The following is a 287714-nucleotide window of genomic DNA, read 5'->3' on the forward strand; positions in this document are numbered from 1 at the left end:
GACAGTGGAAAACCTGTGATTATGTTTAGGAAAAGGGGTGATGTGTTGGGTGTTCTGAAGGGAAGGTCAGTGGAGTAGCAATTGGGAATGTTAGGAAACCACACAAAGTCCTTCCTTTGTACAATGGTGGAGAATGGGTGCCATTATGATATCATCTTTTTTAAAAAAAAACTCTATTAATCAATTTCATTTCCAAACAATGCACATCAACGTAATGCCCATGTATATATATATGATTACATGGATTCATTAGTATGTAATAAATAGATCAAGAATCTGGCATGTAAGGCAACATTCTAAGCAGCCAAATTTGTAAGACATTAGAAGAGCTTGGTGGGCCGTAGTGCAGAGTTGTCCAGGGTTCTCTGCCGGGTCTCCAGTGGGTCTGGGTGAGCACTGGGCTAAAAAACAGATAGTTAGCAGGTCAGTCCAGATACATCATTATCTAATGTCAGTAGGTAGTCCCACAGTGGTTGCTATATAGCCTTGGGTCTGGAGCTATGGGGCAGTAGTGTGGCATAATCTTTGCTTGTTTTATTACCATAAATCATGTTTTTTAACCGTGCAGAGTCGGTGTGGCTTGTCGTACTACCCCAATGCAGTGCCAGACCTCTTCTGCGAACAGTATTGCACTGGCAGTGAATATGCAGATTCCTTTTGGGATGCCATTAAAATATCCTAGTAGGGCCAGTAGCAGAACAGATATAAATGTAACTTGTCTCATGGTGGTGATCAAGGAGAAGATTTTTTCCCAATATGTTCCAATATGCTGGCATGTCCAAGTCAAGTGGGCGAACTCAGCCTCGTGGTGTATCAATTAGAACACTGGGACGGTTGCTTAGAGTCAATGTATGCTAAGTTCCGAGGTGTGGTGTATGTAGGCCCGGTGTAGACATTTGTAATGTAAAGTCTTGGGTATATGATTAAAGGAGCTGAGATTAGTCTGAGTGCAACACTCAAACCAGATTTTTACTGGTAATGATTGTTCCAGGCCGTGTACCCAGGCATCCCTAGTCCGCTTATCCAGTTCGGGTTTCATGGCTACTTATGCTTGGTATAATCTGGAAACTAGCCTCCCCATCAGGGTCGCTAATAATGAATATCAATGGAGGAAAGTCATCTGGCGTAAGGGGGAAGCAGGGTATGCAGGAGGCATCTGATCACAAAGAGGTCTATATATGTGGCATCCCCGAAACAGGTATCGTCTGCGTGAGTAAGCACCTGACCATCCGGGAAAAGATACCTAATATTGTGTAAAATGTGTCATTATAAGGTACATTGGACTAGCTTTTCCTGTGACAGAAAGAGCCAGAGGCTGTTTGCTAAGGATATGGCAGGCAAGTGGAGGATGCCTCTCCCTAAATGACGTCGGAGCTTCCTCCATGCCCAGCTTGTGGTTGAAAGTGATTGTTTGTCAGAGGGGTCCATGGGAATGCCTTTAGGGAGTATGGAAGATAGTGGACCGTGCCCTGCTTGGTCTTGCTCACGTGTCGTGTAGGGAATACGATTGGGGGTGTGCGCGGGGAGCACTCCAAATTCAATTAAATTGAAACCTTTTTAATCTACTGGTGCAGTGACTGATAAGGGTTGTCACTCCTTAAAAGAACTGTAGTTAAGACTAGCCAAAATAGATAGTCCAGTCACGCACTGTTCACATGGTGTTATTGCACACCTTAAACTATATTCAAACTCAATCCTGATTTTTCAATTGCTTTACATTCTTTTCATTTCTTAGACACATCAGAAAGTTCATGTTTTAAATCACATGTTTTAAATCAATATCAATATGTCATATAATCACAGCGTATTCACATAATCATTTTATCCTAAACTTTTTTCAACAGTCTTTAGTTGATGTTAGAACATAACACATCTTAGTTGCATGCCAGATGCATTTCGGTACTCAGATGGTACCTTCTTCAGGGGCCACTCAGTAATCACTTGGGTTGGTAAGTTGTGTAAACCGTCAGTGTGTTCACAGTAGTACCACCGGAGAGTACTGCCAACGTAGAGTGTTAACCACGACCTATAGTATGCTGTTTTCGAAAATCTCAATACGCTGCGTTAGCTATCTTCAGATATCACCAAACTCCACCGGGATTGACGTTTAGCCTCATTTCTCATACGCATGTGTAGGGAATACGAGCATATGGAGGATACCAGTGGTATGCAAAGTGACATTGTGCTTCAAGATAGTGTAACTGCAGATCAGGGAAACCAAAACCTCCTCACTCCTAGGGGAGCACCAGGGTGTCCCATCTAATCCGGGATCTATGCCCTGCCCATATAAGTCACTGTAAGAGGCTGGTAAAGAAACTTTTAGTCAACAGAATTGGTATGCTCAGGAATAGGTACAAGATGCAAGGGAGGATGACCATTTTTATGATGGCCATGTATCCTGGGGGGGGGGGGTTAATCCATTGATCAATCTGAATAAAAACCCTATTGATAGCTAGCCCATAATTCAGGTGGGTTATCTGTTCTTTCTCCCCATGTTGGGTAGCTCCCAGGTATTTGGGGCAGACAATACACTGTCAATTGATAGTCAATTCAATCATGTTTCATAATATTAGTGAGGGGGAAAAGTTCTGATTTCCCAGTTTATGTTAAGGCCAGAAAAGCCATAGAATCGTATGATTTCACACATAAGAGGGGAAGGGTTGTCAGAGGGGTGACAGACAAAAAATAGTATATGATCCGCATACATAGACATCAGTAGTAGGCCAGGGGTAAAGTGCAGTCCACTGTGTATATGTTTCTCTTGTAGATGGCAAAGCAGGAGGTACATGGCGACAATTTAAAGGAGCGGTGACAGGGGGCATCCTTGTCGGGTCTGTCTGATCACTTTGAAAGGGTCAGTAAGAGAACCATTCACTCTTAAACTGGCCACTGGACTTGAATATAGAAGAATAATCAGGGCAGTATATCCACAAGGAAGTCCCAGTTTATCTAAAGTTGCTTTTAAAATGGACCCTTCTAAAGAATCAAATGCCTTTTCGGTGTCTAAAAAGGCTACCGCCACATGGACATCAGGGGAGATCCGATTTAATACCATGAAGATTGTCCTTAAATTTAAGGACTTAGATCTGTGGGGAACAATTCAGTCTGTATACACCACAGAACCTGTTCCATTAGGAGGGATAATCTGGTTGCAATGACCTTATATAAGATTGTCAAGGTTAAGTAGTGAGATACAGAAGTGAGAAACTTTGCTAGGCTTCCATAATAGTGCAATCACAGCTTCCCATAGGGTGGGTGGGAGAACTACTGCCTCAAGTGTTTCAGCATACATATCTAGCAAATGTGGTGCAAGTAAGTATTTGTACGCCTTATAAAATGCACCTGTGAGTCCTTCAGGACCGGGGGCCTTGGAGCCGCCAAGAGTGTCTATTGCCTGTATTATTTCCTAGCAGGAAATGGGTTCCCTTAAGAACTGTTGCTGGCATTTTGTGATCCATACCATTGTGATCTCAGCGAGGTAGGATACAATCGCAGCCGCATCCCCCGTGTGTGGGAGGAGCTGAGTTGCTCATAATAGCGCAGGTGCCCCTGCAGCTGTCTGCAATGTAGGAATGTACCCGCTTAGTTTGTTGGGAGATAAAAGCCATGCCAAGGTGCAGCCGTGGCATTCCCCCGCTCTATAGCGTCTGGCAGTAGCATACTTTCCCAAGTATGCCATTCTAGCCAGATCACAAAACTCGTTCATCAAGACTGAGCAACGGTGTAACTGAGGCTTACATTGTTGTTGGGAGCCTTCATGGTCCATATCATACAGTTCAGTCTTTATACAGGTAAGATGGGCATGTATGACCAGTAGCTTGTTTGGAGATGCATACTCCATGGATGTATGGCTTATAGGGTTCCCATAGAGTAGCCTGGGTGGTAACTGAGCCAGTATGAAGTATTAAATGATGGAGTTATGAAGCTCTGAACAGAAGAGGATTGCCTGGGAGACCCCAGCTGCGTTCAAGGTCGTCCCCATATGGTACTCTCAACACCATCAGCGCCGGAGAGTGATCTGACAATGTGCACGGCAGGTTTGCCACATCAGCCCTTCACTGGACTGCGTTTGCAGAGATAAACCAATAACAAAGTCTCGTCCATACTCCGTGGGGCACAGAATAGCAGGTGCATTCTGAAGTGGTGGTGTGCTGCAGGCACCAGACGTCATGTAGTGCATAGGTATCTATGATGTCTCGCAGGACATGTACAGCTCGTGGTTTGCCACTCGCTTGTGAACTTGTGGAGTCTACCCGTGGGTCTTGCACCATGTTTAACACCATCGGTGCGGCGCATTTTCCCGCTGTGCGCTGAAGATTCGAAAATCCCGCGGTTCATGACGAGCTCAGCTCGTCACGAGCGTATGAGAGGTGTACTTCATGACGAGCTAGCTCGTCATCAGCGTCAAAGGGGTTAGGTCTCCTCCCAAGATAAGCTGATCAGTCTCTACCTGCCCTATCAATGCAGAAAGTTCTTGATAAAATTAATTGGCATCTACAGTCGGAGCATATACATTAACCAAGACTGGTTGGTCAGCAGGTACACCAGCTCCTATGACATATCTGCTATTAGTGCCTATAAATCTGTCCGTGAGTGTAAATGGAATACTTTTAAGCATTAGAGTGCACACTCCACATGAATAGGAGGTGTAGCATGAGAAATAGCAGAGGATCCCCAGTGAGATTCAAATGTGTAGGAATCGCGGGGTGAGAGACGAGTCTCCTGTAGAAAGGCTATTTTCACCCAATGTCTCGCTAAATAGGAGAGAACTTGTTTAACTATACAGGGTTTGTTGAGGCCACAAATGTTTCATGTCAAGAAGGTAAGTTCCACTGCCCTTTCCTTCCTAACCTGCGGTGTCATCCAAGAGGCAGGTGTGTGAATGGTTGTTTATTTGTAGGTATAAGAGCTGTACATACCAGATGGGCATTAATAAACAAACACAACATAATCGTACAAACTAAGCAAACTCTCCCCCCACCCACACTAGATGGCAAGCCATCCAGCGAATCCCAATAACAATCAGCACAAAAACAGACCCTAACAATCTGCAACATTGTGTACACCTTAGGGAAAGGGCAATGCTATGGCTGGTGGGCCTTTTTGATGAGATATACCTGGAAAATTAAACATATATACATGTTTGGGTAGAGAAGCCATTGTAAGAAGCATTAAGTTGTCATAACAAGGTCAAAGGCAACAGGAATCAGTTCCTGACTGATACAGCGGGGAAAGCTCTGGTAGGCAGGAGGTAAATACTGGTCAGCCCTGGGGGGATTGTTCTGCAGCCGCAGCAGCCAAGGCAGACAAAGGGGAGCACTCTGGAGTGTTCCGTCAGGAGGTTGTCTTGTCCATACCTTGTTGTTAGCAAAGTCAGTGACCAACGCTGGAGTGTTGAAGATGCAAGATGTTCTATTTCCCTCAATCTGCAGCCGAGCTGAATTTATCATGGCATTTTTGAGGCCCTGTTTGCGGAGGGAATTCTTCACATGCATGAATTTGTACCACGCCTCCTGAACAGCTATGGTAAAATCAGGGAATAGGGAGATGGTGGAGCCTTGGAACTGTAGTGAGCCTTGCTCACAAGCCAGCAGCAGTGCTATGTCCCTATCCCTGTAATTGAGCAAGCGGGCGATAATAGGGAATGGGGACCCCAGGCAGTCTGGGACGAAGAGATATGAGAGCATTCCACCACAAATGTTGGCGTGAAGTTCCAAAGGTCAAACAGGTCTTCCAGGAGTCAATCAACAAACGTGTCCGGGTGGCCCATATCTGTCGACTCCGTAAATCCTAGGATGCTGATGCTATTGCGGCATGAGCGTACCTTCAAGGTCTTCGTTGTTTCCTGCAACTGTCTTGAGTATGCATGGCAGTTTTTCCAAGATTTTCACAGTTGTCATTGCCTCCATCCTCCAGACTAGAGATACACTCTACGGCTCCATTAATTCTGGTGGCCGGTCGATCCAATCTTTCACCCATGCAGTTGAGTGCGTTGGTGAGTGCATCAAATCTGGGGTCAATCAAGCGAAATCCAGTGCAGAGTTCAGTCATGATGGCAGCAGTGCCTTGTGAGGCCTCCAGACCTTCAGCTCTGTCTGGAACATTATCACTGTCACAACGGAAGCCCTGGGCCCAGGCAGGCTTGGATTTTCCAAAAAGTAGTTTGCATTCTTTGGGGTTGGTGCGACCCATCCAAGGGTCCTGCAAGTAGGAACAGGAAGCTCACAAGTAAGTAACAATATGTGGTGCTGGCTGCGACACACCCAGCAAGGTATGCACACTGTCACCACTCATCACCTACAGTGCGGTCGTAGAGAAGATCCAGCAATGAAGGCCGCTCAGTACTGCACCAGTACCACAGTCAGGCTGGATCCACGCCATCCGCTGGTAATGGAGGGGGGTCCAACAGCGCACTGCAGTTTAAATAATAAACCTCTGCTGCTATGGCACTATGGCAGGAGAATAAGTGTGAGGCCTTCCGGCCCAAGCTATGCTGGGCAGGAATTCCATGCGGCCGACATGAAGAAGTGCATCTGTTCACAAAATCCTCCCATAGATTGGGGCAGGGAAACAACCCAGGCGTCCCCCACCTCGAGGCAGTGGTTTACTAACTGGTACAGCAGGCAGGTCCACATTGGGAGGCCACATCGACACCACACCGCTCCTGGCACATCAGGGTTCTAGCAACAGTATTTCAGGTGGTCCCTGCTGACTCAGGCAGGGGATCGCAGCCACTGCGGCAGCCCAACGCAGACACTATGCTGTTTGGGGAGGGTTGCGCTGCCCTAGCTAGGCTCGGTAGCCTCTGCCTCAGGCTCACCCGCGGCCAGTGTCGCCACTGGGCCTCCAAAGAGGGCACTGGGCTGTAAGCAGATCCTTTCGAATTATGCAGTTAGCGGGCCACCTAGTCCACATCCAAGGCTGCAACTGTCGTCACCCCCTTCTAAACATCCAATACCGCCATCTGAATAGGGTTGAAAGGCAGTGACGACAGAGAACCTGACAATATTGGGGCCGCCGTAGCTGGAGCTTAACAGCCAGTTGGCTATCTTGGTCACTGGCGTGGCCACGTCCTTCAATGATATCATCTTCGAACTTGAGATGAAACTTGGTGCCATCAGTGAATATATGATAGCCAATCATGACGATATCTAGGATAAGCAGTGTTGATCCGTGCTATATACTGAAGAAGTATGTTTTAGGGACTTAACTGTAGAAGCAGTTTAGATTATGGTGTATTATAATTTGCCTACAATAAGCACATGAATTTGAATTGAATTCAAGGAAAGACTTAACTATAACTAGAGTCACTGGTCACTGGTATTATGCGGCAGAAGAGGGACACATTATGTGGCAGGTTGACTAAATTATGTGGCAAGCAAACACAAATTATGCGGCGTAGTGCAGCACATATTGTAATATTGCTACTTCAATATTTTGTCATTTTACACTTGTTAACACTGTCTGGGCATAGGTTGTACCTCTACTTAGCACCCAGACATAGGAATAAGCAGCAGAAAGGTCACCTTGCATCTGGGGTACGCAAATATAATGTATTTAGGAGCAGTATAAGCTGTGGTGAATTGCCTACAGGTGGTCCAAAATGCAATATCTTGGTTACTTCTACATCTTCCGAGACACTGCCACCATAACAGCACTAAAAGCTCTGCATTGGCTACCTGGTGAAGAGATGTGGGGGGGGGAGACATGTGGAAACAGGTTAGGTGCTGCAAGGGACTGAGGCAGATGCTGAACACTGTTATTGATACATTCATTTGCCGCCCTTTGAGAGAGCAGAAGATCTAGTTTAGGATACTTCCTTGTAGCTTTTTCTGCCTCAGTAAATGAGGAAATCTAGTTTAGGATACTTTCTCATATCTTATCCTACCTCAGTAAATGAGGAAATCAAGTTTAGGATAATTTCTCATAGATGTTCATGCCTCAGTAAAAGAGGTAATCTAGTTTAGGATACTTCCTTGTAGCTTTTCCTGCCTCAGTAATCAGGTAATCTAGTTTAGGATACTTCCTTGTAGCTTTTCCTGCCTCAGTAATCAGGTAATCTAGATTAGGATACGTTCTTGTAGCTTTTCCTGCCTCAGTAATCAGGTAATCTAGTTTAGGATACTTCCTTATAGCTTTTCCTGCCTCAGTAATCAGGTAATCTAGTTTAGGAAACTTCCTTATAGCTTTTCCTGCCTCAGTAATCAGGTAATCTAGTTTAGGATACTTCCTTGTAGCTTTTCTTGTCTCTGTAATTTAGCTTCATGGTGGGCAGTCTCAAAAGCCAAGCATTCCTGCAGGAGTAGTAGCGCTGCCCTTGGGATATTTTTCACTTCCAATTTCAGATCAGCCCAAGGTGGGCCTGTGCCTCTGCCTGGGAGTAAGTCAGATTCCCAGTCAGAGAGGATACTGCTCTCTTCAACAAGGACAGAGATCTGGGAGCAGGCAGCCTTCCTCCACAAGAATGGGACATTAGAGAGCAGCTTGTGTTGGGAGAGTCAGAAAAGATAGATGGGAATCATACACCTGCATGAATAAAAATACTTTTTGCACCACCTTTAAGTATCTCTAGGGTCTTTCTGTGGGTGTCAATATGTTTGGACACATTTTCAAAACACACTGAGTTTGCTCAAGGGGTTCATAACTAATAACGCGTATGCTCCAAGAAGATGATCAGTCTGTGATGTATGCTATACAAAGGGCTATTACAATAACATCTCTGTGCAAAGCGGTCCACTTGATGCTGATGAAGAATCTGGGTTGCACCCCACTATACACTTAGAAGACCCCAGTCCAATGCATTTTCTGTTCTCCAGACTAGACAAGCCTCCTCCCTATTCCAGCCTTCTGCTCTCTGGGTTGTAATGTTTCCTCTTTCATATAACCTTGTGCTCTAGTATCTGTACATGGCTCCATAACCCCTTCCTACTCTCTAGGCTGTGGTGAGGATTCTCCACTGTATAATTTACTCTCCTGACTATACTGGAAGTCTCTTGAATGTGTAGGCATTGTCTTAGCAGGTTGCACCTGTAACCGGCGACTTAAAAAAAAAGTGCTAAAAAAATTATACATTCTGGTTTAGCAAAGTGGTGTCTCATGGAAACTATTTCATTCATATGGTATAGCAGGCCAGCCAATACAGTATATTTAAGAGGCATATACAATTGCTCTTTTGAAAGAATGTAATAAACTGGGGACCATATTCCTAAAGGGCCTCCGCACTTGTGGTGGAGGCCCCGCAGTCGTGGGGGAGTCTCTGCACTTGTGGTGGAGGCCCTGGAATCGTGGGGGAGTCTTGCACTTGTGGTCGAGGCCCTGCAATCGCGGGGGAGTCTCGCACTTGTGGTGGAGGCCCTGCGGTCGCTGGGGAGTCTCAGCACTTGTGGTGGAGCCTTTGCATTCTTGGTGGAGGCCCTGCAGTTGCAGGGGAGTCTCCGCAGTCGTGGTGGAGGACCTGCAGTCGCGGGGGAGTTTCTGCAGTCAGGTGCGGAGACTCCTCCACAACTGTGGGAGCCCTACATAAATCAGGCCTTGTGTTTCTTTCAGGAATTTAATCAATCTGTCTTAATATTAAGAAAGCCACAGCAAGGTGAGAAGGAGAATTATCCCTATAAGTTAATTTATCAAAACACCCACCTTTGATTAGGAAGAAGGTAGAGGCCAAATTTAGGACAGGAAGAATGATAACATCATTCAATATCAGAGAGAGGGGCGTGGCTAACACCCGAACATGGAGGTCGTCTTTTAGACGAGCTCCGGACCTGGGCTTTAGCGAAAATGGTGGTCCTTCCGCAACTGATTTAGTATTTCACCAAGTTACCTTTTATAATACCACATACTACATTCAAACTGATGAATACCTTACTAACTGACCTCATATGGGGATATGGAAGACGGCGTGTCAGTCTTAGAAAACTGCAGCTTGGCACAGGTAGGGGAGGACTGGGTGTTCCTGACCGAAGAGCATACTATTACGCATGTCAATTACAATGGCTGTCCTTTTGGACTGCTGGGCGTAACTTACAAGAGATAGGATTTACTGAAAGAGATATTGATCGAGGAACCTTACATGCCCTCTTGTTACCCAATAACAGGATCCAAAACTGTCTCCCTCCTCTGCTGCGCACTGGGTTGCATTGCTGGAAAGCAGCGCTACAACATACATGTGTGCCCCCTGCTTATGCAGGCAACATCCCATTATTGGGAATTCTGTTGACAGATGGCCAAATAACTAAGCATAGAATAACACTGTGGCTGGAAGTAGGGATCAGTACGGTGGCTGACCTATTTGGAGATAGGATGCTGTTGGACCATGATACTTTTGTTAATGAAATGGGAGCACCGGCGCACTTATATTTATTGCATGCCGCATTGACACAATATGTAAAAACCCACTGGGTCCCGCAGAGACAGGAACCTCCCACGCATGAACTGGTCAAGACGCTTTATTATATGGGAAGAGGCAGACACCTTATTAAGTGGCTATACATAGGGATATGCTCCCATACAAAGGCTGGTCTAACTTCATTGCGCACAACATGGGCTGAGGACATAGGGAGAGCCATGGAAGATAAGGAATGGGCGGCTATTGCAGAACACCCCAAAAAGGTATCAAGGAAGGCAAAATTTAAATGTATTCAAACCATGATCTGCACAAGGTTTATCTCACCCCCCATAAATTAGACAAAATGTTCTCACTTAAACAGCAATACTGCCCTAGATGCCTATGGGGGGGGGGGGGGGGGGGGCTGGCCTCATACACATGTTATGGTCATGCCCAACACTACGAGGGTTTTGGGACGCTGTCAGACACATTGTTAGAACGGCCACACACCGCAAGATGCAAAATACCGTGAAAGAATGTATTCTAGGCCTGCACAAACACATGTCCAAGCATAAGGTACAATATCGTTTTGTTGATTTGGCGCTCATTTTAGCAATACGGGCCATTACTAGGCGCTGGAAGGCAAAGAAGCCACCGACGGAAAACACGCCTGGCATAGTGAACAGCTCCGTTGGGGCAGTGCAGTGTGTGCTGCCATACGTCGAGAGGAGCTAGAAGTCTACGCAAACTCCCAATGGCATTAGAAAGGGATGTTATGTAGGAGTCACTTAAAGCAGTGGACATAGACCATTACAGTACCCTTAGCTACACACAATAGAACATGCAATAAGAGGATCATGTCCCGAGCGCCTCGAAACACAATGCATGTTTATTGTAAGTAACTTTATCAAGAGCCTCAAAATGTCAATACAGATTATATATTGGTTGTCCGAGCGTGCATAGGACTGGAGGGAGGGGGTGGGGGGTATTTGTGAGTAGATGTTGTATATTGTTTACTCTAGTTGTAACAGATAAGTAGTTCGTACACGGGATAGGATGTGGCACAGGGTACAGTTACTGTGAGCTACATCACCTAAATCACTAATCTGGCAGGTATGTGACTGTATGGACGTCTATTTCCTCAAGTCATTTTAAATTTGATATATATATTGGATCTTAAAACTCATTGTGCAATGTCTCACAGCAAATGTAACCCGCATAACGACGATGTAAGTGTACTGTACCAATGTTATGATAAAATTTCAAAAAATAATAAAACTATGTTTTAAAAAAAAATCATTCAATATCAGAGATCTGAAAAAAGGGATGTGTCCGTATATATTTAATGTTTTTATATGAAAATGGCCATTGTTGTAGAACTATTAACTCTAATAAAGAACATGTTTAAAGGATGCCAGATAGCGATGATGGCGACACAAGACGAGTCAACGATTCAGACAAAACAGTAACGATTCTCATGGACCATGCGTCCTCCTATCAGCCTGTGAAGGTGGATACAAGGCACTATACCGCTGAGGGGTTTTGAAACAGCAGTGGCAGCATAACTACTTTGAAACCTTTACCCCGGACATGGAGCGACCACCTTGCCCTTCCTTCAAATATCATAGTCAGTGGTGTAACATAGGCCACCGAGGTGTGGGGCAGTGGTGTAACACAGGTTCCCGACACTGGCGTAACGAAAATTGAGGGGGCCTACCTGCAAGGTATGTAGAGGGGCCCCTTCCGGGCTCAATTAGGAGCTCTCCGGACAGAGTGCAGTGCCGAGGGGGCCCCCTGGAGCTTCGGGCCCCCCGCACCACGTGGGCTGCGGGGGCCTGTGTTACACCCCTGGTTCCCGCCCCACAGCCCCTAGGTGTGGGGTGGCCTGACCTGCGGGGGTCCCCCTCAGCACAATACTCTGGCCCGAGAGCTCGGGATTAAATCCAGAGCGGGGGCCTCTCCATGTACCTTGCAGGGGGGTGCCTCAAATTCTGTTACGCTACTGATCATAGTACCAAAAATACAGCATCTTCAGTTGACTGCCTCCAAGAACTTTTGATCATGCTTGAAACTGGGCACCCTTGAAACGATAATGGGGATGTTTTATCCACTTCTGAGACCTTCAGCTGTCCTGCATCTGTGATGTCAAACTGCAATGAAGGACTATCTAAAGAATGCGACCCAAAGATCCCATAGTGAAAACATACACATTCAACTGCCAGCTGGTTGCTGAAATGGTTCACCAAGAGACACCCAGCGCACAAAAGCCTTGAACAGGACACCAGCAAACAGAAGGAGGAAAGAACGAGACGAGCACCGCAGAAATAGACACACCCATCAACCACACAGCAACCAAGAGAAGAGAAAAAAGCAATAGAACCAATCTTATCTCATGCACCTTACTGAGTATCCCACATTGGCCATACTGCAACCTCACGTTAATGTCAGACTATCAAGGAAAGAAATATAGTATTATTAAAACATTGTGACCTACATATTCACACAAAAAATTGTGAAGTTAATTGTATATAGGTAAACAGAAACACACAAAGTAGGGAATCCAAGATAACAGCCACTGCGATTGCAGCTCTTCCATCTGAGATGCCCCCATTGAACAAACATGAGGCAGAGCAAGATGGTGGCTACCGTTTATCATAGATGCTGCAACTTACACAAGAGGATGGTTGAGGTACCACTCAGTGGCACTGCAAAAGGCAGTGCCAGGAGATCCGTGAGGTTGTCGGAGAGCGCTGCACATCTAGAGAAACACAACAGGGAATTAGACAGCTGGCACTACAGTCCTGTTAGGCTGTAGTGAACCACCTCATTACAAGGATGGGACATGCAGACCATGTGACTAGTGCATCGCCCTGAAGGCTTGGCTTGACTGAACTGGGCACTTCATAAATGTCATGAGCAACTCCCGAATCTAAGGGGCTGATTATGAGTTTGGCGACCCGAGGACCGCCAATCGCATGGATCTGCAGCGGTTGCAGTCCACTGATTACAAATATGGTGGTTGGACTGCAATTGCACCATCACAACCGCCTGGAATTAGAGATGGGGTGGCCTGAGGCACTGCCGAGCATATTATGACTTTCTTCACTGCCAGCGGTTTCATGGTAGTTTTTCCTCCGTGAAACTGCTGGTGGAGAGGAAAAAAGGGGTCCCGATACCTCTCTACACAGGGGTGCATGCAGGGGGGCCATGTTGTGCCCCTCTGTAGTTTTGCACCACCAGTTCCTGCCCGGGAAGGAATGCACAACATGGTGCATTCCTTCCTGTGGAGGAACGTGCACTGGCGGTCCCGCAGCAGTACAGTTTTAGACTCACTATGAGCCTTTCAACTGTACCACTGCAGAACCACTATTCCGCCACATGCCAGACCACAAAAATATTTGTAATCTGGTAGGAGTGTGGCGATGGCATGCCGCCCGCACCCACACCACGCAAACTCGTATGCAGGCCCCAAGTCCTCAGGGACTACTGTGATGCAAGGAAGTTGTTTGAGAGCTAATAACAAATACAGTGTGAAGGGGTATTGGAGCACACCACCTCAACTCCCAGCACAGTTCGCCCCTTAGCATTGTGGTAGCTGTAGTTTTTGACCAAAGTTGGTGCAGGTTAGTGCTGTAAATCTCTAGACACGTGTTTCTGGATATTATCCTTCATCAGTAGAGATAAAAAACGAAATTCATCTGGGGTTGCTGTGAAGGCTGCCACAGTCTCTCAGGTCTCAATACTCTCTCTGGCGCACAGGTGCATCCCAAAAGCTTGTCAGCTCAGTGGCTCAAGGGAGCCTTCTATGAGAAATACAGTGCAGCAAACCATGCCAAGATGAGCACTTCAATAGAAGGAAAAAGGATCCACGCCCTGAAACTAACACCACAAGTGGTCAGATGAGGGGGCGGGTGAGGAAGCCTTAAGCTGATCTTGCCTGACGCATAAAGTTACCCTCTCTCACAGACCCAGCTCCAGGGTGACCCTCGCTCAACACCATCGCCAAATCTGAAGCTGCACAGTACATAGCATCATCATATCTCATCTGCATGGAAACCTAAAAGAAAGTGCCTTGCCTATAAGCATGTTACATTTACCCATCAAGCACCTACGCCCAATTGAAAGTACTCCTCGCTGGACTAGGGCGAGAAGCAGCAAAGCCTGAAGCTTTAAAGATACGGTATACAACAGGGAACCATTGGGAAAACTACAGGAGGGAAACATGTTGCAGTGAGGGCCACAGTTAAAGACCCCCCAGGATAATGCCCAGAGCGAGAATGGAGCTATTGCCAGGAAGTAACAATGTCGATATCCCATATGCTACTTGCAGAATGTGAGGGCAAACATAGGTGTGGTGGGACCATTTAGCACCATTGTGTACAGAGCAGGGGATAATCCAGTCAAAACTGATAGAGCAAATAGAGTGGCAGAAAGAAAGCCTAACTCGAACTACCCAGACATTCTAGTGAGAGTCCCCTGCTTTAGCGAGAAGTGGATGATTATGGGCAAAGTGGTCCTCGAACCTGGCGATGGATGCAGTTGGACTTGCCATCTTTTTAGGATAGAGTACCCTGAGCCCAGCCCCAGAGTGGAGGCACCACACCCAATGATTGCGGGTGACCAACAGTGGATCCCCCTTGAATTTACCAGTGGATCACTGTATAGTTTTCTATTGCATTATTTCATTTTAAGCACATCTTCTGGAGCAGAAGCACTTTCACTTTAGGTCCTGACGAATGCCCGAACACCTCATCCGAGGGTGTAATGGCAGAAACATGTTGACCTTTCCTGGTGACACACTTCAGCAGGTTTAATTCACTCCTGCAGTGTCCCTTGTTTTAATCCTGACCCAGGTGCACCCAAATAAAGGTGTACACAGTTTTAAACCACCCCATTACTTGCAGCATGCTCTACTTACCTCACTACCATTCAGCTCATTGTAGGGCACCTACCATTTGTCTAGAAACATCTGTTGAGCTTCAACTTCCTAGTGAAAGAGTTGTTACCCACACAGCGACTAGATCTAGCAGTGCGACCAGGTTCCTTATGATGAAGCATGACACCAATGTTGGGTGAGGAAAATCATCCTTAAAAAGGAATATCCAATCCAAGTTGGGTCACCCTTGTTCCTGGTATCTGTTTTTCTTTCTGGCTTAGACCCAGTTGTTTGTTTGTGTGATATTATTGACAAAGTGGGTCAGGGGAGGCTAATCTCCTAAAACGGAAATCTTCCAAAACCCGTCAAAGGTGATTCTGGCTGAAGAATGCCTTCAAACCATCTCAGAGATTCATAGAACAAGAGCATCTCTGACTAAATATGGCCTTCAAACCCATCACATATTACTATGGGACAAGAGCATCACCTGTAGTTGAGGCTCTCCTTTCAGACAGATATTTTGGTGGGTTGGGAAGCAAAGCACCCTTTGGTCCCTGAAAGAAACACAATCTGCCCTGGAAAAGAAACTGAAATAGTCACCAGCCCAAAAAGGGAAAGGTCACCTCGAAAGAGATGGCACAGGGCATTGTACCAACAAGACAGAAACTGCCTGCACTCCGCAGAGATCCCAGATAGCAAAGAAAAGGTAAGGTGACAGCTCCTCAGCATCAGAAGAGACTCCAACTCAAAGGCCACAAGATTGACTGAAACGAGAAAAACAGGCACCAGAAAACGAACCTCTAAAACTGCACATGGGGAATTTGCAAGGGTTTAGGTGTCCTGAGAAACGGTGATGTTAATTGGGTTGGGGTAGCTGGGCTTGGAAGAGATTCAGTCAGTACTGAAAGAACTAGACGCCCCCAAGTCTCTTTCCTACCTTTCACACTCTATTTTTCGAAAAGGGAAAAATGTTGGAGAATCCTACAGAGGTAGTTCACAGGGAGTGAAGTGAAGATGGCTAAAATGTGAATAATGTTTACTGTTGTTCTGTTTCTGGGCGTGGGGCTTGGAGCGGAGAATAGGGGAGAGATACATACCTGAGATATCACTGAAATATTGCTCGCCCCCCCCCCCCCAATAGTGGGGCAAACCGAGCCATTCCTTGAGCCCTGACCTGTGGAGTGTAGGGCTAAAGGAATAATGTTGAGGCTCGGACTTAACAATGGGGTTTACAGTCACTACATCTAATGTCATGGATCTTGAAAGCCCAGTCGGGTGCTTAAATGCTCTGCAGGAGGTACCCACCATAAAGGTGGACATACTCTACCTTGAGGAGACATATCCTGTGCAATAGGATGAAGAAAGCCTGCACTCCTGTTTATTCCCACAGTAATATTTCTCTTGGCCATTAAAAAAAACAATGGGGGTGGATATACTGATAACGACTGCTGTTTGTGGAGTCGGCATTTAAAAAAGAGAAGAAAGGCCACAGATAGGCGATCAATGTTACATGGTTTGGTCACCTGCTCTGAGTGGCATCTGTGTATGCCCTGAATCGGAGGTGACAAGACTTTTTGTAAAAGGCTATCCGAGAGATAACAGATTTTTCTTAAAAGCCACTACTTATTGAGGGTGACTTTAACCTGGTAAAATACCCACAGCAGATGCATTTCTGTAGACTTATACCTAAATGAGCCCGTATCTTTAACCGGCTTTCTGCTATCCATACCTGACTGGGACACTGCTGCAGGGGCCGCTAAGATGCCTGATTCCCACCATTGCCGCCATCAGCCTGGGAAAACTACACCTACCGGCATCCTTTGCGGCACGCACGCCGCGTACCTCTGCCTTCAGTGCCTGAAGGAGCTGAAAACAGGGTCAGGCCTCCCGCAGTGCGGGATGCGCGTGGGTGGCACCCGGGCGAAGCCCGGGACAAGGGTGGGCTCGTCTAAGCCCTTCGGAGACCGGAAGAGGCCGGGCCGGGCCCCCCATCTGAATTCGACTTCACCACAAGGTCAGTCCTTGTGGTCAAGATGAGCAAGCGCGAATGGAAGAGGATAGGTGCACTTAGTGGTAGTAGTTTGGCGGGGACATTAGATCAATTTATATTAAGGGCAACATCTATTTTGGAAAAAGAGATAGCGATAACTGGGCGTCACTTATCCTTGGATCCACAACAAGCTAAAAGATCTTCCCTGGGCATAATTGCCTCAGCTTGTTCCCCAGTCCACTCTGTTGTTAATTGTAATGCGCCCACAATTATTAATTAGGCAAGCAGCTCTGCGACCTCCCTAACCGGGCCATTGGAGGTCACTGCAAAATCGCCAGTGGTTGCACATAAGTCTGTTTCTAGTGTGCCCCCGCGAATGTCGGCAAGATCTTTATCTAAAAATAAAAACACATTTAATCAACCAACTCCCGACCCAGCAGTAAAAAGAAAAAGGGGGGCCGGCCCACAGAGGCCTATTACTGCGAAAGGCCCAAGGACTAACAAAAACGGACGGGTCCCAACAGACGAGCGCAGCTTTCAAGACAATACTGCTACCGCCTGCTCGGATTTCAATTTTTCTGCTATGGTTGGCCTTTTCTCGAACTCTAATGCGGAAATGTGGAGAAGACTCGAAAATCTTTTCGCAACCTTATTATCTCCAATCACTTATAGGTTGAGTCGGATTGAGGAATGCCTAATAAACTCGGAAATCCAGGTTATGAAAGGTCTTTCTGTCTTAGAGGGCTCTCATACCCAATCTAAACCCACTGTTGAGCATATATCCTGCAAACCGGGTATTGTGGTGGCAGCCCGGGTCACAGTCAAACCGACACATTCGTGTCCACAAGCATCAAGACAAAGATGTCTAGGATAAATCTAGATGTAGCTTCAGCACCACCACAACAAAAAACTAGCTCTTTCGAATAGGAATGATGCTGATGCAGGGAATCTATCAGGTGAATTTGCCTAATCAATCATGAGCACTCCGGGTGATGGTAGAGCGGCAACAGTAACTGCACTACCCAAGATCATTAATTGTAAAGACAGAGTGTCTATGCTACCACTAGGGTATTTCTATAAACCAGGGCCCTCTCTCTCCAATGTGTTGGAATGCCAAGGGATGAACAGGCAAACACGGGTACCTTTGGGATTAGTACAAAGACCAATAGAGGTCCCTCTGTCTAATAGATTTGTACCACTATCTGAGTTAGATCTGTGTGATTGACTACATTCACCTACCCAGATCCTGGTAGAGCATTCTGATAGCTGTTCCATCTCTCTCCAAAGCCCTAAGAAGGGTTTGCACCAAATGGGGGATAAGAGCCAGGCTTCTATGGAGCTCCCACCACCTGCTGTAAATTCCGAGGGCATACACTGCTCCTAAATTTCCCTGTTATCCTGGAATATTACCAGCCTACCTAGTAAAACCTTGTCTCTTGATTGGTCAAATGGTTTTGAGGGTTATGATTTTATTGCCTTTCAAGAGCCCTGGTCGGTAGATACTATTTGCCATTCAGGGTACTTGGCTTTTGCCAAAGCGGCAATTCCTAACACCAAGGGGAGACCAAGCGGGGGATTGTTAATATGGGTCAAGCAACAGACATCACTCCAAATAAAGGAATTATTAATAGGCAGCCCTGACATCCTTGCCATCAAGGTCTGCTCAGAGGGAGAGTTAGATTTCATTCTACTCAACGTGTATGCAAGAGGGGTTGTGGGTGGGAAAGCCTCGCCGACTATTGCCCTCCTGGACACATTCATAAATGACTTAGTCGGCTCAAATGTCCTGGTCATCGCTGGTGACCTAAATTGTACATTTGAGCCCCTGGGTGTAGATGACTACAGCCTTAGTATGGAGGAAGACCAGAATTGGGGGATACAGTCTCTATCGTTGCCACCAATTAGTAAATGGTCAGAGGCGATGTTGCAGTTAAAAAGTTTATCTCTAGGGCGGGGGCTCCGGGCTGCCAATGGGAGATCACTCTCAGACATGGATGGCACTAATACCTTCTCCAATGAGACCAGACGTAGTAGAATCAATTATATTCTCCTTAGCTTGGAGTTATGGCCTAGACTTGTGGACATGCTGGTCCACCATAGATCGGAGAGCGACCATGATCCTCTTCTACTAACTTTAGCCAAGAAGGGACTGGGCACCCTAATGTTGTCCCGGAAACCGCTGTAGGAGAAGTAATTATGTCCCAAGATTGCCGCCGAGTGAAATGGGCGGTAGTCTCATGAAGGTGCCGTAAAGCAGATTAAGCTAGCGATCGAAGAAACTCTGATACTGCTTGGCTCTATAGATGCCCAAAATAATTTCTTTTTAGACCTCATGAAGGTGCATGAGGATCTATTTGCTAAACTAAAGTCCCTCTTTATGAAAAATTGGAGACCATATGGGCATTCTGTAAAGAAAATCGGACAAATGGTATGATAAGGCATGCGGAGTTGCATTTAAGCATCTCTCAACTGCAATCGAGTCAGGTGTACCCCATGAGATTAGAATGGCATGGGCAAACTACAAAAAAGCACAAATGCAGGCAAAGAAAGTTTTTGATGAGGATAGATGGGTAAGCCTAACCGGTGCTACCAAGGGGACGAACTGGACAAAATTTTGGCAACTGGTCAAATGGGGCAGTGGAGTGATTCACTCCACTCCAGTTATTAATGTACCTCCTGAACTATGGGTGGAGCATTACCAAGCTCAATTTGCTTCCTCGATAAGTAATGTAACAGTTTATCCTGAGGTTAATACAGAGGGTGTTTCAACATTTGGCAAGGAGGAGATAGAAAGGGTCCTGGACGGCGTTCCAGCAGGAAGGGCACCCAGCCCGGATTGTATCCCGGCCGATATTTACAAGTCTGATAGGAAGAACTGGACAGAGTAAATTTGTATTATCATAAATGCTATCTCTAGAGGTGCGCCAACACCAGACACTTGGCGTGGGGCTGAAATCATCGCCATTTCAGAGCCCCCACTGCAAGTGGCTTAAGCCACTTGTTTAAACCTTGGTACCAGATCGGGTATGATAGCTCTGCGCATTCTGGTAACAAACACCCGTGCAGACATTGTCATTGCCACAACGAAATTTCTTAGCTGGTCCTGAGCACTGTGAAGGAAAAAACTCTAGGAATCACTACTTAAGTGCATCAGCAGTAAGCAGGTATCTCCTGTCTATATCTTGTATGATATTGGTTTATATGGAATTCTTTTAAGAGCTATTTAACTTTTATATAATATATAATTGCCAGGGTCTTTCGATAATGCTGATATTAATTTTTGTAGACTGTATCTTTTTATGGCGATATTTTTTTAATGACACTTTTATGACTATATTGTGTCTTTTATGATTGAAAATTTTAAAATAAAGACTAACTGATATGAACTGACTACTCACTCTTTTCTGCAGTACATCACACAAACATCCGGATATACTTCCTATTTGTAGATAAGTGACTAACAGTCATGATAGAATCAGTAGATCAAGGCACTCGGGTACTCTTCGATTACAGTCCAGTAACCACAAATTTTATTGACCAAACCGAGGGGAGGGAGATGAAGGTCACAGAACCTGGAAGCGAAACGATTCCCTACTTAAAGGATCTGGGAGACGTACCCCATAACAGCACGAGTGAAATTAGAAAAGGGCTAGTTGAGGATATGCTTAAAGTCCAGGCACCTTCATCAAGAAAGCAGCTCACATAAAGGCGATGAAGGAAGCCCTGGTACCCAAACACATGCAACAGAAACTTAATGCTCCAGGACACTGTGGCATAAATGAACAAGTTATCTTCGGTAACAGTCTTTGTGGTTGAAACACTAACTGGAGATAGATTCCTTTCCTTGTGAATATTCGCAAGGCGTCAGACCGGATCCGGAAACGTTAAAGCAGCACTCCTGCACCACCGGTAGGTGGCAAAGTTCGGCTGTGCACCAATATTGTTTAATTTGGAAGTCACAATGAGCAGAACTGCATATATGTGCCACCCATGTGTGCTGATGTCAGATGCTTTCTTGGCTATCCACATCCCCAGATGCATAGCCTGATGGCTGATTGACATGACCAGTGCACATATCTCTAGATTGGGATATTTTTAGATGGGAAAGATTACAGTTCACAGAATGGGGAAGTGTGGGTGTGGAATCTGAGGTTAGATCGAGCACTCACCACAAAGTGTGTAATAGAAACTAAGTAACTTGCTCCTTGGATGGGCACTTCTAACTGCAGATTCATCATGTTGAGAATAGATACTTTACTAGTACCGCCCCAGGTTTTGGGCCTGTGAAACAGTTGTGACCAAAAAGTCATGCAGGGTGAAGCAGGCAAGCTACCCAACTTGACAAACCTGACTATACAGGCAGTAGTGGTTTGTGAATGTGTCAACTGACGCACACTTTGCAGTCTGTCAGATATCCAAGACAAGCACTCCGTGTGCCAGTGCAGTGGTAGTGCCTTTGGTTCTGGTGGAATGAGCTGCAAGCCTTCTGTGGAATGCTTCTACTGCAGAGAACACTCCATCAAGAGATGGTCTGTTTTTGCACTGCCTTGCCTTTCTTTGCCTCAGAGAATCCCACAAAGAGTTGATGCCAACACAACGTTCCTTGGAACGATCAAAATAAAAAATGAGGAATACTACACTTCTCCTGCCCGATCCAGTGCCAGTAGGATGACTTGGACTTGTTTTTCCCTGATATTCTTTGGAAATCACGGCAGGAGCAATAGCAGCAGAAAGGCATACAGGAGCCCTGTGCTCCACCCAAGATAGAATGAGTTTCAGATGGAGAGCCCTCTAGGGAACTCCAGCATGTGAAAGTGCAGAGATTGCACGATCTTGACCATGCTGAAACAATGGAGCTAGGATTCTCCCCATTTGAGGAAGGTACATTGCACTATCTCTGGGTGTAACTGCCATTCATGGCAGCTAAGTGCCAACAGTTAAGTTTATCCACCCTGTCTTTTAGAGATCCCACCAGGTGGTTTACTACCGTAGAAATCATTTAATAGTCCAGCCACAACCACTTCCAAAGGAAGAAAGCCTCCTGGTATAGAACCCAAGAACCCACCCTGCCTGATTGTTGCAGTACCACATAGCAGTGGCACTGTTCATGAGCATCTGTGCCAACCTCCCTCTGATGATGGGTAGGAAGGCTTTCAGAACCAAGCATATTGCCTAAAACGTCAACAGATTAATGCTGAAGATCAGAGTCCTCTGATCTTCATCTCCCCCAGAAGGTCTTCACAACCCAGAAGTGATGAATCCATCACCACTGTCTAGGCGTGGTACGGGAGGCTTTGGGTTACATATAAAGGGTGGGTTTTGGCTATCTACAAGGGACTTAGAGCGACAGCAGGCATCCACAGAAGCACCTGCCAAGGCTGTTCCCTTTCACCCATACCTTTTTGCACTTATACTTCAGTCCTTCTTGCTAAAGTTCATATACAGCCCCTCCATCAAAGGTTCTATATTGGGACACAACACCTTTAATCTCACAGCCTTTGAAGAAGATATCATAGTAGTGGTTTTAGAACCAAACTAATCCCTGAAAAAGCTTATGTCTGAATTGGGAATATTTCAGACAATAGCAGACTTCCACAATGAACAAAACGAACCCAGGGGACAAGAGCTGGTGTTGGGGAGGAGCTAGTGGGAAGATGACTGGCATGTACTCCTTTCTAGTGGCAGAGTATTTAGGCATCAGATTGACCAAGAAGTTGCATTGTATCTTTCAGCCCTGACTAGGACAGTCAGTGTGAGACTTTCATACTGGTGTTAACAAATGTGTTGTCTTTGGTGGGATGAATGTGGCCCTAAAAATAATACTCGCGAAGATTGTATACAAATGTCAAGCTCTCCCACACTCCTAAAAACATAGCAATATCCTACACCTTTAAGATATCTGTAACTTTGTTTTTTGGGAGTTGGAAACGGCACACCATAGCCAAGGGTGACTAGGGTATCTTATCTTCTACATTATTACCAAGCCTCTAAACTAGCCCACATCATTAAATGGTCACAAGGAAAGACAGAAAAGCTATGGTGCTTTATCAACCAGCCCCTAGACTGAAGTCACTTGGTTTATGAAAGCAGAAAGCGGAAGGAACCTGTACCTTTTCCCTGTCAGCAGAGCCACCTTAAATGCTTGAGACTAACTGAGCTTCTGGAAAGGGCTGACTGGCAATGCATTCCATTCACTCCACTATTCAGTAAGACCAACTTTACCCTTTGGCGGGAAACAGGCAAAATCTAAGATTGGGAAGGATGGGGAGGGCTTGAGATTACAAGACCTTTTTGACAAAGGAGATTCCTTCAGTCACTAGCTTCCTCTATACATCTAGTCTCTAGAATGTATCTGATTCTAAATTTGCAGCGGACATATCGCAAATTCCCGTTCAAAGCTCAATGGAAAGGGAGCTCGAGATCTTGCTGACAGCCACAACTTTGCCAGAAACACCCGGGGAAATGAAGCAGTCTACAAGACTGTTTACAATTGCCACTAATCACCTGTCAAGCTATAAGAGGGGTGTGACAGGCCAGCCACCATTTCCCATTTTCTTTGGAATTGTCCTTAATTTGCTACTTTTTCATCTTTTATCTTGGAAAGATTCTCAGCTGCCTTTGACACAGTTGACCATGACACTCTGAAACAAAGACTCTTTGAAGCCGGCATAGAGGGAACTGCTTAAGACTGGATCGCATCCTACCTTCGAAACAGAACTAATGTCATCCATACCCCACCTTTCACGTCCAAACCATACTCCACAAAATCAGGGGTCCCTCAAGGTTTTATCATCTCGCCCATGCTTTTCAACATCTACATGAAGTCATTACCAGTATTGATCAATAAATTTCACCTCACGTGCTATAACTATGCAGATGACACGCAAATACTCCTTCAACTGGAATGCCCCAAAGACATTGGAAAAGCACCAATTTTCAGCTGTCTCAGAGCCGTGGATCAGTGGATGACCTGGGGCCATCTCAAATTGAATGCTTAAAAAAATGAAATACTCACGTGTGGGGATTGGAAACATTACAACCAACTTGCCGCATGGCCTGATGAGCTGGGATCACTGCCTAAAGTATCGAAGGAAGTAAGAAACCTCGGAATGGCCATGGACTCCAAGCTGTCGATGAATGCCCAAGTGGATAAACTAGCAAGATAAAACTTTGCTACTATAAAAACGCTGCAACAAATTTTCCCTCATTTGGGATTTCCACATAAGGTTCAACCTACCATCTCCCTTGTTCTGTCCAAACTCAATTACGCCAATAGCCTCTACCACGAATCACCTTTAACGACCATGAAAAGACTACAACGGATTCAGAACTCTGCTGCCAGACTACTCTTGCATATCAAACCGCGAGACCACATCTCCCCTGCCTTGAAAGCCCTGCATTGGTTACCGGTTGCCAGAAGATCCACGTTCCAGTGCTTTGTATCACCCACAAAGCAATACATGGAATGGGACCACTCTTCTTTAGGAATAAAATCACCAAACACATTCAACAAAGGAACCTCCGCTCTAAAGGAGCTTCTCGCCTCAAAATCCCACCATACAAGATAAAAAACCATGGGTGGCACTTCCTTCTTTATTCAAGCAGCCAAACTATGGAATTCTTTACCCCCCAACATAAGGTCCACCGACAACCACCTTATCTTCAGAAAACTACTCAAGATTTGGCTCTTCCCCACATAAGCACAGTACGCAAACAGAAATTTGCAGCATATCCCTCTGTATACAAGCATTTTTTTCACTATAGATATGTACCTATCTTTGTGTATTACTTTGTATAAACATGTAAAATAATTATGCTGTTGAGAGAAAAAATAATAATAATAAATAAATAAAAATCATCTTTGGTCTACATGTACATACTTCCATTGCTTCCATTGTGCATCTATGTACCTTCCATGTACTTGGATCTGTGTGTCTATTACCTTTCTCCTGAAAAAGCATATCCAATGCACTACCCTATTTCTCATCCTGTGCCTCTATCAATATCTTTAATCTACATACACTTACCTCCTTTATGTATCTATATACTTTCAATGTAATTATGGACCTATATATTTATCACTTTCTTTAAATTTTGCATTTCCAATGCACTACCCTATTTCTCAGCCTTTACTTCGCTCAATGTATCTTCTAGCACAACCTTCTGACTCATATCAAACTTCTTCTACTACTCCTTCCAATGCACTACCCTATCTCTCATCCTATACATCTATCAATACATCCTCTACATCCACTCTCTCATTTATCCCAAACCCCATACCACTACTATGATTGCCAAAATAACCCTTTCTAGACTCTCTCCTACTCTACCCCTCCTTGCATCATCTGACACCTCTTTTACTATACCGATCCCCTAAAACAAACCTTTCTAAACTCTTTCCTCTGGGTCCTCCACTCCAAAACTCCCTTTTACTCATCCAAAAGCCTCCTCCTATTGCTAAGACCTAAAAAAAAAAATCTTTCACTCTTTTATCCCTCCACTATCCTTTTCAATCGAAATTAACAGACTAACATGTTCACTTCCAAATTCCATATTAAACTATACTAATATACTACCCAAATACCTGAATAACATATCCACTACTCAAATTACTTCATATTTTTTTACTATACTAATTTTCAACAGTAATCCTTTAAGGGTTCCGGAGTGGCGTGCTACTCGCCAGAAAACTGCTTCAACACCCATCAGGGGTAACAAGTGCTAAAAGAATGCGAATATTTCTTCCCCTTTTATCCGTCCGCTATCCTTCTCGCTCCAAGTAACTGACAAATATCCACCACTGAAATTACTTCATATTTCACCAAATTAATTCACCACTAATCCTTTGTAGGCTTCCTGAATAGCGTGCGTCAACAAGCGCTATATAAATACAAACCTTTGTCATACAATCCATCTTATGAAATCTAGTCGCCGTGGTCCTTGACACCCTGTTCAAACTCCAGTAGGTGTGCATTCCAATCTAAGGAAATGGGAGTCTTTCTAAAGCCCCTGCGCTCTTCTTTGTGTAGCTCCTGCCCCTCTGCTTTACCCCATCTCACCACTTCCCCACTCCATGTCCCCACTTCCAGCGGCCTAGCCGACTTCCATTTCATCGCTACTGCCCGCTTCGCCAACAGCAACACCAAATCCACAAATCTAGTAGCCACATAAAGATATTTTCAAAAAATGACCGGGTCAATGCCGTTTTAGGTTCATTATGTGACTTGAGTAAGTGCTGGGGAGGGGGGGGGAGTTCGGGAGTTTGAGAGTTACACCATTTCACACGAAAACGGAAAATAGAAATGCTGATACTATAATGTCCTGGACACTGTACTGTAGCAGGAATTCCGTTCTCCTACAGAACTGTGCATAGAGACCTGGAACCTCGGTGAATTAGGATGACCCAAAACTCACCTCAGTACCCAAAATCCCCTTACCGAGCTAGCTACAGTGTCTCATTGGTCATAACAAACTCCCAATGCTTAGACAGACCAGAACATGAACTTAGATTACCTCAGGTATCGTGGAACACATGAACGTTATAGAATCATTACAAACCAGAACATGGAGTCAATGAGGACATGTGCATATTTGAAATGTTTATTTACTAATGCAAGGTTCTCAAACACAGTATCTTATATAATACTAGCAAACATAATATAAGCAACAAAGTCATCAGCATAGTTATCAGTCCATAAAAGGTGAATGGTGACAGCATACTAAGATGCTGAAATGAATAGGAATTAACAATACCTAATTCACACCCTCCCTATTTAGCATAGTATTTTATATCTATGAAGGTCTCATCTGGGTTTTAGCAGGGCGGGCCCATACCTCAAAATCTCACTGGCAGAGGATCACATCATCTTCCACCAGCTCTCTGCATGCGAAGCAACATCAAGTGTGTTACGTGTGTGTTCAGCACAACAATATAAAACCCGCCTAGAGCCAGATTTTGGCAGCAGCATGTGTGTTATGTCTAACATTTCCTACATTGATAGGGTCACAAATGTAATGTTTTTCTAAAACAAAAAACTTTGAAAAATGTGACACTGGTCTGCATGGTTGACGTACCATCCATCAAGCATTCCCTACATTCAAAATAAACCAGCAATATGGCAGTTCCTGTAAACGTAAAGAGCTGTCCACGGGGCCAGTGGACAACTCTAAATTTGGCAGGCAGAGTTCCACTAGATTGGTAGAAATTGGGTTACTGATTGACTGGGGTGTAAGCCCGGTCAACCAACAAACACAATCGTTGTTGGACATGGTACAAGCAAACACCAAATTAATCTGTGTTACCCTCTGGTAGCTTGGCACAGAGCAGTCAGGCTTATCCTAGAGGCAGTGTGTAAAGTATTTGTGCAACACTTCAACCAGTAAAACAGTGAAAACACCACACAAAAGGATTCCACACCAGGTTAGAAAAATAGAGCTTAATTTAATTAATAATATAAGACCAAAATGACAAAAAGTCCAATCGGAAGAAAGGGAGCTATGCATTTTTAAAGAATAAACTGCAAAATACAGAAAGCGCTAACCATGTCTATCCAGCCACATGGGTCTAAGTCAAAAGTTCAGCCTGACTGCGAAGGAGTCAGACACAATCCCAGATTAGTCCTGCTGAAGTTTTACCGTCTCAAGTTTTGTGCCAAGAGTCTCGCAAGTGGGGAAGTAGTTTGCTGAGGGCAAGGAGAGTGTGGCTGGCGATGCTGGGTGTGGCACAAACACCAGGCCAGGCATCACAGACGGCTGGGCTGGAACCTCTTTGTGGTAATCCATGCATGTGGACAATGCTTGCTGTGAAAACAGATGAACTTGTAGCGGCTTGCGCGGATTCCTGGTGAGAGTAGCGCAGTTCTGGTGTGAACAGGCACGTTTGCTGTCATGAAAAACCCAAAAGCTTGACATTAAGAGCTAGAGAACCACACCAAGGACCCAGGACCTCAGTGGCACCTCTTGGGGGTCAGGAACTCGATAGAAACAGGTGCAGGAGCTGTGGGGAGTGGGTTATGTCCCTGAGACTCAGATCAGGAGGCCAGGAGACTAGCCCTTGAAGACACTCTGGGGTCCTGGGTTAAATATGGGTTCCAGGTTCAGTTCTTACTCCAAAAGCAATATGGCAGCAGGCAGCAAGTCAGCACAGCAAGGCAGCAGCTCCCTCAGAGTGGCAGTCCAGCTGAGTGGCTGTTCTTTCAGCAGTCCAGCAGATCTTCTTCCTTTCAGAGTATTCACAGGTCCAGAAGTGTACTGAAGTGGTGGTGTCAGAGTCCAGTACCTATACTTAGTGGCTTATTTGAAGTGAGGAAGACTTCAAAGACATGCCTTTGAAGTGCACAGATGTCCTCTGTTTCTGACTTGCTCCAGGCTCACTACAGGGGGTTAATGTAGTCCTTTAAGTTAGGACAGGACACAGCCTATTCAGGTGTGAGTGAGGCTGTGCCCAGCTCCTTCCTCCCATCCTGCTAGAGATAGCCCACTGACACATACCTAAGCGCTCATTGTGTGTCTAGGAGGAATACATAAAGCGCAAATGCCAACTACTACAGGCACCAAATGGCAAAAGACAAAAAATGACAACTTTCTAAAAGGGGCATTTTCAGAATTGCAATTTAAAATTTTACTTTTCCATAATTTTGGATTTTAAATTGACATTCCAGAGACACCAAGCTTGAATCACTTATATATTCCCATTTGAAAATTACACTTAAAAAAATGTCAAAATGTAATCTCATTGTATTTTTTCCAACGTCACATATTCAACTTGGAGGGAAAAAATCTGCCCCTTTTTCTATTTTACGTGATACTCGCCAGGGATGCCAGTCTTCACCACTTTTGTTTGCCCTTTATATCGATATTTTTTAAATAAACTGAATCAAGCGGAAGATATTCCACCAGTACAAGTGGCGCGTACTAATTATAGAGCGCTTGCCTTCGCGGATGACATAGTGTTGTGTTCTATCTAGGACCCCGATCAATATTGTGACCTTATGCCCCTTTACGGCTATAATCAATAAATATCCCTATGATGGCATAAACAATCAGAGCCATATTTCAGTAACTCGTCTCTGCAGCTCATTACAGTACATGACACAGCAGAAGCCACTTCCTTAGATTCCTAGATAACACACCAAGTTCTTTCAACAAGCTCAAACCCCCAGCAACCTGGGAAAGCCCCGTTTGCTTTGTTTTGATTAGTAATAGAACTCTTGCAAGCACTGTAAGAACGACCAGTTCTTAGTGACATCTTTATTGACGTCTTATGTCCAAAAACTTACATCAAACTCGGCACCTTGTAAATGTAAATGTAAATGTGTTTCGATTTATATAGCGCACTTTAACCCAGGGGCCTCAAGGCGCTTGCTTAGGGAACCCGTCCTGGTATTCCCCTGTGAGATACCCCGGCCGGGTATCCACAAGGTGAAAGCCAGGCATCCCGCCGCGAGGGGCCGTAGTGGAGATTAAGCAAGCTATTGCCCAGAGTCGCAGAGTGTGACCCCGTGAGTCGAGTAGGCACCAGAGCGAGAATTGTCGACTCCGTGGAATTTTTGAGCCCGAGCCCGCCGAGGCAGGGAATCGAACCCTGGTCCACGGCCGATCTCAGCTTCTGGGTCTGCCGCCTCTAACCACTGAGCCACGCTTCTCCACTACTTTCAGGTATTAATAATACCAACGTTGCCTTAAGCATACACAATGGTGGTGGTGAATACAGGAGCAGAACAGCTGTCCCTTGCAGAGCCCAGCAGATGGGAGAAGCCCACGGACGCTGCCCCTCCTCCTCCTTGACGCGCTGAGAGAGACGCTGTCTTTTCTCCTGCCGAGAAAATCCAGCTCCAGCGTTTCCAGCCTACCCTTGCGGATGACTGGAATATCGAGTCCTGAGAGGAGATACCAGACCTCCAACATTCTATTCCAGAGGTACAGAGAGAATTCTTGAAGCAAACTCTTGGCAAAACCAACTTCACTTAAACTGCTACTTACTTACTCCCTCCCATGTATTAGGCTTAGGTCAGGTACACCGGGGTAGGCGTAGTTAGAAGCACCAGTTGAGGACGTTAGCTAAATGTATATATGAATGTATATATTTTATTCATTTTAACTATTGTATGGCTAAGAAACCATATCAATGCTTTTACAGTATTATTTCGCAATACTCCTTTTACTGTACGCACTTTTTATAATAACAAGTCTTGCAATTGTGGCAATTCATTTCTCTTGCATGAGAAGGAAGACTGCTCAATAAATAATATCTTTTATTGAAAACGCCCGTCTCTCTATTCTCTGCATACTGGTGAAAGTAATTCTGCACAACTGACTGAGTGAAATAGCTGTTTATTGTTTCACACGACTCTAGAGATTGACTCTTATTCTGAGGAGCAAAGTTGTCATGTTAATGCGGCTGTCGGCAGCTGAATCCCTTCTTGTCTGAGCCAGGGAAGCTGATCACATCCTATTCAGTCAAGAAAGTTTCCAGTGACCTCTGAGCTAGCTGGCGCAAACCTAAATTAAGTCTAACATAGTCAGTAGAGACCTAGAAGACCGCACTCCTACGTCTACACTGCTGTTTATGTTATTCCAATGCACAGGGCCTATAGGGAAAATAGGAACTACACTACAATAGTAGTAACCACAACAGATATTCAGAGGGCATTGCCAATACTAGAGGATTTGGCGATTCAGTTTGGAGCCTTTTCTGGATATAATCTGAATATAGTCAAAACTCAAATTCTATTTGTTGGTCAGAATCCGCCTTCACAGATTAAAACAGTGGCAGTAGCGACATATCTGGGCATAAAAATTACATCTTCAGTGTCTGCTATTCCAGAGTTAAACCTAAACACAGTTCTGAAAAAAGCAAATTTCTCCCTCGAGTGCATTGATCATCTTCATTTATCCCTATACGGCCGGAATAACGTTTTAAAAATGATGATACTCCCCATATTTTTATATATGTTTCGAACAATTCCTCTCGAATTCCCCCTTAGCTGCTTTAAACAATTAGAAAGGATGGCAGCTAGATTTTTGTGGGGTTATAAACACCAGCGTAGATCATATAAGAAGATGATGCTTCCTAAGGTTAGGGGAGGGTGGGGTATCCCACACTTTTTGTATTATTATCTTTCAGCTGTAATACAGTTTATTGGTCCACTGATAATTGTCGAAAAGGCATGGATCCCAATGAGCCATTCACCATCAATATATGAGTTTGCATTGGGAGAGGAGTGCCGTGGATGTCTGGTTAAAAACATAGAGCCTAGTTATTTAAAAAAAACAAAGTTCAAGATTCTGAAAGCAGCGTATGGGGCATGGAGAATAATTAAGCGACAATTAGGGATTCAGAGAATCTTGCTGTACACACCTCTTTCAGCACCACGCATTTTTCCCCCTGTCATTCAAGACTATGTTATGATTAGATGGCGTTACTGCGGAATTCATTGTGTGGGTGATCTGTGGCAGAATGATCAGCTCATCTCTTTTTCTGAGCTTCTAGTTAAGTATAATCTAACAAGTAATGACTTCTTTAAGTATTTGCAGGTCCATAGTTTCTTCAACACTCTATCCGTACAGGAACGCTCTGGCTTGCGGAGGATTACTCTTATTGACAGCATGTTTAGCAAAAAATCGATAGGACATTATTATAACTTACTTATCTCTCCATGCCTAGACGATATAGAGGCTCACCAAAGAAGATGGGCTGAAAAGTTGGGTAGTGATCCTATTCAGTTAGAGGAATCTATTGTTCTCGCGAACAGTATTTTGATTACTGACAGATCACGCTCACAGCACTATATGGCCATATTTGACCCATCTTATACGCCCTCAAAAATTTCCAAATGGGGGATTACTACAGGTACATCATGCAGTAGATGTGGGGTGTTCGCAGCTGATGCATTGCATATGTTTTTTCTGTGTCCTCAGTTATCTTTATTTTTCTCTGCTATCCAGACATTTTTGGCAGTATTGTTTGGGTCTACAGTTATTCTGACAGGGGAACTAGTTCTAATTGGTGTAACTTCTGATACACTCGCAGATGGGAAGAAAAATCTATGATTCATTTTTATGTCATTGATACGGGCATGTATTACGCAAGAATGGATTAATCCAGTCTCCCCTTCTATTGACACTTGGCGAGCCAGTCTCTTAGCCACTTATAATATAGAAGCGGCTATATATAGAACGAAGGGCCGGAAAAAGGAGCTTTAGGCATGAAGATCTGGGCACCGGTTCGGCAATGGATTCAAGGGGAGCTGGATTAATTCTTTGGGGTATATTAAATATCCTGCTAGTATTTTGTTTTTTCTCCCTGTATTCTTTCTTTCCTAGTCTTAGCTGCTGATTGCGAACAAATGTTACCCTGTGATGCTTTTTTTTTCTGACCCATGTTTCTTGTGATGAAATGCCTTGGTATTTTTCTTTTTTTGCTGTTATCTTATGTGCTCTGTTTTGCTTGCACAAAATGGGGAAACAATCCAATAAAGAAAAAATAAATAAATGTAATCCCATTGTTATCCTATGGGAGATATAAGCTTTGCAGTTGTGAAAAACAATTTGAGTGTTTTTCACTACCAGGACATTTAAACTTACAAATACATGTCCTGCCTTTTAAATGCACTGCACCCTGCCCTCTGGGTTGTCCAGGGCCTAATTTAGCTGTGACTTACATGTATAAAACGGGAAGGGTTGAGCCTGGCAAAAGGTTTATTTTGCCAGGTCTACACGGCAGTATAAACCTCACACACAGGCACTGCAAGGGCAGGCCTGAGACATGCTTAACGGGCTCCTTAAGTGGATGGCAAAATCAGTGCTGCAAGCCCACTAGAAGCATTTCATTTACAGGCCTGGGTACATGTAGTCCCACTATACCAGGGACATATTAGTAAATTAAATATGCCAACTGGGTATTAGCCAATATTACCATGTTTAGAGGAGAGACCACATGCACTTTACCACAGGTTAGCAGTGGTAAAGTGCTCAGAGTCCTAAGGCCAACAAAAATGAATTCATCAAAAAGCAGAAGGAAGTTAAACGTCTGGGGATGACCCTGCAGAAAGGACCATTTTCCAACATGGAGCATTGTCCTCCGTTATCGTGACAAAGTATCATCTCCCCAAACTCAAAATAAGGCCCTAATAATTATTCTAATTTTAAATGTATTATATTAATGTTTTTCAGTTAACCAACCACCAGGGCCGGACTGGGAACCAAACCCGGCCCTCGTAAAGTGCTCGGCCGCCTTCCCCACACCCATGGGGTTGGAGGTACGACCGAGCTCTTTGCCAGGGCCGGTTTTCGGCCGATTTTGTTACAGGGCTGATTTTGCAGCTATGCTGCAAAAACATCGTGTAACAAAAACGGCCCCCAGGGACCCAAAACCCTTGCGGACCACAGGGGGATTGCCCGGTGCCCGCAACGGCCAGTCCGGCCTTGCCAACCACCACTTTCCCAATCTGGAAAATGTTTAAAAGAGAAATATTGATTAGGTAAACAAATAATACCTAATCACTTTCTAAAAACTACAACCTCTTACTAGATGTGCTAGTAGCAACTACCTTACTGCATGCTAATCTGAACCTGAAGGCAATGCTTTAACAATGCAAAAAACGTTAAATTAAAACTCCATTGGATTGCAGTTTCATATAATTTTTTTATACTAAAAACATTTTGGGCTCAAGTTACAAAAGGCCATAGATTTACACCAAAGGTTTGCAAAAATAATAGCACCTTTGCCCAATAGCATATTTTTTGTATCACTGGGGAAAATACTTCTCTCATTGAGAGGCCCGTTCGCTTTTCCCTTTTCCCTCACAAAGATTGGGGTGTTATATTCCCCTTCAGCCATTTCTAATGTGGGAAGTGGTTGGAGAAGAGGGAAGTACTATCCACAAAAGTCACATCTGATGGTCTTCATAAACTTTGAAGGCAAACTACACTTTGGATTGCCCATGAATCTCAAACCTAGCCTTTTAAATGGTCCTTTAATTATATGGGAGTATCTCTTTGAAGGAAGTAAACCATGAGATCCAATTTACAAAGGGATTCATCCATCGGAGTTGAACTTAGTTATCCAAATAGCTCTATTTACAAGTGTAAATCCAAGTTTTGTATTCGCAAAAAGTAAATTTACACTTGTAAATAAATTTACTCACAAGCAATATTAAATTGTCGTGCTGGAATATTACTTATGAACAAATCTGATCGGAGTGGCGAATTATTGGCATGGGTATTTCTGTCTGAAAGGTGATCACCTACCCGCATAATGCCTCGGTAGATACATTCCCACTCTCAATATGTACAGAGATTTGATGAGAAATCAAGGAAGTATATGGAAAGACGCGGCTCTATAGAAAAAAATACTTTTCCCATGAGGAAGGAAAAAAAAATTTGTAAAACAGCTTTTAGCTGTCACATTTAAGCGTGTGTAAATATACACGCTACCTTTATGTGTGTGCTTTTTAAGAGTCTAGCCTATTTTGTATGTATCCTCTTCTTGAGAGTTTGAAAGCATGGGGAAAAAAGTGGGCAACTGCCCTGGACCTACAGTTTACAATGGGCCCCGAGAGACGGGGGACTTGCTCTCTGTTAGACCTCAGTCTCTTCTATTTCTATAACAAACCTTTTCGCACGACCTCTGCCTACGTCTGCCTCTGACTCCGTCTCTCTCGCTATCTATTATCATCTTAAGGATTTGTACTGCACTGGTCAAGGAAGGTTTCAACTGTTTTTTTGTGATCCTGTTTATGAAACTTTAACATAAATTCAGTGTGGATGGGCAACAGGCTGACTGAAAGTCGTTTTGATGAGGGGCTCCCATGAGATATATTTTGTCAGGGGTCCCTAAACTCCTTAAAATGACACTGCAAGTCCACTTCAGGAAACTGTAGCAGCACACAAATTGACTTATTCGATGCACGTGGACAGTTGACAAAAGTGGAGGTTTCTAAAGTGAATTTGTCCAGCAGCAAGGCTCTCTGTCCTATCAGATTCTGGAAGCAAGGTTAGCGTTCAAGCTCCTTGCTGGAAATCTGTGATCTCCGTATATTGATGTTTTGCAAAGAAGATATGTTGATATGTGGTTTTAACCTGAAATTAGACTTTTCTCAGTTTCTGATTAAGATTCGAACTGCAAGATAATTACCCTCTAGTAGTCAATCACAGAGACACATTTGATTTTGTACAGATCCTTAATTCACAATTAGCACTACTGATTGAGTCCAAAGCCAGGATGATATTAGCACATGAAAGTGCCTGCTCCGTCTTCAGCCATCTTCTCCTGTTAAAAACACAGCTCCCTGTTGGGAGAACTGCAAATGAGGATCTGTAATCTTTGTAACCAGTGTTCAGTGGAATCGGTCTTGCTGTGCCACTCCAGGCAATATATTGAATTTACTAATCCACGACAAATACCTAATAATATTTATTTTTTTGGTAATTAGTACATACCTCAGTTTTTTTCTATTTTTGCAATTTGTGAAAAGAATTATTTAACTCATGAATTTAAAACATAAATAGTACAATTCATATTCAATAACACTAAAGTTATAAGAACAACCAGGAACTGATTCCAATTAGAGTATAGGAAACCAACCTTTTAACTGCACTTAGTTCATTGATTTGAGATGATGAAAACATAACACGCTCAAGCAGGGTACCAGAGATCAAAACAACAGACACTGCTTAGTTCAGTGACCTGAGATGAAGACAACGTAACCCGCTCAGTCAGGGGACTAGCGATCAAAACAACGGACAATGGTGGTACCACACCACTCTCTGTGCTTCACTTGTACAAGTATGTTTAGCTGGTTTGATCCCAAAGCATCTCAGACTTAAGAGAAACATCTGAACAGTTAACAACAAAGAACAAATCACATAACAACTAAAAAGTAACTTTCTGGCTACATTTATTAAACAAAGAAAACAAGGACAGGCGTCAGGCTCATGTTGCGTCTTTCGGGCTTGTGAACAGAGGTAGAACTGAGGAGCATGCAGTCAAACACCAACAACACAAAACACTGAAAGGAGGTGGATCATCAAGAAGAACTTTGGCACTTTTCCCAAACACGAATGGACACTCTGAAAGTGTGTTCAATGCACAGACGTCACGCTGAATGGGTGTTTCCAAGCAGGGGCCATGCTCAGATTTTGAGGGCCTCCTCGTGATGCAGGTTCCTGTGGAGCTAGATCTTCGTCCAAGGTGCTGGGTTCTCAGAAGACATATGAACTGGGGTCATTTCGGAGGTCCAGCGCCCTTTCAGCCTGGGCGATGGTGTCATCTGCCCTCTTGCTCAGTTCTTTACACTCCTGTAGAACATCGTTGAACTGTTTGTAAGCCTCTTCGATGATGGTGCTCTGAGCTGGCTTCAGATCCCAGTAGCCCTCTTCTACCCAGGGTTTAGCTCCTCCAGTGACCTCTACAGGCCCATTGCCCAGAAACCTTTTCAGTGAACTGTCAATGTCTTTGCAGAGCTGATAGAGGTCACTCCCCCTGCCGGAGACAATCTCACCATCAATCACCCTAAGAGTGGGCAGCACATCGAGCACGCTGGTCCGGTAGGACCCTGCAGCACACAAAGGGTTGCTGAGGTTACTGACTGGGTCTCTCAATCGAAGGCTCTCCAGCTTCCTTAGCCCTGCCAGGCACTGAAGGCCCTCAACATTGCTTATAAGGTTCCCAGCCACATTCAGGCTCTGTAAACTGTCGCAGGAGCTGAGGGGCTCAAGTGAGGCAACCCGGTTGGCAGATAAGTTCAGAACTACCAGCTGCTTCAAAGATGCTAGGGGTCCCAGGTGGGTGAGATTATTATTGGACACGTCTAAGCGTTCCAAGTTGAGACAATCCCCAATGCAGCCCAAGTCATATATGGCCAGACCTCGGAGCTTCAACAAGAGAATGGACTCTAGATCAAACTCACCCGATCTTGACTTTAGAAGCTCAGAAGTAACTTTTGAACTTTCTCTTTCCTGCTCCTTCTCCATCTTGGCCTCCATTTCTTCTGTTTACAGCTTATAGATTGCTTTCAAGTGAGAAATTGCTTTGAACAAACAGTTAATGTGTTAATAGTCCTCGGTGCAGGAGTCTGGATTGCAGAACTTCCAGTATCTAAATCCAAGCTTGTGGGAGCAGCAGAGGACTCCGTATCAATCAGCGTCTGATGTGAAATTGGGAAAACACAAGGAGTGATGTTAGGACACCGAGGATGGAACTTGCGAAAGGGCTCCACTTATCTAATCCACTCCATCGGCATCGGCGTAGAGTCTAGGTGAATTCGGGTAGAGAATGTTAGGAAGGTCTCAAACAGGAATCCTTGTAGGTGGAGAAGAATATGACTGATGGTCTGGAAGCGTCCCTATCTTCTAAGGCAGACGAATGGGTGAATGAGGTTTAACGTGATGAATGTACATCTACCTGGAATAAAAGAAGGAAACAAGGTCAGAATTGCCACCACAGGCCGTCAGCATACACTATATCCTACCTAATTCCATGAGATACTCTTAAAAGAGACATCGACACAATGCCACATAAGGACAGTAAGAATGATCCAGTCCAGCCATTCCTTTGTTGTTCTTACCACCACAGAAGGCCTGCAACACCCTCTGCCTTAGGCTCAAAGGTATTCAGCAACAAACTAAAACTATCTGCCCCTGAATGATTCCTCTCTCATCCCAACCAAAATATTCTGAATATACATGGCACCCATTCCCTCAACCAGAAATCACCTCCTAGCAATCGAGACTGCTGAGGCGGTGCACACGTGGGATTGCATATTTGTTTGCTTACACTTGTGCATGAGTGACTGCAACATGAGACTTAATTTTAAAAAAGCTAAGGGGAAGCCTATGAACGTCTGATGAGAAACTTATTTAAAAGTAGCACCGGTTTTGGTGACACCAGAGTCTAAATCTTTTCTGCAAAATGGCTTTATTGCAGGTTTCAATATAAAATTTGTGGTAGAGAGATCTTTGGATAAGCTTTTTCCTGAACTACTCACTCTTTAAAGGTATAGTGAGGCCTCAATAACTAGTGGAGATATAAGTGCACTATTGGGTGAAATCAAGCACCATTCTGTGTAATCCAAATTTTCTTTGAATGGAGATGTATTAGTAAAATCAATGTATTCTCTAGCAACAGTTAGTATTCCATTAGCATTCATGTTTCATATGGGCTGATAGAATGGTCAGTTGCTTTTTCAAAGCATTAAGGGCATGATTTAGAATTTGGCGGACAGATACGTCATCACAAATGGTACAGATATCTCATCAAACGTATTAAAAGGGCATAAGGATAGTTTAATGGCACTAAGGGCTTGTTTCAGTGTTTGGGGGACGTATACCCTGTAACAATCATGATGATATTGTGTCCGCATTCTTACAAGTGCATTAAGATATAAAGCACTCTTAATAAGGCGGATGGAATGTTCGTTGTGTTTCTGATAAGTACTCATTCATTCATTCATTCATTCATTCATTCATTCATTCATTCATATCATCTTTATTCGATTTTGTGAAGAAAAAAAATCACAATCCATTAAGTACTCAGATGAGATTAATGGTCTGGTCGCCAACAGGGTTTACTTCTTTCCCCTAGAAGTTGTTTGTCAAATTGATTTAAGATTCTGTCAAGACACCGGAGTGGCCGTGCTTCACCTTGTGTATCCAGTCTTGATGAAAGAGTCAAATCAGTGCGTCCATGATAGGCAGGTGTGGAGGCACCTGCACTGTTCTAACAACATTATATCTGATGGTTATTTTTTTCTATTATTTCAAATTTGTATTGCCAGTACATTTTCTTTATTTTTCTTATTATAATTTTAGCATCTTATGTTTACAACCAGCTTTCTAATGCCATAACTAGTGACTTTGCCAGTGCTTGTTTAAGTAGCATTGCTTTCGAACCATCTATTATTGTTGGAATCCTCAATCCCATGTGTAACTATTGGTATTACTTTTTTTTTAACATAGGCTTATAGAATTGACTTGGCTGAAAGACCCCAAAATGTCAAATTAAAATGGCATAGCCATTGCATAACTATCAACGTTTTAGTGAAACACCATCTGCTAAAGTTCTTTCAAGCATTGCCGTTCATTGCACATAAACTCAGAGACATTATAAAGTGATAATTTGCCACTCTCCGAACGTTAGTCCCAACTAACACCCCTCAAAGTCTGATTTATTTTTGCCAAACAACTTGGTGTGACTTTTTATAGTAATAATTACCAGATCATTTACTTTGCAATTCGATTTTATTTTTCATTTTTTTATGGTATTGATTTAGATCTCTAACGAGATCAACAATTATACTGAATACATGATTCCATCTCTTAATATGAAATCATCTGCACGCATATTTTAAAAACTCATTTTAAAACATAAATAAAATAGATTTAAGTAATGTATAGCAAACAAGTTCATTCGGTGGGTTTTGAAAAAGGTGATCAAATCAGTGGTGGAAAAATGGTTGTGTCTAAAAAACGATAGGTAATTTAATTGACAATATCCACACAGTGTATGGATTTGTCTTTGCAGCCTGATCAGCATAGTATAATCGATCATTGGCTGCAAAAGTAAGCTGAACTGCCTACAAGTGATCTCGGGTGTGAAACCTTGGACTGCATTTAGAACTTGCAGGCGTGCCAAAAAAAAGGAGACAAGATTTGGTGCAAAGACAGAACATAGATTAAATGTCCTTAATTTCTTCATCGTTTCCTTAGTTAATCCTACTAAAACGTTATATAATTCAAATAACGAAAGTAGTCATCAGATACTTATGCAAAAAAATATTTTACATTTGGAATTAAAAATAATATCAAGCTAAATAAGATTGAGGTTTGTTAATCCTCATCTATTGATCTATCCTGTAAAAAAACATCTAAAACCAAGTGTAACAAATCCTACGAAGCAGGTGATGCAGGAAATTTCTTGCAGGCAACACACATAACTGACCCCATTGTAAATAGCCAAGGAGGATCACCCGGCATTAACTAAAGAGGATTGCGTCCAAGCTTGATCCCCCTTCTTTTCAAGGCAAGACAGATCATGGTCCAGGGCCTAATCCTCTCCCGGCTGGACTTCGGGAACGCCCTCTACCTAGGAGCCCCCCAACTAACTCTAAGAAAACTCCAGGTGATTCAAAACTGCGCTGCCCGCACTCTCCTGCTCATCCCTCGCTGTCAATCTGTGAAATCCGAACTAAAGGATCTCCACTGGCTTCCAGTGAGGGAAAGAATTCACTTCAAAAGCATGTGTATTGCCCACCGTGCTTACTGGAGGAAAGGAGCAACTCTGAACCACACCCTGATCACCCCCTACCATCCCAGCAGACAGCTTAGGTCGGCCCATGCCTTCCAAGTCATCAATCCCAGGATTAAAAGAGCGAGGAGTGGAGGCAGAATGTTTTCAGTAAATGCGGCAAAACTCTGGTACTCCCTTCCGCTCTCCCTTCGCTCAGAGCCTAACATCCTGCCTTTTCGGAAAAAACTAAAAACCCTTCTCTTCAGTAGATAACTCAACCCCCTGCCACATACACCTCCCACTCCTAAGCGCTAGGACGCCTGCGGGTAGCTATCGCGCTATACAAAAACCAAATCCAATCCAGTCCAATACCCAATTGTAAGTATAATGGGAGCAGCAGCGGCCTGTCCTCGTCAACTAAAATCTGAGACTTTGGCAACGGTTTTATCCACAGGCAATGCTGCTGCCAAAAGAAGATCACTTTCTTCTGAGCTCCATAATTAGAGGCAAAAGACACAGAAGGAGTTGACCAGGCTCTAAATGGCCAGGCGGAGGTCAGGCTGTTTGTCAAAGACCAACTATAAACCAATCACATAATCCAAATGCTTCTTTTACTAAAATATGGTGCGGTCCAGTCTGTGGCCATTGACATGAATCTCAGCTACCTATTTACGAACCCTTGAAACCGCTGAAGGCTATTCCGAGGCCCAGCGTATCCAGAACTACAGAACTTCAAGAACACCCCAAAATAAAGTGACCCAGTTGATCTGCTGTTTTAAACCCTCAGAAAACATCCCATCCCTAATCATGTTTTTCCATGACATTTTTGGAGCGCTCCTGCAATAATTGCATAAGGGCCACTGATACCTATGTGATTGCCTTCCCATGCCAAATTTATGTGTCAATTGTGCTTGGCTACACATAAAAGATTGTCACTTTAGCATTGCCAGGGGTCCAGGCCCCTCCAAATCTGATCCCTACCGAATTAAAAACCAGGCTTTCTTGCTTTGCGGAATGACTTAGAAGCATGTCTCTTAAACCTTTACCTGACTGACTAATTTCCTCTTTGGAAATCCCTTCTTTCGACAAACCTGTTCTTTTTATAGTGGTCCTAGCCTAGGCCGCTTTTTTTTTCAACTGAAAAGCGCTTTGCTGGGTTGAGGCCAGGTTTGCCCTATACAAATATATAAACAAAATGTTCAAAAACTGTAAGAGCGAGGTACAATCAAGGAGGCAAATGGCATGTGTTTAAGAAACCGCCTCTCTGCCTATCAATCAGACGCGACCTTCTACATTGAGCTCAATCATGAAAGGTAAGAGTATCTTCTTTGCCATTACCTCATGAAGACCACTTCTTCTCTTCTCCCCACCCTTTTATCATATTCACCTTCGCTGCAATTAACCATATCTTAATGTTTTTGTAGTCAATTGAGCTTTTAGAAATAATAATTACTTTTAGCATTTTTATAATCGCCTTTTATGCTTTCTCTCCCCCAACCCAATTTTCATGTGATTATATCAGGGGCGGCTCCTCCACATGGGCGGAGGAGCGTCGCCTCACTGCTTTCTCGCACTGTGAGAAAGCAGAAGGGTTTGGTTGGGGCAGGCGTGTGGGCGGCCCAGCTCCAGTGCAGGGGAGGAGTGGCTTGCCCACTGTTGTGGGTGTAACTGTTTGGCCGGCCCAAGGGCCGACCAAACCTGTCATACACGCTCTGCCCTTTTCTCTATGTAAGCTGCATGCAGTCTGCATGGAGAAAATGGCCTCCCCATAGATGCCAGTGCAGTCGGCGTCCCAGCCAATCACAACGCTGCCATTGCAGCGTTGTGATTAGCTTAGAGAAGGGAAAGGAGGTGTGTGGACTGGAACAGAGACACGCAGGACGACGCAGGACCAGACCAGACTGGGCCGCGAAGGGAAGTAACATTTTTTTAATTTCTTTAAAATTAAACCCCCTCCCCGCGTAACTCCCTCCCCGCGCAACTCGCCGCCCCCCCCACCCACGAGTCATGCCGGCTGTGACTCAATTATATTGAGGCTAAATGAATGGCAATTCCTGAATACATCAAACAAAAATAAATAGTGATCACCCCCATATAAAAAGCTCTACATATTGAGCACATACCACCAAACCTAGTGAATCTAATCTGTGGGCCACAAATGGTTAATATTACTAAAAGATTCTTGACCGAGAACTGTACCATTCCTATATTGGTATACCTCACTACACTATTCAAATCTGAATATGCTAATGGTGTCTCTAAAGGGGGGCCAGATGGGGCCCATGTCTCACCTACATTTGCCATGGTCTCCCTTTAGCCGGCCACCAAAGCTGTTGACTAGCGCCTAGAAGAGAACACAGAGAATAGCATACACTGCACCTTGACAAGCACATGAATATGTGAAACCATCTCTCATTGCATGTTTTGCAGCTGGTAATATTAGTGGCAGAATATAGAGGAAGGGAAAATCGAGGAAAGAATATCAAATGGTAAGTAAATACAGATTTTCTATACCAAATTCCACAAATATGTACCTTGACAATATATGTATATTCAAGGTAAGTAGATGTTGAGCTAGGAATAGTGAATCTATACTTCTGTTACATGCATTTACCTTTCGATATTTTGGTCTTCAATAGTTTGGCCACAATATTTTTACCCACGATATTCATGGCCTCACTATTCAGTAATATAATCCACTGCAGAGCAGAAATTTTTGTGGCAATACATGAGCCTACATCTGTACTTACAACGTTTAGATATATATTTTTATGTATGAGTGTATCTATCTATATTTACATATACATCAATAGGAAATCCTATTTATATATATATATATATATATATATATATATATATATATATATGCCTACCTGAACTGCTGAAAAAATGGATAATAAAAGTTCGCTGTGACACTCTGCAAGCCGTGTGGTGGTCCGTTACTTCTGTGGTTTCAACTGGGAACAGAAATTGATCCATATATATATATATATATTATAGTTAGGATTGTAAAGGAAATGCATTTTTTGGTTTGCTTATAGCTTTGGTGCCATTAGACAAATGTTATTGAAACTTTCCTAAAATATTTTTCTACCTCAGCTTATTCCTGGAAAGTTTTGGGGGGATCCACCACGTGAGGGCCGAGAAAAAAGGATCCCCAAAAAATGTTTTCCCATTAATTTCTCCATAAGAACTTTAGACACAGCTACAGCCCAAACCTCTGAATGGGCCTTCACCAAATTTAGCAGAAAGCTAGATCTTGGTGAGGAAATAATGCTTGTTTTGAAATTTAGTGTGAATCTGTTCAGTTTTTCATTAATTATTGCTCAAAAACATTGTATATTTCACATCGTAGAGGCGCCGTGGACCCTAGAGATCTCCTACTGAGACATGATTGGCTGTCCCCACTTCAACCAGAAAGTGGTGGTAGCCATCTTAGGACTCGGGACTCAGTCCTGAGTTGGAAAAAAATAGCACACAAAAAGACACGAGGGCGGGGTAGGGCTACCCTAACCACATAGGCTTGGTGGTGGAGCTAAAAAGATTTTTATTTATTTTTTGCCACACATTTTTGGAGGATCCATAAATCTATGGTAAAATGTTAATAAAAAAGCACAGCCTACTGCACTGAAAAAAAAGACCCCCTGGAGTGGGCCAGGGATTTTGTGGGCAGTGCATAGGTGATTTTAGGGGAAGGGCGCACATGACCCCCCCCCTCCCCAAGCCTCCAGGACACCTCAACAACCCCATTCCCTAGGGCCAATGAAGGCAAGCAGGTCCCCGGGGATCCAATTTCCAGGGGCAGACATCTTTGTGAAGAGGAGGTGGGCACGTGTGCAACCCTCTCCAAGCCTTTAAGAGGACCCAGGGACCCTATCACCCAGGGCTGACATATGTTAAAAGGGGGAGGAGGCTGCAGGGACTCATTCCATGAGCAGAAAAAGGCCCCAGGTGACCCAACCGGGTGGCCGAATGGTTTGAAAAAAGGGGAGGAGGGCTATGTGGATCCCCTCCACAAGCCTTTGAAGGCCCACCAGGATCCCATACCCTGGGTCCAAACTTACAATAAAAGTGAGGAGGGATGCACGCCCCCCCTCACCGAGCTTTAATAGGTCCCGGGCCAGCTCTATTCCTCAGTCCTGGGGAGCCCAACCCGGAAAAGAGTTGTTCCCTTGCCAGCATCTGTGTGGGCATGGAGACAGGGAGACATATGTTTATTCCTGCCTGGTGGGAGCATTTCTAAATCTCCTGCCCGGCGGAAGGAAACATCACTTCCATGCTTGGGCTGGGAAGGCATGTCATCTCCCAACCGGAGCAAGATATGTACATGTTCCTGCAGGGTGAGAGCAGACTTCCACTCCGCTGCTTGCACTCCTTCAGGCAGGGAACCAAAACAGATATTGCTCCCATCCTTAGGGAGCAAGCATAAATAGCTGCTCCTTCCAGCCGGGGGCAATGCCGGTCAGTTCCGGCACTGTGCAGGGAGACAGCTGGGGTTGCAGGGGCCCTAGGCCTCCTCCTTTGAACCACATTTTGAGATTTGTGAGTTTCCCGAGTGTACACTTGGGCACCTACCTGTGGCCCCAGGGGATGGGGTCCCCGTGCCCAAGAAGGGTCGAAGAGGGGGTCCACACGCCCCACTCCTTAATTATGTAACTTGTCCCCGGGGTTGGGGTCCCCAGGGACTAATAAGGCTTGGGGAGAGGGCCGTCCGGCTACCCTCCTGTTTTATTATTGATTTTCACCTTGGAAGATGGGTTTACTGAGGCCTAATAATGCTTGGGGTGGGGGTCAGTGATGCCCCATGGTGAAAATTTCAGTGAGATGTACAAACCACTGACATTCACCAGTTATAGTTAACTCTGGTAATAATAACTTGTGCCCTAAGGTAACTTGACTCGAGCCCTCGTCATGCACTGCCGATTACTCCACATATTACATCACTCATGACATCTTCCATGACATCATTGATATCTGCAACATTTTAAATTAAATTATTGATGAGAAAATGGAGCATGGCGGGGTCGCGAGTTACAGTTAACTTAGGGTACGAATTATAGTTACCACAGCTAACTATAACTAGTGAATTTCAGTTCTTTTGGATGATTAAAGCGTTATGCTGTCACTAAAATTCTCATCCAACTATATATATATATTTTTTAAATATATATATATATATATATACGTACATATACACACATGTGCACGCATGCATACGCAGTGTTCGTGATTGCCCTTTGCAGGTGCACACCAGTTTTATCTGCGACTCAGTGAGTCCCCCTTAAAAATTACTTTCAGAAACGCCACTGAATTGTGCAGTATCCTAATAGGTTGCCTGAATAGAGGGTTCAGGTGTACCCTATTGCCTTTCCAATGAAAATCAGCGTTCAACAGCATGTGGAGGCAGGATCCACATGCTGTTGAACGCTGATTTTCATTGGAACATCCAGTGGCGGTGCATCCAGTGGGGCATTGCTCCACTAAGCATATGGACGACCGTCACGCTAACATTCTCAATTACTTTAGGAAAACAAATCTCGCAGCGGCGCACTGATCGCACTCGCGCTCTGTTCAACGCACTCTACCGGGACAAGCCCAACTCAATCTGGAAGGTGCAGAAGGTGTTGGGGCGGGGCTGTGGCAGTGAGTGACAGAGTGCCGAAATAGCACAGTAGGCAGCAGCAGTGTGCGCATGTCAATTTTTGGGCTAGTCATTTTTATAACTGGCCTGAACATGCGCACACGCACACACTGTAGTTACCTTCCCGAGTCCTTCCCTAGCGACTCAGACAGTGGCGAGGGACCCGAGGGTGCTTCTTCATACCACAGCCCCCGGGTCTCATGATGGGCAGGGAGTAACCCTGCTCTTAGCCAATCCTGGCGCTGCCAATATAGCGCCAGGATTGGCTGAGACACACAGCCTGAGCCTGCAGTATGGTGCCGGCGTGGGTGGTGGCAACTGCCCAGTTGTGTGGCCAATAACACTCTGGCTTTTATGAAGCCATGCAGTAGTGATTGGCCATTTCCTACGCTGTGAGCACGTCACCGCACAAGTGCTGCCAGTGCCACAATAGTCAGAGTCACGACTCACGAGTCATCGTGCTTCACACACAGACGGTACCGTACACCTCGTGCCGCATGAAGTTACAAGGGGGTTACACGTGGGACCCTGAGAGCCCCCTTACAAAAAGTGAGTAATTACCGGCGGAGAGGTGGAGAAAGTTCATAGCTTTGGATAGTCAACTGGTCGGCTGTGTCACCAAAAGCCCATGCCCTGGCCTTTGCACATGGCTGGCCTGATGGTCGGGATCTGCCATCTCGCTGGCGGGCTTCTGCCTTGGTGACAGACGGTGTACTGCCTGTTTACTTAACTTTTCCCTGCGCATCACATCAGCCAGCCATGAGCTTAAATCATAGGTCATTGAAGCGTGCATGATATTCCGCGGGCCTTAGATAAAAACAAAGGCAGGTTATTGCGCAGCGATTATTTGGCCTCTAAGACTGCAGGCGCGTATCTGTCTCCCTGGAGTCTGGACATGGCACAAAGCTTTAATGATGTCTGGGGTGGGCGTGGGCCTGTCCCTAAACGGCTCATCACTTCATGGCGTGATCAATGATTGATGATTCATTCCTTCCTTAACGTTAACTCCTGGGTTTTTCAAAGGCAGGCGCGCGCACTTAGAAACCTGTGTAAGCCTTGACCCCCTCCACTGTTTCAGCCCGGCCTAGTAACAGCCACCGCGATGAATGATTGCTTCTCGCGGCGCTGTGATGACTGAGTAACTGTATGCTGCTGGGCAAGGCGAGCGAGACGCAACCTGGCACACACATAGGCTGGGTCCCCATGCCTACCGAAAAAAATGAATGTGTCCTGTAACGTAACCTGTGCCCATGTAAAGCGCTCCAATACCTTCGCTTCGGGTCGAGTTTGCGCTATGTAAACTTGCAAAAAAAATGGAACACTTCGAAACCATGGTGGAAAATATCGGTGCATAATATAAGTCCTAAGATGTCAAGGTATTGTTGTTCATCCAAAATTCTCATCACTCGAGTGAACACAAAGATCCATTGTCGATCGCTGCAACCCATCTTTTTTTCCAATAGTTTAGTTTAGTTTACTTTTATTTAGCAGAGTTACTTAAAACCATTGCTACAAACAAGTCGTTCAAAAGTTAAAATCGATTAAAAAACATTACAATATTGCAGTCCGTTAATAAAAATGATTATTCTAGCAACGTCAGTCTCTTTCCTTGTCAGCTGCAGTGCCGATCTGATTTAACATTTTCTTCTCCATTTTTCCTAAAAATTTCACAAGCCTGCAGTTAAGCTGCGTGTCCCCAGGTGAAAAGCACGCTAACACGGCTTGCCTCCGTGTACAGATGCCTCTCTGATTGAAAAGTGGTTTAAAAAGCTGTCTCCTTTCCTCTGTTAGGTCTAGCACGTGCAGATGAGATGCAGCATATCTTCCTCCGCTGTCCTACACAGACGGCATTTAAAATCAGATTGGATTTTCAGCCAATGTGGATAGTGGCTTGTGCATGGCAACACGCCTAGTCTGTATTTTAAAATTTTAATTGTTATATGTTTGGTGAAGCCGGAAGCTAAGTACTTTTGTGCAGCCTGAGAAGAGTAAGTGCCCAGGGTCAACCAGCCATGCGACCTCTTTGCTAGGGCTGCCTTGTCTTCAATCCAAGATTCCATTTTTACAATTTTCTTTGTAGCTTTTTTGAAAAGACAGTGGCTTGTCGGGGTTGCCCAAAGGTCGGTTAGGCCTAGGATTGACACACTAGTAGCTAAATATTTTGCTGCTGGGGATGACTGTTTCTGTTGTAACTCAGTCCATAAGTGCCAGTTTAAGGTGCCTGGTTTAGATTTCCTGACTCTGTCCCAGAAAATAACTGTTGCACCTTTCCTTGCAACAGTCTGTTTTTGCACGCCAAACTCAAGCCTGATTTGCGCTGGAGAGACTCGTGTAGGGAGACCTAAGACCATTCTGCATACTTTAGCCACCACGGTGTCCAAGAGCTTGGAATCCCTTCCTCTCTGTACCTCGCTCCCGTAAGTAATTGTCGGAAGAAGTTGTGCTCGTATAACTTCGACCAAAGGGGCGAGTGAGGGGCTAGTTAATCTGCAGTTTAGGTTTCTCATTGACACGGCTAAGGCTGTGCCTTTCCTTTTGATTACATCTCTTTGGGTTACAAAATGCCCGCCTTTATCAATAATCACCCCCAGATATTTATACTCTGAGACGGAATCTATTTGGATCTTATCCCAAGACCAGACAGGTATTTTCTTCAGGTTCTTTTTGATTGTCATGGTTTTGGTTTTCTCCAGGTTGATGGTTAAGTCATTAGCCTCAGAGTATTGGGATGTGATGTCTCAAAGACAGTGCAGACCCACCTTTGTTTGACTAATTAATACTAGGTCATCAGCGTAAAGGAGACATGGTAGTGTTAGATTCCCAATCTTTGGGGAGTGTGAGTTGCAGGCATTTAATAACGGAATAAGATCTGCAAGAAACAGGTTGAATAGCGTTGGGGCCAGTACACAGCCTTGCTTAAGGCCTTTTGGTGTTGGAATTTTCCTAGATAGCGTTGACCCGTCGCCGAGCTATATTTGCACCCAAGTTTCAGTGTGCAAGTCGATTAACAGGTTCAATAAAACCTGGGGAATGCCCCAGCCTGCCAGTTTCAACCAGAGTTTCTGTTGGTTCACATGGTCAAAGGCTGCCCGGTAATCGATAAAGCATAAATGTAGTGGTGTTCTTGTGGCCTCAGCCTTATCAATTAACAAAGCCATTGTTGTTATGTTTGTTGAGGTCCCCACGGATTTATAGAAGCCTGTTTGATTTAGGGGAATGATTGAGTTATCTTCCGCCCAAAGTTGCAGTTCATCCAGCAGTGTCCCAGCAAAGTATTTTTCATCATTGTCCAAGAGGGCGACTAACCGATAACTTTTGGGGAGGGACTTATCACCAGATTTGTAGATTGGTGAAATTATCGAGATCCTCCAAGATGGAGGGAGTCGGCCTGTTGTTCTTATTTCCCAGAACAAAGGGCTAAGACCCTTTGCCCAATATTCTACGTTTTGTTTATAGAGCACGGGTGGGATTCCGTTAGGCCCCGGAGCCCCTGCTTGCCCTACCTTCTTGATGTACTTATTAATTGATTTTGTATAATCACTTAAAGGAATAAGTCCCGATGATTCTCCTTCAAACAGTTCCTCAGAAATTACATTTCCCTCATTGACTTGATGCTTTGAGATCCTATGCCGCTGTGTAGAATCTATGCTGGTTTCAGCGTGCGAAGCAGACCTTCCTTGCTTAAAGTGGTTTCCAAGGAATTGGCCCAGTCTTCTTCAGATACATTTGAAGACAGGCCCTCATGCGTTGGGTGAGTAAATCTTTTTATAGTTTCCCAAAATCTCGCACTGTTTTTAAGTTTGGTGTCCGCATGCAGTTTTGCCCATAGGGTATCCACGTTGTTGTGCCTGGCTTCCCAGATCGCTCGCTTTAAGCATGCTTTCTGTTGTCGCAAGTCAACAAGTTTTATGATGTCAGTTGGATCCTGGCGCACCTGCCGCAAAGAGTAATTAATGCCTTTTTTTATGGATTTTATCTTACTCTTTTGTTTCATGGTAAAGTTAGCAAGTCCCTGCTTTGTATTAGATTTAATTGGGGCGGAGTAAGTCGTAGCCAAGGCGTGAGTAAAGCTTATCCATTTCTCTATTTCATTGTCCCCAACCTGTGATTTAAATAGACTTTTAGCATTTTCCTGAAAGTTATCTTGCGATGCCAGCGTGAATTTTATTTTCCTGAGGTTAATATTTGCAACTGTGCCAGGTAAGCCCTTCCATTTTGTAAATCCAGGAATATTTGTATGCAAAGTAAGTTCCTGGGGCCGGTGATCGCTGCCAGCTTTATCTCCCATATTAAATGAAAAAAATGTCTTTGAAGAGAGTGAGGGACACAAAGGTGTAATCCAGCGTTGATTTTTTTGTTAAAGAATGATGAGTAAATGCAGGGGGTGTATCGCCTGTGATTCTTCCATTTGTTGCTCGCAGCATAAGATGTTCAAGATCCTCTATAAGAAGCGGACCAATTTTGGAGGGAGCTGCTGCTCAATTACTTCCCTGATGCGGTATGTCCCATAACTGGATATGTAAAGAGACTTCTTCTGCTTTTGATGAGCCAAGTAGATGTAGATTAAAGTCTCCTGTCAGTATCATGTCCGATGTATTGATTTTGCTCAAACAAGACTCTACGAAGTTGACCAATTGCTTTGCGTCATCAGATTTCCTCTTAGGATGTATGTATGTATTTATTGTTATTATCTCGTTGTGCCTAAATGATGGCCTTTTTATGTATGAGATTTTAATAGCGATAGTTTCCAGTGTTAGAGCAACTTGATGGAGTGAATTTGTGCAGTTGTTGCTTACGTACATCACCAGACGACCCTGGAGATGACCAAATCTTGCTCTTCTAAGAGCTGGGGCAAAGAACCGTAGATATCCTTGTAGGTGAGGTGGATCCGTTAACCATGTCTCCTAGAGGGCAATGATGTGGAATTACCTTAGATAATTCATGGTGGCGCAGTCTGGCAACTTGCTGTTTAAGCCATTGATGTTCCAGGAGCATATCCGTAATAGATGTATTTCACCTTCTAAGAGATTATGCCTGCTATCCTGTCATTTACTTATTTCATGCTTGGAGACTACCACTCTCATGAGCCATCTTGGGTCTTCGTAGCAGGGGTCTCGATAGGAGTGATTCTGACGGTGGCTCCCATTGTCCTGAGACTGCCTCAGGTTGACCGGTGAGGGACCCCTTTCCCCTCTCAATATTGATTTAGAGGCTTTAGGTCGTTCGGACACCCGACCATCCCCTGGATTTTGTAATAGAGGTGCTGGATAACCAGAAGAGGTGAAGGGTTTTAGTTCTATGCCCCAATTTTCAAATATCGATTATTCCAATAAGATTTTTTGGGCAATGAGTTCCGACCCCCATATTGTCCGTGTGGACTCACCCCCACTTAGGCCTCCATGATTGATAAACTCAACTGAGTCCTATCTTTTTTTCCAATAAGAATCGCTGGCACTTTCAATACTGTTCACTGTTCCTCCGAAACGTTTTATTTCTTTTAGAGCAGTAGTGACACTGTGAAGCCGTCTCGGCGTGTTCTTTTCCCATCAAAAGACAGACACAATGGGGGTACTCCGGGCGGCTGGCGCATGTGAAGGAGCCCCCATCTTTTCTGAGATGTCTGCTTGCATGCACCTCATAGGGAATATGACAGGAGTTCCCTTTTCCAATTTCACGAACAATGCAAACCGCGGCTTTACTGTTCGCTTCAATTACGTTTGATACATGTCGGACAGGTCACATTTAGGACCTGACACAAGCACTGTCCCTTTTGCCAAAGATTGTTCTGCACACCTGGGGCATTGCATCTTGGACTGCCATCAGTTTCTGGATATTACAGTATCACTGTTTACTTGAGTGCACTTTTTCCACACTTACTCAGTTAATAGACAGTTAATAGACAGTTGCCAGTGGAACATTCTATTACCTTTTCGTTTTGCTCAGGGGGCCTCACCCAAGCACGCAAGGCCCTCCACGACCTGGGCCCCAGGTACCTCAACAACCGCTTGACCTTCTACACTCCCACCCATCAGCTACGATCAACCAGCCACGCCCTCGCCGCCGTTCCACAAATCCGAAGAGCCACCATGGGAGGAAGATCCTTCTCCTACCTGGCAGCCAAGACTTGGAACTCCCTCCCCATCCACCTCCGCCTGACCCAAGATCACCTCTCCTTCAGGAAGCAAGTCAAGACCTGGCTGTTCGAGCAGTAGCAGACCCCCCCCCCCCCCCCCCCAAGCGCCTTGAGACCCTCCGGGTGAGTAGCGCTCTATATAAATGCCTTCATTGATTGATTGATTAACTGTGTGCAATCCACTGCTCAAACAAATTACAAACTAGGGATACGGTGTTTCTGCAATGACGTTATAACTTGCACATCAGGTGTCAAGTCAGTCCGTCACACTGTACAGATGATGAGAAATGCACAATTGGTGCTGTCATGCTGTACATGTGGGCGCGGAGTGCAACCAAAAGGCCACTCGGAGTGGGCATCGGGAGAGTCATGGATTTTGATTAGGGATGCTTGAAAGTCTCGAGCTTGAGAAGAAGTGTGAGTACTGTAGACAGAATCGGGTTGCTGGACTTAGAGAGTGTGACAGTTGATAGAAGGAAAATGTATGGGGCTGCTGGGGCTGAAAGGAGGGTGATCCGAGGTGTAGGTCTTTATGGGCAATTGCTGGAATGGGGACCTAAAAGCTACTTGGGATAGTGTATTCCTACTGTGTGAAAATAAATGCACCACACTGCCATATAATAATTGTTTGAATTACACTTTGTAATAAATCAGACTATTGCCTCTGCCATGGTATTATCCTACTAGTCTATGCTGGGAGTCATGTGCAAGCCACAGCATCCCCGTTGCAAAATAATGAATTTGATATGATGTTTGATTTGAGAAAAGTGCATGTACTTTATTTTTTTTATTTATTTATTTGTTTTTTTTCTTTTTTTTAAGTCCTCATTTTGCAACTTTTAAGTAAGGAGATATCAGGGTCCCACTTTCCCTTTATTCTCTTGCCTTCCCACCTTCCTGGTGGATTCCGGAATTTTTCTTTCTGGGAAATTTGGGGCCCCTTACTTCTATTTACTTATTTTGAAGGTTACTCTCCGGGGTTGATTGAGCTAGCCATTCTGGCTACTCTATTTGGCCTTCAACTAGATTGTTGCTTGCACTAATCATAGGACTCAGGAAAAAAAAAAAAGAAAAGGCGGAAAAAAGAAAAAACATCCCGAGAGCCACCCCATTTTTGTTAAGTCTTTAGCCACTAGAATGATGATTCTCCCATAACTCCCAAAATTTATATTTTTTAGAAAATGGTTTCTTCTACTTTATTAAAGGATATAAATGACGTTGCTATTGTTTAATGGTGTTTCAGTATAGAAAATACAACTAAATAATGTGTAGGAATGTTATTACTATCAGTAACAGCATTTCGAAAAATGAATCTGGCATATGCATATCGATTTTTTCCACGCATGCAACTGTATCTCGAAGTCTGTTGTGAAGCTCTGTGGTTATACTGAATAAGCAGCTACCTATGTTATTTGATACCTCTTTATTAATGTAATAACTGCACTTTCACAATTGCTTTCTTAACCTTCCTGCTTTGTCAAATTTGCTTGAAAATGCACCATTTGTCCACTTTTTTTTCAAAATTTTCTCGGGCTGCAGTATGACAATCAATTTACGCCTCACCACTTTCAAATGCAACCAGCCGCCACTGCACACTCCTCCTTCCTTCCTATTCCGGATCGATCCCACAATGCACTCCTCCCCAAGGGCTCCGAAACAAGGTGGATGTTAGCTTAGTAGGAGTATGGGGCGGGGGATGTGGTTCCCCTTAGCAACGGTTGCCATGTATGAAGAATTAAACGTTCTCTCTCTCCACTTCGCTGTGGTAAAATGCCAGTAAATAGATCTCGAGGTCCATGTGTCCACAGGAGTAAGACAGGCGAACTGTGCAGTATGGCTGCAGCTGCTTAATAAATTGAATAGATAAAGGGCAGAGCACGTAAAAATTAGGCCCATCCCTAACCAGCAAGTCATGTGTTCGAATCCCGGCGGGGCCTACTCGGCCTGCCATCCTACCACGCACGGTGGATAAATGAGTATTTTTGCGAAGCCTAAAAGTGTGTCTACTATAAATGAACCGTTCGTACGTGTGATGTCAAAAGCACAAAGCATACTAAAAGAAGCACTGTAGGGAAACCTCATCCCCAGTGCCATCTGTGGTCCCAACAGGAAGCCATGTAAGAAATGGGTCCTTCAGAGATTAAGAACAATGGCCGTCAAGCCCTGGCCTTCACGCGCAGAAGAGATGCGAGTACACAAGGTGTGAAGTGGGACTGATGTTTACAGATACTACGGTAGATACTAGTGCTCTGAAATCCCTCGAGCAGTCTCACAGACCTACGTGAGGGCACACTTATGAGCCACGAGGGCAGCCATCTTTTTATAGGCGCTATATGACTCATGATTTTTAAGTCTGGCTAAAGCCAAATAAGAAGCCACAATTTGCACACACACATAAGGACGCATACAGATAATGCAAATCTGGCACACAGGCAAACTGTGCAAACGGACACAGAAACACTATGCACAACACCAACATGTCAAGCGTATCGGACACAAAGACGCAACTTGTGCAAAGACACAACCAGTAGGGCACACAGACACATAAACAGGATGCATACAGTCACACAGACATGCATGCATACAAACAAGATATCCATAAAGACACCCATGCATACGATGCGCATACACACACAAACAATGCAGCCATAAAAATCACAACCCAGAGATTCAAATAGACACAAGAAGAAATGCATATGTTACATGGACGTGTGGCATGTAGACATACACATAAAGAAGACATGCAAATTGACACTCAGACATAAAGCGTGTATATGGACACACAAACAAGATATGTATATCACCACACAAACAAGAGATGCATAAAATCGGACACACAAGACATGCAGCTAGACACGCAGACATAAGACATGCGTAGAGACCCAAAGAAGAAGTGCATAAAACACACCGATGTACAGTGCGCATACAAGCACAAGAACATAAGGGAAGAATACCTATACACAGACACGGCACATACATAAAGAAACACAAACGGGATATGAACAAGTCAAACAAACCCGACATGCATACAGATGCACAAACAAAAAAAAGGCATACGGAAAGTATGTAAGCGCAGACACAAATAAAATATACATAAAACAAACACAAAGCCATGCATACAGACACGCATACGCATGAGAGACGCATACAGGCCCAAAACCAAGACATGTATATAGATACACTAACATAAAACATGCATACAGGCACAGTTGAAACACAGGCTTCGTGTGCCTTAGTGATGCATAGGGATGCACAGATTTAAGACATGCAACAGACACACAAACCAGATATGAGAGCAGTAGCGAAAACATAGGCCATGCATACATAACCATGACATATATGCAGGCACAGACACATAAGGCCAGAAGCAAGTCATGCATACAGAAGACACACAGGAACAAACAAAGGCAAGGTATGGACACAGAAAAGCAAACATAAGACATGCAAAAAGATACAAAGACATACGAGAAGCATACAGACACACCACAACAAAACATGCAGACCGACGAATACACAAAACAATGTACCCAGGGAGCATGTCGACACAAAGTATACACGCAAACACCAACTTCGCATATACACAATGTACACAGAGACAACACTTACACACACGGAGAACTTGCAGTCAGGCGTTATACAAAGAGGCACCATAGACTGATACACAAACACACAGGCACACAAACATAACACATTCCGGCACTGGGTATATATATATATAAACAGACACCCAGACCTGGGATATACGAATACAGAGTCAAACATACATCAAAGGAGGTACAAAGAGGTAAGCACAGAAATGCCCACAGACATCCACACAGCTCAATGACATAAAATATACAGAGACCAGTGACAGGGAGTACTCGAGTCGCAGACACACACAACACACGTTGCTCACTCATTCAGCGCTCCTGGGCAGACTCCGCCGAGGCACAGTTCTCGAACCTGAGCCTCCATTCTTGCTGATCACAGAAACCTGCACAGCACAGCACACCCGGAGACACCGGCAGGAACACGCTGTGACCGAAGCACCAAATATGCGAACGCCGCTGACGGGCGGCACTGGACAGACACACAGAGACATCTACACACAGTTCATCTAGCCATATGGTGGCCATATGAAAAGACATTCGACTGCTATATTCTCGTGACAGCGGTTACCTCTCACACATCCTGCGTGACACTGGCCACGGACACAGAACAATAGAGAGCGGTGTATGGGGGCATCGGTGCCTTCCTCGAGGCCTGGAGCTTCGGGGTGGGGGGCTGTGCCAACCACAGGAGCAGAAAGCGACCCCCTACCCTTGACCACCACTGGCCATCTCCATGCAGGTGTTTCTGTGCACATTCACCATCCATCAGCCAAGACACCGTGGATGGGGTCTGCTACTCAGCAGACCCTGCTCCCTGGGCACTCATCAGGGCCCCGAAGAACCAAGAGACGGTGACCCCCCTCCCCATGGGATCGCAACCCTAAATGACCGAGCAGGCACTTCTTACCCCAGGAGCATCCGTGGACCCGGTCGTCCTGCTTCTCACTCCAACAACCGCGAGGATCAGAGCGCTGCTGTCTATTGTGCGGCTGCCCCCGGCAGGTGACAGCGGACCCCCAGCTGGGCTCTCAACCCACCCCCTTCGCCGGGATCTTTCCTGCATAGCCCACGCCCCCATCACACACACATCCCCGTCCCTGCCAGTCAGGCCGTGGCAGGGCGCCTCTGCTTTATAGCGCCTATCAGTGCTATGTATTTGTGTGATAGCCCTTTTACCTACAGCCCCCACCCCCGGCGACATACCTCCGTCCTCCCCGCATCCAGAGCCCTCGCCCCGCTGCCTGGGTCCTCCGCGCTCTGAGCCCCCGGTCACTCGTGGAGCAGGCTGCAGATGCGGCAGCGAGGTTAACTCTTGCCGTTCCGCGGCGCAGACAATGCTCCAGCCTGAAACAGCTGAACTCTGGCCAAGGCTGGATGGCGGGGGAGGGGGAAACCATGGATACACCGATATCAAGGTGGTGTCGGGGGCACGCGGTGGACAGGACGGGCTGGGGCTACCATATGCCACCCTCTGCACAGAGAACATGTCAAGTCCTAATTAAAACATAGTGTTGCATGCTACCTTATGCTTCAATAAATACTGTGCATATTGGCTTCGCGATATGGTGTGCAACCGAATGTAAAAAGAACAACTGATGGACAGAATGCAGAACAATGTCATACATTCATCCAAGTATACAGATCTGGGCCTAAATCCATCGCTTTTTTTTGCTCCCCATGCCATTCCAGTTTGAGCCAAGCCATGTGCAAATTAGCCTTGACCCTGCGCCCAATGGTAACAGTCCAGGCCGAACTGCCAGGCCAGGCCCTTCCTGGACTGGAAGCAAGCATCCTAGGACCGTTTTTTGGGTTTCACCCCTCGTCAGCCACTATAGCTTGACTCCAGTGGTGTGGAGAGCATGGGACCCACGTCTGGGCATACCCGTCCTACTCGGGGTGACAAATGCAAAAAGAACAATTGATGGACAGAATGCAGAACAATGTCATACATTCACCCCAGTACACAGATCTGGGCCTAAATCCATCATTTTTTTGCTCCCCATGCCATTCCAGTTTGAACCCAGCCCTAAGCAAATCAGTCTTGACCCTGCGTCAAATGGGAAGGGTCCAGCCCGAATGTAACTGTAGGATGGGGGATGTTAAAGTGCGGAACTGGCTGGCATGATACCATATAGCATGCTCCACTCTGATAGTGTATGCTGTGATGTGCTTCAGGGTCTGCTGGTATGGAGTAGTAGTAGTAGTTCTCTGTTTAAAACTGTTATGTAATATTGTGGTGCTCACAGTTATATACCATTTATACATGTAGTACTCGAGATACTATTTTATGGCATCGATTAGGATGTTATGGTTCACAATGTTTTGTTATAGCAAATGACGTTTTAAAGGCTCTCACCTCCTGCAGAGTGGCAGTAAAGCACTTTTCAGTGTTAATGCCATGCCCCATTCATACAAGTGTTACCGACTATTGTATTAGCTGGTAATATAACTGTGCCCAGACTAACTTACCGCCGCCACCGCCGAGAGTCACGGAGAGCAGCCACAGGTACCAGCCGCCACCGCCAAGAGTCACGAAGCCTACAAACACCGCACCGCCGCTCCGGGGGACTACAACACCCGGCAGGCCTCGGGGCGGCGCGTAGCAGCTGACGACAGACGCAGGGAGAACGCGCCAGGAGGCGCAATAAATTCCCTGACACCCCGGCGGAGCGGGGGAGACTAACTTACCGCCGCCACCGCCGAGAGTCACGGAGAGCAGCCACAGGTACCAGCCGCCACCGCCAAGAGTCACGAAGCCTACAAACACCGCGCCGCCGCTCCGGGGGACATCAACACCCGGCAGGCCTCGCGGCGGCGCGTAGCAGCTGACGACAGACGCGGGGAGAACGCGCCAGGAGGCGCAATAAATTCCCTGACACCCCCGCTTCGCGGGACGCCCGGAGCGAAGCCCGGGCAAAGGGCGGGCCCTCTACGGCCCTCATCGGCAGGAAGAGGCAGGAGCAGGGCCCAGACCGCTGTCCAAAAACACCCAAGTAAGTTACATACTCCCACAAACTCTTGTATGTGCCTGGGATACCACATTGACTTAACACCCCACGGACCTGCATCGTCGTAACCTTGTAAAATTGCTTGGAAAATGTCTAAAAGTAAAATTTCAACAGTTCCCATCAATACCATAGACAATTACATGGTTCAGAAAGTTGCCAAAATTAATCATGACAGGAGATCATCCCTGGGATTGAGTTATTCGCCAGACTTGCTTATTGATAACACGCCTTTACCTACTCCAGCTCTTGATATCAGTAACGAGGTGTTTCAGACCCCGGACAACAACCCACTGACCCAGCTTCTAGTAGCCATCTCTGCACCAGCCCCCGAGAGCGTGCCAGATATTGACATTATTACTCTAGAAGAGGAGGCCCCTACACCGGTCCCAGCTCCAAGAGTAACAAAGGGGGGGGGGGAAGAATATACCTAAACGGGGTGGTCTTCGATCAAGTAAAAAGCGCCCCGATACTTCCCCACAGGGAAATAGTGGAGATGATACAAGGAGTAATGCAGGAGGAAAGGTCCATTTGGATGAAGACCAATTTAAGAAGTTGTTGAATGCCGTAGATAACAAAATCAAAACTATTACCAAACCGCTCCTAAGCAAAATAGACCAGCTCACAGAAGAGGTCAACAGACTGGGGGTACTTTTGCAAAAATCAATAGAAGAAAAATCAAAAACCCCTCTGTTAAAATCACCTACAGTTGATCCAAAATCTACCCAAATTGCTCTTGGGTCAGATTTATTTGCAAATACTCCCCGGAACACTACGAGGAGACCAGCCCAAGGGGGGGGGGGGGGGGGGGGGGGGGCTTGAGAGACCCAGATCCAGATATTAATAATGGGGACTCTGCAGGGCCGAGCTCTAGAGGTACAAAAGTTCCTGACAACTTAGAGAAGGGGCCCGTTGAATTAATAGTGGAAGCCTCTCCATTAATATTGGTCCTAGCAAATGTCCCTCAACTGGAACCAGGGCAAGTAGAGAACATTCCTTCTTTGATAAACAAATCACTCCACTGGTTATCAAAGAATATGGCTTTTAAACCGGGAGGCAGGGACACGTTGGCACAGGAAGTAGTTAAAGCTAGAAGAGTTGAATGGATCGGGGGTGGTACCAAAAAATTTAAGGGGGATTGTGTGGTGCTACATTTCTCAGACCCAGAAGTTTTGCCAAACATTCTAGCTAATATATACCCCCCTCAGCGTAGCTCTACCAAAACAGTGCCACTAACGTTGGATTTCTTTTATATAAAAAAAGGAAACATTCTAAATCCAACAATGCTGAAAACGAAATGGAACCCTGTACTAAGAAAAGCCAAAATCCCTGAAAATAGAAATAATTGGGGTATCTCGATCGAAAATAGGTTCTCTGCCCTTTCGGGTTTAAGCCAATGTGATTGACTGGAAGAATCATGGAGCTCAGGAAAAGCTAAGGTTGTAGAGGTTAACTACGGAATCAATAGTACTCTTACGAAACCAGAAACAGATTGTTGTGAGGGCAAGGTCCCCGACCATAGAGATTATACTCCTAGTACAGCAGTGAACAATTCACCAGTTATTCATACCAGTATTAATAACGAGGAAACTACTTCTCCATCCCCCTTGCTCCCCTTTAATCAGAGCATACCTTCACAAGAGGGGAATACTGAAGTGAAAGGTAGTATCAAGCTCATTTCATGGAATATAGCGGGTATCCACCATAAATTAGAGACTCCCGAATGGTGCGAGTTCATTGACCGTCATGATGTTATCATGCTGCAGGAAACATGGTCAGTGGCACCAGTTTTTCGCCAGGGCTTCTTAAATTTTCATGTACCTGCGAAAAAGAATAATAAGGGGCGCCCTTCTGGGGGTCTAATTATATGGATACGCCAATCATTGCAATGCACTATCAAGCAGAGTTATATTATTAACAGTGACCTACTCTCTATAGTGCTCACCTGGGCTGATGGTCATAATCTGGCAATATATAACATCTATGCCAGGGGAACCCAAGGGGGCACATTTTCTGATGTGATAGGAGCTTTAGATAATTACTTAGAGACTCTACCTACACAGTATACCATTCTGGTGGGGGGAGACCTAAACACAACATTTGAACCTCTAGGTTGTGAGGATAACGATCTGGCCCAAGAGGAAGATACCAAATGGGGAATTCCCCAATTAGACCTCCTGATAGTAAAAAAGTGGACAGAAGTGGCAATACAGGCTAAAAGTTTATGCCTATCCAGAGGACTGAGGGCAGCCAATGGCCGCACCTCCTCTGACCCACAGGGTAAGCACACCTTTGATAATTTAAGATCAAGTAGCAGGATAGATTATATTCTTATAGATGTCAGAGGTTGGCACAAAGTGGTCGATATGCAGGTGATTCCAAGATTGGAGAGCGACCACAATCCCTTGTGTTTGCTCTTCAACCTGGAACAAAGTGTAAACTCAACAAACCCGGTTAGGGATCTTACGTCATTAGACGTTGTTACATCTAACAATCTCCGTCACATTAAATGGACAACTTTGGTAGACAAACCTGGGGATATGCAGGCCCTAGAGGGGATAGTTATTGAAGAGGTAACCAGAATACAGATCCTTATCAATGATATACATTTTAAACAGTTGATTGAAGAGTCACAGTCAAAGTTTTTTGCTAATATACAGAAGTTATTCTTTAAAAAAACCAAGAAGAGGAAGGGTGTTAGACCACCTATAAAGAGAGGATGGTATGACCATTCCTGTAGAATAGCGAGACAAAATCTCAGTGTAGCGCTGAGATCTAAAATAGGAGTTTTAAAGGCTAGGGATGAATACAGAAAAACACAAATCAAGGCAAAAAAACTGTGGGATGAGAATATATGGTCAGACCTGAAGAAAGCATGTGCTGACAAACATCAGAAAGAGTTTGGGCCATTTTAAAGTGGGGCTCTTGGGGAATAGCTGATTGTCCGAAAAACAAAGGAGGCTTGGGTGGACTTTTTTAAACCTCAATATGCAGACAATTTGGTACCACAAATTGATTCCCCTCCAGTAAGGGTATTTTATACCCATGAACTATTCACATTGAAAGATGTAAATGAGGCAATGGATGGAGTAACCAGAGGAAGGGCGCCAGGAATTGATGGAATACCGGCGGATGTGTTTTTATTGGACAGGGCCAGCTGGTGTAAATACTTTGTCTGGCTTGGTAATGCCATCGCACAAGGAGCAAAGATTCCAGCAACATGGAAAGGAGCGGAAATAATACTTGTCTACAAAAAAGGGGACAAGGCTTTACCAAGCAACTATAGGCCCATTAGCCTTATCGATTGTGCACAAAAACTGATGGGCAGGATGATACAAAATAAAATACAAGCCTGGATAGATGATAAGGATATCCTCTCCCCGTATCAAGCTGGTTTCCGCCCTTTAACCAGCTCTGTCGACCAGGTATTCCACTTTTTAACTATGTACTGGAAAAACGTAACCTTGCTAAACGGTCCACTGTTTGCTGTTTTCGTTGACTTGAAGTCAGCGTTTGATTTAGTTCCCCGGCAAAAGCTATGGGTTGTCTTGCAGGATCTCGGAATAAGCCCTGAACTATTGACTTTGCTTGTAAGGATGCACGAGAACAACTATGCCCGGATTAGATGGGGTGCCCAGGGAGATGTCACGGAACCCTTCCCTGTGGATAGAGGAGTGAGACAGGGTTGCGTCCTGGCCCCCACTTTATTCTCCCTCTATATTAATGGCATCGTTGACTTTTTGAAGCAATTTCCGACGGATGCCCCATTACTAGATGGGGAGCGAGTTCCAGTACTAATGTTTGCAGATGACACCTTGCTGGTCTCGCGGACCCCTAGCGGTTTACAAAAGACAATAAACGCTTTTGGTGACTTCTGTCGGATCCGGGGCTTGGAAATAAATACATCAAAGACTAAATTTATGAATCTGAATCCCGCTAAGAAATTCAAGGGGAAAATGATCTATAATGGGTCCTTTCTGGAGGAAGTGAATGCTTTTACCTACCTAGGCATCTCCCTAAATGCCAACATGAACTGGAAATCCCACATGGACTCTGTGGTGCTAAAATTTAATCAGCTGGCAGGGGCAATAGCCCAAAAACACAAATCTTCATTTACAAGACCTATCCAGCCAATAATGAAGATTTACAGCATGAAAGTGTCGGGCGCTTGTCTTTATGGATCAGAATTATGGGGTTTCACCAATTTGAATTCATTAGTAGTTGCAGAAAAAAAAATTCTTCGCCGCATAATTGGTGTCCCCCAGAGTACCCCCTCGACCCCGCTTCAATATGACCTCGGGAGGAAAAAGATCGAGGATACGGTCAGACTGCGTCCCCTCCTCTATTGGAGGCGTGTAAAAACTACTCCTGAGTTCAGCCACTACGCAGCTGCCCTTTTGGATGTTGTTAACTCTGACATGTTTCATAAAGTACTCTGGCTCAAAGAAGTAAGGATATTACTCCAAAAACTGCACCTTGAGCATTTGTGGACCGCAGTAGACCCACATGATTTTCCATCAAAGACCACATTAAAAAAAATGTATTGGGACATGATAAATAACACTGTATTGATTTCCAACCAACCATCCGTGTTGACATCCCAGTTCTTGGAATTTAAAACTACTCCAAAATTTGAACAGTACTGGGATTTGATTGCTAAGCCTCTAGACAGGAAATTGTATTTTCAGTTTAGAATTGGCTCTTTACCCCTCAATGCCTTCACGATTAAATGGTCTTCCGATAATGTAAATACTTGCTTTTACTGTAAAACACATGTAGAGGACATCCCACATTTTCTGTTTGTATGCCCATTATGGGCCAGATGTAGAAAAATCGTATTTACCGATTCATAAATACCGAATTTTACCGATTCGGTATTTATGAATCGGTAAATATGAAGGTGTGAGATGTAGGAAAATTCGGTAATTGAATTACCGAAACTGTGAAAATCGGTATTTACCAAATCGGTAAATACCGATTCGGTAATGCCATTGATTCCTATGGGCATTGAAGCCCATAGGAATCAATGGGCATTACCGAATCTGTATTTACCGATTCGGTATATACCGATTCCAGCAAGGGTGCAGGGGGTGTCACTTTGACACTCTCTAGCACCCCAAAGATGGGCATGTGAGCCATGTGGCACACAGACATGCCCTTAGGGCATGTCTGTCTGTCACATGGCTAGGTGTGCATGCACACATGTGCATGCACACCTGGATTCGGTATTTTACCACCCAATTGGATTGGGTGGTAAAATACCGAATCTGTAAGGCCTGTGGCACTCTCAGGAGTGCCACCTACATTTGAATATACCGAATCTGTATTTTTACCGATTCGGTATTTTACAGAATCGGTAAATTTACTGATTCTGTACAATATATGCCCCTACATCTGAAAAACCAAATACCGGTCGGTAACGGCCGAATTCGGCCGTTACCGACCGGTATTTTGGCTCCTACATCTGGCCCTAAATGCTGCCCCAAGAAGCAGATGGTTAAAGCCGGCTTGCAGAAATTTGGGGACAAGGAAATATTCAGAGGTGCTAAGGATTTTAAAATCAAATTGTGCCCCCAACCTTGCAATTGCTGTAGCCAAATATATGGGGTGGGCTTGGATAATACGTACGCGCACTTTAAAACTGTAATTAACTATCTGAATGACAAATTTATTTTACCTAAACCTTGTGCTGTGACTTGATTTTATAAATGCATAATTTTACTGAGTTATTCGTCAACAAAGTATAAAAAGTATGAAATTTAATATGTATTTTAACTTGCTTTTTAAAAATTCTAGAGTAGTATTTATTCTGTTTAGCTTAGGGATATATGCTTTTATGACAATGTTGTCGAATAAAGTATTTAAACTTGATAACTGTGCCCAGTAATACCAAACCCAGTACTACCGCTTTCTTTTCCGTACACAAATTCCACCTAGTTAAAACAGGCAGAATTTTTGAGCAAAAAAAGCGCCTAGAATTTAGGTGAAAACATATGTCAAACATATAGAATTATAGAAGGCTAACAGTGAATTACGGAGATGTTTTTCACCAAAGGGTTCTGATAACAAGACAGATAGACAACAAGAGCAAAGCTCAAGTTGTCAATGATGTCACTCAGAACCCTCAAATGAAAAACATTCCCCTAATTTACGTATTAACCATCTATAATTTGTGCTATGTATGGCCCCTAAATCTAATTTTGTTATCCACTATTGTCACGTCATAGCAGCGAATTACCAGAATTAGAATCTGGTGTAAATGGTAGAGGCTTCCAATGGAAGCCAATGCATAATAATCTAATAATACCAGTCCAACATGCTAATCTCCATTCCGGGCCTCATACTTGTGATGACAGGTAAATGGAGTGTGTAAAGGGGAGGCAGGGGCAGGAGTAACTGAGTCAGAGGCTTTGATTAAAGATTTGAGAGATGGCTTTATTTTTATATAAGCTTTCCTTCTCCAGCTGGTAAGTCTTTCTCGGGCAAAAGCTGCAGGGTCCGTCTTGATGTTCTTCTGGGAATCCAGATTGGTAAACCACGGATGAAAAGTGGGACCCTCCGTAAAAAGACCGGAAACCAAAAGAGAGAATAAACATAGGAATTAGGGGGGCGTCCGGACTTTAGGAACGCGAGGGGCCAGGAGTGAGGGAAACCAAGTGAACGAGTGCTATATACACGTTAATTTGCTGTGCTCAAGTGCTTGTGAGGAGGAAAGGATTTCTGGAGACTGTACACGAAATTTACAACTATATACAGGCGGGCTTCTATAAGGCAGGCTGGTTACGTAGCCCCACCCAACCCGCAACCTTGCTCCGTACCTTTTCAAGCCACGTTCCTCCTGTGGGAGCGTGGCGGGGCGGCTCGTGAAGACGTTGGCCTCCTGGCTTGTCGGGAACGCCTCTGGTGTCTTTATCTTGGCCCGTCTCGTCCTCTTCCTTCTGGATATTCGGTTTCTCTCTCCTTCTCCGCTCACCGTCACCTTCTTCTTCCTCCGAGGAAATGCCGTCCGTTGACTTTCTGGTTCCTTCCTCTTTTGACGAACCTGGCGTGATGACGTTCAACAGGGGAGGAGTCTCGTCGGGTTGAAATCCCCAATTAAAGGAGCCTTGTCCTTTTTCCTCTTCGTGGCTCCATAGGGGCTCTTTATCATGTTTCCATTCGTCGTCGAAATATGGATTGTCATGCTGGTGAGAGGGGATAGAAGCTGGAGAGAGGGGGACGACTGACCACCAATCGCGTACATGGTTCTGTCCCTCGAAGGAACGTCCCGCCCGCCACAGGGTGTTAATATGACAGTGTGATGTAACCACTAGGGTGACCACCAGCTCATAAACTGCGAACAGTGTTAGTTATCCGTTACTGAGGTCATAACGGAGAGCATTTGATCATATTTCAGGAAGTTCCATTTTACAGGGTTGTGTCATACTGTGCAGCTAACAGCTCCCGTGATGTAATTACACTCGTTTTGCACTTGCCAGAACAGACATTAGAAAGGGCTTCCAGCACACTAGGACACAATGCTGTATAAAGAGCACTGGAAGGAACAGAGAGGTATTTTTTGAAGAGAACAAATAACACTGTGGAACATTTGAAACGCTCTTGTCTGTTGCCTGTTGTAGGAAAGTGCCCCTTTTTGCCACTGGTACTAATGTTTTTATACTGATGTGCACTGGACCCCTGCTAACCAAGCCCCTGTGCCAATGCTCTTTCACTAAAAACAAGGTAAAATTGAACTATTGTAACACCAGTGGCACACACTTTAGCACCACTGTACGTCCCAGTAAATGGCACCCCTAATACATAGGGCATGGGTACTAAAGAGGGTCCCTAAGGGCTGCAGCATGTATTATACCACCTTAAGGCACCCCCATACAAATTACATGCAGGCTGCCATTGCAGGCTGCATGACATGTGAAAACACAACATGGCTCACTCAATGAGTGCCATGCCAAAGTCACTGCATATAATACGTGTAAGCCAACCCTATAGCAGGCCTTGTAGCTTTAAGGTAGTGTGTATTATATTACATGTGCGGACACATCTGCAAGAGCAGCTATGCCCCTGTTCTGTCCAGTTCTATAACTAGATGGTACAAGTGACCAGAGAAGCCATCTTAAGTACATGTACTGGGCATTATGAGTTCCCCAGTTACATGATAGCTTTACTGAAACCTATGGTGTTTGAGATCAAATACCTTGTCTTAATAAATCTGTACTGTTACCAGTACTAGATTTATTGTGACATGCACACAGAGGACAGACACCTCAGAGGTGCCCCCTGTAAACCCTACAATTATCTAGTGTGCTGTTGACTGATATCGTCCAGCCTGCCACCACAGAAAAGTTTCTGACCCCCTGCAGTTGAGAGCCTGCTCTCTCGGAGGTCAAAACAATGCCTGCTCCAGAGGAAGGTGTTTCAAACCTCCTCCAGCAGGATGGCTAGTGATTTAGCAAATCAAGGCCATGGGCTCCATTTTCACCGCCGCCTTTGACATGAGATCCAGCTTCCCCCAGACGCAGGAGATGCCACCCCCCTGTGGCCCATTTGGCCCCAGGGCAGGTGGGAAATTAGCTATGCAGTAAGCGTGCTGCACCACCAGTCTAGTCACACCACCAAGTTGGGCTATCTGATGTGTTCCACGAAAGAAGGCTTCCACCATCCTGATTTCGGTAGAATTAGGAACTCAGACAGGGTTATGCCCACTCCCCACATTAAGTGGTCATATGGGGGTGTAGTGACCTCAGGGGTAAGTAGCCTATTGGCTACTACCATTCACTCCCCTTAAGGTCCCTAAATTGAGGATTTAGGTGGCCTTCTGAGATCAGGAACTCAGATTTGTCTGCCTGAAACAAAAAGAAGAACAAAGAAGAGCCAAAGACGTGAGATCTGTGGACCACCACCAAACTTGGCACAAACCCCTGCCTGGCTTCTTCTCCCCTGACAATCACCAACATCAACTCCTCCAGAAGTGGAACAGCCTCACCAAACCCTTGTAAGTCTGCCCAGCACATCATCAACTCAACAGCATCTCCCTTGGAGTGGAGGAGCCACGTCCCTGGACAAGCAGGTACCAAATGCTTCTACCCGGTACAGCGTTCTGTCAACCCCCGGGCCCACTGAGGGAACGGCACTCCAAAAGGAGGTCTTGGTTTCTTCAGGAGGTTAGATATGTCTCCCTGCCAAGGTTGGAGACGCCAGGCCACCCCAGAGCCACCAAGCACCAAATCCCAAAGTAAGGGAGTCAGTTGCAAACACCAAGGCTTGTTTTTGTTCAGTCGAAACACCAAAACATACCTGCATATCAAGGGACTTCAAGAGAGGCCAGCTCCACACTGAGAGCGGCCCTGCTGTATTTCTTTTCCTTCTTCTGCACATACCCAAGAACTGTGAGAGCCTCTAACTCACCGACCACAAAGAGAGCATTTGGGATTCTAAATGTAAGCACTGTAAGTCAATAAGGGTCGTATGGACTTTCTACATGGTGTACCTCAGTTTGGTACACTACATAATCTTATAGGAGACATTCTGTGTTTTTTATCATTTCTAGTCGTTTTAAGTGTCGTGTCTAGTCTAAGCTTTGAAACACAATATTGAGAAGTCAAAAAGACAGAAATGACCCGAGGGACAGAATCGAAAGGGATTTTTCTATTTTCCTCCCCCTAAAAAGTGATGTCCCTATCTTTACAGGGCGGGGCCTCCTATACCGGAGTTGTGACCGGGTGAGGTAAGGTTTTATCCTCCTATAAGACAGGTGAGCACATTAGTTGAATGAAACAGGTTGTTGTTAAACATATAGAATCTATAGATATATGGGACCGAGTATAAACCTAGAGGTTCCAAGGCATGGGTGAGAAACTGCTTGGGAGTTTTAATAATAGGTTTACCATTTCACCTTCAGTACAATGTGTTTTTCTGTCATAGGTGTCAAAGGCACTCCGCTTGTACTGAGGAACGATGACTTATAAGGTGTATTTATTCCAACTTTATAAAAAGTATTTTTTCCCTTAATTGGTAATGCAGTAGTAATACAGTTTTTTTGTTTAGGTCCTGAAGCTAGCCTTCGACCAACAGTCAATAAGGCTGAAACATGTCGACCGTATTGTGAGGCAGCCTATTTGTTCAAAGCTGCTTCTGCACTATTTTTAATCAGGATTAGTACAGATATTTGGAATAAAAGTGTTTTTCTCTTCTAATTCCTTTTTAATTTCACTAACACGCACTGCACAATAAATTCCATCACCCATAAAAATCCATCCTCTATGTTTGATGTCTATTACTATGTGAGAAAGTGGTCTTTTCTTTACTTCCTCCCTGTGTGATTTTTGTGACCTGGTCGAAACCCGATCCACATGACTCTCCTCTGTGATCTAGAGGTGTAGTGGTGGGAAGGAAGGATATCCAAATGATGACACTGATCACACTGGTAATTGAGGGAAATCCTACTTTTCGCAAAGGTCTTCGCTTTTTGCGTCTAGGTTCTTTTTAGTACCCTTTGCGTGATTTGGAAAATTTAGTCTTATCTCCCATATGTAGACCACCAGACTTAGTTGTTGTTTGGAACACTACATAAAAAGCCAGCTTCCTACACCTTTTGTGGCTATACTATAATGGATTTCAAATCTATTTTAATTCTTTGTTGTTTTTTCCTCATGCAATTTGGCACAAAGCTTTTTAACCCCTTCCACGCTGATGACGAGCCGGGCTCGTCATGGTGTAGCCTCCTCGCACGCTGATGACGAGCCCAGCTCGTCACGTAACATGCGCTTTTAAAAATCTCAGCGTACGAGCGGAATTCCGCTAGCGCGCATGAGGTTAAGCACCCACGTTTTCATTTGTTTAATTTGGATATTTGTATTGTTATTATTTATGATGGACTGGGAGACTGATGGGCGCATGGATGGATTGGTGGATGAAGATTGTGGGGATTATTGGAGAGGGATTAGATGGTGGTATGGATGAATTGATGCTGCATTGGTCAGGAAGAAAGATGGAGCTGCATCAATGCAGATATGGATTGATTGGCACATTGATGGATGGGTGAATGCATGGATGGGTGTTTGGGTGAATGGATAGATGAACAGATAAATCTAGGAGTGTGGATGGGTGCAAGAATTGGCAGTGTGATGGATAGAATGATTCATGGATGGATGGGTCTGGGTGGATGGATGGATGGGCCTGGGTGGATGGATGGTTGGATAGATGGATCTGGGTGGGTACATAGATTAAATCACTGGTGGATAGATATGAAAAAACTCTTTTGAAACAATAAACTTTAGTAGCATTTCACTACAACTTACATAACAAGAAACACGTATACCTGCATAATCACATAGCACATCTCAATTTTGAGTACGCATGTTGACAAATCAATGATGAAAGCGGCAATGCTAGAACAATAGGAGTCCTGAAAGGTAAAAGTCAGTAGACAGTTATAAATAGCATGCACATAGCATTGCTGCAGTGGACAAGAAGGAGATTACTCATTTTTTTAAATCAAAAGATAGTTATTCATTTTTATGTCATAGCATTCATTTCATGGTTGGAAGTACACAGTTAAGAACAGCACTGCATGGAATGTATTGACAACCACATGAAACTTGGTGCAGCAAACGTGAATAAATAGTGCAAGTGGCGACGCAAGTGAAAGGAGAGAAAACAGCGTGGTCGGCGCACTGTGTGTAAAGTGCAAATTATCTACAGTGAGTGGCTAAAGACGGCGCATGTGACATAGTGATCTCACAGAGGGCACAATTAATTTAATAGATTTGGAGCCACTAAGAAGAAGTGCGCCTATTAATTAGGCTGTTGGGTCGACGGCGTTTCGATCCGGACCATTTCGGATCATCATCAGGACTGGTTGTCTGAATTGAATAGTGCTTAAGCAATCCTTGTGAATTGGAGTACTTGTATACAACATGGAGGTGTGAATTGAAAAACCAGGGGATCACCAAGGATCAGGTCGCTTGAAGAGGCCAGATGAGGCTCGCTATCGGTTTTCAATGCATGGATCGTGCCTGTAACTCAGCCGAGTTGGAAGGGGTTGTATTAAGGCACCTCAGCGTTCTAGCCAGCCGCGTTAGTCAGCCATGCTTGGTTGGCGCTGCATTAATCAACGCATCCGTCTTGCTATCGGAGGAATTTTCTCCGATAGCAAGACGGATACGTTGATTAATGCAGCGCCAACCACTGTCTTATTTACAAGAACAATAGGAGGTCATAAATACTGTTCAGTTGGCTATCCACTCATTGAGCCACTTTCACAAGTGTTTGTGCCCTCTACATCTGTCATGGTATAATTTGTCATGTAATATAAGAAATTCTAATAATTTCCAGGAATCCCATATTTTCTCGTGCTTGTTAGGGCAGTTCTGGTGCATGCATACCAGGATCGCAAGTGTTCTACAGTGGTCTAGGTCGCATGATCAAGGCTCTCCATGCCATTTACATACAATGTCTCACACTGTTGAAATGCTCTGGTTTCCCTAATTGCTCCAATGTCCAGTTAAATATTTAGCAGGGCACATTTTGGTGTGAGCTCAAGAAATCTCCCTAACCCTTCAGACACCGAGTAGACCACGTTAAGCCAAAACGTCTGCATCCCAGAACATTGACAGGTTGTGTGCAAGAAGTCCCTCTCTGAATCGTTATAGCTGAAGCATGAAAAGTAGGAGTCACATCAGAAGGCCTGAAACTCAGTGTATCTCCACTGCATCTCCGTTGATAAGGTACAAAACTAATTTAAGCATGAGGCCAAAGAATGTGTCACATATATGCAACACCACAAGGGCTCAAGGACCAGAAAATGCAGGATATTGGTGTTAACCCCTTAATGCTGATGACGAGCTGAGCTCGTCATCAGCCACGGGGGGCGTGTGCGGATGACGAGCTGAGCTCGTCATGTAGCGCAAAAATGACCGCCGCAGCGATGCGGTTAAAGAAGCAGATCCTATGCATAGCAAGACACTCTGGCCTCTTTATCTCTGGACCAGCCTAAGCCAGTAATTTCGGGGAATTCTAGGGAACTATTCCATGATAGGGTCTATGGCTAAGGCATATAGGAGTGGGGATAAGGAACAGCTGTGCCTCATACCCCAATCTACTGGGAAGGAAGGAGACAGTGTTCCGTTAATACAGACTCCAGCCTTGAGTTGTGTGCAGAGGAGCAGGATGTACCAGATAAAGCTCAGGCTAAAGTTAATCTTTTCAAGGATATCGCAGAGAAAGTCTCAATTTTACGCAGTCAAAGGCTTTTTGGAAGTCTGTCTTAAGCAGAGCAATGGGACCCTCCAAACAGTGTGTCCATGCCAATGCCTTAGGAGTGTCCGAATGTTTTGCCTTGTAAACTGGTTTAAAAAGCAAAATACACACAATTGATGGAGAGAATGCAGAACAAATCAAAACATTCACCCCCAGTCAAGAGATCTGTGTTAAATCGATCATTCTTTTGCTCACCATGCCACCACAATTTAAATCTTGCTATATGCAAATCGGTCTTGACCCTTTGCCTCATGGGAACAGTCCAGCCTGAACTGCCAAGTAAGGTCATCCCTGGACTGGAAAAAAGCATCCTAGGACAGCTTTCGGGGTTCCGCCCCTCATCAACCAAGACAGCTTGAATCCAGTGACACAGTGAGCCCGGGACCCACGTCTGGGCATACCCGGCACACTTAGGGAGAGAAAACAAAGGACACACAATTGATGGCCGGAATGCAGAACAAATCAAAACATTCACCCCTAGTCAAGAAATCTGGGTTAAATCCATAATTCTTTTGCTCACCATGCCACCCCAGGTTAGACATTGCCATATGCAAAACAGTCTTGACCCTGAGCCTCATGGGAACAGTCCAGCCTGAAGTGCCAGGCAATGTCATCCCTGGACCGGAAACAAGCATCCTAGAGCAAGTTTCAGGGTTTCGCCCCTCATCAGCGGTAAGGTCTGCCTCGGTTGCTGCTGATATCGCATGTTAATCCTGTTACCTTACCTGTGGGCAGCCTTTTGATTGTTTTACTTGTATTCTACAGACTTTGTGTTTTTAAAGCATTTTATATATTATTCCTCACTGTATATTGCTCACCTTCGTTTTTAACACACAGCTATTAGGAGTTGTGGGCAGTTACCCAGGGTTTAGTCGGTTCCCCCGTCCTGGCTGACTAACATCCCTGTTCCCTGTTTCCCTACTTTCGTTCTGGTCTGTCACGGCAAGTGCTGTTTGAACGGAGGGCGTTCCTCTAGGCTCCTGACATCTTCCTCGCGAGTCTTTGCCGCCGCACACTCTACAAAGCCCGGTGATAGAGCGGACGCGCCACCGGTTTGCCAAAGGCAGGCCAGTCTGCGCCCGTCCGCGCCGGGACCACGCCTAGAACCAGAACCCCTATATGTTTTCCCCTCAAAATAAAGTCTATTTCCTACACAAGGGATGAAATACTTGGGTTGAATACAAACTATAGTAACACTAGTTGCCCACAAATAGACTTTCAAAGAAGCCCAAGCAGCTCCTGCACTGTAAATTACAGATGAGTTTCTGCAAAGTTAAGGCTCTTACACCTTTACAAAAACCATCACAAAAAAAGCAAGTAAAACCTTTCAGGCTATGTTGATTAACACGTGGTCTTCGTCAAAACATAATACAGAGGTTGCAGAATTGATAGGCGCACACAACCTAGCATTGATCACAGAAACTTGGGCGGATGAGTCGTCACACATAGATATGGCATTAGCATTACCTGTGGGATACACTATCATCACAGCAGATAGAGCTTAGGGGAGGATTAGCTATCATCCTTAGAGAAGACATGTGCGTGACGGGATCCCCAGCCAGAACCTCACAGGACTGTGAAACCTTAACATTTCAGATCTCATTGAGTAACAACTGCACACTAAAAGGCCTTCTCTTATATAGGCCACCAGCATGCACTGACCTCTTTTTTTAATACTATCATCCCCTTCCTCGAATCTAGACTAGAAACAGATCACCTAGAAAAGTTTGCTGATCGTGATACAGCCTTATTAGTAAACTCAATGGCTAATTTTTCATTAACGCAAATCATCAAGCATGACTTCCACGCTGCTGGACATACCTCTAAATGCAGCCCAGGATTCCCCGACAGTCGTAAATACACATGTCTTGGTCACCCGCCAACACTGGGCCAATATTTACCCTCCTACCCTACAAACTCTACTGTCAAGCACCACCCCAGACCTTTCAGCATATATCAACACATCTGTCCATATGTTATCCTTATGGATTAAATCAGCGGTGGATATCTTAGCTTCCGCAAAGAGTTGTCGCTCTTGGCGGAAAAGTCCTTCTGAACCGTGGTTCACAGATACTCTTAGAGCACAAAAACAAGTATGTAGGAGGCTAGAAAGAAAATGGAGTGTAAAGTATGGTTTGGAGGAGAAAACCAAGTATGCACAAGCTTTGGCAGCCCACTAGAAAATGATTGTAGAGGAAAAATGTAAATACTTTACGGCAAAGATCCGTGAGGCAGGGAATTCCTGCAGGGAGCTTTTTTCCATAGCTAAAAACTTAGCTAAACTACCAGTAATGGCTCAGACAGAAAGTAGTGCTGAATACTGCAATTTACTGGGTCAGTCATTTATAGATAAGGTTGAGACAGTATGTAACTCCTTCAGGGACAGTGTTAGCTTAGTCATTAAGATTGCATCGGAAGCCTTAGATTCTACGGTCACCATTCCAGCTTTCTCCTTCTCCTACTCCACACCAGAACAAATCATTCAGGTTGTAAAAACCTCTAAATCAGGAGGCCCAACAGACCCCTGCCCTCCGAAAGTATTTCATCTGTTTCCAGAAGTATTGAGCGAATCCCTAAGTTTGGTGTTCAATAAGATAATTCAGGTAGGCGTCTTTCCAGACTCTTGGAAGATAGCTTCACTTCTTCCTCTTTAAAAAAAAACCTTGACCCTAAGAACCCCAGCAGCTATCGTCCTATTTCATGGATCTTGTTCCCCGCAAAAGTACTTGAGAAACTTCTCAATGCACAAGTTACAGCACATATTTCCTCAAGAAATCTCCTGGATCAATCACAATATGGGTTTCGGGAAGGACATGAAGGGAGATAGCTTTGGTTATGGCAGCGGAAGAACTCAGGACAATACTGGACTCAGGGGGCAAGGCTGCCTTGATCCTGTTAGACCTATCGGCGAACTTGGACGCGGTGAACCACAAAATACTAGCTAGTAGACTAGTGATGTTGGGGATCCGAGATTCTGTCCTCTCACTGCTATTGTCATATCTAGCCGACAGAACCTTCTCCGTTGAATTGGGAGCCTACTCATCCAAACCTTTCAAACTGCCTTGTGAGGATCCTCAGGAATCGTCTCTGAGCCCCACGCTATTTAATGTATATGTGGCACCTCTGGCCTCGATCATATGGCAGTTTAGGTTGTCGGTTGTCTCTTACGCAGACGACACCCAGTTGGTGGGGTCAGTCTCAAGCAACATGGAGGAGAACGCCGACCTATTTAAGAGCTGTATGTCACAAGTCAATCAATGGATGCAGTCTAACTGCTTGAAATTGAATCGTGGTAAGACAGAGGTCTTGCTGCTGGGCGCCAAAACAACATTCTGGTACCCAGGTGGTGGCCTGCCAATTTGGGAGATTGCCTACCCCAGTGCCCTGTGTCAAAAATCTTGGAGTCATCTTTGATGACAAACTAACATTTAGTAATCAGATCAATAGGCTCTCCTCCACCATCTGGTTTATTCTAAAAATGATTAGAAACATCCGCCCATTTATCCCTCCCAATGCAATTAAAACTCTGGCCACAGCATTGGCCCTTTTGAGATTGGACTAACGGAATGCACTATATTTGGGAATTCAAACCCAGCATTTACTTAGACTGCAGCGTTTGCAGATTGGTACTAGACATCCCAAGGTTCAAATCAGTCTCTCACGGGTTAAGAGCCCTCCATTGGCTTCCAATGAAAAAAATAATTGAGTTTAAATCCCAATGTCTGGCCTTCAAAGCTTTACATGGCTTAGGGCCACACCTGAAATGGTATGCGCCGGCCAGAAGCTTAAGATCAGCCCATACAAAACTTTTGCAGACACCTAAGTATAAGAAGGCCCGCTGGGGGTGGAGAAGTTTTCTGTTAGGGGCAGTTAAGATCTGGAACCAGCTCCCCATCTCCATAAAGAGCAGCCCATCATTTTTGTCCTTCAGAAAGGCATTAAAAACCTGGCTCATCAACAATTGATTCTTCCTGGATTCCCGCCAGTACCGTGCAATCTACAGTTACCAGCACCAAGACACCCTTGGGCATTCGTCATGCTCTATAAATATATCAACCAATTAATCAATCAATCAAACAATCAATCATCCAAGATACCTTGAATCCAGTGACACAGTGAGCCTGGGGCCCATGTCTGGGCATACCCGGGGCACCCAGGGTGAGAAAGCAAAAAACACACAATTGATGGACGTAATGTAGAACAGATCAAAATATTCACCCCCAGTCAATCGATCTGGGTTAAATCCATCATTCTTTTGCTCACCATGCCACCCCAGTTTAGACCTTGCCATATGCAAAATCAGTCTTGACCCTGTGCCTCAAGGGAACAGTCCAGCCCGAACTGCCAAGCAAGTTTCTCCCTGGAACGGAAACAAACATCTTAGGACCAGTTTTGGGGTTTCACCCCTTATCAGCCAAGATAGCTTGAATGCAGTGACACAGTGAGCCCGGGACCCACGTCTGGGCATATCCGGAACACTTAGGGAGAGAAAGCAAAAGACACACAATTGATGGACGGAATGCAGAACAAATCAAAACACTCAATATGAAATATTAAATACTTTTACTTTTGTCATTAATATAATAATAATTAAATATGTTTAAATAATATATAAAGATATATATTTATGTACACCGATATAATTTAAAACAATTATTAAAAATATTATTTTTAATTTATATTATGATTTTCAATTTTTTAATATACAGACACAAAATAAAAATAAAAACTATAACAAATAAACTGGAAATAACTTTAAAAACATTACCAATTTGAATATACATAAAGAGTAAACAATATAAAAAATAAGTTTTGCAAAAAAATCTTTAAAATAATATACATTTCTTAATATCAAAATTATGTACATTAAAAACGCACACAATTAAAAATATTATATATTTAAACAATATTAACAAAACAATTACAATTTAGAAATAATAAATATACTATTCCCACTCCAGTCTATACAACAGTAGAGAAAGCGTTGGAACCAGGAGGGGTCAAAATTAGTATTCCCACTCCAGTCTGTGCAACAGTCGGAAAAGCGTTGGACCCAGGAGGGTCAAAATGTATTCTTCCTGCAACAGTAGGAAAACGTTGGACTCAGGAGAGGTAAAATTTACTATTCTCACTGCAGTTAGTGCAACAGTAGGGAAAACGTTAAGTTCAGGAGGGGTAACATCTATTATTGCCACTCCAGGCGGTGCAATAGTAGGAAAAGCTTTGGACTCAGGAGGGGATAACATTTGCTATACCCACTCCAGTATGTGCAACAGTAGGGAAAGCGTTGGACTGCGGAGGGGTAAAAGTACTATTCCCACTCTAGTCTGTGCAACAGTAGGGGAAGCATTAGACTGTGGAGGGATACAATACACTCTTCCCACTCTAGTCTGTGCAGCAGTAGGGAATGCACTGGACTCAGGAGGGGTAACATTTACTATTCCCACTCCAGCCAGTGCAACAGTAGAGAAAACATTGGACTCAGGAGGGGGTAACATTTGCTATACCCACTCCAGTCGGTGCAACAGTGAGAAAGCATTCGGCTCAGAGGGGTAACGTTTACAATTCTCACTTCACTTGGTGCAACAGTAGGGAAAGTGTTGGACTCAAGAGGGGTAGAAATTACTATTGTCACTCAAGTCTGTGCAGCAGTAGGGAAAGTACTTCACTTCAAGCACATTCCATATTTTAATACAGGTATTAATTGTACAAATATATCAACTAATAATATAAAATTCACATATATATATATATATATATATATATATATATATATATATATATATATATATATATATATATATATATATATATATTCACTGAAAAAACCATAGGTTTCACACCAGTTATAGTTAGGAATTAGCATTTAAAAAACCTATGAAATTCACTGAAAAAACCATAGGTTTCACACCGGTTATAGTTAGGAATTAGCATTTAAAAAACCTATTAAATTCACTGAAAAAACCATAGGTTTCACACCAGTTATAGTTAGCTGGAAATTTTACTGATATAAAACCATTGAAATTCCCACGTTATAGTTAGTTGGACTCACTATAACTTGCGCGTGCAATGCACTGCTGATGACATCACATATTACATCACTCATGACATGGTCAGTGACATCACTCATGACATCACTGATGACATCTCAAATGACATCACTGATGACATCTTCCAGTGAATGTGTCTTTCTGAAACATAAATATATTTTATATATGTATATGTTAAGATCGATGGAAGAATAAATGTTTAAATAAGTGTCTGAATGGATGTTTTTTTTAAAGAAATTGATTGGTTAACTGGCTTATTTAGTGTATCTTAGTGAATACATATATTAGCGAGTAATGTTTAAATATTTAAATATATGTATCAGTGTTTTACTTTGTGTATAAGTGGCTGCATGGGTTGGTGAGTAGCTACATGTGTGTGTATATGGGTTATTAGATTTTTTTTAGTATGAGTGTCTGTATGGTTTGGTGGGGCTGTTACTTAGCACATAGATGCATCAATGACTGACTCACTGTTTGTATGTGTTTTGAAGACAGCATTTGTGTAGGATTGTATGGGTGGATGAGTGTGTATATGTGTGTGTTAGAGAGTGAATGCCTCTCTCACTAGTGTCTTTATGAGTAACTACATATGTTTTAATCTTGTATATATGAGAATTGATGTATATAAGTAAGTATATGTGAGAGTGAGAGATTGAAAGAGTTCCTGTTTAAATAAGTATTTGTTTCTATAAGTGATTGTTTAAGAGAGTAAGTATGTGTAAGTTTCCTTAGAAGTAATGTGCTAATGTGTGTATAGTTATATATGCAAATAAATGGATGTTTATTAGTTTATTTGTATGTGTGAGTATATGTATGAGTAAGTTTTTGATGACTGTCAGTGTGTAACAGAATGAATAGGGGTATCACTACATATGATGAGTGAGTATATGTATGAGTGAATACATAAAACTGTTGGTGAATGTGTGAATTTGTATATAGATGGTGAAATTACTGAATTGGTTGTTGTAACTGGTATGGGTATATCCACTTTTTTGTTAATGTTAGTTTCTATTTTTGAATATGTGTTTCAAAGGTTACTTTACAGTGAAAGGAGGTCTGTCACTCTGTCACAAGGATGGTGTCATCAGTGATGTCATGAGTGATGTCACTGACCATGTCATGAGTGATGTAATATGTGATGTCATCAGCAGTGCATTGCACGCGCAAGTTATAGTGAGTCCAACTAACTATAACGTGGGAATTTCAATGGTTTTATATCAGTAAAATTTCCAGCTAACTATAACTGGTGTGAAACCTATGGTTTTTTCAGTGAATTTAATAGGTTTTTTAAATGCTAATTCCTAACTATAACCGGTGTGAAACCTATGGTTTTTTCAGTGAATTTCATAGGTTTTTTAAATGCTAATTCCTAACTATAACTGGTGTGAAACCTTTGGTTTTTTCAGTGAATTTCATAGGTTTTTTTAATGCTAATTCCTAACTTTTTATACAGACTCATACCTATGTGTTTTTTAGTGAATTGCTAAAGTATGTTTTTCTAAAAATGAACACTATAATGTATATTGAGATAATATTTTTAATTTAAAATAGTTTTTTTTTATATTTCACCCTGGTGCGCTTTCGGTACGCGCACCGGTGCGCGTACCGTCAGCGCACTAACAAAAAAAAATAAAAAAAAATAATGAAGGAGTAACCATAAGGAATGGTAACAGAAAGAGTGGTGTTAAGAGAAAGAGAGCTAAAGGGAGGAACACAGAGAGACTGAGTAATAGATAGTAAGACAGAGAAAAAATGTAAGAGGAAGTAACTGAGAAAAAGAAAAATGAATAAGGGAGCAAAAGAAAGAAGAAATAGGAAGAAGACTAAAGCAGAGGTTAAGGGAGAATGTAAATGGATGTTGAAAGTAAAAAGAAGGACAGTTAAGTATGGGAATGACAGGTAGTGACGGAATCAGAGGAAAAGAATAGCAGTGATGGAGGTAAAGTAAATAGCAGTGAATATAAGTAAAGAGGGGTGAAAGAGGGTACATGTAAGTGAATAAGGGTAACACATGGGGAGTAATAGAGAGAAAGAAGAGAGAGAGTAAAAGAAGGACTGTCACAAAGGGACTAAGTGAACCAGTAAAAAAGGTAAGTGAAGGAGTGTGCATAGGCAGAAGTACTGAAAGAAATTGAATGTGGTAGGAAGTAAACATGGAAGAAAAGAATAAGTGAGGGAAGCAAAGTAAGGAAATAGGTGTGCGGTAGGGTGACAGAAAAATAGTGAAAATAAAACAAAAGGTGATAACAAAAAACATTTTACAAACACACTTACCATATAATCTATGCAAATTTGTATCTGTGAAAGATAAAGGAAAAAACATGTTATAATTACATAAAAATGTATAATAAAATAGAAGAAACAGTTCATGAGGTTTAAAAATCTACAAAAGTTTACTAAGAAATGAAGCAATAGTGAAGGATACAAAAACAGAAAGAAAGTAATGTAGAAAGAAAAAAAAAGGAAAAAGAAATAGTTAGAGAACAAATTCCTAAAGGTAAATAAGATACTAAAAGAATGTAAAATATCAAAACAAAATGAGTAAAGATAAGAAAGTAAAAGAAAAATGAGTGAAAAGGAGAGAAGTCAGATTGATAAACTATAAATAAAATAGAGGAATAGAAGATGATTGAGAGTGAGTGAAGTGAAGTCACAGAGTGAAGGGATGAAAGAAATGAAGTTATTATAGAACAATGGATAAAACAGGAGTGAGAGAGTAAGTACAAAGAAAGACAAAATGAAGAACTAACTGAACTACAGTACAATGAGTGTGAAAGAAAAAAAAATGGAGAAAGAGAAAGAGGGTTAGGAAACTAAAGCAGTGGTACTAAGAGAATATGAAAAAGATAAAAAGTGGTGGAAGGAACAGAGGAAATGCAGATAGTTCCTATTAGATTAAGAAGTTGTGAATGAAGTGCAGTAAAGAAACAGCAATGAAAAAAGAGTGTAAATTAGTAAAGAGAGGTAAATAAGGGTGAAAAAGAAAATGAGTGTATAACAATGTGAACACAATATAAATTACACAATGCAAACTACACAATAACTTCTACAATATGTTACATTATTTATTTTTGCTGTTCTCAGAATATATTGAATTCCACTTAAATTAGTGAGTTCAAAGTCTTCATCATATAACAGCGGGAAAAAAAAACACAATCTAAAAGATTGTGTTTAAAAAAAACCATTCAAACATACATCTCATATATGTACACTAATCTTTGATTCACTTACTTTTCCATGAGGCCAAATAGAAGATAGTGAAGGTCCTTTTGGTGGAAAAAAAGTCTGCTGTGCCTTATAAGTTCCATTTCATCAACTTCCTATGAAAAAAGATCTAAAAACATCATACCATACACAATCCTCACGGCCAATTTGTGTCTGATATATCAGTATTTTTTACTTTGAGATCCACTTAAAGTATCTACATGAGATAAATAATTTAAAATATTAGATTAACTAACTAACTAACTAACTTTTATTAACTATTCCCGTCTTCAAAGGCCAATTCCCTTTACTAAAACTTTGGTTTTAAAAACACTAGATAAGAATTTGTAGAGTCATAAGGCAAACGTTGTTTATAAGTTAAATGAGAATCATTGCAGTAACTCCATCCATTTTCAGATTTTAAGTAGCATGTATAATGTCCTGAGGTGGTCGAAGATCCATCATGATAAATAATAGCTTCAGTTGTAAAGGTCCTTCCAGAAATTGATAACTGAGAAGCCACAAAATTTTTGATAGAAGTTGTCAATTTAGTTCCATCAGGTCTACATCGTTGGAAAACTAAAATGATATACTGCCCATACCTTTGTATAAATAATGTGGACAGCATTGTACAGTTACATTGGGTACACACCATATTATGATCTGCTGCTTTAACTAGATTTTTAAAAGACACTGATTTACAGTCTGGTAAAGTCAAATATATAAATCTTTCAGTGTCTATTCTAGTAGTACTTGATAAACTACAATTGTGGCAGTCATGCTGCCATTGATAAGAAAGACTGAAAAGATTATCTACATCTACACCTTCATCTTCCAAAACACCAAGCATATACATTAAAAATTCCTGACAATCCTGCTGAATGTTCTGTGAAAATTTATCTTGACCAGAACACAAATCTAAAATATTTCGAATTTCTGTTACACTTTCTATTTGTGCTGTACCACTGATACATTTCTGAAACACAGAATTCAATAAACCACACAATCTTTGATCCCGATTTTCAAAAATCTGTTCTTGTAAACTTTTAAGAAAAAAAACAACATTAACCACTACATTAGCATAGCAGTTGACACCAGAACTATTTTCAAACTGAAATCCAACAACATTTTCTCCACAATTCTTTTTCTTCCTGTTTTCAATTACAGTTTTCTCTACTTTTTGTCTTTTTGCAACTACCTCACTACAATTATCCTCATTTCTTCTTTTTCGGCCTACCACACGTTTTTCAAACAGAGGATATTGAGGCAAATGTGGAGCATACTCTCTTCTTAACCTATTGTATTCTTTAACACAATCTAGATCTGCAGAAATCTTTGTCTCATCACACGCAATCAAGTACAATCCTGATAAAGTTCTGACTCGAGATAATGCCACATATGCCATACCCTCTTTAAACACAGATCTTCCAATGTTCACCAAAGCACTATCTACACTTAAACCTTGAGATTTATGAATTGTCACCGCATACGCCAAACAAACAGGAAACTGTTTTCGGCGAACATATAAGTCTTTTACAAGTAAAAATCTAGCAGAACAACGACTTATTTGTTGTACTTGTTCAATGCCATCAAATTTTATTTTTAAAAATTCAATTCCATCTCTATTTCTGTAATTCACAAAATCAACAACATAACCCATTGCTCCATTTACCAGACCGCTATCAACATTTAAATTCCTTCTCAAAATGATACGACAATTTAAACACACATTCAGAGTCTTTTCAAAACCAGCTGTTTTTGAAATACTTTTCTCCAATGAATCCAATTTAGTTTTCAAATTTTCTGACAAAACAATTGTTGCACCCATATGCTCTATTTTATCTATTGCTTCCAGTTTCACAATCTCTTCATTTTCTAAGTCTAACATTTTTTGGTTGAAGATGGAACATTCTTGCAGAGTTGGCATCAAACATATCCCAGATTTCTTCTCAGTCATTTTTAAAAAAATATTCTCTGGAAGAATGTTTTCATTTGGATACAAATTTGAAATTAATCGACTATGCAAAGCTTTTTTCCCTTTCTCAGTCACTTTTCCAATTCTTACATCTTGTAGAATATTTTTATAATCTTCATCCTTGGCCTGTCGCATATTTTGAAGCAGTTCAGCATATTTAAAATTTAGCCATATATTAACATTTCCAATGCTTCCAAGGGACTTCCTGGTATCTTCATGCGTGAGCATTTTAAACACTGGTTGTCCTTTTACTGGAGTCAACTGCAATAGATCTCCAAAAACAATAATGTGTTTTCCTCCAAATAACACATCATAGTCTGTTTTAAGAATCTCTTGCATTCTCAAATGCACAAAAGCAAGCATTAGATTTGAGACCATGCTTACTTCATTTATGATAAGAAGTTTCATTTTCTTCAAGACTCTTGAAACTTCAGAACACGCATCTCCAGATAGCTTGTTGTAATGCAATTTATTATCATGTTCAACTGGCAGCATCAATAAACGATGTAGAGTAATCCCTTTAATGTTATGTGCTGCCAGACCAGTTGGAGCAGTTACAACACAAGACACTGGTGAATCAGTCCTTTTCTGCAGATAACTTGCAACGGCTTTAATTAGAAAACTTTTTCCTGTCCCCGCTTCTCCACTTACGTACAATCGGACAGGGTCAAATAATATACATGAGCACTCTTTTTTCTCATGTCTGAATCCATGTTCAATCTGCTCTGTGACTTCATCATATATCTTTTTCTGCTCAATGTTTAGTTGCTTTACCAAATCTTCTAAGTTAACTCCATCCTCTTGAGCTTGTTCCATAGCTCTTTCCACCTCATCCATGGCAGTGGCAGCTTCATTTTGGATAATTGGTCCTCCTAGTGGATCCTGGCTCAATGAAGTAGAACTCTGACTATCTTGAGAACTGTTTCTAGCTATCTCTTCAGCAATTGTAGTTTCTTGCTCCATTTCTTCATTCAACATTTGCAGATAATTTAGAAAAATAGGACATTCTATGGTATCCTTAGTTGCATTAAAAGAGTCTTCATAACAGAGAAAATCTCCAAGTAGTTCCTCTTCTATACGCCATGGCTTAAAGAGTTGCAAAAGAGCTAAATAGTAAAATTCTCTTTTGTCTGGAACTTCACAACTCAATTTTCGATGATTAATCAAATGGCCTTTTTTCTGCTTCACTAGACATCCTTCATAGCCAATGAGTGCATATTTTCCATTATTGATATCTTCTGTGATGTTCCTCTTATAACTGTAGTTTTGAAGAACTTCATACAAACATGTGTTCTCAAGGTGAGTACTTCTATTTGGATAGTATGTATCCAACATATTTGTCTTCAAAATATCTGTACTGTTCGGTTCTTTTTCCGCCAAATATTCAATTTATTGTACAGATTTCAAAACTCGGTTTCGTGTTGCAGCAAGACCAAGACTCACCCAAATGATTGTTCTTGATTTGGCATAGAGACTTGCTGATGATAACCGATCAGAACATTCATATGCTCCAATTTCTCGATGCGACAACATCTTCAGACTGAAACTGTATAATTTCTTGCTTAGACTCTTTTCATGTGAAATGTCCTCCCACATTTCCTTCAATTCTGTCTTTTCTTTTTTCGTGATGTAAGATGTCACATATCGAGCCACAGCAATAGAGTTGTCAGCAACGAACTGAATATCCATGTTAGCATTCCACATGGACAAAATCACTGGGTTGTAATCGTTGATGTACTTAGATTCTTCATTTCTTTTCAAATTATATGTATTTTTGGGAGATTTCCTCGTCACAGTATGTCGTAGAGATGACATCAAATTATTTACTCTTCCCTTAGAAATCACTGGTCGAGGAAATGCAAAACGACATTTCGTGTAGTACTTTTCCTTGTTTTTAAATTTTCGACGACAGTACTTTCCACAACGATGAGATTGAAAACGTAAAACTTGTTGCCTTAAATTGTTTTCTTCAGTAGATTTTGGAACAGCACATGTTGAATACTCTTCAATGAAACTCATCACTGTTTCATCTGAATCTGATCCAAATTTGGGTGCATCTTTAATCCACAACAACATATGTATATGAGGAGCACCTCTCGCTTGATATTCCTTCCTCCAAAAGAAATCCAAAACCTCTCCAAGGGGAGGATTTCTTTTGTTGGTAATAAAAGACATCATAGCTTCAAATCTATGATTAAAATATCTGCAAACATTCACTGGATCCAAAGAACACAGTTCTCCAGGTGTTTTCAATTCTATATTTTGTATGTTTCCATTTGCCTCTCGTAGAAATTGAAGTAAATCGTCCCATGCATACTCAGCACAGCTAAGAGTGAGGAACCATGTAGGAGTTCCTAAGTTTCTTAGCATACATTTCAATTCTCCATGACGAAGAAACCAATACTCGTTGGTTCCACGTTGACATGCCATGAGATTGATTAGCTGAGATTCCAAAATACTGTCTTGCAGATTAACTTTCTCCATAAAGTCCCTTGCACAAACATTCTGCAAATGAGGTCCACTTTTTAATATATGATTAACTGCATAAGAAAGCCCAGACAAATCACTTTCAAACAGTAGATGAAATAAATATGGAATGCATTGACGAAACCTTGGATCTTCTGCATATAATCTTAGAGTCCGGTATTCAGCTGCAGGAATTTGAACTGGTCGATCATCATATCGTCCACCACAACCTGTTGGAAATAATTGTGGAAAACAACGAGCTTCCAAACTTTCTTCCCATACACTAATGGGACTTCCTTTTGCTGCTTTCATTTGAAACAAGTCAATTGCATTTCCCATTACTTCTTTGGAATGCAAAGGATGAACAGTATAATGTTCATATATTTCTTCAGTTCTAGACACATCAACTTTTTCAATTTGACCAACTGAAGAATCACTATCTTCTTCTATAGCTGTTTCCTCTGCTCCAACACTTACATCTTTGTAGTACTCATTGTTTTTGACCAAATACAACGTTGCCTTCTTGACTTTTTTAACATCCACTAAATCTTGCCAAATTTTCTTACTCTTTGTTGGAACCCCATTAACTAGAATAACTAAAGGATCTTCTTCTACTCTTTCTACACCAATTGTATTAATATTTTTCTTTACATCTAGAGGCAAATAAACAACATTTCCCTTTAATCCTCTCAGTAAATCTGATGGAGGCAATTTCCCTGTCTTAGGCTCCATGCGTACAATAGCCTGAAAAGGATGGACACATTGAATCAAAATAGATTCATAAGTATTTAGATCCATCAATTCAGAAGGAATATCTATCAACTGAAGATTATTATAAACTGCTCTAGCAGGCATTCTATTTTCATTTAATTTTTTCAAACAATAATTACAAATACGCTGATCCAAACTCAAATCAAAAGAATTCTCCACCAACAAATAACTTACAAAATCCTCCCATTCACTATTATTTTCCAATTCACTTTTTGCATATAAATCAACTAACCTAGTCTGAATTTTATAATGAGTCCGTCGACAACACACACAAGTTAAATTAGGCCTCTCACTTGATTTCACCTTAAACTTGATAATTTCCTCATCAAACTTTTCAATACTTGAAATTTGTCCATTATCTTCTGCATTACCATCCATTACTATATCTATTTCTACACTGTCCTCTTTGTTCCCAAAATAACAAAAGTCAATTTCTTCACAAATAGTCTTCACATCCACTTCAGATCCATGCAAAAGAGCACTATTTAACTGTTTAAGCTTAAGTGCAGGACTTTTTGCATAATACAACTTTCTCACTAATTTCCTTACGTTATTATGATGCACTGCTAACATCCTAAAATGATGAAAAACACTCCGACAAACTTTTCTAGAAAGACAAGCTAGTGAATGCCCTTGCAAACCTGTGCTTTCTCTCACTCTGCAAGGATCTAACTCTTGCAGGATATTCATTTTTTGTTTGAGACTTTTTTTACTATATGTACGTAAGAAATTTCGAAGCAAATCGATTGATTCCTGTCGCACACTACAAATACTACTGCATTTCCATGTGTACACTGGACCCTTAGTACGTCTCCCTAAAACTTCATCAGCTAACACCTCTTCTGCATCTCTAGATACAAGTTTCTCTTTTTCCATCACAAAACTATCTTTCACCTCATATGCACGACCACTGGTGTCAACTGCATGCACCAAATCATTTTCCTGAAAGTAACTCTCCTCATTGAAAAAAGGCTCAGAACTTGAACTATGCATCCATTCACCAGAAAATACTTCACAAAAATTACTCTGATTAATAATTCTTTTCCATCTACTGTTCGATTTGAAAACATCAATTGCCTTATTAAGTATCCTAATTCTATTGATTATTAAAATAAATAATTTTTTCTTAACTTCAAAAGCCTGATCAACAATCTTTTCTACACTTTTCTTTTTCTTGTAAAAAGCAGCTTTTAGTTTACTTTTCTTATCATTTTTTAGCAAATTTAAAACTACCCTATTGCGAAACATTCGCCTACGAATGTCCCTAAAAACATTTACCCTTCTATTGCTATCCATTCTCTTCTCTCCTGCTCCAATGGAAACATTTTTTGTGGGCTTCTCTTTCCTTTTTAGATTTGTTGACTTTTTCTGTATATTCACATTAGCAATATCATTTTTTTTTCTACGACATATGTTGCGAAGAAAAGACTTAATTGGCTTACCAGAAGCTTTTCTGGTGTTTTTTGAAGTACTTGTTGAAGAGGATTCCATAAACTCTGTTGTTGATGTTCTCCTTTTCCGTATGTTATTTTTGATATTTCTTTGCTTTGAAGGCATTTTTGCTTCCTTTTCAGAAGTTGATTTGAATCTGTTGTTCTGTTAAAAAACACATGAAAGACCACTATTAGCAAACAACAAAGTAATGTTAAAAAGCAAACAATATATACAATAAATTGCAACATATTTAAGTTTATACAATAGCAACTCATGGCTTTATTTATAAAGGCCTTGCGCCACCAGTGCGTCACTTATTACCCATGTTTAAAGTAATGCACCAGCTGCACATGGCAATCATAAATAAGGGCCAAATGCAAATACCAACCAATTGCACCCAAAAATCGATTTTTGAATAACATGTAAGAAACACTGCGCAGAACATATGTACAACCACTCAATATCATCAAACAAACTCAGGGCCTTATTTATGAAGGCCTTGCGCCACCAGTGCGTCACTTATTACCCATGTTTAAAATGATGCAGTAGCTGCACAAGGCAATCATAAAAAAGGGCCAAATGCAAATACCAATCAATTGCACCCAAAAATCGATTTTTGAATAACATGTAAGAAACACTGCGCAGAACATATGTACAACCACTCAATATCATCAAACAAAGTCAGGGCCTGATTTATAAAGGCCTTGCACCACCAGTGCATCACTTATTACCCATGTTTAAAGTGATGCATCAGCTGCACATGGCAATCATAAATAAGGGCCAAATGCAAATACCAATCAATTGCACCCAAAAATCGATTTTTGAATAACATGTAAGAAACACTGCGCAGAACCTAAGTACAACCACTCAATATCATCAAACAAAGTCAGGGCCTGATTTATAAAGGCCTTGCGCCACCAGTGCGTCACTTATTACCCATGTTTAAAGTGATGCACTAGCTGCAAAAGGTAATCATAAAAAAGGGCCAAATGCAAATACCAATCAATTGCACCCAAAAATCGATTTTTGAATAACATGTAAGAAACACTGCGCAGAACCTAAGTACAACCACTCAATATCATCAAACAAAGTCAGGGCCTCATTTATAAAGGCCTTGCGCCACCAGTGCATCACTTATTACCCATGTTTAAAGTGATGCACCACCTGCACAAGGTAATCATAAAAAAGAGCCAAATACAAATACCAATCAATTGCACCCAAAAATCGATTTTTGAATAACATGTAAGAAACACTGCGCAGAACCTAAGTACAACCACTGAATATCATCAAACAAAGTCAAGGCCTGATTTATAAAGGCCTTGCGCCACCAGTGCATCACTTATTACCCATGTTTAAAGTGATGCATCAGCTGCACATGGCATTCATAAATAAGGGCCAAATGCAAATACCAATCAATTGCACCCAAAAATCGATTTTTGAATAACATGTAAGAAACACTGCGCAGAACCTAAGTACAACCACTCAATATCATCAAACAAAGTCAGGGTCTGATTTATAAAGGCCTTGCGCCACCAGTGCATCACTTATTACCCATGTTTAAAGTGATGCATCAGCTGCACATGGCATTCATAAATAAGGGCCAAATGCAAATACCAATCAATTGCACCCAAAAATCGATTTTTGAATAACATGTAAGAAACACTGCGCAGAACCTATGTACAACCACTCAATATCATCAAACAAAGTCAGGGCCTTATTTATGAAAGCCTTGCGCCACCAGTGCGTCACTTATTACCCATGTTTAAAGTCATGCATCAGCTGCACATGGCAATCATAAATAAGGGCCAAATACATATACCAATCAATTGCATCCAAAAATCGATTTTTGAATAACATGTAAGAAACACTGCGCAGAACCTATGTACAACCACTCAATATCATCAAAGTCAGGGCCTGATTTATAAAGGCCTTGCGCCACCAGTGCGTCACTTATTACCCATGTTTAAAGTGATGCACTAGCTGCACAAGTCAATCATAAAAAAGGGCCAAATGCAAATACCAATCAATTCCACCCAAAAATCGATTTTTGAATAACATGTAAGAAACACTGCACAGAACCTAAGTACAACCACTCAATATCATCAAACAAAGTCAGGGTCTCATTTATAAAGGCCTTGCGCCACCAGTGCATCACTTATTACCCATGTTTAAAGTGATGCATCAGCTGCACATGGCATTCATAAATAAGGGCCAAATGCAAATACCAATCAATTGCACCCAAAAATCGATTTTTGAATAACATGTAAGAAACACTGCGCAGAACCTATGTACAACCACTCAATATCATCAAACAAAGTCAGGGCCTTATTTATGAAAGCCTTGCGCCACCAGTGCGTCACTTATTACCCATGTTTAAAGTCATGCATCAGCTGCACATGGCAATCATAAATAAGGGCCAAATACATATACCAATCAATTGCACCCAAAAATCGATTTTTGAATAACATGTAAGAAACACTGCGCAGAACCTATGTACAACCACTCAATATCATCAAACAAAGTCAGGGCCTGATTTATAAAGTCCTTGCGCCACCAGTGCGTCACTTATTACCCATGTTTAAAGTGATGCACTAGCTGCACAAGTCAATCACAAAAAAAAATGGCCAAATGCAAATACCAATCAATTGCACCCAAAAATCGATTTTTGAATAACATGTAAGAAACACTGCGCAGAACCTAAGTACAACCACTCAATATCATCAAACAAAGTCAGGGTCTGATTTATAAAGGCCTTGCGCCACCAGTGCATCACTTATTACCCATGTTTAAAGTGATGCATCAGCTGCACATGGCATTCATAAATAAGGGCCAAATGCAAATACCAATCAATTGCACCCAAAAATCGATTTTTGAATAACATGTAAGAAACACTGCGCAGAACCTATGTACAACCACTCAATATCATAAAACAAAGTCAGAGCCTTATTTATGAAAGCCTTGCACCACCACTGCATCACTTATTACCCATGTTTAAAGTGATGCATCAGCTGCACATGGCAATCATAAAAAAAGGCCAAATAAAAATACCATTCATTTGCACCCAAAATCGATTTTTGAATAACATGTAAGAAACACTGGGCAGGACTTATATACTAACATACAATTTCACTTCTAAAACATAACTATCTGCTTCCAAATATTCTCCATAGAGCAAATAAGTCTCTATCTAAATTAAATAAATCATTACTTACCTTTACAAATGCTTTTGGAGATTGAGAACAGTGTCAGACACACACACCAATTTTTCTTTAGCAGAGCAAAAGGTGTGCTCTCAATACACTGAAACCAAGACTGGCATAGAAAATCTCTATCTTTGTACACATATGCCTTAATTCAACCAATCAAAAGTCTTCCCTCACTATTTTCAAACCAACACCCATCCCCCTCTCAGACCTTTCTATCTGTTACCATAGCAACTCCCTCCTAACTGAACTCTAAGGTTCAAGAGTTTATCTTACAATGTTGCAAATTAACTCAGCAAGGATGTTTGACCTCTCAATACAGCAGCCTATACAGGGTATTTTTGCTTTTGGTGACTTTTTTTAAACCATTCAAATTGCTTCTTTCACACAACATAACCATGCACCCTAACTTTCAGTTTTCAACTATCTGAATCCACCAATCATTGCTTGTGATTCAAGAGCAGAGAAACTCCACAATTATTTTTTTGTAAACTCCTACTGTTCCAACTGCCATTTCATTCCCACACTTCATCTGACTGGACCAGAACCTTCTCACATCATGTACTCTGTTTGGATTATTGGACATAGCTACATCCACTGGGCTCAAAGGTATGCAGCTAGCAGACATTTTCATAACCTTGATTTATCAAATGTGGAAATCAAGTGGATTGGCCACAGAGGATTAAAATGTCACCAATTGATACCATTGGTGAAAACCTTTTTGCATCTGCCAGAACCTGACCTTATAATTGTGCACTGTGGTGGAAACGATCTAGGCACATTGACTGGGGTAGGTCTGGAAATGCTTTTAAAGGACACCTTTCATCAATTGATGATACTTTTTCCCCACACTGCCTTGGTATATTCCAATATATGCCAAAGACAGAAATGGAACTGGTCCAACCAATTTTGTCCACAATTTGAGAAAGCACGGAAACATGTGAATAAATCTGTTTCTGCTTACATGAGAGACTATGGAATGGGTTCAATATACAATAATAACTTGCGTTACAACATGCAAGACATCTACAGAGGAGATGGAGTGCACTTCTCAGATGAGGGGAATAGAATATTCCTCCTGAATTTAAGAATGTGTATTGGAACCTACTTGTAGGTACCTAAATCAACCACAGAACCCAAAAGCTCTTTTCAGAGCTACCCTACCTCTGATCATTCAAAGCGTTTATTTTTTTCTAACTTTTTTCACTATTTTTCACCAAAGTACGCTTTCGGGTACGCTTAACGGTGCGCGCACCAGGCGCTCCCCCCGTGGAAAATTAAAGATTTCTTTTTTTTTTTTTACGTTTATGAGCCTCCTAAGCCCCCCTCAGAAAACCTAGAGGGTCAAGAAGTCTCTACCGTGCCCCCTTCTACCCATACCGAACATTGTTTACCCTCCATCTTGTGTCTCGATTGTACCGAAACACAAAATGGAGGACTCCCGTAACGCTGCCGGTGCGCGTAAAGGAGCGCGCACCGGTAAGCGCTCGATAAAAAAAGGTGGGAAAGCAATTTACAAAAAAACCACTGGAGACACTTTCATCAAATATAGAATAGGCCCTACTACATAGCAGTCCCTACCATTTGCCCAAATTTGGTGAAATTCCATTGAGACATTTAGGCTACAGGCCTGTCTAAATATCCTGAGGTAAATTACATGACAAAAACACACTTGTAATGTTAGAATTTACAACCAATTAAAAAGTATCTTTCATTTTCTACGATTATTTCCTGACGTTTGATTGGTTAAGTACAAGAATATATATAAAAGAAGAGAGGGAAACACAGCCATTTTGACTACTGCTTCCAGAAGTACATTTGAAAACAAATATCACTGACAACTTCAACTGATTTCTCTAAGGTAAGTTCTAATTATGGAAGTATATTGTACACTTTAAGTTAATTTCTGAAAAAATATTCTGTTAGTGATATGCTATCCCTCTTTAATAGTTAGAGATAGAGATAGACTTCTCTGTAATAGTTATGGATTGAGTTAGGCTTCTCTGGTATACAGTACCCTAACTCTACTAATATAGTTAATTTGTATGCAATTTTCAGAAAGAAAATGGAAGGAGAAAATCAGGCAAATGATACTTCTATCAAAGTAAAGGTGGAAAAACCAGAAGATCAAAAAAAAGAAGTTGATTTCATGGATGACTCTTTGGATGAACAGTTTATAGAATGTTTGGAAGAAATGGAATCATGTACTTATAATTATGAGGAAATTCCGGACAATATTATGTTAGAAATTTTATTAAATTATGAAAAAGAATCAGAGGAATAAATTTATCTTTAATAATTTCAAATTGTTTCAGACAATATTCATTTTTATATGTAATTCATAAAGTATTACCAAAAATGTTTAAAATATAAAGTGAGACTTATAGTATACTGTTCAACTATTTTTCTGTTACATAGTAAGTTTACTCATAGTTACTACCTTTCTCCCACTATATTATCTCATATGAATATTTTACACCTCATTTTCATAAGGGAGCAGGATAGACTACTCATGATCCCCTAGAAATTCTCAGGGAGTGCTTAAAAGATCTGTTTCTCCTTTCCAGACAGACTATGTTATGAATTCCATATACCACAAAAAATACAATAACAACATGCAAGATGTCTACAAAGAAGATGGTGAACATTAAATTTAAGTCTCTTCATTAGTACCTACATGTAGGTACTTACATAAAATAAAAAAATTAAAAAAAAACAATTAATAAACATACAATTTTTTGAAGTGATTATTTTTCCATAGTACCCTCCTCGATACGCTCCCCCGTGCGCGTACCAGGCGCTTCCCCCGCGAAAATCGAAAAAAAAAAAAAAAGGTGAGACCCCGCAGGGCCCTTTAATGGCCCCCACATCAAACCTAGGGGTACAGGGGGTGTCTACTCTGCCCCCTTATGGTCATTTCCCCCTTTGTTTTGGCCACCTCTCGTGTCTCGATCCTACCGAGACACAAGATGGCGGCCGCTCCGAACTGTTTAGAATGTTTACAGACAACTGAGAGCCAATCAGCTTCCTGCGCGCAAGTCGCGCGTCGCGCCTGGAGCGCTCACCGGTGCGCGCACCGGAGAGCGCCTATAGATATATATATTTTTTTGAACCTAAATTACTCAAAATCCACTGCAGCACATATCTTGAGACATAGCAAAGGCACATCGGGCTACCAGTCCCTTCAATTTTGCCAAGTTTGGTGGAAATCCATTCAGCCGTTCGGGCTAAAAGTGAAATCGACCGCCCTATGGAAATTAACATGGGGAAAACGCGTTTTGGGACCCCCCTTTTATCTCGGCCCCCGCTTGACGAATCCCCCCCAAACTTTCAAGGAAGGACCGGAGCTCGACGAGGCCATTTTCAGGAAATTTTCAGGCACATTCGTCAACCGGTGCCAAAGTTATTCCAAATAGAATTTTGAGATTTAACATTGAAAAAAATCCTAAATATAACTACCTACTGGCGACCGCCAGTAGGTAATATATATATATATATATATATATATATTTATCGTTCGACACCTTCTGTTCACACAGCGATTTTCCACACCAAAACAGACAAAGGACCCCGAAGCGGCAGATGTATTTAGTGGGAAGATTTATTAGCTCTTTCAAACGGTATTCCAGGCATGACGCGTTTCGGTTAACTAGTAACCTTGATCACATAGCGACACTGCAGTTAGGTGCGTGTTTAAATACTCATTTTTTTCAACCATTCCAATCATGTGATGCTAAACAGTGAGAAAATACTTCTGTTGACCTTATATTCCTGTGTATCAATAGCGACCAGTTTAAATATTTGCTAGGTTCTGGTTTACATAGTTATACATATATATTGCTACATGAATGCATGATAAAATAATGTGCAACATTACGCAATAAATAGCTAAAAGTTGTATATAAAAAGACCTAATTCTCATTTTCATCATATTGGCCATGATAAATTAAAGCGCAGTATTCCCTTGTATTAGTTGAGGAATTATAACAGCATAAATGCTTGATGATTGATATGTGCAATATGACGCATAGGTTATGTAAATATTTTATGTTTATAAAACTCTATAAAATTATTTGATATGGAGTTAAAACATGTTAATATAAATACCTATAAAACCAAATGTGTGCAAAATCACGCTTATTAGTGCAAATTATGCTTCTGTGCAATTGTTGCAAATAAGTTGATAGACAACAAGCTATTTTAGTCAGAACCTTAGTCACAATGTAAACTGTAATAATCATTCCAAATGAGCTAAAACTGGGTTACATGGTGTTAAAATATCCAAGCCTGGATATCTAAAACCACCCCCGCTAAAAGCTCATAAGATATTCAAGTTCATTAAGTCAACAGAAAGTGCATAGTGCTGTGCAAAAAGTGAAAAAATAAGTGAATTATTTTAAAATTAGAGATGAGAGGTTACTGGATTACATGTTTTACACAATATTTTTCAAATGATTTCAAGTCAATATCTTTTCAAAACTGCTATAAAAATGTGTGCATGTCTTCGGTGGTATTTAATCCATTTGGAGACTTGCTATTAAGGTTAAGTATATATTTGGTCTCCAACTGCCTTAACATGCTTTCTCTGTCCCCACCTCTTTTCGGAACAGGTACTGCATCGATCACGTAATAGGATAGACACTTGATGTTTTTATCGTGTATCGATTTGAAGTGTCTAGCTACCGGGTAGGTGGGGTCGCTGTTGATGATGGCTCTAATATGTTGTAATATTCTCACGTGCACTGGCTTTATGGTGCTGCCCACATACCTGAGGCCGCAGGTGCACGTGAGAATATAAACAGCGAATTCTGTACGGCAATCAAAACTCCCCTTTATTCTTAACTCATTTGTACTAAAGGGTGTGCTGTATTTACTGGTATTTACACCAAAGGTGCATGCTCGACATGTAGAGCATTTGAAGAAACCTTCTTTAACCGGCATCCAAGTGGGAGCAGCTGCTTTAGCCCCTGATGGTTGTGACAGCTGAGCAGCCATGTTCTTACATCTCCTGAAAGTCACCTGCGGTTTATTAGGGAGATCTTCTTTCAAAATGCTGTCGGTCAGCACAATGGGCCAATTCTTATTCAATATTGCTCTTATCTTACGCTCTTCCTTGCTGAATGTTGTTATTAGTCTTGGCGTCCCTGTTTCTTTTTCTGATTCTATATCACCCTCAGGTTCTCTATGTGTAGGCAATAATTCTGCTCTTGTTTTATTATCAGCTCTACTGATAGCTGTATTGAGCATTTTTTGTGTATATCCTCTAGCATGGAGTCTTTCTATGCTTTCATCTCTACACTTCTCAAACTCTTCGGGGGTGCTACAGATCCGTTTGAGTCGCAGTACCTCACCATGGGGTATGCTTGCTATCAAATGCTTTGGGTGTGCGCTAGATGCATGGAGGATTGCGTTTCCTCTATATAATAAATGCCACAATTATACATCTTAAAAAAATAATGAATATCAAATAATGCTAATAATTATTTAATTATATTCCCACACTATGCTACCACATACGTAGCAACCCACATTTAAAATAATTTAAATAAAAACACAGTTAACATATTAAGTAACAAAATAATTATTGAGGAATTAATTGTTAATTGTATATTACTTAACGTCCCACCATATACCCCTACACATGCAAAAACCTGCCCCTAATATATAACTTACAAAATATAATAATTACAGAATTTATATAATTATCAATTAAATCATTAATCATAAATTAATCATGAATTAGTTATACCTAATTGACTTCCCATCCTTTACCCCTACAAACCATATAACCTGCACCTAAAATATAACTTAAAAAATATATTAATTACACAATTTACATAATTATCAATTAAATACATATTAATAATTAAAAATTATTTAATAATTAGTTATAATTAATTAACTTACCACCTGTACCCCTACAAATCCCACAACCCCCTACGACACTATAAATTACAATTAACAATTAAATTAAATTTAGGGAAGCGGTCTCGCCGAGCTGCAAAATGGCCACATTGTAGGCGAGCTCTGACGGTCGAGTCAGGAATCCTTGAGCCACAACGCGTTTGCGACCCCCTTATGGTGACACTGCGAGCGGAACCTCGTGGACACTGGTGGTTCGGAGTGAGCCATGGCAGAGCCTGAATTAGCCTGCAACCTTTATGGGGAGACGTGCGGTTTGGGACAGCGACTGTGGCCTGCCTGGCCTGCACCCTGGGCCCTGATGGAGACTGGTTGGATCAGCCTGCTCTGGGCGTGAACTGGTAGACTGTCTGCCGAACTTTGGCCACCTGACCTGCTCGACACCTCGGTCGAGGCCTGGGGGTAAGGAGCTGATTTAAACAGCAGGGGCCTAGCGGGAGTGGTGCTGCAGATGACTCCTGCCCCACTGTGTCGTGAGGTGCCCGGCGCCTTTCTCTGTTGGCCTGTGCTGTGCCCCCCCCCCTACTCCGAGCGGCGGCTGCGCTATGAGCCCAGCCGACAACTTGCACACCCCGTGGCAAAAACCCAGAGCCCTGGGAGAGGACCATGAGCCCACCAGCACCCAACAGCAGAGGGACTCAGCGCCCAATGGCCTACCGCAGGTTGGGCACGCAGGAGGGTGGGATCAAGCTTCAAAGTCCTCAATGCTCATGCTGGTGGGGCGATGTCCGGAGCAGCGGGGGCCTAGGACTGATTGTATGCGCTCTCTGGTGCAGCGTAGCCCTTGCGGCAAGCGGGCTCACAATAAGCGTTTCTTTGGGGCCCTTTCTGAGCGCTTGGGGTGAATGGACAGAACGAGGGGCCCGGTCTTCACTCAGGGGAGGAGGTGGCATCCGAGGCCTCCATGAGATGGGCCTAGCAGGGACCCGCCCTGTGACATACACTTCGGCAGCACGCACACATCAACTCGGAGCACCGAGTTGCTGTCTTCTCCTGGACCACATAAAATCATGGGTAAGCATGACAGTTGGCAGACTAAGCTATACTCTTGTCTTGGTTAGTTCTCTGTCTAAAGTGCCAGGACGCCCGTAGGGTGACAGCCTGTGCTATACAAAAGCTAAAATCAATCAATCAATAAAGCTCTCCTTTGAAAAGAGAAGTGGTGCCAGGCAGGCGGACCACACCGCAGAGAGCGGGGCCGCCTCCTCTCAGGCAGATGAAGTCGACGAGCAAGATTTGGACTTAAAGGGGATATGTCTGGATGTTCAGTCCAGCCTAAAGAACATATGGGCTAGATGTAGATAATCCGAAAATACTGATTCTAAATTACAGAATTTTACCGATTCGGTATTTTAGAATCAGTATTCTGGATGTAGGTAAAAAAAACAGTAAATTTTACCGATTCGGTAAAATTCGGTATCTGTCAATCGGAATTTTCCGAATCGGTATTTACCTAATAGGTATTTACCGATTCAGTATTTACCGATTCGGTATTTCCCATTCATTCCTATGGGCCTTGTGGGCCGATTCGGAAAGGGAAAAAAAGTGAAACCTAGTAGTCAGCCAATCAACTACTACCACCCACCCCCTCCTAACCAGGAACTGCCCAAATCCACACAGGTGGAAGTAATTAGGAGCTGCTGGAGAGGGAGAGCAAGCAGAACTGAGTCACTGAGCTACAGGAAAACTTTATTTGTGCTTTTGAAGTGTGAAAATGGCAAGCAGCAGTGAAAAAGAACCCACAGAGAGGAAAAGAAAACTTAAATTTAGCACCATGGAGCTGCAGGTCCTTGTGGAGGAGGTGGTAAAAGAACACCAGAAATTGTTTGGCAAGCAGTCCCGGACTGTGGCTGAATCTGCAAAAAGAAAGATTTCGCTGGAAATACAGACTAAGGTGAATGCTGTAGGAGTGACTCAAAGGGACATAGACGACCTGAAAAAGAGGTGGTGTGACCTCAGGAGCATTACCAAGAAGAAAATAGCAGAGCTCCACAAAGAGGCAACCAAAACTGGAGGAGGGAAGAACCGTGCACCACCCCTGACTGAGCTGGAGGAGTTGGCGGGTCCACCATTGAACCAGAGAGTGTCTGTGGACTGGGAGATGCAAACAGCTCAGCCAGAGCTGCTGCAAGAAAAGGTAAGATGCATGCACAGCAATCACCCCTACCCCATCACCTTCCCTTTTCCCCATGTGGCAAACCTAACCCCACTGCAGTAGAGGCAGTATTAGACAGGAGCAATGCATCATGGGACATGTAGTTTTTAAAAACCTACCATGTCATACAGCACAGTGAAGAAGTTAGGCAACACATATCTGTCATAATGAGGCTGAGGCAATATGTACAGTGTTTGAGTGAAACAAATTTAATTGTAGAAGCAGTGAGACAGGAGCACAGAGCTAATGTACGCTTTTAAATCTACAGGCGAGACATCTTGCAGGCGTACCAGGAAGGAGGTGGCTCACTGATTAGAGGCGACAGACCCGAGAGCAGAGGACGGCCCGGGACCAGGGTTCGATTCCCGGCGCGGCAGGTTTCTGGACCAGGGTCAGCGGACTCGATAATTCTCTCGCCTCGGTGCCCACTCTGATCAGCGATCACACTCGGCAACTCTGGGCATTAGCTTGCCTCATCCTCACTAACGGCCCCACCAGACCGCCGGGGATGCCTGGTCTCACCCTGGAGATACCCATTAAGGGACCATCTCTCAGGGAAGCCAGGAAGTGTTTCGCAGCGGTCGAAGCGCCTTGGGACCCTCCGGGTAAGTAGTGCGCTATATAAATGCCTATACATACATACATACATAAATACAGCATCACAGAGGGATGACAGCCAGGAGGCAGATACAAGTAAAGAGAATATCACAGAGGCTACTGGTGCACAAACACCACTGCCACCATCCCAAGACCTTGAAATGTCTCCACATCTGCAGGCATCCCCAGAACGTTCAGGATTCCCTCTTCTACTGTCCTCACCTGAACTGCCTGCGTCACTGCCGCAAAGAACACCTGCATCTCAAATGAGCAGGAGGCATGCAGTTGCTCCACTGGTGGAAATGGAAGCTTCAGCTGGTGAAATGGTGGGTGAAGACACTTAAACTTTGGCTGGGGAAGGAAGCACTGCCACACAGCAGTCCAGTGCAGAGGATGGCCGTAGAGGAATCAGACGCCACAGGCCCAGAGATAGCAGTGATGCACAACATGTGGAGCGTCCCAGTGTCTTTCTTGGACGGGATGGTACCATGGTTAAGATCCAAAGAATGCAGGGGAAGGTCATCCAGTCTGTGCAACGCCAGATGAGGACCCTGAATACACATATGGAAAACATAGGGAAGGGCATCAGTGCACTGGTAGATGAGAATACAAACATGGCATCAGGTATGAGGGAGATGGCCACAGGTGTGCAGGACATGACACAATCAGTGCAACTTCTGTGCAGGAAACTCGACCAGGACAGGTTAGCAAGGCGCAAGGACAGACAACATGCGCAGCAACAAAGTAAGGCTATGAACCGCCTGGCCACAGCCACATCCCTTCTCTGCAGACGATGCATCAACATGCAAGAGAGACCATCACATAGCAGCAGTGAGGTGTCTAGGTCCATGCAAGGGTGACCAGTGCTGCAGAGGTGCCGCTTCATGCACACACAGCACAAACTTCTGCTCCGGATGTACCGGAAAGAGAGGAAAGCACCAGTATGAGTAGCATGACACGCCCCCCTGTAGTTGAGACATGGAGGAGCAGCAGGCGCCATGGTGATTCAACACCCCAAACACCCAGTGAGGACAGCCAGCCACTTTCATCTGGCACTGGTAGGCGTGCCCGGAAATGACTTGTACAGACCACTCCCCATGAACTTAAATGGGGAAGTGAGACAGGACTACCATTATTACATGGCTGACATTGTTGTAGGAAATCTTTGCATTTTAGTACCTGCGTAGTGCCAAATATTAAACTACATTGGGTGCATGCTCCACCTGTCTGTGTGTGTTTACTTCCTCAAAAGAAGTTCCGTATGATCTCTGCTCTTCTCTGTCTGCCACCTGTTGGTGGAGCAACTCCTGCTGTGTTTGGGTCAGGCAGTGCATGTTCATCATCGGGGTCCTCATAGTCACTCAATTCCACCTCTGTGCCTTTCTTCATTGCAAGGTTGTGTAGCATTGCGCAGGTTGAAATGATCTTACAGCAGATTATAGGTGAATATTGTCGTGCGCCTCCACTTTTGTGGAGGCAGCGGAACCTGCTTTTCAATAGGCCAAAGGTGCGCTCCACGACGTTCCTTGTGGATTTGTGTGCCTGGTTGTAACGTCTCTGGCTGCGGGTTGAAGGGTTTGAGGTAGGGTGTTAGAATGAATGAGCGGACGGCATATGCACTATCCCCTGTTTGAGAAGAAGAAAGCCATTACTCACATGAACACATACACATGCATTTGCAATGTCTATCAGGGTGTGTCACAGTGTTTTACCTAGCAAGTATCCTTCGCCAAATTCCCCCGCTGTCAGCTGTGTGTAGATCCCACTGTTCTGAAAGATGTAGGAGTCGTGGGTACTTCCTGGGAACTTGGCCACAATGTCTGTGATGATGTTGGCATCACAGATTACCTGAACATTGATGGAGTGGGTTGACTTCCTGTTCTGGTAAGTGTACTCTGTGGAAGCAGGTGGGCATATGGGGATGTGGGTGCCATTAATACAGCCAATCACGTGTGGAAAATGTGCTATCTGATAAAAGTCAGTCTTGGTTTTGAGTAGTTCCACGTGTGTGTCTGGGAAGCTGATGTAATGATGCATCCTCTGCATCATGGCGTCAAAGAACTTCCTGAAAAAACAGGACAGGTAGCTCTGAGACACCCCACCTGCCACAGCAATCACCCCCTGGTAACACCCAGACGCAAGCAGGTGTAGGCTACAGAGCACCTGCACATGAGGTGGGATGGCATGGGCCTTTGGGTTGGGGTGCTCCAAAAGTGGGTGCAGGTCCCTGATCAAGTCCAGGATGGTTTGGGGGTGTAGTCTGTACCTATGTAGAATCTCTGGTTCTGTGAGTTGAAATAGTGTTATCCTCTGCCTGTACACTTGCTCCTCCCTTAGCTAGACCCTCTCTTCTGCTTCCTGTAGCCGTAGCCGCCTTGCTATCACGTAGAATGCCGCCATTCTGGTCACACTGTTGCATTTTGGGTCCATATTTATAGCCTGCACCTGGTTACCACCTGCTTACAATCCATGGTAAATACAGAGTATTAAATACCGAATTTCATGAAAATCAGTATTTTAGAAGTCTCCTACATCTCAAAACCCATTTTTTTCAATTTCTTATTTACCGAATCGGTAAATACCGAATCGGTAATTACCGATTCGGAAAATTCCGATTCGGTAAATTCTGAATCGGTAAATTCTGATTCGGTAAATTCCGACACCTACATCTCATTATCCAAATACCGGTCGGTAACGGCCGAAATTCGGTGTTTTCGGCTGTTACCGACCGGTATTTGGCTATCCTACATCTGGTCCATAGACTCTAAACTGGACCTCCTAACCTCAAACCTAGACAAAGTGAAGAGTCGAGTGGATACCCACGACTTGAGGTTTGATCACCTGGATGCTCGCATTTCAGAGATGGACGACAACCTAGAAGCCACGAGGGAATAACTCCTGCACATGGACAAGGTGCTGGAGCTCATCAAACTTAAGAACGAGGACCTCGAATCCCGGTCAAGGAGAAATAATATCCGCATCTTGGGGATGCCTGAGACCACTGCGATCTCCAGAAAAGAGGATTTAATCAAAACTTTGTTAAAAGAGCTCTTTGGTACATAACTATCCTCAGTATTCATTGTCAAAAGGGCTCATAGATCACTGAGCCCCAGACCTCCACCAGGAGCTCCGTGACGGCCCAATATCCACCGTTTGCTGAACTATAAAGACAGCAAAACAGTCCTTAAACTGGCTAGAGAAATGGGGTAAACACAACACAACACAAGGAAGACAACATATCCTTTCATCCTAATATCACTATGGTGGTGCAGGCACCCTGTCATGACTTTCTACCTGCTAAAAGGTTGCTGCCGCAAGCAAACAACAAGTGCGTCATGTTATTTCCCACCAAGCTTGAAGGCATGCACGAGGGCAGAACGTTCAATTTCACAGATGTGAAACAAGCACTCAAGTTTGCCAAAATCAAGTCCAGACTAAATCTACCCCAAGCGAGATAGTCGCACTCCTCTATAGAGACACAATTAGGTGACAATGATTAACAACGAGCTATTTCAATGATACACTGCAGTCCATGATGTTTGATGTTATTTTGGCTGACAAATGTCCTGTCTCCTTACTTGTTGTTTCCTTATGTGATGTTGATGAATTGTTGCATTGTGGCTCAGATTATAGATAAGCTTGCTTTTGCTAAAAGTTGGTCTACATTGGTTGCCGCGGCGGGGGGTCCTCCGCAGCTGCTTTACTAGGTCACCCAGCCTTCACGGGGGGTAGATGGCTCGGAGGCTCCACTGCCCCTAAGAATAACGCCAAGATGCACATGTTGTGGGTAGGGATAACAGAACCTAATTAGGGGGTTGGTGTGGGTGAATTGACTATTGGCTAGCCATGAAATACATGCAGCAATGGGTATCCACGGTCACCCACCTACCACACACCCTCTCAGACCAAGCCCCGGTTCAAGTAGTTCTTCATCCCAGTCATACTCTCCCCTATGCATTCTCATGGAGATTGCCGCAGGGAGCCCTCAGGGATGCAGCCTTTTAGGAGGAGTTAAGGGTGGCTATCCTCAAGTCGTTTGAACAGAACACTGGCTCAGTGCACTCATCGGTCGTACTTTGGGACGCGTTCAAAGCAGTTATACGTGGAACATGCATAGCTAAACAACATGGCATTCTAAAATCTATTTGTGGGTTGCTCTCGAAACTAGAAACTGACATCGCTATGCTGGAATACCACTTCTATCACTCTAATGATCCTAGTTCTCTGACGAATATTCGTGACAAGATGTCAGCATATCAGGAAGAGGCAGTTCAGGAGGCTCTCTTTCTGCGTAAAGAACCTCAGACGCGTAGATATGGTGAGGGCGATCAACCTGGGTTAACTCCGGCCAGGCTGCTCTAGAAGTCTCATGCCTCAGCCTATGTCTCTGACCTTCTGGATGCAGATGGCCGGAATCCCTCCTCCACCCCAGATCTTCGTCGGATCATGGCCAACTTCTTTGCGCACCTTTACTCTGCCACTCCAATAGCTGAACCTGCAGATCTGCAGGAATATTTCAATGCCGTCTAATTAGTCTGGCACATAAGGACTTCTTAGACACCCCAGTCACAATAGAAGAAATACAACATGCAATTGCCAGCCTCCCTCCAGACGGAGCCCCTGTTCTAGACAGCCTGACCGCTGCTTTTTATAAAGAGAACTCCCAAATTTTAGCTCTCAAGCTCCTGGATGTCTACCAAGAAGCCTTGGAGGCCGGCATATTACCCCCATCTATGCGGGAGGCTGTAATAATTATGCCTCTCAAGCCCAACAAACTGGCCAATCAATGTGACTCCCATCATCCTCTGTCCCTCATTAACATAGACAATAAAATATTTGCAAAAGTACTTGCAAACAGGCTCCAATTACTGCTCCCAGTAATGATTACTGGGAGCAATTATTAACCAATCTGGCTTTATCCCAGGCCGATCTACAGCCCACAACCTCAGAACATTATTTGCAGTTATGTACCATTTATATCCACAAATCTCAGCGGTAGCTGACTTGTTAGACGCCACAAAGGCCTTTGACTCACTGGAGTGGGAGTATCTTTTCCCGCTGTCGCGGCCTTTGGGACTAGGCTCTAACTTTATTGCGCAGGTCCGACTTCTCTATTCCCATCCCACCGCCAGAGTGCGCCTCAGTGGACAAATAGCAGATCCTTTCCCTGTCACTAGGGGCACAAGGCGAGGATGCAGATTTTCTTCCATCCTCTTTGCCATCACGATGGAGCCCCTAGCAGCACATATCTGCCAACACCATGCTAAGAGAGGGTTAATTTTCACAACCCATGGTCTGGTTATATCTTTATATGCTGACATTACCCTCTATGCTATAGACCCCGGGACTAACCTTTGCCCACTGATACGCGAAGTCATTAAATTTAATAGTTATCTATACTATACTACCTCACCAGAACACACTGGGCATCTTTACTCCGCTGGACTATCCGCTCCAATGGGCCAATGGTCCAGTTAAATACTTACGTATACTTAGGTCTCCTGGTCAGTAGGAATATTGAAGAGTTATGGCAAGCCAACTTCGGACACGCCATGAATTAGCTGGAGGACCATATTCCACTATAGTCCAAGCTTCCCCTGTCCATGGCAGGTAGCATAGCCATCACAAAGATGGTCCTGCTACCCAAATTCTTCTACTTATGTGTGAACAGCCCTATCCCGATCACTATCGCCTTTTTTAAAACGCCAGCACTCCAATCTCATCAAGCTGGTCTCGGCGGGTCCACAGCCCTGAGTGAAGTATGAGTTGATGTCACTGCCACAATCACAGGGTGGGATGGTTGCGCTTGACCGGCAGCTGTACCTACCCCACTCCCTTCCAGCCGTACGTTACAGTTGAGATAGATAGAACTGCCCCATGGCCTTTATCCACAGCATTATTCCTTCCATACAAACTGCCTACCTCCGAAATTAAAACAACGCAATGCAAGCCTGGGCATTGGCCGGGCTGGTGATACGCAGAGGCACCACACCACTCTATGCCCCATTTATTCTGGTGGGGCAGTACCCGCTGCTGTCCCCCTGCAAGATAAAGGCGCAATTAGTCGCACCAGGAAAATGAATATTCACACCTTTGCAAATCTCTACCCAGGGGACTGCTTTCTTGGCACCCCGTCGACCACAGCTATTACCTGTATACCTCTAGACAGCTCCTTTATTACCAATTAACAGCAACATACCACCTGATCCACAATATTTTCTCCGCCCCCCGCAGACGCTCACAGCATTAGAGCACATGTACACGACACCATCGCACAGCAAGATGATAATGTCCCTATACAATCACATGCAACAAACAGTGCCAGCTGCTGTCCGGACAGCTCAAGTGGTCTGGAAGGCGGACTTAGCTCTCACCCTAACCGATGCACAGTGGGCTTTCTGCTACGGCCAGTTTAAGATGCTATTCCCCCAATTACAGATTACTACTTATAATTTCAAATTTTTGCACCGCTCTTATCGAAAACCCACACAGATATTTCGGAAGGGGTTATCCCTTGACTCTCACTGCTGCACTGTCATTCACCTCTGGCAGACCTCTTACATCTCGCTTGGCATTGCCTTGCAATTGCTGCTTACTGAGAGGAGGTTTTGCACACGATAGGAAGAGTCCCAAATGTGCCAGTTCCTCCATCTCCATCAGTGGGTCTATTGCGCTACGTTAGCGATGCACTTCATGGCTCCTGAAAACCCATCGCTTTGATGCTCCTTCAGAGTTGCAAAGCACTGGGGAAGGCCTTGGGCCCCAAAAACCCAAGATTCGATTACAGGCATCACATACTGCCATGGCCAACTTCCCAACTACTGGTACCTGATGCCTCTGGGAGTCCGCCCTCGCAACATTTCGGAACCTTTCACCACTTACCTTCCCCAGAGGAATAATCTCACTCCAGACCCAGGTGATAGCAATCCCATTCTTTTGCATCTAGGAGCTCCACACAATACTGAACCGACCTCACCAGAACACACTGGGCAAAACAGTCATCCATCTTCAAGATCCCCCAAATCACCGCCTTGGGGAACCTTTATATTGCAACACGATACACGGGGGTTCGGCTGCTTAGAAGTGTGATTTATGCATATGCTGGATTTCAGATGTGTAGACAATGCATTTAATTGTTAGGCATCAAGCTGATTGTTTATTAAATGCCATTGATTAATATATTATATTTATAATAATTTTAATAAAAACAAATAAATTACATTTAAAACACAAAAAATTACAAATTATATTTAAAAACATTACCAATTATACAAACAATGTATAACAAATTCAATTAAATATATACTAAAATACATAAAGATAATTAACAAACATATTTTTACAACTATATTTTTGTAAACGATCACAATAATAAAAACTTGATTTTTCTGTGATTCAATATTTTTTACTCAATATTTTGCACCAAATACCTGACAGCGAATCCTTCAGTCAATGGTTCAGTTTAGGCACGTAATAAGTCATCATACATGCACTATGTCACTGATCCTTGCATTCATTCACCCACCCACTGCCTCACACTTCCTTAACCATCAATGATAGAACACTCACACAAACTCAATAGAAGTTTAACAGATAACTTAAAAGAATATAATTAAAAGAAGAAAGCATGTCACTGCCTGAAAGTGGTAGGCCTATGCTTGAAATAGATAATAAAATTATGCACAGTAGCTAGCGACTGACCTGCAATTGTATTGTACATAATCATTGTTTTCAAATTCTAACATGTCTGCCAGGTTTACAACTAAAATGTTGGTCATCTTGGGGTACTGTTGTGCAAATACCATTCCGAGATGGTCGATCAATAAACATCACAGTGCCAGGCAATCTTGGAATGGTGTTGTGCACCAACAAAACGCTGATTCACTATTGACAAAAACATTCTAAGATGGCTGCACGGTTTTAAAATAGTGGTTATGCAGCAGGCAGTACAATGCAGATAAAATAAGAGAAAACTGAGCTAACCAGTAGCACTGTATGGAGAGCTGGAGGGAGCTCTAAAACACAATACAATGGGAGAAAGAAAGAATAGAAAACTAACACATAAAAAGAGATAATGGAGAGCTATGGACCTCATTCGGATGGCAGTCGGAAATACGTCCAACCACCATCCATTCGGAAATGGGAACACCAGAATACAAGTCGGCGGTCCCACCAGCCCACCAGCCCAATTAGGATGCGACTGCCACCACAGCTGTCGCAATGTCTATCTTTTCTATTGCGGCGGGTGCTGTGGGTTGCAGCACACCTCGCAATACAATATATGGACATCCTACATATCCCTGGACCATGCGGTGCCTGCCACATGGTGCAGGGATATTTAGGGGCCACCATAGGTACCCCCCAAGACCCAAAGCTGAGGCCCAAGAGTGGGACCCACTACGGGCCCCCAATGTCCCTTTTCTCCAGCCTTGTCATGGAGGGTTCACTGCCATGAATGGGTCAGCGGAAAGGAACATTGTAATACCTACTGTGGTGCCTGGCAGGCACCACCACCATTGTAGGTATAACTGCTCCTCCGACTGACCGACCGGTTCCTTGAGCCCGTTGAATCCGCGGCAGTCGGTTTCTGTGACCGCCATATATCCGCCGGCCATCATTATGAGTCGGGCAGGAATCCTCATTCTGATGGCGGTAGGACCGCCACTGACGGGCTGTCGGTGGTGGTCCCACCATCATCGTAATCGGGTTCTAAATGACTGGCTGGCGTGCACTGACTGATATCCAGGTTGATGTGCATGTGTGATCTGGCAAAATGTTTTCACTCACAGGACAATAGAGCCGTTGGCTGAAGTGGGCTGACCCATAGTCTTGTGGGGTACTCTATCACGACAGGAAGCAGATTATGTATGACACTTCAACACTTAGGGGGTCATTACGATCGCGGACGGACTTGAGTCCGTCTGCGACCCCAGAGCATGAGGGAACGTCCGCATGGGCTGCAGCATTCCCTCTGTGCAGATTAGGATGTGACCGCCTGGGTGGCGGTCACATCCTCTATTTTAACATTGCGGCGGGTGGAGCTTCAAGCTGCACCCGCAGCAATGTTAAAAAAGCATGCACAGCATTTGCGTGCACAAAGCGGCAGGCACCGCGCGGTGCCTGCTGCATTGTGCACGCAAATGCAGGGGGTACCTATGGTACCCCCCATGTGCACCCCCCACCCCCCACTACACCTAGGGGGCCCGCAACGGGCCCCCGCAGTGCAGTTACACATGCTTTTCCACAGCGGAAAAGCCGCCACGGAAAAGCATGTTCCCAAGCACATCCTAATCTGGCTGACGGTGTCTGAGAGACACCGTCACCATTTTAGTGCTTTTCCGCCGCGGTTGTAAGCCAGCCGCGGCGGAAAAGCTGCGGACCTAAACCATGACCCACCAGCCATCCTAATGTGGCGGTGGGTCCTGGTGGGTCCGCAGAGGATTTTCCGCATCCTCCGGGCCGGCGGTGGCTTCCGCCGGCCCGGAGGATGCGGAAAATCCTCCATCGTAATGACCCCCTAAGTATTTGTATTTTTGTATCATGTGTATTTTTTATTAATTGTTTTGATCACAAATGCCTGGCTTACACCTAAACCTGACAGACCATCCTTAATAGGGTCTATTAGTGATTATCACAGTGAAAATCTTCTACCCTTAGGAAATGTTAGATAGAGTAATCAACACCAAAACTATTACTATTACTACAGTGCCTACTGTGTTAATCTGTGATATTCTACTTACCAAAATACTTGTCTAAAGGCTTTTATACGATGGAATGACAATTCACCTTTAAATTGATTTTTTCCTTAATATAGGCATACCAATATATATATATATAAGTCAGATCTATTGCTTTTGTTGTCACAATTAACAGATAAGACCAATTACATCTACCATAACTTTTCCAAAGCACAATTCTGGTGTGTAGCCTTTATCAATGGTTTATCACCATAATCAACTCCAGCCTAATGTACTACTCAACACCTTCCTACAAAGGTGAGACATACATACATAGATTTACAAATACAAACAAGACTTCAGCTGGAAAATAATATACTACCCCTCCTAAGAGGGCCTACCAGAAATTATCTAATTACAAATGGTCTACTCCCAGAGCTTGTCAAAGGGGGTCACCAACATCAAAATCCTTGTCTACTACGATTATCTGTGAGATTAATAATATCAAAATACCCATCTAAAACTGTTAACACTGCAATTGCTGTTTATAATAGGTCAGCCCTGCAGCTATGGTCACTAAGATAGCTTTTCCCAATGAACAAATCAAGACTAGTGCCTTTGGCGTGGCCAAGATGGCGACGGAGTGAGACGCGTTTTGCTGTCCCTCCGGTGCCGATTACCGCTGAGCATTGTTTAGCCCCCCGGAGCAGTGCGCTTCTGGAGCCCCCACCCCTGGGGCGCTCCCTGCCACCTAGGAGCGCAAGCTGGTTGAGTGAGCCGGGCCCCCGAAGGCGACACGACGGAGCGAGCGCGCCGCAAGGGCAGTGGCGGAGTGCGGCCTAGAAGTCCCCGCCCTCGAGTGGAGGCGGGCGCCGGACCTCAGGAGCAGGGTCGCGGATGGAGAGCGCCGGCGGAGGGCTGAGCATTGAGGTGACCCGCCGCGCTCGTGCTGCACCCCCCCTCCCATCCCGATACCTGTGATTCCTGCTGCTGCTGATCTCCGCGAGATCGGGAGGAGGGACTGAAGGTCTGCTTTGGCTCTACGGGGGTGATCGGCGCCGCTGCAGTGTGGCCCCCCCCATCGACTGCAGAGCGGCAATCCGACCAGCAGTGGAACTGCCCTTGGGGGTGATCGTCGCAAGTTCCCACGAGGCTCGCTAGAGACAGGGGCTTTCAGGAGGGACGCCCTTCTCCCTCCTTGGCTGGCGTTGGTACCGCGGCGTGGGGCCGCCATTAAGGGCCGGAGGCCTAATGCCACGTGGTTAGCCTGCGGAGTACCGATGCACCTGGACTGCGGTTGAAGCCCGGTGAGGGACCCCCGGCCTTGAAAGGACTTTGGAAAAACTCGACCCTCAAGCCCACCTTGCTCGCAGAAGGGCCTGTGTTGAGTGAGGTTGGGGTGCATGACACTGGCGAACGCTGCCCTTGGGCCCCTGAGAGGCCGGATGTGCTGGGGTTCGATGCTTGGTTGCATTTTGGTGACTCGGGCCCAATCACATCGGGCCGGTCTGGTCGTGACGGACCATCTCCCCGAGTGACGCGGTGACTCACGTGGGCACCTGGCCGGAGCGGGGCATCGTGTGTAGCCTGGACGGCGTGTTCCCTCCCAGAGGATTATCGAGTAGGAACGCCGCTTAGAGTAGATCGTCTTGGGGGTGGCGGACGGTGCCCAGGAGCTGAATACCCGGCAAACAGGGGTGTCGTGATGGCCTCTACCCAGCTGCGAGGAAAGCCTGGTAAGGATGGTCCATCCAAGGGATCTCAGCAACCGGTGTCCCCTGGGACTAGCGCCTCACCTACGTCAAAGGATGATGAGGCTCCCGCCACCAAGGCGTTCATGATGGAGCTATTCGCCTCCATTTAGGAGGACATCTCGGAACTGCATTCCCAGCTGGCATTCGACCTCCGCGAGGTGAGGAGAGACGTGGACGGTATCGGTGAGCGGGTGGCCACACTGGAGGATCATGACTTGAGTGTGGCGAACGATGTGCACCAGTTGCAACAGGATGTGATTCGGCTCACGGAGCAGAACCTGAACCTTCAAGCACATGTGGAGGACCTGGAGAATCGTTCCCGCCGGAACAAAATCCGCATACGGTCAGTGCCCTGGGACGGGGAGTCTGGTGATCTAAGAGGCTATGTCCTGGCACTCTTCCTACAGATACTGGATGACGAGGAGCTCCATGAGATCAAGATGGACAGGGTTCATAGGGTCGGGCTGCCTAGACGTGGAGGGGGCCCCCGCCCGATATCCTGGTGTGTGTCCACGACTTTCAGTTAAAGGAACGCATCCTGCGAAAGGCCCGGGAGATTCCATCATTGCAGTTCCGGGACCATCACCCTCAATTGTATCAGGACTTGGCGGCATCGACCCATCAAAAGAGGCGTGAGTTTCGCCCTGTGACCACCTTTCTAAGGGAACGTAACATAGCTTACTCCTGGGGTCATCCCTTCCGCATCATTTTCCGATGGCAAAATAGGCTAGCGCAGACCCGATCACTACAGGTGGCAAAGGACCTCTTGGACCTTGAGGACACGGGCCCTCCTCCTGGGAGCAGTGGCTCCCCATCGCGGAGAAGACGACGGTCCTCCTCTTGGCAGAGAGTGGGCAGGGACTCGGAGCGGAGAAGACCTGATCGAGCAACCAGTCTCCAAGAAAGGGGTGAGGCGGTGGCTTCTGTAGCGTCGGCCACTCTGGTGAACTCACAGCTTGGCTCCGGGGCGGCATGAGCCTTGGATTGACAGTTGCCTGGCGTCGGAGGGACATGGTACTGCAGGTACCATGGGTAAATCTGTACTTTGTGGGAAGACACCCCGGTATGTGGCCTATGGGACACACCATAAGGTGTCCCGTCCTCGCCCCCTGGAGGACTTCACAGACTTATATCTACGGGTATGGTTCGGAACACTATTCTTCCATGTTCTTTGTGCACCTCCTGGTGCCTCCTCTTGTTCTGTTGGTTTGGGGGCTACATTGGGGTTCCTTTGGGGGGGGGGTGGTGGTGCTATGGGGGGTTGTTGGGGAGTTGAGGGGGGGAGGGGGTGATGGGGGTGGTGGTGGTGGTGACGGGGGTGAGTGGCGGAGTGTGATCCTGGTACTCTTGCGGGTGGTTGCTGCGTGCACAGGAGGGGTGCGGTTAGACTCGAGGACTCTGGCAAATTTCTATTTGGCTGTGAGGGGTTGGGAGGGCTAATTGGGATGTCATCCTGCTTTCTCTGTGGTTGTTGGATTTGGAGGCGTGGGTGGGGGGAGACGTGATGTGACTGTAGCTGGAGTGGGCTTGTTGATTAATGATGCCTCTTAGTATAGGGACATGGAACGTTAAAGGCCTGAACTCCCCGCAAAAGCGTCAGAAGGTGTGGAAATATGTGGTAGCCCATCAGTTAGATGTTGTGGGTCTCCAGGAGACTCACTTGGCTCATAAGGATGAGCTGCGCCTCCGGCATAAAACTTTCCCCCTCATATATAGATCATCGGCATCCACGAAACATAGGGGGGTAGCTCTTCCCTTTCGTGCAGCACTGCACTTTCAGCCTATGGACGTGCGCAGTGATAGGGATGGTCGCTGGCTGATGGTGAAGGGTCTTATCCATGGGAAGCTGTGCACTTTCGTGGTGGTGTATGTCCCCAATGCTGGTCAGAATGGGTTCATCCAAGGCTTGCTGCAGAGGGTGGGAGACTTTGCTGAGGGACACCTGTTCTTGCTGGGGGACTTTAATTTGGAGTGGAATAGAGAGATGGATAGCTCCGGTTCCCACAGGGCCGATACAGGTCTGTTCTCTGCTGAAACACAGCGGTTGGTTGGGGAGCTGGGTTTACTTGATAGCTGGCGCTCCACACACCCCCTGTCCCGAGACTACACCTTTTTTTCCCATGTTCACCACTCCTACTCATGCCTGGACCACATTTTTCTAAGTCAAGCTCTTAGGGGGGATGTCCTCGACTCTAGAATATTTCCGCTATCAGTCTCCGATCATAGTCTGCTCGTGCTCAATCTGCGCTGGTCGCCGGCTGGGGACGGACAGCGGAAATGGTATTTCCCGGCCTCGGCGGTCAGGGACGATACCTCAAATAAGGAACTGCGGAAGGCCATCAGGGATTTTTTCGTTCTCAACCCGGTGTCCGATACATCGATCTCCACTACTTGGGACGCCTTTAAGGCGTCAATCAGGGGCACCTGCTTGGCCCTTAATGCTCGCCTCAATAAGATGCGGCGGCGGGAACGGGAGGAGTTGGAGACAGAGTTGGCAGCACTTGAACAGGCCCATAAACGTAATCCCTCAAGGTTGACCCTCCGTCCATTGATGGCGGTTCGGGGGAAATTGAGGGCCCACTACAACAACAGGGTGGAATTTACGTTGTTGAGGCTGAGACGCCTATCATATTCTCACGGGAATAAGGTGGGGAGACACCTGGCTAGCCAATTGCGGGACAAGAGGGAGCGGGAATATGTCGGAGGGATCCGCGTCTCGGCGGGTGAACTGCAGTACAGTGACGAAACTAAGGCTGCCATTTTTGGCCGCTTCTATGCGGACCTCTATACGGGGGACGTTCTTGATGCTGATGACCAACGGGAATATTTGCGGAACCTGCCTATACCACAGGTCTCTAAGGAATGGAACGAATTACTGGAGGCCCCGATTACTAGGGATGAGGTGATTGATGCCATTAAAGACCTGAAATTTCACAAGGCGCCGGGTCCAGATGGCTACACCGCTCTTTTTTACAAGTCGTATGCCACTGAGGTGTGCGATTTTCTAGTTTCCCTTTTTAATGGCATGGCTGAATCCGGCTCTTCAACTGGCTCCCTTGCTGAGGCCGTGATTTCGATCTTGCCTAAACCGGGGAAGGACCCCGCCCTCTGCTCCTCATTTCGCCCGATAGCCCTTCTCAACATCGACGCCAAGCTCTATTCCTCGATCATAGCACACAGACTACAGGATTTGATGCCAGCAATCATACATCCGGACCAATCTGGGTTTATTAAGGGGCGTCAGACCCACAACAACACTAGGCGGGTTGTTCACCTGATAGAAAAAGCTCACAGGTTCCGAATCCCGGCGGTACTCGTGGGCCTTGATGCTGAAAAAGCCTTTGACCGCGTGAATTGGGACTTCCTGTTCAATGCCCTGACGGCATTCGGCTTCTCGAACAAATTCATCTCTATGGTGAAGGCGAATTACTGCAGTCCCCGCTCTAGGGTGGCAGTGAACGGCCACCTTTCGGCGTTCTTCCTGCATTCCCGCGGCACTAGGCAGGGCTGCCCTCTTTCCCCCCTGCTCTTTGCCTTGAGCATTGAGCCGCTGGCAATTGCGGTGCGGGAGCACGAGGGGATTCAGGGCCTTCCATTTACCGGGGAACAACATAAAATTACACTCTTTGCAGATGATGTCCTGCTTTCTGTCACGGACCCAGTACAATCGCTGCTGTGTATTCGGCGTTTTGAGGAGGTGGCCGGCTTCAAAGTCAATTATGACAAATCGTATGTACTGAACCTTACGCTTTCACCTACAGAGGTGGAACGAGTGCGTCCTTTAACTCCGTTGGCCTGGACTTCCAACTCCATTGTTTACCTGGGGGTCCATCTGACGCCCACGGTTGGGAAATTGTTCTCAGCAAAACTTCCCACCGTTATTAGCAAAGACTCGAGCGGACTTAGAACAATGGAAGCCTAAATACTTATCGTGGCTGGGCAGAATCCATGCAATTAAGATGGTTCTCCTCCCTAAATACCTCTACCTCTTTCAGGCACTGCCTATTCCCCTAGACGGGGACTTCTTTTGATGCCTTAGGACTCAGATGCTACGATTTGTCTGGCAGGGGGGCCAAGCACGATTCTCCTACACGGTCTTGCAACAATCTCGGGGGGAGGGGGGTGTGGGCCTTCCTGATTTACAGCTGTATTACAAAGCAGCACTATTAAGAGTGCTGGTGGAATGGTCCCAACAAACGTCAGAGAAACACTGGCTACACATGGACAGGAGTGTCGCTGGCAGATCCATTTGGGACCTGGCCTGGAAGCCCAAGAAGGACAGGCCCCAGAACACCTACATTTGTACCCCGACTAGTACCACTCTGAAGGTCTGGAATTCGTTGGCCGCTGATGATCGTTAGACCACGTTCCCTTCCCCGTTCACGCCCCTACACTTTAACCCGGCCTTCTTGCCGGCCCTACGGGAGGGCCCTTTCGAGGTGTGGAGGGAAGGGGGTTGCAGGGCTTTGACCCATCTATTTCACGGCCATGCTCCCCTCTCCTTTGACAATTGTATGAGGGACTACGGTGTTCCGCCGTCGGAACGATATCACCACATCCAATTACTCCACTGGGCCACGTCACCTGAGCTTCTTGAGGCGGCTACGAGACCCCCTTTGCCCTTTGAGGCCTTCATACTCCGGACCTCTGCCATGAAAGGGGTCATCTCCTTTATTTACCAGCTCCTACTCACCTCAGTGGTGTCGCCTCGTCCCTGCTACATGGGACAATGGGAGGAGCTCTTGGGGAGAGATATCTCAGACAAGGAATGGTCGGCGCTGTGGCGGGATATCGCTACATTTAATCACTCGTTGCACCTGAGGGAGGCCCACCTTAAGACGCTCATGGACTGGTACATGTACCCAGCCAGACTCCATCGCATATTCCCGGCCACCTCTGACAGGTGCTGGAGGGGCTGTGGCCTACTTGGGGATTTCCGCCACATTTGGTGGGATTGCCCAGTTATCCGACCGTATTGGGAGGAGATCCTCTCACATATCAAGGATATACTTGGCTATCCGGCGGCGGATTCTATGGCTTGTGTTTTGTTGGGTCTTCGAGATCCAGTCCTTGAGTATCAGACGCGCGCGGACAAACAGATTTTGTGGCTATGTCTTGGAGCTGCCAAACTTACTCTGGCCGCGCCCTGGAAAAAAACGGAGGCACCGGCGATTTCCTTATGGCACGCAAGGCTATGGAGACTGCTTAGTATGGAAAGAGTGGCGGACATCTTCCTGGGTAACTTCAAAAACTTCCAATTCCGCTGGGGCCCCCTGGTCCGCTTCCTTTCTAAAGGTCTACCTTCTGCGGTTTGCCCATCCTCAGTGCGTTCACTTCACCTCTTTCAGGTCTAATATAGGATCCGCATGCATGAATGGAATGGCTGAGGTCACCACCACGGGGGGGGGGTGTTGGAAAGTTTTACTTATTTGTTTGTTGCGGCACCGAGGCCTCTCAATCTGGACACAATGACTTCTTGGGCACGGACAGCTATTTACCTTTGGCTGTACTTTGCGCAGATTGTCTTTTAGCGGTATGCTCCTGTCACTTTTGCTCCACTACCATATGGCATTGACCTGCTGCTGGATCGCTGCAACTTTGCTATCACAGATTGTTGTTACTACTTGCTTTTGATTGTGCCCCCTGAGTGGGAAGATGTGCGGGTTCACCGCTGTTTTTTCTCTGTGTTTCCATAATATAAAATAAAGATTTTATAAAAAAAAAAAAAAAGACTAGTGCCTTTATCACTGTCTCGACCCCAAAAGCAACTCAGAGCTACTGCACTGAGCATAAGCTTTGGCACAAGGTAAGCTTCAGGCATATAGTCATACAATTACAAATATGCACGAGATAACTGTTGACAAAACAATATACAATGGCTCCTAACAGGGTTTAACAATGACCATTAAAGTGCAAATCCTCTTCCACCAAAGTTTTTTCATTGAAGTAAACAAAACCACAAAAACGTGTACCTACTTAAGTATTCTGTGGGACTTGAATAACTAAATGCCTGTCTAAAGTTTTTAACAGTGTAATACCATTCCACCCTGAAAGGCTTTTGAAATATGTTTTGCACAATAAATTAGTCAGGCTTTCATCCTTTCTCTTAACTTTTCATAACATACCGAACACACCTATGGCACCTAGTATAATGTTCCCGAACAAACAATTAGGCCTATATTCCTTATCACTAGGGGTGGGCGGAATATGCGTAATCGTGTTACGCAAATCTCTGCGAAACAGTAAAAAATCTCCGCAAACACGCAGAAATTCCTCAAACACGCGAAATTGCTTGTTTGCTATGCTTTTTAACTGTTTGCGATCGCTGTCTGCGTGCTCGGGGGGAAATATCTTGCGAACACACATTTTGAGAATGCAAGCAAGCAAAAAAAATTTGCGGTTTCGGAACGCAGAATTTTAGGCAATTTCGCGTTCTCCGCGGTACGCGAAATTACCCAAATTCCGCATATTTCGGGAGAGGAACAGAATTTGCCGCCCAGGCCTACTTATCACCACAATTAGTTCAGGCCTACTGCATTGAATGTATGTTTTCCCACAAGGAAACCATCCGGTATGCAGTTACACAATTCCAAATATGTACAAATGTACTATTACAAAAATAATCTACAACCTAAGTTTAGAGGGTCTAAACAGGATTATTACAGTGCAGCTCCACTACCATAAGGGTTTATCAGTGGGAGCAACTAAGATCAAAAACTTTGCCTACTACAGAAATATGTGAAATTACATACAACAAAATGCCTATCTACATATTTTAACAGAGAGTAATACCAATACACCATTAAAGACATATTTACTTTAGAATATGCTTTTCACTGTAAAGTAAGTTAGATCTAAAGTCAGTCATAATCTTTTATAATAAACAGATCAGACCTATGGCATGAGACTTAACTTTTCCAAATGAACCAATCAGGCCTATTGGCTTGTCACCATAACCAGCTGAGGCTAATTACATAAACTTTCCCATGAATTAACCATCACGCGTATAGGCCTTCATTACGATGTTGGGCAAGACCGCCAAAACAAGCCATCGGTGGTGGTTCGTACGACATCCAGGGCAGTGGTCTGACCGCCAGATTACTATACCGGTGGTCGGAGCGCAGTGGTCGGGGGGAAAGACTGCAACCTCCGACAGGCCCAAAAAGCCAGTAGGGGCGGCGGTCGGACGGTAATCCCTACAATGGAGGCACTCCCTGCACTGGCACCGCTGTAAGGATTACGATGTTCCTTTCCCTCAGCCTTTACCTGGCGGGCTCACCACTCTGTAAAGGCAGACAGAAGGGGACTTTGGGTGTCCCAAGCAGAGCCCCCATCACCTATGGGCCTATGATGTGACTATTTGTCGGCGGACCCAATCCCACTGCGATGGCAGTCAGACACACGTCGACCACCATCATAGTGAGGCCCATAGTCTTAAAATCACAAATATCTAAAATATTACAACTAACAAAACAATACACAAACCCTCCTAAGAAGGGTTGATATCATAAGGTAAGATACAGCGTTGCTGTCAAACCGAGCCTAAAATTGATACAAAATATATTTTCTCGCCTCAGAGTCTCTGAACAGCCTCTCTAATTACTGTTGAAGTGAACAGGATCCGTTTTCTTTCCCTATTTCTTCAGAAAAGCATTGCTTTCACCCTTCTCCGTCTGACTCATTTCAAGGCATGTACTATGCCAGTGGTCAATATCCAAGTTTCCAAGGAGACACTTAAAAAGTACACGAAGAAACTTGCTCGCTCGAGACGTCAGACAGTCGTGGTGAAGCCATATCTCCTCCAGTGTAAAGGGAGTGGAACCTAAGGGGGTAATGGATGTTAGTCACCTCAGTACATTTCTCAGTATCTTCACCTTTTTTTCAGACCTAGGGCCTCATTTATGAGAAATGACGCATTGCTGCGTGAAAGCAGCGATGCGTCACTTCTCAGTGCGCACTCCTTGCGACATTCCTGATGCGTCACATTTAATGTATGACGTATCATGTCGCAAGGAGTTACAGATACGTCAGTATTTCTGACGTATCCGTAATCGCAAAAGTGACGCATTGCTGGAGTGTGTCACAAAAGTGACGCAACTCCAACAATGCGTCCTTTCACATGGGGTAAGCCCCATGTGAAAGGGCCTGCGTCAGTCTTACGCCTGCTGTGAGGCAGGCGCAAGATTTTGACGCAACGGTGTCCTAAAAGTGATGCAGTGAAATCTCATAGATTTCACTGCGTCACTTCTACGACCCTTCCTTGCGTCAATACGCCCCCCTTGCATACATTATACCTGGCGCAGGTATAATGTGGCGCAGGGGTTTACAAAGTGACGCATCTACCTAGATGCGTCACTTTGTAAATATGGCGCAACAAGGCGCATTTTTTACGACACTGGTGCGTCACAAAAAGTGACGCACCAGCGGCGTAAAAGTGGCGCACAGCCTCATAAATGAGGCCCTTAGTGTTGAATGAGGATGCACCGAAGGAACCGATTTTGTAAAGAGTGCCTGTTCACATGAGATCAGTACTTAGTTCATAAAAATAAAAAAATGTAGAGGGGCACATTTTTTCTTGGGAACATGGTGCGAGCACTGCTGGATGCCAGGATTGCCAGATACCAAGAGTGCCTAGCCCTGATTCCACCTCATGCCCATTTCTTCCACCAACCTCCACCTCCATTCTCTTTATCTCACTCTTGTGGGCTCCTCCTCCTCCTCCCTGCCTTTCCTCTTTGTCACTTTTTCCATACCTTTTACTTTCTTGACCTTTCTTCCTTTGCTGCCATTCTCTCTCTTGCTTCGTGTTAAAAAGTATGATGCTGAAAAATATGCTTTGCATTCAAAAATGAGTGCCCATGTCCTCTACCATCACTTGGGCACTCTAGAGACTAGGGCTCGGATTATTTATTTTATTTATTTATTTATTTAATTTGTATGGCGCGTTATAACCACAGGGGTCTCTAAGCGCTGTCTGACCAGATTTTTGTGATAGATGTTATATTCACTTAAAACCAGCTGTGCACCTAAGGTCTGCTCCATGCTTGTTTAAATAGTACGGTTTTTAGTTTTTTTCTGAAGGAAAGTAAATTACTCTCCTTCCTGAGCTCTGGATCCAATTTGTTCCATAAAGCTGGGATCGTGTTGGAGAAAGCACGGCCCCCCACCGTGGTCAATTCAATTATGAGTTGCAAGAGGATGTACGTTGTTACAACGCATGCTTTTACCACGCATGCTGTAACAACGCAAGTTTTAAAACGCATTCCATTACAACGCATTACACTGGGGGGTGCTGGATAGTGAATATTTTAATTTACTATTCCAACACCAGTCCCCGTGGACACTAGGGAAGGTGTTGGATAGTAAATTAAAACTATTCCCTATCCTAGAGCGCCCCCCCCCAGTGTAATGCGTTGTAATGGTTTTCAGTTTAAAGTCTGCGTTGTAATAGCACTGCGTGCTAAAAGTTGCGTTATAAAGGTTGTTCCCCGTTGCAAGGTATAGGTAAGGTGCAAACTCCACACACATATTTAGCACTATTTTTAAGCCGATGGGAAGGGGAAAAACTGTGCGGACACTGAATTTCTGTGTGGTATTATGCATGTTATTCCCTATTGCCAGGGGTTAATGTACTCATTATGTGTGGGGTCGAGTGTGGAAGTAGGGGGCAGGGAGAGCAAGCGAGGGAAGAATAGTGATGGATAGAGGGAGCACTGCACCCTTCATGTTTGCCAGAAACAAATGTCGAGAAGGGCCCGTTCTGGGGCTTAGCTGCGGTCGCTGCCAAAGTCTCAAAGTAACTTTACCAACTGAAATTTCCAGTTGGTAAATTCGGGAAATCCGGTCCTGGAACACCAGGTCAGTTGTGATCAGGCAGAGCAACGTCCCACACCAAAATCCCAATCTGCTCAACTCGTAATCAGGGCTTATGTGAACAAAACCTTGCTTGATATTACAGAGGGTTTTATTAAGAAAACGTTCTGCTTTCTATTGTATGGTTGGAAAGATAATCCAATCGACACAGATGGACTCTTTTTGTTTGATATATATGATATCACACAGCATCAAAAAGGTGAACTACCTTATGGACTTGGAAAAGGTGATAAAGCTTCTGAAGGTTTATTCAATCAATATGATGAAATCCCTTGTAAACAGCGACGGTGGTTTATGCCGGTGTACTTTGAAATGCTGGCACACACAACACAGAGAAATCTGTGGAGATCTGATTTCTTTCTTTCAACCTCTCTAAAACAGAACAGAGACTTATGACCAGGAGGAGTTGGCTTCAATCCTTTCCATCATCAGCAATGGGAAGGGAAGCTGCACACACATCTGGAAACAGGAAACCACTTCTTTCTGCTCCAGAACAGCATGTACATTGTAGCTGGGGCAGTGAAAAATAAACTGACAAGAGTTCAGAAATACTGTGAACATCCGAGTATAACAAGAGATCCGAATTTCTATGCAAAACATATGGTCCTTGTTCCAAAAAAGAACCAGCAAAGCATACATTTGGTAATTGTGGTGTCCGGAGACACGGGGGCACGGGATACCTAGGCCGCAAAGTGGGGCCTAACTGAAACTATGAAAAGAACCACAAAACGATATCTGATGGGTAGGGCCAAAGACCACGAGCGGTCTTCCGGCCGTTTATTTATACCCAGGGGCTACCCCGCCCCTGAGGCGTATGCGTGCGTGTGTGCATACGTGTGCGGGCCGGGTGGCTCCGTTACTACATCCCTCCAAACTCACAGATCAATAGTCCCGGCCATGAGATGTTTCTGATTAGTTCATAGTCCACGCATAGTCCTTTAGCCTTTGGCTGGGGGCTGGATTGGGCCGCAGGTGATATCTTTGGCTTTGGCGACTTTCCCGACCTCCCATCTCCGCTGGTCGCTCAGGATGAGGTTGAACATCACTCGAGGTGCTTTCGGGACTGGTGGTGTGGTCCGGCTCGAGTCTCGGTGGAATCAGTTCTTCTTCTCCTCGTGGGACCGTGGGTGACTCTTCGCGTATCGGCTCCTGGTCTCCATCCTCTGCGCTCTCAGATGCAGAGTCGGCGTTTCCACTTTCTCGAGACACACGCTTGAACCATGACACGTTCCGGGTCACGGCTCGTGTGCCCCTGGATGCGGATACCATGGTGCCGTGTACATTCACGATCTCCCACACTTCCGGTTCAAAAGCTGGGTCGTATTTTGAGTGTCGGTGTCTGTTCTTGAGGACCACTTTGTCACCAACCACCAACGACCTGGCTTGGGCCCTTCTGGCCCGGCTGGCTTTGTCATTTGTGTGCTTCCGTCGTTCTTGGGTGGCTTCGTGGTTCATCTCTGGAGGACACCAGGCAGGTGTAACTGGCACGCAGTCTCTTGGCACCTTCTTGAATACCAGGTGTGCCGGAGCACAGCGAGTGGTCGAATGGGGTGTTTGTCGATATGCGCTGAGGAATTGTGACAGGCACTCTTCTGCGTCCTCCTTTCTCTCCACACCGATTTGCAGTGCGCGGTTTAGGGTCCGCATAAACCTCTCGACTTCCCCGTTTGCTTGGGGCCATTGCGGAGTGATCTTTCTGTGGTGGATGCCCCGGGCGGCTAGGTATGCTTGGAAGTCTTTCCCCTGAAATGGAGGGCCATTGTCCGATCTCACCTCTTCTGGTAGGCCTATCATGGCAAATACTTTTTCTAGGGCTTTCTTCATGTGGTTGAACGCAGTGGATGGTACGATTTCCACGATAGGGAAACGAGAGTAAGAGTCGATTAGGACGAGGGTGTGCCGCCCATCCGGAAAGGATCCGAAGTCTACACTCACTTTCGACCATGGCTCTTGACAGGGGTCCTCGGTGATCACAGGGTGGGGAGCTGGTTCGCGGCCTGTGATGGTGCACGAGTGACAGTTTCCAACTTCTTTCTCTACCGCTGCGTCCATGCCGGGGAACCATACCTTGCTGCGCAGACGTCCTTTGGTCTTTGACACACCCTGGTGACCCTGGTGTGCGAGGCGCATGATTTCTCCCTGTAGCCTTGCAGGTATCACGATCGCCGTTCCTCGGAGGATCACACCATGGGGTCCGACACACAGTTCACTCTGAGCCCTCCAGAGTTGTTGTCTGGCCAGCTGTTCTTGGGGCGTGAGGGCGCTGACTCCATCTAGGAAGTGCTTCCAGCTCCTATTAGCCAAAGTGGCTTTTACTTTGAGGAGACACTCGTCCTCGTCTGTGGCCTTCCCGATGTCTTCCAGCGTCAGGGCCACTGGGCAGGCTTCCTGAGAGATCATTTGGACGTATTCCTCGACGTCTTCCACACCGCTTGCCGCCTGGGCCGTGTCGGAGGTGCCAGGGTGCCTTGACAGGAAATCCGCGGGATTGTCGGCTCCAGGCCGGTAGATGACCTCAAAGTGGTATGTCTGGAGTTGTACGGCCCATCTCTCAATCCTGGGTGGGGCAAGCCTAGCTGTTCCTGCAAACAGAGGCACAAGGGGTTTGTGGTCGGATACTACTTTAAACTCGTGTCCAAACAGGTAGAGGTGAAAATGCTGGCACGCCCATTTGATGGCCAGTGCTTCGCGTTCGATTTGGGCATACCGCATCTCCGTCGCGGTCAGTGCTCTGCTGGCATAGGCTGTCGGTACCCATTCGTGCGCCTCTGTCTCCTGCATGAGGACAGCTCCTAGGCCAACGGGACTTGCGTCTACAACGACTTCCGTGCGCCGGTGTGGTCTGAAGTAGGCCATGACCTTGTCATCGATTAGCGCAGCCTTGATTGCCGCGAAAGCTTCGTCTTCCTTGGCAGTCCACGCCCACGGTTGGCCCGATTTGGTGAGGGTGCGTAGCGGCTCGGAGAGGGATGCCAGTCCAGGGATGAAGCGGCCACAATACGTGGCCATCCCCAGGAAACTTCTGACCTCAGTGGCTGACGTGGGCTTGGGAGCAGTTCGGATGGCCTCCGCTTTCTTCGGGTCGACCTGAAGTCCCTCCCTGGAAAAGATGTAGCCGAAGAAGTCCACGGATTCCTTGTAGAAAGAACATTTTTTCTTTTGGAGGGTGAGGCCGTGATCGGCGAGGCGTTGCAACGTGGCTCGGAGGTGGACGTGGTGTTCTTCCAAGGTTTTGGAGAAGACAAGGATGTCATCGCTTAGGTTTATGACACCTGTTAACCCTGAGAGTGTCTCCCTGATGGCGTTTTGGAAAACCTCAGCAGCCGATGACACCCCAAAACTCAGCCGCTTGTACCTCCGGAGCCCGACATGGGTGGAGAATGTCGTGATGTTGCGACTGTCCGGGTGAAGCTCAAGCTGGTGATATCCGGCGTTGAGGTCCAGCTTGGAGAACCAGCGAGCGCCGTTGAGATCTGCCACGATGTCATCCATAGTTGGCGTCAAATGCCTCTCTCTTTTCACTGCTTTGTTCGGAAGACGCATGTCTACACACAGGCGTATAGCGCCTGGCTGCTTCGGCTTCGGGGCGATCACGAGCGGTGATACCCATGGTGTCGGGCCCGACACCTTTTCGATTACCCCCAGCTCCTCGAGTTTGCGCAGTTCTTCCTCCACTTGCGGCCGCAAGTGAAATGGCACTCGTCTATGTCTGAGGGCAGTGGGTCGGATCGTTGGGTCTACGTGTAGTTTGAACTTTTTCCCTTTTAAACAGCCGAGTCCTTTGAATAGGGTCGGGAAATCCCGCAGAATGGCTTTCGCGTGCAGTTCATGCACCTGTCGCGCGAAGAAGACTAACTGCAAATCCTCCGCCGTGTGGCAGCTCAGAAGCGTGCCGCGCCTGCCTCCGGTAACGTGGAACTTGGTTTTGACTTGTTGATCATTGCAAGCGGCTGTTACCTCGATTACTCCCCTCAGGGGAAGTGGGTCGTCGCTGTCGTAGGTGTATATTTTGGCGTTTGAGGGTGACAGTGGTGGGCGCGGTGACAGTAGTTCATATTGTGTGCTGTCCATCACATTCACCGACGCCCCGGTATCAATGAGCGCTTGCACGGGAGAGCCAGCGATGGAGATTTCACACATCGGGGGTGGACGTCTTCTGGAGCCTTCTCTCCCCACAAAGGAGACGAACAAGACGTCGTCGTCATCGTCATCGATGCGGAATGCCGACCTGGAAGCATCGCCGCACGGGCCCGGATCGTCCAAGGAGAGTTGCCGCACTGCCTGTGCAGGGCCTCTTCCGCTCGAGCTAAGGCGGCGGTTCCCGCTACTGCGGCACACCTTCGCGAAGTGGTTCATTTTACCGCAGTTGGAGCAGACTTTCCCTCTCGCGAAGCACTTTCCTCCAGCTGGGTGTTCCATGCCGCAGTTTCCACAGGAGTTCCGGGACGAAGCTTGTGGGGCCCCCTTCTGGGTTTGCGGCCGGCGCCGAATGGCATCTACGTGTTCCTCTTTGATGTGAGGGATCTTCACGGGTGCGCCGGGGCGATCGAGAGCCGCCTGCATCTCATCAGCTCTGGCGTTGGAGAGCTCATGTGAGCGCGCCAGGACGAGGATCTCATCTAGGGAGATACGTGGTTGCCTAAGGATGAGGCGTCTGAGTTGCACTGACCGGCACCCTTGAATTAGTTGCGCACGAATTTCTAGGCGCTGGTCGGGGAGTTCGCAGGCAATGGCCAGTTTCCGCAATCGGGCGTAGAAAGAGTCAATGGGTTCCGTTTCACCCTGCCTGGCCTGGCGTAGTTTAAACCATTCGTAGTCAGGGTTTACCCTGGGGTCAAAGTAGAGGTTCAACGCACGTACCGCGGCGTCGTAGTCCTGTTCGCCACCGCGATCTGGAAGCGTCTCGAAGAGTTCATATAGCTCATCACCACCATAACACATGAGCAAAGAGCGTTTGACTTTGCTGTCAGTCTCACGGACGCCGATAAAGTACTGCTCCAGCCTTCCGATCCACAGACGCCATCTTGCTGCAGCCGTGGGCGGATCCGCAAGTTCGCTGAACGGGGGAAGCGGCGCTGCAAGGCCATGCCCGGGGGGGGCCGCAGCAGCAGCTGCCGCCGCGCCAGGAGCGGGACCAGGAGCACCACGGGGCGGTACAGTAGGTGGAGGACCAGTCGGAGCAGGTGTCTGGTTCTGAGCAGGGGTCGCAGCAGTGGCACCACCATCGGCCTGCTGCAGGCTCATGGTCGTAGCGGCAGGAGCACGTGGAGGAGCACGAAGAGCGAGGCCAGAACAGGCTTGAACAGGCAGGCACGGTGGGGAGCAGGTCCCACGTGGCAGAAGAGGCGGCGCCGGGTATCTGGGTGCCCGGTCTGGGTGAAGCGTGCAGAAGTAGGCCCCAAAGGATCAGGGTGGCCAGGGGGCGTGGTTCCCGTGATGGAGGCAGCAGACGTGGCCCGAAATGTACCGGGATTGCAGCCGGAATGAGGGCCGAACACACCCCCCGAGAACAGAGCAGCGTCCGCCCGATGCGTGAGGATACGCAGGGCTCTTCGCACCGGTCGGCAGCCTGACGCGTGAGCTGAGCAGGGCTTACGCGAACCGGTGCAGTGTGCGCATGCGCGAGCCTGGGGCTCCCAGCGCGGCCGCTGAAGGCAGGGCGTGAGGGCCGAGGATCACCCCCCGAAGCGCCGGCGGCAGACGGAGGGGCGCACACCAAGGCAGCAGGGGCCGCACGCCGGACAGGAGGGTGAGCGTGGGCGTGGGCGCTGGCAGGCCGCCGAAGAGCGGGCAGGGTAGCGGGTGGTCGGCTGCGGCCGTAATGAGGCACGATCTCACCTGACGCACCACGGCCTGGTGCAGTGCACACGTGGCAGCGCTGCCGCTCGGGATCGGCCAAGCAGGGCCTGAGCGGACACGTGGGCACCGGAGGATCGGCACAGCTGCGTGGCGAGGCGCGGGTAATAGAGACCGCCTCGTCGCCAGTGTGGTGTCCGGAGACACGGGGGCACGGGATACCTAGGCCGCAAAGTGGGGCCTAACTGAAACTATGAAAAGAACCACACAACGCTATCTGATGGTTAGTGCCAAAGACCACGAGCGGTCTTCCGGCCGTTTATTTATACCCAGGGGCTACCCCGCCCCTGAGGCGTATGCGTGCGTGTGTGCGTACGTGTGCGGGCCGGGTGGCTCCGTTACTACAGTAATGACAATAGCCGACTGAACATCTCACAAAATCTCTGCCTGTGGGCAAGTTAGACTATCTCATCAATAAGTCGGGCCCTTAGGTATATGTCGACCTTTGCTGGAATTTAAGGATATAGACACTAGACCTAAAGGCAGAGGTTTGAAAGAAGTCTGAGTAATAGGTCAAAAAGATCTCATATCTGCTCACACAGCTTCTAATGCTTGATGAGCAGAAGACTGCAAGGCTGTGATGTCTGCAACATAATGAATGCCATACAGTGTACATAAAGACCATGATGAACCATCTCCTATATCTGCATGCATTCCTTTAAAAAGAACACAAAACATACCCTTGAGGCCACCATGTGTCATGACAACAAGAGACATGCCAATATTTGGGTTAAAGCTGTGGAGAAGAGTACCACATTGGCCCTCATTATGAGTGGCTCAGAAAATAGCGAAATGTGCAGTAACTACTGTTACTGCACTTATCAAAGTTAGGGCGACTAATCACGGTTCCCCCATACATTTTTGGAAACTTTGAATTCATCAGGTAAACAAATGCCTAATAGTTGTGGGACTAGGCGGATTCTGGAGCAATAATCACAAAAATCCACACTGTATGTCCTTTTCTTTTCGAGGGCAAACTCCTAATTTGGAGTTATTGATCTGATTTTTTTTTGTTTGAGTATTTTTATTGCATTTCTTATATGAGATTACATGAGGAGAAAAAAAATAGCAATTGCTACAGGAGAAACTTGTTTTTCTGTATCCATCCCTTATACACAATACAAGGAAAGAATATGGCAAGAGTGCCAAACACAGTTGTATAAGGATATACATATTCAACAACAGTTCGCTATGGTAACAATTTTGTCCAACATGTGTCCTGCAAGTCAAATATCCGGGTTAGGGCACCTTTATCATTAGACGAATAGTTCAGGAATAATTGTGACCACTGGTATACACTCAGGATGACGACCAGTAAACCAGGTCAGGCATATTCCGGCTGGTAGGAGCCATCCCGGTTGGAAGGTGCATCATGGGAAAGGAGGTCAGGACATTCCGAGTGTTTTGGTGTGTCAGGTCATCTACATCATTCGTCAGTGTCCCCATTTCTAAGGTGTGTCTCCGGCTCCATTCCCAAAAGAAGCGCACTCATCCCTGGGGAATGCAGTGTCCGCATACTCAAATCCGCGTGTGTGGTCGCTGGGTGAGACCCGGATGGAGCCGCAGGCCAATCAATATTCCATACCGTATACTCATGGTGATAAACGTTGAACAAGAACTTGTTAAAGTGGGAACTGATAACTAAATAAAATCATATCAGATGGGAAGTAACACGGGCAAGGGTGGGTGCGTGTGTGTGTGTCTCCGTCAGCAATGTAGGTCGTCCGGTGTGGCGTGCAAGCGTGCCAGTGGGGGAGGGGGTTCCAATAAAGCTCTTGACCCAGAGTAGATAGGGGAGGGGGGAGGGGGAGGGAGGGGGCCCCGCGGAGAGGGAAGTTAAAGGGAACAGTCATGGCCTTCTCTCCAGTACCATGGAGGTCGCGCCCCTCCGGGCTCCGCAGGTGTGCCCACTGGGTGTGTTCCAACAGAATCTACCCTCCCCTGGAGGTGTAAGCTCAGGGTCGCCGCACTGGGCAGCCTCCGGTTCTGGCGTTGTCACCGGGGCAGTGATAAAAAAAAATGGGGGGGGGGGTGTCTAAGTAATACCTCCCTGCAAACATGCCCGGTGGAAGGCGGCCAAAGTGTCGTCCCAGGCCTGAGCTATAGGATACATGCGGAGCCCCGCTGTCTCCTCCCTGTGCAAAAACCACATCCTCCGCTCTCCCCCAATTATCAAAGGAGTTGCGCCAGTGGATTGCCTGGGGAGGCTCGCCGTTCTTCCAGCGCTTAGTAATAAGCATTTTCGCTGTTATTAAACCGAGGTCCCAAAATCTGGCCGGTACCTTTGTCTGTTTTGTCTGCTTATAAAGGCCCAGCAGACATGCTTCCCACGTGTGTGGCAAACCACCTCCCGCCCCTGCCGACAGGGATACCGCTTTCCAGTATTCGTGTAAATATGGGCAAGACCAGAGCATATGTAGGAATCCTGCACCCACTAGGCCACACCTGGGGCACGCCGCAGTGGCGAGTCCAAAATAGCGGTTTATCTTATCTGGGGATAGGTATGTACGGTGGATAATATAGTATTAATTGATATTGAAGCGGGAATTGCGCGAGACATTAAGTGCCCCGGCTAGTGCCATCGCCCATTCTTTGTCGGTCCAATCCCGTCCCCTGTCTTCAGCCCATTTATCTCATACACGCTGTGAGGAAAATTGTGTGTGCGTGTGTGTGTGTAAGGCCTGTGCGAGCCAATGCTCCAAGTGGGATCCGTTCCCCATCACATGTAAGTATTGTATTAGTAAGTGGGTCGGTGGTTCTTCCGTGAGGTCACCCCAGGCTTGTGTTAGCATGAGTATGAGCACTGCGCGTGTTAGGAATTGTCCCACAGGTAGCCCCGTGTCAGTGGCTAGCGCCTCGAATGGAATTAAGGCACCATCTGAAAACAGGTCCCCCAGCGTTTCCAATTCAGCTCCTGTCCAACTGCTCTATGCCGCTTCCGTGAGCGCGCCCTCGTCCCAGGGTATCCCCAGTAATGGCAGATTTGGAGCAAACGGTTTTGTGATGTTCGTGAGTTTCAGACTTCTCACTTACTATTTCCGCGCCACCGCCAGGTGCAGCTGCTCGTGGCGGCGGGTTTTAGCTAATGGGTGAAAAAGTGCGTGCACTTGTGTGACTGTCATAACCGTAGTCTCTGTGGCAGTGTCTCCTAGGTTTTTCCCGCTCAACCAGTAGGTCACCCACTGCAGCTGTGCGGCTAGGTAATAGAGCTCCTGATTAGGGACAGCCAGTCCCCCATTTTCCGCCGACGCATACAGCGTCTTCAGCGCAACCCTGTGCCGGCCCGCATTCCATATCAGCCTCCTGATCAGGGTCTCCAACTCACGAAATGTTCGGGTAGGGACATAGACTGGCAAGTTGGCATAATAATACAGCAATTTGGGCAACACTATCATTTTCGTCAAGGTAATTTGACTTGGGACATTTAGTGGGAGAGAGTTCCAGAAAGTTACCTGGGCCGTGAGTGTTTTTATTTTTTTTAAATAATTTTTATTGCAGAGGAAAGCACCACACAGTTATTTAGATCATCAGCAATATCTCCAGTCGTCGTCGCGCACACAGTACACACCCTTTATACAGCCATTTAGCCCACAACCCGGAGGGCGGGCGGCGGTATGCAGGAAATTAGTGCACGTGTGCACAGTACAGAAAACCATAACCATATCCGGTCAGCTAAAAACAAAAATCGACTCTGCTTTTCTTTTCTTCCCCTACCCCCAACATACAAACAGCAACAAATCCCCAGCACTGGCATTGCATGAGCCACATCACTGTTCCTCTGCATCACTGTCCCAGTTTATTCGTTTCCATCCCTCTCTCCACGGAAGGTGAGCCCTTATGAGCCTGCGCTACACCCCACAATCAGTGGCAATCAACAGTGTCAGTGGCTTCCCACCCCGACCCCCAGTTTCCCTTCCCTCAAGACCCCCCCCCTCACAATAGCGGTGGTGTGGGCACCTATAGAATATCTCAACATCTTTCACCTGTGGTGTGGGAGGCTAGCAAAGCCAATTACTATATGTGCTAGTCACATGGATGTGGGGCACTCAATCCTCCCCCTCCAGTGACTCAAGATCCTTCAAAGCCTGAACCAGGGCATCCCATGCTCTAGCCACCTCCAGCGCTTTTTCATTACCTGAGCGGGTAGCCTGGCGGAGCCTCACAACACTTTCGCAACTCGCCCACTTACAGAACTCTCTTCGCCATCGCCCAGTCGATGGTCCCTCCCTCGCCTTCCAGTGCCAGGTGATTTCATGTTTTGCCAGCAAAAGCCCTGGGTCAATAAATCTGCTGGTTACCTTGGTCTTGGCTGTGTGTGGGAACCAATGCAGCAAACAGGTGGCCATATTATAGTCTAACTGTCTGTCCGTTACTGCGGTCAAATGCTCCCCCACTGCCTCCCAATAACCCTCCATTTGTGGGCAGTGCCATAGAATATGGTCTAATTCAACATCCTCCTCTTGACATCTTGGGCAGGCTGCATTCTGGCCATTAAAATATTTCCTGATCTTCCCTGGCGTTAAGTAGGCCCTATGTAGTATAAAATACTGTATCAGCTGGAGCCGAGCATTCCCAGTGCCCTTCCACGCCCACTTGAGAGTCTGTTCCCAAGCAGTATCTGGTATCTGACGGCCTATGCTCTCCTCCCATTTCGCCTTAAGGGCATCCAATGGGCGCATGCCCTCTCGCAGCATCCGGGATTGAAGGCGTGTCACTGCCTTAACAGTGCCCGCTGCCATACAGTATACAGGCAAGCTAGTGTAGTTGTAGGTTCCGTTCTTTCTGTTTTCCAGTGTTTTTGGATCGCGGTTGTGACCGCGGCATGTATCAAAACGTCCCCTTCTGGTAACCCATACATCTCTTGCAGCGCAGGAAAGGGCATCAACTCCTCATTCATGTACAAGTCTCCCACCATCAATACACCTAGCTGTTCCCAATTCTCCAGTGGGGATCAATCCCCCCCGTGCGGTAGCGCCGTCAGCATGCCTAATGGGATCTCCGGAGCATATGGGCGCGAAGTCCCCGCCCTACGCTGCGCTCTATTCCAGCAAAGTCGTAGGGTCCTTTCCTCCCCTGTCAGGTCCCGCAGGTCTAGTTTCTGGTGCAGAACTATGTAGGCTAGAACATGGCGCGGCACTCCCCGTCCCCATCTGTCTTCCGGACCTCGATATGCTCGCGCTATATTTTGTGTCAGGACCTTCAGTTGGGCCGCCAGGTAGTAAAGCTCAAAATCAGGCGCCGCCAAACTGCCCTCTATCCTGGGTCTCGTCAGCGTCGCCAGTGCCACTCGCCTTCTACCATTGCCCCAAATGAAACCCACCATCAGCGATCGTAGTTCTTTAAATATTCTCGGTGGCAGCCAAACCGGCAAGGTACGGAAATAATACAGCAGCCTGGGGAGTGCCACCATCTTGAATAACGACAATGGTCCCTAGACAAGAGAAGATAAATTCCATTTTTGACTATGAGAGATTAAATTGTCCGGCTGGACATATGGAATATAGTACTATCTAGTCTATATTTATTTTTGCATTTATCTTCTCTTGTCTAGGTCCCATTGTCTCTGTTAACAAGTACCTACCCAAGGTCCCTAGCTTATTGCGCCCTGGGTTCCCTTGTATTATTTAAATACCATCTTTAATAATGCCACTCTGCCCATCACCGACAAGGGGAGTGTTGCCCAGAATGCCATGCAACTTTTCAAGGTCCGAACACACCGGCCTATATTCCCTTCCAGCAAATCCCTGTCATGGTGATAAACCCGAACCCCTAAGTACGTGAGGCACCTGGGTTCCCATTTCACTTCTCCCAGGGACAAGCCCTGCCGAGTCGGGAAGAGGCACGTCTTATTCCAGTTCACCTTAAGTCCGGAGACCTTCCCAAAATGGGTCAGCAGGGACGTAGCCCCATGCAAATCCACCTCAGCGTCCTGAAGAAAAAGAAGCAGACCATCCGCATACAGGGATATATAATGGAGGTCACAGGGAAATATAATGGAGGTCACCCCGATGCAGCAGCCCCCTATACAATCGACCTGATCTCGCCTGGACCGCGAGCGGCTCTATCGCCAATGCGAACAGCAGCGGCGACAGCGAATACCCCTGCTGTGTTCCTCTCATGATGGGATATTGGACAGAGATCACGTCTCCCAGGCTCACCCTAGCTGTGGCGGAGGAGTACAACACCATCGTCCAGTTCACAAACTGGTCGCCCAGCCCGAATTGACCCAGAACCCTACGGAGGAAGGCCCACTCCAGGCTATCAAACGCCTTCTCTATGTCCACCGAAAGGTCCGCTGCAGTGCCCTGAGCATCCTGGTTCTCTGCCATAACTCGAAGAAAGCGACGAATACTCAAAGCCGTACACCTCGTGGGAATAAAACCCGCCTGGTCCGTATGCACCAGTGATTGCATGTGCGGCAATAGTCGGGTCGCCAATATTCTGCTCAGGATTTTGTAGTCTACCGATAGCATGGACAGAGGTCGGTACGAAGCCACATCCAGATCCGAGCGTCCTGGCTTCAAAAGAGGTACTATCAAAGCTTCCCGCATCGAGCACGGCAGGTGCCCCCTCTCACCCGCTTCTTTATACATCTCCACCAGAGTGGGTGCCAGTGTGTCAATATAGTGGGCATAAAATTCGACAGGCAGCCCATCTGGTCCCAGCGTTTTATTCCGGGCCATGTGTTTAATCGCATCACGCACCTCAGCCAATGTGATAGCCTGCCCCAACAGATCAGCTTGATCCTCATCCAATTGCGGCAGCGGGGTTCCCTCTAGGTAATCTACTATGTCCGCCTCCGTGTCTCCCCTTCTACTGCTATACAGCCCTTCATAATAAGTAGCAAATCGGGAACACACTAGGTCCTGTGAGTGGTCCAGCAAGCCAGACTCCAGTGCTATCTGCATAACAGGACCACTCCGAGGTACCGGGTTAGCCAGTCTGGCCAGCAGGGTACCAACATTATCCCCCTCCGCATGCACTCTCGCCATATATCCTTTGTGGTAGAAACATTGCAGCCTCTCAGTCTCGGCCGCTAGCTTTTCTTTGGCCTCCGCTAGCTGCTCCTGCAGCGCCGGCAATTCCGGCCTCCGTTGCTCCAGGTCTCTAAGAACCCCCTCCGCCTTCGCCAAGTCATCCAGCACTGTCTTCCTAGCCCCTGAGTATTTGGTGATACAGATCCCTCTTACAACTACCTTAAACGCATCCCATTCAATTGCTCTCGAGCTCGCGGTGCCCCTGTTCTCCTGGAAATATCGATCAATACCTTCTCCCACCTCCGTAAGAAACACCTGGTCCTCCAGAGTCTCCGGGCGCAAGCGCCATGTCGGAATCGCTGTCCTCGCCCTCTTCAAGGTAAGGGAAAGCAACAGCGGATTGTGGTCAGAGATAGTTCTGGTAAGGTATTCAGTGTGAGCTACCACATGTGCTATCAAGGGGGAACACAGGATAGCGTAAATCCGAACATGTAGTTCATGCACGGAGGAGAAGAACGAGTAATCCCTCTCACAAGGATGTTGTGCCCGCCACACATCAATCAGTCCCCAACTTTCCTGCCAGTCTGATCTTGTTTTAGCCAGTTTCCTAACCGGGGTAGCTGCCAGAGGAGGATGCGATCTATCCAGGTCTACGTCTGTAATAGCATTAAAATCTCCCCCTATGATGGCCGGGCCAGCCAAGAAGGGTGCCAGCGCCCCTGACAAATTAGCCAAAAAGCGGGCCTGTTCGACATTTGGGGCATAGATACTGTACTTTTTTAATGCATTGTAAAGCCTAATATGTAAATATGTATTGTGGAATTTTATGACAAATTATGTATCTTTTATATTGGTGTATACTTTTATGACTCCTTCTTGGAATCGAAATAAAGTTATTTGAATGAATGAATGTGTGTAATGTGTGTATTCAGATACGGTCGTTTGCGTGTTCCTCCGCTTGAGGCCCAGCTGCAGCCCTGGTTGATGTTAGCAGGCGTGTGTCCCCCCGCTTGAGGCCCAGCTGCAGCCCTGGTTCATGTTAGCAGGCGCATATAATTAGTGTAGTGATCCGTCGCCTGAGCCCGGCTACAGTCGTGTGTAATTTCGTTTAATGCGAGCGTTAGCAGCCGCGGGTAAATCTGTTTAATTTGAGAGTTGAGTGACAGCGAGTATGAGAGGCTGCTGTAATTGTCCCCGCAGATACGCTCATTCGTGTGTTCCCCCTGCTTGAGGCCAAGCTGCAGTCCTGGTTGATGTTAGCATTCGCGTGTAATTAGTGTAGTGATCCGCCGCCTGAGCCCGGCTACAGCCCTGGCTGATGTTAGCAGGCGCGTGTAATTTGGTTTAATGTGATAGTTCAGTAACAGTGCGCATGAGAGGCTGCAGTAATTGTCCCCGCAGACACGCTCAGTCGCGTGTGCCCCTGCTTGAGGGCCAGCGGCGACCGTCTAACAATTAGAATTGTGTGAGTTTTGAATGATTGTTTCCAGCTGTTCTTATTTTTTTATGACCCACACCGAGGCGCTTCGGCCCGAGTGCTTTTTAGACGCACCCAGGCCAAGCCACACATTGTTTTCGGACCTTTCAGACACACCCAGGCCAAGGCACAGACTGCATTCGGCACCCCCAGTATGTGCGAGAAAACGGGCAGTCCCCCAAGGGAGTCGAGCGAATGGTTACTTACCGCGCTTCGAGGTGAACGCCTTTGTTACGCCCGCAGCACACGGCCACAGCAGACGATCTGATTAATGTACGACCCAGATGGCATGAAGTGCGGAACGTAGCACACTCCCCCAGCGTTTGTCACGCCCCCAGCGTGCCCCTTGATGCGGCGCAATTGCGTAATTGGCGCTTCACATGGCATGAAAGGCGGATACATGCCCATAGCGTTTGTCACGGCCCCAGCGTGTCACGCCCCCAGAGTGCCCCTTGATGCGGCGCAATTAGGATGCTTGAAGGTCGGAACGTACCACACGCCCCCAGCGTTTGTCACGCCCCCAGCACACGCCCACAGCAGAACGCAGACACGCCTACAAGGGACTACTTTGCTGGCACGGTTCTTTTACCTTTTAAATGTATATGATGGCCGTCTGCATAGCCTATGTCCTTCTGCTGCAACTGCCCTTTCCAACGCTGTATTGGGTGTTGTGATTGGTGCTGTGGTTACTGAGATTACCCGCCTCAAAGGTTTGGGCTCTCTCTTTATAATATTAGTATGGATTACATCGCAACCTTAGCAGACTCTTAAAACAACAAATGGACAGCATTTTTTCGTGCAAAGGTGGCAATCCTAATGGTAACTTATGTTGAAGGCAAAGGAAAACGTCCGAGCTAAGATACAGAACTGCGAGGAGCCAGCAGCTAATCTTGGTGAGAGTAGATACTGTCCGTCATCCAGGTTAGGGACTTCCATGCAGTAGCTTCCAATAAAGTTTATTTACAGTTTCTTCTCTGCCCTTATTAACACCGATCTATGTTGTCATGTAAACTCAGCATTGCCAAAAACCTGCCGGCAGTTATTATTCACAGCTCCCTCTCGCAGCGAGCCCGGGAGGCACGGCAGACAAAGCGATCACTTTTACTTTCGCAATCGCTTGAAAAACAAGACGTGCGCGTGCAATGACAACCAGCATGGGGGGCATGTCTTAGCCCGGCCTCCGCTTCGGTTTCTAAACCTCCCTGGGATTCCTCCCCTCTGAACCCGCTTATCAAAAAAAAGGAGTGGATGTCGTGAAGCCCCCACTTCCACTATCCCTCGTTATCCAGACGTGGCCACCGTTCATTAGTAACCACCAGTGCTTGATCTCCTGCCACACGAAGCCCGATCTTACAGAAGGAATGTAAATAATACCACTGGACATCCCTACAGTTATTTAAAGGAAAGAAAAATAGGATTCTCCCTTTGGCTGAACAGAAATCCTCCTCTAGTAGATTGGGAAAATACGGACCATGTAAACCCTTTATCGCCTTGACGTTTTCCTGAATCCAGCGTGTGTGTTCCCCCCCTTGGCTGCATCTGCTTGCCCTGACGAAGGTGCCTTACACCAAAACACGCGTTGGCGCTACCTTTAAGAACGGCAGTATTTGAGTCCCTGTGGACAACATCACCATCTAATCTGCCTTCTTACCTTTGCACCCCCGTCCATGCAACCATAATTTCAGTTCTTAATTGCAGGCCATGCTAGATTCATCGAAATGAATTGTTTGAATGTGTGTGAGTTTGATTGATCCCTTGAAGGTGTGAGTGTTTGTTGAGTCCCTAGAATTGCCCTGGAGTGAGTGGAACACTGAACATTATGAATATGTCTTTTTCCTCTTGTGACACGAAAAATTGCACTGATCTCATCCACTAATTTCTGTATATGTATTTATTGAATGTTTTTTAGAAATGTCTAACTGTATAAAAATATATATTTTCTATAAAAAGTATGGACTGATTTACACATGATTGATGTCTCTGGCTCTGATGTACTGTTAACACTGCTCCCCCTATAACAGATGTGGATCCTCTAGAGGACCGTTAGTTATTTACTCTGGCAGGGTGTTGCTCTTTTCTATTTACATGGTTACTGGGTTACCCCTGTGAGTCCCTAGTTCAAACCGGTTGCCGGGGCACTCAGCCCCAGCTCTGGCACGAAACTGGACAAAGGGGAAGGGGTGTAACGACCCCCTCCCCAGGTCCTCCCATAGGTAGGACCCTACAGTTAGTCCAACCCCTAAACTTGGTATAAGTATAGAAACCCAGTCCCTAGGACTTTAGATTACCCTGGACGAAACTCTGAAACATAAATCTTGGACCTTCCATATCGACTGGAAGACGGAAGAAATCTCCCTTGGGATCAAAGAGCAACTCCCCTGTTCAAACAAGCACAAAAGAAACATCTTGCCGGGCTGCATTTTCAAGGCCTCCGCCGAATTCCAAAGAATCTGCGACACAGGACACGGACTTCCAGACATCTCCAAGGCTGACACGAGTACCCAGCAGAGCTGAGACTTTTAGCTATCATGAGAGACGTGGGACCGGAAATCATGGACATCCTGCACATTTGCTAGTGCATCAACTTCCCGAGCTTCCCCGAAATTGTGCATTGGGCTACTTGTAGTCCAAGCCCTGAGCACCTTTTGCACAGAAGCTTAGAGGCCTACACTCCACGAGTGTTCCGTTGGCCCCCTTCCTGCACTTCTGCTCGAGGCCTCTTCGCAATCTGTGGTCTGTTGACTAGTGGGTACCCACAAATCAATCTACTTTGTTTCTTGGGCTTTCCTGGTTGCTCCAGACATGCCCTGACTCCCCTCCAAAGGGTGAGTCCCTCAGACCTTGCTGGTCTGCACCGAAGCCAATCTTGTCATCTTGCGTGGATTGCTATTGCCAAGGCTTGTTGGGTCCAATCCGGATACTGACGCTGCAGCACTCGACATCCGACTTGGGATGGCTCAAATTCAGCTCCTGGTTGTTGTTGATGCCTCCTGGAACTCGTGGCTGAAGAGTCAAGCTTCACCTCATCACCTTAGAGCACCCAACATCAGTTTGCATCTTCTTGTCTCCTTCCTGGCCACTGGCTAGTGACCCAGACTCTGTCCCACCTGCTTTTAGGTTCTTCAGATCTCTGATCCACCCTTGGATCCATCCGAACGCTCTTCTTCTGGTCGCCTGCAGCACTTCTTTGCAGCTCTACATTGGAATTGACGACGAAACCCAACACGAAAAGACACCTATGCTTCCCTGGGTGAGGTAACGAGTGGTCTGAAGTGGAGTTTAGGACACTTGCGGAAATGCTAGGTATCTCAGCACATGATCTTGCAGTGACTAGGTCACAGGTCAAAAAGTCTAACACTGGACAGGACCTGGATTCTGGAATAATGGACCGGGTGCCTTCCAAGAAAAGGAGCAGTAGGGTTAAGGCAGGGCCTTCCCCTCTGACTCAGAGTGATGATTAGTCTTTTGAGGAAGCTGATTGTGAGCTTCACGGCTGGTGTGAGGAAATGGATGCCGGAAGATAGGAGCAAAGAGCAGCTTTTCCAATCAGGAGTTTCGCCGTGCGGCTCTTGTAAAAAGCAGCCTCGGCGCAATGAATCTTCGATAAGCACCACTTGACAATCAGTGAATAATACAAAGGTGAAAGAATACCTAATGCTGAACACAATCCGGCATCCCTCCCCCACGTCCATATTGCCAACATAATAAGAATACGTATGGGCGTTTTTGACAACCTTCGACCTTTGTTGCCAGAGAAGTTTGCAAAAGTGACAGCGACCCCCAGTCTGTGTCCCGAGGAGAACCCAAAAACAATACAGGGTTAGAAACGCGTTGACTTTCCGCCTGAGAGAGAAAAAAGAAGGGGCAAATCTGGGGCAAAAGAATTTACTATAAATGCACAATCCATTCTGCTTATTCCCCCTGAACTAGACCCAATTGAGTAAAACTAAAAATCCCAGGCTGGTTGAGATAAGCAGGCTTCTGAAAAAGCTGGCCTGTACACCGGGTTATGTGTGTTTTTCCTAAATTCTATCACACATTGTTACTTGATAGATTGACTACAAACATGATATGTGAATTTATAAAATTTCTTTTTTATTTCTCTTTTTGTCTCTTTCACACATAATATAAAAAAATATTTATCTTTTTGTTTTTACAGTTTGTACAACATTTTTTTAAGCTAAGAAGATTTTTTATATATACCTAAATATACCTATAATCACAAGAATTTCTAATACATGATCTGATACATGTGACAACAATTGATTTTTATCGCTCAATACAAAACCGAGTCCAACGCGTTTCGGCGAGTGGCCTTCATCAGGAGTTCTGTATTCAATTGATGATTGGGTACTTGAGCGTCTGGCTAGTATACGCAGTCAGTGTGAGAAGATCAAAGGTCTGGAATAGAGTTAAAATCTGTTAGACAGGGGGGCGTGGCTAGCAGCCGATGATGGCGGCAGCAACCTAGAGAGGCTCCCGTAGCAAGGCGGCTTCCCGCAACAATCCGCATGCCTATCCGCTCAATCTTCGTCCCAGAAGGGATGTCCTGGGTTCGGTGACCGAACGTCGGTCGCAGGAGAAATTTGGGAGCGTTTACGCCCCGGGAAGAGGAGGAAGGACCTACTTTGTCTTCCACCGAAGTGCGGCCTGGTGACACGAGTGAAGCCGCGGTGGTCTAGCCGAGTTCCATCCGGGCGGAAGTGGACCCTCTTCGGCGCAGCTGACAGGAAGTGCCAGCTGCGGACATAGTTCGACACCAACGAACCTCCGGTCCGGCGGGTCTCTACTAAGCACTCAACTTCTAACTCTAATTCTCCGGCGACAAGACGGGACAGTGTTTTGCGGCGGCAAACTGCCGCGACTGAAGTTTGAAAATCACTGCGTGATCGCCGCCATCTTGCGCCTTGTCGGCCAGAACTGAAGTAGACCCATTGCCGAAGGGACTAAAACGCCAGTAGCGGTCACCAAACTGTGCCTAGCTGAGCTCTTCGTCTAGACGCCTCGGCGCCACTGGCCATAGACGGCCAGCTTCCCATATCACCGTGAGTGCCCTGCCGTCGAGCCAAGATGGCGGGGAAGGGACCCCGACAAACTGTCGCTCAGGCGAAACTTGGCAAATTCGCCTACGATAACCAGGCACTTCCCCAGTCGGAGCAACGCAAGTCTCTGGGCAAAGGTGCGGACAGTGACGGGGCTAAAAAGGCTACCTTGGATGATGTCCTACGCGCCCTGGAGCAAGTTCAGGCGACGGTGGGCTCGACTGCTACCGAGGTGACCCTAATAAGAGCCGACCTCCAAAAGATGAGCGAGAGAGTGAAGCAAGTGGAGGTGGTAGCCAAATCGCTCGTGGAAGATGTCTCGGATCTACAGGTGGCAATGGAAAAGTTGCAGGCTGACAATAAACTCCTGAAAGACAAGCTGGATGATCACGAGGGGCGCTCCAGGCGGAACAACGTCCGCATTTTGGGGGTCCCGGAATCTGAGACGAAAGGGGCCATGGACCTGTACGTGGAGGACTTAATCAAGAATCAGCTGGCCCCTAAGGGGCTCTCCAACTTTTTTACTGTAGAGCGAGCTCATAGGGTACCCGGCGGAACACCTAAACCGGGGGCTCCCCCTCGTCCCATCCTGGCGAGACTTTTTAACTTCAGGGATCGGGACACGATCCTCCAAGCAGCCAGGGGGGCACCACCTATCCAGATTCAAAACTCGCGCATCTCCTTTTTCCCGGATTATACAGCGGAGGTCACACGAAGGAGGAGAACTTTCCTGGAAGTGAAGAAGACGCTCCGCGAACAAGAATTGCCGTACTCTATGCTGTTCCCGGCCCGGCTACGAGTGGTAGCTGACAAGAAGGTTTGGTTTTTTGACTCCCCGGAGACAGCAAGAGAGTGGCTGGAGGGATGGCGCACGGTGGACCGCACGTCTGGCCGTCAACGCAACAGGCCCCAAAACGACAGCCGGCCCGGCTCACAGACATCGGCTAGAAGGAGTGTGAGTGCATCGCCATCGCAAGATCGATCCGGAGCTGCCGGGGGCGAATGAGATTCGCAGGCAATGGATTGGTTGAACTCTGATTTTCTCCCACAAGGATTGCTCTACTTCGTCGTTACTGGACTCCGGCCTGGACATCCCAAGGGCGGCAAGGGGGCCGCCTGCTTTGGGGGACACTCTCCCCTGACGCGCAAGTACTCTGTTTGTGGAATGGGTTAAGCGCTCTGCTGAGTTGGGGTGGCGGGCAGTTGAAGGTCCGTTAAGCAGGGAGGCAGGGTGGGAAGGGGTGGGGGGGGTTGGTTCTTTTTCATGGGAAATCCACTAAGTCGATCAAGAACTGTACAGTGTGTCATGACTAGAATTGTGTTATTGCAGGTGCGGATGATTCTTTCTCGTCATATTATGTGTTTGTTGATTGGTGATGGCGGGTGAACGACTCAATGCCGTGAGGGTGGACGGGGCGCAGACTAGTGGCTCCGCCCTCCGGCTCTTTTCCTGGAACGTGCGGGGCCTAGGGGATAAGGTGAAGCGTGGCCTAGTCCTGTCTGAATTGAAGCGCCATAAGCCAGACTTAGCACTCCTGCAGGAGACTCATTTGATGGGTGGAGCTATCAAGGCCCTGGACAGGAGGGGGTATAGAATGCTGGTACATTCCGAATTTTCCGCTGGTTCACGGGGCACAGGTATCCTGATCAAAAAATCCTCCCATTTCATCACACTGAGCACTAAATCCGACAATCAGGGGTGCTTTGCAGCGGGGCAGTGGGACCTTCGCGCGTTAACGGTGGTCTCTGTATATATTCCGCCTTCCCTACACTCGGTGATGCTTCCAGCTCTGGGCAACTTCCTGCTATCCCTCCCGGACGGTGATGTGATCTTGGGTGGGGACTTCAATGCAGCTGCAGACCCGCAGCTCGACAGGCTCCCGATGGCTGGTTTGCCGGGGGGACCCTCCCGGTTTCGGCGGTTCCTAGCTGCACTGGGGCTGATAGATATCTGGCGCCATGTTCACCCCCTGGTCAAACAATACACGTTTCACTCCACAGTCCACAACAGTCTCTCCCACACTGACTACTTCTTAGCGTTGGGGGACGGGATACAGCGTGTAGACGAGGTAGGCATACACCCCGAGGCATCTCCGACCACTCCCCGTTGACCCTCACCATTACCTCCCGGACACAGTCTCGTCGCCGCATATACCCTATTCAGGCCTCTTACCTTAAAGTCCCGAAAATCAGGAGGGCTCTTCAGAAGGCCACGGAGCAATACTTTGTGGAAAACGAACCGACTGCGGCTTCTGCCGAGATTCTCTGGGAGGCCTATAAAACAGTGTTGCGGGGACAGGCTATAGGCTCAATAGCGGCGCATAGGAAGGAACGAACAGCTGAACACTCTGCTCTCGAGCTCCAACTGCGCGAAGCCACGACCACCCACGACGCTGACCCCACAGAAGATACAGCACACACCCTTGCACTCCAACAGCAATTATACACGGACCATGCACGCCTCACAGTACAGGGACATATCACTGAGACGCAGAACCGGGTGTATGATGTAGGGGACAAGGCGGGGAAGATGCTGGCCTGGCTTGATAAGAGAGGGGGTAGCTCCAGGGGGATCCAGCACGTGAGGGATGATAATGGCACGATGCTAACTGCCCCCGACCGGGTGGTGGAGGCGCTGGCGTCCCACTTCGAAAAGGTGTATACTCCCGAAAGGGAGGTGACCGTGATTGCGGCCCAGTGTGCATTGAGCAACATAGATATCCCATTGCTGCAACCGGAGGCTGTGGCCGACCTAGATGCGGCACTGACTACTGACGAACTTCGGTTAGCCATAGGGGCGATCAAACCCGGTAAGGCGCTTGGTCCGAACGGCATTCCGGTCGAATGGTTCCAAGCACGCTCTGAAGACCTTTGTCCCTACTTACTTAAGATGTACGAAGCATGTCGGGAGAAGGGATGGCTCCCGCTGGACCAACGGACGGCCACAATCGTGGCTATACCAAAGCCCGGCAAGCCTCCGGAGGAGTGCTCGTCCTACCGCCCCATCTCTCTGCTGAATGCAGAAAGTAAAATTTTAGCGAAGCTTCTGGCCAACCGCCTGCTGCCTCACCTGCCTGATCTTATCCACCCAGATCAATCGGGGTTCATGCCTCATAGAAACACTGCGCTTAATCTTCGCAGGGTACATGGGGTGCTGGCAAGGGCGGACCAACTTAGCGATAGTGCAGTTATACTGGCCCTGGACGCGAAGATGGCTTTTGACTTGGTGGAGTGGACCTACCTTTTCGAAGTCCTGTCTCCCATGGGCTTCGGCCCGAACTTCATATCTTGGGTAAAGCTACTGTACACAGCACCAGTGGCGCACGTGGTGGCGAATGGCCACATATCACGCACGTTTCCGCTTGGACGAGGCACCCGGCAGGGCTGCCCTCTATCTCCCCTGCTCTTTGCGCTCACCCTGGAGCCTCTGGCAATTCGCATCAGACAAACTCCCTTACTCAAAGGAATTCAATGGAAAGAGGATGGGAGGACCGCTTATCACTCTATGCGGACGACATGCTGGTGTATCTGACAGATCCAGAGCGTGGAGTTCCGGCCCTTTTACGCTTGTGCGACGAACATGGTGAGGCTTCTGGTTACACCATTAACTGGAACAAGTCGGAGATGTATGTGCTGGCGGGTCACACCCCGACACTCGGGCCAGACTGCCCTCTGAGACTGGCTGGTTCCTCCTTTAAATACTTAGGTGTCCATGTCACGAGGGACCCATCTGAATACAGGAGGCTAAATTTGATGCCACCACTGGATCGCCTCAAGCAGGACGCAGGCTTCTGGGCAGGGTTGCCGTTAACAATGTTGGGGAAAGCTGCATTGTACAAAATGAAATCGCTGCCCCGCTTTCTGTACATCCTGGATAACACACCATTCCCGGTGGCAGCGGGATACTTCAGGAAGGTTGCAGCGGTGGTTTCCGGGCTGTTGTGGGGCAATCGCCCTGCGCGCATAGCCCAGGCTAAACTCTGCAGAGGCTGGTATGATGGGGGCATTGCACTTCCTAATTTGCATTTGTATTACTGGGCAGCGCAACTTAGGCCCATCAATCAATGGCTACATGCTCCACAGTCTGACCCGGCATTCCAAGCGGACAGGGCGCAGTTGGGCACCAATACCATGCTTGCCCCACTTTACGATCGGAGGAAGCTGAGACTGCTCACAGGACCCACTAAACTCACTGTAGACACCTGGCACGCGGCGACAGCTGCGCTAGGATGGAAGGGTACGCTTACTAAGCTCACCCCGCTCTGGGACGCGCGCGCTTTGGGCAATTTGAGGACCAGTAAGGGGTTTTCCCACTGGGACTCCATTGGCATCTCCACAGTGGGGGACATGTGGGAGCAGGGCGAGGTTATTTCATTCGCCCGCCTGAGAGAAATATATGATCTCGGACCGCACGAATCATATCGATACGTGCAGATCCGCCATGCTTTGCTCTCAGCCATCCCTTCCGGATCGACTCTCCCTGAGTCATCCCCGCTGGAAGATCGCCTCCTGACCGACTTCATGGTAGAGAGAGCAACCTCCCTGACTTACCGTAAGCTCCTAAATAATTCACCAGATCCTCTGACACCCATCAAGGAAAGATGGGAGCGGGAGGTGGGCGCCCTAGATGAGTACGAGTGGAATGAGGCTCTAGCTTCCCCCAAAGAGGCGGGCATATCGGCCAGGATGAGGCTGGTCCAGCTAAAGGTCCTTCACAGGGTATATTACACGAGAACACTGCTACACCGCATCCACAGAACTCCAAACCCCTTTTGCTTGCGTGGCTGCGGGGATGAGGGTACCTTCTTTCACACGTTCTGGGACTGCCCACGCATACAAAACTACCGGCGTCAAGTTTTGCGCACTATATCCCAGGTGCTGGAGGTCTCGGTCCTTCCGGAGCCACGGCGGTGTCTCCTCAATATATGGGAACCGACGGACCTGTCTCGGTATGGCCGACTTTGGGTGACACTGGGAATGATGGTGGCGAAGCGGGACATAGCGCAGCGTTGGGGGGTGGCAGACCTTCCGACAACCTCACAATGGTGCATGAACATGGACAGAACGATGGTAACTGAAAAGGCGGTGTACCTGAGTCGGGCCTGTCCTGGCAAGTGGAACAAGGTCTGGTCCCCATGGAACATATACCGGGGCGACATTTGCGATCCTCTGCCAGAGGACGATCCGCTAGACTCAGATGATGAGGAGGGGATGGAATGAGGGGGAGTGGTTGAGGGGGGGGGGGTCCTTCAGGAGGGCAGTGGGTGGGTGGTAATTTCTACACACTCCACATTGGTTCCTAGATAACACGGCGCTTTATCCTGTCCCGGGGTTACTCCTATAACTATCCTGCAATATACATTGTCAATGATCGCACTGTGATTTCCCGATGTTCTTTTGTTCCTTTTGTTATTTTCCTCAAAAAATTGAAAATGAAAACCTCATCTACTCTGCATGAAAAGTGTGCTAGCGCCCTTCATTCATTTTTGTGACGAGCCTTTCACTACAATGACTTTTTCATCACATGGACTTTAACTTCACAAGGCTGTCATTGCAATTATCTTCCTTCATTTAGCGGCCGGCCCCTCGGGGTTGTAGGCGGCGTGCTGTGTAACAGTATGAAGGTGCAATAAAGGTTTTTCAAAAAAAAAAAAAAATTCTGTTAGACAGTTTAATCTGACACGAGTTTTCAAGAGACTCAAGTCCACGTCATGTTCAATATAATTTGATAAACGATGTATCCGTGACACTGGGAGCTGTCAACTGGTGATAATGGTTGTATGTGCAGTAGACGTATTCAAGGGCTAAGACGGACAGCTAATTATGATTCACTGGCGCAATGGTGAGTGCTTCAAGAATCAGCATCTTATTGGTGTCCCTTTTAAAGGATTAAAGGGGTTTCTGTAGTTATTTCCTTTACTTGGATGGCACTAATTGATAGTAGCGATGGAGTCCTCTTTGGAACTTAGATGCTGTGTGCTCCCGTCTTGCCCGTGTCGCTGTGAGACAAGCAGGCTGTCACAATAAATTTAATATCCGCTTGTCTGTATGTATATATATGAAGGACTGGTGCCTCACAATCAAATAATTAGAGGCATTGCACAGTTGTCTATGTGGTATTGTACAGTAATTTGTTGTATATATTTTTCTGTATTTGTGTATTCTTTTCAATGTATGTATTTGTCAATGATTGTGTTTTTCTTGATGACATATGAAAACATTTTGCAAACAGTTTTTTATAAAGCATAAACTAATCTAATCAAATTGTTGTCAAACTTAGTAATTTGCAGACTAGGCGGGGTAGTACGAGAAAGCGAACCTGTCTGGCCATCTGTTTCTGTTTACCGTATTGCAGTGGTCCAGGCCAGTCAGTGACAGGACCCAAGCCTTCCCTTTGTTTCCCTGGATGAAACTCCGGCAGGGGAGGCCTGGACAATAGGTTTCCTGCCCAGGGAGGTGCTAGCACCTCCCCGGACAGGTTTTAGTGTATTGGGGCAGGGTGGGTTGCATTCAGTGAATGCTTTCCAGACAGTGCCTGGGGCACACAAGGTGTCCCTGTGCATTTCCCAGTTCAAACCGGTTGCTGGGGCACTCAGCCCCAGCTCTGGCGTGAAACTGGACAAAGGGGAAGGGGTGTAACCACCCCCCCAGTTCCTCCCATAGGTGGGACCCTAGAGTTAGTCCAAGCCCTAAACTTGGTATAAGTATAGGAACTCAGTCCCTAGGACTTTAAATGACCCTGGACGAAACTCTGAAACATAAATCTTGGACCTTCGACATTCCATATCGAATGAAAGACGGAAGAAATCTCCCTTGGGGTCAAGGAGTGACTGACCTGTTCAAACAGGCACCAAAGAAGCATCTTGCCGGGCTGCATTTTCAAGGCTCCTGCCGGATCCCGAAGAATCTGCGACACATGAAATGGACTTCCAGACATCTCCGAGGCTGACACAAGTCCCCAGCAGAGCTGAGACCTGTAGCTATCACGAGAGACGTGGGACCGAAATTCCTGGACATCCTGCACATTTGCTAGTGCATCGACTTCCCGAAGTTGTGCATTGGGCTACTTGTAGTCCAAGCCCTGAGCACCTTTTGCACTGAAGCTTAGAGGCCTACACTCCACGAGTGGTCCATGGGCCCGCTTCCTGCACTTCTGCTCGAGGCCCCTTCGCGATCCCTGGTCCGTTGACTAGTGGGTCCCCACAAAGGAATTTACTTTGTTTCTTGGTCTTCCCTGGTTGCTCCAGACGTGCCCTGGCTTCCCTCCAAAGGGTGAGTCCCTAAGACCTTGCTGGTCTTGTCATCTTGCGTGGATTGCTGTTGCCAAGGCTTGTTGGGTCCGATCCCGATACCGACGCTGCAGCACTCGACATCCGACATGGGACAGCTCAAATACAGCTCCTGGTTGTCGTCGACGTCTCCGGGACCTCGTGGCTGAAGAGTCAAGCTTCACCTACATCACCTTAAAGCACCCAGCATCGGCTGGCATCTTCTTGACGCCTTCCTGACCACTGGCTATTGACCAAGACTCTGTCCCCTCTGCTTTCAGGTTCTTCAGATCTCTGATCCACCCTTGGATCCATCTGGACACTCTTCTTCTGGTCGCCGGCAGCACTTCTTTGCAGCTCTCCATTAGAATTGGCAACGAAACCCGACACGAAAAGACACCTATGCTTCCCTGGGTGAAGTAACACGAGTACTTCCGTGCTCCCGTGGGTCTTGACTCTCGAAGTGTCCAGTACTAAAAGGGTTTTACCGTAGTCCACTCCGAAGTGTCCCTATTCTTTAAATTTGTAACTCTAACTCTCTCCATATAAGTCAATGGTGATTTGCGGCTGTGTTTAGACACGGCAGGCGTCCCCCTTGGGTCTCCTGCGTCCCTACCTTGAGTGGTTCCTGGTTGCCCCAGCGGTTCTAAAGGCTCTAGGCTTGTCTCTATGTTGACATTGGTACTTATAACACTTTCTTAGTATATAGTTTGTGAGGTCCCTAGGGCAAAACGTATAATGTGCTAGTTTACTGTGTGCTATTTAAGTTCTTGTATTGTACTTTTGCCTCTAGCCTCATAAAGAGACTAGAGGGGTGTGTTTTGAATAAATACATTAATTTTATATGTATACCTGGTACGGTTTTGCTTTTATTTGGTCATTCAATAGATTATAGACTGGTAAAACAAGCTGCTTTACATTCCTTCAATGCTTAGCCTGAAGGCTGCTCTCCACAGCTACCACTAGGATAGCTTTCTGTAAAAGGTTCTCTAAACCAACCATTAATAAGGGTCGTTTGGACTGGTACAAGGTGCCCACTAGAATAGTGGACATCATATGCCAGGCCAACTTCTCACACAACCAATGCCACCACACTGGGTTCCAATCTCAAGGGTCCTTCACTTTAAAATATCATACTGGGTTGAAGGCAAAGGCTGCAGAGTTCTTCACATGACGTGCAGTTTTCAGGCGATAGGATAATAAAAATGTCAAGTTAACTATGGTGGTTGATATACTTTCTGGAGCAGTTTGAGTTTTGTCTGGTGGAAGATTTGACTCATCACAACCAAAGAGGGGAAATGTGCCTTCTGCAAAGCGCAACATTTAAAATAAAGATCAGAGATTTGTATTTAATGTCGATAGCCCAGTGGGTTCATGATTTTATCTTGGAGATTGTCTTACTACTTGCATAAGTTGCAATCCTTCTAATATAGCACAGTAACCAGAATCGAACACCTCAACGCAAATGTCAAGCCATTGTTTTAGAAAAACTGTATTTTTGTTATCCCTTAATCTTTTTTTTTATTCTGAGGGTGCCAAAAAGGGTTCTTTGTGTAGCAATAGCAAGAGAAAAGAGAAAGAGTCTCTTCCACACTGTGAGCACCAGATGGGTCTTTAAAGCGACAAACACTATCTTTGTGAGGACTGATTCATTAGGAGGACCAGTCCCCATAATGTGTTTAGGTACTTTCAAGCAAGTGTATCAAAAAACCAACATTGCTGTTACATTGTCTAGGTCCGCTTTATTACCTACCCTACTATCAAAGAGTATGTGGAGTTACAAAAGTAAATACACACTTCATTACAGTAATTTGGGGTTGGGGGCTTGGGTATGGGTGTGTGTGCGTGATATAAAGCACTCAGACGCCCGATATTGGCAGTACTAGTGCTATAAGAAATTCAATTAATAAAAGCCAGACCTGGATTGATAAAGTATATGCACATAACTAAACTAAATTAAACATTTTAAAATGCTCAGTAAATGTGAAGGAATTTAAAAATGGGGGTCAAAAATTAAGTTGATATCCTTAGCTGGATTTGCGGGAGCAGCACATGTGCATCAAACAGTAGTATGGATGATTAGTGGCCTCAATTGAAGCACTAGCAGGCTGTAACAAAAAGCCAGGCCTTGCTGTTGGGAGCCCAAACCCAGTGGCGGTTTTCCAGGCTGCATTAAAGGCAACAAGCATTTGGAATGCAATAGGTTTCGCATTTTGAGAGTTCTAGCTATGGCGTAGTAAATAACAATGTGTTTTACCTTGCATTTTTCCCCAGAATTGGAAATGCAAGTAGGTTTGGCTCTCATGTAACAAACATTTGTGCATACAACACATGCAAACAGTATTTTTTAAATGCTTGTGTTCACATGCTTTGGCACCAAGTTAGACCTGTTGGGTTTGCCAATACTTGTTCGAGTCTGTCTGAGGGATATGTGATCTAGGGTTGGGAGAAGTGGTGGCGACCGGTGGATGAGGTTCTATAGGTCAACATCGAGGACAGGGAAGAGGGAGCCTCGAGTGAGGCGTTTGTGTGATGGTACAGAGTATGTTTTTGGGCTTGTGCTTCATCTTGAGTGCATGTTTGCAGTAACTGGCCTAAGTGCGCATATACCATGAATGAGAGCACATAGTGAGTCTCTGCCACAGATTACTTCGATAATGCGAGTGCTTTAACATGGTCACTCCAAAACAAAAAACACCACATATTCAACTGCAGTGTTAAAAATTTATTTTACTGTCACACTGATAACCTGCAAAAGCATCCCCAAAAACAGCCTGCTGGGACTGGAGTGCACAGCAAGGGCCTCTGCCCTACAGCGCACTGGACACTAGCAGAGGTGACGAATTAATGAAAAGAATAAGCCCTCGAGTCTATAGAATTCCTTGAATTTATTAAAGAGATTCTGTATTCCTTGGGGTATCTTTGAAACCAAAAGTGCGTTGAGATCTAATAGCAGCATGGAAATTCACAAGCGACCCAATACTGGGGACTTACAGACTTTACAATCACAAACTGTGCTACTTGATTGTTGTAGAAAAATAAAAATAATTGTGCAAGTCAACAAACTTGGCACACTCCTGTTTACGGCAAAAGGCTTTGAATTTTCACCACTAGTCGCACAAGTTACTACTTGTGTAACAATATATCTGTAAGAGACATTAGTTAGTGATAGATTCCTTACCTTAGAATATCCCCAGGCGTCAGACTGGATCCGGAAATGTTTGTGTGTCAGTACCCTTGCGCGTCGGTAGGCGTCGTCTGCGGCTCCGCGTCCATCGTCGGAGTACTTAGACACCGCCTCCGCGTGCTGACGTCAGTTCTTAGACACAGCATTTCCGCGCTCGAAACGCAAAGCTATGCCAAAAACCAAAACTGGTGCCAAGAAACTAGGGCCCTGAAAGGGGATGACCTGAACCCTAGATATTGGTTCGCAGAACGGGGAGGATGGGTGGGTCGGTAAGGAATCTATCACTAACTAATGTCTCTTACAGATATATCGTTACACAAGTAGTAACTTGTGAATCTGAAAGAGACACGTTAGTGATAGATTCCCTACCTTAGAATACATACCCCAGCAATACCAACCCCGGTGGTGGGTCTGCGAACCAATAATCATACTAGAAAGTCCGGGAGGACGGACCGGCCAAAGAAGCCATCCCTCCGGACTTGGCTGTCCAGGCAATAGTGTCTTGCAAACGTGTGCAGCGAGGCCCACGCAGCCGCCTGGCAAATGTCCTGTAAGGGCACTCCTCGGCCCAAGGCAGTTGTAGTCGCTGTGGGCCGAGTGGAATGAGCCCTCAGCCCAACAGGGGGTTCCTTCTTAGCCAAAGAGTAACACCCCTGAATACACAAGATGATCCACCGCGAGATGGTCCGCTTGTGCACCGCTTTCCCCTTCTTAGCGCCCACGTAACCAACAAAGAGTTGGTCATCCACCCGGAACTGGAGTGTGCGATCCAGATAAAACGAGAGCGCACGTTTTGGGTCCAGACGGTGGAGCCTCAATTCCTCTCTCGAGGGATGTGGAGGCGGAAAGAAGGTGGGCAAGGGATGGACTGCCCAATGTGGAAGGCTGTGACTACCTTTGGCAGGAAAGAGGGCCTTGTGCGCAACACAACCTTGTCCGGATGGACTGAAAGGAAAGGAGGTTTACAGGATAGAGCCTGGAGCTCACTCACTCTCCTGGCAGAGGTGATGGCTACCAGGAAGGCAGTCTTCAAAGTAAGAAGGCGAAGAGGACAGTTGTGAAGTGGCTCAAAGGGAGCGCACATCAGGAAAGTTAGAACCAGTTAGAACCAAGTTCAAGTCCCACTGAGGCATCACAAAGGGCACAGGAGGGAACGTATGTGTGATGCCTTTCACGAATCGGTTAACAATAGGGGACTTGAACAAAGAGGGTTGATCAGGCAGCCTCAAAAAGGCTGAAAGAGCAGAAAGGTAGCCCTTGATAGTGCCCAGAGCAGAGCCCTGCTGGGCAAGAGAAAGAAGAAAGAGAAGAACGTCAGAAAGAGGGGCATTGAGGGGATCCACAGCCTTTGCTGTGCACCATGCCACAAATCTGTTCCACCTGCAGGCGTATACCGACTTTGTGGAGGGACGCCTGGCTGCCAGAATGATGTTACAGACTTCAGGAGGCAAGTCAAATGGCCTCAACTGTCGCCGCTCAATCTCCAAGCATGGAGGTCCAGACTGGACAGGTTCGGGTGGAGGACCGTCCCCTGCTGCTGCGACAGAAGGTCTTCCTGAAGAGGCAGACGGACCGGGTAGCTCGGGATACCAGTACCTTCGTGCCCAGTCCGGAGCCACAAGGATGACTTGTGCCCGGTCGCGCTTGATCTTCTTCAGCACTCTGGGCAGAAGTGGTATAGGCGGAAAGGCGTACAACAGACCGCAACTCCACTCTCGACGAAAAGCGTCTCCGTGCGAGTGCCGCCTTGGAAATTCCAACGCGCAGAACTGATGACATTGCGCGTTCTCTTCGGTGGCGAATAGATCTAACCAAGGCTCTCCCCACTGCAGAAAGAGACCTTGCGCCATGTCCGAGTTCAGACGCCATTCGTGATCCATCATGCACCTGCAGCTGAGTTCGTCCGCCCTGGCGTTCAGAGAACATGCCAGGTGTTGAACCACCAGGGTTACTCCCGATGTTCCAGTCATTGCCAAAGGCGCAGAGCCTCCTGGCAGAGGGTCCACGGCCCCAGCCCGCCCTGTTTGTTGCAGTACCACATGGCGGTGGTGTTGTCCGTGAACACCTGCACTACACTCCCCCGGACAGAGGGGAGGAATGCCTTCAGTGCAAGACGAATCGCCCGCAGCTCCAAAAGGTTGATATGGAGCCGGGACTCCGCCGGAGACCAGAGGCCTCTGATCTCCGCCTCTCGCATGTGGCCTCCCCAGCCCTGGAGGGACGCGTCCGTCACAACTACGTGCTCCGGTTGGGGAAGGGAGAGGGATCTGCCGCTGACCCAATCGCGGTCCGTGAGCCACCACTGCAGCTGTCTCGCAGTGCCCTCCGAGATCAGGACATGGTTGGACAGGTTGGCCTGAGGCTGGGCCCACTGAAACTTCAGGTCCCACTGCAGAGCCCGCATCCGCCAACAGGCGTGATGCACCAGAAGGATGCAGGAAGCCATCAGCCCCAGAAGCCGCAGCGTCAACCTGACCGAAACTCGGGATAAAGGCTGGAAGATTGGAATCAGAGCCTGTATATCCCGAACCCGCTGTTCGGGTGGGTAAACCCGAAACTGCGCCGAGTCAAGAACCGCTCCGATGAAAAGGAGCTTCTGAGAGGGGCACAGGTGTGACTTCGGCACATTGATGGAGAACCCCAGCTGGTGCAAGAGGTCTGCCGTCGTCTGGAGGTGGCTGACGACTGTCTGGGGCGAGCCCGCCTTCAACAACCAGTTTTCTAGGTAGGGGAAGACTGAAACCCCTAACCTGCGCAGATGAGCTGCGACCACCGCCATCACCTTTGTGAACACCCGTGGGGCGCTGCTAAGGCCGAAGGGGAACACGGTAAACTGAAAGTGCTCGTGGCCTACCGTGAACCGTAGGTAACGCCGGTGGGCCGGCAGGACGGGGATGTGGAAATAAGCGTCCTGCAAGTCCAACGCCACCATCCAGTCTCCTGGGTCCAGGGCAGCTAAGACCAGAGTCAGCATCTTGAACTTCTCCTTCCGGAGGAAGTCGTTGACGTTCCGTAGATCCAAGATAGGGCGGAGGCCCCCTTTGCCCTTCTTGGGTACCAGAAAGTAGTGGGAGTAGCAACCATGTCCTACTTCTGGCCCAGGAACGCGCTCGATGGCCCCCTTGGCCAAGAGGGCTGAAACTTCCTCCTGCAGAAGCCGCAAATGATCCCCCGAAACGTGGTGGTGTTGCGGTGGCATGGCTTGAGGGGTCGTCTCGAAGGGGAGGGAGTAGCCCCTCCGAACGAACTGCAGCACCCACCTGTCCGAAGTGACAGTGCGCCAGTGAGAGTGGTGATGGTGAACCCTGCCCCCCACTGGCGTCACATGGGCCGAGAAGCACGGTCTAGGAGGGTTTAGAGGCGGATGCTGCGGGGGAGGGTGTGGACTGGCCTCGCCGTTGTCCCCGACCGCCTCCACAGCGATTTCCATGGCCGCCACCGTGCTGGATGTTAGTCTGCGGCGTGTAGCTGGCAGCACGTGTGGTGGCGCCCCTTCCTTGGCCACAAAAGGAGCGAAAGGCACCCGTTTGCTGGCGCGGGGCAGAGAGGCCCAAGGACTTGGCCGTAGCCCTGGAGTCCTTAAAGCTCTCAAGCGCATGGTCTGCCTTGTCGCCAAAAAGGCGACGGCCATCAAACGGCATGTCCATCAAAGTGTTTTGGACATCAGCCGAAAAGTTGGCGGACCTCAACCAGGCATGGCGTCTGATCGCCACTGTCGTTGCCATCGCTCTACCTAGTGAGTCAGTGGTATCCAGCCCACACCGGATGGAATATTTGGCTGCATCCTGGCCCTCCACAAGTGCTTGGCCGAGTTTGGCCCGTACCTCCAACGGACACTCTGGCAGCACTTCCGCAACCGTATTCCACAGAGAGTGGGTGTAGCGGCCCAAGAGGCATGCGGTGTTGGAAGACCGCAGTCCCAGACTAAGGGAGGCAAAAACCTTTTTACCGTACATCTCGTACCTCTTGGATTCCCTGTCTGGCGGAGCCGACGGGAATGCGGTCTGGGAAGTGGACGCCTGGATGACCAGGCTCTCGGGGTGGGGTGGGTGGACAGGAAAACTGGGTCGCCCGGGGCCGGGCGGTGGCGTCTGGCCACGTTCCTATCAACGGGCGAACCCGTAGCGGGCCTGGACCAAGTGCCCAAAAGAACGTCGGTCAAGGCCTCATTAAACGGCAGCAGAGGTTCCGATGGGCATGACTGCGGTTTAAGGACCTCAGTGAGGAGGTTAGTCCTCAGGGCCGCGACGGGGAGCTCAAGGCTCAAGGCCTTGGCAGCCCTCATCAACACCACTCCGTATGTTGCCCCCTCCTCCGAAGCCACGGTAGGAGGTGAGACAAAACCAGTGTCTGGAGAGGTGTCCAGACCACTGGCATCCCCAAGGTCACCTGTCCAGTCCTCTAGAGGCTGACAATCGCGTGTCAGAGTGTCCTCAGACCCCTCCCAATACTCCTCATCACCCATCTCCTGAAGTTCAGGGTTGTCAACCAATGGGGCCGGTTCATTGAAGTAAAAATCTCCAAACGCCGTTGGATACGGCTCCCAGCGGCGCCGCTCCGACGTCGGAAACGGAGCGAGGGAGGCATCGGGGACGGCGCCGCCCGAGGACGGTGCCTGAGGTGACACCTGACGGACCGACGCCGGGGGGGTCGTAAGGTCCACCGGCGACGACCCAGATCCCGAAGTGGGTCCAGTGGGGTCCCGCGGCGTCGGGACCGTTGGGCCCAGCGGCACCGGGCCCAAAGGCGCCGGCGGTGTCGGGACTGTGGGGCCCTGCGGCGCCGGGCCCGAAGGCCCTGCGGAACCCGCCGGAGGAGAGAGGGACCTCATGGCCATGAGGAAGCGCTCGATCTCCTCCCTCGTCGCGTCTCGCCCAGGGACTGGAGAGTGTGGGGCTGGACGTGACGCATGCGACTCCGGCCCGAGCCGCGTGGGTGGTGTCACCCGAACCCCCGGCCACGTCGCGCGAGCGTCGGGGGGAGTCAGAAGAGCGAGGACGCCTCTTCGACTTCTTGTGTTTCTTACCTGACGACGACTTCGACCCGGAGGAGTGGTGCCGACTCTCGGAGCTGTGGTGGCTTCGACCCCGCGACCTGTCCCTCGACCTCCCATGGGACCGGGACCTCTCGCGGAGCGGGGCCGACTGCCGGAGTTCGAGTCGCCTGCGGGACCGCTCCCGCCTGGCTTTCGAAGAGAGGGCCCGGCAGTCGGAGCCGGCCTTGTCGTCGTGGTCGACGCCTAGACAAGTTAGGCACAGGTGGTGAGGATCCGTGACCGACATTGTGCGGTCGCAATCCTCGCAGTGCTTGAAACCAGGCATCCCTAGGCACCGATCGGAGTCGTAAAGACTTCGAAAAACGATCAAAAGGATTCAAAAAAGTTAGTCAAAAATTGACTAAAGGTTACTGCTTTTTCCAGATCTGCGCTGGCTGGTGCGGAAAAAAGAAGAACTGACGTCAGCACGCGAAGGCGGCGTCTAAGTACTCCGACGACGTAATCACGGCGCCGACGACGGACGCGGAGCCGCAGACGACGCCTACCGACGCGCAAGGGTACTGCTACGCAGAAATTTCCGGATCCAGTCTGACACCTGGGGATATTCTAAGGTAAGGAATCTATCACTAACGTGTCTCTTTCAGATCTTCTTCGCACAGTGGCACAGTTGTTGGATAAAATGTTACCAAAATGTTCATTAAACCTGGTTAAACACTCACTTCACACAGTCTTGGAATATTGTTGAACGTCAACAAATATCACATACAGTGGCATTGTCCAAAGTACTAAAATACATTTCTACAATGAAAATGTACCTAGATGCCGGACCCACAAAACATTCTTTTTCTGAATCCTGCTTGACAGTGGGAAGGAGCAATCTTTCGCTCTACCCAGATCTCAAGTCTTGCCAATACAGCTGGAATTTTTCAGATCGAGCCTGAGCAGCGCATGCGCTGCTCTGCGAGGTATGTTGTATTCAGGTAGGGACTTTAAGCTCCGCCCACTCTCCGCCCATATTTTTCATTGGCTGGTGTCATTGTCTATTGTAAACTGAGGCTGTTCATTGGTCAATATGCTCAGTAGTCCCTCCTTAGTACCGACTTGTCTTATTTTGTAACCTCCCATCACAACACGGCCTGTTACGTGTGTTGTTACTCAGGTAGGCATTAATTACAGCCTCCGAGCACTATTTTCTCAAATAGATTTGTCCTGCCTGCTGTTGCAGGCAGGACACACTCTCTCCTAACGCTTTTCTTTTTTTTATAATACGGGCGCTTGCATTTGCAATGCAATAGGTCTCGCATTTGCGAGAGTTTAGGCTTTTTGCATTGTAAATGACAATGCCTTTTATTTATCTGTTTTAAAAACAACTCATAAAAGGCATTAGTATTTACAATGCGAGACCTAATGCATTGCAAATGTATGTTTTTGAACACTATTTGCCAAACTTATTGGATGATACTTTGCATTGTCTGCGAAACTGCACTATCACGTCATTTAAGCATGATTTTGGTTTCAAGGCTACTTTAAAATTGCATTACTAAGCATTGTAATGTAATTCCCAATTACATGGTCTCTGAATTGTATAGATCCATTGGAATAGTATCTAGGGGTCCTTCCCCTTTTTGCATTCTAATTACTGAAAGAACCTTATGAAGAGTAAAATGTTTCAAGTAAACATTCTCTGGGAAGAGATCATGAGAAAGTAATCCCTCAACAGAATCATGATATAAGGGAGAGAGATGCTTAAACCAACAACCTTGATGTGATGTATTTGTCTGGTTTAGCGATTTGCCTCTTACTCTCATGAGTCACAAGATGCCAGAAGAGCCCTTAGTCCTTTGTTCTGATGGCATTAAGCACATCTGACTATCTGGCATGCTCCCATTTCCCTTTGTTCAACTATTCTAATTTTGCATAACGCCCTACATACCTTTATATCCTCTGAATTCCTGCTTTTTATGGCTTTCAAGAAACAAATCTTAGCCAGTCTACACCCTCAGTCAAATCACAGATATGTCTTACCTCACGCTGCCTTCCTGCAGATTGTGGGTTTTGTGAGATAGATAGCCATTTGGTCGGAGGGAGCTGTGTAGAGTGTAATGCATTCATGTAGTGTAATATCTTTGGGTTTAACTAGCTCATTACTTCCCTAATACAATTAGTGATAAGGGGCAAAATACACCCTGCTTCAACATAATCCAATTTTAACCTATGGCACACATTTATGACCTTTGTATCACAGTCCTCTACCAGCAAAACTGGGTGCTTAAAATCAATAGCCGTAAGATATAAAAGAAGGGGCCATGATTACTTCAGGAAGCTCTGCCACCACCCTGTCACCCATGTGGCTCCAGCTAGAAAGACTAATAATAACATATATCGCCAACCATAATGTTTACAACCGTTAAAAGAGAATAGTCTGTTACTATCCAATAGGGGTCTGCAGTTGCAAGTTAAAGCCGTCAGTCTACAGTTATGAATACATTTTCCTTTCATCCGAGGGATATTCAAAACATTGACCTTTCCTTCAGTAATAGATACATACCTCTTCAGTGGCTCTCAATTTGTGTTAAATTCAGGGGTGACCATGATTATAGGCTTTCCTATATTGTAGCTACTTTTCTGGAGCTCCTTAAGCCTGATATCTATAATATTAACAGCGTGTGAGTCAACTGAGTGTATTGTGCTCCTATTATAAACATTAAAAAGCATTTGTTTATCAGTGTTAAAAGTTAGGAATAACTGGTGAATATCTGTTGTGCCGCAATAAATGACTGTAATTGTACACTTCAAGTTCAAATGAATGCAAATTGCCAGTCCCCCTAGTGGGCTCCCTTAGGGCACTTGATTGCAGGGAAATTGAAAACTATATACCCAGTAAAGCGTATTGGGTTTATTGCCCATGACGTTTGCAACATACAGACTGAATGACTGCATGCATAGTCAGACCAATCTGGGAATGTTTATTTTTTGAGAGATGTCTACAATATTACAGTATTTTATGTTTATCTTGCTTAAATATTTGTACAGTGATGCACACAGGTCATTACACCTATGTATGCCTCCTTTGTAATCTTTTAATCAACCAGGGATACCACCAAATTAACCCGCTCCGTGCTCGTGACGGAACCGCTCCGTCACGAGCCTCGGGTGGGCTGTGCTGGTGACGGAGCGGTTCCGTCACGGCCCGCACGCCGTGCCTGCACAGCGCTGATTTCGCGCCTGCGCAGCGCGTTCTATTGAGCGGGCGGGCCGTGATGCAACCGCTCCGTCACAAGCACAGCCCACCCGAAACTCGTGACGGAGCAGTTCAGTCACGAGTACGGGAGCACCGCGCGGCCCCCCCTCACCCCTAGCGCCGCAGCTAAGGGTTTAAAGGATACTTTAGTGGATTATCGCATGTTGGTTTTAAATCATAAACTGGACCTAAATCATTGTCCTGAGAGACGAAATGTCTAAGAACTCCCTCAGAAAAGACTCACTCTGAAGTTGATTCCTTCCTGGTAGTATCATCTTACCAGGGTGGGACGAGGTGGCAAATGATGAAGCTTGTCACATTACGTGAGTGAGCCATCCTTGTCCAATTCTTGGAATTGCCTTTAATTTAGGTAAAAAACAACTAGCAGCACATAGAGAACTCAATGGGTCTCTGGTACTAACCTGCTGACTTGCTGATTAAGTACACAACATTTCTCTGAGGGTATCACACCAATGTTTTTAGTTATCTTGCTTGTATCACACAAAATTTAATTTGTCTGGTTCTTGTACACTCACACGATGGAATAACATGGTAGATTTAAAGGCGGTAGCTACCTTAGTAGAATAGAAGTGACTTGGATTAGAGGAATCTTCTTAAGGACCCGACAAAATGAGTATCAGCCCAGGAGCTAAAGTACAAAGCTTAACATTTGTAGAATGTTAGTGGCAAATACCTCATATCAGACTGGCAGATGACGCATAGGGAATTTAATAGTGACATTGCAACACTGTATTCCAGAAAGGGAGCCTGGGTAATGCATGTACGGGCAAAAATTGTTCTCTAGTATTTAACTGTTTACATCAAATTCATTTTTTACCTGTTATATCGTATCCATGGTTAATTATCATTCAGTCTGATATATTTTCAAAGCTTGTCAATCAGGTGGCTGTAGACAAATAACACTTGGAACTATTTTCAAGAAACTGTTGTATTTTTAAGCTTTTCTACTAGCTAAAGTAAACTGTTGGCCAAATATAACATCATGAACATAACAAGCATTTGCAATGCAATAGGTCTCGCATTAGGAAAGTTTGAGCTATTGGTATTGTAAATGACAATTTTTTGATTTATGTGTTGGTTTTGAAAATAGCGAAATTAATAGCTTTGTCACTTACAATGCCAATAGTTTTAACTTTCGCAAATGTGACACCTATAGCAATTGTACTGCAATATGTGTTGTATTTACGTGGCTTAGATGTATTGATATTACAAATAACAATGGCTTTTCATTTTTTTTTAATAATCAATACTTAAATGAAAGTTATTGTAATTTATAATGGCAATAGCTTAAACTTTTGTCAATGACTTTTGTGAAGATTATGTTCAGTGTATTTTATTGTGATGAAAATCCAACAGAAGTGAAATATTAACATATTTTTGTGACATTTGTAATAAAGCTTGAAACATTGAGAGCACATATTTGAACCAGTTGTTGTTGAATGGTTGCACAGATTGATGCTGTGGTGGTGCGGAGTGATGCTGTGGTGATGCGATAGATAGATAGATAGAGGGAGGCCGATAGATAGGTAGAGGGAGGGCGATAGATAGATAGAGGGAGGCCGATAGATAGATAGAGGGGTTAACTAATGTTGCACTGCGAGTCCCAGAATGCATTGGGTGAAATTAACATGCTGATTGTTGAAATAAAAGAGGGATTACACTTGCAGCGCTTGCTTGTCGTCATCTTTACTCATGGCCCATGAAGAAGGGCGTTCCTGCCCGAAACGTGTAGGCCGAAGTTAAAGAGACTGCGGCTGGAAACTTACCTGCAATACGGAGCGATCCAGAGTGTGTCCTTCATCTGAAGGGGTAACTGTGGAAATTATATATATCTATACTAATACAATAAAGAGAGAGCCCAAACCTTTGAGGCGGGTATTCTCAGGAACCACAGCACCAATCACAACACCCAATACAGCGTTGGAAAGGGTAGTTGCAGCAGAAGGACATAGGCTATGCAGACGCCCACCATATACATTTAAAAGGTAAAAGAACCGTGCCAGCAAAGTAGTCCCTTGTGGGCCTGTCTGAGTTGTGCTGTGGGCGTATGCTGGGGGCTTGACAAATGCTGGGGGCGTGTGGTACGTTCTGCTCTTCATGCCATGTCTCATATAGTGAGCTAATCCCACCCTGCTCCCTTTAAATACCCCTACACCCCATAATCATAACCCTAACCCATCTTAACCCTATAAATATACCCTGTACCCCAAAACCCAAACCTCTCTAAACCCTAAAAATACCCCTGTACCCCAAACCTAGCACTGAACCCTAAAAATAACCCTGTACTCCAAAACCCAAATCTACCCCTGAACCTTAAAATACCCCTGTACCCCAAACCTAGCCCTAAACCCTAAAAATACCCCTGTACCCCAAAACCCAAACCTAGCCCTGAACCCTTAAAATACCCCTGTACCCCAAAACCCAAACCTACCCCTGAACCCTAAAAATACCCCTATACCTCAAAACCCAAACCTAGCCCTGAACCCTAAAAATACCCCTGTACCCCAAAACCCATACCTATCCCTAAACCCTTAACCTACCCCTGTACCCCATAAACCAAAACTATATCTGTACCCTTAAAATACCCAAACACCCAAAAACATATACCTCAGTACCCCAAAACATATACCCCTACTTACCTCATTCAAACATTTAAAAAAACATGCTTTTACCATTCATGTAATGTAAATGTAAATGTAATGTAATGTAAAAAAGATTTATAGGGGCGTGGCCAAGATGGCGACTGAGTAAGACGTGCCTGCGAGCTCCTCCGGCACCCCGAGCCCTTCACAGCTTTGTTTAGCGGCATTGGGGCGATTTCAGCCCCGGCTTTTGACTCTCCTGGGTTCACTGAGGCGTCCTGCATTGGTTTGTCCCTTCTCCCGTCGAGCTACGACACGGGACGGCGGACTTAGCCGAGGTGTTACTTTGGTGACGCACGAGCACCAGAGCGGCCTACGGGGCTTTGTCTGGGCGGCATCGACTCTTCGCAAGAGGGGACTCGGGACTCTGGCAAGTGATCGAGTGAAGCGCTTCTGTGTGAGTCCCCCACACTGGGATTGTGACGAGCCTGCCTGTGATTCCGGCGTCCTAGCTGGCGGTTGTCGCCGAGCAGAGGCGACGAGGAGGCGCCGGCCTGTCTGGAGCTTTGCTGGACAGCGCAGACGACGAACGGGCGGAGAGGTGGTGCCATCTTGCCTCTCACCATCTGAGCTGAGGCGTCGCATCATGTCGACGAGGAATCGCCTGAATAAACCGGGGAAGGATGGTCCCGGTAAGGGGGCATCTGGATCGCCCCCCAGTCCTAGCAAGTCGCCGACCAAAGACGACGCTGATGGCCCGGTCACGAAGGCCTTCCTGATTGAGCTTTTTTCCTCCATCAAGGAGGATATCACGGAGCTGAAAGCACAACTAGCCTCCGACCTCCGTGAGGTCCGCCGTGATGTAGACGGCATCGGCGAGCGTGTAGCGACCTTGGAGGACCACGACTTGGGCCTCAGTGGGGATGTCCATCAGCTACAGCAAGACTTGCTCCAGCTTCGCAAGCAGAATCTGGACCTCCAGACCCACTGCGAGGACTTGGAAAACCGGTCCCGTCGCAATAACATCCGAATACGAGCGGTGCCGTGGGATGGAGATGGTGGAAACCTGCGGGAATATGTGGAGGCTCTCTTTTTGCACATTTTGGCGGAGGACGATCGCAATGAAGTCAAGATGGACAGAGTACATCGGGTAGGCCTGCCGCGTGGCGCGCGCTCGCCGCCTCCCGACATCTTGGTTTGTGTCCACGACTTTCAGCTGAAGGAGACGATCCTGCAGAAGGCGAGAGACACTAACAATTTGCTTTTTCGTGGGCACAGCCCTCAACTTTTCCAAGACCTGGCGGCCTCCACCCTGCAAAAGCGACGGGACTTTCGCCCGATCACGGCCTTCCTGAGGGAGCACGGGGTGTCCTACTCCTGGGGTCACCCCTTTCGGCTTATCTTCCGATGGCAAAATAGACTGGTGCAAGTGCGAACAGTAGCAGCCGCCAGGGACTTGCTCGGAATGGAGGAAACATCTGCGTCGGCGGACGCCAGCGCCTCACCAAGAAGACGACGCCGTTCCCGATCCCCAGCTTGGCAGAGAGTGGGCCGACATGGCGCAGCAGAGGGGCCATCCCCATCGGCGAGCCAGAGTGAAAGGGGAAATGCTTTGGCCTCGGTGGCCCAGGTGACTGAATCAAGCCGAGTGGACAGCTCCTCGGCGGCTTAGGCCCCCTCAACAGCGGCCCGTGGGAACCGGGGGGCTCTACCACCTCAGGTACTCTGTGGGACAGTTCTCCGATGGAGGGTTACCCCGACCCTGGATTCGGGGGGGGGCATTACCAGGGTCTTCTACCCCCGACCCTTACGGTCATGTCCGGCTTTCATTGTTCTCTTTCTACTGTTTGCTTTCCCTTTTTTATGGTTTGTTTCTGAGGCTCCTGTGGGTTTAGGTAGGCTTGTTGGGGATGGATCCCGGTGGTGGTGGATGGGGACCTGGTATAGCTGTGGTGTGTCTGGTTTGTGTTTAGCGGTGGGCTGCATTGATTGGAGCGCTGGGGGGGGGGGGGGGGAGTTGGTCTCGATGTTGCCTGTTACGATAGGCTCCTGGAACGTTAAAGGCCTTAATTCTACTCAAAAGCGCCAGAAAGTTTGGAAGTATATTTTAGATCATCAGCTAGATGTGGTGGGCCTGCAGGAGACTCATTTGACCCGCAAAGATGAATCCAGGCTTAAGCACAGGCAGTATCCCCTGATTTATAAATCCTCGGCCACTACTAAGCACCGTGGGGTTGCGCTTTTGTTCCGATCTGCCCTTCAATTTCAGCCTGTGGGGGTGCGGGGGGACAAGGAGGGGCGGTGGTTGATGGTGAAGGGAATGCTCATGGGTAAACTTTGCACCTGGGTGGTGGTTTATGCTCCAAATACAGGGCAACATGGGTTCCTTGAGACTCTTCTGAGTGTGATTGGGGACTTTGGGGAGGGAGCGTTGATTGTGATGGGGGATTTCAATTTGGTTTGGGATAAAAGTCTTGACTGTTCACATCAACAGAGGACGGAGACGGGTCTCTTTTCTCCGGAGCTGCGCGATACTTTGTTAAGTCTGGGCCTTATTGATAGCTGGCGCTCCCTCCACCCCCGCACTAGGGACTACACGTTCTATTCACATGTTCACCACACATATTCCCGTCTCGACCATATTTTTGTGCATCAATCTTTACAGGGCGACCTGCGCGATAGCAAAATTTTTCCACTTTCAGTTTCGGATCATAGCCTTTTGGCGACGTGCTTGATCTGGGCCCCAGAGTCGTCCCCTCATCGCAAATGGTATTTCCCGGCATCCCTTACGCGAGATGAGGAATCCTGCAAGAAGCTTAGGGCGGCCATTGGTGAGTTCTTTGAGCTGAATAAGATTGGTGACACCTCGATCTTTACCCAATGGGACGCCTTCAAGGCGACGACACGGGGCACGCGCATTGCATTGAACTCCGCCCTGAACAGGCTTCGTCGTGAGGAGAGGGAGGCGCTGGAGGCGGAACTGACGACGTTGGAAACTGCGCATAAGCAGAATCCTTCTAGAAAGACACTTCGCCCTCTTGCTGGGGTGCGAGGGAAGCTCAGGGCGCACTATAATAATCGAGCTGAATATACCCTCCTGCGCCTGCGGCGCCTCTCCTACGCTCAGGGCAACAAAGTGGGGAAGCACTTAGCACGGCAGCTCCGTGATAAACGTGAGAGGGAATATGTGGGTGGCATTCGGACCCCCTCTGGGGTAGTGGAACACAGGGATGCGGTTAAGGCAGAGCTCTTCGGTGACTTCTATGCCGCACTATACTCGGCGGACCGCCTGGTGCCGGCCGCTCAACAAGCATACTTGGAGGCCCTGTCGCTACCGCAGGTCTCCAAGGAATGGAACGAGCTCTTGGAGGCCCCGTTTACTAGGGAGGAGGTGCTTTCAGCCATTCGGTCCCTCAAACCGCAAAAGGCCCCGGGCCCGGACGGCTATACGGCCTCCTTTTATCAGACGTTCGCGTCCGAGTTGGGAGACCACTTGGTGCTCCTTTTCAACAACATGAGGGAGGCGGGCCACACTTCGGGCACTATGGCGGAGGCTATGATTTCGATTATTTCCAAGGCGGGGAAAGACCCCTCCAAATGTGAATCGTACCGGCCCATAGCCCTCCTGAATGTTGATGCCAAATTGTATTCTTCTATCTTAGCCACCCAGCTCAAGGACCTTATGCCTGCTCTCATCCATCCGGATCAATCGGGCTTTATAAAGGGTCGTCAGACCGATGATAACACTAGACGGCTGATTCATCTGATTGAGAAAGCCGAGCGCTTTAGGATTCCAGCTGTTCTGCTAGGCCTTGACGCTAAAAAGGCGTTTGATCGGGTGGACTGGAACTTTCTGTTTGGTACTCTTCATGCTTTTGGCTTTTCTCCCAAATTTATAGATATGCTTCGGGCCAACTATCATGGCCCGCGTTCGAGAGTTATGGTGAATGGTCATGTCTCACCATTTTTTGCTCATTCCCGTGGCACAAGGCAGGGCTGCCCCCTATCTCCCTTACTTTTTGCGCTTAGCATTGAGCCTCTTGCCATTAGGGTTCGTGAGGACCCAGATATTGTGGGCCTCCCCTTTTCGGGGGAACAGCATAAAATGTCTTTGTTTGCTGATGATGTCCTCTTGTCGCTAGCTGACCCCGGGACTTCCCTTCCGCGGGTGCAGGACGTGCTGTCCCAGTTCGAAGCAATGGCGGGATTCCGGGTGAACCCCGGCAAATCATACATTCTCAATCTCACGCTTCCGCCCTCTGAGGTAGAGCGCATACGTCCGCTCACGCCCCTGGCCTGGTCTGGCTCCTCCATTCAATATCTCGGGGTCAAGCTGACCTCCTCCATCGCCACCTTGTATGCAGCTAACTTCCCTCCTCTGCTGACTCAGATACAGGCTGAGCTGAATCGCTGGAAGCCTATGTTTATCTCTTGGCTTGGGCGCGTGCATGCTGTCGAGATGACGCTGCTCCCCAAGCTTCTATATCTGTTCCAAGCCCTCCCCATTCCCTTGGACGGGGTTTTTTTTCGACGTCTGAAGACTATGGTTCTGCGTTACATTTGGCAAGGGGGCCGTGCTAGACTCTCCTTTCTTACGCTTCGCCGGCCTTTGAGGAAGGGCGGGGCTGGCCTTCCAGACATGCTTCTTTACTACAAAGCGGCGCAACTCCGGGTGTTGGCTGAATGGACCCAAATGGAGTCAGAGAAGCATTGGCTGCATATGGACAGGAGTGTGGCGGGGCGCTCTATTTGGGACCTGGTTTGGAAGGCGAAGGGAGATCGGCCCCGCAACGCATACATTAGCACCCCTACGAGCACCACTCTGAAGGTCTGGGACTCGGTCTCTAATGATGAAAGATGGAACTCCTTTCCTTCCCCCTTCACACCTATTCACTTTAATCCAGCGTTTCCGCCGGCTCTTGTTGAGGGGCCCTTTGATGGGTGGAAGGCGGGGGGCTGCCACGCACTTACACATTTGTTTCATGGCTATGAGCCGCTCACCTTCCAAAATTGCATGCGTGACTATGGTGTGCCACCTACGGAGCGCTACCGGCACGCCCAGCTGCTACATTGGGCATTGTCTCCTGAGGTGCGGGACGCTGCGACGAGGCCTCCCACGGATTTCGAATCTTACATTACTCGCACATCATCTATGAAGGGGGTGATTTCCTTCCTCTATGATTTACTGTTAACCACGGCTATCTCACCTCGCCCTAGATACATGGGTTTGTGGGAGGAGCACCTGGGGCGGGACATCTCCGACGAAGAGTGGTCCCATCTTTGGCGAGATCTACACACATTCAATCATTCGATCGATCTGAGAGAAGCACATATGAAGACCATGCTAGATTGGTATCTGTATCCGACCCGGTTGAAAAAGATTTTTCCCTCAGCGTCTGACAGATGTTGGCGGGGCTGTGGTCTCCTGGGGGACTTTCGCCATATCTCGTGGGATTGCCCCATCATACGCCCTTATTGGGAGGAGATTCTGTCTCATATTAGGGAGATTCTGGGCTACCCGATTCCAGATTCCATTGGCTTCGTGCTCCTAGGCCTTCGGGACCCGCTTCTGGAGCACCAAACCAGGGCTGACAAGCACATCCTTTGGCTCTGTTTGGGAGCGGCCAAACTGACTCTGGCTGCTGCATGGAAAAAGAGGGAGGCCCCAGCTCTTTCCCTTTGGATTGCTAGGTTATGGAGGCTGCTGAGTGTGGAGCGTATGGCGGACATTTTCAGAAATAACTTTAAGAACTTTACTTTCAGATGGGGCCCACTGGTCCGCTTTCTCTCTCGGGGTTGCCGTCAGCGGTTTGCCCACCCACTATACGTGCCTTACATCTGTTTCAGGTGTGAACTGTGCTTGTGTGAATGGTTGTTGTCAGGCTGCCACCATCGGGGGGGATGGGTGCACTGGGGAGGTTGGAGCCTCTGGGGGGGGGGGGTTTGGTTTGTTTTTCTTTTCTGAAGGGGGATGTGGACGTTTTGATTTTTATGAACTTCCTTGCCGCGTTGTTTTTCTTATGGCCAAACTGCTTGGAGGCGCACATGGACTTGGTCGACTAAGCCTCTGACTTGGATAAACTTGCCCCATACCAAGGCGGGCTTTCCCCTCCGGATTTCGCAGGGGGCGTGACATTGTCCCGAGCAGATTTTTGAACTTTTTTTTTTTTGAACTCTTATGTCCTGCCCTGAGTGATGACGCTGCTCAGCCCTTCATGACTGTTACTGCTGCTCGGCCTTTTGCATTGGCCCCTGCGTGGGCACTTCTTTGATTTGCAATTCATGTGCTTTCATCCCCTTTCTCTTCTGTTGTTTCTATCTTTCTATTCCCTCAATAAAAATATCTTTAACAAAAAAAAAAAAGATTTATAGAGCGCAACTTACACCGGACGGTTTCTTGGCGCTGTTCACTAGTTCATTAGGAGACAAAGGAGGGAGGAAAAGGAAGCTTATGTGTAAACACAGCGGAAAAGGTGAGTTTTTAGGAGAGACCTGAAGTGAGGGTGAGAGGAGGAAAGTCTAAGTTCCAACGGTAGAGAGTTCCAGAGTGAGGGGGCCAAAAAAGAGAATCTGAGACCTCTGTGCTTTTTGCGCCTAAACCTAGGCGTCTGGAGGAGCCATGGTGGGAAGATCGGAGGTGTCTGGAAGGGGCGTACGGGTGCAGAAGAGAAGAAATGAAGGAGGGACCGATGCCGTCCAAGGATTTATGGGTCAGACAGCCTAGTTTGAACTTACAGCGCTCCGATACAGGAAGCCAATGAAGGGCTTTGAGCAGAGGACGGACGTGATGATGTTTTGGTTGATGGTAAATCAGGCGGGCTACCTGATTCTGTATCAGCTGTAGTCTTTTGATTTGATATTGTGGGATACCTGCGTACAAGGCGTTGGCATAGTCGATCCGAGAGATGACTAATGCCAGCAACACCAGGGTGAGAGCTTCGGTGGTCAGAAAGTGGGCTATTTTACGAATTTTCCTAAGCTGGTGGAAGCAGTAGGACACTGTAGCACTGACCTGATGTTTCATGGAAAGATCATGTGAAATGTAGACCCCCAGGCTTTTTACCTTGTCAGCAGGACAAGGAGAGGGGCCAAGGGAAAGGGGCCAGAAGGTAGAGTTCCAGGGGTTGGATGGGCCTCCGACGAGAACAAGCTCCGTCTTGTCGGGATTAAGTTTGAGATGGTGAGCGCCCATCCAGTTACTAATATGACAGAGGGTAGACTGGAAGTCCTAAGCCGCTTCCTTCGAGGAGTCAAGATTGAAAATGAGCTGAATGTCATCTGCATAATTAAATGCAGTGACATTCCTTCCCTGGAGGGAGCGGGTCAGGGGGGTAAGGTACAGATTAAAAAGGAGTGGGGACAAGGACGACCCCTGCGGCCCACCGCAGGTGAGTGTCATCCTGTCCGCCGAAAATTGGGAAAGTCAGACAGATTGGTGGCGGTTCGTCAGGAAGGAGCGGACCCAATCAAGGGCCGTCCCTCTGATACCAGCCTCTTTGACACGGTCGACCAAGATGGTGTGGTCGACCGTGTCAAAGGCCGCCGACAGATCCAAGAGAATCAAGGCTTGGCTGATGTTGGAATCAGCGCCTCTACGGAGTTTCTCCATTACAGAGAGAATGACCGCCTCTGTCGAATGGGCGGGTCTAAACCCGGCCTGCTGAGGGTCCAGGAAGTTGGAATCCTCAATAAAAGAACTGAGGATGCTGGTTACATATGTCTCAAGTACTTTGCTTAGGTAAGGAAGGAGGGAGATGGGAAGGAAGTTGCCCATAACCGTGGGGTCGGCGTTGGGTTTCTTTATTATGGGTACTACCTCTGCGTTCTTAAACTGGCTGGGGACCTCACCGAGCAGAAGGGAGCTGTTCAGGAGGGCCAGCGGAAGGGCGGGGCAAGCTGAAAGAGCAGCCCGGAGAATCGCGGGAGGGCAGCAGTCTGTGGGGGAACCAGAGGAGACTTTGTTAAGCAAGGCGGGGAAATCATCTTCTGATATGGGGGGGAACTGAGTCAGGGAATGAGGGTTAAGAGAGGGAGCAGCCTCAACGAGGGGCATAGGGGTCTAGAGGAAATACTATTTTTGATTTTGCTAATTTTTTCTATGAAAAAACAGTTAAGGGAATCACAAAGTGCGTGAGATGGAAGGGGTTTGATGGTCACCCTATCCGGATGTGAGAGCTCCTCCACAATGGCGAAAATATCTTTAAATTTTTGCGCGGAATTAAGGATTTTTGTGGAGAAGTAGGCGGTTTTGGCGGCTGAGATTGCCCGTTTGTATTCTCCCAGTAATTTTAGAAAGTGTGGTTTCTCTGAGGGATCATAGCTTCTACGCCAACGGCGCTCGGCTTGGCGGAGACCTAGTTTTAAGGATTTAAGGCTATCAGAGAACCATCGATGTGCGTCGTGGGGGCGCTTAGTTCTAATTAACTTGAGGGGGGCAACCTTGTCACTGGCGGATTCTAGCCATTTGACAAGTGCGGCTTCTTGGGAGTGAATAGGGCCAGAGCTGGGCAGAACTGAAGATGTTAAAGAGGTAAGGAATAGGTCAAGGTCTGCTTTGTTCCAATTGCAAGCCAAGAGGCTAGGGCCTCGGCTACGAGGGGGCGGAGGAGGGACCAGGAGGAGAAAGGAAATTAAATGATGGTCTGACCAGTGGCAAGGTGAGATCGTGAGTGACTTGATTTCAAGATTATAGGTCCACACCTGGTCTAGGATATGGCCCTTAGAGTGAGTGGGTAAGTGAACGTGTTGAAGACCATTAAGCCCAGTTAATAGATCAGTAAAAGCCAAGGATTGGGGGCTTTCGTGGGCGTCTGACGGCCAGTAGTTGAAATCTCCCAGGACCAGGAGTTTGGAATTATTAATTGTGAGCTGAGAAAGCAAATCACCAAAGTGAGAGGGGAAGTTAGACATGGATTGGGGGGGACGGTATACCAGGACACAGGTAAGAGGGGACACCGAGGATTCAAATCTAATTGCCAGGCAGTCCACCTGGGGGATGGTGAGTAGAGAAAGGGAAGTGAACCTGAGGGAGAGTTTGATAATGGCGGCTACGCCGCCTCCTGATTTACCAGCTGGCCGATTGGCTTGAAGTATGTAATACCCCGGAGGAATGGCTGCCAAGATATCGGGGGAGGAATCCTCATTCAGCCAGGTCTCGGTTAGGAGAAGAATGTCAGGTCGGTCTGAGTCCAGGAGGTGGTAAATGTCAAGTTGGTGACTGACTAGTGATCGAGTATTGAGGTATATGATTGCTAATTCCATATTAGCGGATGCCTGAGTGGGCAGGGGATTAGAAGGAGGGAAGGGGACTGTGGGTTCAGAGGTGAGGAGAGACGGGAGGGTCAGTAACTCAGGAAAGATACTGCAAGCTTGATAAATACCTAGTTGTTGCAGTCTTGAAGAGCTGGTAATATCCAGTGACCGGAGTGAGTGTAGAGCAATCAGCTCCCCAGGAGCAAAGGAAGTGAGTTGGGCAGAATGACAAGCCCCGGGCCCCGACCGGCCGCGGACGGCCGCAGACGGGCTTGCAGACGGGCATGCATTTACAACGAATTTCATTGTAAATGTATGCATGGTAAAAGCATATAAAATGTAATGCCATGCGTTACAATGGCATTGCGGAGTCATTGTACTTTCGTAATGAAAGTATGCGGAGTGATGGTATGCGGAAAGAAAGTTGCGGAATAATGGGTGTTTACCCTCCCACGGTAAGTACATTGGTGGTACGGCGGCCCACATCTCCAGCAACATACTCATATTTTTCACCACCCATTTGAAAAATGCACAGGTCTTGCTCATTGATGGCCAGCACCGACATACACATTTAGATACACCTCCCGCCACAAGTTCTAGAATCGCGAACTTTAGAGCTGGGGAGCTACGTTGGAATCTCGGCATCAGCTCAACATCCTGTGATTCCAGGCAAATCACTTTGTCTCCCCGTGCCTACCACAAATGAATGTGCTCTTCTGTACTGTAAATTGTGCTCATGCCATGTTGTCGAGTTCGCGCTATATAATATTGCAAGGAAAAATAAAGTAGGGAAACTCTAGTTCACACACTACTGAACGCGCACTCTTAAGTGCATCAGCAGTGCACTGTGAATCGGAGCGTTTCACAGGCCTGTCACAGATAAGAAATGGTATCAAAACGGAATCTTACAAAACAATATACTACAATTCATACCCGGACAACGTCGGGACGGGCTGCTAGTGTACAATAATATATATATATATATATATATATATATATATATATATATATATATATATATATATATATATATAGCGATAGATAGAGTGAGGGCCATAGATAGAGTGAGGGCGATAGATAGATAGAGTGAGCGTGATAGATAGAGTGAGGGCGATAGATATATAGGCAGACAGACAAGATATATATATATTCACTGAAAAAAAATAGGTTTCAGGCCTTATATAGTTAGGAATTAGCATTTAAAAAACCTTTGAAATTCACTCAAAAAACTAAGTTTTAGCGGTATTAGAGTTAGCTGGACATTTCACTCATACAAAACCATTGAAATTGCTCCTATATAGTTAGTTGTACTAACTATATTTCGCGCACCCACAATCCACTGCTGATGATGTCACATATTACATCATTCATGACATGGTCAGTGACATCACTGATGACATCTCAAATGACATCACTGATGACCTCACTGATGACATCATCCAGTGAATGTGGTTTGCTTCGTTATTTAAAAATGCATTATATATATATATAGCAATTTGTATTGAAGAATGAGTGGATATATAAAAATAAATATTTGGATGGAGGATTTAGTAGCAGTGTAATTGACTGTTTACTTTACCAATTTATAGTGTCTCACTAAATATAGTGGATAGTGACTAAACTGTTTGAATATCTGTATCACTTTGTCAGTTGGTGTGTAAACTGGTTCTCCAGTTGGTTACTAGCTATGTGAAAGTCTATATTAGTTATTGATTAGTTAACTGAGTATTTGTATGGGAGAGTGAATGTGTGTGTGGTTCGGTGGGGGGGGGGGGGGGTGTGACTGCCCAAAGATGTGTGAATAGTTGATTCACTAGATATATGAAGTTAAAACTTCATGTTCTAACAGTTGTTTGGGTGAGTGAATATCTTTATGGGTGTGGTGATGAGCAAATATATTTCTCAATGGTACATGTCCAACAAACTAGAAAAATAAAAGGCAGTGTATGTGTCAGTTGTTGAATATAAATACGTATACATAAGACTCAATGATTGTGTGAGTGACAGTATGGATAACGTTATACTTGTAATACTGATTTTATAATTCACTAAGTATGACTTACTATCTAAATGAATAGATGAAGTTGTGTTTATATAAGTGTGTAGCTAAGTAAAAATGTAAGTATGATCCATTGTTTGCATAAGTGAGTAGGATGACTTCATATGTGAATAGGATGTTTGCTGGTGCGTAATGTCAATTTAGGTGTATAAGTATTTTTGATAGTGTTCTATTGTTCATGGACAGCATAGCATGTATGAGTGAATCTACAGGTAAGTGATTAGATGTGTGTATACATCTATGAATCACTGAGTGGGTTTTTAGATACTTGCATTGCTGTAACAATGGATTCAAATATGATACTCTATTTTACAAAGAGTGATGAAAGATTTTACTAGTGTATGAAAAGGTGTATGTGATTGTCACGTGGATGATGTCATCAGTGATGTCATTTGAGATGTCATCAGTGATGTCACTGACCATGTCATGAATGATGTAATATGTGACATCATCAGCAGTGGATTGCGGGTGCGCGAAATATAGTTAGTACAACTAACTATATAGGAGCAATTTCATTGGTTTTGTATGAGTGAAATGTCCAGCTAACTCTAATACCCCTAAAACTTATAGTTTTTTGAGTGAATTTTAAAGGTTTTTTAAATGCTAATTCCTAACTATATAAGGACTGAAACCTATGGTTTTTTCAGTGAATTTGCAAGGTTTTTTAAATGCTAATTCCTAACTATATAAGGCCTGAAACCTATGTTATTTTCAGTGAATTACAAAGGTTTTTTTAATGCTAATTCCTAACTATATAAGACCTGAAAGCCCACCAGGAATCTCTAGTATGCGTCAGGGGACTGCATTGCAGAGAGGTGTAATGAAGCCACGCCCCTTTTTACACCTCTCTGCAATGCAGCCCCCGTGCATGTTTGAAGAGGGGGAACTAATTTCCCTTGCATACTGGGGGCCCCTGGGGGCCAACTAGCCCACCTGGAATCTCCAGTATGCGCCAGGGAGCTTCATTGCAGAGGTGTAATGAGGCTATGCCCCTTGTTACACCTCTCTGCAACACAGTCCCCTAGCGCGTTTGCAGAGGGGGAACTAATTCCCCTTTCATACTGGGGGTCCCTGGGGGCCAACTAGCCCACCAGGAGCCTCCAGTATGCGCCAGGGGGCTGCATTGCAGAGAGGTGTAATGAGGCCACACCCTTTTTTACACCTCTCTGCAACGCAGCCCCTGTGCATGTTTGAAGAGGGGAAACTAATTCCCCTTGCATACTAGGGGTCCCTGGGGGCCAACTAGCCCACCTGGAACCTCCAGTATGCGCCAGGGGGCTGCATTGCACAGAGGTGTAATGAGGCTATGCCTCTGGCGCTTTTGCAGAGGGGGACTAATTCCCCTTGCATACTGGGGGTCCCTGGGTCATATCTGCCCAAACGCCGATATTCTGAACGATTGAAAATGACTTTTCTTGAGAAACATTTGGATTATCATGTCCTATACTTTGGAATTTTTGCAAGACTGACTTTGAGGATGCTATAAATTACTCAAGTCTGCCCGAATTGTGTGGGTAAAATTGATACCTAGTCACTTTGAATAAGAATGTACTTACGTCTCGTCTAACATTTGGAAGAAATATCTAGTTATATGACAACAGGATACCGACATAACTTGAAGGAAATAAGAATGCCCTGAAGAAGTTCTGTTGTACAGAACGAAACGCGTTGGCTGGCTGTGGTACATAAACTTAAGGAAAATAAAAGCATTTGAATATACACCAAGATTCAGCACTTCAATAAGGACTCTAAGTGATATGATTTGATTGGACTTATTGTGCAAGTGGTGCTGTGCCAAACTTTGGAATATTCTCCACTACTCTCTACTACTTACTCTCTACTACTCCACTACTCTCTAATACTCACTCTCTACTACTCTCTCTCTTCTACTCACTCCCTACTACTCACTATCTCAGAGGTCTTCAAACTGGGGGGGCGGGTCCCCCTAGGGGGGCCTTAAGTGATCCCAGGGGGGGGCGCCAGGCTCTGGCCAGAAGAAACATTAAGGTTTGTTTTCAGCCTAAAAAAAATGAGCAGCAGTAAGCACGTCTGTAATGGGCCATCATTAATATCCTTTGTCATTTAAATCCTGACTGGGAGAAGGTGTCAAAAGGGAAGGGACTTCACATTTTCTCCAAGACCCACACTACCATTTCGAATAACCTCACTCTCTACTACTCACTCTTTACTACACTCTCTACTACTCACTCTCTACTTCTCACTCTCTACTACTCACTCTCTACTACTCACTCTCTACTACTCACTCTCTACTACTCTACTATTCTCTCTCTCTGCTACTCACTCTCTACTACTCTCTACTACTCACTCTCTACTACTCACTCTCTACCACTCTCTACTACTCACTCTCTACTGCTCTCTACTACTCACTCTCTACTGCTCTCTACTACTCACTCTACTACTTACTCTGTACTACTCTCTACTACTCACTCTCTACTACTCACTCTACTATTCACTCTACTACTCTCTCTATGCTACTCTCTCTACTGCTCTCTACTCTCTATCTCTCTACCTCTCTCTACTTCTCTCTCTACTAGTCTCTACCTCTCTACCTCCACCTCTCTACCTCTACCTCTCTACCTCTCTCTACACGCACACATATACACATATATATGCATATATATGCATATGCATTTATATATATGTATGTGTATATAAATATATATATATAAACATATATAATCTGCATATCTATATAAATACAAATATAAATGCATGCATACATATTCATATATTTATACATATGCATGTTATTTACATGAAAGTTTTAAAAACACTAATAAAAGCAAAGCTAAAAAGCCACCTCATTGCAAACAGAATGGCTTTAACTTAAACGAGGGCGAGATCTATTGCATTTTCAATGCTTGTTTACTTTGGTTCCATTCAGATGTGTCACACATTTGCCATGAATTCTGAATGTTAGCACTCTAGTTGCTCATTAGATCACTGTAGTAAAGCTACTGCTCACCAGGGAAGTCTGCTGCTGGTATTCAAAGTGCATGTTTCAGTCTGCATGTCAGAATTTTTTAATGAAATTGAAGAGGATTTGAGAAGTCACTCAAAATGTGCCCTAATTTTTCTTTCTGAAGCACTAATCATACTTACTATGGCAACATATACCCCCTAGTTTTGTTCCTTTTTAAATTAAATATTTTAAGAGTTGCCACTTTATTCCAATCAAGATGGCTTCAGGCGTGCCATACCTTTGTAATAAGTAGGACTTTTAGCGCTCTAGTTGTTCTTTAGAACACTCTGGGACATTCTGTCATTGGGCTATACTTGGGCTACATCTGGGTGATATTTGGGCTACATTTGGGCTCTTTTGTCTCTGGTGGCCATCTTGGGAGACTGCACGTCAGAATGTTTTAATGAAATAGAAGAGGATTTGAGAAGTCACTCAAAATGTGCCCTAATTTTTCTTTCTGAAGCACTAATCATACTTTCCATGGCAAAATGAACCCCCTCATTTTGTTCCTTTTTAAATTAAATGTTTTAAGAGTTGCCACTTTATTCCTATCAAGATGGCTTCTGGTGTGCCATACCTTTGTAATAAGTAGGACTGTTAGCGCTCTAGTTGTTCATTAGAACACTCTGGGACAATCAGTCATTGGGCTATACTTGGGCTACATATGGGTGATATTTGGGCTACATTTGAGTTCTTTTGTCTCTGGTGGCCATCTTGGGAACTGCATGTCAGAATTTTTTAATAAAATAGAAGAGGATTTGGGAAATCACTCAAAATGTGCCCTAATTTTTCTTTCTGCAGCACTAATCATACTTTCTATGGCAAAATATACCCCCTCATTTTGTTCCTTTTTAAATTAAATGTTTTAAGAGTTACCACTTTATTCCAATCAAGATGGCTTCAGGTGTGCCAAACCTTTGTAATAAGTAGGACTGTTCGCGCTCTAGTTGTTCTTTAGAACACTCTAGGAGGCTGCAATAGAACACAAAGGAATCAACTGACAGTCTCTGTTCTTGTTGAATGTACATGTTTTACTGAGAATGTCAGACTTCATTCTCACATGACTGAGAAAGATAATGTGAATTTACAGAAAATATGCTTTCAGTTTAGCTTGTAGATCCCCCTCCAAACCACTGTGGGAAAAGCATGAGATAATAGTTTTCTTTCAAACATGATTCATAATATCCCAGCAGAAGGCTTTTTCACATGGTAAAATCACCTTAGAACACACCACAATTCCTAAAATGAGTATGGTACCATCAACAAATGATTTATAATGTAACTAAAGTCCTAAAACTATCATGTATATTGGTCCCAAGATGGCTGCCAACACTTCTTGGATGAAGTGCTGACAGCCAATCAGATCTCACGATGAGATGTGTGGTTAGGCTCCGCCCAGATATATATGTGTTTTTGAAGTTAATTTTCATAGAAACCACTGGAGCAATTTTCACCAAACATAGCAAAGGCACCTCTGCGTACCATTCCCTATAATTTTGCAACGTTTGGCGTTATTCCGTTCAGCGGTTCGGGCTGTAGACTTGTCAGACCGTCCTATGGAAATTAACATGGGGAAACCACGTTTTGGGACCCCCTTTTTTTCTCAGCCCCCACTTCACGAATCCCCCCGAAACTTTCAGGGAAGGAGCGGAGCGGAGCTGGCCAAAATTTTGGAAAATTACACGCAAATTCCTCAACCGGCGCCAAAGTTATTCCCAATAGAATGTTGCGGATTTCCTATGGTAGCTAATCCTAACTATAGATACCTACTGGCTATCGCCAGTAGGTTATATATATATATATATATATATATATATATATATATATATATATATATATATATATATATATCCAAACACTTCTGGCAGTCAAAAGCTAATAAATCAGCAAAACACCAGAGCCGGGGCCCAAATGTTCGTTCAAGTGCTAAATATTTATTGGCACACGGACAAAACCCTACGCGTTTCGAGGCTTGCGCCTCTTGCTCACGGGTAAAATGTTTTGGCGGCCATTCCTTATTTAAAGTGATACAAACTTAGTTTTGTCGTGCACGTGATCACAGATAAACATGAAAAAGTTACTTTGTTGCATACACGGTTTTCCATAACGTATTGAAGGGTTGCAGCAACCCTTCAATACGTTATGGAAAACCGTGTATGCAACAAAGTAACTTTTTCATGTTTATCTGTGATCACGTGCACGACAAAACTAAGTTTGTATCACTTTAAATAAGGAATGGCCGCCAAAACATTTTACCCGTGAGCAAGAGGCGCAAGCCTCGAAACGCGTAGGGTTTTGTCCGTGTGCCAATAAATATTTAGCACTTGAACGAACATTTGGGCCCCGGCTCTGGTGTTTTGCTGATTTATTAGCTTTTGACTGCCAGAAGTGTTTGGATATTAAGGGGAGTGGCGATCCCGCCGGGAAGCCCGCTGCGGAGAGAGGCTGGAGCAAACGCTAAACAAATGTTTGTAAAAAAAAAAAAAAATATATATATATATATATAAATATATAGATAGATAGATAGATAGATAGATAGATAGATAGATAGATAGATAGATAGATAGACAGATAGATAGACAGACAGATAGAGTCAGGACGATAGAGTGAGGGCCATAGATAGATAGAGTGAGGGCCATAGATAGATAGATGGTTGTGTGTGTTTGGTTATGTGTGTGGGAGTGTTGTGTGTGTGGGGGGTTGTGTGTGTGGGGGGTTGTGTGTGGGGGGTCTGTGTGGGAGTGTTGTGTGTGTGGGGGATTGCGTGGGGGGGTCTGTGTGGGGGGTGGAGGTGGGGGGGTCTGTGTGGGGTGTTGGGGGGTTGTGTGTGTGGGGGTTGTGTGTGTGGGCGTTGTGTGCTGTGGGGTTGTGTGCGTGTGGGGTTGTGTGCGTGTGGGGTTGTGTGCGTGGGTTGTGTGCGTGGGGGGGTTGGGTGTGTTTGGGGGTGTGTGGTGTGAGGGGTCTGGGTGTGTGTGTAGAGAAAGGGAAACGGAGAAGCGAGGTAAAGAGATGAGCATGAATGTTGTGATTGGTGAGGTAGTGAGAAAAGATACATGAAGACAGATTGGGAGGTAAGAGCATGAATAAAGATTGTGGGAATGACTGCAGGGGGTGCACTAATTGGGCGTTAGGGATGGGAAAGGAAAATCCTAGGACCAGAGGAGTTAGTAAGAGAGGGAAGGCATGAAAGATTAGGAATTGTGAAAGAAGAAGAGAAGGGAACAGAACATGGATAAAAATGATGGGCAGACTCTAATCTGAGCGACGTCATGGTATTGGAGAAAACTAAAGAAGTGAGTGATGGGAAACATAAGGAGCAGGACGGAGCGAGGATCTGGGAAAAGAGGACCCGTTTTATTAAGAATACATAATTCAATAAAAAAGCTAACCTGTATACGACGATTTATCTCCTGTTGTGCTTCAGTTCACAAGCGGCCCATGCAGCCGGTGTCTGTTCACGAGAGGCCCTTACAGGAAAGAGCTCTTGGTGCACAAGCGGCCATCACAACAGTGTTTTGTGCACATGTGATGTTTACGCTTTTATGAGAATTTAGGGTCGTGATTGTTGGGACTACGATTCCACTAATGCGGTTGCATGCTACATACCAAAAGGACCGATTCAGGTGTGAGACTCCCGTTTTTTGTGTGTGTTCCAAATGGGTTTATTTAAGCTGCCTCCCCCCTGCACTTCAACAGAAGTCAAACACACTAGCCCCCGATTTTTTTTCAAAATCTCCAGTTTTTCAATATTAAGATGTTGGCATGTATAAATGTAAAATGACTGCTAGGACATACATTATTGTGTTTAATAATACAGACTATCAATGTTTACTAGTAGAGCTAAACTGGGGTCACGCTGACAATTTCTGTGCTGACTGATGTACTCCTAGAACAAGGCGACAGTAAGAAAAACATTTTTGGGCTTGTTGCACCCAAAACCGCACCTCGTGGTCCTCCCGCATGACACAGAGACTCTCCCCACACAGGATCAAAACAAAGACAATACCCTGCCAACCGCACACCCTACACAGTGTAGTATGGTACTCGTGTAGACCAGCGCATCAGGGCCCCCGCACAGGGTAACACATGCTTATAAATGCTGCTGCACGATACGCGTTAAAACACAGTGCAGCTGATATTTGAAAGGAGGCAGGCAGAATTTCCCTCAGATATGCCGGTGCCAGTCCACACGTTGGCCCCAGCCCCACAACACCCATGTTAAAGTAAAGCAAAGAAAGTCGCAAGCATCCCCTTTTAACAAATAAAAAAAGTGGGAAATAGCTTGTTTTTAAATAAATAAAATAAAACATAAGTGGGTCATGATTAACACGTCTATACTATGCGACGGCTCTGAGGAATAATGCTTCGCTCTCTGGGGCGCTTTGTTACCTGCGTGATAGTCAGCACGTCTGCTTTCTGTACACTGGTCCCACAGCCACACGAGAGCTAAAAACAAGCACCATGGACCTTCAAAAGAGGCCCAAAACATGCGCAAGTCTCAGTAGAAGAGGTAGGCGCTCTAGTTCTTTGTTTGAATTCTATGGCTGGCGTTTGGCTAGACAGTCGAAAACACGTACAGCGTCTTCCCGCCCTTGATTTTTTTTGGATGAGCGCGAACAGGAGCGAGCACCCCCCCAAGCACGTAGGTAACGTTTGTCTGAATGTTTATGTTTCACGCGCTAATAGAGGCCTAGAGCTCGTCCAGCTGCTTTTTAGCATGTCCCCTCATCCCATAGCTGATTGAGTTTTTGCATGCTTTTGGACAGTTATTTGACGTCGGGAATTTAAAACAAGAGACCAGGTGAGTGGGGTGGGGGGGCTGTGTGTGCGCATGAGCCCGTGGGGGGGGGGCGTGCGTGTGTGTAAGCGTGCATGTGTGTATGCAATGTGTGTGTATGCATGCGTGTGTGTGCACGGGGGGGCTCTATGTGTGCGTGCGTGTATGTGCGCGTGTGTGTGTGTCTCTGTGTGTCTCCCGCGTTGTGCTGGCAGAGGAGCTGGAGTGCAGAGATGACACCAGCGCAGTGACAAGAGCCCGGTGAGGTAAGGGGGGGATGTGCGTGTGTGTGTGTGAGCGTGTGTGTATATGCAGTGTGTGTGCGTGCGTGTGTGTGTGTGTGCATGTGTGTGTGCCTGCGTGTGTGTATGTGTGTTTGAGTGTGGCTGTGTGTGTGTGCGCGTGCGACAGAGAGGCATGGCTTACTTCCTGGCAATCTGAGACAGGAGATGTGCACGGCGCCGGGCTGGGCGTGCGCGCCCACAGACACCAATCGCCGCGCATGCCCGACCCCTGTCTCAGATTCCCAGGAGGCGGGCGACATTAGTTGTCGAGCTGGACGCAATGCTTTCCATTGTTTTCTCCAGCTCGACCTAAAAAGGGGTAGGAACACTCAGTTCTTGAGAATCAGAATTCTGGCTCCAGCAGCAAAAAGGAGAAGGATATTTTAGGAAGAATGAGGAGTATGATCTTTTCTCATGAGATCATGAACCCCCATGGCAACCTGATACTATTATGCAAGGGCAAAAGAATGAGGACAGATGTCAAAGGTATTACTGATCGTCCACTCTCTTGGTGGTGTAGGAATACCACCCTAGCCTCAGTATTCAGCATGGACCTAATAAAGGTGATCATTTGTTATCGGGGAAAATCAACCCTAGACCAGTTTTGATCTACTTAGGACTCCATGCCATATGACTCAAGCTATACCTCACTGATGAGAGCTAAGTAGGCCAGAACTGGCGAGGGGTTGTTTTTGTTGCCATCTGGAGGGCACATGGCCAGGCAGATATGCATGGAATGTTTCTGCTGATTGCAGTAGGGTGGAGACTGCTTTGCACAAGGCAGACCTTTGCCTAGAATGTAAGAGAGGGTCAAAACTTATGATTTGGTATGCAGCCTCGAGCATAGAGGCTGGCTAAGATTAATTCAAGCATTCCTTCCACCGCCTTGAACATAAATTGTCAGTGCTGTGCTGCACGTTCACACTTATGTAGCTCCCCTTAAAATAAGAGCCCGGGCCAAAGGCCCTACAAGACCATCCTCCGATTCAATAAGATACGTCTGTAACTTCCCTCACCCACATGCATCACATGGGTCTGAACCACCATCTCCTTCCCCCTGTCTCTCATACAATGTCTGACACAGTCCTCCATATTTAGAAAACATATTTAACTGAATGATCCGAGACCCACCACACTCTCCTCCCGCCCCACCGGATTGGTCCGAGGTTTCGTACTCACATTTATTGAGCAGGACTGGTGGTACACCCTCTTTCATCGCTTTACTATTAATCAGAAAACACTAGCCCTCGCCTTAAATATCCGTCAGATAGGTGGCAGTAAACCGCTCTTTCACTGTCTACTGAAACTTCCATGTGACGACACTGCCCTCCCCATCTCCTGCTGGACGATCGATGGGCGAGAGTTATAGGAACCCGCTGAAATATCTTAAGTAACAACATTTGGATATAGGCAGGTAGGGACTGTGCGCCCCCCGCCCCCTACACCTCGACACACACACATACGCTCACTTTGTACGATCACAGTCTGCACACTTCCTAGACCCATACACGCACAGCTCTGTGTTCATTACCTTCCTCCGCAGAGCCACGCCTCCCTGTAGCAACTCCTGCAGTGCTGTTGCTATGGCGACGGACGCATGGAAAGAGAGTCTCATGTTCTTTGTTCTGGAGGGAAATAACGCCAGCCTTCTTTCTCCCCTTTTTTTTTCGAAAGTATTGAATGACATTTGTATTGTAGTTTAAGTGTAAAATGGGCTTTTATTTTTTACGTTAACAAAAAGGGTTCATTATAAATTATATTTTGGCTGCGAGTCTTCTTTTTGTATTGAAAATCAGATGCCACCCACGAATTAAAATGTCCTCTTCCAGGTGACACCGTCTCATAGTTGATTACGTCATCACATGCTTGCAACGCAGTTCTTTCATTTAGTTTAGCATTGAATATACTTCAGACACATATAGCACAGCCTCACAATAAATAGAAAGAACCATTGAAAATATACATTTTTAGGTCGAGCCTATCCCATTCCGCAAGGAATGGATAGGATCGAATTTTAATGTGCAAAATAAGTTCTCAAACCATCGGCGGATTTCAAGCAGTTCACATGAACACAAGCACGCGTTTTTCACCCACAGGCTTTTTTTTCACGAACTTACAAGAGCTTTCATTGGCTCTTCACTTTCTGCACGCTCCATTCAAGCTGCTCTCTCCTCTCACCCTCGTCATGCCACTCCCTGCCTTTGAAGCGCCGCACACTATAACTTGTCTCCCATTCAGCTGCCCGTTCTCTCCCCCCCTGCTTAGTCATCCCATCTTCTGCCTTTCCTGCGCAGAAACACGCATATCACAGACTCTCTCCCATTCAGCTGCCCGTTCTCTCCCCCCTCCCTCTCATGCACGCTCTTCTCTCTACATTGGTTCACAGCCACGCTGCCTAGTCATCCCATCATCTACCTTTCCAGCGCGCAAACATGCATACCACAGACTCTCTCCCATTCAGCTGCAGGTTCTCCCCCTACCTCCCTCTCATGCGCGCTCTGACCTCTACATTTTTTTCCAACAGTTGACCAAAAAATTTCATTTTTGGGAGGGGGCCAAAAAAACGTCTGGGGACGAAACCACACCAGGATAGTGGAGTTCTTTAAACTCAGTCGTAAAGATTGTAATCTGTTGGCGGACATCCGCTGTGAAATGCAAATTGGAGCTAAAGGGGACAAAACTCGCAAAACACAGGCTAAAACTGCCCCTCCACCAAAAATTACATGCAAGTTAAATTTCATTTGTTTGCCTGCTATTTGTTAGTGCACAATTACCCACCATCCACACGTACCACCAGCCGTTAGTACATGCTTAGGCCATGCACACACACCAACACTCTGAACGCCAGCAAAAAAATCACAATGCATTTTTTTTTTAAAGGCTTTTGTAGGACACAGAAATTACTGCTAGAATTGGAGTAAACATTGCGTTTATATATTAGTGGTGAAAGCGCTCCTATAACACTTCCTCACACGTTTTGCCTGCATGTTTTGCGATCTAAATAGTGCTCACATTTTGAAAATAATAGAGGGCTACACACTGTGACAGAAGAGCAATTTCAGTTTCATGCGTTTAAAAAATTTTTGTTTTCATTTACAGCGCGCAAACACGCAGACCACTGTCTCTCTCCCATTCAGCTGCACGTTCTTCCACTCCCCCCTCCCTCTCATGTGCGCTCTTACCTCTCCATTTTTTCTCAAACACCACTGACCGTGCAGGCACCATCGGTGCAAGCTTCACCTTCGTGTACTGCACATACGTGGTGCAGGAAACAACAGTGCAAGCTCCCCTCACATACTCAGTGCAACCTTCCCTCACATTTACAGAACAGACAGGGTGCCATCAGAATCAGTGCATCCTTCCCTCACATTCACAGGACAGACAGGGAGCCATCAGCATCAGTTCATCCTTCCCTCACATTCAGAACAGGCATGCACAATCAACATCAGTGCAAGCTTCATTCACAAAAGAACAGGCAGGGTGTGGCAGCATCCAAGCAATCTTCCATCACGTAAACAGAACAAGCATGGCATGCAAGCTTCCCTCACATACCCAGAACAGGCCTAATGCAAGCAACAAGCATGTCATGCAAGCTTCCCTCACATACACAGAACAGGCCTAATGCAAGCTGCATCAGTGCAAGCTTCCCTCGCATACACAAAAGAGGCATGCTCAATCAACATCAGTGCAAGCTTCATTCACAAAAAGGACAGGCAGGGTGTGGCAGCATCCAAGCAAGCTTCCCTCACGTACACAGTACAAGCATGACATGCAAGCTTCTAATACATGCACAGAACAGGCCTAATGCAAGCAGCACCAGTGCAAACTTCCCTCACACAAAACAGGCACGGCATAAGCGACATCAGTGCAAGCTTCCTTCACAAACACAGAACAGGCACGTAATAACCAACATTTGTGCAAACTTCCTTCACCCCAAAAACATGCAGGGTGTGGCAGCATCCAAACAAGCTTCCCTCACACGTGCCCCAATACTGCATATACATAACACAATATGTCTGTGGGTCAGAAAAAAAAATAGGGCTCTCCTGTGTGACCAAATATGTAGCACAACAAAAGGAGAAAACAACCAGTGAAAGGTGCAAAGGTGTAACAGAACGCACTAGCTTCCTTGGGTAGGCAAAAAAGTGCCCAGCAGTTCCTGTACGGTACCGCCCTATTCATCATCTGGGCTCTCCTAAACCCAGGAGAAAATGTGGTCTGACACTAGGTGATTTATGCGACAGACAATTAAAGCGAAATGGAGTTCGTTGCAAAAGGGTAGCGTCTCTCCCATTCAGCTGCCCGTTCTTCTGCACCCCCCCCTCACTCTTATGCGCGCTCTTCTCTATACTTTTTTTTTAAAGAACTGAACACGCAGACCACAGACGCTCTACCATTCAGCTGCACGTTCTTCCCCCACCTCCTTTTCATGCACGCTCTGATCTCTACATTGGTTTTCAACAGTCGAACAACATTTTTTTTTCGGGAGGGTTCCAAAAAACCGTCTGGGGACGAAACCACACCAGGATACTGGAGTGCTTTAAGCTCACTCGTAAAGATTCTAATCTGTTGGCGGCCATCCGTGGTGAAGTGCAAATTGGAGCTAAAGGGAACGGAACTCCCCTTCCCCAAAGATAGGAAAAAAAGTGAACCAACTTTGGAAACACAGGCTAAAACCCAACGGCCCCTTCACAAACTATTACATGCAGGTTAAATGTTATTTGTTTGTCTGCGATTTGTTAATGCACAATTACCCACCATCCACACGTAACACCAGCCGTCAGTACATGCTTAGGCCATGCACACACACCAACACTCTGAATGCCAGCAAAGAAACACAATGCAATAAAAAAAAAAAGCTTTTATAGGACACAGAAATTACTGCTACAATTACAGTAAACATGATGTTTATATATTAGTATTGCAAGTGCTCCTTTAACACTTCATCACACGTTTTACCTGCATGATTTGCGATCTAAATAGTGCTTAGACTTTGTTTTCAAAACATGCTGGCTGTGCAGGCAGCATCAGTGCAAGCTTCACCCACGTGCACTGCACATGCGTGGTGCAGGAAACAACAGTGCAAGCTCCCCTCACATACTCAGTGCAACCTTCCCTCACATTTACATAACAGACAGGGTGCCATCAGCATCAGTGCATCCTTCCCTCACATTCACAGAACAGACAGGGTGCCATCAGCATTAGTGCATCCTTCCCTCACATTCACAGAACAGACAGGGTGACATCAGCATCAGTGGAAGCTACCCTCGCATACACAGAACAGGCACAGTGCGGGCAGCATCAGTGCAAACTTCCCTCACACACAACAGGCACGGCATAAGCAACATCAGTGCAAGCTTCCTTCACAAACACAGGACAGGCACGTAATAATCCACATTAGTGCAAGCTTCCTTCAAAAAATAACATGCAGGGTGTGGCAGCATCCAAGCAAGCTTCCCTCACGTACACAGAGCAAGCATGGCATGCAAGCTCCCCTCACATACACAGAACAGGCCTGATGCAAGCAGCATCAGTGCAAGCTTCCCTCGCATACACAGAACAGCCAGAGTGCAGGCTGCAGCAGTGCAAGCTTCTCTAAAGTACACAGAGCAGGCAAGGTGAAGCCAGCAGCAGTGAAAGTTTCCCTCATGTACACAGAACAGGCATGGCACAGGCATCATCAGTGCTAGCTTCCCTCACGTACACAGAACAGAGATGGTGCGGGCGGTGTTTCAGCAAGCTTCACTCACATACACAGAGCAGGCACAGTGCTGCCAGCATCAGTGCACACTTCCCTCACACAGAACAGGCACGGCATAAGCAACATCAATGCAAGCTTCCTTCACAAACATAGAACAGGCATGGAAAAAGCAACATCAGTGCAAGATTCCTTCACAAATTTTTTTTAACAACACGGTGTGGCAGCATCCAAGCAAGCTTCCTTCACGTACACAGAACAAGCATGGCATGCAAGCTTCCATCACATACACAGAACAGGCCTGATGCAAGCAGCATCAGTGCAAGCTTCCCTCGCGTCCACAGAACAGGCCTGCTCAATCAACAACAGTGCAAGCTTCATTTAACAAAAGAACAGGCAGGGTGTGGCAGCATCCATGCAAGCGTCCCTTATGTACACAGAACAAGCATGACATTCAAGCTTCCCTCACATACACAGAACAGCCAGTATGCAAGTAGCATCAGTGCAAGCTTCCCTTGCATACACAGAACAGGCATGCACAATCAACATCAGTGTAAGCTTCTCTCACATGCACAGAACAGGCACAGTTCAGGCATCGACAAAAAAAAATTGGCGAGGGTCCAAGGGCCAGATTAACGACCCCTAACAGACATGTGCCCTAATACTGCATATACATAACACGATATGTCTGTGGGTCAGAAAATACTAATAAAAATAGTGTTCTCCTGTGTGACCAAATATGTAGCACAACCAAATCAGACCAACCAGTGAAGGGTGCAAAGGTGTAACAGGACGCACTAGCTTCCTTGGGTAGGGAAAAAAGTACCCATCAGTTCACGTTATGTTACACAACTTTACACATAGCAAATAATACGCATCTGGGGTGAAACCTGTGAAAGAGGAATACATTGTTTCAAATGGACAAACAGGCAAAATGTGTGTGCATCTTTGTCAATGCAAGCAAAGTCTTTCCATTGAAATCTTCTGTATACCTTCTAAAACATATGTTAACTTTTTAATTGTGCAATGTGCACACAATTACTGATGTGGAGCATTTTTAAATGTAATCATTAGCTTTTGACTTGCGACACTATACCTATAAAGGAAGCACCCAAAATTATGGTGAAGCCCCAAATAACTGCTTTATAATTTGAACTACTGTAAAAAACGTTTTTACGAAGCATCTGTTTCTTACAAAAAATTTAAGTTACTTAGCAATTGGAAAACATGTTGTGCAAAATCTGTCATTTGAAAAAGGCTTACACTTATTTCGAAGTCTGAACATTTGTAACAAAGAGTAACACGAAAAAAGTCAGCAATTGTGTTGGCCATCAAGTTTTTTTTGGGGGGAGGGGGGAAAAAACCGTCTGGGGACGAAACCAATAAGCACAGTCGTAAAGATTCTAATCTGTTGGCGGCCATCCGCTGTGAAATGCAAATCTGAGCTAAAGGGAACGAAACTCGCCTTCCCCAAAAAGAGGAAAAAAAAGTTAACAAACTTTAGAAACACAGGCTAAAACACAATGGCCCCTCCACAAGGTATTACATGCACGTTAAATGTTATTATTTGTTTGTATGCTATTTCTTAGTGCACAGTTACCCACCATCCACACATAACACCAGCCGTCAGTACATGCTTAGGTCATGCACACACACCAACCCTCTGAATGGCAGGAAAAAACACACAATGCTGTTTTTTTAGAAAAAAAAATTGATATGACACAGAAATTAGTGCTAACATTAAAGTAAACATTACTTTTATATATTAGTAGGGTAAGTACTCCTTTAACACTCCCTCACACTTTTTAGCTGCATGTTTTGCGATCTAAATAGTGCACACAATTTAGAAGTAATGGAGGACTACACAGTGTGGCGCAAGAGCAAATTTAAAATCATGCGTTTGAATTTTTTAACATAGGGATGTAGTAGCAAGTTCCTAAGTGTTTATGAAGAAAATCGCCTATAAACCTCATATTTTGACTTAAAGTTTTGGGAAATTGATTGCAAATGTACGTGGTCGTTCATTCAACAATTTGCCATGTCCAAGGTCCCTATTGAACTTTGAGAAATGCACTTTTATAATTATGCTACAAAAAATTACCTTAGCCTCGGCGTTATGGACGATTTACTCCTTATGTATTACTTTTGAAACATTTATTTCACAAACAATATTACTTAATTTTGTCAGCGAAAAAAAACAACGCTCGTTTGGGATTTCTCATTGCTTGTTCTTTTCTGGGTGGGGGGTGCATTTATGTTTCTTTACGTTAAGGACTATCCATGTTTATTTTCCTGCTCCCTGACCCCTTCCTCTCTACATTTCGCTATGCCTTCTCCCCTCTTCCTCTCTCTTGCTACCTCTATCCCTTCTACGCTCTCACTCTCCCCCTCTAAACTTCTCTTCCTCAACCTTCCCCTTTCTCTGTCCCTTTCAATCCCCTCTCTCTTAGCTTATATCTTTATCCCTTTCTCTCTCTCCCTCCTTTCATGCTTACTCTCTTTTTCTCTCTTCCCCTCCCTCGCATGCTTCTTCTAACTCCCTCGCCATATCAAAAACATTTCTAAACCAATACGCCTCGCTTACCTCACCCACTCTCCCTATCTTGCACTCAACTTATCATGCAGTAAGGATGTGATACATAACTTCTAATTATCCTCTTTATTTCGCAGATACCGCATAGACTGTTTTATATCCATTCTGCTCAAGTTCTGCTCGCGTGTGCCAAAGTTGTGTGAACTGTGTGTGCGTTACGGCGGAGCAGCTGTGGCTGTAGAAAAGGCAGTAAACTATGTCTCTATTTGTGTGTTGTGCATCACATTTGGAGGTATGTAAGGGGTGGCGAAGTGGCATGAGCTGTGTGGCATTTAAAGTGTTGCAGTGGAGACTGTGTAGCAGTGTGCTCGAAATGTGAAGCTTGTGTGTTTAACTTCCGGTGAGAATTTGAGTGAGGTGTGGCGAAGTGGTGTGAGCTGAATGTGCGTTAGGAGGGATCAGCGGAGGAGGAACGGGAAGCTGTGGAGATTGTTTACATTGTGTTTTGACCTGCAGATAAGGGAGTTTGCGATTTTGCGGTAAGTCTTGTGCAATGTGTGTATGTTATGACGTATTAGCAGAGGATGAACTAGACACTGTGGAGCAGTGGCATATTGTGTGTTGGTTTGCTGTGAAGAAGATGTGTGAGATGTGTCAAAGTGGTGTGAAATGCGTGTTCCTTACGAGGGAGCATTTGAGGACTAACTAGACGTTGTGGATCTGTGTAGTGTTGTGTGTTGAGCTTTAGGGGAGGTGAGATGTGATGTGTTACTAAGTTGTGTGCTTTACGGTGGAGCAGCTGAGGATGAACGAGAGGCTGTTAAGCATGTGCCGTTTGTGTGTTGATCAGCACGAAAGGGTGTCTGTAAAGTGTGGCAGAGTGTTGTAATCTGTGTGTGCGTTTTGCGGAGCATCATAGGATAGAGGAGAGTGTCCGTTGACCTGACTGAAAGTGGTTATGTGGGTCACATATCACGTCCCCTAAACTTCGGCACACAATCGTCCCATGATGCACAGCCTATCGTGCCTATTCCACTGCTCCCTCCTAAGGCACACACAGCTCACGCCACTTCGCCACATCTCAAAAACAATATTGCATCAAAATAAACGCATCCATTGCAAATGCTCCACAGCCTCGCATACATTTTCGGATACCACTCCCCAAAACAAAACAAAAATCACATACACAGAAATCATATTCAACCTTCATTGCTGAACAACACACAATAGAACGCAAGTACAATTCTTTACGTTGCTTACACAATCAGCCCTCCAAACAAACACTCCGATCACACCACTTCGCCACACCTCACAGCATATCGAGCCTGCAACGCACAAACTGCCACTGTTACACACACTCCACTGCGACACCATAAATCCCACATAGATCACGCAGCTTCGCCACACTTCTAAAACACCCTGCCCTGATGCATAACACACAATAGGGACGTAGTTAACAGCCTATACTACACCCTCATCTGCTCCCCCGTAACGCACACACAATTCACACTACTTTGCCACACATCACATAACACGTGCACTAAATCTCAACACACAATCGTCCCAAGCCTGCACAGCCTCTCGTTCCTATTCCACTGCTCCCTCCTTTTGCACGCACAGCTCACACTACTTCGCCACATCTCACTAACGCTCTTGCCTCTAAATAAACGCCAACTTTGAAAGTGCTCCACATACTCACATAGGTTTTTGTATACTACTCCCTAAAACAATCAACATCACTTACACAAAATTACATTCAATCTTCACTGCAGATTAACACACAATATAACACTGCTACACAGCTTATCGTTCCTCATACGTTCTTCCCTCCGAACGCACACTCAGATTACAACACTTTGCCAAACCTCACAGCACATCTAACCTGCAACGCACATTCAGGACATCCTATACAGCGTCTCGTACATCCTCTGGTGCTACCTTGTAACACACAAACAGCTCACACAATTTTAAAATATACAACGCATTAGCAGCAGCTTAGAACACATTATGCCCATTTCTAACAGTCTATCGTAACTCATACGCACATAACACATTCTCAGCAGCTTAACACACATCCCGAAAGTGATACACAACCTCTAGTTCTTTCTACGTGTTCCCTCCCTCCTTCCATCTATGTTACCACCCAGCCATGTGCGGACTTGAAATCTGCAACAAACGACAACCATATGTTGTTGCTTGCCAGAATTACTTGCCATGATTTTTGGGAGCCTCTTTCTGCTGTATCTGTTATTTGCACACCATAGCCATCCTCCAGCTGTCCATGTTGTGGACTCCCACATCCTTCGTCCCTCCTTCCTTCCAACAGTTGCCTCCCACATCTTGCATAAATGATGTAATACATTACATGTTGCCTCTCTCCATCCGACCTCCGTTAAATACTCTCCCTGTTTCTTTTTGGGGGAGCATGCCCTTACTGCCACTTTCCTCACTCCATTTCGATATCTCCTTCTACCCTCTTCCTATCACTTGCTACATCTCCTCCTCTTTCACTCTTACTCTCCTCCCTCAAAATTTTGCTTTTGCACACTCCCTCTCTTTTTCTCTCTCACGTTCACTCACCTCTTTCTTACCCTCTATCCCTCTTCCTTGCACTGTCTCTCTCCATTTTATGCTTCCTCTCGTTCTCTTTCTCCTTCTTCCTATCACGCTTCCTATCTCTACCCCTCATTTCAAAAAACAATTCAAATTCAATAAGTATCGCTTACATCACCCACTCCCACCATCATGCACTCTACACATCACACACTTTCTTACTAAAAAGTCTATCACACACTTTCACAAACCCTCTCACACATCATGTACTATGCACATTACGCAGTCTCCCCATCACGCACTCTACCCATCACGCACTCTACCCATCAGGCACTATACCCATCACGCTGTCTCACCATCATGCCCTCTGACACACTGTGATACATTGTCTGATAAAATGTTTTAATGTCCATAACTATACAACTTTTAAAACCAACAATTGCATTAGCTGTTTTGTTTTTTAACTTAAATTGTTATTTAAGGGTTAGCACATTATAAAAATTTAATTTAATCTCCTTTCAGATTTTTCAAACATGGTACAATCATCCACAAGTCAAGGTAAATATTAAAATAGTTTATTTCTTAAAAACCACTAGTGATTTTAAGAGTACTTCCCTTACTTAAAAAACAATACTCTAGAAACATAAAAAGAGCGAAATTAAATTTAACATGCATAGATGCTTAAAAGCCAGTTGCCATCAAGGGAATACAAGATTTAATAGCAATTCACAAGGGAAACAATGCTTACCAAATAGTACCTTTGCTATTTTGCATAATTTATGCAAACCAGTAAATACATGGAACTCCAATGACATGCATTATATAATAGACCTTGGAGATGCTTTATATCTACAAATGCATTCCATTAACGAAGAAACACTTACGCATCCGGATGATTTGCCAAAATATATAGAGCACAATCAACAGATATATTCACTTACGCTACTGAACCCTTACTATGGCAATGTCCTTAAACGTTTTGATAAAGACTTTCTAGATATTAGCACAGCATTACACGTAAGTCTTTCTAAGTACTGTGGGGTACTACTTTGTATGAGTGTATATGTCATTGCAATTTTCAGACATATGCAAACATACTTTGTATTTGATTCACATAGCAGGGACAATTAAGGCATGCTGCATTCAAATGGAACATGTGTTACACTAGAAATAAAAGCTTTTGAAGGACTTCTGGAATATGTTGTAAAACTAGCAAAAAACTTTAGGGATCCATCTCAGGAATGCGTACCATTTGAATTTACACCAATAGATATAAAGAACATTAAGAAACAATCCTTAGAAAGAGCACTTAGAGCTCACAAGAAAAATGGTAATTTACTTCAGTTAAGGGGATGTTTGTACATACTACTGAAGTGACTGTAAAAACTAATTCTAATTCTAACACAAGATTACTTTCTTCAGATGCTTTAGGGATTCAAAGTAAGGGGAGTAATGGCAATGCTATTAATAAAGGTCATTTTTCAGGAACAAGTACTTCTATTCTGGGGACAAATAAACAGTCTAGAATCAACTCAGATAACTTGACCCTTTCTGAAACTAGTGTGGGAAAAAGGAAAAGTTCTAATGCTGCACTAGGAGGCCTTGGCAATATAAAAAAAAATGTCTTGAACAAAACAGACCAACTGTAAGTTTACCGCTGGTACAAAAACGTAAAGCAAGTAAACAAATGCATCAAATTATTACTAAATTCCATCGGGAAATATTGCATGGACCGTAGTACGTTTGTACTCTTTGCAATCAGTTGTGGCATAAACCGACAATAAAAAGTACACGCACTGTTTGCCAAACAGAAATGTTTAAAAGGTGTGACATTAGTAGCAAGAAAACAAATTTGATTTGTATGACTTGCTATGCTTACATCAGAAAAGATCAAATACCACCATGTTCAGTTCTAAATGGCATGGGGTTCCCAAATGTACCAATAGAGTTAGAATTGTATGATTTAGAAGAACGATTAGTTTCTCCTAGGATACCTTTTTTACAAATTCGTAGTTTACCACGTGGATTTCAAAAATCATTTTCCGGGTGCTGTAGTTAATGTACCTGCAGATGTTATGACAACTGTTACCATTTTACCAAGGCAAATGAATGATGGCATGACAATCCCAGTTAAATTAAAAAGGAAATTAGTGTACAAATCCCACACACATTATGAAAATATTAGACCAAACACCGTTAAAAAGGCAGCTACATGGCTAGCAACCAATAGTGTCATGTTGAATGAATATGGTGTGACAATTAACCCCGACTGGGAGTATATACCTCCAGAAATAGACAATTTGACTGATACTTCAGAGACAAACTATTCTTCTGATACTTCTGACAACATGGAAGCAGGGAAATTTAAATACTATGTTAACAAATGAAACTATTACCAGTAATAGTGTAAATGTATTAAGTTTAGCTCCAGCTGAACATAATACGCCAAAAGGTTTATATGAGGATAAAGATTCTGAGTTTTTGGATTTTCCTACAATTTTTTGTGGGGAAAGAAGGCCAAACAATAAGGAAAGACACATACCTGTACATTATAGTACTATTTGTCAATGGGAATTAAGAAATCATGAAAGAAGAGTAGAAAAAGTATTACAAATGTCTTCTTTAAACTCAAGAAATTACATATTAAGCAAATCCAAGGGAAAATAAATATTTCTATAGGGAAAAATTATACAGATGGTAAAACTATTACTGCTAAAGACATAAAATATAATATTGAACATTTATTCCAGTTTAATGAAGGTTATAAAGTATTGAAAACTATACGCAGTTCACCTCCATATTGGGAAAGTTGCAAACAAGACCTTTTTGCTATGATAAGACAACTTGGCATACCAACTTTTTTTTAACTTTATATGCTGCAGAAACAAAATGCCACCATTTAATCAATAAACTATTACGAGTTAAAAACTTAAATGAATGCACAGAGGAAGAATTCAATAACATGTCTTGGGAAACAAAATGTAGATTAATACAAGAAGATCCGATTACATGTGCAAGACAGTTTGACTATCAAGTTAGGAAATTGTTTAATTGTGTTTTTATGGACGGGACTAATCCAATTGGGGAAATAGTAGAATAATTTTACAGAGTCGAATTCCAACAGAGAGGTTCTCCACATATACATGCATTACTACGGATAAAAAATGCACCCCTCTATGGTGAATCACCAGTGGAGGAAGTCAATATTTTTATTGACAAATATATTCAATGTAATGAGTCAGATGACACAGTTTTAGAGCCTTTAATAAATTTACAAAGGTATGGACATACTAAAAATTACAGGCGTAAAGAAAGAAGAACCTGCAAATATCAATACCCAAAATATCCAATGTCAAATACTCTCATATTCGAGCCATTAACACTTGAGGGAACAGATAAGCAATGGAAAGATAATATAAAACGTATCCATGAAGCAATGAATACTACAAATTTTAATACACTTTCTTTTGAGGAATTTTTAGACGTAATTAAGATGGATGATAAAGAATATATAACTTCTATACAAACTAGTTTAGAAAAACCTACAATCTTTTCAAAAAGAACACCAGAGGAATGCTTCATTAATAACTACAATAGTACTATTTTAAAAGCTTGGCGAGCAAACATAGACTTACAGTTTATACTAGATGCTTATGCTTGTGCGGTCTACATTATTTCATATATCAGTAAATCGCAAAGAGGAATTAGCAAACTTATTGCACAAGCTGCTAAAGAGGTGTAAAGCAATAGTAATGTCAAAGACCAACTTAAACACATAGGAAACAAATTCCTCAACTGCACAGAAATTAGTGCGCAGGAAGCAGCATATCTCATTCTTCAGATCCCATTACGGAAAAGTTCACGTTCATTTGTATTTATTAATACTAGCCGTCCAGAAAAAAGAACTTATTTAATGCGGGATATGGAAACTATTAATGCTTTGCCAGAAAATTCAACTAACATTCAATGTGAAAATATTATTGCTAAGTACTGCAAGAGGTCAAAAGCATTAGAGATGTATACTTGAGCTGATTATGCAGCAAACTTTAACTATGCCATAAAAAGAATTATACCACAGAAATAAATGGTTGTGAAGATTTACTTGCCGAAAGAAACTTTTACAGCTCAGATGAGGAAGAAATAGAAATAGAATGTACTGAAGAGGATGGAGAAATGCTGAATAAAAATAACAAGTATGCTTTAAGTAAGCGCAAAAGAAGTAAAATAATACGCTTTTGCAGATTTAACAAAAACACTGAGCCTGAAGATTATGGTTATTGTTATTTGCGATTTTTATAGCGCTAAATCACCGCCAGGTCTCTTAGCGCTTGAACAATGCGTTACGCATGCCGTTACGCATGCCGTTACGCATGGGCGTCCGGCTGGTCTAGATGGCATTCCATCAGACATATTTTTATTTGATACAGAGGCCTTTTGTTGTTACATCCTAACTCTGGCTAACGCTGTAGCGGCAGGGGCACCCATCCCCGGATCTTGGAAAGGGGCCTCAATAATACCTATATATAAGAAGGGTCTTTGGTCGTTGTCTCCTTAACAAAATACAAGACAGGATGGGCAAAAGTGATGCCGTAAGTCCATTCCAAACAGGCTTTCGACGCAGGGTTTCAACTATTCATCAGGTCTTTCACTTTGTGCTAATTTACTGGAGAACAGTTTTGCTAGGCAGGGCCTTTAAGTTGCCTTTGTCGATCTAAAATCGGCCTTTGATTTGACTTCCCGTTCTGATCACTGGGGAGTCCTAGCAGATCTAGCTATGCCACCACTGATTCTATCCCTTCTAATTTGTTTGAATGATAATAACTATACACATATTCGTTGGGGAGGGAACTAGGCCCAGTTGAAAGAAAAGGTATCAGTATGCAAAGGAGTTCTCCAGGGTGTGTCCTGGCTCCTACTTTATTCTCACTTTTCATCAATGATATTGAGTTCTTTCCACAGTGGAATCAGATGCCCCATCTATGGTGGTAATGAAATCTTCTATCTCCTATCCTACTCTTTGCAAATAACACCTTGTTGATCTCCAAGACCCCGAGTGGGCTTCAGAAATTGTTGATTCATTTTAACGAGTTTTGCATTGCACACCGCTTGGAGACGAGCCCTGATAACACCGTGGTGATGTTTTTTAATCAGCATAGATCCTACAAGGGTATGTTATACCTAAAAGTTATTCATTTGAGAGGGGGTCTTCCTTTTCATATCTACGGGTCACATTCGCAGAGGGCATGTCCTGGCACCTCCATATTAGAAAGGCAACCACTAAACTAAACTTATAGAGAAATATTAATGTTGCACTATCCATGGAGGGAAGAACATAAAATTATATTAAACAAGGACACTTACTATAATAGGTATCTCCAAGTGAAAAATGTTGTTGATGCACAACTTAAAATCTATAACCATCATCACGGGGAGGTTACAAACATTAATAATGAACAGTGTAATGAAAATCTAATATCCCCTCCTGTATCACCTATGTTAATACCAACAGAAAATAGGTGCGATGAAGGAAACAATTTGGAAAATCAACATCTACATGAGTTGTCATTAGATTTAGGAATTAGAACAATAACAGAAGAACAAAGCTTAACTAACTCTATTTTACCTGATGATAAATACCAAAAAGTGATACAAAACTTAACGGGGCAACAACTTACTTTTGTTTAACATCACTTGCATTTGTTAAAAACTAAAAGCACTCCATGCTATACTTTTTGCACAGGAGGAGCTGGTGTTGGTAAAAACTTTCTAATAACTGCACTATATCAATGATTACTACGCTACTATAATACAAAGGCAGGTGAAAATCCAGATAATATATACATCTTACTTACTGCTCCAACTGGCAAAGCAGCACATAATATTAATGGGAAAACATTGCATAGTACTTTCAAAATACCTGTGTCACAAAGTTTTACTTATAAACCACTAACTCATGAAAATAGAACTGCTCTGCAAATTCAAATGATGCATGTTAGAGTTGTTATTATAGATGAAATTTCAATGGTGAGTCAAAATATGTTCAATTTTATACATAACAGGCTACAAGAAATAAAATCATCAAATGAACCATTTGGAGGAATTTCAATGTTAGCAATTGGTGACTTTTACCAATTGAAACCTGTTTTTGACAGATACATTTTTCACAACTCTGCAAATTTGTATGGCCCTTTAAGTACTAACTTATGGAAATAACATTTTAAACTATTTGAATTAACTAACATTATGGGCCAAAAAGAAGATCTTCAATTTGCTGAGCTACTAAACAGATTAAGAGAGGGGAAGCATACTAAGGAAGATATTCTACAAATTAAGCAAAGAGAAATGCCACCAGATGAGTGTCTTGGAAACAATAGCATATATCATGTCTACTAATGTTGAAGTTAATGAAATTAACAGACTTGTTTTAGAGAAACATAGCAAGGAATATCCAGTGTACAAAACAGTAGCTAACGGTACCGTAAGTTCAGATGTGTCAGAAAATGTAAAAAAAACTATACTTAAGCAATTGCCCAAGGATCCAGCAAAAACTATGGGACTTGCACATACATTACACATAGCTTTACAACTATGTTATGATTTAACTTGCAATGTGGATGTTAATGATGGTTTAACAAATGGCGCAACTGGTGTAGTACAATTTGTTAAAATTATTAACAATACACCTTTTCTTGTTTGGGTAGCATTTGACAATAATAGTGTTGGGCAAAATACAAGGCAAGAATATAAGCATTTATATCATTCAAAAATTGACAAATCATGGACACCGATACATGCTATAGCTAGACATTTCCAATACACAAAGAAATTTATTACAGTTATATGCAAACAATTTCTTTTACGACAAGCAGCAGCACATACTATACATCGCACACAAGGGGACACTATAGAACCACTTTAATAACAGCAAAACTCATCATTTGCATTGTGGTGCTATAAGCAGAGCCAAATGTATCCAGAACGTATATGTCCAAAATTTTGATGAAGAGAAAATTATAATACACCCAAAAGTTAATGTGGAAAAGGAAAGATTAAGGACAGAAATGCAACTTGAAATAACTATACCACAATTAGATACATACACTGCACATTTTAATATTATCACACACAATATACGATCACTTCATAAGCATTTCACATCAATGATAGCTGATAGTAACATGATGCAAGCAGACATTATTTGCTTAACTGAGATCAACACTACAAGGAAGGCGACAACAACAAATTTTTCGATAGAACAATATCATCACATCATATTTGATAAATTTCATACCTACAACACTAACCATGGTAGGATACTGTACCACAAAAAAGATCTTTTTATATTACCTATTTATGAAACGCACCAAGGGATAGACATTTTACATTACATATTAATACCACAGATTACCTTATTATTATAGTATACAAACCACCACATAAACTTATTAGTTCTCTTTTGGAATTGATCACGATTATCACTAATTTCTACCTACAACACAAATTCATCATTATTGGTGATTTCAATGTGGATGTATCTCTAACTGATGTATGACGTTACAACGGCTGCTTTTACCACGCATGCCTTTACAACGCGGTTTTTAAATCGCAATCCATTACAACGCATAGCGCTTAGAGGTGCTGGATAGTGAAAAGTTTAATTTACTATTCCAACACCAGTCCCCGTGGACACTAGGGAAGGTGTTGGATAGTAAATTAAACTTATTCCCTATCCTAGAGCGCCCCCAGCGCAATGCGTTGTAATGGTTTGCGTTGTAAATACCACGTTGTAAAGGCACTGCGTTGTAAAAGTTTCGTTGTAACGGTTGTTCACCATCTCTAACAAATTCACACACTAACAAACTAATTGGGTTCTTTGAGACAACCTTACAATGTAAACAACTCATAGGCAATTATACAACTGACTACCAAAGTATCTTAGATCATATATATACTAATGACATACTTCAAAATTATGGTACATTAAAATGCTAATCCAGTGATCATAAAGCACTATGGGTTTGTATTTAACAGTGTTATTAACATATTTTCAATTTCAGATGATGACTATTGAAGAAATCATTAACATTAACACCGATTAAAACAAATCTTATCAAAAACCCATCAGGGTCAATGTTATCAAGTGCTCAGGCAAAACTAATTATAAAAATGCCAAACAGGAAAATAAAGTGCACTATCATTTGGCTCTAGCTGATAAAACAGAAACAATTGAAGAGGAATTATATCAACAGACAAAAAACAACTGTGGCCTACTAATCCGCAATTTTTTGATAAAAAACAAATACTTCTCATCACAAAGCAAAGCAAAGTAACAAAATATCCAGCAATGCCTCTAAATCAATTTATAATTCAAGAAACAGAAAACATTATGCAGCCGCAAGCACCACCTGCTTCTCCAATTAAGGACATCAAGCGCGCGACTGTAAAAACGCTTATGACAGTTTGTGGGACAATTTCTGAAGTAAGTATATGTGTGTTGTACTGTGTGTGTTGCAGCTTATGTTGTCCGGTGTTGTGTGGTGTTGTCTGTGGCATTGTCATTGTGTGTTTTGTGTTTGTGAGTGTTTTTGGGTGAGTGTCGTTTTGTGTGTCGTTTTGTGTCTGCTTGTGTGTGTTGATGTTATTGTGCGTGTGGTTGTATATGTCCGTGTGTGTATGGTGTTGGGTGTGTTATTGTGTGCTGTACTGTATTTTTTTGTTGTTGTGTATGTCATTTTAGTTTTTTGGGTTGTTGTGGGTCTTGTGGTGTGTGTGTGTTGTGATAGTTGCAGTGGGTATGGTTGTGTGTGTGGTTGTGCATATAGTGGTCTCTCTCGCCCACACACTCTCTCTCACCCACACACTCTCTCTCTCGCCCACACACTCTCTCTCTCGCCCACACACTCTCTCTCTCCCACACACTCTCTCTCTCCCACACACTCTCTCTCTCCCACACACTCTCTCTCGTCCACACACACTCTCTCGTCCACACACACTCTCTCTCGCCCACACCTCTCTCTCTCCCACACACCTCTCTCTCTCCCACACACTCTCTCTCTCCCACACACTCTCTCTCGACCACACACTCTCTCTCGACCACACACTCTCTCTCTCGACCACACACTCTCTCTCTCGACCACACACTCTCTCTCTCGCCCACACACTCTCTCTCTCGCCCAGTCACTCTCTCTCTCGCCCAGTCACTCTCTCTCTCGCCCACACACTCTCTCTCTCCCCACACACATTCTCTCCGCCCACTCTCTCTCGCCCACACTCTCTCTCGCCCACACTCTCTCTCTCGACCACACACTCTCTCTCTCGACCACACACTCTCTCTCTCGACCACACACTCTCTCTCTCTCCCACACACTCTCTCTCTCCCACACACATTCTCTCTCCCACACACATTCTCTCTCCCCCACACATTCTCTCTCCCCCACACATTCTCTCTCCCCCAAACATTCTCTCTCCCCCAAACACTCTCTCTCGCCCACACTCTCTCTCGCCCACACTCTCTCTCGCCCACACTCTCTCTCGCCCACACTCTCTCTCGCCCACACTCTCTCTCGCCCACACTCTCTCTCGCCCACACTCTCTCTCACCCAAACTCTCTCTTGCCCACACTCTCTCTCGCCCACACACTCTCTCTCGCCCACACACTCTCTCTCTCGCCCACACACTCTCTCTCTCTCGCCCACACTCTCTCTCGCCCACACACTCTCTCTCGCCCACACACTCTCTCTCTCCCACACACTCTCTCTCGTCCACACACACTCTCTCGCCCACACACTCTCTCTCGCCCACACACTCTCTCTCTCGCCCACACACTCTCTCTCTCTCGCCCACACTCTCTCTCGCCCACACACTCTCTCTCGTCCACACACACTCTCTCGTCCACACACACTCTCTCGTCCACACACACTCTCTCTCGCCCACACCTCTCTCTCTCCCACACACCTCTCTCTCTCCCACACACTCTCTCTCGCCCACACACTCTCTCTCGCCCACACACTCTCTCTCGTCCACACACACTCTCTCGTCCACACACACTCTCTCTCGCCCACACTCTCTCTCGCCCACACACTCTCTCTCGCCCACACACTCTCTCTCGCCCACACACTCTCTCTCTCGCCCACACACTCTCTCTCTCGCCCACACACTCTCTCTCTCTCGCCCACACACTCTCTCTCTCGCCCACACACTCTCTCTCTCCCACACACTCTCTCTCTCCCACACACTCTCTCTCGTCCACACACACTCTCTCGTCCACACACACTCTCTCTCGCCCACACCTCTCTCTCTCCCACACACCTCTCTCTCTCCCACACACTCTCTCTTGCCCACACACTCTCTCTCGCCCACACACTCTCTCTCGCCCACACACTCTCTCTCGCCCACACACTCTCTCTCGCCCACACACTCTCTCTCGTCCACACACACTCTCTCGTCCACACACACTCTCTCGCCCACACACACACACTCTCTCGCCCACACACACTCTCTCTCCCACACACACTCTCTCTCCCACACACACTCTCTCTCTCCCACACACACTCTCTCTCCCACACACACTCTCTCTCCCACACACACTCTCTCTCCCACACACACTCTCTCTCCCACACACACTCTCTCTCCCACACACACTCTCTCTCTCCCACACACACTCTCTCTCTCCCACACACACTCTCTCTCTCTCCCACACACATTCTCTCCCTCCACACATTCTCTCTCGCCCACAATCTCTCTCTCTCCCACACACACTCTCTCTCTCCCACACACATTCTCTCCCTCCACACATTCTCTCTCGCCCACAATCTCTCTCTCCCACACACACTCTCTCTCTCCCACACACACTCTCTCTCTCCCACACACATTCTCTCCCTCCACACATTCTCTCTCGCCCACAATCTCTCTCGCCCACAATCTCTCTCGCCCACACACTCTCTCTCTCGCCCACACTCTCTCTCTCTCGCCCACACTCTCTCTCTCTCGCCCACACTCTCTCTCTCTCACCCACACTCTCTCTCTCTCACCCACACTCTCTCTCTCTCTCGCCCACACTCTCTCTCTCTCGCCCACACTCTCTCTCTCTCGCCCACACTCTCTCTCTCTCGACCACACACTCTCTCTCTCGACCACACACTCTCTCTCTCGACCACACACTCTCTCTCTCTCGCCCACACTCTCTCTCTCTCGCCCACACTCTCTCTCTCTCGACCACACACTCTCTCTCTTGACCACACACACTCTCTCGTCCACACACACTCTCTCGTCCACACACACTCTCTCTCGCCCACACCTCTCTCTCGCCCACACACTCTTTCTCCCACACACACTCTCTCCCACACACACTCTCTCCCACACACACTCTCTCCCACACACACACTCTTTCCCACACACACTCTCTCTCCCACACACACTCTCTCTCCCACACACACTCTCTCTCCCACACACACTCTCTCTCCCACACACACTCACATACACTCTCTCTCCCACACACACTCTCTCTCCCACACACACTCTCTCTCCCACACACACTCTCTCTCCCACACACACTCTCTCTCCCACACACACTCTCTCTCTCCCACACACACTCTCTCTCTCCCACACACATTCTCTCCCCCCACACATTCTCTCTCGCCCACACTCTCTCTCTCTCGCCCACACTCTCTCTCTCTCACCCACACTCTCTCTCTCTCTCGCCCACACTCTCTCTCTCTCGCCCACACTCTCTCTCTCTCGCCCACACTCTCTCTCTCTCGACCACACACTCTCTCTCTCGACCACACACTCTCTCTCTTGACCACACACACTCTCTCGTCCACACACACTCTCTCGTCCACACACACTCTCTCTCGCCCACACCTCTCTCTCGCCCACACACTCTTTCTCCCACACACACTCTCTCCCACACACACTCTCTTTCCCACACACACTCTCTCTCCCACACACACTCTCTCTCCCACACACACTCTCTCTCCCACACACACTCACATACACTCTCTCTCCCACACACACTCTCTCTCCCACACACACTCTCTCTCCCACACACACTCTCTCTCCCACACACACTCTCTCTCCCACACACACTCTCTCTCCCACACACACTCTCTCTCCCACACACACTCTCTCTCTCCCACACACACTCTCTCTCTCTCCCACACACACTCTCTCTCTCCCACACACATTCTCTCCCCCCACACATTCTCTCTCGCCCACACTCTCTCTCTCCCACACACACTCTCTCTCTCCCACACACATTCTCTCTGCCCACTCTCTCTCGCCCACACTCTCTCTCTCTCTCCCACACACACTCTCTCTCTCCCACACACACTCTCTCTCTCCCACACACATTCTCTCCCTCCACACATTCTCTCTTGCCCACAATCTCTCTCGCCCACACACTCTCTCTCTCTCCCACACACATTCTCTCTCTCCCACACACACTCTCTCTCTCTCCCACACACACTCTCTCTCTCCCACACACATTCTCTCCCTCCACACACATTCTCTCTCACCCACAATCTCTCTCGCCCACACACTCTCTCTCTCTCCCACACACATTCTCTCTCGCCCACACTCTCTCTCTCTCGCCCACACTCTCTCTCTCTCGCCCACACTCTCTCTCTCGACCACACACATTCTCTCTCGACCACACACATTCTCTCTCCCACACACATTCTCTCTCCCCCCAACATTCTCTCTCCCCCACACATTCTCTCTCCCCCAAACATTCTCTCTCCCCCAAACATTCTCTCTCCCCCAAACATTCTCTCTCGCCCAAACACTCTCTCTCGCCCACACTCTCTCTCGCCCACAAACCTCTCTCGCACACACTCTCTCTCGCCCACACACACTCTCTCATCCACACACACTCTCTCTCGCCCACACCTCTCTCTCTCCCACACACCTCTCTCTCTCCCACACACTCTCTCTCTCCCACACACTCTCTCTCGCCCACACACTCTCTCTCACCCACACACTCTCTCTCGCCCACACACTCTCTCTCGCCCTCTCACCCACACACTCTCTCTCGCCCACACACTCTCTCTCGCCCACACACTCTCTCTCGTCCACACACTCTCTCTCGTCCACACACACTCTCTCGTCCACACACACTCTCTCGTCCACACACACACTCTCTCTCGCCCACACCTCTCTCTCACCCACACACTCTTTCTCCCACACACACTCTCTCTCCCACACACACTCTCTCTCCCACACACACTCACATACACTCTCTCTCCCACACACACTCTCTCTCCCACACACACTCTCTCTCCCACACACACTCTCTCTCCCACACACACTCTCTCTCCCACACACACTCTCTCTCCCACACACACTCTCTCTCTCCCACACACACTCTCTCTCTCTCCCACACACACTCTCTCTCTCTCCCACACACACTCTCTCTCTCTCCCACACACATTCTCTCCCCCCACACATTCTCTCTCGCCCACACTCTCTCTCTCCCACACACACTCTCTCTCTCCCACACACATTCTCTCTGCCCACTCTCTCTCGCCCACACTCTCTCTCTCTCGCCCACACACTCTCTCTCTCGACCACACACTCTCTCTCTCGACCACACACTCTCTCTCTCTCGACCACACACTCTCTCTCTCGACCACACACATTCTCTCTCCCACACACATTCTCTCTCCCCCCAACATTCTCTCTCCCCCCAACATTCTCTCTCGCCCACACATTCTCTCTCCCCCAAACATTCTCTCTCCCCCAAACATTCTCTCTCGCCCACACTCTCTCTTGCCCACACTCTCTCTTGCCCACACTCTCTCTCGCCCACACACTCTCTCTCGCCCACACACTCTCTCTCGCCCACACACTCTCTCTCGTCCACACACACTCTCTCGTCCCCACACCTCTCTCTCTCCCACACACCTCTCTCTCTCCCACACACCTCTCTCTCTCCCACACACTCTCTCCCACACACTCTCTCTCGCCCACACACTCTCTCTCGCCCACACACTCTCTCTCGCCCACACACTCTCTCTCGCCCACACACTCTCTCTCGTCCACACACAATCTCTCGTCCACACACACTCTCTCGTCCACACACACTCTCTCTCGTCCACACCTCTCTCTCGCCCACACACTCTTTCTCCCACACACACTCTCTCTCCCACACACACTCTCTCTCCCATACACACTCTCTCTCCCACACACACTCTCTCTCCCACACACACTCTCTCTCCCACACACACTCTCTCCCTCCCTCACACACTCTCTCTCTCCCACACACACTCTCTCCACCCACACACATTCTCTCCACCCACACATTCTCTCTCGCCCACAATCTCTCTCGCCCACACACTCTCTCTCTCTCCCACACACATTCTCTGTGCCCACTCTCTCTCGCCCACACTCTCTCTCTCTCGCCCACACTCTCTCTCTCTCGACCACACACTCTCTCTCGACCACACACATTCTCTCTCCCCCCAACATTCTCTCTCCCCCACACATTCTCTCTCCCCCACACATTCTCTCTCCCCCAAACATTCTCTCTCGCCCACACTCTCTCTCGCCCACACTCTCTCTCGCCCACACTCTCTCTCGCCCACACTCTCTCTCTCGCCCACACTCTCTCTCTCGCCCACACACTCTCTCTCGCCCACACACTCTCTCTCGCCCACACACTCTCTCTCGCCCACACACTCTCTCTCGCCCACACACTCTCTCTCGCCCACACACTCTCTCTCGCCCACACACTCTCTCTCTCGCCCACACACTCTCTCTCTCGCCCACACACTCTCTCTCGCCCACACACTCTCTCTCGCCCACACACTCTCTCTCGCCCACACACTCTCTCTCGTCCACACACACTCTCTCTCGCCCACACCTCTCTCTCCCACACACACTCTCTCTCGTCCACACACACTCTCTCTCGCCCACACCTCTCTCACACACACTCTCTCTCACACTCTCTCTCTCTCTCACACTCTCTCTCTCTCTCTCTCTCACACACTCTCTCTCTCTCACACACTCTCCCACACTCACTCTCTCTCACACTCACCCTCTCTCACCTCACTCTCTCTCACACTCACTCTCTCTCACTCTCTCTCACACACTCTCTCGCACACACTCTCTCTCACACACTCTCTCTCACACACACTCTCTCTCACACACTGTCTCACACACACTCTCTCACACACACTCTCTCACACACACTCTCTCACACACACTCTCTCACACACACTCTCTCACACACTCTCTCTCACACACTCTCTCTCACACACTCTCTCTCACACACTGTCTCACACACTGCCTCTCACACACTGTCTCACTCACACTCTCTCTCTCACACACGCTCTCTCTCACACTCTCTCACACACTCTCTCTCACACTCTTTCACAAACTCTCTTTCACACACACACTGTAACACAATCGCACTCACAAACAAACACTATCACACACAAACACTCTCACACACAAACACTTTCACACACAAACACTCACACACACAAACACACACACACTCACACACAAACACTCACACACACACACTCACCCCCACACACTCACACACTCTCTCACACACAAACACTCTCTCACACACAAACACCCTCTCACACACAAACACTCTCTCACACACAAACACTCTCTCACACACAAACACTCTCTCTCTCTTACACACACCATCACTTTCACACACACTGTAACACACACACACACTCCAACACACAGCATAAAACTGTAGTTTAACAAAACAAAAACTTTTTTTTAAATTGAAAATTAATTATGTTGTTTTTTACTACAACAGGTAACAACAGCACCAGAGGAAATACTTGATGTGGAAATACATGGAGTAGAAACCACCAAAGGAGATTCTAGTACAATAACAACAAAAATAACAAACACCAAGATTTTTCAATCAATGGACATTCAAAATCAAACACTTATACAGTGGTTTATGTTGGATGAAGAAGTGGACGACATTAGCGAAGCACTTATTCATTATTTACCACAAACATGTGAAGTTGTTTTTTTGTAATGGGAAGATTATTAAAATTATAAAAGAGAAAATAGAGGAAGAAATACGTTTAGATTTACAAGTATTGATTAAACATGAACATTTTAGATGTACAAAGTTAAAAAATAAATATCTGTTTGGTTTGGAAAAAATAAATGTACAAATTGTAAAATATTCAGTTGTATGGTCAGTTGATTTGGGGGTGGATATATTCACTTTAAATAACTATTAACAACCACAACATCATCACACATACCACCAGCAGTCGCAGCATGCTTCGGCCAGGCACATAAACGGACAGCCAACAGTGCATTAATTTACAAAATGAACACACAACACCAGTCGTCAGTACATGCTTCAACGAGGCACACACAATACCAGCCGTAAATGCATGCTTTCATAGTGGTGCTGAGTGGTGCTGTGGTGGTGCTGAGTGATGCTGTGTTGGTACTTAGTGATGCTGTGGGGATGCTTAGTGATGATGAGTGTTCCTATGGTGGTGCTGAGTGGTACTGTGCTGGTGCTGAGTGGTGCAGTGGTGTTGCTGAATGATGCTGTTGCTGTGCAAATTGCTGCTGTGGTGCTGCAGAGTGATGCTGTGGTGATGTTGAGTGGTACTGTGGGGGTGCTGAGTGATAGTGTAGTGGTGCTGAGTGGTGCTTTGGTGGTGCTCAGTGATGCAGTTGCAGTGATAAATGGTGCTGTTGTGGTGCTGAGTTATGTTGGGGTGGTGATCAGTGAACACCAACACAGCAGCACTCATCACCACCACAGCACCACTCATCACCACAACAGCATGACTCAGCGCCACACTAGCATCACTCGGCAACACACCAGCATCACTCACCACCACAACACCACACACCATCACAACATCATCACTCAGCGCTACTACAGCATCACTCAGCACAACAACATTATCATAGAGCACCACCACATTATCACTCATCACCACCACAGAACCACTCTGCACTACCAAATTACCATTCAGCAAAACAATATTAACACTCATCACCACAACATTATCACTCAACAACAACACAGCACAACTCAGCACAACCACAGCAGTACACAACACCACTACAGCACTAGTCACCACAACAGCATCACTAAATAGCAAATATAGACTCAATTTCAAACATATCCTGTTACAGCTACACAAGCACCTCTCTGAATCAACACAACATCATCACTCAGCATCACCACTGCATCACTCAGCACCAACACAGTAGCAATCTGCACCACCACAGGCACCACTCAGCAGCAACACCACAGCATCACTTTGCACCACAACAGCATCACTCACCACCACCATATTATCACTCAACATCAGCCCAAAATCACACAGCACAACTCAGGTGGTGGTGCTGTATTATAATGTTGTTGTGCAAAGTGCTGCTGTGGTGCTGCAGAGTGATGCTGTGGTAGTGCAGAATGGGACTGTGGGGGTGCTGAGTGATACTGTGGTGGTGCTGAGTGCTGCTTTGGTGGTGCTCAGTGATGCAGTGGTCGTGATGAATGGTACTGTTGAGGTGATGCGTTATGCTGTGGTGGTGATCAGTGAACACCAACACAGCAGCACTCATCACCACCACAGCACTACTCAGCACCACAACAGCATTACTCAGCGCCACACTAGCATCACTTAGCAACACACCACCACCACCACCACAGCACCACTCACCATCACAACATCATCACTCAACGCTACTTTGGGGCATGCAAGTAAGCCATAATGAATTCAAACGACTAGCGAAAATAAGCACAAAAAAGCTCTCTTCCGTGGAAGACAAGGCTCGGCTGGCAAAAAGAAGTCACGGATGGATGTCCTTGCAATCCTATGTCCTGTTGGCCCCACAGGAGTACCTAACTCAACCATTCACTGCTCGAACAAAATTAAGTTTCCTAAAGTTGAGAATGGGAGTAATCAACCTGTTGGTCCATTTGTCAAAATGGAAAAGAGCCCAAGGACAGGAACAATGTAGACTCTGCGGGAATAAAAAAGAAGACATAGTGCACATCCTTTGTCTTTGCCTAAACCTGCTGAACGAAAGACGGTCCTTCCTGAGGAAACTCTGGAACACAAACATGATTAGATCGTGTAGAGCAGCAGTCTTGGCTTGCTTTGACCCTCGGAACACTAAATTAAACTGTGCCCTAGTAAGGTTTTTGGAACAAGCAGAAAAAAAACTTGGTGAGGTGTCCCAAGTACGCGATCTCTTACCAGCACAATTACTAGCCTAGTTCCAACTGCCACCTTACTGTACAATGGACATGATCCTTAGCTCTCCTTTTTATAAGTATGTTTTAAACATTTTTATAATCTTCATAACGCATAGGATCCTATACTTATTTTTATATGTATTTATTGATATATCGTTCTTAAAATTCTGTAACTTGCAAAGGTTTTTTTTTAATCATGCAATAAAGATTTCTACTGTCTACTACAGCACCACTCAACACAACAACATTATCATACAGCACCACCAAATTATCACTCAGCACCAGCACAGGACCACTCAGCACCACCAAATCACCATTCACCACAACTACATTGTCATTCATCACCACAACATTATCACCACTCAGCACAACCACAGCAGTACACATCAGCACCATAACACTAGTCAGCACCACAACACCATCAGAAAATAGAGAACTTATACTAATTACCAAACATATACTGTGACAATTCGTTATAAAAATGCACAAAAAATAGAGTGTTGAAACAAGTAAAATAATTTAGACATAGCAATTAATACGCATCTGTGGTGAAAAAGTGTAAAAGAGGTATACATTGTCTCAAATAATCAAACACAAACAAAATAAGTGCACATCTATGTTAATGCAAGCAAAGCTTTTCCAGTGCAATTTTATGTATACCTTTAAAAAAATAGGTTACATTTTTAAATGCACAATATTCTAACAATTAACCAGAACCAGCCCAAAATCACACAGCACCACTCAGGTGGTAGTGCTGTATAACAATGTTGTTGTGCAAAGTGATGCTGTGTTACTGCAGAGTGATGCTGTTGTAGTGCAGAGTGGCACTGTGGGGTGCAGAGTGATACTGTGGTGGTGCTGAGTGGTGCTTTGGTGGTACTCAGTGATGCAGTGGTTGTGATGAATGGTGCTGTTGTGGTGATGCGTAATGCTGTGGTGGTGATCAGTGAACACCAACACAGCAGCACTCATCACCACTCAGCACCACAATAGCATTACTCAGCGCCACACTAGCATCACTCAGCAACACACCAGCATCACTCACCACCACCACAACACCACTCACCATCACAACATCATCACTCAATGCTACTACAGCATCACTCATCACAACAACATGATCATACAGCACCACCACATTATAACTCAGCACCACCACAGGACCACTCAGCACCACCAAATCACCATTGACCACAACTACATTGTCACCCATCACCACAACATTATCACTAGACAACAACACAGCACCACTCAGCACAACCACAGCAGTATACATGAGCACCATAACACTAGTCAGCACCACAACACCATCAGAAAATAGAGAACTTATACTAATTACCAAACATATACTGTGACAATTCGTTATAAAAATGCACAAAAAATAGAGTGTTGAAACAAGTAAAATAATTTAGACATAGCAATTAATACGCATCTGTGGTGAAAAAGTGTAAAAGAGGTATACATTGTCTCAAATAATCAAACACAAACAAAATAAGTGCACATCTATGTTAATGCAAGCAAAGCTTTTCCAGTGCAATTTTATGTATACCTTTAAAAAAATAGGTTACATTTTTAAATGCACAATATTCTAACAATTAACCAGAACCAGCCCAAAATCACACAGCACCACTCAGGTGGTAGTGCTGTATAACAATGTTGTTGTGCAAAGTGATGCTGTGTTACTGCAGAGTGATGCTGTTGTAGTGCAGAGTGGCACTGTGGGGTGCAGAGTGATACTGTGGTGGTGCTGAGTGGTGCTTTGGTGGTACTCAGTGATGCAGTGGTTGTGATGAATGGTGCTGTTGTGGTGATGCGTAATGCTGTGGTGGTGATCAGTGAACACCAACACAGCAGCACTCATCACCACTCAGCACCACAATAGCATTACTCAGCGCCACACTAGCATCACTCAGCAACACACCAGCATCACTCACCACCACCACAACACCACTCACCATCACAACATCATCACTCAATGCTACTACAGCATCACTCATCACAACAACATGATCATACAGCACCACCACATTATAACTCAGCACCACCACAGGACCACTCAGCACCACCAAATCACCATTGACCACAACTACATTGTCACCCATCACCACAACATTATCACTAGACAACAACACAGCACCACTCAGCACAACCACAGCAGTATACATGAGCACCATAACATTAGTCAGCACCACAACACTATCACAAAATAGCTAACTTATTTATTTATTTTATTTTACAGATTTGTAGAGCGCATGGCTGCCCGTGGGCGTCCCAGCGCTAATGATTGGAACCTGAATTAGTGGGAGCCTTACGGGAACAGCCATGTCTTGAGAGCTCTGCAAAATGAAAAAAGGTTAGGCTGGACTCTAATGTTTGGAGGCAGAGTGTTCCACAATTTGGAGGCATTGTATGCAAATAGTCGGCCGCCAGAGCGAGCTTTCTTGACTCTTGGAACGAATGCCAGGTTGAGGTTAGATGAGCGAAGCGTTCTCTTGGTGGTGTGAGGTATGATAAGATTTTGTAAGATTGGTGGAGCTTACCATGCAGGATTTTATATGTCGTGCATAGTGCCTTAAAGTGTATTCTCTCCTGAATAGGCAGCCAATGCAAGGCATTTAAGGCAGGTTTGGCTGAACAGCGACGGGGGCTTCCTGTAAGAAGGCGGGCGGCAGCGTTTTGTACTGTCTGCAGTTTAGATATTACCTTTTTAGGGGCCCCTAGATAGAGGGTGTTGCTGTAGTCCAGGCGTGACATCACAAACCCTTGGATCAACAGTCGTTGGGATTGTGGAGGAAGTAGAGGTAGAATTTTCCTCGCAGATCGTAAGAGGCCATGGCATACACCAGCCGTTTTCCATGCCTGGGTGGAGAAATTGAGGCCTTCGTCCAACCATATTCCCAGGCTCTTGATTTCTTGTTGTGGGTTAGGTGGAGGGCCCATGCAGGACGGCCACAGGGCTTTAGGTTGGTAGAGTGCATGGTTGCCTAGGATCATTATCTCTGTCTTGTCTTTATTTAACTTGAGGTGGGAGGGGTTCATCCATTTCGTTAAGTCGATTAGACAGTTTTGGAGGTTGGTGAGGGATTGGTCTTGCTGACTTAGAGAGACGACCAATTGGGTCTCGTCAGCATAGGTTAAAAGCTTGATCCCAAAAGGGGTGACGATCTTACCAAGAGGGGACATGTAAACATTAAAAAGGGTCGGACTCAGGGACGAGCCCTGACGGACCCCACAGCTGATGGAAGTGGGCCTGGAGGCGAAGTTACCATCTGCTACCTGGAAGGATCTATCGTGGAGGAAGGACTCAAGCCAGGCCAGGGCGGGGCCCGCGATTCCAAGTTCTCTAAGTCTATGGACCAGTGTTGAGTGATTGACGGTGTCGAATGCCGCGCTCAAATCCAGGAGGATCACTGCCACTGATCCTCCTGAATCTATGATTTTCCTTGCCTCTTCGACAACCGCCAGAATCACGGTTTCAGTGCTCTGGCCGGGCCTGAATCCCGTCTGAGAGGGCTCCAGTAGCCCATTGGTTTCAAGATATTTGGAGAGATCATGGTTGACATGTTTCTCAGCTATCTTGCTAACGCCTGGGAGCAGGGAAATGGGCCGATAATTGCCTAGCTCAAGTGGGTCGAGGTTGGGTTTTTTGATGAGTGCTTTAACGATTGCTTTTTTCCAGGTAGGGGGAACTATGCCAGTGGTCAGAGAGATATTTATCAGCTCTGTTAGGTATGGAAGAATGGTGGGCGCCACTAACTTGAGAATATTGAGTGGTGCGGGGTCGTTGGGGGAACCACTTTTGATAGAGTTTAGTATTGGGAGGAGAGTATCTGTTGTCAGATTGGTGAAGTGGGACAGTTGACGTGCTGGATCACCGGGAGCCAGATGGGGCCCATTGGCCGTGGGAATAGCATCAGGAGTTTGTGGCGGGAGGGAATTAATAATGTTTTTTATCTTAGTATCGAAGAATTCTGCGAGTTTATTGCATCGGGTGGTGGATGGCTCTACCAAAGGTGGAGGATCCGGGACTTTAAGAAGTTTCCGAGCAATTTGAAAGGTTTCTCGTGGGGAGTTGGTGGAAGAGTTGATTTTATCCTCAAAATATTTAGCTTGAGCTATTTTGAGTGCCTTTTTATAGTTGTGAATGGTTTGTTTGTATTCAGCTTTTTTAATTGGGTCGAAGTTTTTCCTCCAGTTTCTTTCTGATTTCTTGCATGCTTTTTTCAGGAGTCGTATTTCCTGAGTAAACCACGGGGAGGTAGCTTTCCCACGAGGCTTGCAGGAGGTCTTTTTCGGGAGAGTTTTGTCCAATGTTTCTCCTATCCAGGTCGAGAACTCTGCATCGGCATGCATAGGGTTGGAGCCGAATTTAGGGGGAGAGAGCTCTAGCTGAAGTTTCCATTTTTCTAGATCTAGCTTTGCCCAGGAGCGAGTGGGCTTATTAGGTATAATTTTGGGGCTGGGGTAATGGGGCAGCTGCCAGTTTAAAGGGATTAAAAAGTGGTCAGACCAAGGGACTGGGATGCGGTCTAAGGTAGTGAGATCATTGATGTTGGTGAAGATCGGGTCTAACAAGTGGCCTAATGAGTGGGTGGGGAGTCGATTCAATAGTTTTAGCTGAAAGGTTTCAAGATCAGCTAATAGGTCGGAAACTGGTTTGATTTCCTTTCTATCGAAGTGAATGTTCAGATCACCTAAGATGACAAAAGTGGAGTGAGTAGCGGCAAGTATGCATGCCTGCTCTATAAGGGAGTCGCTGAACTGGCCCATGGGTCCTGGGGGGCGGTATATGAGAAGGCCTGACAGAGATTTACATGGGGACACTTGAATTGAAAACAGAATATTTTCGCAGTCAAGGAGTGGGTTGCCTTGTAGACGGCAAGAAAAACAGTCCTTATGGATTATAGCGACACCCCCTCCCTTCCCTTTGGTTCGGTCCCTGTGTTGAATTAGGAAGCCCGGGGGGAGGGATTTAACGATGTCGGGATCGGAGTCGGGTCCAAGCCAGGTTTCCGTTAAGAAAAGGACATCTAGCTCATAGTTTTCTAGCGTTTGGTATATTTCTAGTGAATGCTTCGGGAGTGATCTGCTGTTGATCAGAGCCATATGAATCGGGATGGGGGAGGAAGGTTTGGTGGGATTAAATTTGTACGGACAGTGGAGACAGTGGTTGAGGGAAAAATCCCCCGGTACAGAGTGCAAGCAGGGGCCATTTATCTCTCTGTTTAGGTGTAGTAGAGTATCCCTTGAATATCTGGGTATAGGGAGGGAAGTACCCTTAGTTTCTGGCCCTGAGCTCTGCCTAGCGCGGACGAGCGCAGACGAGCTTGCCTTAAGCGCGCCTTCGGCGCGCCATCGTCGCGCCATCGTCGCGCCCGCTGCGCTCGTCCGCTGCGCTTCCGGCAGAGACACATAATTTATGGTAGTGCTTAGAGCGTTGGAAGGGGGGCGTGGCAAGCACACGGAGGCGTGTCTCGTGGCTGCTCCCTCACTCGCAGGTAATGGCGGCTAGAGGGCTGGGTTCACCCGTGACAGCGTTCGATCTGCTGTTCGGGAGGTCTGCAACTAATGCCCAAGTGCTAGGTAACGTTTTAAATCACGTTTTAAAAATACACAATAATACAATTAAAATGCTGTCTGTCAGCTCACACAACTCCCGGCTTCCGCCTCAGGAGGTTCTCAATCAATGCGGCGCTCGAGTCCTGGGCGCGCTTTTAAGTCTAGTGAGGGGGGGCGTGGCCAGCACAGGGAGGCGTGTCTCGTGGCTGCTCCCTCACTCGCAGGTAATGGCGGCTAGAGGGCTGGGTTCACCCGTGACAGCGTTCGATCTGCTGTTCGGGAGGTCTGCAACTAATGCCCAAGTGCTAGGTAACGTTTTAAATCACGTTTTAAAAACACACAATAATACAATTAAAATGCTGTCTGTCAGCTCACACGACTCCCGGCTTCCGCCTCAGGAGGTTCTCAATCAAACTTATACTAATTACCAAACATATACAGTGACAGTTCATTATAAAAATGCGCAACCAAAAAAACATTGAAAAAAGTAAACAAATTTAAACATAGCAATTAATACGCATCTGTGGTGAAAAATTTAAAAGGAGGTAAACATTGTCTCAAATCAGCAAACAGACAAAATGACTGCACATCTATGTTAATGCAAGCAAAGCTTTTGCAGTGCAATTTTATGTATACCTTACAAAAAAATTGATAACTTTTTAAATGCATAATATTCAAAAAATTACTAATGTGTTTCTTTTTTGATTCAGCGCAAATACCAGCATCAATCAACACAAACCCCGCATCAGTCACCACCGGGAATACATTACGTATAATAACAAGATTACCAAAGATAAAGTCGCAACTAGTTTAAAACATCGGATGTACAACAAACAGAACGTAAATTAATACATTGCAATATTAACTTTAATCACAAACATATATACATAGGACATTAACATTTAAAAAAATTTACATACCTAGATACCATGTACATACGCAAAACGAAATACAGTCGCAAAACACAATGTTCGAAAAAACATAAAACAGTAATAAACATTCGCAAATTTAAACTCACAATCAATAGTACATTCACAAAAGTTCCATTATAGTAATACAATGTACACCTACCTGTCAAACGACGCAGCAACAGCACAGGAAGCACAACACGCCTTCCGCACCCGACAATTCTCGAAGAACTGAGAAAATCCCCGTTGACGCACGTCAATCGCAACGCTACGTCACAAAACGTAGCGCTGCGATTGTTTGAAGAAAAACGTCAATAAACAAATACGGACAAAAATAACAGGGGGGGAACTAGAACGCTAACCTACAAAACGTACAGAGCGTAAAGGGGACGCATTGCGCCCGCCATTTTGAAAAAAGAAAAAAAAACAGAAACAAATAAATCTAAGCACTCAACACAAAACTAGCACAGACAGCACACTCAAAATATTAAAACACACACACACACAAATAAACACACATGTTCAACAATAAAAATCACACTTACAAAACATCCCTTCAGAAAAAAAAACTATCACACACTAAGCAAAGCAGCACTACAATACATTCATACACCGCCAGCAGGGCAGCACTCACCAAAACCACAACACCACTATGCAACACCACAGCACCACTCAACAACACAACAACATCACTATACATCTGGAAAGCAACACCGCAGCACAACTCTGCAACACAACAGCATCAATAAGCACAACACATGCATCATTAAGCACAACACCTGCATCACTCAGCGCTAAAACAGCAACACTCCTTGCAACACCTGCATCACTCAGCGCAACACCTGCATCACTCAGTGCAACACCCTGCATCACTCAGCGCAACACCTGCATCACTCAGCGCAACATCCTGCATCACTCAGCGCAACACCCTGCATCACTCAGCGCAACCCCTGCATCACTCAGCGCAACCCCTGCATCACTCAGCGCAACCCCTACATCACTCAGCGCAAGCCCTGCATCACTCAGTGCAAGCCCTGCATCAATCAGCCCAACCCCTGCATCACTCAGCGCAACTCCAACATCACTAAGCGCAACCCCTGCATCAGTCGGTGCAAACACTGCATCACACAGCGCAACCTCAGCATCACTTAGCGCAACACCTGCATCACTTAACGCAACTCCTGCATCAATCAGCGCAACACCTGTGTCACTCAGCCCAACAACACCAACAACACATATTACGTCCAAGAATCAAGGAGGGCAAAAAAGAAAGTATTCAAATAATCCAAAAATATTACATAGGTCTCTTTTAGCTTCTGAAACAACGCTTCACAACATTAATACATTTGAAGTGTACAATATTCATGGAGAAAAATTGATCACTTATAGGAATCATCACAACACCTCACACTCACACCCACTCTCACCCTCACCCATCCTCACCCTCAGCCTCACACACCCTCACTCATCCTCACCCTCCCTCACACCCTCACACACCTTCACTCACCAACACACCCTCACCCTCACACTCTCACCCTCACACCCTCACCCTCACAACCTCAACCCCCTCACCCTCACACACCCTCACTCACCCTCACCCACTCACCCCCTCACCCCCTCACAACACTCACCCTCACTCACCCTCAAACTCTCACCCTCACTCACCCACACCTATCACACACCTTCACACCCCCTTACCCTCACCCCCTCATCCTCACAAACCCTCACCCCCTCACCCTCACAAGCCCCACACCCTCACTCACCCTCACACACCATCACACACCCTCACACCCCCTGACCCTCACACCGTCCAACTCCACCCTCCAACTCCACCCTACAACTACAACTCCACCCTCCAACTACTAATCCACCCTCCAACTACTAATCCACCCTCCAACTACTAATCCACCCTCCAACTCCACACGTAAATAGCGTTAGGCAACATTTATTTCAATAACTAAACATCAGATTACACACTTGTATGTATTCAAAAATGAAAACTTAATGCATTGCGAGGACAGTGCAGCAATTAATACATCAAAATGCAGAAAGGGATTGTAAAATAAAACATTTTGAAAAAAAAACAATAAATGCAAACAAAATAGGGAAATATCTAAATACACAGTGAGTAATAGAACAATTTAAAAGGGGACAAAGCCATCTAAAGGACACGAATTCACAACATAAAGCAGTTACCAAATTAAACAGAAATAATAAACCATTAAATAATGGCGGGAATTATCCACAAAACAAATAAAGTGCGTAATCACAAGAGCACGAGACTTCCCAGCCTAATTGCAATTTTTCCAGAACTACAATAGAGTATTTCGCTCAAACTAACAAAAAAAACAAAACAATTAATAAAGGTTGCTTCATACGTATACTTTGCCATTAATTAACATACATACTACTTTATAGTCATTCAAATGGTATGGAGAACATAACATTTCTTTTTGATAAAAAAAATACATGTTTTGAAAAGTATTAGCTTATACTCCATAAGTATTGCATATAAATTTTATAGTACTTAAAAAAACATAAATAAGGAATTGCTGCTCATACGCATCAAAACATGTAGGTTTTAAACTATACAGCAAATATAGCTTCTACGTACCATTACAATAAGTGCTAATATTTAAAGGTGGTAGAAAATCACAAAGTATACGGATAACAAAAAAAAAAACAGCATACATATGATTTAAGCAACACAAAAACACAGGGAAGAATACAAGAGAGTACCGTCAAAATAACACATTGTCAACCAAACAAATATAGCAACATGTGGGAAGAGTACATCCAAAAACTTTCGATTTATGACATACATTACATAAAAGTAAGCAAAAAAACATTAAATAAGGAAAATTAGAAACATTCCAGGAAAGTACAAGACACATACACAAGCCAAGTACGATCGCGAACAAAAATCTTTAAAAAACATTACTAAACATTACAAAACGTATAAAATATATATAGTGGAGAAACACTAGGTAAACAACAACAATAAAAAACTTAAATTGACAACTTACCTGTCAAACGACGCAGCTACAACGCAGGAAGCACGACACGCCTTCCACATACACGGGCTCGTGAAGATCTGGAAGTTTCCCAATTAACGTGACACAATTGCAACGCTACGTAGGACAACGTTGCAATTTGATTGGACGGAATAGACGTCAATCAAAATGCAAGGTAAATGAGGAAAATAAACTAGAACACTAACCTAAACAAGCATTTGCAATGCAATAGGTCTCGCATTAGGAAAGTTTGAGCTATTGGTTTTGTAAATGACAATTTTTTTATTTGTGTTGGTTTTGAGAATAGCGAATTTAATAGCTTTGTGATTTACAATGCCAATAGTTTTAACTTTTGCAAATGTGACACCTATAGCATTTGTATGCAATGTGTTGTATTTATGCGACTTAGATTTATTGATATTACAAATAGCAATAGCTTTAATTTTTTAAAAGAATTAATACTTTAACTAAAGGTTGTTGTAATTTATAATGACAATAGCCTTATATAAACTTATTTTGACTTGTATTTATTTTGGTTGTCTATTTACTTACTTATATATTAGTGTGCCACCTCCTCCGATATGTCTGTAAAACGTATGTTTTGTCCCAAATTTTTGTCCTGAACTTTGACCTTCTGTCCTGAATATTTGTCCTGAATTTTGACCCTTTGTCCTGAATTTTTACACTGACCGTCCTGAATTTGCACCATGCCAGTTGGTAACCCCAAGTACGATGTATCAAAAATATCTACGTACAGCGCTCTGGAAAAGGAACACCGGACACCTCAGATTATGCACAGTTTTTTAACAACTAAGCCATGCAGAGCTGCCAAGTGGATGATTCATATGTGGCTCCTTCAACCAGCCATGGCGGTCTAGCCAAGAGCACTTCAGTTCACATTCCCAGAATCCGAAACTAACTACATTAGGGCTAATCTCGCAGTGTTGGCACGAGAGACAGACCAAAACGTACCGCTGACTGAGTTTGTTGGTTCTCTCCTTCTTGAAAGTCATACGTACCTATGACAGTTCCTGCTGCGCACCCCACAACACCACTGCACCACTCAACACCACAGCACCACTCAGTGCACAGCATCCCTCAATGCCACAGCATAAAACAATGCCACAGCATCACTACACCATCCAACTACACCATCCAACTACACCATCCAAATCAAAATCCTACATCCAAATCCACCCTCCAAATTCACCCTCAAAATCCACCCTCCAAATCCACCCACCAAATCCACCCTCCACCATCCGACACCCACCAACTCCACCCTCCAACTACACCCTCCAACTACACCCTCCAAATCAAAATCCACCCTCCACATCATCCCTCCAACTCCACCCTCCAACACAACCCCTAAACGCCACAGCACCACTCAATGCCACAGCACCTCTAAATGCCACAGCACCACTAAATGCCACTGCACCACTCAATGCCACAGCATTACTCAATGCTACAACATCACTCAATGACACAGCATCACTCAATGCCACAGCATCACTCAATGCAACAGCATCACTCAATGCCACAGCATCACTCAATGCCACAGCAACACTCAATAGCACAGCATCACTTAATGCCACAGAAACAGTCAACGCCACAGCATCACTCAGCACCACTCAACGCCACAGCAACAGTCAACGCCACAGAACAACTCAATACCACAGCAACACTCAGCGTCACAGCATAACTCAGAGTCACAGCATCACTCAGCGTCACAGCATCATTCAGTGTCACAGCATCACTCAGCGTCACAGCATCACTCAAGGCCACAGCATCACTCAAGGCCACAGCGTCACTCAATGCCACAGCATCACTCAACGCAACATAACCACTCAGCACCACTGAATACCACAGCACCCCATAACACCACTGCACCACTCAACACCACAGCACCACTCAGTGCACAGCATCCCTCAACGCAACAGCATAAAACAATGCCACAGCATCACTCAACGCCACAGAACCAATCAACGCCACATCATCCCTCAACGCACCAGCATTACTCCACACCACAGCATCACTCAAGGTCACAGCATCACTCAAGGCCACAGCATCACTCAATGCCACAGCGTCACTCAATGCCACAGCGTCACTCAATGCCACAGCGTCACTCAACGCCACAGCACCAATCAACTCAACAGCATCACTCAATGCCACTGCATCACTCAACGGCACAGCATCACTCAGCACCACTGAAGGCCACAACATCAATCAGCACCACTGAACACCACAGCATCACTCTGTGCAACAATTCAACAACAAATGGTTCTAATATGTTCTCTCAATGTTTCAAGCTTTATTACAACTGTCACAAAAAATATTAATATTTCACTTCCGTTCATGGGATTTCATCACAATAAAATACACTAAAGAAAATCTTCAAAAAAATTATTTACAAAAGTTTAAGCTATTGCTATTATAAATTACAAAAACTTTAATTTAAGTATTGATTAATAAAGAAAAAAAAACATTGTTATTTGTAATATTAATACATCTAAGTCTTGTAAATACAACACATATTGCATTAGGAATGCTATAGGTGTCACGTTTGCAAAAATTACAACTATTGGCATTGTAAATGACAAAGGTATTAATTTCACTATTTTCTAAACAAACACATAAATAATGAATTTGTCATTTACAATTCCAATACCTCAAACTTTCCTAATGCGAGACCTATTGCTTTGCAAATGCTTGTTTTGGGGATAGTTTTATGCAACAGCACATTTCAGTAAACTAAGCATACCTCTCTTTACAAATCATAAACTCTCTGAAAACCTTTTATAAACTATCCACTCATCCCGCTCTCACAGTTCACAAATTTCCGTACGTGTAACCTCTCTGTGCAATCACATATCTATCCCCCTCCACCCAAGTTACTTGACCCAGTTTTCGACTTGCATGAGCTCACCCTAATATCACCCCTACTTCGTACTAGTTTAATGCACCACCAGACACTGTAAGAAATGATTCAAACAGCTCCCTTAGCATACAGGACTAAACCAATACCCAACACAATTTTATAATAACTAATGACCACTGGGTTAACCACTTGGTTATGGAGTATGTTACTACCCATCACACAGCTCTTCAATGCCTTGTCTGGAGTAGTAAGCACTAGATAAATTAAATTACAATACGTCACTAATGTAGCGCAAAAATTTATTTTCCATTGTAGCGGTGCATTATAATCACACGTATATATTCTTTTATTGTGTTAACCTATGTTTTAGAATTATGTAACGTGATAACATGAACGTGGTGTATTTAGGCCATTATGGATGGTACATGAAGGATAAAGGTGAAAGAATCCTAAGTAATCAGCAGAAAACACTAACAGAAGCACTCATGTTGCCTAACTGACAGCCATTTATTGCTGAATGTGTTTATTAAACGTGTCATTTTATATGTCGGTGGGAATATTAATTGAATGTGCCTTAATTTCTATGTAATGTGGTGAAGCTCATGTTCCATTTCACTTATGTTAGCTGAATTCAGTATGCCTGAAATGTATTTTCTCTGGAATCTCTCGCATTAGAATTAATAATTGAAATTCATGTGCACGTTAGATTCTGTCTTCCTCACATTTCTGTTGCAGGAGGAAGAATCATCCTTGTTAGTTAGAATAATGTCTTTGTTTTAGGAGCTAGGCAAGGAGAGAAGGGAATACATTGAGAGTTGATACTGATAATGGAGAACTGTTGTACTTCCTTATCGGAGTGAGCCTGGGGATCAAGGTCATCTCACTGCTGCTCTGGTGCATAGCTGCACAATGGAAAAGTACCTATGAGGATGTGGCCTAACCCAATGGCGTGATTGGTGAAGGATCCTGGCTAGCCACCTGTGCTAGTGATGTATCGTATTAGGGAAAGAGTACCACACACTTCTTCTCTGCCTCAAGAGAGAGCATTTTAGAACGAGCTCCGTAGCTTCAGCCTACCTGACCCAAAGAATGTGAGGAGACTTCCAAGGAAGTCCTCAAAGGCCGATACCTTAACTGATTTTGCCTTGAAAATGCTTATTTAGGGCTGTCACGTTAGTGCTAGTGTAGGGACAGATTAATGCTTTATTACGATAAACTTTTGATGCAGGGGAACTTGTACGTTTTCTCCCTAATCTTTTGTATCCTGATTCTTGAACTAATCATCTTATGCCTGTTGCACTGCCTTAGCTTCCTTTGTAAATTTGGCTTTGTATTAGTTCCAATGTATTTAAACACTTTCATTTTGAGGTGTCTATTCATCCAGTTATTTTTGGCTTTGTAATAAACCAAATAACCTAAATTGGCAGTCTGTGATTCTTGAGAGCCTAGGAAAGTGGAATTGAAATAACTGACCTGTAAACAAATTGTCTCCCCCCACACCATCATGCTGAGAAAAAGTACTATTGACTCGAATTGCTAGAGTAGATCTAGAACGTGGAAACTCTGCTCCTTCAGTTGGTAGCAGAAGACGCTTCTCACATGATGCGGAGGAGAATCGAGAAAAGAGACCGAGAACTTCAGAGGCCCAAAATAGAGCCCAATGATCAAGAATGGACAGCGACGGTCTTGACTGAGACCAACAGAATTTGATGATACAGCAAATACAGCAGCACATGGAAGAGTGAGCATCAATAGGAATACATTGTGTGGTAGATTGCGGGAGAGCTGTGATTGTGTGATGTCGAGTGGAGTTGGAGTGAGTTGAGTGAATGTGGTTTCGGGCCGACGTGGTCCAAGCATTGAGATTTAAGTTTCAGGTCACAAAGTGGCCTAAGATCCCATGATATATTAAAATGGTGTACAAGACACCAAGTTATTGTCTGACTGCATTTTTGAGGAGTTGTCTTGAGAGGTCATCAGCATTTCCACCTAAGACAGGGATCTTTGGATGTATGGGATGTATGGGAATCGAGTGGTAAACCTTGTGTACAGGGGTGGACTATATTGATTCTGGTGACCTTTGGAGGTCGAGGGTTGCCGTGTGCGAGCGCTCTTGGATGAGTAAATTCTATTGATCTTGTAGAAGGCAGACAATTACGGAGTTGTTATTGCATGATTGAACATGGACGGAAACTTGTGAAGGGGGTGAAGCACTGCGAGGAGTAAAGGTGACATTAGAGTGTGGCGCCTGCGATAGGTTGGTTGATGTAATGCCACGCTGGGATTGCTTGGCAGCCATCAGGAAGTTGTGATTGAGAAAAATCTTGTCTAACTAGGGGACGTTTTGATCTAATCATGCAATGTTTTAGGATGTATGACATAACAACGCATACTTTTACAACGTATGCTTTTACAACGCGATTTTTACAACGCAAGTACCATTACAACTCATTACTTTACAACGCATACCTTTACAACGCGAAATCGTAAAAGTAATGTAAATGTACCATTACAACGAAAACATTTATTACGCATACCCTTACAACGCATTATACATCGTAATATTTTTTATATTTTTAAATTTGTACAATAAAACCTGGCACGGGATGCAGGGAAAATGGGGGTTTTGGGTGGGGAAGTGTATTAAAACGTGGAAAAAAACGGGACGTAAATGTAACTTAAATGAAGGCTTTTAAAGAAAATTAATACTCTAGTATTAATGTGTTGCAGGATTTGTTACGGGGAGATCCGGGTAATGTTACTCAAGTGGGTGAAGAAGCACCACCAGAGGATATTCCTGCACATTATATGGTGACAAAAGTAGGACTCCATACTATAATTTGGTTTCAAAATTGGCATAAGATCACTGAGGGGTTTTGGCATTTCCATGATATGGCTCATTTAATACAGGTCCAGTCCTATGCAGGGCCTTAAACACTTGGCAGAGAGATTTAAACTGGATTCCTTGTCCTATCTGGAGCGAATGCAGCTCCGCCAGAGCCAATGAGGAGGAGGAACCTCTAGGCGATCCAAAGGCTAGCTTGGCTGCTGTTGACTGAATCCTCTGAAGTCTATCTAAAAGATATTTCGGGGACTCTAACAGCAGCGAGTTGCAGTAATCTAATCTGCTTAATATAGTACTTTGTACTTCTAGCGCTCGCGCGTGGGAAGGCAACAGGGGAAACATCTTCTACTAAGTTCTAATAATGGCGAAACAGCTTCCCACCATTTTGTTAACCTGAGCCTCCAACGTTAGTTTGTTATTAAACATAACACCCAGGTTCCGAACCTTCTCCACCGGCCTCAGTACAGTCGATGTATCTAAGGGCCAGAAATTTCCAGGCAGCACGGAAGGAACCTTCCCCACTGAGCAATAGAGCACCTTGGTCTTTCCAGAATTAAATTGCAATTAATTATCCATGAACCAATGAGCCGCAGGCGGCCATGAAACACTTCCAGAGTTGTTGACTGATCTCCCTCTAAGGAGAGAATCAATTGTGTGTCATCTGCATAATTTACAATGTTAATGTTATGCGCCTTTATGACCGCAATCAGGGGTTTCATGTAGATATGAAATAAAATTGGGCTAATTGCGGAGCCCTGGGGCACGCCATGCGTGATGTTGAGGAGGAGGATCGAGAAAAGAGACAGAGAACTTCAGAGCCCCAAATTAGAGCCCAATGATCAAGAATGGACAGTGATGGTCTTGACTGAGACCAACAGAATTTGATGATACAGCAAGAACAGCAGCAAATGGAAGAGTGAGCATCAATAGGAATACATTGTGTGGTAGATTGCGGGAGAGCTGTGATTGTGATGTCTAGTGGAGTTGGAGTGAGTTGAGTGAATGTGGTTTCGGGCCGGACGTGGTCCAAGCATTGAGATTTGAGTTTCAGGTCACAAAGTGGCCTAAGATCCCAGGATATATTAAAATGGTGTACACGACACTGAGTTATTGTCTGACTGCAATTTTGAGGGGTTGTCTTGAGAGGTCATCAGCATTTCCACCTAAGACAGGGATCTTTGGATGTATGGGATGAATGGGAATTGAGTGGTAAACCTTGTGTACAGGGGTGGACTATATTGATTCTGGTGACCTGTGGAGGTCGAGGGTTGCCGTGCGTGAGCGCTCTTGGATGAGTAAATTCTATTGATCTTGTAGAAGGCAGACAATTACTAAGCTGTTATTGCATGATTGAACATGGATGGAAAATTGTGAAGGGGGTGAAGCACTGCGAGGAGTAAAGGTGAAGTCAGAGTGTGGCGCCTGCGATAGGTTGGTTAATGTAATTCCAGGCTGAGATTGCTTGCCAGTCATCAGGAAGTTGTGATTAAGAAAAATCTTGTCTAACTAGGGGACATTTTGATCTAATCATGCAATGCTTTAGGGTGTTGCAGGATTTGTTATGGGGAGATCCGGGAAATGTTACTCAAGTGGGTGAAGAAGCACCACCAGAGGATATTCCTGCACATTATATGGTGACAAAAGTAGGACTCCATACTATAATTTGGCTTCAACATTGGCATAAGATCACTGAGGGGTTTTGGCATTTCCATGCTATGGCTCATTTTAATTGGAGGTGTTGCATTAGTTGAGAGGAGTTATATCTGCGCTGCTGCCTTTGCCTAGACCAACACAGTTTGAGGCATTAGATGTGTGGATGCGAGCAGCACATGCAAAGAACAGGGAGAGATTTCAAGGGAAGATGAAGATGGCAATGAAGGCATATCAGGATGCACAATGGGACACACTTCTTAAGAGATGGAAGGTAGACATCATTGAGGGAGACAGGTTGTATCCTATGCTGGTGAGAGAGGGAAATTCTCAATATAGGAATGGTGGAGAAAATGGAAATGATGGGAATGATAGGGACAACAGCTTGTTGGAATGGTTGTTATTGGAGCATCCTCCACCTTACAACCCACATTCAGAGGAGGGAAGGCTAGAACCGAAGAATGCAGGGAATACAGAAGGAGTGCCAACATCCCATAGGTTTCATATAGGGATTGTGGGAAGGATCTCAACTGGAGGAGGGGGAACAGGAATATCTGTTTTGAGAGGTACAGAACCAAGTGGAGTCAATGTTGCTTCATGGTTACCCAAAGCCCTTCCAGTAGTGGTCACCATCGGACCTGCAGTCCCATTGTATGACCCAGATACAGTGGGAAGCTAAGTCAGCAACAGTCCTGGTCGGAGGAGAGAATCGGTTTAGGAGGAAGTGACCATGAATGAAAACAGTCTGTCCTTAGTGCCTGTGGAAGCTATTACCCTTTGCCAGCGACTGCAGATCCTCCGAGAACACATATTGGTTCTAATCAATGTTCCCTCTAATTTTTTTCCTCTGTGTGCGGCAGTTTAGGGTCTCTGTGCGCTGCAGCCATGGCTATGTGCGCCAGAAACCAGACTGCGCGTGTGTGCAGCGCCAAATATCCCTCCAAACTTTTGTTGAAAATACTGTGCTTTTCAACACCCACGGCGCCACATTAAGGGTCTTAAGGCAGTTTTGCAATTTGGATACACAGAGGCTTATGCTTGTTTAAATCCGCTGAGTGACATTAACCATGGTTATGGAATGAGGCTATGTCATCTAGAAGTGCGTTCACACTTTGGTTTTCTTTCGAGGCAGCTATCATTTTGCCCGGCTGTTGCTCCGCTGCTTTTATACGTCGGTGTGGTTACGTCTTTCTGGGTCCCTTGATTTCTGGCCGTGCACCGGCGCTGAAATGTTGCTCATGCACATTCGGTATATTTGTGGTTTCTCTCCGTTGTCGCCTCCTTTGAAACAACAACTGTCGCCAAAGCAGGGATGAGAAATCCCAGCCTGTGGTTGGCTAGGGCGGTGGGTGGTGCATGAAGTGAAGGCCAAGAGAGGAGTTACAGTGTCATTGGTCCGATCACAAGGAGCTGGTGTTGGTGGATATCTATGGCCTGCCAGCTGCTGTGAGGCATACTGTGGGAGGGGTGGCACCATGCCACCAGAGCTCAGCTACTACCGACAACGGCGCAGTTCCTCTTCATCCCACCTTCACCCTCCACCCTCGGTTCTCTTTTTGGCACTTATTCCCTAATCGGCCTGCCTCCGCCCTGGCTTCTGTCTCATTGTCACCTGTCCCACAATTCTCTGTGATGCCCAACCTCTTCTGGTGTGCTAATAATAATAGCAGGAACAATAATGTGTTTTGTATAGCCCTTTATATACCACGCCTCATTTATAAGGAATGGAAATAGCAAGCAATATTATGCAATCATAGAAACTCCAAATGCACGTGGATGTGGGCAGTGAGCATTTTATTACCTTCGGGGTGATGCATGGATACATTGTTCCAGGCCCTCCGTGCCCCATCATCACAGCTATTCCAAGATATCAGCATACTCTTTCTTTCACATAAAGAAAACTCTGACATTCTAAAAGTATTATTTCTTGTACGTGTGCAAATTTCTGAATATTAAAACAGATATTATATACAGTATTTTATATCAGAGAGACCCCCCTGGGGCCAAATTCTGAAACATTTTCTGGCCCACAGGAGTACAGGGGCCGCATTGACTCCAGCAAGACTCCAGCAGGATGGGAAAAACATTATAAAACAAGAATTTGCAGTGCAATAGGTCACACATTTACGACGAGTTTGAGCTACTGGTATTGTAAATGACAATGCCTTTTATTTATGTGTTGACTTTTTCTTCAGGCATTTGCCAGTTGTCTGGTGCTCATTGGATGCTGGGCGGGAGGTGTGTATTCAAGCTGGTATGCTAATAAGAAAGATAACACGGGCATCTGGGTACTGGAAGGTGTTCCACTATTTGCACAGTGTGTGATATGGCTTCTGTCTCAGTGATCGCGGCGTGGCTATGGCTACCTGTGAGTGGGGGAACTCACTGTCCATCCTTAAAAACACTGGAGGCGGGCTGGGGCCACCGGGCGGTAAACTCCTATTCCAGTGGCCCACAGTGGTCCGTGCCCTGATCTTGCCAGTGCCTGCAGCCTCCTGGGTGGCCTTGGCAGAGTCTGTATCGCTGCCGCCAATGGCAATGGAGAGGCATAACCACCACAATCGGACTCCCATCTGCAGCTGAAACATGTTAAATTTACCAGCCTGTGTCTCGCACAGCGCAATCAGGTGCTAGCTGGTAGTAATGCTCAGAAGGTGTAATAGGTGGCCGGACCAGCGCAGTGTGAGGTATCTAACTGCATGTTTCATGTTGTAGGGCCTCTCTGACATCGGTTCCCTCTTGGGCCGGGTCACTCACGTGACATCAGAGAGAGGCCCAGACCCTATGTTTTGCTGATTTTTATGGGAAGGAGGGGCCCACGACAAAGGCTGGCAATCTGTGTTTGGCAAAGGCTGGTAGCAAAAGCCTCCAAACAACAGTACAGCCAAAAAAAACAGCTCCTAGGCTAATGTACAGAGTCTTGATTTAATATATTGGAAATGAGGTTTCTGATATTGGTATGACTCCAAGTGTATGACTTAGACATGAGTAGCACGCAGTCTATGTAAGTAGGCACTTGGGTACCCCACATTGGGGGAGTGAGGGGGACTACGTGCTATACAAATACTACAGTGCAATGCGAAATCCCATATGCAAATGGCATAATTATTTTTAGAATTTAACATCTTCTGATTGCATGCTCTCAAAAGGCCTCCTCTGTATTCCTAAAACTATGCATTCCTATAGCTTTTACCGAGGGGCAGCGGTAGTACGTCACGTCCTGCTGGCTGACACTGCCAGAGCGGGTAGTTTGGTTGCAAGGAACTTAGGCCGTCCAGAATCATGCTGCAGCTCGGTCTACAATGCTACTGTTTCCATATGACCAGCCTGTCCACCAGTGCTCGGCTTTATTTATGATCAGCGGCATTCAATTATAATTTCCGAGCCGGCCAAGGACAGCCAGCAACCTGGACCAAAGTCTAAGACCAAGGCAGATTTCCGCAGGGTGTGCGGCTTGCGGCCTGAGTACACAGCTGCATTGTTGCAGTGTGACTCGCTGACGGGCCAATCTGACTAAAGATCCGTAAGTAGACAGTCTTTTACTAGTTGCCAGCCCTGAGTTTTTGTCATTGTTAACACAAATGTACTGAGAGGGCAGGGTCTGGAATCTGAGGTCCTTGTGCTGGTGCTGGGTCCCTTACCATCATCTTTGCCTGCAGTGTCGGCCCGGATCCAACAGCAACTCCAGAGCTGAGCCGGAGGTCACTGCCAGAAGCGCCTGTAGCTCAGTTTCAGGCTGCCTGCAGCAGCTGATGTGATCTGGTGCCTGCTGCTGGGCAGGTAGGGGCACCGCTCACCGATTGGGGTCGGCCACCCAGCTCGGGTAATGATGTTTATTGGGATTGAAACTCCTACATAATGAAATACAGCCTGTTATCTGTGCGTGCCACAGCCTCACTCTCCTTTGTAATTTCTAATATTTTAATGTTTCCTGTGTCTTCATTGCTTGATTTTCCTCACGAGAAATTGTCAGTCATAGTCCTTGAAATGTTACTCATAATTGCACTGAAATTATGAAACTGTCACACATGGGAATCTTAAACCTTGGCAGGTATGCCCCTCCCGCTCCGGCCTCTCTTACCCTGCTTGGATCCGCCGCCCTCTTCCTCTCCAAACCTCTGTCTGACAGGCGCCTCTTCCCTTTCTCTTCAGCGTCTGTATTCATTTTAATTGCAGCGCACACGGAATGCAATTAATATGAATACTACCTCAATGGCCCTCAATCAGCCCCGCATCTGTGCACTGTTAAGAAAAGAAAAACTGAGTGTCAAACACCGCGTGTGCTAAAGCACACGTCGTGTTTGAAACTCAGTTTTTGAACTTAGATTTGAGAAAGGTGGGAAGCTCCAGTGAGGGGACCAATGGGGGTAACACCAGAAACAAGAGCAAGTCAGGGAACCTCTGGAAACTATCAGGTCCTAGATACTACAAATTTAGAGAATTGGCTGAGGGACCGCAATAACAACAGGGAAGGACAGAATCGTACGTTGAGTTAGGGCACCATCAAGGCTGTGGTGAAGGCAAAGCTGTTGGATGTGGTGAGGTTGAAGGCTGAGGTGGATGAAGTAATTAGTGGGAACTTGCCTTTGGAGAGGATAGAGACCTATGAGCTGAGGAGTTATTGTTTGTACCGAAAGTTGTCAACCGCAAGGCGAGATGAGCACATGAGAAGGTATCGAACTGGCTCAGAAATATGATGTAGATTTGTCTAGAACAAAAATGCTGCAGGGAAACCATATGCTGAACTACAGTGACCAGGAATTGGAAGAAAAAAGAGTAGTAGGCTTGAAAAACACACTCCAGAGGTGATCATAGGGATATGCGCTTGGAGTATGCTTGATTATTGGGAAGAAAAGTGGTAAAAAAAGAATAGCATCAGGAAGGTGACTGGAGAAATGTCACCTCCAGGAAGAGGAACATCAGGAGTTGAGGCTTATCCACTGCAGGATGTTCCTAGTGGAGGGTATGTCCACATTCCTTGGATTAGGGGTGATGTAGGTGCATTCACAGAAGATTTTCCTAGACTGAGGAAAGCTTGCCACTGGTACAAGCAAGTTGTGTGCTTTGTCAAGGTCTCAAAGGCGTTAGCGATTGATTTGAATAAATTGTTTGACATTGTGGTTCCAAGTGATTTATGGTCTGCTTGCAAAGCTGCTATCGATTGGCCCTCTGCTGAGTCAGAGAGGGATCCTATGACTGACGGTCCTTTACCCTTGGTTATGAAAAATTCCGAAGAAGTGATTGCATGGTTGCAGTTCACAATAGCCCCACAATATATCGACTGGGTTAAAATAGATCGAACAATCCAGGCGCCCAAAGAGTCTGTACATGATGATTACGAACGGCTACTGCAAACCTTCAAGCAATACAAATGCGGAATGCCAAATAAATGATCAGGCACAGACAAATGGAGGTACAATAGGTCTTAATCAAGAAACATGGCTCACCAATGATTCCAAACCGGATCTGGTTCAGGCTATCCCTCCTGGATACCAGATAACTCGCCTTGACCGTAAAACCGGGAAGGGAGGGGGATTAGCCATTATCTTCCGGGCCACATTTCAGTGCCGTAGCTCTCACCACCCTATTCCGGAATGTGAAAGCGCATAATTTGTTATAGAGTTTTCCCCTATTAACACGTTCTCGGGAATCCTTGTATATCGCCCTCCTGGACTCCTGAGTGACTTTACCTCCAATCTTCCGTCAACACTAGCCTGTCTAGCAACCACGCCAGCTAACTTCACTCTCCTGGGTGACCTTAATATCTATTTTGATGACCCTACCAACTCTACTGCTCAGCACTTGCTGGCGAGTCTAGCTGCCCTACAGTTGATCCAGTTAGTAACTAATCCAACTCATTTAAAAGGCCACCACCTCGATCCCATCTTTAGTAATTGTCTGGAATTGGTTGTCCATACTCCCTCCCCAACTCCATGGTCAGATCACTATTTGATCCTCATCACTTGGACGGCCCCCAAACCCCCTCCATCCTCACAAGCTCATAGCTCTATGCGTAGGAACTGGTCCATATTGCCGCTGGATGACTGGCGGTTGACCCTGGTGAGTACCAGACCCCCTGACAACTTAGATCCCACCTCAGCTAATGAGGACTTCAACAGCTGGATCTCCAACTCCCTAGACCTAGTACTCCCCCTAAGCTGCATGGACCCTAAGCAAAGCTCCAAGAGGGCCCCCTGGTACTCCCCCGCACTTCGGGAACAAAAAACCAAATGTAAACGCCTGGAAAGGAAATGGAGACTAGACTTTTCCCCTGTCAATAAAACCAACTATAGACTCAAGCTCAGAGCATATAAAAAGGAGATCAAAACGGCCCAATCGATTTTCTTCGCAGAAAAAATCAATACAGCGGCATCCAAACCAAAAGAAATTTATAGGATCGCAAAAACCCTCCTGAAGCGCCCAGAGCAGCCCTTAGACCCAGGCAATGCACAAGTCCGCTGTAACGATTTAGCAGAGTTCTTCTCAACAAAATCCAAATCATCTATTCCGCCTTTCCGCCCCCCCTCCCACCGTCCGATTTCCAATCACTCCTATCTTTGACACTTACCCCATGGCCACCCTACAATCCTTTCCGCCACTCAGCCCCACTCTATTAAACGCCATAATATCTCAGGTTAAATCAGGCTCTCCTAATGACCCAGCCCACCCGCTCGATGAATATGGGCAACAACACCATTCTCCCCACAGTACTTAACCTACTGAATTCCTCCCTCAGCTCAGGTGTTGCTCCATTACCCTGGAAACGCGCGATGGTTAGGGCCCTCTTAAAAAAAAACAATCTCGACCAGTCCGAATTAAAAAAACTACAGGCCCATCTCCCTGCTCCCTTGGATGAGCAAAGTACTGGAAAAATTTGCCAATACCACTTTCATCGAATCGAACCATCTACTCGATGACTCCCAAAACGGCTTTCGTCCCAGGCATGGAACAGAAACTGCGCTACTGGCAGTGACGGAGGAGGCACGAAAGATCTTGGACCAGGGAGGTTCAGCGGCCATAATGCTCCTGGACCTCAGTGCCGCTTTCGACACGGTCAACCACAGCACACTTCTCTCACGGCTTACTAACATTGGGATCTCGGGCACAGCCATTTCTTGGCTTAAATAGTTCCTTACTGACCGTTCCTTTCAGGTATTTGAGGGTTCTTCCATCTCCCCAAGCAAGTCTCTTCCTTGCGGCGTCCCCCAGGGCTCGTCCTTGAGCCCGACATTGTTTAATGTCTACACGGGGCCACTAGCTGAGGTAGTCCGTCCATACGGCATTAAAATCATTACATACGCGGACGACACCCAGCTGGTGGTCTCCCTTAACCAACTCTACACAAACCAAGACAACCTCAAGGCCTGCTTGGAAGAAGTTTCAAACTGGATGACCCAGTCATACCTGAAAGTGAACGGTGATAAAACCGAGCTAATGTTTTTAGGCAATCCCTCCCCACTAGCTCTCAAATCACTATGGCCTCCCTCACTAGGCCTGCCTCCTTCACCTAAGGAAAAAAATCAAGAGCCTTGGTATATGGCTTGATAAAACACTCAGCTTTAATGCCCAAGCCACCAAACTTTCGGCAACCTGTTTCGGCCTTCTCAGGCTAATTCGGAAGATCCTCCCCTTACTCCTTTCAAAGCAAGGAAAATAATGGTTCAAGGCCTAGTCCTATCCAGACTGGACTTCGGAAACGCCCTGTACCTAGGTGCCCCCCAACTTACTCTTAACATTCTCCAGGTTGTGTAGAATTCTGCGGCTCGGACTCTTCTCCAAATCCCCCGGCGTCTCTCTATAAAGGTCGGTCTGAGGATCCTACACTGGCTACCAGTGAGGCGTAGAATGGAGTTCAAGACTCTCTGTATTTCCCATCAAGCCTACTGGAAAACTGGTCCATCCATAAATCATTCTCTGATGACCCCACACAACCCTGTAAGAAATCTTAGATCAGCATCCTCCTCGCTGGTCACAGTCCCGAGGATTAAAAAATCCAGAAGTGGAGGCCGGTCTTTTTCTTATAACGCCTCAAAGCTCTGGAACCCTCTCCCCCTCAACATGCGTTCAGAATCCAATTTTCTCTGTTTCCGCAAACAGTTAAAAACTCTACTGTTCTCTCACTCAGATTAACCTTCTTCTTTCATTAGCTCGCATCTGTCTGTAGCGCTGGGACGCCTCAGGGTAACCATGGCGCTTTATAAATCTTCTTTTCATTTCATTCATTAATCAGGGGAATGCTCATGGAGGGGTTTCGAATGCTCCAAACACACCTGGACAGGGAAGAGGGAATTTATTTATTTATCTCACTTGTAAAGCGCTCCATCACCTAACAGGCATCCTGGCGCTGACATTCAGAGATCACAATTTGTGGGTATGCCCCGGCAGCTGACAACAAAACTAGACTTTGGGGGACAGCCACGTTTTTAATCTCTCCTAAAGGGGAGAAGATCCCTAACTTGTCTCAGTTCCAGTGGAAGCTCATTCCTTAATCTGGCGGCTGATACACCAAAGGCTCTGCCACCTGGTTTTACTTTCTTGAATCTCTGTATTTTCACCAGTCTAGCCAAATAGGAGCGAAGGCTTCTCCCAGGTACGTACCATTCAAACTTTCTCTGCATGGATACAGGTCCAGTCCCATGCAGGACTTTAAACACTTGGCAGAGAGATTTAAACTGGACTCCTTGTCCTATCAGGAGCCAATGCAGCTCCACCAGAGCCAATGAGGAGGAGGAACCTCTAGGCGATCCCAAGGCTAGCTTGGCTGCTGTTGACTGAATCCTCTGAAGTCTATCTAAAAGATATTTCGGGGACTCTAACAGCAGCGAGTTGCAGTAATCTAATCTGCTTAATATAGTACTTTGTACTACTAGCGCTCGTGCGTGGGAAGGCAACAGGGGAAACATCTTCTACAAAGTTCTAATAATGGCGAAACAGCTTCCCAACATTTTGTTAACCTGAGCCTCCAACGTTAGTTTGTTATTAAACATAACACCCAGGTTCCAAACCTTCTCCACCGGCCTCAGTACAGTCGATGTATCTAAGGGCCAGAAATTTCCAGGCAGCACGGAAGGAACCTTCCCTACTGAGCAATAGAGCACCTCGGTCTTTCCAGCATTAAATTGCAATTAATTATCCATCAACCAATAAGCCGTAGCACGCAGGCGGCCATGAAACACTTCCAGAGATGTCGACTGATCTCCCTCTAAGGAGAGAATCAATTGCGTGTCATCTGCATAATTTACGATGTTAATGTTATGCACCTTTATGACCGCAATCAGGGGTTTGTTTTCATGTAGATATTAAATAAAATTGGGCTAATTGCGGAGCCTTGGGGCACGCCATGCGTGATGTTGGTAAAGGCAGATTGGTAAGGGGAGGGCCACCACTTGTCTCCTTTCTGAAAGAAAGGATTGAAACCAGCTCAAAGCAGTGCCAGTCACCCCTACCTCCCTCAACCTCCTCAGCAGGATGGCATGGTTGACCGTATTGAATGCGGCAGACAGGTCAAGCAGGATAAGAACTGCTGCTTGACCCCTGTCTGCCCGCATCCGTAGCTCATCCATCACGGTCACCAAGGCTGTCTCAGTGCCATGAGCAAGCCAGAAGCCAAATTGTACATCCTCTAAGATATTATTAATTTCCAGATGTTTTGAAAGAGAGCGACCAACCACTCTTTCTACAATTTTAGCAGGAAAAGGCAAAAGGGAAATAGGCCTATAGTTTTTGGGGCACGCTGGGTCCAACGTGGACTTCTTTAAAAGTGGTGTCACCAGTGGCTGTTTCTAGTGGGATGGGACCACACCACTAAGAAGAGATTGGTTACATATTAGCCGAAGTGTAGGGAACAACTCTGCTTCAAACTCTTTGCAAAACTTCTGAGGCAGAGGGTCCAAAGGTGATCCAGAGGAGATACTTAGAGCAACCCTACCAAAATCCTCTACTGACAGTGTCACAAACTCAGTCAGATTATTGATAGACTTACTCTCTGAACCTTTGGTTGTGGCATCAATACCACTCATAGCACTGCCACTGAGACCATTGATTTCTATGATTTCTAACTCATGTTGCCAGGGATCCCCACCAAGGTAATCAATTACAGTTTTAATTTTGTTATTAAAAATCCTAGCCAGACTATCACAAAGGTCTTGGGAGGGAGGTGTCTGACTCTTTGTGCAGTCGGGATTGATTAAATTGTTCAATATATTAAAGATGCTTCTAGATCTATTAGGAGCATTCAGGATAATATTGGACAAATAATCTGCATTGGCCCTATTAATTTCTTTCTTATAGCACACAATCGTAGTTTTCCAAATATGTTTATCCTCGTCGTCATATCCCCTTCTCCACTTTCACTCCGCCGGTTTACAATCAAGTTTCAATTTTTTTTATTTGTCATTAAACTATATGGAATGGTGTTCATAAAGATCCCAAAACAGAAATACACATTGCAACAGTAAATGTAAATGACTGCTTGCCATTTTTGCCACAATGACGGTGCCTCAGTGGGGAGGAAGACTGTTCTCTTGGAGCAGTCTTAGAGGTAGACCAGAGTGGACCATATGTGGAGGCAGATGTAGGTGGTCATCCCATTACATTGATTGATACTGGTGATACTCGTTCTACTGTGAGATATGCAGTAGTCCCAAACCGACTCCTCTTGGGAAAATTGATCCAAGTTGTAGGAGTTGCCAACAAGAGAATGACCAACCCTTTGACAGAAGAGGGACCAGTGAAAATTGGAACCTTTCAGGATCAACACCAATTTGTGGTGTGCAATTCGAGTCCAGTCTGTTTGTTAGGTACGTGATCTCTTATGTAAACTGAACTGTACAATCTATTGCACGCCCAAGGTAATTGAGCTACGGACCAACGATAATGACATTGCATTTAAGTTAGCAAATCATACCCACTGCACAGATATGTTTTCTGTTTTGATGGCGAAAGACATGCCGCTGGATTTGAGAGATACTGTCTCTCCAGGGGTGTAGGACTTCATGGGAGACGAAATAGGGCTGATTTGAGGAGCTGAGCCAGTCCGTATAAGAATTAAGCCCAATGCAGAATTTCAGAGAACACCGCAATACAACCTGACCCCGGGAACGGTGGCAGGGATTACACACGTGACTCATTACATGATTGTGTAGGATATATTAGAGGAGATCATAGGACATCTATGCCATTGTGATTCCATGTTGTCCCATGGTACGAAATCCACATGTGATCTTGTTCCAGATCGCTTGCAGAGCTGTTTGGTTTACCGTGATTGATCTGTGCCAAGCATTTTCTTCATCCCACTGCATGAGGAAAGCCAATTTCTATTGTCTTTACGCTGTGTTGTATCCCTCAAGGGTATACTGAAAGTCCATCTATCTTTAATCAAATCTTGAAAGCTTGATTTCAACCCAGAATTCAGTGCTAGTGCAGTATATAGATGATCGTCTAATTGCATCGGAGACACAAGAGGCTTGCAGGGACGATATCATTGCCCTGCTGAATTCATTAGCTGAAAATTAGCACAAGGTGTAGCCGAACAAACTTAAGTACTGCCTAACTGAGGTTCAGTACTTGGGTCCTTGCATCGAGAAAGGCAAGAGGAAGCTTTCACCAGAGCGAATAGAGGCAATAATGAGAATGAACTATGCCACCACAAAAAAGGAAGTTAGGATGTTTCTGGAAATGGTTTGCTACTGCTAACTGTGGATCCTAAATTTTTCCTTGAAAGCGACGCCCTTACAGAGGCTGACTCTTTAGGATGGGAGTTATCCGGGACCCTGGGGTAACAATTGCTTGGTTGCCTTATTTGGAGTTGAGAGAGTGCCTTTGTCGTGCTCCAGATTTAAGAATGCCTGATTACAACAAAGTGTTTTCCCTGTTGTATTGCAAAAGGGAAGGATGTGCTTTTTCTGGACTCACCCAGATGCATGGAGGTGTCCTTAGACCATAGGCCTATTTCTCAGCTACATTAGATCCTGTAGCTTCAGTGTTGCCTAGATGTCTAGGATCCATTGGTGCAACAGGTGTCAGCAGTGAAAGGTATGAAAGCATTGTGATGGATCATCCACTTACTGTATAAGTTCCACACTCAGTTGAGCCTCTAATGACAGAAACCTAAACACAACATTTGACAAATACCAGGTTGGCAAAGTATGATCCATTCTGTAATTTAAAAATATAGTGATTGGAAGAAGGAGGAAGAGGAAGCTTTACATAAAACAGGATACACGCTACCAGCGCCAATGAGACAACACAAATCTGTTACAAACCAGTGGCATTGAATCCAGATATGCACACAATAAAGCCAAAGAGCGCACACTCATGGCTTGGAAGTGCAGTCTTTCTCCAGAAAATCCATGGACTAGGCAATCCACATAAAACCTGCTGGTTGAGCTGTTTCGCTGTGCATACTTGTACTGCAAATTCCTGTTATGAACTTAAGTCTATTGCTCTCTCGTATGGATTCGGAACAGAGATGACAAAAATATTAAGATACAAGGCCTGACAACCAGGGGCCCAGACAGTCTTTGTCAGTCCTGTGTCCCTTCGGCCATAATGGTCCCCAACCTTTAATGTGATCTGAAATTTACTTGTTGGAGTACTGCTTACAAATTCACTACAAATTACCTACCAAAATGCCATGGTCAATAAAAAAGATCACAATGATCTCAAAAGAATGTAGAGGAGAAAATAGCACTTAAAAGATGAAAAAAAAATCTGCCATGACTGTGATCTCCGTTTAAAACCAAACAGTAATTCAATCCCAATACTAGCACACATATAGCCCTAACTTTGGAACACCTTTCTTCTCTTCAAGAACTAGCACAATGCACAAAAACAAATACGAATCTACTCCCTCCCCGACCACCTTCGTTCTGCCACTCATTATGTTTCTTTCCGCAAAGACCTAAAAACGTTCCTTTTCAAACAGGCCTTCTCCGTGTAACTGGCCCCTTCTTGCCCTACGACAGGTTTTACTTTGCCTCAGTTGCCGGACCCTTCACTAGCGCCAAGAAACCGTACGGTGAACGTTGCGCTCTATAAATGTTTTAAATTGGAAATTGGAAATTACTACAAACTGAAGTGTTGGGTTTAACAAACAATTTAAAAAACCTCTTCACCAGACAAGGACAATCATACTCTGACATTCACAACATAAGTAATGTTCAACAGTTGATAAACCGGTTTTAGAATCTTTTACAAACATGTATATATTAAGCATTGTTTAATTACCACCTCCTTTAGTTAATTATGAGAACGATTTAGACCCTACTACTGATTACGACAAAGAACAATTTAGAGCCTACTACTGATTTCAACAATGTCTGCATCCTCCATTTTCCTGAACTTTATAATTGATAAACTATATTACTGTTAGTTAGCTGTCTACCAATGTCCTTGATATTTGAATTAATTTCCTACTGTTAAGTCTCCATGTGGTAAATAAATTTACCGGACTATTTTTCTATACATCACATGACAATAAGTATAGCTCAAAAATGAGAGGCAGAGTCCATGGTATCTGAGTCATACGGGCTTTAATTAAGTATCTCGAGATACTGGACATCAGGTTCCATCACCACTAAGGTTCAGGAAGGGATATTCAACATTTTATTAACATCACACATTATATATAGTAAAACTGTATAATGGAAATGAATACAGTAGGCGTAACGAGTGAAAAAGAGAGAAGATAAGAACACGTGCGTAGAAAGAAGGCGTGTACAGGGGCGTACACGGAGGTGTGTACTGGAAACGTCACAGAAGTGTCATAGGTGGGTGGATGCATAGAGAGATTCTGCAGGGTCAGCAGAAACCTTTGTCCTGGATGCATGCGCAGCTGAGCATGACGTGTAACTGGGGAGAGCTGGGGGCTTGACTTTAGCTCTAGTAGAGGAGTCTGGTGTCTGGGGTGTCAGAACGACCTGCACCTATAACATATCTGATATCTTATGTTTGGAGGATGTGTTGTCTGAAGTAAAAGGTCTCTCGGGCAGAGGCCGTTCAATACTGAATGCTAGTGCGTGCATATGGTTCTTCATGCAATGCGCGGGGGCCATGGGTCTACCATGGTAACGGGTGCAGTAAATTACGTGCAAGGAGACAGGAAAGCTGGGCCCTTTGCTCTGCAGGCTGGAATATGTTTACCTATTTCATTGAACTGGAATGTGTTTTTGCAGAGGCTGAGCAGATAACTTGTAGGCAAAATACCGTCTTGGCAGGCAGGCCAGGCCGAGCCGGGCACCGCTCGCCTGAGCAGGAAGTAAGGTAGAGGTCAGGGATGCATACCTAAACTGTAGCTTTCAGAGGCAAAAGAGACTCAGAGCCTCAATTAAGGGCCTGGCTCGGCTGAGCCAGAAAAACGTGAAGAACGTGTGCTTTGCGATATTTAAAAGTGCACCATGTAAAGACGTTGGCACCATAGGCCTAAAAGCCGAATTAACGTGGTTTTCTTGGAGAACTGAATACTGACATGTTAACGTTGGACGCAAATGCATATGCGTCTTCATGGCAGGCACGGGAAGGAAATTACACAACATACATGGAGCACGGGTGCATGGTTGGGGTGCGAGTGGGGTCACACTGACTACCTAAAAATGTCTATTTCCTCATTCCCTCCTTGGCCCCTACTGCGCCCTTCAAGATATATCTATTTTCATGAGACCATCTATCTGTTCATACAACATCATTTGCTCATCTTTCTTCACTCGGGAACGGGAACGTGGACTTGGACGGGGAATACAAGACGTGGCGCACAAGCCGCAAATCGCTGGCCCACATTGCAGACAGAGACAACAACTGAATACTATGAGCAGTATTATTCCTAGGAATGACAGTACTTTCCATCCCCAGGCTGATATCACACTCCAGAGCCAACCGGACCATGTCCAGGTGCCTGGATTCTGGTGCATCTGATGAGCTATCTCATGAAGCCTTGTAATTGCTTTCTATACTGATGGTGCGTTATTAGGAATAAACACACAACAACTAGATCCGATCACTCTACAAGCCCCGCCCCTATCGGCCAGGATGACGTCAAGGACAAGGCGGTTTTGAAGAACAACAAGTCTCATAGCAGACTGCTCTTTGGTCAAGTTACCTAAGGCAGAAGTAGTCTCATTCACTACTGCTTCAAGAGTTCTGGTTAATTTGCGTATTAGTTTATTGTTTTGGACAGGACCTACAAAGAAAAAGAATCCTTTATTGAAATCTGTATATTGTTCCCACGTTGTCTCAGTCTGATCGACAATTGGGGACTTGATCTCCCTTCTATGTCTTATATGCACAAGATATGTATTTCGATGATAATCAGGTGGGGCTAGAAAAACAGGTGGTAATAGGAACGCAATGTAACACGTTCCATCCCAATCTAAGGGCAGACGTACATAAGCTGTCTGACCACAAATAAAATAAGAATGGCGGGAAGCTTTGAAAGTAGACTTTCCTTTATCACTGAATTCGACCACAGTATTACAATCACTGTGTCCTAGATGTACTGAACCATTCTTTTTAACACATAATTCGCCTGTTACTGGTAAAACTGTTATAAACGGCAAATCCGAATTAGTCTCGGATTGAACGTTCAGAATCATGAGATTGAGGGTAAAGTTCCCTAATCCATATACTTCATTTTCTAGATCGGTCCCTGTCCTTTGGGGAAGGCCGTCCTTGTCTGGGAAACATGATTTATTCATAACTGTATTCAGATTTCCCCATATCCAATTGCCTTGGGAAACTTTGGACTCACTGTCTAAGGAGGACATTAAAGTAAACCATGCACCGCACGAACCATTATGTGTAAACGGATAAGGAAAGAGGGGCAGAGCTCCCTTGTATTTCTGATAGGGAGGGAGTCGGCCACATACCCAGCAATTCGTGGCATTGCTGGTTTGATGAGAATGGTGTAACATACGGATAAAAGTATTGTTGCGTAGTGCTAAACGATAGGACAGTTCGTGTGGTGGCAGGTCACTGAAAGTGTGCTCTATGGTGTCATTGGAAGAAGAATGTACATGTGAACCAAAAGGAGGAAAGAAAACATGTAATGTCCAGCTGATACATATGATCGTAATACTCAGAAAAAACATAAAGAGTAATGTTATGATGCATCTGCTTCGTAGATTTTTACAGTATTTCATTTTCTTGACTTTCTGTCTATCTCTCTGACTATTGGGGTCTATCTCATACATGTCAGAAACCTGTCTAACCGCTTCACCCGAGGGGGACTTAAACAATTAAACGCTGTCTGACTTACTAGACCTCAACTTTAATTTATACTCCTGTTGCGGAGTTTTCTCTAACAGGGGGAGTTTAGAGTTTGTGTCGGAAACGGGGCAGTCCTTGGGAAAAGTCTCTGGTTTCAGTCCATGAAAGTGTTTGATGTGGCTGGAATGGATCCAGCCTTTCCGTCCTTCGATCTTTACTGCGGTCCTCGTGGTCATCAACACCAGTTTCGGTTCCTTCCACCTGGGCTCCAGAGGGCTTGATCGGTCGAAATTTCTTATATGCACCAGGTCGCCAGGAACGATTTCATGCGGTTTCACTTGGGTGTTGTCCGGGAAGGCAGCCGCGACCTGTGAAGGACAAGATAGTAGTGCAGACATCAAGGAAGCCAGGTAATCTGTCAGCATAGTACTTTCAACATCTGTAATCTTACGCGGCATAGGCGTCCCCCACATATTCGGTGGTCTGCCAAAGACCACTTCGTACGGGGATAGCCCTGTTCTGGAATGAGCTACCATTCGCATGTAAAAGAGGGCAACCGGCAAGGCTACCATCCAATCTACACCTTTTTCTGCACAGACTTTCGCTAACCGTGTTTTCAGGGTCTGATTATGTCTCTCAACGAGACCTGCTGCTTCGGGGTATCGTACACAGTGAAATTTCCACTGGTAACCTAACAGGAGTGATACCTGTTTCATGAGCTCGGACGAGAATGGCTGTCCATTATCTGAGTACACGACACGGGGCAAGCCGTATCGCGGGAAGAATTCACGAACCAGCTGCTTGGCAGTGGTTACAGCAGTGTAATCTGGGACTGGGTAGGCTTCTGTCCATCGGGAAAGGGCACATACGACTACGAGGACATACTTGAATCCTCGGCATCTGTCCATCTGGATATAATCCATCTGGAGGACTTCAAAAGGATGGTCAGGAGGATGAAATCCACCTTGTTCCACGGGAATGCCTTTGCCTGGATTGAACTGACAACAGATCATGCAGGTACGCACTTTCTGTTTTGCTGCTGCACGTAAATGTTTGTTGAACCAAATATTCTGGATGCTGTCTAACATGGCTTTTTCTCCTAAGTGTGCTGGACTATGTGCTGTATTAATGATAACTTGAACCATAGAGTCGGGGAGAAACCATGTGGCTTTTCCCTTCGTCAACCATTCCTGATCTGTCTGGATCCCTCCTTGTTCAGTCCATTTCTTGATTTCGTCCGGAGTGGCATGTGTCTGTATGTCGAATACATCTTGTGTGGGATCCCTGACTGTCATGCAATGTGTCAGTGGAGTTACTTCAGTCTGTGTCATGTCAGTCGATGTGTCGGTTTGAGTCTGAGCTGTAAGTTTGGCTGTTCGATCTGCCAGGTCGTTACCCTGGGATATTGTGTCTGTGACTTTAGTATGTGCTTTGCACTTCATGATGGCTATGGCTGTAGGCAAATGTATTGCTTCTAACAGAGCTTGAATGAGGGGACCATGCTGTATCTTGGCTCCGTGAGAGGTCAAAAAACCTCTCTCTTGCCAGAGAACGCCGAAGTCGTGTACGACTCCGAATGCATACTGTGAATCTGTGTATATGTTTACTTTCAGGTTCTTGGCTCGTATACAGGCTTGGGTCAGAGCAATGAGCTCTGCTGCTTGAGCAGACAGTGTGTCAATACGATGTGTTTCTATGACTTCAGTCTCAGTGGTCACTGCATATGGGGCCACTAACTCTCCTGTGCTTGTTCTCATACATGAACCATCCACATAAAGTGTCAGGTCCGGGTCGGGTAAGGCAATGTCTGTCAAGTCTTGTCTTGGTTTCGTAATTGTGTCAATGACTTCCACACAGTCATGTGGTGTAGGGTCTGTTGTGCTTGAGGGTAACAATGTAGCAGGGTTTAATGTGTTGCAACGTCTGATCTCTATGTGTGGTTGAAACAGTGTCAATTCATAACCTGTCAGTCGTGCTATGGTCAAGTGCTGAGTCTGTGTCCTGTTTAGGAGAACTTCCACGGAGTGTGGAACCTGTACTGTCAGGGGATGTCCTAACACTATTGAGTCGCTTTGTCTGATTGCTAGGGCTGTTGCTGCAACTGACTTTAAGCACGCAGGCAGAGCCTGGGCTACTGGATCCAATGTACTAGAAAAATAAGCACAAGGCTTGTGTTTTCCTGCTTGATCTTGTGTCAGAACAGATAATGCTGTGCCATTGCGTTCAGTAACAAAAAGTGTAAAAGGTTTGCTGTAACATGGTGTCGCTAAAACAGGTGCTTGACATAAAGCTTTCTTCAGTTCGTCAAAAGCTTGTGTATGTTCCTGAGTCCAAGGGAGGACAGTCGAAGTCGCTGCCTCCTGTGTTGTCAACTGTATAAGTGGCTTTGCTAGATATGCGTACTGGGGAATCCATTGTCTGCAGTAAGAAGTGAGGCCAATGAAGGCCCGTACTTCCTTTTGTGTCTTGGGCTGTGGAAGATGTGCAATTAACTGGATACGGTCAGGTGTCAACTGTCTACCCCTCTTGGACAGCAAGTGTCCAAGGTATACCACTTGCTGGGCACAGAATTGCAACTTCGAAGGGGACACCTTATGCCCCTTTTCTGCCAGGAAATACAAGACAGTCAGTGATGCACGTTCCCAGTCACGTTCGGTCCGTGCTGTAATTAACAGATCATCAACATATTGGAGTAGGGCAGTGTCAGTAGGCAGGTGAATACTGTCTAGTTGTCGTTTCAAAGCTTGGCTGTAGATACTAGGGCTTTCTGTGAATCCTTGAGGAGCACGTGCAAATTTGAAGCTACGGCCATTTAAACAGAAGCCGAAAAGATATTGGCTTTCCGGGTGAATGGGGACACTAAAGAAGGCGTTCTTGAGATCGATTACAGTAAAGAACGCAGCTTCTGAGTCAATAGCAGTCAATAGTGACGAAATGTCAGGGACCACAGGGTACTGCGGTATTATGCATTTATTTAATTCTCGAAGATCAATCACCAATCTGTAGACCGGTGGTGCATTTGGGTCAGTTCGTTTAAGAATCGGGATGATAGGGGAATTACATACATTGGAGTCAGTCTCTACAACCACTCCTTGTGCAATGAGCTCGTCAACAATTTTCAGTAAAGCCACTACAGCATCAGGTGGTAACTTATATTGTCGGATTCGGGGTAGTACAACTCCTTGTTTGAGAGTAACACGATATGGTGTAATGTGCATACAACCTACATCAGTTGGGCCTTGCGCCCATAAATGCTGTGGAACATTCTGAAGTCTTGGATCAAAATCTCTCAAAACATAATGACCTTTAAAATCACGTAAAAATAATCTCACTCCTTCCGGAGAACAACAAATCACCACACCTAGTGCTTTCAACGTTTTAATACCAAGCAAATTTTCAGGACATGCTTTCGTAAGTAACAAGTCTGTGGTACGGGACAATGGACCAACTTCTAGGGAAACTGGCTTTGACACTTCATTAACAATAGGCTTTCCTGAAAATCCCAGGGAAACATTCTGTGAGCCTGAGAGGGGTGCCCCTGGAACCTCGTCATGACTGATGGTAGTTCTGCTCGCCCCTGTGTCAATCAAAAATTTTCTGTCTTTCCCTAATACCTGACTATGTACATAGGGACCCTCTTGATCTACAGGAACCTCAATAAGGGGCAAGCCAACCTCCCTCTCTAGGCTGTTTCATGAGTACTGCTGATAATCTGGGTAGTCTGACTGAGCATACTGGTACATTTGTTGCGTGACATGTTGTGTGGCAGCAATAGGTTGAGGTTGGTGTACAGCTACGGTCTGTTGTGGATTCTGTGGAGGTTGCGTGTTCTGCGGAATATTTTGTGGAACATGTTCTTGTCTAGGTGGACGCGGTCTTTCTTTCGTTTTGCCTGTAGCTATATTATGTCTCAGAACGGCACATTCATTTATATAGTGACCTGGCTGTTTACAGTAGTTGCAGTTCCCTTTAACAGGAGCTGCAGGATGACTGGACGATGTCGTACCCCTCTTCTGACCATCAGCTGGGACAGACTGAGCAACTAGTACTTTCATTTTCGTGTCTTTAATATGTCTCTGTTCGTGTTCATGTTCTTCTCTAATTCGGTTTTGATGGTACTGTAACATTTGTAACATTTGGGAAAGGGTATTAGCTTGCCAGGTACTCTCTACCTTCAGTACTCTATTTTTAACTTGTGGTAAAGAATTCTCTACTAATTTGGTCACAAAGAGATGTGGGTATGATTCACTACTTGTCTTCAGACCGCTATTAATAATAAAACATTTCTCAAATCTGGAATAAAAATCGCTAGTGTCTTCATCTTGTTTCTGTTTGCAGGCTGAGATTGCATCCCAGTCTTCCTTTTTAGTTGTCAATAACCTCAGCAAGACCTGTACTAATAATCCTGGTAATGCTTTGGCTTTTTCCCCAAGACCAGTACCAGGGACTCGCGTATTTTCTTCGTCTTCTAATTCTGCCCAAACAATCTTTTTCTCTCCCACCTCCCATTCTTTTTCTTTAAGTTTTTCGTAAACGCCAGCAGGTAACAGAACTTTCAACATTTTAAGGATATCGGGATACGTATACTCCCCCATGTGGAGCATGTCCTTTAATTCACGGTGAAACCCTGTTGGATCTTTATCGTGACAGGGTACTAATTTTTTCATTTCCAATAATTCCATTTTCGTTAAAGGTGTGTATACGAATACTCGTTCAAGCGTATCATCTGCCCTCCGGACTGGATGAACTTCTCGTAAAGGGTTCTGTCTGTCTATGTAAAAAGATTTTCGTACTGGGGGTGGAACGGGAACAAAATGTGGAGTCAGGAAAGTTCTGTACTTGTGTCGCTGTTCTAGAATGACATTAATTAAATCGGTACCTAGGCCTTTCCATCTACCTAGGAGTAACTCGTCCAATATATTATATAGGGGACCTGGATCGGAATGTTGACTTTCATACAATGTAATGAGATGTTGAATCATGTACATACCAGCTAATCGCTGTTCGTCTGGGGAAAGATTCAAAAATGTTTGCGCTACTGAATCATCTTTATATACGCTAGTATTGCCAGCCCATTGTACTGCTGACCGGGCTAGTTCCTGTTCATGCATGGAACTAAGTTCACTGTAACCTATTCGTTGTTTTAGTACTTTATCAGTGGCTTGGAATAAATGCTCAAGAGAACATTGTTCTGGTATGGGAGAAAGAAAAAGTTTCTTGCTTTCTAGGCGTATGGGTTTGTCAAAGGGCCTTGCCCTACCTACGTACGCTATTTTATCCGCGTTATCGGGGTTTTCAATTTGTATATCATCATCTTCCGAAACTACATCATCAACTTCTCTATCGGCCTCTCTCTCTGCTCTCTCCCTTTCGTGTATGTCTATTATTACCTTACGAATCTTTCTGTACATGGCTTCTATACAAGCCTGTCTACTATGTTTGCCATCGGCTATGTTGTCACTCCATTTTGTCAGAACTCTCATCTCTTCTTTATTATAACCGGGCTGGTCTCGTTCCCTTATCAAACAATTTATCAAAAACTGTAAGATCATATTTTGAGTCTCCACCTTCCTGTGTGCCATGGCCTCTTGAATACTGTCTGGTCTCTCACCTGTTCTGATAAAATGGTATATGTTATCTAAATGTTCTTGCATATCTGGAAAAATAGTCAAGTAGTTTGTAACCCGTCGTAAACTTATTGAATATAGGATCATCTGGTCTTCGCCAGGTACTGCATCATACCTACAATCAGTAAGATACTGTTTAAGGGCTGCGTACGTAGTTACTTTTGGTGTGCATTGTAATGCTGCTTCTCTGAGTGTGGTTCGTTTTACTTGAGGCGGGATGATAGGGAGACCTCCTGCAGCTCCTCCTGGAGTGTGATCGTCAACTAATGTGCTGTCGGTGGTAGTAATGGAGCTGGTACAGTAGGTGTAGTAACAGTAGGTGTAGGCAATGTAGGTTGGCCCTGGGTTGCTGTCGTAAAGGGATTGCCAGGACCAGTGGCAGCGGGAACAGTAGGGGGAATCGTGTCATGAACGGGGTTGGGAGGATTATTAATAGTAGGTGGTACACGTGCATTAGCATACTCTGGAGCAACGTCATCTAAATAGGAAGAAAGGAAAATGTCCACTGCGGTCTGTCTATGACGGAGTTTAGTCGGGACAAATGGTGGCGGCAAATTACGGGGTACTTCCGGGGTCGCCTTGGGTAGGCCCTCGGCGAGAACATGATACAGACCTGTAATAAGGGCATTTCTTTGTCGGTCTAATTGTTCGACTCTAACTCGTTCACCTTCTTCTAGTAATTCTTTTTCCTGGGCTTTTTCAGATTCCTCTCTACTTTTCTCTGCTTTTCTAAGTTCTTTCTCTGTTCTTCTATGCGATTCTTTACGCCATAATTCTATGGCATCTTTCTGGGATTGTCTGGCTTTCTTTTTCCATAATGCTTCTTCTACTCTCATGATGCATCCAGCATCCCATGTCCCTGAGACAGGCCATCTATACTTCTCTTCCAGATCCTTAGTGTAATCAACCCATAAGTCTAAATACAGTATGGCATCTAAGCCATGTTTATGGTACATAAAATGTCCAGGAGTGTCCCTAGGCGGGACGGGAACTGCTTCTTCGAGTATCCCTTTCCTGGTTCCTATCTGACGTAATTTCGAAAACAGCGGCATATTTGAATTTTACTTGAGCGCGAACACAATAAACACAGTAGTGGATAGCAAACAATCACTCATACCACGACATTAAACACATTGAAACATTTCAGACTCAATACTACCTGGTACATTGAAAAACATAAATTCTGAAAATCTCGAGAAACAATTACTAGAAAACTGGATTACTAGAATACTGGATCACTAGATGCACTGCTAAAACAGTACAGACATACCGGTCCCATAAAGAGACACGTCATACCGTATCCACCTAAGTGAACACGTCTTGACCGGATCTGTGTACCCAGACCCGTCTTGACCGGGCACAAATTAATGGACCCGTCTAGATGCTCCCCAGCAACGGTACTCACCAGGAAAACAGAACTGAAGGCCTCGGAAACTCGACACTGGACTGGACTGCTACGGAGTCTGGCTGCTACTACGCATGCGCTTCGGAACAGGTGGGCTTCCAGACACCTCGGACCTTGCTCTCTCGGCTTGGGCTCTGAGTCGGGACTCTCCGCATTCCACACCGCCTCGTCTGGATGCCGGACCGCAGTCTCCGTCTCCTCCGTGGGCCTGAGGGAGATAGCAGGAAAACCCGCAGGTGTGCACAGGAGTCCGTCACGGCTGTAGAAGGGGTCAGGGGCCTGCGTTACATCGCCGGCGAGTGGGGAAGGGGAGGGGTCCTTGTTCGGGCGCCAGATTATGTGGTAAATAAATTTACCGGACTATTTTTCTATACATCACATGACAATAAGGATAGCTCAAAAATGAGAGGCAGAGTCCGTGGTATCTGAGTCATACGGGCTTTAATTAAGTATCTCGAGATACTGGACATCAGGTTCCATCACCACTACGGTTCAGGAAGGGATATTCAACATTTTATTAACATCACACATTATATATAGTAAAACTGTATAATGGAAATGAATACAGTAGGCGTAACGAGTGAAAAAGAGAGAAGATAAGAACACATGTGCGTAGAAAGAAGGCGTGTACAGGGGCGTACACGGAGGTGTGTACTGGAAACGTCACAGAAGTGTCATAGGTGGGTGGATGCATAGAGAGATTCTGCAGGGTCAGCAGAAACCTTTGTCCTGGATGCGTGCGCAGCTGAGCATGACGTGTAACTGGGGAGAGCTGGGGGCTTGACTTTAGCTCTAGTAGAGGAGTCTGGTGTCTGGGGTGTCAGAACGACCTGCACCTATAACATATCTGATATCTTATGTTTGGAGGATGTGTTGTCTGAAGTAAAAGGTCTCTCGGGCAGAGGCCGTTCAATACTGAATGCTAGTGTGTGCATATGGTTCTTCATGCAATGCGCGGGGGCCATGGGTCTACCATGGTAACGGGTGCAGTAAATTACGTGCAAGGAGACAGGAAAGCTGGGCCCTTTGCTCTGCAGGCTGGAATATGTTTACCTATTTCATTGAACTGGAATGTGTTTTTGCGGAGGCTGAGCAGATAACTTGTAGGCAAAATACCGTCTTGGCCGGCAGGCCAGGCCGAGCCGGGCACCCCGCGCCTGAGCAGGAAGTAAGGTAGAGGTCAGGGATGCATACCTAAACTGTAGCTTTCAGAGGCAAAAGAGACTCAGAGCCTCAATTAAGGGCCTGGCTCGGCTGAGCCAGAAAAACGTGAAGAACGTGTGCTTTGCGATATTTAAAAGTGCACCATGTAAAGACGTTGGCACCATAGGCCTAAAAGCCGAATTAACGTGGTTTTCTTGGAGAACTGAATAACTGACATGTTAACCTTGGACGCAAATGCATATGCGTCTTCATGGCAGGCACGGGAAGGAAATGACACAACATACATGGAGCACGGGTGCATGGTTGGGGTGCGAGTGGGGGTCACACTGACTACCTAAAAATGTCTATTTCCTCATCCACTCCAATTAGCTCAACAATAAAGTTAATCTGATGTTGTTCGCACCACAAACTTTAAGGCTGATAAATAATGTGTGATAATCAACTAATCTCAACATTGACCTTCTGAAAACTTCCTCCCAGTATCTGAAGTGAGAAACAGTTGCGAAGGACCAGAGCCTCTCATGGATCCTCAACTTTGTGCAGTATGTGGAGGTGAGATTTATGTCTTTGTTGTTGGAATCTTTCCCCGATTGCTAATGTCTATGTATGACTTACCCATTCCTATCTTCTTATACACCTTCAGACCATCCCTCTCTTTCACATCTGGTTCAATCAACACCTCACATACCTGGAATAAGCTGTCACCTGGACATATTACTGATCACCCTCGTGCAGACAAACACACACCATGTAGAGAATGACAAACTGAGATAAGATTATGATGAAAAAGCATGGACACACCACAAGGTCAGACAATTATTAAGAACACCCAAAGTAACCACTATTTCCCCACCACACAAATGTCTAACAAATTCATCAATATTATTGCAGTAACTATGAGGTGCCTAGGAAGACCGTCTTATTACCTATTTTAAAACAAGCCAATTGTAATCAATGACGACCTGCTCTGACCTTTTTATTAATGCTTTCAGGGAGCACAGTGTGGTATGTTCTTAGCTTTTAAAAGGCTGCAGTAATGCTTAGAGCAACCTGCAACTAACTTGAGGGGTGAGGGAAAAATGGGATTTGGAGCGATTAGTACTCATTTAAACGTTTTAACCAATCCAAATTGTAGTTTTTGTGAGTGTTGTGATGCATTTCTGACTTTTATGGTTTTCCTTCACAAAACCGAATAAAGTTCTTTTGATTGATTAACTCCATCAAAATCGTATTATCACATACAAAGGGGTTCTAACACACGGCCAGAAAAATAAAAATAAAACATGAATAAGAGAAATCACTGCAAGCAACATGTTAGGACAGTGGTATTCAGAATATACCTGCTCCTCAGATCCTAAAAGGAAAAACAGTGCAATCACCATCTTCTTAATAAAAAAAAAAGAAAGTTTTAAAATAATCAATAACACACATGACAATGTTATCAGTTTGTTTACCACCAAAGCAGTCAAATATGGATCTGAACTATATATAATTAACACATTGCCCAAACAACAGATTATCCTTAATTCTGGACAAACCTCAACAGAAGAATAAATTAAATATCCTAACAATAACCATTTATTAGGGGGTGATTTCAATCTCCCTATGGATATGTTATTAGATAGACTGTCCACTTGCAAATACCGCCCCAGTAAATCTCATAAACCAATGACAAACGTATGCAGAGCAAACAAGCTAACAGACGTATGGAGGTTACACAACCCAATAGGTAGTGAGTTTACCTTCCACTCACATCACATACTCCATAATAGACTACATCCTAGCAAATGATGTGCTCACATAAAACTGTTCTATACCCAGAATAGGGCAGGTACTGAATTCTCACCACGTCTGTATAATGGTAGATATAAATCTATCTACACCCACAAACAGGTACAGCGTAGGGAGAATCAATAAAGACACTGTTAATGATCAAGAGGCCAAAAATTAAATCCCGGACTCATTACAAAACTATTTTAGTGAACACTTGACCCATCTATATCACCAGAAACAATATGAGAAACTGTGAAAGACACAATTACAGCGAAAATAAGAATTGTGTCAAATAAAAACAATATGAAAATACATTTAAATGACCTTGAAGCTCAAATTAAACTTTTTGTTTTACAATTAATAAATGAAAATACAAACAATACTGTGAATAAGTTACAACTCTGAAATAGGATTATAATACACTTATTAGCAGAAGAGCTCATGTGTGAGTCGACAACTTAAAAGTGAAGAAACTCTGCAAATTTAATGACAGGTAAAATACTAGCAAGGTACCTAAAGTCAAGGGATCAAAACATCACTATTGCAGGAATAAAAGTAAAACAGGCAAAGTTGTACACAGATAAAGAAGAAATAATTAGAAAATTCCAAAGTAATTATACAATCCAGACAGACAACCCATTGTTAACGAATGTGAAGCTTTCCTTCACACCATCAAACTACCGAACATAAACAAAGATTCACAAGAGGAACTAAATAAACAGATCAGCAAATCGGAAATCATCAATAGAAATACCTTCCTTAACAAGCATTTGCAATGCAATAGGTCTCGCATTAGGAAAGTTTGAGCTATTGGTATTGTAAATGACAAATATTGTATTTATGTGTTGGTTTTGAAAATAGCGAAAATAATAGCTTTGTCATTTACAATGCCAATAGTTTTAACTTTCACAAACGGGACACCTATAGCATTTGTAATGCAATATGTGTTGTATTCACATGACTTAGATGTATTCATATTACAAATAACAACGGCTTTTATTTTTTTAATAATTAATACTTAATTAAAACATATTGTAATTTATAATGGCAATAGCTTAAACTTTTGTAAATAACTTTTGGGAAGATTATGTTCATTGTATTTTATTGTGATGAAAATCCAAGAACAGAAGTGAAATAGTAACATCTTTTTGTGACATTTGTAATAAAGCTTGAAACATTGAGAGAACATGTTAGAACCAGTTGTTGTTGAATGGTTGTACAGAGTGATGCTGTGGAGTTATGGGGTGCTGAGTGATGCTGTGGCCTTCAGTGGTGCGGAGTGATGCTGTGGCCTTCAGTGATGCTGAGTGATGCTGTGGCCTTCTGTGATGCTGTGGCATTCAGTGGTGCTGTGGCGTTGAGTGGTGCTGAGTGATGCTGTGGCCTTCAGTGGTGCTGAGTGATGCTGAGGCCTTCAGTGGTGCTGAGTGATGATGTGGCCTTCAGTGGTGCTGAGTGATGATGTGGCATTCAGTGGTGCTGAGTGATGCTGTGGCATTCAGTGGTGCTGTGGCATTAAGATGTGCTGAGTGATGCTGTGATGTCGAGTAATGCAGTGGCGTTGAGTGATGCTGTGGCATTGAGAGATGCTGTGCGCTGAGTAGTGCTGTGGCGTTGAGTGGTGTTGTGGCATTGAGTGGTGCTGTGGCATTGAGGGGTGCTGTGGCATTCAGTGGTGCTGAGTGATTCTGTGGCGCTGAGTGATGCTGCGGCGTTGAGTGATGATGTGGCATTGAGGGGTGCAGTGGTGTTGAGTGGTGCTGTGGTGTTGAGTGGTTCTGTGGCGTTGAGTGGTGCTGTGGCGTTGAGTAATGCTGTGGAGTTGAGTAATGCTGTGGCGTTGAGGGATGCTGTGTGTTGAGTGGTGCTGTGGCATAGAGTGGTGCTGTGGCATAGAGTGGTGCTGTGGCATAGAGGGGTGCTGTGGCATTCAGTGGTGCTGAATTTTTCTGTGGCGCAGAGTGATGCTGTGGTGTTGAGTGATGCTGTGGTGTTGAGTGATGCTGTGGTGTTGAGTGATGCTGTGGTGTTGAGTGATGCGGTGGCGTTGAGTGGTGCTGTGGCGTTGAGTGGTGCTGTGGGGTTGAGTGGTGCTGTGGCATTGAGTGGTGCTGTGGCATTGAGTGGTGCTGTGGCGTTGAGTGGTGCTGTGGCGTTGAGTGGTGCTGTGGCGTTGAGTGGTGCTGTGGTATTCAGTGGTGCTGTGGCATTGAGTGGTGCTGTGGTATTCAGTGGTACTGAGTGATGCTGTGGTGTTGAGTGGTGGTGTGGTGTTGAGTGGTGCTGTGGCATTGAGGGATGCTTTGGCGGCTGTGCGCTGAGTGGTGCTGTTGCGTTGAGTGGTTCTGTGGCATAGAGTGGTTCTGTGGCATAGAGTGGTGCTGTGGCGTTGAGGGGTGCTGAGTTATTCTGTGGTGTTGAGTGGTGCTGTGGCGTTGAGTGGTGCTGAGTGATGCTGTGGCATTGAGTGATGCTGTGGCATTGAGTGATGCTGTGGCATTGAGTGATGCTGTGGCATTGAGTGATGCTGTGGCATGGAGTGATGCTGTGGCATGGAGTGATGCTGTGGCATGGAGTGGTGCTGTGGCATGAAGTGGTGCTGTGGCATTTAGTGGTGCTGAGTGAATCTGTGGCAATGAGTGGTGCTGTGGCATTGAGTGGTGCTGTGGCATTGAGTGGTGCTGTGGTGTTGAGTGGTGCTGTGGTGTTGAATGGTGCTGTGGTGTTGAGTAATGCTGTGCACTGAGTGGTGCTGTGGCATTGAGTGGTGTTGTGGCATTGAGTGGTGCTGTGGCATTGGGTGCTGTGGCATTGAGGGGTGCTGTGGCATTCAGTGGTGCTGAGTGAATCTGTTGCGCTGAGTGATGCTGCGGCGTTGAGTGATGCTGTGGCGTTGAGGGGTGCTGTGGCGTTGAGGGGTGCTGTGGTGTTGAGTGGTGCTGTGGCGTTGAGTGGTGCTGAGTGATGCTGTGGCGTTGAGTGATGCTGTGGCAATGAGTGATGCTGTGGCATTGAGTAATGCTGTGGAGTTGAGTAATGTTGTGGCGTTGAGGGATGCTTTGCGTTGAGTGGTGCAGTGGCATAGAGTGGTGCTGTGGCATTGAGGGGTGCTGTGGCGTTCAGTGGTGCTGAGTTATTCTGTGGTGCGGAGTGATGCCGTGGTGTTGAGTGATGCTGTGGTGTTGAGTGATGCTGTGGTGTTGAGTGATGCTGTGGTGTTGAGTGATGCTGTGGTGTTGAGTGCTGCTGTGGTGTTGAGTGGTGCTGTGGCGTCGAGTGGTGCTGTGGCGTTGAGTGGTGCTGTGGCGTTGAGTGGTGCTGTGGCGTTGAGTGGTGCTGTGGCGTTGAGTGGTGCTGTGGCATTGAGTGGTGCTGTGGCATTGAGTGGTGCTGTGGCGTTGAGTGGTGCTGTGGTATTCAGTGGTCCTGTGGCGTTGAGTGGTGCCAAGTGATTCTGTGGCGTTGAGTGATGCTGTGGTGTTGAGTGGTGCTGTGTTGTTGAGTGGTGCTGTGGTGTTGAGTGGTGCTGAGAGATGCTGTGGAGTTGAGTGATGCTGTGGCATTGAGTGATGCTGTGGCAACTGTGCGCTGAGTGGTGCTGTTGCGTTGAGTGGTGCTGTGGCATAGAGTGGTGCTGTGGCGTGTGTGCGCTGAGTGGTGCTGTTGCGTTGAGTGGTGCTGTGGCATAGAGTGGTGCTGTGGCATAGAGTGGTGCTGTGGTGTTGAGGGGTGCTGTGGTGTTGAGGGGTGCTGTGGCATTCAGTGGTGTTGAGTGGTGCTGTGGTGTTGAGTGGTGCTAAGTGATACTGTTGCATTGAGTGATGCTGTGTGGCTGAGTGGTGCTGTGGCATTGAGTGGTGCTGTGGCGACTGTGCGCTGAGTGGTGCTGTTGCGTTGAGTGGTGCTGTTGCGTTGAGTGGTGCTGTGGCATAGAGTGGTGCTGTGGCAGCTGTGCGCTGAGTGGTGCTGTTGCGTTGAGTGGTGCTGTGGCATAGAGTGGTGCTGTGGCGTTGAGGGGTGCTGTGGCATTCAGTGGTGTTGAGTGGTGCTGTGGTGTTGAGTGGTGCTAAGTGATACTGTGGCATTGAGTGATGCTGTGGCATTGAGTGGTGCTGTGGCATTGAGTGGTGCTGTGGCATTGAGTGGTGCTGAGTGAATCTGTGGCCATGAGTGATGCTGTGACATTGAGTGATGCTGTGGCGTTGAGTGATGCTGTGGCGTTGAGTGGTGCTGTTGTGTTGAGTGGTGCTGTGGTGTTGAGTGGTGCTGTGGTGTTGAGTTGTGCTGTGGTGTTGAGTTGTGCTGTGGTGTTGAGTGGTGCTGTGGTATTGAGTGATGCTGTGGCATTGAGTGATGCTGTTGCGTTCAGTGGTGCTGTGGTGTCGAGTGATGCTGTGGCATGGAGTGGCTGAATGACCAGCATTGAATACTGTCTGCACAATAATATTGTATATTTACATCTGAAGAAGTGACCCATGCAGGGATAGTTGCTGCATTCTTCTTGCGTTGTACATTCTCTGTTGGTCTAATAAAATAAATTTCTGTCTCTATATTGTAATTAGTAGCGGGCGCCCGATTACATACATGCACGTGTGTAATATGACCAATTCTACTAGCCAGGTTAAATCCCACATGCAGTTAATGGACATGTTATCGCACCAATGACTTGCTGCGGGGGCAGGGCAGCTTTTATTAGAAGGAGGAGCTAAGCAGAGGAAATGGCGAGACATTTGAGTTCAAGCATGACACGTTCTGACACAAAGTAAACACTCCGGAGCTGGCAACTTCACCACAGAAATAAAGTGTTGCCAACAATGCATTGTCCACTGAGGTGAATAAAGAACAACCAAACTCAAAATTATCATAAAATCAACTGTCCGCAAGAGTGGAAAGACTGCGGTCATGATTCCGAGGGGAGAGGAGGCGGATGTCACATGCGGCTGCTATGCCTCAGGCTCATAGAATGGGTGCCGATGTGCTGGCTCAATCGTGAGATAAACATTACCTTACAGAGAGCGGCAAACAGTATGGAGTCAAAAAATGTCATAAAAGTGAGTGCGTGCATTCCGGTGCACAAATGCGTGAGGTGTATGTCCACTATCAGGCAAAGAAACTGTGTTCATTGAGATAAATAAAGACTGCTTATAGACAGTCGGAAAAAGCATTGGCCGCGCGGCCGCAAAAGTAACGCCATTAGGCAATAAAACAAGAAACAAACACGAGGGAGGAATGTTGGGGTAATTAAAGCTGCTTCAAGAGCCTGGTGGTCTGGGGGTGGGGGAGCGAGCGAGTGGGAGGGAACGAGCATATGGAGGGTGAGTGAGGCCAAGCGCGCGCTGGCGAAGCGTCACGCTTCAATAGATCACAAGCATTGGGAGGAATCCGCTTGTTCAAAAGTGTTGTTTCCCCTACAATATGTCACAGCTATAAACAGCTTGACCTAAAAATGGTAAAACACCCGGACCGGATGGGTTTCCCCCCAGTTTTTATAAAACCTTCCAATTAAAATTAATAAACCAACTAGAGAAGCATTTTGACTGCTACAGTTCGACCGGCAGTACAGGCACCACGTCCTCAGAAGCCACAACAGTGGCTATACACGAAGACAATAAAGAACCTTTAGACACAAATAACTAGACTAACCTAATTGCTGAACTTTGTCAAATATATGCACAGATATTAGGCACCAGACTTGAAAAATTCCTCCAATCAAAAATCTATCCTCTTAAACTAGCTGTCAAGGGAAGAAGGACAGCTGACAATATTAGACGCATTGCACAGGAATTAGAAAAAAGCAACATTACTAAATTCTCCTCGGAGGGCAGCAGTCCAAGATGCCAAAGGGGCCTTTGACAAAGTCTCTTGGAGCTTTCTTAGGAAGTTTATACACATATACGCAGACACTGTTTAGGACCGACTTTCGAGCAGATGATTTTCTCTCTAGACGCCAATCCAAACAACCAGATCAGGATTAATGGTTTCCTCTAAGAGAAGCTCATTTTATCTCAAAGCACAGATGTCCCCTTTCCCTGCTACTTCTTCCTCCAAACAACTGAGCCTTTCTGCATAGTTATCCGACTACAACATAAATAGATTAGATGGATATCGTTTAATTCTGTCAATCAAAGTTGAATGGAGATGATGTAAACCCACAGATTATTGAGAACAATTAAAGCTTATGTCATGGCTCAGGTTACAAACTGAATGTTGAGAAAACCGAAGCACTCCCTTTAAATAAATTCTGCACCTCAACAAAAATTGGAAACAAATCTCAAATGGCAGACCAAACATCTTGGTATCCACTTAATAACTTCTTTATCCAAGTCCAAAAGTTATATTGAGAAGATCCTACGCAAAAGGTCATGGTCAATGCCAGACCAAATTAGGGGCCCAATTATTATCTCAAAAGTGCACCCATGGTATATGTCCTTGCATTAAGTGCAGCTATGCGACTTTTGTCCAGCCGCAAGGGAGGCCCACCATGAGTATGGATCCTTTGGTGTTGGAAGATTCGAACACCTGCGCAAAGGGAACGGAGTGTGCAGCATGAACAGCGTGAATACAGCAACAGACTGTGTTGGTTTTATTTTTTTCACCCCACTGTGGTTATTATTTTAAAGGATGTTGGGATCACAGCGCCACCCACTTGGGCAGTAACTATGGATTGCGGGACTGCAGATACCATAATGCACTGTTGGCATATGGTGAACATCAACACGCCCATATGGGTGTAACAATTTCAATAAAAAGCAGGTGTCCCAGATCCGTTGGTTGCTGTGTTTTCCCTTACCTGAAGGGCTCGTGAACAAGAGCAGACAGCTTGAAACGCGTTGAGACAGAATTGTAAAAGGGTAAACCACGAGGCTGCTGCAGCTTTCATGTCTAGAAGTCCGCACTCCGTGAGTGCCTTCCTCACCAGGGCAGCTTTTCTGATGGAATATATATATATATATATATATATTCACTGGAAAAAACATAGGTTTCAAGGGTATTATAGTTAGCTGGACATTTCACTCGTACAAAACCATAGAAAGCAGAACTACCTAGAACGGAGGAATTTCTATGGTTTTGTACGAGTGAAGTGTCCAGCTAACTATAACACCCCTGAAACCTATGGTTTTTTCTGTGGATTTCTATGGTTTTTTAAATGCTTATTTCTAACTATAACGTATTTTAAACCTATGTTTTTTTCAGTGAATTTCAAAGCTTTTTTAAATGCTAATTTCTAACTATAATGTCTCTGAAACCTATGGTTTTTTCAGTGAATGTCAAAGCTTTTTTAAATGCAAATTTTTAAGTGTAATAGTAGTTATAGCTATTTTTTATACTGATTTTCTACAGCTTTTACCTGTTTATTTATAAATATTTTATTCATTAAATAACATTATGTATTTTTCTGAAAATTGCAAAAAAATTCAAACTGAAATATTGTTTAATTTTTTTATTTTACTATATTTATATTATTTTCCAAAAAAATGTCAGAGTTGCACACCTAAAGCGTACACATCACGGTGGGTGCACGGATTCTAGCCGGCATTTTAGAAAAGTCGTGAAGGATCCACGTACAGTGTGCGACGGCTGCGTGTTTTTCAGTTACATCATATACATTTAATATTACGTGATGTGCACGATTGGTATGTGATCAGTTCGCGACTCCTGCTCATTCGCGACACATGCGCATTACGGTACGCAACGCTTGCCCGGTGGCGGGTCCTGCGTGACATCATATACGTGCTGGGGCACGCTGGGTACGCAACTCCCTCAAAAAATGTTTATGTTCTAAAATTATATGTATGTGTCTTTAATATACATATTAGGTCAAGAGATTATCTAAGATATTCATAAAAATAATATATTTGTACTTATAATAAACTTATATTATTTGTAAATATATTTTCGTGAAGTCGCGCCGGATGCGTGCTTCGTGAGCGCAGAGTGCGCGGATCCCATGTGACCATAAAAAAAATATTTCATTGGTTCATAACATTTCCCATTGTAACTACTGAAGGACCCCACCCATTTAAATCATTCTTGTTGGAGCATCTTTAGAGAGATATCTCTTTTCCTACAAAAACCCTTTTTGCTTGTTTTTTTGGCATCTGGACAGCAGCAGCTGCAGGAGGAAGTATCTTCTGAAGAAGAATTCTTGCAGGAGGCACCACAGAAGAATTCTTGCAGGAGGCACCACAGAGGCCGGAATCTGTTGTGTGGAAATTCTTCACTTTTCCACCTGGAGAGAAAAAAGTAAATGCAAGAAAGGGGACGTGCAAAATGTGTGACTGAGTCCTGTCAAGAGACAGTGAAAAAAAATACTCGAGGCACTGCTTCTATGTACAAGCATCTCCAGACCACACATCCTCTCAATCTTGCTTAGGAAGAAATGAGGCGAGCTGCTTTGAACCACTCACCTGCTGTGGCAAGTACGTCTGGAGTGTAGTCGGGAACACCTGCAATGGACATTAGGCCAGAATGTGCCTTTCTCGAGCAACACTGCGTGAAGTGTAAGAAACGTATATGCATCGGTGAGCAGGGAGTGGATGCAGTTTGTGCTGTGCAACGCAACCATCGTTGTTAATTTTTGTTGTTGTTTTTGGAATGATTAGTAATTCCAAAAGTTTCCTGTTTTATTCGTTATTTTTTTTGTTCATTTTTTGAAAAAACACCAAAAAAATACAAAATTGTTCAAAAAATACAAAAGAAAAAAAAGTTCTTATCAAAACGACCTTAGGAAAAGTCAATTGGTGCATGTATTCCCCTTTCGATTGAGCACTGTACAGGATGAATGTGTGAGGTGTGTTTGTGACATGATTTAAGTTGTATGTATGAAAGTATTTCTGTGATTTTTTGTGAATTCTGTGCACTTTTCCTTGTGTGCATTTGCATTTATATGTTTGTGTATAATATTTTGTGTTTTAAATGTGTTGAGTTTTCCAAAAGATCGTAAAATACATTTTTTTAAATAAAAGAAGCTATTTAATAGCATTGGATACATTGTACGGTTGTCTATGTATCACGGATAGACTTGGTCATCGATAAGTGTATCAGTACTGGCATTCTCCCTTGTTATCACATTGAATATGTGTATACAGAATGATTGACTGAAAGAATGCATTAGTAGTGTATGATGCAGGGGGGCACAGATTGAAAAACAACCGCGAGTGGTGTCGGATCATAGCCCTGTTATCTTAACTATCAAGATAGGCCAAAGGGGGAGAAAGGAAGCACAATGGACATTTGAAAGAGCACTTTTGAGGGATGAGGGGTATAGGAGGTATATGGAGGGTTGGATTAAGGAATTCTGGGACATTAACAGAGGTACGGCACCATCAGGAGTGGTCTGGGATGCCTTTAAGGCAGGGGTTAGGGGAGAGACCCCAAGCTTTGGACTCTCATCTCAGAAAAAGGAAAAAGATAGAATTAAGGGGATAAATAGCGAATTGCTGAAAGCAGAAGAGGAATTGGGAGTAGCTATAGAAGAACAGCTCTCATTGGAACAACATTTACTTAAAATTGTTTCATTAAAAGCCACAGCAATAGAACATATAGCTAAAAAAGCAGCAGACAACTATCTAATTAAGAAAGAAGGAGCATATGAGCTCAGTGAAAAAGTGGGACATTTGCTAGCTGTCCGCACTAGGCAGAGATTGGCAGCTGCGGATATTATGGAAATTAGGGACGAGCAGGGTGTTAATGTCCAAGATACAGAAGGGGTGAGGGAGGTGTTCAGGCGATTTTATGCGCAGTTATACCAGGAGGGCAGCCTAAGAGAGGTAGAAAAGATCGAAAGGTATTTAAGTGGTATTATCCCGCCTTGTATGGTGGAGGAAGATAAGGAGGAGCTGGAATGACCCTTTCAGATGGAGGAGCTATCAATGGCACTGAGTACTCTCTCTCCTGGAAAGGCTGCGGGCCCGGATCAGATCCCGGTTGAATTTTATAAAACTTTCTTTAGTGCCCTGGGGCCTGATATGTTTGGGTTTATGAAGCTAGCTCAAATTGGAGAGGCAGTACCTGACTCATGGGGCGGAGCTGATATTATGGTGATTTTAAAAAAAGGGAAACCCCCAATTTAACCTGGGTCTTACAGACCAATTACGCTGATGAATGCGGACACTAAAGTCTATTCGAAAATGTTGGCTAAGAGATTAGCAGGGGTTGTCGAGAATTTGGTAGTTTGCTCACAGCATGGGTTTATACCAGGCAAAGGTACTACAGTGCATACAAGGCAGGTGATTACAATGTTCGACGCTGCTTGTATCCTGGGAGACCCTATGGCGGCATTGTTCTTGGATGCTGAGAAAGCATTCAATAGGGTCTCCTGGGAATATTTATGGCAAACTTTAAGATGGGGTGGAATAGGGGAGCAGTTTATTAAAGCCCTGCAAACATTATATAAGAACCCTAGCGCCAGAATTAGGGTCAACAGAGGTCACTCAGCGGCAGTGAAGATAGAAAGAGGAACCAGACAAGGCTGCCCCTCATCTCCTCTTCTTTTCGCATTATATTTAGATCCTTTTTTGCGTAGGCTGGAAGGTAATCAGGCGATCCCCCCAATGAGATTGAAGGGCTGCGTGGCTAAAACCTTGGCTTACGCAGACGATGTGGCTGTGTTGACATCTAACCCAGAGGGAGCTATTAGAGAGGTTGAAGCTGAGGCTCTTAATTTTGGACAGGTGTCGGGCTATAGTCTAAATAGGGCTAAAACCATAATAGTCTGTAATCAACATGTTGTGGGATGTACGGATCAAAGGGTTACGGGGTCGGCGGTATATTTGGGGGTGATAATCTCAGCAGATCTCGGTACTGTGGTACAGAGGAATATGACCCCCTTGATGAGTAGGGTAAAATTGGATTTGGAACGATTGAACAACCTGCATCTCTCCTTAGTGGGGTGTACGAATGTTATTAAAATGTTAATATTGTCCAAGTTTTTATATTTGTTTAGGGCAATACCCCTTTATTTCGAGGGACAATGGTTTAATACTCTGGAAGCTATCCTTAATAGATTTATATGGGCGCAGGGTAAGACCCATAGAGCATATAGGTTCATGACCCTTCCTAGAGAGAGAGGTGGGTGGGGAGCACCTGACTTCAGGCTATATTATTTGGCAGCCGCGACTCAATACCTTCAAGGGCTGATTGGAGGGGCAGGGCTTGATCAGAGAACTACGGATAGCTCTGATAGGGTTTATGCAGCAGTCTTGGGGGAGGAGGTGGAAAATAGTTTTTTATACTGTATAGAGTTTGGTTATTATAAAAGAACTAGATTCAAGACATTGGAAGCTGGAATCAAGATTTGGACTGCTCTTATGAAGAAAGTGGGTATAGGGAGGTTTAACTGGTATACAAGGTTGCTGAAAAATAGGTCTTTTCCATCTGAAATTTTCGGGGACAGGACGATGGAGGGTTGGGCAGCGAAAGGGATTGTTCAGGTAGGAGATGTGATGAATTCAGGGGGCTTTGTGCAGTTCACAGAGTTAATGGAGAGGTTCGGATTAGATAGACGGGATTTTTTTAAAATCCTGCAGATAAGGAGTTTTCTGGGGGAGAAGCTAGGTGGACGGACCGGGTTTAATAGAGTGGATATTATGGAGAAGATCAGGCTACGGGGAGATCGCTCAATACGTAGCTTTTATGCAAGCCTCGTAGAATTAAAGCAGGATGATAGGGATAAGTATGGTTGTAAGTGGGCAGAGAAATTGGATGGAGAAGTTGGATGGTTTCAGGAGGCACTGGATTTAGGAAGAACGATACTTTGTTCTGCGCCATTGCAGTCACAACAATACAAACCTCTGTACTTACTCTATCACACCCCAGCCAGAATAGCGAAGTGGGGCGGTACTACGGGGATCTCGTGCCCACGCTGTAATTCACTAGACGCTGACATAGTACATATGTTTGCCCTATGTCCTCAGCTTCACTCCTTAATTAATGACATAGAGAGGTTTTTGGAATCATCCCTAGATATGAAAATCACCCTTAAACCTGCCCAGATACTATTGGGAATAGTTGTGGAGGATACCTTTCTGGAGAGAGACTTCATATTTGTCGCCATGGCTGTATATAGACTCTGTATAGCAAGGGCATGGTTGGATAAGAACCCACCTGGTATGCAAGTATGGCTGGCTAACTTATTGGCAGTGTATAATCTGGAAAAAGCTATATACGCAAGGAAAGGCAGGAGAGGAAGGCAATTGGGGTTAAGAATATGGGAACCCATTAGTAGGTGGCGGGCTGTATTTGGGATATCATGAGAAGATACTATTTTGGGTAACTTTAGTAGGACTGTGCATGTATTGGGATATTTGCTCTGTTTAGCGGGATTAAGGTTTGAAGTACTGTAATGCGTATTAATTATAGTAGTAATTTTTAATTATTTCTTTTTATTTAGGTTTGTTTATGTATGTACTGGGTGATTTATTAGGTTGTATTGGATCAAGATGAAGTGCTGTAATGTTCTTTTCCAATGTTATGTCCAATGCTCAGTTTTTTTTAATGTTTGCTAATTATATAGGAAATTGTGTTGCACTGTCTGTACATTGTGTTTAATTGGAAAATAAAAAATATATTTTAAAAAAAAGTAGTGTATGGTGCATTTATAGGTGAAGATTTATGAGGAAGTACTGCATCATGACACTGCAAGCTCTTTAGCTGCATTGCACTGTGGCACTTCCAAAGCACAGGGATGTGACATATGTACATGAATATGTTGCAACTCTGTGTTTCTCTCTGCACTGCTGCACAAACTTCAGCCATGCGGTGACACAGGCACCCATTCACCATGGTGCAAGGATGTCTGTCGTGCGGAGATTGTTTTTGTGCAGGAAGGGACACCTTCCTGCACAAAAACAATCAGTAAAGGCATTTTCCTTTTTCAATGTATGCTGTGGAATGCAGCATGCATTGAAAGAGTAAAAAATTGGGAGAAATGGAAACAATTCTCCTCGTTGCGCCTTGCTAAACCAACTCTAGGATGGCGGAGCATTCACACACATCTCCTGAATTACGATTTCTCATAAATCTGGAGATGTGTCTTGTTCTATGGGTGTTGAGTGGGAACACCCACAGCAACACCTATGAAACGCCCCTTCAACGCAAAGTTCTGTGTATGAAAGGGTCTTATTTACAAGGAGAGGAAAAACCATGCAGGGTGGCTTTTCCTCTCCTTGTAAATATGAAGGAGTGCCTGGCACCATCACTACGTTACAAAAAGTGAAGTACTGGTGGCGCAGGGTGCTTGTAAATCTACCCCATAACTGCTTAGGTATTGGCAGACTGATAGAATAAGAACATAGTGCTGGATGGGTGATTGAAGAATTGCATGAGACTGACAGGAGGTATCCTACGCTGCATGGGTACTACTTCAGTATTTAATGGAGTGGACCAATAGTATGTATCTGCTTAGAGATTTGTAGGGATTATGCACAGAATATTTTATGTGTACTTGTGTTGGTGCCTAGGTCCTTTTATAAGAATACCACTAGTAACTGGAATGATGACAGTGCTGCAAACAGTGAACACTTAATTTATAAGTGCTTACGTATTGGTGGAGTGATAGGATAAGTAGATAGTGGTAGATAAGTGATTAAAGAAGTGCATGTGACAGACCGGACGATTCCTACACTGTATGAGTACTAACTGGGTATTTAGAAGAGTGTGTCACTAGTATGTAGCTAGTTATAGGTCTGCTTGGATAGTGTACAAAATAGTATAGCTGCACTTGTGTTAGTAGCTAGGCCATTCCATAAGTTCATGACTAGTAACTATAATAATTACAGTATTACAGAGTGTATAGTGAATTTATAAGTGCTTAAGTATTGGTGGAGTAATAGGATAAGTGGATAGTGCTGGATGGGTGATTGGAGAAATGCACGGGACAGACAGGAGGATTCCTACACTGCATAGGTACTAACTGGGATTTAGAAGAGTGTATCAACAGTTTATAGCTGGTTAGAGGTGTGCATGCATAGTGTACAAAATATTGTGCCTGCACTTGTGTTAGTGACTATGCCATTCCTTAAGTATACGACTAATAACTGGAGTAATTTCAGTGTTGCAAAGAAAGCGAGTGCTGAATTTATAAGTGCTGAGGTTTTGGTGGAGTGATAGGATACGTAGATAGGGCTAGATGGGTGAATGGAGAAGTGCATGGGACAGACAGAAGGATTCCTAGACTGCATAGGTACTAACTGGGTATTTAGAAGAGCGTATCAATAGTATGTAGCTGGTTAGGGGTCGGCATGCATTGTGCGCAGAATATTGTAGCTGTACTAGTATTGGTGTGTCTATGGTTTCGAGAATGGTAGTCTGTATTTTAGGGTGTGAGGAGGTGCATCAGATGATCATGTGGATGATGTCATTTGAGATGTCACGGACCATGTCATGAGTGATGTAATATGTGACGTCATCAGCAGTGCATTGCGGGGGCGTGAGTTATAGTTAGCGCAACTAACGATAACTGCCGAATTTCTCTTGTTTCGTACGAGTGAAATGTCTAACTAACTATGACGTCCATGAAACCTGTGGTTTTTTCACTGAATTTCTGAGGTTTTTTAAATGCTAATTTCTAACTATAATGTCCCTGAAACTTGTGTTTTTTTCAGTGAATTTTATATATATGTTTTAAATCTCCTTTCACTCTTCCAAGGAAGAAATCAGCACACAGGTTGTAGTTTGGAAGTATTTAATCGGCAAAGGACGTGATCCACGCGTTTCGGCTCGTCCGAACCTTGATAACGATACAAGACGTCATTGTAGCATCCTTATTTAAATGTACAAATGCCTAAAGTTGCCAAAATTAACAAAGGACTACATATTACTTTAATCCAAAAAGCTGGCAGCCATATTGGCCTGGTCACGATGTGAAAATTCAGGAATTGATACAATAAAGAAAAGAAAACAAGTGTTAATATGCACACAATGTCATTTTAGCATATCTTGCCCCATGACCGCCATACCTGTATGTTCGTCAACGTGACTTATTCATAATAAACATACTTAGGTTTGCAAACATCAACATAAACAATGGACTACACATTACTTTAAAGTGCGTATTATAATGGTTCTTACATGATAGAAAAGAAAAAAAGGGGTGTTAATATACACACACTAGACCTAAATAAAGTTCCAGCGATTATAGTTCCATTCCATTCACAGCTCATTTGAGATGTCATGAGTGATGTCATGAGTGATCTAACTGACCATGTAATGTCTGAGGTCATTAGCAGTACATTGCGGGGGTGTAAGTTATAGTTAGCTCATGTAACTATAACTGCTGAATTTCACTGATTGTGTTTGAATGAAATCTGAGTCTAACTATACCGTCCCTGTAATCTTAGTTTTTTTCAGCAAATGTCTAGGTTTTTTTATCATTAAGTCAGTTGCATATCAAAATGAATGGTGGGGGGTTGGAAGCAGGGCCTGGCATTGTGCTGCCCCCACCCAAGCTTCCTGCTCCTGCCTTCCCTCCTCCTAGCCATCCGCTGTCCAAGTCCAAGTCCCTGCTCCTTATTGCAGCCCTGTGTGGCTGTTGTTCTGCCACTGGCCTTTCCGCCATCTCTGAAGTTAGCTTGCTGCCCCATGCACCTCCTCCCTATCCTCTGTTGTCTGAATCCACAGACCAGCCTCCTCCCTCCCGCCATGCATGGTCTGATGTGCTGCCACTGCCCTCCATTTAGCATAATGTACCAGTCCACTCCTCCTGCCCTCCATTGCCCAATTCTATGCTCCATCATTGACCTCCTGCTTAGCCTCTGTGCTTAGTTTGTTGCCCCTATTCTCCTTCCTCCTGCCCTCCGAGGTCTGTATGCATGCCCCTTGTCCATCCTTTTTGCCCACCATGTTCCATGCACCTACCACTCCTATCTACTCTGAGTGTTCTGTTGAGCTGCCACTCCCCTCCCACCTGCCTAGCATGGTCAAATGACTGTAACCTGTCCCTGTGTGAGGAACAAGAAAAAGTCCCAAAGAAACCCAATCGGCTTGTGCAAGCCCAAGTGTAGATCACATATTCCATACAATGCCAAGGTTACTCTGAAAGATGTACCATATTACCATAGACAAATGTTAAGCAAATCATGAACCATGAAAAAAATGTGTGTAAAAAAAGTATACAATTTATTACAATATAAAGATAAAAATCAAACAAATTACACAATAAATGTGCCCAAAGGCATAATGGCTTGTTAAAAACAATAAAAATCACAATATATTAAAAACAATTTTCGTAGCTATCACAGTTGTTGTAGTCTTGACTACAACAACAACTGTGATATCTACGAAAATTGTTTTTAATATATTGTGATTTTTATTGTTTTTAACAAGCCATTATGCCTTTGGGCACATTTATTGTGTAATTTGTTTGATTTTTATCTTTATATTGTAATAAATTGTATACTTTTTTTACACACATTTTTTTCATGGTTCATGATTTGCTTAACATTTGTCTATGGTAATATGGTACATCTTTCAGAGTAACCTTGGCATTGTATGGAATATGTGATCTACACTTGGGCTTGCACAAGCCGATTGGGTTTCTTTGGGACTTTTTCTTGTTCCTCACACTCAGACTCCTTGTCCCCTATTTTATAATAGAGGAGGCCTCCCTTCTTCTTTCTACTTTAGTGTAACCTGTCCCTGCCACCTCCACCCTGCCTGTCCACATTCCATGCCCCTATCCCCTTTCTCCTGTTTCTATGGTCCATTTTACTGCCACACCCTTCTGCCCTCCCTGGTCTGTTGTGCTGCAACTGTTCCTCCTGCCTGCCCAGTTGTGAGGCCCCTTCCCCTGAACTCTCTTGTCTGTGCCCAGGTCCTGACCCTCCCTTCTATCCTCCATGATCCTTTGTGCATGCCCCTGCACCCTCCTTCTTGCCCATCACAGCCATTGTGCTGCCACTAACCCTCCCGCTTGCCATGCATGGTCTTCTTTGCTGCCACGGCCCCTCCCACTTGCTAACATTTTGAACTTAGTAAGAGGGAGATTAAAAAAAACTGGGGTATTGATTTTCCCCTTTGACTTACATTAAACAAGCATTTACAATGCAATGGTTTTGCCTTTGTTAAAGTTAGAGCTATTGGCATTGCTCTTGACATTATTTTTATTTATGTTTTTTTAACATAAATAAATGGCATTGTCATTTACAATGCCAATAGCTTAATCTCTCGCAAATGCCACACACAAACACCCACACAGAGCCCCCCCCCCACACAAAGAGCCCCCCCCACACACACACCCACACAGAGCCCCCCACACACAGACCCACACAGAGCCCCCCACACACACAGCCACACAGAGCCCCCCCACACACACAGCCACACAGAGCCCCCCACACACTGCGAGCCCCCCCCACACACACTGCGAGCCCCCACACATTGCAGGCAACAGAGGCACGTAAACAGCTCTTAGGCGTAAGGCATTCTGAATCATAATTTGAGTAAGCGGAGGTGGGGTTGCTTTTGGAGAATTGTATGCTAGGAATGTCATTCTATTGTAGAAGACCAAGGCAAAAAAAAGTAGAAATAATATTTCAACAACAATAGAAAATGTAAGGGAAATATATTTGGAGTTTCAAGATCATAGTTCTGACCTATAGAGAGAATATTTCAACTAGGAAGTTAAGCTACTTTGTTTAAGGATATCCAATTCCCTACATTAACACTTTAGAAAATACTGGAATAAATAAAGGAAAATCTGCAGAGCCAGTTGGTTTTCCGGAAAAGATATACTAGTTATTAGAGGAATAATGAGTTACTGTAGTTCAAGAAGTTATAAACACAATTTGTCTCTCTCTATGTGTATCTATCTATATATATATTTTTTTGAGAGAGAGATATATTTTGTATTACTAGCATCATAAAAGTATGTTTGGCATTGACTTACTAAAATGTGGAGAAGCGTACAGTCAAGTACACAAAATCGGAGGTTTACACTGATACAAATGACACAAGTCGAGTTGTGCACGTGAAGTGCAGTGTTTTCAAAAGTGTGCTTTGCGACATTCCTAACAAAAAGATAAAGATCTGCCTCAGCATGAGGGTGGGTGTTGCCCAGGATCCTACATAGAGGTGCCTGTTGCCTACAAAGCCTGGATCATTTCTCGCCTCCTACATGCATTATTTTTATGATTTTTCAGTGATTCCAAGTTTTCCATACATGCTATAAAGCATAGACTGCATAAAATGCGGAACATGGAATTTTTTAGGAAAGGGGTAGAGGGTCAAACAATGGAATGGAATTCCTATAAACGACCCTTCACTTGGGTAAGTAACGCCATAGGCTGGCAGATAAAGTCTCTGTACATTTTAACCTTTATGAATGTGCAATCCTACAAGTTTAGAAAGTGCACACGTTCTATTGGCTAAAATATGTAATTTGTGAACAAGTAATAATCTCAGCTTTGACATAATTTATGTGAAGTGTGGGTCAGGAAACCAGTGCCATTTGCCCAATATATAGGTCGTAGCTATTGCTTTGCCGAGTTTTCCCTTGTAATCTGCGCTTCGAAATAGTGACTCAGAGAAAGTGAAAGTCAGCTGCCATATTAAACTTGTACATCTCAAAATAGCACTACAGAATACTCACCGGTCTGAGGACTCGCACCACCTCCTTGAGGACCCCCTCCACGTTCCGCACCGAACACAGCACCAGCGTGCAGACCACAGCATCCGCGGTGCCGCTGGCCACCGTCGACATGTCTTCCCCAGACGCCACGAGGAAGCGCGTGAACCGGACGTGGGCAACTTCCGCACAGCTGATTTCAAAGATCACAAGTACAACCATCTTTAAAGCCAAACCCCTCATGTGCAACCTCTTCTAGCTCACCTACCAGTCCCAAACATGAACTGCCATACAACCTCCACTCACTAGTGACAACACCCAACTCCTGATAACTTATTCTACCATATTACTGGAGTGAAGGCATGAAATGGTTTGCTTTAGTGCCCAAGACTACTTCCAAAAACACTGCACTAAGCCCTAACCTTTGGGTCTGGAGTAGTGTTGCCCATCATAAAGTGCTTCAACGCACTGCCAGGGGGGAGTATGAGCTATAGAAATGAATGGCACTCCTTAGCATTGCAGGAACACAATCAGCAAATGCCTGAAAAAACTCAGACAGCTGTACCATTGCCCAGAGTAGGATTCTGGAAGCAAAATGGAATCAAAAAGTCATTACCCAGATTTAAACAGTAAGAAAATCCACCCCTGCCATAGAACACCTGCAAGTGAAGCAATAGTTACACAGCAAGGAGTGCAAGCTTGCGGAACAATTGCCTTACCGTAGCCTTCAGTGGTGGGGCTTCGGAAGCAGCACTTGGCTCTCATCTGCATTTTTAACACTCACTGACCTGATCCAATGATTGGGGAAAGCAACATCCCTAAGCCCTTTCCACTTGTGGATGAGCAGAACACAAGCTTAGCAGATTTTTTTAAAATAAACACGTTATGGGTGATATGGTTTACAATAACTAGAAACGATAAGGGTAGCTCATTGGAGATAATGAAACGGTCCAACGATACAGGTTGGCACAAGGAGCTGCAAGTTATGACTTGTGCAAAAAGCCTCATCGACTTCAAAGAAAGTAGGCCATCCAAGTCAAAATGCTCCACTAAGGGCCCCCAACTCTTCCGGTATCTACTCAAACCCCATATATTTTCCATGTAATTAGGGCTTTAAGTGGGCCGGGTCTCAGCTGTGTTCCGCACCGGCAGTTTTACAAAGCAGGTGCCGAGTGCAGTTCCTATCGGAAGGTAGATCACCCGACAGTGATCTGAATCAGCAGTGGGGCAGGAGGGGTGAAGGGCAGAGATTAGGCTCTAAATGCAACAGGTCTACGGCCTTAGAGCCGCTGCATGGACTCCTGCGGTCCAATATGAGCAGCTTCTAGATATCTCAAGCCCACCATAAATAGAATTACATATTTTCAACATCCTTAGTTGGGCGTTCGTTATTTCACAGTTTCAGTACTGAAGCATTTTCAATATTATTTAAAAGAGTTGTTATGCAGCCAACAACCATTGACAAAGCCAATAGTCCTGGCATGTGTACTGTCAGTTGTATTGTATCTGGTTGCAGTAATGCAAAGAGGAAGTAAAATACCAGTCGGGAAACATTTTGGTAATAGTTAGGTTGTGTTTAAGCCACACCCCTGATAATACAGGCAACCGTCCTCGGAGACCCCCCTCCAGTTTATTTAAACCACCTGAAGGCCTGCATATATGTGCACGTGTCTGTTCTCCATATGCGGGGCTTTGCAGCAATCCCAGTAGCTTGCAATGGGTCCTAGTCAAGCGGTGCGCCAGCACTGAGTGCGAGTGCCAGTATTTCCAGAGGGCGCTCCGAGAGACGGCCCAGCGCAAGGTCGAGGCTACCGACTGCCCTGAACGACCAGCCTCTGGACTGCGCATATTCCGTTTAAAGTCGTATGCCTTGGTCTCCCTCCATTTCATGCCAGCTATAGTTTGGGTTCCTCCACGTTCATCCAGTGGGTAGGCGCCATATAGTGGTACCCGCCGCAGCGTCACTGGCAATGGTCAGACATTCTCGAACGTTTCTTCGCTTGGAGACCTCTGCTGGGGCCCGAGATCAGCGCCGTTCACCGAGGGCCCCTAAAGCAAGGCAGGGGCTTTGATTAACCTGTAAGTGGGAGCCCCATGGCAGGCTCTGGCTTAGATCAGGCTCAGGGGCCCCGTTACAGAGCGAACCGCAGACGCCGGGCCACCGACCTCGGGCAGCACCCACACCCTCCCAAAAAAAAAAAAACAGGCACCACACAGCGACTTTGAGAGCTGCTGCGCCGTGCAACATCGAACAGTTTAAATGACTGCGTTTACCTTTCCAATTCCCTTGTAAACGAAAGTCGGTGCCGAGCAAAGATTAAGACAATGTGCCATCGTCTGCACCAACCATACATGCCAGCTTCCAGATTTAGACAGCAGACGCCCGGTTTTAAAGGCAGAATACATGTCATTTTTACCTTCCTCAAGTGTACAACTACCTCTACGCCAAAGAAATTGGATAGAAATACAATTCCCATTTCTCGGCTTCACCACCTTTCTAGAGGTTCCAAAGTGTTGGGTAGCATTACCATAGTGTAACCTGGAAGACGGGTGCCGGCTCAATGGCGGAACAGATTCGGGGGCGTTCCCGGCTTTTGGCTGACGTCGCGTGACGTAGCCAAAAATTCTCGGGAACGCCCCCGAATCTGGTCCGGCATTGACGGACAGGCCCGTCTTCCAATGGCTAGCCTCCATTTATGGAGCTAGCCAATGAAAGACGGAGGTCGTTCCTGTCTCCCGTATACATCTCAAGAGGTTTTCGCCTGTGCGAAAAAGATGCGCAGAGCGCATCTTTCCGCCAGGCAAAACCTAAAAAGGGGAGATTGTAGACAGGAGACAGATCAAATAAAGCCCATTTGTGCTTAAAAACATTGGACGTTTCCTGGCTGAATCGGGTCTGTTGGCATGTATGGTTGTACTACCACTGCCTCTTCCTTCTGCCCACAATGGTCTACTACATTGCCACAGCCTCTCTTGCCAGTCCTGTATTGTTTGTTTGTTGCCCCTGCCCTCTTTTCCACTACCCTCCATAGTCTGTCGTGCTGCCACTGCTCTTCCTGCCTGCCTAGTGTGGTCAAATTTATGCCTCTGCACCCTCCTACCTGCCTTCGATTTTCAGAGTCCGTGCCCCTGGCCTCTGCTTCTCAACAGTATCCTAATGAACAACTAGATTGCTAATATTCTATATTTATTACAGAAGTGTGGAACTCCTGATGTCATCTTGATGTAATCAAAACTGTAATACCTAGAGCATTTCCTTTAGGAATTACATATATGAGAGGGTCTTATTTGCATCAAAATTATGGTTAGTGCTCTAAAAAACTAAAATGAGGACATATTTTCTGAGTTTTCAAATAGCGACAAAGCACTTTTAAATTATTTGTTACCTTTATGTTTTTTTATCCAGTTGACCACTTGGGGGAGAGGATGTGGTGTTATTTCCAGAGCCAATAAACAAAAGAAGAGAGGTCGAGGTCTCTTATAAGCCACTTAGATGGAGCCAAACGACTCGTGGAGTTCGCACCCTATTTGGGTTTGAAAAGAAAGCCCTCACACACCGACCTGGTCAGTGTCATGCTTCATCATCGGGGCCCACCGAAGAGACCTAATGCCTCTTCGGTGTGCTGTGACGCCAGGAGACTGCGGAGCTGGTTTGTGTGAAGGGTGTGTTGTGAGGTTAGTTTAAACTTAAAAGTGTCTAAAGGGTATCTAAAAAAAGTTTATTAGTGATCCCTAGGACACAAGTAAAAAGGTTCTATGTGTCTGAATTATAATGCCAAAGGTAATGGATGGTTTAATTCAGATTTAACTTAGTCAACATGTTTCAGCCTTAGGGGAGATTTACCAACACCACAAGTAAAACAGACATTGTCTTCCTGGATGTACTAATTACGATAACTGGCACCTGTCTAACCACTAAAACTCATCATAAGCCAACAGCAAAGAACAATCTATTAGAATTCAGCAGCTTTCATCCCCGTCCCTTAAAGGAGAACCTTCCTTATGGGCAATACCTTAGGTTAAGGCGTAATTGTAGTACTATAACTGACTTCAAGGAACAAGCCTCTAGCCTAACAGAAAAACTAAAAGACAGGGGATATCCTCCCTCCATCCTTAGCAAGGGCTTTAAGAGAGCTAGAAATCAGCCGAGAGAAGTCTTGCTGGAAGAAAAAATCAACAACCAAGAACTGGTACCACTCACTTGTGTGACAACATTCAATGGGCTGTCAAACTATATGAAAAAAAACTATAAACAAACATTGGAGTATAATAAAATCAGCAAAGAAAGATTGGGAAAAACCTTTGTTTTCTTTCAAAAAAGGTCGGAGCCTAAGAGATGCTCTGGTTCACACCCGTCCAAAACAGAAGACTGACCCCCAGACATCCTCAGTCACAACAGCATGGGGCCTCCCTCCTATCACAGGGCACTATCCGTGCTCAGACTGTAGCATATGCCACTTAACAGAGGCCTCGAAATCACTTTCACTGGAACCAGGAAAAATCTGGACACAAGTTGCACATACGAACTGCAATTCGAACAATGTGGTGTACTTAATAACGTGTCCCTGCTCTTTACGCTACATCGGCATGAAAACAAGAAAAGTGAAACAGCGCATTGGTGAGCACCGGAGCAATATACGATGCAAGAAAGCAACAACAAAACTGAGCCGACATTATTTGGAACACAATCATACCCCCAATGATATGAAATGGACAATAATTGAGAAAATCAGTGGTACCACAAACATCCCTAGCAGACTTTTTGAGAAAGAACAGCGGTGGGTGTACCGTCTAGGTACTAACATCATTGGGCTCAATGATGATATCCCGTGGAATACAGTCCTAAACTGACACCCCACCACCTGTACTAATATATGCTAGTTCACTAACAGTCCCCGCAAAGCTAAATGAGAAACCCAGTAAAAGTGAGTAACTATAAGTTCCGTCTGATGAGTAGCGCACAATCCACATTATTGATACTAGAAACTAACATTCTGGTGTTACGTAGAGCTAACGGATTATGAGATCCCCAGTAGCATATGAATATGCATATCTAATCAATGGATAACAATGTTATTTCACTATCCTTGTACCCACGAATACTAATGCTATCATTATAGTAAAGTTAACTCCTGTTAACTTATGGGAATCTAGCCTTTCTATAAAAACAATAATCTATTGCACTCCCTTTGTGTGCTGTTATATGCAGATATCAACAAATAGGGAAGCATAGTTAAACCTATTCACACTCATGATAAAATCGGGTGTATTTCCAGTAGCTATGAAACAATCAAATGTTTCTTGCTGACTTGTGTTTACGAATTCAATGATTGGCTAAAGGATCCAAGCCTCAATCTGGAGACAAATCGTAAGAGACTAGCGCATTCAAGCCTCGTTTTCGCCCAACCCCGCCCACGGGGAAGAACACCCTGGCCTCGCTCGGATGCAGCCACGCCCACCCGGAAGAGCGCCAACAATGGTACACAGGCTTTTAAAACGGACCCACCGGCCCGCTCTCCATCGTCGGGGTCCGGTTGAGGAAGTACGAGGTGTACAAGTGGGCTGCGAGTGCTGAGGGCGTGAGTAATACTGCAATGGCGATCGGACAGAAACCACGCAATTAAGCTAAGTCGAATGTGATTCCGAATATTTCTAGCCTATTTTCTTTATCCTTAGGATGTGCCAGGGACACTCCAACCCCCCTCCTGAGACCCATGGTGCAGATAGCGCCAAACTTTAAAGTGAGATTTGTAATTTTATATGAAACTTATTGTTGGGGGTCACTGACTCTTTGTCCATTGATCCCCTGTAACACTTACACTGTGTGATTTTAACCCCTATTAAGCCACTCATGGCCTTTTTAAATCACCTTTGTCACTACACTTCCCAGAACTAGAGTTATCATCCCCAGAGGGCTTGCGGATGGTGTTTAAATCTAGTAGCTAGTTTGGGAACACATTTGCTGCCACTTATTTGGAGCACCATGAACAGAAAAACGTTATGGCACAGCTCTACAAATAATTGTTTGTTTGTCTTATGTGTCTGTTTGTACTCTTGTTCCACAGGTGCCGATACACTCCATAACTAGGAGTGATTTTTCGGAATGAGCATTTGCTCCTCCATTTTTTATGCACTTTAACACCTTTTTTCATTAATTTTTCACTTTCACACCCCCAGGTTAGGGTGGACGATTAGAGAGTCCATACCGCCGGGGTTTATCATTGTCCTGACGAATGCCTAGGTAAATTAAAACCTCCCCCAAGGCTGAAACATGTTGACTAAGTTAAATCTGAATTAAACCATCCATTACCTTTGGCATTATAATTCAGACACATAGAACCTTTTTACTTGTGTCCTAGGGATCACTAATAAACATTTTTTAGATACCCTTTAGACACTTTTAAGTTTAAACTAACCTCACAACACACCCTTCACACAAACCAGCTCCGCAGTCTCCTGGCGTCGCAGCACACCGAAGAGGCATTAGGTCTCTTCGGTGGGGCCCGATGATGAAGCATGACACTGACCAGGTCGGTGTGTGAGGGCTTTCTTTTCAAACCCAAATAGGGTGCGAACTCCACGAGTCGTTTGGCTCCATCTAAGTGGCTTATAAGAGACCTCAACCTCTCTTCTTTTGTTTATTGACATATAATTGGGGATTAAGAGAGTGTTCTTGTACTTCCCTACCTCTCCCATTGTTATTCTGTTATTTCCAGAGCTGCAGACTTTGCAACTGAGGAACCAAGTTAGAGATTCTGCTTCAGCTCCACGTTCTGTGATTTCGGTCAAATCACTTAATCTCCCCATGTTTAAAACCAAAATGAATTTGTTCTTGTGTGATGTAACCAATGCTCATGTAAAGCACTCCAATACCTGACAAGTCTGCACTATATAAAACTGCAAAAACACAAAAAATAAAAAAAAAGTGTTTTGCACACTTCTGTCATTGGGCTACATCTGGGTGATATTTGAGCTACATTTGGGCTCTTTTGTCTGTGGAGGCCATCTTGGGAGATTTATTTGTTATGAAGTTTCCTAGTTTCCTCATTTACTGCAGTCTCCTCAGTAGGAAATGCTTTCAGTTTTTTACTTTGATTACATCAAGAAGGTATTCAGATATGTCACAGATTTGCCATAAATTCTGAATGTTATCACTCTAGTTTCTAATTAGATCACAGTATTAAAGCTACTGCTTACCACGTATGTCTGCTGCTGGTATTCACAGTGCATGTTTCAGTCTGCTTGTAAGAATTTTTTAATGAAATAGAAGAGGATTCAAGAAAGCAAAATGTGTCCTTTTTCTTTTTGCAGCACTAATCATATTTTCTATGGCAAAATGAACCCCCTCATTTTGTTCCTTTGCAAATTAGGGGCTAGATGTAGGTAATCCCAATTTACTGATTCTTAAATACCGAATTTTAGTGATTCAGTATTTAAGAATCGGTAAATGTGATGTGATAATAAATCGGTATTCGGTAATATTCCTTATTACCGAATCGGTAATAAGGAATCCCCTGCCCATTCGGAATAGGAAGTCATTCACTATTACTGATTCGGTAAATACTGAATCTGAAATAGTGGGAGCATATTCAAGGTTGGCAGGCTGTCACATTGACACCCTGTTGCACCCATGAATCGTGCATGTGTGCGCATGTGGCGCACATACATGCCCTAAGGGCATGTATATCTGCCACATGGCACCGATAAAAAGGCAAAAAAATGCTTTATGTAAGGCACAGCTTTCCAAACTTTTCATTGTGGTGACACACCTTTTAGAGAATTTTCAACTAGGGACACGGTAAGAGAGCGAGCGCAGCGATCAAGCCCAAACCACCAAATAGTGGGCAAATGGTGCATTTCCAAGCAAATTTGAGAAAGCAGGAGAGTCAATAGAACAATTGTGAATCTGTTCTAACAAAGACAGTGACTGGAAAAACTAGGTGTGAGCAAGGTTAGGTTTTTGCCTCACATAACCACTACAATTAGCTCATAGAGGGGATGCGCTGATGAGATAAGGCAGAGCACAAACAAAAGGGTGGCAGGCCTTGGAGTTAAATAGGCTGGACTAGGGCTAGGCAGTTACACACAGGAGCTCTGGGGGTGGAGGGGCTCAGAGGGCTGGCAGGGGGAGATAGGTACAACAGAGAGGCTGCAGTGGGGAAAGGGGCACATATACAAACTTCAGGGTGTAAGGCCGAAAAAGCTGATCCTGGCTAAAGGCCCCTCCTGCTCACCGTTACACTCAGCACCAGCCTCTGAAGTGCACAGACCCCGTCTGACTGGTTAAATACGCGGGAGAAACAGCAGCTATTGCAGAGGAATCGCAGATGAATTTGGAAGGGCCTTGAACGCCCGACGTGGATTGGCCAGACCAGGACCAGACAGCAGGCTACCGCGAGCGCCGCTCTCACACGTGCTCCGTCTGCCTGAACCTAGATTAGCAGCATGCCCGGTCTCCACTCTTTGAGCTACATTCAGGGTCATATGCTATTTTTTGATAAGTAGGTAGAACAGCTTTGAACTAAAATATGCATCATTTATAAAGAACACTCACAAACTGTTCGCTTTAGCAATAGCTGTAAACAACATTAAGCGCAGAAGAGCCATAGATCCACATGCACCCCTGAATGTATTCCCTTTTCAAAAAACTTTGGGATTGCTTATTTAGCTGCTGCACCCTTTGTACTGGGATGTTACATAGAATGAAATGCATGCAATGAGCATTTTCTGAGCAGTGCGCTGATTACAACATGCATTTTGCCATAATGGATAGTATCTTTCAAGAACGAGGCATGTCTGACCTCAGAAAGGCTGTGCACAGTGTGTGTTATTTAGCACCTAGCAGGCATGACTGCCCTCAGACAGACTGTGCATCGGACGTGATATTGAGCACATAGCAGGCATGGATGGCCTCAGACAGGCACAGTGGTTGTGCTCAGAGTAGGCATGGCTGACCACCGACAGCTCAAGGATAGAGTGTGTGGCACAGCAGATCACCCATCTCTGTCACCCTCTTCCTTCTTTCTTCAAGCAGGTGTTTCACTACAACCCACCCCGCCTGCCGCGCCCCCCACACACGTACACTGTCTGCAGCTGGAGCAGGGAGCTGCAATCGCTGCCTATTGTACACCAAGGGTATCCCATTGACACGGCACACTGCAGCTCCCCTCCACAACAGTACAGCATACTTCCTGGTTTAAGTTCCTCCTGTAATGCACCGTTTTCTACCTCTTGTATTTTTTTTGCTCACATTTGTCACGTTTGCCTCATGTAACTTAACGTTTGATGTTGTATTTTGTTCACTTGTAATTTTGTCATCATTACTATTCCTTTTGTGATGAGCTCTGACACCTTCGGGTAAAGTCTGCGCTATATAAAATAAAACTAGTCATAAGATACTCCTTCGTGGCATAAAACGGGTACCTCTTCTGCGTGCACTGGTTTATGTCAGAGGAGCTAAGCTTGGTCAATGTCTGAACAAAATGGCAAAATTACATGTTCCTGCAAAAGCACAAGGCCGTAGATTAGAAGCTACGAGGTAAGAAACAGACAAAATTCACCCGCAATACCCAAGTACTAAACGCTTCACTGTATCTTGGAGGAATGTACTTACAAAAAAAAAAAATCAATCACCCATAACAACGAACCCACCCGACCCGTCCTTATCAAAACAGAGCAGACGAAGACTTGATGGAGAGGGCCAGGCACACAACCCGGCCATAGGTCGCCTGGCAAACCAGATCCATCCACGGCTCAGGAGTCCTCTGTGGAATGCGTTTCAGTCTGCATGTCAGAATGTTTTAATGAAATAGAAGAGGATTTGAGCAGTCACTCAAACTGTGCCCCAATTTTTCTTTCTGCAGCACTAATCATACGTTCTATGGCAAAATTAACCCACTCATTTTGTTCCTTTTTAAATTAAATGTTTTAAAAGAGTTACCAATTTATTCCAATCAAGATGGCTTCAGGTGTGCAATACGTTTGTCATAAGTAGGATTGTTAGCACTCTAGTTGTTCTTTAGAACAGTATGGGAAGCTACAGTAGAACACAAAGGAATCAAGGCCAATGAGATGGGCCTTACATCTTATGCCGACGATACCCAACTGGTGCTTGCTATAAATAACAACAGAGAAAGGGTTGCAGCTAACTTCCAAAAAGGCATACTCGCCATCAGTAGCTGGATGGCCAGCAATGCCTTAAATTAAACTCTGATAAAAAAAAAAAAGAGGTCATGACCTTTGGCAAGCTGCTCCCCACCTGGTCGCAGACCTGGTGGCCCTCTTCTCTGGGCCCCCACCAATCCCAGTAACCAAGGTTAGGAATTTGGGCGTTACGTTTGATGATAAAGTGACTTTTGTCTCTCATGCCAACTCGGTAGCCTCGGCCTCTTTCCATAAATTACGCATGATTAAAAAGATTCTGCCATTTCTCCCGTTGAACGCAGGAAAAACTCTAGTCAGTACACTGGTCATGTCTTCCATAGACTATTGCAATGGGCTATTTGCGAATGCACAAATCAAGGTTATTCAAAAGCTACAAACAGTCCAGAACGCAGCAGCTAGAATGTTATCAGGTACTCCCAAATTTAAACTTATTTCTCATGTCATCAAGAACTATCATTGGCTCTCGATGAAAAATCGTATAAAGTTTAAGGCACTTTGTATTGCCTTCAAGGCCTCTCGTAAAACCGGACCCCAATTTCTAATAAATCATTTAACAACTCACATTCCAAACAGGACACTTCGCTCATCCACCTCATTTCAGCTAAAGGTGCCACGCACAAAAACAGCCTCTTGGGGCGACAGATGCTTTGTGGTCACCACGGCAAAACTCTGGAATGCTCTCCCGTTGGAGATCAGATCCTGTGAGTCCTTGCTAACTTTCAGAAAGCTGATAAAAACTTGGCTATTCAACCAATAACATTCTTAACATGGTTTCTGCTTGCCGTCCGTAGAGCCAAGACGCCCTTGGGTATTTGTGCGCCCTATAAATCTCAATAAATAAATAAATAAATAAATAAATAAAATAAACTGACAGTCTCTGCCCTTGTTGGATGTACATGTTTTACTGAGAATGTCAAACTTCATTCTCACATGACTGAGAAAGATAATGTGAATTTACAGAAAATATGCTCTCAGTTTAGCTTATAGATTACCTTCCAAACCTCTGTGGGAAAAGCATGAGAAAATAGTATTCTCTCAACATAATTCATGATATCCCAGCAGAAGGCGTTTGGTAAAATAACCTTAGAACCCACCACAATTCCTAAAATGAGTATAGTAACATCCACAAATGATTTATAAAGTAACTAAAGTCTTAAAAACTTCTATTAACTGCCATGCTTTATAATGAGGTGCAATCATGTATATTGGTCTGAAGATGGCTGCCAATACTTCTTGGATGAAATGCTAACAGCCAATCAGATCTCACAATGAGATGTGTGGTTAGGCTCCGCCCAGATATATATATTTCTTTTTCCATTAATATTTTAAAAACTACTTAACGGATTTACACCATTTAACAACAAGCATTTACAACGCAATGATCTCGGCATTATTAAAGGTAGAGCTATTGGCATTGCTCATGACATTTTTAAAAAAATCATAAATAAATGGCATTGTCATTTACATTGCCAATAGCTTAATCGTTAAATAAATGGCAGTCATTACAATGCCAATAGCTTAATCGCTCGCAAATGCATGACCTATTGCATTTACACCCACACAGAGCCACACACACAAAGCCACCCACACACACACATACAGAGCCACACACACAGAGCCACACACACACAGAGCCACGCACACAGACAGAGCCACGCACACACAAAGACAAAGCCACGCACACACACACACACAGACAGAGCCACGCACACACACACACAGACAGAGCCACGCACACACACAGAGCCACGCACACAGGCACACACACACACAGACAGGGCCACGAATAACTGAGCCAGTCTAGTTTTTCCCGTTCATTTCAGTCAGTTGTAGGACTCCTTTAGCTCTGTAAAAACAATCAGACACACACAAGACAGAGCCATACACACAAGACAGAGCCATGCACACACAGAGCCATGCACACAGAGCCACGCACGCACACAGAGCCACGCACACAGACAGAGCCACGCACACAGACAGACAGAGCCACGCACACACACAGACAGAGCCACGCACACACACAGACAGAGCCACGCACACACACAGAGCCACGCACACAGGCACACACACACACAGACAGGGCCACGAATAACTGAGCCAGTCTAGTTTTTCCCGTTCATTTCAGTCAGTTGTAGGACTCCTTTAGCTCTGTAAAAACAATCAGAAGCAATCAGGTCAAAGGCAGTGTCAAATTGTAATGCTTGCTCGAGTACTAAACCAGGGTTATAGTGGAAGATACTAAAGACAACAGATGCAGATCAGGCTAGGTCAAAGGATTGGCTATATTTTGGCACTTGATGAGAACACGGCTGTGAAAGGGTGGAAAACAGAACACTCAACTGTTACAGATCAGGTGGAACCAGTCGGGTAACACAGCGAGAAACAAGATCAAAGGGTAGGTCAGCATGGAGTGATTTACCGCCAGGAAACCCCACAAAACAAAGAACAGATGTACCACAAGACTGGAGGGGGAGTCAACACCACAAAGTGAATAGATATAAATCAGGTAGAAAGCCCCTCGGTAAAAAGAATCTGCAAGACATCGGGTCATAGAGGTCACCACCACTGGGGACGTGACCGACTGCCAGGCTGGTAGAGGAGAAGGTACAAAGTCCACAGCTCGAGAGCAGGTTGAAATCACCTCTTTACAAAGGTCCACCAGAAGCCACTTTTGGAGGGGGTGACACTACCGTCTCCAAAGACCAGCACATGAAAAAGGGGCTTCTGTGGCGGGGCTTCAGGCACCTAGCAGCAGGGCCCAGTCCCCCTGGTTGGTCCCGTTTCCGCCCCCTGCTTAGGTCTTCACACTTCATGAGGGCAGAGCGCCTAGACTGGGACCCTCACACCCGCAGAGATGCCGTTCCACCCGGTGACTGCCGCCTCGATGTATTGAGGGATATACACCATCCCCGACCTGTTCACCGACCACCAGCCCGTCGACATCCCCGAGGACGAACTCGAGGGTAAGTGGAGAACCACTAAAACTGGAGAGGGAAGGAGGGATCAGAGCCTAGGCGAGAGCACAGGGGAAGAGGAGAACCAAGGAAAGAAAAAGAGACATGCAGGAAAGAAAGAGGCGATGAAAAAAATCATAATAAGGAAGACAGGAGATCAGGAGTAACACAGTAAAAAGAAAAAGGAGGGGGTACATGGAAGGCAGGGTACAAAGCAGAAGGGCCCGGTCCCCTCGGTTGGTCCTGTTTCCGTCCCCTACTTGGGTCTCCACACTTCTTGAGAGCAGAGCGCCTAGACTGGGACCCCCACACCCGCAGAGATGCCATTCCACCCGGTGACCGCCGCCTTGATGTATCGAGGGATATACATCATCCCCGACCTGTTCACCGACCACCAGCCCGTCGACATCCACGAGAACCACTGAAACTGGAGAGGGAAGGAGGGATCAGAGCTGGGGCGAGAGCACAGGAAAAGAGGAGAACCAAGGAAAGAAAAAGGCGATGAAAAAAAACATAAGGAAGACAGACGATCAGGAGTAACAGTAAAAAGAAAAAGGAGGGGGTACATGGAAGGCAGACGAGTGTCCAGAGAACGGGAGGCAGCAAAACTGAAACTGGAGGGGGCATCAACTCATCTGGAGTGGCAGCGGGGCTGTTTCTGACAACAACAACAAAAAAAGGCTGCCGCAAAGGTCCAGAAATTTTCGGATTCGGCCGTGTTTTTTGCTGAGTGACGGATGACGTCACAGATAGAAAGAACGCAAAAAAACACGCCCGAGTCTGAAAAAGACGGGGCTTGAACTGAGTGACGCCCCTCTCCTCCAATGGCTGGCATCCGGTTAGGAAGTCAGCCAATGGAAAGAGAGGCGGGTTCAAGCCCCCTACTAGAAAACATTAAATCTCTGACTGAGACTGCGCAAGCGCAGCCTACGGTCCTCGACCTAAAAAGGGATCTTTCTGAACCAAGGGCTACTTTTTTTGCCAAATTTGGTGTAATTCCATTCAGCAGTTCAGGCTGTAGCTGTGTCTAAAGTTTCCTTTGGAAAATTGCATGGAGAAAACAAGTTTTAGGACCCCCATTTTTTCTCGGCCCCCGCTTGCTGAATCACCCCGAAACTTTCAAGATAGGAGCGGACCGAAGCGGGCCATAAGTTTTGAAAATTTCGCGAAGATTCGTCAATCTGCGCCAAAGTTATTGGGAATAGAAAGTTGCGATTTTCCTATGGTAACTAGGTCCTAACTAGAACTACCTACTGGCGACCGCCAATTGGATGGAGATATATATATATATATATTTTCCGCCCTCTCACCTGCTTTCTCAGTCATCATCTTGGACCTCCAACAGAAATCCCAGGCTCATCCCCAATCAAACAACACTCGTCAAAATTTAGCCCAACAAACTTTTCTCCTGGAGGATAATCCGATTGTCTCAAACAACACTACCACTTTCCAGTATCCCATTGACTCTCCTTATCACCCAAATACCACTAAATTAGTCCTCTCAGAGGATAAAAAAATACTCTCTTTTACTTATCATTCATACTTCCTAAGGGCCTCCTGCGTTTGCCGCATACATTTCAGGCAGAGTGCATAGTGAGATGTAGTGATCACTCCAGAAGAATGTATGCTCATACCTAAAACCTCCTAGAAGCACAGACTGCCTATACACCCATCAGAAGAACTGTTCAATCGACTTTCTATTGATTTCTCCTCCTCATCAGATCTGTGACCAAATAGTGCATCAAAATTGAAGGCTTGATCCATTTCCATATCCTTGAATTGGCATTCCAGAAAGAAACATGTCCCTCCAACTCCCCATAACTTCCACTTGACCTCCCAATTCCCCAAGGCTATGCGATCCGTCGAAAGGATCAGACAGTGAAACAGGTAGAGGAGTTGCAATTATGCATAGCTCTTTTGTACTGTGCAAAAAACTAAACACAGCTCAGTCTTCCATGTACAAAGTTCTTGCAGTTGAAACAGAGACCAAATAACAAAGAGCCCACAAAATATTTCACATCATTTGCTACCCTCCAAGGGATAAACTTCGGTGGCACAGGCAGTAAGCGTGTGTCTGACTGGCTCCTCCTGTGCTTAGTGCCAGGGTGATGTCACCTCCCTTCCTCAGCCAAGTGGAAGGCTGTGTATGTCAATGGAATATAGAGATTTCATACACCTAGTAATAAGCATTGGGGTATTGTGGCAGTTGAATAAACTTGGATGTTTCATCAGCACTTTGCCTTGTCGGATCCTTCTTTTAGGATATCACACTGGTAGTCAGCAGGTGCAAAGCCATTACAAGAAGATCTCAACACGTGGCGTTCGGCACTTCACTCAAGCCCAGCAAGGAGGCAGCATTCTGGTGAGAGATAACTATTTAAGGAGGTTGTTGTAGTTGAATGATTAATCAGGATGTTGGTGTCTCTTAATTGAAACCACAGAGACAAATGGTTTCAACTGTCCTTTAAACCTGGTATGCAGTGTGCCTAACTGATGTGGGGAAACAGTTTCAAGGGGCTGTTTGACTGAATACACAGTCCCACTTATTCTACTAAAGTAATTTGCCTGATTGTGAAGAAGCCTTGAAAGGATAGGTGTTGGTGTGGGTCGATTTAATTTCACGAGTGCGCTAGAGCGTTTGGCTGTTGGGCACTTGTGGAGAGTAGAGCGTGAGCAATCGTGTGGAGTGCGAGCAATCAAGAACAGCCATGTGTCAGTGAACGAGCAGCGTTCTTCACAAGCGGAGTCGTTTTAGCCTTTACTAAGTGTAACCATGTGTATGGCGTTGGAACATGTGTGGATAACAGCTGCTTGCACAAGGAATAAAATTTCCACGTAACCAAGTTGTTCAAAGAGGACACAATTTAAAAATAGTTTTCTGTTCCTGAACAGC

General features: G+C 45.3%; 1 protein-coding gene across 3 annotated transcripts; it reads right to left on the bottom strand.

The window, feature by feature from the left end:
* Positions 1-36072: 36072 nt before the first annotated feature.
* LRRC61 (leucine rich repeat containing 61) lies at positions 36073-182761 on the bottom strand. Of its 3 annotated transcripts, none has more exons than XM_086940969.1 (2): positions 182658-182761; positions 36073-37594 (listed from the first exon to the last, which is right to left on the bottom strand). In XM_086940969.1, exon 2 carries the CDS (start codon positions 37174-37176, stop codon positions 36394-36396), a length of 783 nt encoding a protein of 260 aa, XP_086797095.1. In that variant the 5' UTR covers positions 37177-37594; positions 182658-182761; the 3' UTR covers positions 36073-36393. The 3 variants fall into 3 exon arrangements, with proteins under 3 accessions (XP_086797095.1, XP_086797093.1, XP_086797094.1); XM_086940967.1 differs by lacking the exon at positions 182658-182761 and adding an exon at positions 56985-57117; XM_086940968.1 differs by lacking the exon at positions 182658-182761 and adding an exon at positions 56689-56834.
* Between the last annotated feature and the right edge of the window lie 104953 nt (positions 182762-287714).

The sequence above is a fragment of the Lissotriton vulgaris genome, chromosome 10 (assembly GCF_964263255.1).
Source record: "Lissotriton vulgaris chromosome 10, aLisVul1.2, whole genome shotgun sequence".
NCBI classification, from domain to species: Eukaryota; Metazoa; Chordata; class Amphibia; order Caudata; family Salamandridae; genus Lissotriton; species Lissotriton vulgaris.

Excerpts from the sequence above, each read along its gene's own strand:
- LRRC61 (XM_086940969.1), bottom strand. The coding sequence starts at position 37,176 with ATGGAGGCCAAGATGGAGAAGGAGCAGGAAAGAGAAAGTTCAAAAGTT.